General features: G+C 48.2%; 8 protein-coding genes across 19 annotated transcripts; 2 read left to right on the forward strand and 6 right to left on the reverse strand.

The window, feature by feature from the left end:
• Positions 1 to 9819: 9819 nt before the first annotated feature.
• On the reverse strand, positions 9820 to 17354 carry LOC108938683 (carboxypeptidase Z-like). 2 transcript variants are annotated; one of them, XM_018759512.2, is made up of 11 exons: positions 17108 to 17354; positions 16427 to 16456; positions 15211 to 15585; positions 14005 to 14220; positions 13528 to 13724; positions 12070 to 12231; positions 11741 to 11899; positions 11325 to 11460; positions 11043 to 11182; positions 10849 to 10948; positions 9820 to 10561 (listed from the first exon to the last, which is right to left on the reverse strand). In XM_018759512.2, exons 1-11 carry the CDS (start codon positions 17220 to 17222, stop codon positions 10212 to 10214), a joined length of 1980 nt encoding a protein of 659 aa, XP_018615028.1. In that variant the 5' UTR covers positions 17223 to 17354; the 3' UTR covers positions 9820 to 10211. The 2 variants fall into 2 exon arrangements, with proteins under 2 accessions (XP_018615028.1, XP_018615027.1); XM_018759511.2 differs by having other exon boundaries at positions 13495 to 13724.
• A 919-nt stretch (positions 17355 to 18273) lies between these two features.
• On the reverse strand, positions 18274 to 22044 carry LOC108938739 (G-protein coupled receptor 26-like). Its single transcript, XM_029252323.1, has 3 exons — positions 20782 to 22044; positions 20110 to 20223; positions 18274 to 19512 (listed from the first exon to the last, which is right to left on the reverse strand). Exons 1-3 carry the CDS (start codon positions 21447 to 21449, stop codon positions 19275 to 19277), a joined length of 1020 nt encoding a protein of 339 aa, XP_029108156.1. The 5' UTR covers positions 21450 to 22044; the 3' UTR covers positions 18274 to 19274.
• Positions 22045 to 34058: 12014 nt separating this feature from the next.
• Positions 34059 to 40807, reverse strand: trmt44 (tRNA methyltransferase 44 homolog). Its single transcript, XM_018759574.2, has 11 exons — positions 40365 to 40807; positions 39981 to 40098; positions 39087 to 39306; positions 38820 to 38888; positions 38317 to 38424; positions 37984 to 38055; positions 37443 to 37549; positions 36916 to 37099; positions 36526 to 36823; positions 34953 to 35069; positions 34059 to 34434 (listed from the first exon to the last, which is right to left on the reverse strand). The coding sequence occupies exons 1-11, from the start codon at positions 40759 to 40761 to the stop codon at positions 34205 to 34207; spliced, it is 1920 nt and encodes a 639-aa protein (XP_018615090.2). The 5' UTR covers positions 40762 to 40807; the 3' UTR covers positions 34059 to 34204.
• A 137-nt stretch (positions 40808 to 40944) lies between these two features.
• acox3 (acyl-CoA oxidase 3, pristanoyl) lies at positions 40945 to 52391 on the forward strand. Of its 4 annotated transcripts, none has more exons than XM_018759519.1 (18): positions 40945 to 41017; positions 41763 to 41995; positions 43687 to 43920; positions 44274 to 44348; positions 44773 to 44862; positions 45561 to 45704; positions 46010 to 46098; positions 47127 to 47223; positions 47414 to 47596; positions 47685 to 47807; positions 47919 to 48039; positions 48490 to 48612; positions 48722 to 48835; positions 50139 to 50254; positions 50619 to 50793; positions 50912 to 50979; positions 51074 to 51160; positions 51761 to 52391. In XM_018759519.1, exons 2-18 carry the CDS (start codon positions 41873 to 41875, stop codon positions 51878 to 51880), a joined length of 2082 nt encoding a protein of 693 aa, XP_018615035.1. In that variant the 5' UTR covers positions 40945 to 41017; positions 41763 to 41872; the 3' UTR covers positions 51881 to 52391. The 4 variants fall into 4 exon arrangements, with proteins under 4 accessions (XP_018615035.1, XP_018615036.1, XP_018615037.1 ...); XM_018759520.1 differs by having other exon boundaries at positions 40972 to 41027; XM_018759518.2 differs by lacking the exon at positions 40945 to 41017 and having other exon boundaries at positions 41583 to 41995.
• Positions 52392 to 52432: 41 nt separating this feature from the next.
• sh3tc1 (SH3 domain and tetratricopeptide repeats 1) lies at positions 52433 to 62046 on the reverse strand. Its single transcript, XM_029251892.1, has 17 exons — positions 61295 to 62046; positions 60609 to 60777; positions 60157 to 60313; positions 59467 to 59572; positions 59190 to 59333; positions 58775 to 58973; positions 58482 to 58558; positions 57903 to 58095; positions 57568 to 57698; positions 57438 to 57479; positions 55632 to 57311; positions 55124 to 55304; positions 54429 to 54579; positions 54221 to 54343; positions 53956 to 54106; positions 53138 to 53334; positions 52433 to 53010 (listed from the first exon to the last, which is right to left on the reverse strand). The coding sequence occupies exons 1-17, from the start codon at positions 61863 to 61865 to the stop codon at positions 52756 to 52758; spliced, it is 4527 nt and encodes a 1508-aa protein (XP_029107725.1). The 5' UTR covers positions 61866 to 62046; the 3' UTR covers positions 52433 to 52755.
• A 5876-nt stretch (positions 62047 to 67922) lies between these two features.
• LOC108938820 (RNA-binding protein with multiple splicing-like) lies at positions 67923 to 82225 on the reverse strand. Its single transcript, XM_018759757.2, has 8 exons — positions 81834 to 82225; positions 75611 to 75688; positions 75030 to 75068; positions 74239 to 74301; positions 72783 to 72933; positions 72070 to 72197; positions 71765 to 71834; positions 67923 to 70333 (listed from the first exon to the last, which is right to left on the reverse strand). Exons 1-7 carry the CDS (start codon positions 81879 to 81881, stop codon positions 71772 to 71774), a joined length of 570 nt encoding a protein of 189 aa, XP_018615273.1. The 5' UTR covers positions 81882 to 82225; the 3' UTR covers positions 67923 to 70333; positions 71765 to 71771.
• A 4431-nt stretch (positions 82226 to 86656) lies between these two features.
• Positions 86657 to 89197, reverse strand: dctn6 (dynactin subunit 6). The gene is made up of 7 exons (XM_018759586.2): positions 89124 to 89197; positions 88839 to 88903; positions 88623 to 88728; positions 88367 to 88455; positions 88132 to 88179; positions 87142 to 87284; positions 86657 to 87028 (listed from the first exon to the last, which is right to left on the reverse strand). Exons 1-7 carry the CDS (start codon positions 89159 to 89161, stop codon positions 86930 to 86932), a joined length of 588 nt encoding a protein of 195 aa, XP_018615102.1. The 5' UTR covers positions 89162 to 89197; the 3' UTR covers positions 86657 to 86929.
• A 5643-nt stretch (positions 89198 to 94840) lies between these two features.
• Positions 94841 to 242223, forward strand: LOC108938755 (adhesion G protein-coupled receptor L3-like). Of its 8 annotated transcripts, XM_029252166.1 has the most exons (24): positions 94841 to 95084; positions 123998 to 124076; positions 147249 to 147430; positions 159012 to 159225; positions 174803 to 174912; positions 183810 to 183824; positions 186563 to 187363; positions 199006 to 199317; positions 200583 to 200686; positions 203337 to 203522; positions 205619 to 205657; positions 214535 to 214718; positions 217593 to 217715; positions 217964 to 218169; positions 219395 to 219571; positions 220811 to 221020; positions 221383 to 221603; positions 226970 to 227036; positions 227436 to 227527; positions 232911 to 233079; positions 234451 to 234576; positions 236233 to 236329; positions 237683 to 237811; positions 240136 to 242223. In XM_029252166.1, exons 3-24 carry the CDS (start codon positions 147376 to 147378, stop codon positions 240987 to 240989), a joined length of 4491 nt encoding a protein of 1496 aa, XP_029107999.1. In that variant the 5' UTR covers positions 94841 to 95084; positions 123998 to 124076; positions 147249 to 147375; the 3' UTR covers positions 240990 to 242223. The 8 variants fall into 8 exon arrangements, with proteins under 8 accessions (XP_029107999.1, XP_029108003.1, XP_029108002.1 ...); XM_029252170.1 differs by lacking the exon at positions 237683 to 237811; XM_029252169.1 differs by lacking the exon at positions 205619 to 205657.
• The last annotated feature ends 1570 nt before the right edge of the window (positions 242224 to 243793 follow it).

Genomic DNA, 243793 nt, shown 5'->3' on the forward strand with positions numbered 1-243793 from the left:
AGATGTTTACCACAAGACAAATACCATTTTTCACTCAAACTCACCACACCGTCACTCACGTGTTATGTTGACAGTAAATTCAGTGTGTTCTGTTTCATGGTATCGCCAAAGCGAAGGAGCATGTATCTATGTCCCAACCTTTAGCTTCTTAAAAATGATAAGTGATGTAAGAAACAGGGAAACATGGAGACTGAGACGGGACAGGAGCACCATGAGTCTTGGGTTCTCTGTCACTGCACTTTAGTCATTTCATTTCCAAAAAGGGCTGCAGAATAGAAGACTGATTCATTTTTATTGCAGAACCACTGTCAGTTTCTGTCGAAAAATATTAATTTATGAGGAATTCTTTTGATGAACATTTTGGAAAAAATACTGAACTAACAGATTTATACAAATGACACTATTTTCACAATTTCTGTCAATATAATTATTGCTGTTTTGGTCCTCTGCATGCCAAGGCCTGAGGAACAGTGTGTGTCATGTCAAAGGGAGGATTTGAGATGACTGCCACCACTATACATCGTGGCTAGGTTTAGTTCAGTGTCTTTGCACAGGGAATCATGGGATAGTTCAGCTGGATTTTGCTTGGCCATGTTCAGCTGCCGCTCGCTTTCTAGAATGAGAGACATACATACCGATTCATCCAGGCAAATAATCCAATTACAGCTTCACTGTCAGCATCTGCATTCATTAGTCCTCTTTATTCAGCAGTACTTTCCATTCTCATATAAATTTTAAAATACAGTGATGAAATGTAAAATAGGACATAGCCATAGAGTCCTCATTAATATCGGCTGGTTAGAGGGAGGACATGAAGGGTTGTGGGTCACTTTAGATCTCATGTCAAGCGTTGTCAAGCTGTATTTCAACCGTAAATTCTCCTCCTTTATCTACACTTGACCCTGGTGGTGTTTACAGTCGTACAAAAAATCCAGCCTGACAGAGATACCATGTTTCATATAGTGTTTTATGAAATGGAAAAATCATCTTTTCCCCCATAGAGTGTAATTTTTTCCTGGGCTGTGCAGTACAGCATTCAGCTGACACCATATGGAGCTACTCAAGGTGTTCAGAAAATGTTCAGCAGAATTTGTAAAGCTGCAATGGGAAAGATATCATTGAAAGGATGGGTATCTCCCTCTTGATCACTCTTTTGGGTCTGGGGTGAAGGAGCATTTCGTCCCCTAGAAGCCAAGTGTTCAGTCGCCAGACCATGGTCAAGTGGTGTGTGTGATCAGCGCTGCAGTTCCCCTGGTTCTCCTTCCCCACTCACATAGCAGTAAAAGAAGAGTGCTTTCTGCGAGGATGTATAATATGCACAATGTTCTCGGTGTCCTGATAACTCAAGCGAGGAGGGAAACACAATAAAACTGAATACAATCTGAACCTCCTCTTCAGGGCTCATCCACAGAGCAGGAGAAGTGAGCACTCCTGTCTTACTATAGTGCGTACACCGAGAACATTCCATCAAATCTGTCCAGCAATCACTGGTTCATCTCTGTGTGATGTGATGTCATTGTCACTGGTGTAGACATAAAGGCAGGGGGCTACAGAGCCTGAGGGAAACAGACACTCCACCCTGCTTCACATCCCATTCAGGAGTCCTGCAGAGCATCTGCCGGACTCAATCGCTCTTGTGCCTCAGAAAGCAGAACACGACACCCTATTTTTCAGCCACAGTTTCTCTGGAACCATGTTAGGTATGAAGTTCTGAGAGTCCCGGTGTGTTAGAATCCATTCAACAGACTTTAGATAAAGCAAGAATGAAGATTTCACTGTCTGGGCTCAAGAGATGCAGAATTCCTATTTTGAACCGCATCTGCATTCCTCAGCACTGTTTATCGCCTTCAAATCATCACAGAATCCAGAAAGATGGAACTACACAGTTATTATTGTGACCCCTGTGTTGAACCTAATCTGAATTGGTGAGTACAAGCAATGCATTAGATTTAAACTCTGAAACCCAAAGCAAGATTTAAAACTGAAAACACAGCACACTCATGGTCCCACCTGGGGAAATCTGTTAGGAGACTACGATTACCAGGTGCAGCCAAATCAAAAATCAAATTAAAGACTCTATAAGAAGATTAGATGTGGAAAGGATGGGAGATGTAGTGTAGAGGATGATTGGCGGTGAACTGGCAGTAGTGTGATGAGGGTTGTTTTCTGAGACATTTGCAGTGACTGTCATGAAAGAGTTCCCTTTTGGTGGGGGCTTTGGGGAAAAGTAACTTTTGTGTACTGGAGGATTTCCCTCCGCGGTGTAAAGCACTGGTTGCACACAGGCTTCTCGACTCTCTGCAGGGCTTGGTTGTGGAGGGGGCAGGTTTGGTCAGTTAATCACCGTGGTCATCACATTTTCCAGGTCCTTATTCTGGGAAATGATACAAGGCCATCAGGTGTCAGACAACAAAACACAAAAAATGTTTTTTCCTCTCAAGCTGTGTCCCTTATCAACCTCTGAATTGCACTTTATAATCTATATCCACACTTGAATGTAAATTATGGTTCTACTCTTGGCATTTAGCTATAATCCAATACAGCAAGCCTTTAGAGTGGTAAAACAGTGTATGTCCAACATTAATATATTTATTAATGTGTCGACAACTACAATGGTTTCTATTCAGTCCCGCTGCTATTTTCTCTTCCAGGGCCCGGCCCTGTTCATAGTGATTATCGCAGCGGATGGTGTTTGGAAACACAGGACACGTCCTGCATGGGCAACTAGTCCCTGCACACTCTAGCATGGCCCGTCCACCTGAAATGGGAGGAATGTGGAACATTAGGGGACAAACACACACTTTCAGAGCAGAGGCATGACTTGAACCCACAACGACAGGGCTTTTGAGTGACAGAGCTCCCTGCTGTGTCGCCATACTGCGTGAATAAGAACCACACCATCCACTGTACTGTGACTGGATTTCCGCTGACTGTGCGGAATGTGACCCTCCCTCCCCCCACAAGTCACAGGTGAAGGAACATGGTCAAAAAGATGGAAAACAGAGAGAAATGTGTAAATAAACACTGGCTTTTAAAACCATCACCGTGTGACGGTCCAGCTGTAAAATTAGTGTCGGGGTCAAGGGTGAGGTGCGACCCTCTGCAGCAAAGGCAAACAAAGCAACAGAAAGGTACAGAGGGAAAGAGTGGAGCTGGCCCTCGATGGGGGGGCTAGTACTGTGGGAGCTGTCTGAGTGAGAAACCTCACATGTGCCTGTGCAGGAAGTGACTTTCCCAGGCCTTAACACCCCCGCTCCCCCCGCCCTGCATGAAGATAGGCGTTACCATAACCGCGTTGTAGCTGCTTTGGTGTAGCTGAGGGGGTTCCAGCGAGGCCCATGTGTGGAGCCGTGCACAAGCTGCCACATCCCTTCTGCGTCAGGGGCTCGCTGGGGTTTGCTCGGGGTCCCGAACAAAGGGGGGTGGAAGCCGTCCGCACATGTTTGCTCGGGTAATTGGTGCTGCTGAACACGCAGCCCAAATTGGGGGCGACGCGGAGCCATTATCTGAAAATCGAGTGCTGTTCTCCCGATTATATTGGTGTGGCTGAGCACAGAGAATCATCCCTGTGATGCTCATAAGCACAGAAAACACAACGGGGCTTTCACCAGTTTTTATTGCCATATTTTGTCATTATTGCTCTTCAAGGGCCACTTCAGCTCAGCTACACGCTGTTTGATACCAGAGGTGTCCGGCTGAAGTTGCTCACAAAGGTCCAGAGGCTTTGAAATCCAGTTTTGGCTCAACAAACGGAGGCACCAGAATGACACATGTCTCTCCTGAGTTGTGTAAGGGCACACACGGAGTGTCTACATCCGGGCTGATCACTGCATCCTTCTCCCTCCCTACCTCCACCCCACTTTGGAGTGCTCTGCGTTCAGGGTGGGCGTCCCCAATATGCCCCCACTGCCCCCAGAGCTGCTGCCCAAGGGCAAGCGAAGCAGAAAAAGTGATCTGAAACGAAGCATTTCGCTGGCAGTCGCCTACCTGCAAGGGCGTGACGCTAATGTGTTGTGGCAGCCGAGGGATGCTCTGCACGGTTCGCTCAGCCTCCCTGAGTAATTGGTGACCTACGACCCCTGTGCCACATGGGCAGCGAGGGGGGCCAGTCGGGCAGACAGGTCAGTCCATGGCGCTGTGCCTCCCAACTTTGAACCTCGTGACCTTGATGTGGAAATGTGCCGCACCCTCATTTCGAGCTCAGACCTGCAGGCCTCGGGTCGCCGGGTGTCCCCTGGGTAAACGTTAGGTGACCGTTGGGCAACCGCTGCGCTTGGTTAACCCTCCACTTCACTACAGCACCACTGCTACAGTAAAGCCGCACTTCCATGTGTCCATCTGGAATCTAATATAGCCCTTAAACCATTACAATGTCACAGTTGCGTACTACATTTTTACTTACTTCATCACCTGTCTATTTTTATGCATTTATTCATCCTTGTATGTGTGAACATACTTGGCAATAAAGCTCGTTCTGATTCTGATTCTGATTCTGATTCTGATTCTGATTCCTGTTAATTGCGTGTCTGTCCCCGTTGTTAATTGCGTCGCTGTGTATGTGGTGTATGGCAATTCCATGGTCTTTCTAGACTGATGGATGCCAATGATGAATGTGTATGTGGTGCCGTGGCCTTACCATTTCCTACGGAATCAAAAAGTGAATTCCCTGTTCTTTTTCTCCAGTATATAACACTGCAAGGACTTTATTGCCCGGTTAACAAAAAGTTGCATTTGAAAGACGAGTTTAGGGTAGAAAGTGGAGAAGTTGTCTGAGCTGTCCCTTTTCAGTCTGAGGGTCCAGGATTCAAACCCCCTCCTGCTGCAGCACCCTTGATCAAAGCACTTCTGCTCAACTGATGCAGTAAGAATGACTGTGCTCTAAATCAGTGTAAGTAGTTCAGTGCAGAAAGCTCACACTCAGTCACCAGGGAGAAAGATGGGTAAGAGGTGAGGTAAATGACAACAGAAATGGCATGTGTAATAGAAAGTGTGCAGTGTGTGTGTGTGTGTGTGTGTGTGTGTGTGTGTGTTTCTGCAGAGAGCTCCGCTGCGCTCGGTTGTCTGACTGCAGCTCTTCTGGAGGCCAACTGCCTCCCTGTGACAGTCGCTTTTGCTGTATGAATCAATTTGTCTCCACTGACGGAAAATAATTGCAAAGCAAACAAATTATGTCCGCCACATTGAACCCACTTCACTCCCGGGACAGAGCGGCCGCGCCGCTGCAGCTCCTCCCTCAAACTTTATTACATCTCGGCTCGAAATGGAAACCGAGGGAAGGAGCGAGATTAAAAGTAGATTCCTTTGCATTATGGATGTGGGCTCTTCAAAAACGTGGCCCTTTCTGGTGGAGGGAACTTGGGTTTGACGCGAGTGAGATGGAGATGGAATGGAGCCAAACTCCCCCGCCCCCATTTTCCAGTGGACGCAGATATATAAAGCTTGTTACTTGTTATTTTATGTATGGCTTAAGCATAACCATTTTCTGTGAATTCATGCATAGGCAGCATGTTTAAATAGTCTTACAAAACCATAATCCACAATGAATGGAACAGGCAGATCGTTTTGTTCCACATTCTATGGATTTTGTGTCGCATATAAAATATGACACATTAGCACGGATATCATGCGTTTCTTCACCCAGATAGCAGAATGTGTGTCTAAGGAACGTTATTATGACTCTGTTCCACGTTGAATCGTCATCTCTCTGTCAGTCATAAGTGTCTCTTTCACATGTAGTGTCTGCAAACGCTTCCGCAAAACGGAGCTTGGAAGAAGCTGCTGCTCTTTGCTTTCTGGCTGTGAAACGTGTTTCACGCTCCGCCGGTCGACAACATCCCTGCGTTCTGCCTGCCAGCGTTCATCACATTCCATTGCCTTTAAATGGCTTTAAACCAGAGGACCGTGTGAACACACTGGCGTTTACATGGACACTGAGTGGACAGATGGCTTCCTGGTCAAACACGTGTCTGCGGGGATCACTCAATGGGCTGTTCAGAAAAACTGCAATTTAGGGATTCTCATTGCCCCTCAAGTTCATTGTGTGCCATGTATTGTATTTTGAAGCCTTGGGTATATTTGACTGCGGCATAATGATAATACGTGAAAACGTGAACTAGACTCCGAAGAGCCACTCTGAATGTCACAGTCCCAAAGGGCAAGTTGGCTAAATGTCCTGAAAGGTGTTAAAATTAAACAGATGGTTATCTGGTCACATAAATGACCTGCAGGTGTAATTGAGGAGTAAACTAATGCAGAAAGCGCTTTACACACTTTATAGTAGTTAAGCAAAACAGCAGCAGACCTGTAACCAAACTGCCTATCGCTCTATGTAGTTCGCCAACGTATTTGTCCAAGGGGATTGTCATTGTCAGGAGTGATACAGTACATTAACCTTTGAGAGAATGAGACAGAAGGACAATAACAATATTAGACAAAAACAGCAAGCTGCTTAAGATCAACCAGTTGGAGATGATCAAACCAATAACCAAAATCACAGTAAATAATTAAATTAGGCTGTATGGGCTAATAGGTCCCAAAGCAGCACACAGAGGGGAAGCGAAGACAGAGCAGAGGTCCCGATCCTCCCGTTGGGGTTGTTTCAACCATCTTGACCACACATGCCACATGATTTGGACCATCAGGTGGTTTGATGTTTCATGTATCCCTGAGCCTTTCACATGCATTCATTCCCATTATTCCCTCCCACATCTGTGACCTCACAGTCATAACAACCATATTAGCCATAGTGTTTTTTTCATATTTTTACTCACTTTGAGGTACACTAACACACACACACTTATTTTCTGAACCGCTTGTCCCATTCAGGGTCACAGGGAGCCAAAGCCTAACCTGGCAAGACAGGGCATAAGGCTGGAGGGGGGAGGGGCAGGGGACACACCCAGGACGGGACGCCAGTCCGTCACAAGGCACCCCAACCGGGACTCAAACCCCAGACCCACCAGAGAGCAGGACCCAGTCCAACCCACTGCGCCACTGCGCCACCGCGCCCCCTCCGGTACGCTAACATTAAAACTAATTTAAAACAAATGAAAAGTTCTATGTCTCCACAACTCCTGTTCAGCACTGTTTGCTGACCGATTCATCCCACGAGCATGTGGAGTGTTGTTCATTCTTGTTATTGATCACTGCCACCCAGGAACACCAGGCAGGAGCTTTTAACACTGTGGAAGTGAGGTGAAATATGGCACTCCAATTCTGTTATGGTGCTCTTTACTGCCATCTATCAGCTCTATTGATAAACGGAGGTCACGTTCACTCTGCCTGAAATAGAAATTTCAGAAAATAGACCAGTGAAGAAGCTGCAATTAAATTTTTGAGCCAAAGTTAAGAAGTTCCACTTGTGCATGTCCTTGTTTATCCAGGGATTTCTGGGATGCCATTCCGCAGCTGGAGCAGCAGTGCATGAGCATGAGGGCTTTGATTGCAACACAACTGGATCACACCATGAGGCTGTGATTTTATTCGTATCTGCAAAACATAAATTTGACTGTGTTTTTCACACTTTTAAATTCAAAGTGAAAGAAGACACTTCAATGCATAAAGAGAGAACAAGCAGGAATGTGCATTTCCTCTAAAGCCACTGCCAGCCAAAGGAACAATGAGGAGCCGAGCTCACATTTGCCTCTTGTTTTTGATCATCCCCAACCCCCTATCCTCCCCAAAATGGCTGGTCTGTGGCCTTTTTCCACAAGAATGGGAGGGGTTTTTGGGTTGGGGGGGGTCGCAATGAGGGCTGCTGATGCACCAGTGAACCTGACAGGTTTCCTCTGCATCAATTTGTGGACATGCGAGCTTACTCCCCCAGAGTGGCCAATCAGAGCTCTCAGACACACACACACTGGCCAATCAGAGCTCTTGTCTACATGTATTGGCTCATCAGGACGCTTGCCCCTTGGATGGACCAATCAGGAGACTCAGTCACATGAAATGGAAAATCGGAGCGTCCGCCTGGGCTGGGATTTCAAACAAGTTCTGCTTTTCTTTACCCCAAGACCAAGCGGCAACATAAATACTCCTATGTGGGGAAGCTGCATGCATCCATATTCGTCACATACAGAGCAAAATCCATGTGGTGTGTAGCCCAGTGTCTGAAATGTCGCTCCACCATGTGACTATGTGCTAGTTAGCGAGTGTGTGGAGGTGCACGGTGGTGGTGATGGCAAATGGTGAAGGTACTCCCGGGAGGAGGCTACCAACAGAGTCGCACTCTGCAGTTGGCCAGCCTGTCGCTGTAGATCGCCGCACGGCCAATGCAAAGTCCTTCTAACAAGCCGTCAGATGGTCCCGAAAATAGCCAGGATTAGGGCGGAGCGCCGTGTTGTTAAATGACACACTTACGGTTCATAAAGCACAGCACACAGATCTGGAGGAAGATGACATCGAGGCCTGAAGGTACAGTGTGCATTAGCAGATGCTGGAACTGGCAAAATAAATAAATAAACACACACAGCAGGACCGAGAGGAACGTGTTTTTGCTCAGAAACGATGTTTCTCAAATTTGTGTTGATGTCCCTCAGAGTGGAATAATGTTCAAAGACCGTTGCTGATCGGTGTTAGTGCCAAAGCTGCACCCTGATGCAAATATGTTTGTGATCTTCGATCATGTGCGGTTATAGTTTAGAATCTACAGTGATGTTTGTGGGCAGCGTATTTAAATATTGTGGTCTATGTAAACACTGCAGTGACAGCAGTACTAATAATAATACAATTAACATTTGATAATCCACTAAAAGCAAAAAGTGAGTGTGTGTTCAAGGATGTCTCAGAGCTCTTATACTGAAGGAGCATTTACTGTCAGAGAAGCATTTGCAAAGAGATAATACCACAGTCCTTACGACTGCACTGGGAACCGTGTTCAGAAACAATTTTGCATAGTGAGTGTCCATGGGTAGATCTAGTAATGCATGTTTAGTTTAACCGTTTAATATTACGATATAGATGTATAGTAACGATTTATGTTAGATATTTTTTGAAGTACACAGAAAACATCTATACAGCTCTGCCTTACAGATGTTTCGCATCATATGCGAAACTGATGAGTGTGGAATCAGGGCGCCCCCAGTGGCTATTCTGTAGATTTACTTTGCTTTTTTAATTATTTAAAATATTTATTTATATATATTTTTTTTAAATATTAACGGGTTATGAGCAAAGGGAAATGGAATCTGAAAAATACCAGTGCTACTCTGTTTTTTAAAGGACAACATGCAATAGCGTGCGAATTCTTAACTGGGACTTCTGGAACTCCCAGTTCTGCCAGTTGTGCTTTTAATTTTACTCTATTCATGTATGGTATTTATATCATATACACTGGAATATATGTGTATTTTTAATAGAAATTTATATTCTTAAAAATGACTATTGTCAAACTATTATGTCTCTTAGATCATTTTTTGTCTCTTTGTACTGAGTTTCTCCGAAATTTGAAGTTTGTGTCTATTTCCCACGTGGTGAGCGGCGCCCCCTGGCGGCCGTAATCGGACTTTCTCTGTAGGGCCTCTCAGTCCCCGTGTCTCTCCTGCTGGTCCAACTCCTAGTGGGGCATTTGCTTTCCCTCTGTCAATTTGCTGTGCTGCCTCTGCTTGGTGTTGGTGACCCGACATGGTCACTCCCTGGACCTGGCCACTCCCTCAGAAAGTCATTGTTGACACCTGTCCACTCCCTGGGTCAGTGATCGAGTTCTTAAATAAGTTTTACTTAACTATAATTTAATGATGGCATTACTGACATGCTGTACAATTTGTATAACGTATATGAACAAAATTAAATTGACATGTGATTTGAAAACTGTGTCTTTGGCAAAAGATTTTATTTAATTTTTCATATCCTAAAGCACCACCTGGTCTGTCCATTCCATAGCACCGCAGTAATGAAGAGAGGCATCAAACAGTCTGAAAGCGTAATAAGGAACATGGACAGGCGGTGACACCTCCACAGGGGGAAGGTGAAGAACATGTTTTCCAGGTTGTAGGCAGTACAGTCAGGCTACAGAGGGTCATGGATTAGGGGGTCATTCAGGTCGTCAGTGCAGAAGGCGCAGAGATGCTGTGAGGTGGACAGAGAAAAGTCTAAATGTGTCCTGACCTGAGGAGACGCTTGTATGTGGACGAGCGTCTCACCGCTCGGGAGTGTCCTACGAACTCAGAGACACCTGTCTGAGGACCACCGCCACGCCCGTGCTCTGGGAACGCCTATTCGTTCCTCAGGAGCCAGGTGGGGGCCGCGTTGCCCGCCTGGATGAAGTAGGACCACCACCAGGGCTTCTCGTGCCTCTCCTCGCCATTCTGGCCCAGCTCGGTCAGTGTGTAGCGCTCAAACTGATTGTAGGGGTCGAAGCGCTCGTAGGTGTCCATCATCTGGGGGCCAAAGTCCTCCATGCCCGGCTCCTGGAGCTCCTCCTCCAGCACAAAGTCGACGCGCCCAGCCTGCTGCATGCGAGCGGGAAGCCGCACCTTCTTGGTGAGCCGGCGGTACCCGGGCGCGTGGGCCGATACGATGTGGATTCCTGGGGCGAGCAGCCGCCAGTAATCGCCGTCTTCAGCTGTGTGTGGCAGGAAAGAAGTAGAAGGAACACCTGGTCTTATAGAGCTGTTTGTTTCCAGGACAACCAGTTCTGCTTCCCTTTGCTGTGTGCGACTGTGCGTAAGGGCAAGCGTGTCTGAGGACACCTTTCATTAGACCCTAAACAGAACCTCTAGGTGAGGCGATGCTCAACTTGTGCAACACATTTCTCCTAATGTTCTTGTCACACCATGCACAGCATCACAACGGCATCAACATCCATTGTATGTAAGAGAACACGCCAAACGTGCCGTTGCTAGCGGTTACCTGCGGTGATGTCGTGCCATATTCCTCTCACTGACACTCTGGCTCCCTTTATCCCTTTGCCATGCTTGTCTTTGACGATCCCTTTGATACCGCGGTGTACCTGGAGAAGAACACAGGTGGAGCTCAGTGGGTCTCCTGCCCCATCCAGCTCCGCGGAGCTCTGAGTCACACAGTTCTGGTTCTGTCGGACCCACCGATTCCATGAAGCTAAGCAGTGACTCCTTGTTGCGCTGCCACTCGATGTAGAGCTCCTCTTCGGCGGGGAACTTGTCGCAGCCCAGCTCCACTGTGATCTCAAAGCAGTTCGTGTGCAGATAGTTGAAGTCCGACATTCCTGGGAAGGTGGGATGCATGATGGTCAACTGGAAGACCCCCCTGCTGGAGATCTTCTTGCATGCAGATTCCATGTGGAGACCACTCTACGTGAATCCAATGCCCCAGGAACACCCCCTTCCCCACGGACCAGTGCTGCTCACCCCCCGGGAAGCTGTACCACTGGGCTCCGTTGATGATGCCCCCTTTGCTGCTGAAGAAGGCGCCACACCTGTCTGTGTCATTGTCCGCCATGCTGGCGTGGGCATCCGCGTAGGTCCTGGCCAGCAGCTTGAACACCTGCAAAGGACCAGTGCCCCCCATGGACAGTGTAACCATGGACCCCACCCCCACCTGATTCTTACAGAATCAACCTGCCAGCTCATATTGTTACTATAGAAAGAGCTCCCAGTGTGATACTGTAACCCCGTTACCATGGCCCTTAGCAATGCAGCAGGTGCCATACCACGTTATCACACCAGAGCATCTTTAGTGACGTTTTTTAAACATCACTGAAACCCAGAGTTTGCTGAGGTTTCATTCGCCCTTCACTCCTTCCTGCTGTCACACACAGTGTCACCTGCTCATCCGGGGTGGGCGAGAACATCTTCTCTTCCTGTGGATGTTTGGACAGGTCGAACGGATAGGAGACCACAAGCTCTCCGCCATGCAGGCTGGCCGAGATCACAAAGGGAATGGACCTTATCCATTTCATCACTGCGTACGTCTCGGGGGCCACCTGGGGACGAAATGGTGAGAGCTCTCACACCATGCGCTTCCGCAGAGTTGAGGGCAAGAAGGGAGCTCAGACCCGGCCTGTACGGAGATCAGCCAAAGACCGTGGCATCACTCTCAGCAGAACCAAACAGCTAAGATAACCATGGAGACATACGACAGACCAGTTCTTACCTTCCCAAACCAGTAGGAGTCCGGAATGGGAATGTGGTCGCTTCTGTACCGCCTGCTCCTGCGGCGGCTGTAGACGATGGACGTCAGGTCTGGGAAGTTGCGGTTTAGGTCAATGTTCTGCGCGTTGGCGCGACCGCTGGTCCAGCCGTTGAACGTGGGACCCTGCAGATCCCATTTGGTCGAGGTGAAGAGCACAGGGCCGTGAGCTAGAGCCAAGGGACGGCGTTGCGGTACAGCAGGGGAGGGGTGTGCGCAGCAGCCGAGCAGAAAGGTGACATGAGTGAAGGTGATGAGGAAGCTGTGGCAGCGCGAGGACAGCATCCCCACACTGACACACAGCGAGGTGCTCCAGGATGCTCCTTCGTGACACACACCCCTACACTGCCCCGTTCAGTTCTTCATTTAGATCGTTATTTGCTATTTATTTGTTATTGTTATTATTAAGTTTTGGCTGTAATTTGTCATGTATTATTTCTTTTGACTTTTATTTTGCCCGAAAGTTGCACTGCATCCTGGAGCAGCCACTCGTCCGAGAGCAGATCAACACGGCTTTGTGGCGGTGCCACTGAGGGGAGGGAACGAAGGGCGACACGGGCCACTTGGGTTTTCACTCCTCTCGCAGTAAAGACTCTCATTCCAACTGAGAAATTAATTTTCCTTGCTGTAGTTAAACATAAATTGGGGCTTCCTGTATATTTCATATTTTAAATGCTGTATATTTCAAAACGCTACCTGTTTTGTCTTATTTGTAACTGTTCAAAATTAGATATCCAACAAAACCAAATCCATACATTTTGCATAATTAAGCTCAACTTCACTTGTTTTTTCTTTTTATTAGATTCAGAAAAATACAAGTAAAATTTTAGAAGTATGTGCTGTCATGCACACCTGTTGGATATAGTCAGTAATTTTTGTTATGCACACTAAATCTCATTTTATGGTCATTTGCGACGTTATGAAATTTGGCCCGTGGTGACCTTGGTGAGCAGCCAATGAACTACAGCTACTTTAGCACTGGAAACAGCTGCAGGACAGAGAGATGTCACACAGAGTGGGGTTACGTCAAAGCTCTCCCACTGCCAGGTGTCCAGGGACTGGGACTGAGCTCCATTCTTACTGTTGCTCGTCTACATGGCACTGCAATGGCAGCTTCACACCAGCCGAGCGTGAGCGTGTGGACAGCACTACTGGTGGGCTGGACATAACATCTGGAACTGGCCAGTTTGCTCTTGCACTAGAGGGTGTAAAATGGGTCCTGGCCCGTTTGCTCCTGCACTCAGTGGTGTAAAATAGGACCTGGCCTCTTTGATCCTGCACTGAAGTCCCCTTCACACCGCAGGGGGGGTCAGGCGAGGACAGTCTGGTAATGGGAACCAGGGGCTGTTAGAGAGCATCCAGGGCAAACATCAGAAAAGGGATATTTACTTGCTCGCTGTCTGGGTCATTGCTATCCTCTACCTCTGCAGCGGCCAGCTCGTAGCCGTCGGGGTTCATGGAGGTGAGGATGTGGATGCGGGTGCTGTTGATGAGGCTCTGGATGCGCTCATTGCCCAGCTGGTACTCAGAGCACAGGTACTGAGCCAAGTAGATGAGCAGCTGCCTTCCCAGCACCTCGTTTCCGTGCATGTTGGCAACGTACTTCACCTCGGGCTCCACTGAGGGTAGAGATGACCACATGTGAGGCTAAAAGCAGACAGGCTCCGCGGCCGTGACCCAGAGAACCTGCCAGAGAGTGGCCGGGACTGAAGGTGTTTTAATTTGGACCAGCAGGGACCACTGGACAGAATGACTCCAGTGACTCCAGCCATCTCTCCACCAATTACTAGGAAGGAGGACACACTTGTGGCTCAGGACCCTGGCTGTGGACTCAACTGAGCTGTACCTGAGCTCTGCTCAGCTCTCATTTTTAACAGCTTTGAGGCGGGTGTTACTTACGTAGGTCATGCTGTCCCGGGTTATCTGAAAACTCGATTACCAGAAGGTCCTTCCCCTCAAAGCTTCTGCCGATGCTGTAGGTTTGGGAGATGTGGGAGCACTGTGCGGCGGTCTTCTTCAGCATGTTTATCATCTGTGCGTTGGAGTGGTAGATGAACTGAATGATGGTGGAGGGCTCTTCAGGGGAAATGCTGGCCAGAGCGACCTCTTGCCTGGCTGGAAGTGGTCCCAAGGCACATGAAGGGAGAAGAAGCATTATTGCTTTGATATGCAAAACCATAATGATCACTGCTGAGCAGGACAAAGGGCTGCAGCGCTGCTGCCACCAGCTCTTAACAATCCCTTCATCCTGGGAAGTGCTGAATCCACAGAACTCTCCTATTAATGTGACCGATGTTGCAGTTACGCACAATCATGAGTGAAATAATGAAGAATCAAAGGCTGTGGGGACTGAGTTCTCGTCAGGCCAAATTCTGAGTCACCACCAAACTCCCTATAGTGTGGGAATTGCTAATCCGCAAAGGAAAGGTGCCAAACATCTGCACGACTTTTAGTTTCACTTTTGGGAAAACATTTCAAAAAGGGGCTTAAATCCTGTGTAAAACTCTTCCAAACCAGATAACATCCTGAGAGGCTGTTGATGAGTACTGTGCTGCACAAGCAGAAGTGACATCATCACAGGTTTTATTTTTGAGGGTAACATTGAAATGTCTTTACGAGCACATTGTGTTGGTACCTCTCCTGGCCCTGGCACACTCGTAGTAAAATGCAATGTGAGCCTTGGGTGACGTACCATCTGCCCGTTTGCTGGGAGTCAGAAATGTGAGACTCTATAGACACCTTGTCTGAGTCCAAACAATTCACATAAAGGGAATGTGTCTTCAGCTTTAGCTTGTTTCACTTTTAATGTAGCATTTGGTAGCTTTTAATAGGGTTCCAAAGATACCTTGAAACCATGTATAATGTAAAGATCTTCACACAGTTGATGCTATGGAATCCTCATTAGTACCCATAACATCTCATAAATATCCAGCTGATCACCTTATGTACAGTTACGTCCACAGACTCTACCCAAAGCTGTTCATGCAGAGGTCCACCAGACAACCAGCAGAGATCCCACCTGGACCGCTTGTCTGTAGACCCTGCCTGTAGACCGTAACGAGGCGGCCCGTTTAGAGACCCCTCTGAGTCCACGTGACCTCATACCTCTCAAGCCCTCCAGGGGGTCGTAGCATCCCTCCTCATCGCTGACAAAGAAGCGGTCGCAGTCCAGGAAGTAGGGCCAGGCCATGCTGATGCCTTCGAAGGCATGGGCACAGGACCTGCGTACGTCCTCGCAGGTGGTGCGGCAGGGCTTGACGGGGCGGTCGCGTTCGCAACGCGGCACCACCACGGAGCAGCCCAACATGCGCAGGTCTGGGCTGCACTCTCCATTCAACAGGGAGTGGAGAACGCTGAGCAGGAGGTACTCGGTGCCCATCTCCACCTCCTCCCGGGATCGCTGGTCCAGCAGGTTGGGGAGCACGGTCTTGCTGTAGGACATGTCGTCGCAGTAGCCCAACACGATGTCTGTGCACTTGGCTGCACAACCAAGATGCAGGAGGAAGTGTCAAAACCCTTCTCTGACTTTGGCTTCAACAAGAAGCACAACACACCAGCGCAAACACTGCGCCTTTTTCTAGAAATCGTGTTTTACAGTACAATAAACCGTTTGACTGTCCCCATGGGACAACATACCGTCTTTGGAACGTCACAGTCCAGCCGTCTCCTGACATCAAGCCAAAGCAAGCAGTGTTACTGTGACCGAGGAACAACCCTTTGTGCTGAGATCTAGTGCCAGACTGGACTGGATAAACTGCCTGGGCTCAAGTCCCTTTCCTAACCTCAACGTTTTACACAGTCTGATACTTGAGTACCAGATCTCCTCAGGATCAGCGACGCTTTCCAGACACTTCTGATTCAAACCCATTCACTGCTTATCAAGCGTTACCAAAAGTTACAGTTATTACAGTTTTCCCTGTGGAAACTTCTGGAGCATCTCTCTGAAGCACCTAACTGCACGCGCTGTTGCCTCCACCGTTACACCTTTGCTCTCAGCACAGCTCCAGGTCTTACTGCAGCCTTTCACCTTAACCTGCAGTTCGAGGGTTCAACAGCAGGGCCCGACTAAGCGGCACGGTTCTGCGGCTCTTCGGCCGTGCTCCGGAGCGTCACGCGTAGGTTCCTGCAACGTTCAGCCTCAGCTTTCTGGGTCAGTTAGAATGAAAGGTAACGAGCCAAGTATATTTAAACCACATACAAGTTCCATAAACATACGGAACGTGGCATGGAGGAGAGCGCTGGGACTAAAGTGTGTGTGACAGTGCGAAGGGTACGACCTCCGAGGCTCAACTGTGTGAGGACAGAAGGACAGCAGACGTACGTTTCTCTCTTGCTGTGGCTCTGCACCTCCCTGGAAGACAAGAGACACGGGGGAGGGGAGGGGGGGGGGGGGTCACTGGCACAGACAGGGGTTCAAGCGGCGAGTCCAGCAGTAGATGGCAGTAGTGAGTTTCCTGAGTCGCTGTCACTGTACAGCGAGTGTGTGTCACACATTAACACACACACAACATTTCAGTCTCGAACGAAAACAAGATGCGGTAGTAAAGTGAAATAAAAGAGAGAGCATAACTCCTAGAAAAAAATCCTTTTTTTTCCGGCACAGTTGTGCTGCTCTGCCACTACATAAAACACACAGAAGCGAGTGATTAGTAGTCGGGCATTTGTTGATGCGAAACACACACATTTTCCAAGCCGGATGCCGCAATGTTATGTGAGACAGGAGTTTATGTAAAAGCAACGCGAATCTGTGAATTATCGGGTGAATTAAGTGGAGACGAATACACTCGGTGCGTAAAAACGCGTTTTGTCCCCCAGAAATAATAAGTGTTCATCGTCGGACCCACCCCCACCGTCCACCGAAACACACCGAGTGCGATCGGGGAAGCGGCGGGTTCCCACCGACCGAGTATCACTGTGGTAAAGTAGTGTACCAGTGCTAGTACACGGCTGTAAAAGGCCCGTCCTGCACGTGCGGTAACACACGGTCCGACTGAGTTTTTACCTAGAAGTTCATCTCCAGGTTCGCACCTCGGGGGGTCCGAGCGCGCGAGCGCCGCGAGGGCGGACAGCGCGAGCAGCACCGAGCTCGTCTTCGTCGTCTTCATCATCTTCGTCATCTTCGTCACGCGCACGCCTGGATGCTGGGACAGGACCGACCTCTGCTCTGGGTGTCCTCGGGGACCCCCTGCGCTCACACGCAGCTTCCGCCCGACAGCGCAGCCGCCCCCCAACTCCGCTTTACTCCGCTTTACTCCGCTTTACTCCCCGTCTTGCAGCCGGTGACGAGGTGCCACAGAGCTGCGTGTTCAGCGGGAGAGCCCGAGTGCTCACTGGGGCCGCCTGCTCTGCACTTTAAGTTTAAACACACACTGTACACAATACACACACTGTTCTGTGCGCGCTCTTACGCACTCTTTCATCACACAGGGGATCCAAGAGCTGGCTTACTTAATTTTTCCTGCAGGTTTTCAAATAACACTGAGATAAATGCGTTTTTATTGCGTAGGAGGCATTGGGAATTATTATTATTATTATTATTATTATCATTATTATTATCAGTAGTGTTTTTTTTTTAGCTGATGCCCATGTCCAAAGAGTCTTACAACACCGCTTTCTTCTCTACCGTATGGTGTTTCATCTTTGGAGAGCACCAAATCAGCTGCAGCAATGAATGAGCTCAGGATCCCGATGTGTTGGTTTGGCCCTTTGACCTTCAGGCCTGTGTGTGACCCTCCAGGTGAGCATCCCTTCGCTTCATCCCCTCTGCTCTGCGGTCTCCTGCCGTTATTCCCTTTAAAGTCCTCTCTGCTCAAATGTCACCGTAAGGAGAGGACGAATGGATCCGCTGTGTGACTCAGAGCCGCAGCCTTTGTGTCTCCTGCTGCACAGTCTCCAGGATGCTTGACCTCACTGACCTCTCTCTCTCCTGCATCCCACCCTGCCTATAGGGGGCGCTCAGCAGGTGTAAACCTCTAATGAGCAGTGACCCTCTGGAGACGGCCTGACTCAGATGTTTGGTGGTCAGCATGAGCCCACACCCAGTGTAGTGAACACGCACACAAACACACACGCAGAGTCTCCATCAACTTTATTGCACTACGTTCACAAAAGTAGATACAGCAGGCAGTCTGCAGTAGGACAGACACTCTTGTTCACTCCTGAACTGTCTCCTCCAAGTGGAAACAGAAACATATGAACATTGGCCCATGAAGCTGTTATTTTTCCCACTGGAACATTGAAAATCTAACAGTTATTTATTACTAAACTCTGGGACAAACACATTTCTGTAAAGCACTTGAACTGCGTGACATTCTCCACTCAAATTTAGTCTCTGGCTAATAAAATAATCATTTTAACAAATATGTTTTTAAATGCGGTGCAAAGTAAGTTCTCTAAAAGTTTAATATAAATATTTTATAAACCATTTCTGCCAAACAAAATAGAAGTACAAATATGTCTGAGATGTGGCAATACATTCAGTTTACAACATACGGTATGCTCTGAGATAATAGCAATAATAATAATTGTAATCATAATAAAAATTGTACTCGCCTTTGGCTTTTACTGAGACAACTAGCTGCAGATCAATGGTAAAGTGCTCTGGGGTCCAGTGGCTGAACTATGTGGGTGATGAGCTGCAGGGTGACGCCTGGTGAGGAAGGTGACGAGAATGTTCTCATGCTGGACGGGAGGCATCCCCTAAGTGTCCACCTCAAACAGTCACCGATCACACCTTCTCCTTTTGCTGTAGCGCCAACGTGTCTAGTGTCCAAGCAGAGGTCTACCTTCAGCGCCACACCTTCCAGCGCGCTGACATAGTAGTGCTCAGTGGCCACTGTCACTCTGAGCTGCAGGGACTCATCCCATCCTGGGTTAGTGCTGGACTCATGGTGAATCACCACAACAGATGAGGTCCCTGTCCTTCTTCTTCAGATGTTGCCATGGAGCTCCATGGCGAATCCCCTCAGGTCAGCTGCTGTTTGGCATGTCTGCGAGTCACCGCAGTTCTGCCGGCTCTCCGGTTGCCTTCGCTGCTCTTGAGGGCCACGTGTCTGTCCATCGCATCCAGGCTTGTCCATACCGATCTCCTGCTGCTCTCTGTGGATTGGTCCATATCCACAGCATCCTGTCCGGCCGCATGCTGGGGCTCTGTGTGCCATGCCATTCTCCTAGTTGATCCTCTGCAAGCAGGAGTCGTTCTCCGTGTCCACGGAGGTGCTGTGGCCGGACGAGGGGTACAGGTCCCGCTTCAGCAGTCGGTTGACGAGCTGGACCAGTACCTTCTTGTACTGCTGCCGCAACAGTGAGTAGGCAAAGGGGTCTGAGGCAGCCTTGCTGTACGTCAGGCACTTGGTCACAATGCCCCAGTGCCGGCTGACTTCCACAAAGGGCAGCAGCTCCACTAACCTGGGGTTGGGTGGGGTGGGTAGAAGAAGGGTAACCGTGAGCAGTGGTGCAGCCCCCTGGATTTACCCATAATAATCCACACATACCTGTAATATTTCCACATTAAGCTGTTGGCAGCAGGGGGCGTAGTGGTTAGAGCTGGAAACTTGTGCTTGAAGTTTAACAATTGAATCCCCTCCTGCTGTAGCACCCCTGACAGATGTACTTACCCTGAATCGATACAGCAAAAGTTACTCTGCTGTATCAATGGGTAAATGAGTGGAAGGTGCTTTGGAGGATTAAATTAATAAATAGATGGAATGGTTTTTTGTTCAGGTACATTTTGGTGTAAAGGTTCGCCATCTGTGGGTGTGCGGCTCAGAACAGAAGCTCGTCGCACACCCACTTTTATTCCTCGCGACCACATATTTTAACAGAAAGTCAAAGTGCTTAGACACCGCGGTGTGGTGCGCTCGCTGAAAACATTACACTCCAGACACATTTTAACAGAATTAATTCGCCCACAAGCACTGGTCGAATTTAAGTGTTTTTTTCCCCTGCAGTCGGAGACACTCCTCCCAAGTAGTGCGTAGCACTGAGCGCTGAGCGCGCGCTCACCTGGTCATCACGTACGGGCCGAAGCAGAGGACGAAGGAGCCGATGAAGATGCTGATCTTCTTGGTGGCGCGCTGCTTCCTCTTCTTCTGCTCGACCAGACACCGCTGCTTCACGCTGGACGGTGCGCGCGACACAGAACAGCTTCAGCACCGCGAGGCGCGCGGACACGCGCTCACATTCGCATGCGCCGCGGTCAGTGCGCGTCACCGACCGACTGACTGGTATAGCGTGCAATTAGGGAGGTGAAACTCGCACAGCTTTAAAATAATCACAGGCAGCGAGGAATAAACTGCGTCAAATGCACTTGATGGCATTCAGCGTAGATGTCGGTGTGTGGGTTTAACAGTCTGAAGGTTCTGAGTTTGAATCCCCGCTCCTGCAGCGCTGTGGTATCCGTGATCATGGTACTTACCCAAACTGATCCAATAAAAAAAAAAATTACCCTGCTCCTGTATAAATGGGTAAATCAGTGTAAGTGGCTAAGTGTACAATCGTTACCATTTTAAATCCACTTCGAGAAAAGTGTCATATAAAATACAGTTTATAATTAATAATTAAGTGTCACTCGTGGCAGCAAACCTGACACTGCAAGCCGCTTTAGAGACAAGTATCAGATGAAGTAACAACAACAACAATAAATAATAATTCCCATGCACTTCCCGCGCCGGCTACCTGGGGTGGATGTCCACGAGCAGGAAGAGCGTCTGCATGGTGATCACGTCGATCCTCCTGCAGTGGAAGCGGGCCACCTGGAGCACCTTCAGGTACGCGAAGCACAGCGTGAGCAGCGCGAGCGCGAAGGTGCACGCGTGGAAGGCCACGGTGAAGGCGGCGAAGGCGGCGCGCGCGCCCTCCGCGCTCAGGCGCAGCGTGCACGAGGCGTACGCGTGGTGGTAGTCGGCCCACGAGAGCAGCGGCGGCACGGCGGAGAAGGCGAGCGCGTGGAGCCACGCGCACGCCACCATGAGCACGGCGTCCCGGTGGCGCATTTTGCTCGAGTAGCTGAGTGGGAAGACCACGGCCACCCAGCGGTCCAGGCTCAGCGCGGCCACGCTCAGCATAGCGTTCGCGCTCAGGAACGTGTCGAGAAAGCCGAGCGCGTGGCACAGGCGGTCGCCTACGGGCTTTCGCTCCGTCACCATGCCCAGCAGCGTGGCGGGCATGCTGAGCGCCGCCACGAGCACGTTGCACACGGACAGGTTGGCCGTGAACACGCCCGGCACCTGTCTGCGGATCTCGGCGCTGCACGTGAGACACAGCAGCACGAGCGCGTTCGAGAGCAGCGCCAGGAGCGCGAGCGCGGCCACGACCAGAGCCAGGAGGCTCTCCGCCGGGTCCATCGCTCGGGATTCGGGCGTCAGCAGCGCATGGTCGAGTCCTCGCCGCGGGGTCCCCGTCAGCCCCAGGACGGCGCTGTCCGGCGTGCTGAAGGGGCGCGGTTCATTCCACCTGTCACGCGGGGCGTGCGTTGCCACGGGGACGCGCCTGTGCCGGTTGAGCTAGTGCGCGCGGTGCCACTGCGGTCCTTCAGCCAGACGCGCTGGGGAGTCGCGCGCAGCTCATGCGCACAGCATCCCTGCTGTGTGAGCCCTGGGTTCGACAGCCTCCGCGCGGTCCCGGACCCGGGTTCGTGGTGTCGTCGATGGCAACTTTTTACGCGGGTGGTTGTCAGAGGTACAGTACAGTAAACAGTGACAGGGAACTCCTTGGATTTCTTTTCCAACGCGAAACTTCACTTCGTTCGTCAAATTAAATGTTTCCAAATATAGCTGATGTCCTTTTCGTGTTGGCAGAAACACACTAAATTAAGGCGGATTACCATGATTCATGATGCCGCCTCATTAATTATGCGGTACGTTTGTAGAGGAACTTCCGCCTCTCGCCACTGTTTACTTAGTCATCAATAAAACAGTAGCTGTTGTCAAACTTCTGCTCTTCTTCTGCGGTGAAAGCAGAGCAGTGAAGTCTTTCCTTCTTTTCCACGTCCGCCTTCCTCCGTCAGCGCCCTGCCCTCCTCTTATAGAGGGCCGCCTCTGGAATGAGTGACAGCGCTGCCTTCCGCTCTCTTTGCCCCTCTCTTCTCTCTACATCCCTCTCTTTCCCTCTGTATCCCCCGTTTCCCTTTTTCCCATCAATTTCCCTCTCTTCCCCTCTTTTTCCCCCTATTTCCTTCTCTTCCCCTCTATCTTCCCATATATTTCCCTCTCTTCCCTTCTGTTTCCCCTATTTCCCTCTCTACCCCTCCGTTCCCATCTATTTCTCTATGTTCCCATCTGTTTCTCCTATTTCCCTCTCTTTCCCTCAGCTCGCATCTGTTTCCTTCTCTTCCCCTCTGTTCCCATCTATTTCCCCCTGTTCCCATCTCTCTCCCTCTCTTCCCCTCTTTTTTCCCCTATTTCCTTCTCTTCCCCTCTATCTTCCCATATATTTCCCTCTCTTCCCTTCTCTTCCCCTCTGTTCCTATCTATTTCCCCCTGTTCCCATCTCTCTCCCTCTCTTCCCCTCTTTTTTCCCCTATTTCCTTCTCTTCCCCTCTATCTTCCCATATATTTCCCTCTCTTCCCTTCTGTTTCCCCTATTTCCCTCTCTTTCCCTCAGCTCGCGTCTGTTTCCCTCTCTTCTCCTCTATTTAACTCTTCTCTGCCTCTCTCTGTTTGTTTCCCTCCATTTGCTCTGTTTGTTCTCTTTGTTTTCCTGTGTTATTCTGCAGGCCACACTCATAACTAAATGAACTAAATGGAAGGCAGAAAACTCAGCTCTCGTCTCCTCATCACAACAAATTAATCTGATCAATAAGAGTAAATGGTGTTGAAAAGGACATTAAACAGACAATAAACCCGACTGGCCAAGTGTTGTTTTCTTGTGGTTGAAACCACTTAATGGCTCATAATTTTCATTCTTTCGAACAGTTGTGTGTCGAGGTGCAGCCTGGTCACGCCGTGTGACCGAGGACCCGCCAACAGGCTCACTGTGTGGCCAGCGAACCCACGTTAGCCCATGTGACTCCACAGATGAGCTCCGCTGCCCGAAAGAAGCCAGCTATCTGCTCGATCGCTTTGTTGGCTAGCAGATTTAGACTTAATCAAAGTAAAGAGGTGTGTTTCTACATTTTGAAGAAAGGTGCTGAATGACAGTTGCGTTGCCCATCCAGCTGCCTAGTGGTCACTAAGGGGTAAAAGTTCCATTTTCATGCCTTTCTGCTGTGTGGTGAAGGTCTTGGGGTCTTTGTGGCTTGCCAACTTACCTGTAGCTGGCCTGTGGCAGAAACATCCAGTTTTTACCCCAATTTTTAGGACAGCTGTTGCCGACAGGTAATGAAACAGCTGCCGCACTTCTTCCCCAGGGGATGCTTATTAATATGCGTACGGTCTCTCCTGTTGTGTGTATGTGCACCGGAGCAGCGCTCCCACACACACTGTGTCCTGTAATTGCCTCCCCACTCCCCCAAACCGGGGCTTTCCTTCTGCCCCCCATCTGTCAGCTGGTGACAGCTGCTCTCCCCCCTGGGGGCTGTTTTCCTGTCCAACGGGGAAGCAAATGGCATCTTCAGAGCACCAGATCTCAGCAGGTCATGTCCCTGGTGCCGTCCATCGGCACACTGCCCATGTATAAATACCACATAGTCGATCACACGCTCTGTCTACTGTGTCCTGCATATTTTATGGGAGGAGGGGACGGTGGGCGGGGGTGGGGGGCAATGCATTGTGGCTGACAGAATTCATGGGAACCATGAGCTCTATTTAGCTCTCGAACAAACGATGTGAGTCTGAACCCCGCTGGTGTCCTGATGAATGCGTTCTCTCAGCAGAGGATGCCACTTCAAGCCTGGGGTGTTATGTATGATGTGTGCCGTTCCCAGGGCGCATTCAGAGGATGGGCGCTAAGGTGTTGACCCCCCTGGTCTGCGGCTTAGATTGCGGCTCACAGGTAAGGAAGTTCACACTCCACCAGTGGTGGACCTTAAAGGCTGCAGCTGCGCTCCATGATCAACAGGTGCCATGTTTCTGCTCACAACTTGTGTCCTACTTGAATCTTGAGAATGTCGTCTCACACACCTGTTCCATCTGTGTGTCACTGCTAAACACGGTTTTTTCCAATAAACTTTAATCAGAATAAAGTTAACAAACTCCGCATTAGGTTTACACAGAGCATCACTGCGCTGTTTCAACATCAACTTCTCACTGGTCCATCCATCTGTACAGCTCCCCGGATTGTGAAGGAACTGCCGGTTGATAGAGATCTTGTCTTGCAGTCAAATTCAAGTCCTGGCTCCTATTATAGTACTCTTAATCAAGGTATACTTTCTCTGAACTGATACTGTAAAAATTACCCTGCTGTATAAATCAGTAACCCAGTGGGTAAATCAGTGTCGGCGGCATGAGCAGGTGGGTGGTGTAGCCTGGAAGGAGGGCTGCTAGTGAGCAGGCGTGCCCCCGGGGATAGTTCCACCCCTTTTCCTGCTGCTTTTGTTTGGCTGTTTTGTGTCTGTTTTGGTTATGGGTTGTCTGGTTGGATTCTGTGGGTGTGAGCTCACACCACACGAGGTGTGGACAGGCCTGGAGACAAGTAGTCCCATGGAGACGGCTCTCAGTAACACCCCCCATTGGTCGTTCTTCAGTTCGGGATGTGAGATGGCGCAGCAGGGTGTGGATGTAAATGACGGGGAGTAAGTGACATGTTTCTGAAAGTATGCTTAGATATGTTCTTGAACCCCTGTGAGACAGGGCAGTTTGTCTCTCTTGGGACTTAAAGTTGTTTTCATGTATTCCTGGGGGAGACTTGTCCTGGGCACATTGCCCTGTGGCCCTGCTTGTCTCACTCTGATCCCCCTGTGCTCTCGGTTTGGTCCCTTGAAGTCCTGCTGATGGTGCACTGTTTTCTCCCCAGATCCTCCTTTCATCTGAGTGCCGTGGGGGCGGGGCATCACCCTACCTGGCTGTAATGGTGCTTTCAGCAGATGCGACCCCCAGCAGAGGCGGTTTCATGTGCTCTACGGGGTACAAGAATCCTTGCTTTGGATGTGGCCCTTTTGTTGATTTATTTATGCTGCTGCCTCTTTGTTTCCTATGTATTTTTGTTAATAATTGCTGCAGGTGAGGGGGGTATCCTCCAGCATAGGCTTGCTTTTTGACACACCTCCCCCCGAGAAAAGGCAGCACCACAGTGTTTGTCCTCTGGCAGAAACCGATCCAGGTTCAGAAAGTGAGATGTTCTGGCTTCCGTTTGACTCTTTCTGCTTGTGAGACACAGGCAGCGCTGTCCTCTCCTGCCTCGAACCGTTGCTGCGGAGGCGCAACCCGTCCCCCCAGGCGATCCTCGACTTTAACTGCTGTTTACAGCCTATTAAAAGCTCCTGCAGGAATCCCCAGTGGAGGAGGTAGCAGCACGGAAGGAGACGGGAGCGAGTCTATTTGCGGAGCTATGGAGGCGTCTCCACTGCGAGGCCCTGAACCGTGTCCATCACGAGTTCCTCTGCGGGAAAACGGCTCCCGCCATGGGGAGCAATGATGAATTATTAATAGAGGGAGTGCTGGGTGCTGTCGGCCGTATCTCCTGCTGGGCTTCTGCCAGTATCTGTGCTCTTATTTACTAACTCCTCTTGAAGGTCCCCATCCTCCTCTGACAGCAGAGGGACATGAGGCTCCACCTGCCCACAGCTCCCGGTTCCGACCCCCAGTGTCTCCCGGGGAAGGCCATGGTGCCTGTGGTGAGGAAACACTCAGCAGGCAGCTTGAGGACAAGCAAAACACATTTCAGTTATCACATTTCTTGTCACACTGTCACACGTGAGCAGCAGTTTGGACCCGTGGCTCAAACGTCTTGAAACCTTCATCCTTCTGGTTAAAAGTTATCTTTTTCACTCACTAAAGTAGGTAGCGCAGTGATGAGAACTATTTTTATAAACAGAAGGCTCAGACATGATCAAGGTACTTACCCTGAAGTTACAGAGTAAAATTTACCCAGCTGTATAAATGGGTAAATCACCGTTACATTTATTTATTTAGCAGATGCTTTTCTCCAAAGTGACTTCCAATGAACTCTATGTAGTGTTATGAGCCCACACACCTTATTCACCGTGGTGACTTACGCTGCTAGATACACTACTTACAATGGGTCACTCATCCATAGATCAGTGGAACACACTCTCCCTGTCACTCACACACTATGGAGCATACTTACTACTGTAATTAGCTTTGGAGGAGCTTCAGACAAATAATGGCTAGTAATATCAACACACAGAAAACTGAACTCCTCTAGGCTGAGGGTTACAGTAAACAGTTCTTAACCTGAGAAATACTCAACAAGATCTTCAAGGGTGATGTAGTACTGTAACCCTGGTGAATCACCAGGGTAAAATACCAGCCATCTGAGCAGTGCAGAGCAGCAGCTGTAAGGACGAATGGGGATGTCGTTGTGACACAGTGACACATCGCCCATCAGGCCGACACTGAAATAGCTCCAGTCAGAGTCAGAAAAGTCGTTATGGAAACATGATTTGGTGCTAAAAATGGAGATTCTCCATCTTCTAGTCACTCTGTCCATTGCTGATAAATTAAAACTGCAGCTGTTTCAGCTTCTCCACAGCAGCGGTGAACGTGCGGTACGTTCTCCACACGTTGGAGGCGTCATGTGTGGAGTGTGATCCCTGTAAATGGTGTAAACAGGGTAATTGGAATAATCAAGCAGGATGATGGAACTCTGAGACCAATGTAAATTCTTCACTCCAGTGTGGTGCTGAAATACAGTTGGAGAGACTGGGACACCAGGCGCCCTGGCCGAACCCCTACCCCCAGACCGATGCCCACTGTCTTATAAGGAAATGAGCACCAGGTGCGGCCAACAAAGCCCAATTAAAGAGGTTTATAAGGGAGATCAGGAGTGAGAAGCGAGAAGTCCAACTTGGTGGAACATTCCTCTGGATTGTCTGTTAGTGGGCACGCGTGGAACAGATACCTGTGTGAGTTTTCCCTGAGTTGTTACTTTTTACAATATCTTTGGCGTTTGCTTTCTGGTTCCACTGGCAGCCCATAAAGTTTTTATTTGTTTCAGTTTCATTCCTTAGTATCTGAGGACTAGATGTTTTTTCAGTTAGCAATAGTGCTCTCTCTCCATCCATGCTGTGAAGAGTGTTGTGACCAAAGTGTCATTAACAGGAGCTTCACAAGTCTCTCTGGCGAAGCTCAGATGTGTGAGAACGTCCTGCAGGAGCTGCTGTGGGTAGCAGCAAGGCCAGCTGGGGACACACCGTACTTCCAGGGGCTTTGCAGACCTGCTGAGAGCAGCTTGTCGGCAGACTGACATCTCCCAGCACCAAGACTATGAGGCCCAGTGGAGCCACCCAGAGGGCTCAGTACCAAGGCACACGAGGCTTGGAGCAACCATGACCGCAGACAGATGGAGGCGGTAGAAGCCCAGGGCCACAAGGGGATACGAGGAGTGCAAAGGAAGCAGAGTGCTAGGAGATGGTCAGGTGCAACCCACCAAGTGCCATAACCAAGAAGACCCACACTGTCAATGACAACAGCAGCAAAGCATGTCGGAGCACATTGCTCCATCACCCATGGGGAATTCTGGAGCCCTGGCCGAGACCAGGACCATGTCAGCACACGTCCTTTGCTATCGTAGATGCAGAAGATGACGTCTTGGGCTTTGTATTTCTTCAGGAGCTATATTATAAAATGTCTTCAACTATATGGGCCTTAGAGGGGATATTTCACCACGTTTCCTCCCACGACAAAGCTTGACCGCTTTGCTTGGGGAGAGCATTACTATCAGACCGTCATTCTCACAGGGATGTGACAGGAGGGTCTCGTTTCTCCCACAGAAACGATCCTCCTCGGGAACCATGAAGAACACCATTTCCCAAAGCCGAAGGCCTTCCCATGATTCCTGCAGCATGCCACAGTGCCACACGCTGCACATCAGCCATCCCTGCGGTTGGGATGGTAGGCACCAACAGCACAGAAATCATGTGGGTTCTAAGCCACAGTGGGTCTTGACCCCACTGAGTCACAGTTTCCAGTTGCTAATGGAGGCAGAGAACAGTTTATTGCTGATGGTCAGTGGAGCCGCCAGGGAGCTCTGGTTGGACAAATGAAGCCCCACCAGGGCAACCTGGGAATTCTAAGGAGCTGAATCCTCTCTTCCCAGATTTCCCTTTTATTTATGGAAGAGCTGAGATGTCCTGAGATGGTGTGTGTGTGTTGGAAGCAGTGGTCAGGAAATCCAGCCTGAGTTCCCATGAATGACCATGTGCTTCGTGTTTTTCAAACACCTCACGTGAGCACTGGTCTTTTCTTCTTCGACGCATATTTCTTTTAATTGACAACAGAAACGGGTGGCAAATTCGTGCAGGTGAACAGAGCAGCAGGGAAACGTCGACGCTGCGCCGTATTTCACTCCACTGTCTAAGGAATCCTGAATTATCGTGTCGATGAAATGTTAATTTTTGTAGTGAAAGAGCATCAGACACTCGAGTGAACCATGTGATTGCAGAGAGAACTTTTGGTGTGGACCACAGCAATGAAATATTCATCAGTAATGAACCTATGTTCATGAGCCATAACTTTGATCGAAAACAGAATTTGGGTTGTGTGGTTTCCATGGAAGATTGAGGAATGAGGAGGACAATGAAACTCTGTTGCAGATCAAGTTGTTCAGGGGTTGCTGCGCACTCGTCTCCTGTCCCCGAAGAAATGTTCCAGCCGTGGGCAAATATTGAGAGCTCAGCCGAATCAGACCAGCGAGAGATGGTCAATGGATAGGGCCCCCGTCCCATGGACCCTTGTCTGTCAAGTGGACTCTTGGAGGAACCGCATGTTAGGACCACCAGCCTCGAACCCTCGCCGCCTGAAGCCAAGGGTACTCGGCCCCTCAGGCCTCATCTGTGTGCCGAGTGCCGAAAGAACAATAGGAGTCGCCAGCGGTGCAGCCCCCCTTCTGCTTTTCGTTGCTCCGTAACTCAAACACTCCATCTGCTCTTACTTAGAGCCCTTAGTGCCGAGCCTCAGCTGTTGCTCTCTTTGTACTCTGCTTTACCATATTCATACTTCTGGGTGATGCCAGAATAATTTCAGTGCAGAGCTGCAGTTGGACGGCATTACTTTTTCAGCAGGCTTTCACTTTTAACCAGCGTTATGTAATTGTAATGAAGTGAGCGAGCGGGCGAGCGAGTGAGCGAGGCACACTCCTCCAGAGGCTTTTTAATCTTTAATTAACTGCCGTGCGCCGAGACAATTCGTCTTTTCTTGGCGAGAGCTATTTCCGGCCGCTGCCACCCCCTCGTCCCCGAGCTCTTGGGAAGCAGGAGAAGATGCGAGAGGAGAAGGAATGTGGTGATAGAGGGGTGGCACCTGCTGAGGGACAGCAGAACCACCGCCAGGACACTTGTGTCTCATGTTCCTGTCTTTGCAAATACGTGAAATCATTACATATTCATGATAAAAACTTCTGCTCATTTGTTTCAGCTGGGGGGTGGCATACTGTGGCCCAGCAAATCAGAGAGCTCGTTATTTTTTACCTGACATTTACCTGTTTCACGCAGCAGGGTAATTTTTACTCTGTCAGTTCAGGGTGCCTTGGTCAAGGGTACTACAGCAAGATGTGGGATTAGAACCCAGTGCCTTGGATTGCAAGGCTGGCTGCAGGTGATCGCTGTGCAGTTTCTATGCCCAGTTGAACAGAAGGTGACCAGATCCCTTTGTGGTGAAGACACCAGAGTGTAAAACTGCAGCGTAAAAGCAGACAGACACAGTAGGAGCCTCAGAGCTGACCACACTCTCTCACCAGTACTGGGTCTCGTCCCTGCGGGTGGTGTCCCAGGGGTGTTGGCCTGTCTGGCCCAGGATGGAGTGCCTCCAACAGGGAACCCAGTGTCACCGCTCGCCTCTTCTCCTCTCATAGGGCTGATTAACCCCCTCATGACAAATAGCCAATAGTGGTAAACCTTTGAGGATGAGAAGGTGTCCTTGAATCCTCACGGTGTTCATTTCCATGACACTTTCCCTCAATGTCCTGGTTTGGCCTTCCTTCGCAGCTAAGCCCTGCCCCCTGAGACCCCTCCCCCTCACCAGCTCAGCACCTCTGGGAGCCTTTGGGCCATTATGGGCCGATCGTAAGCAAACGATGACCATCTCGGTGGAAGATGAATCAGAGAGCCCATTAGGCGCTCGGCTTGCTCTGCCGGACGCTGTTAAAAGCCCTTGTGTCGTGGCGGAGTCAGAGTTTCAGGCCTCCTTAATGTGTTCTCCTGGGCACCAGGGGCTCAGGCACGTGTACCATGCGCAGCTGTGTTGCCGTGGTACCGAGGGCAGTAACCCAACAGCTGAACATGTGGACAGCATACGTGTGTTTCGGCAGAACTGCTCCATGTGACGCATCATCCCTGTGGTCCAGACCGCCTGGGGCAATTTCCCAGGGTGCATAATTCAGGTCAGCACATTCACTCCAGCAACGTCCCCTTAAAGGACACAAAATGACCTTCTGGAGACATGGCTGGTTTTCTAAGGAGCATGTCCATGAGTATCTTGTCCTTGGGGGCGAATCCAGCGTGTCCTCACTGCCCACCCAGCGTGTAAGGACCTCTTATATAGATGCTCGTATTTGTCATCCTACCAGTAGGTGGTGTAGTGGTTTGAGCAGGGAGACGGGGCTCCTGTTCCTTCGTCCCACGCTATCCCTGTGTCAATGTCCAACCAGCATGAACAAAACATTTGCAGGGATGTTCTTCTCCCAGATGCTGAGTGTGTGTGGATTAGTGGGACTGTTCTGTCTTCACAACTAGAATCAGTTCCATTCAGGACCCCTGGCAGGCGCAGTGTTTGACTGCAGTTTGATATACTGCTGTCAATGTAAGGAATCACTTTGACTTTTGACCTGCCTTCTGGTATATGTATGGAGTCATGGTGTGACGTGGGGGTGGTTCTCCCTTAACCTCCAAATTCATCTGCCTCGAAGTCCTTCTGTTTTAATCTTCTTACCTGTATGTCTTGATAAAATATATAGAAAGGATAGAAGCTGATAGTGTAGTGGGAAAAGCAGCTGCCTTTGAACCCACAGGTTGCAGGATTGAGTCCCAGTTGTGGTAATCTTGAGTAAGGTACTTGCCCTAAAACCACACACACACACAGTCTGAAACCGCTTGCCCTGAGCAGGGTTGCGGTGAGCCGGAGACTAACTCGGCAACACAGGGCGCAAGACTGGAGGGGGAGGGGACACACCCAGGACACCAGTCTACCGCAAGGCACCCCAAGCAGGACTCGAACCCCAGACCCACCAAAGAGCAGGCCCCGACCAAACTCGCTGCAACACCGCACCCCCCTTACCCTAAAACTAGTCCAGTTTAAAAAATAATAAAAAACAAAAACTAACCAGCTGTTTAAATGGGTAAATAATTGTAAGTTGCTCTGGAGAGTAGTGTGAGATAAATGTACACAGATCTTCAGTTTGTTAATGAATTAGTCATGTTTCCCTTATTTATCCCATCTGCCCACTTCATTATGAACTTTATGGTCTTGTGCTATTGGCACGTACATTGTATGTTTTTTTTACCGTGTTCCTTTCCGTTTTACTCTGTTCCGAACTGCATCACATGTCCAATTGGTTGTGTGCGACAAACTAATTCTGTGTTTGGAAGGAGCTTGTCTACCTTGCACAGGGCAACTCAGAGGACAGAATGGATACGATAAAAATGACTTACAATGGGGGGACAAACAGAGCAGGGACAATAATGAGTGTAAACAAAATGTGGTGTGTCTCCTGTCTGTGTGATGCTTTAACCACAATCCCCGCAGGCCCAAAGGAAGTGGCCGCCAGTCTCACCCTGTAGTGGGGTAATGCCCCCCCCCCGCCCCCCCGAGCCCAGGGTCTCCATTGGCAAATACTGGGGCGGCACAGTGTCCATAGCCTGTAGAGTCCACTAGGTCCTTCCCCATAAGACAACATGTTCAGTTTTAAAATGTAATATTAAATATAATATGTACTAATAGCAGATGCTATGAAACACTCACTGCAGGAACTTTTCAAAAACAGAAGCCGTTCTGTGAACTCACTGGAGAGTTTCCCAGCAGACAGGATGTCCGCACGACAGACAGACCTGCCAGCAGTGCGTCGCAGCCAAGCGTAAGTACAGAATACATGTGTACATTGTGGGAAGAGGAGGAGACACTGCAATGCACTGACATGTCGGCTGGGATATGTTTGTTTACACGGTATTCAAGAAGGGACTCGAACCCATGTCCTTCTTAGCCACTTCTTTCCTGATCTCCTCACAGCTCCATAAATGAGTCCAACACCATGTGCTTTGTATTTGCTACTTGAATATCACTTCTACAGGAGCTACTTGAGGGATGTGAACCAGCATCATGGTGGTATCACACACACAAGCTATGCATCTTCAGCTATCGATGATGCCCTTCTGTTCACTCAGTTATACATCATTTCGGAGTACGGTGTCTGACAAATGGATGACTAAATGTGTGACCAAGGTGCCCAGGTCCACGGCTCTGTGTGTGGACAGAACCTGAAGAACCTGGTGTGGACTGACCAGGAGGAGATGAGAGTTTCCCAGTGTTTTCCTCCACAGACACAGTCAGCGTGGACAGATGCAGACAAAATGTGAGCGCAAAATGTTTATGTAGTGGAACCGACAGCCTCGGCCTGTCTGAAGCTCCAGTGGGACCTGAGCGCAAATGGCTGTGATGGACAGAGATGCGGATCCCTTAATCCTGCTCTCTGAGTCTGACCGAATTAAGAGCTTGATGGTCTCCGGTGAGGGCATTTAGCCTCTCACTGCCACAGCAACGTATTTTCCTGTTAGTGGGAGCATCATTCCTCCCTCCCTCCATGCCGGTCCAGGTGTTCCAGGTCATTCTGGAGGAGCCCCTCTGAAATACTGCCATGTTTCCACATTTCGTCCTACATGCTCATTTTTTCCAGTGCTTCAATTTGTTGTTCCCAGCTTGCGGCCCTTGGCCCCGGTTCCCTTCCCTGCCCATGTAAACAGGTCCGTCATCCCCAGACGCACAGGCTCGAACCGACGGCCCTCACTTCAGGACAAAGGACTGCAGTCTGGTTCAGCGGCCCAGTGGAGAGCAGAACAGCACAAACAGCAGTCTTACCTCACACTGTTACCATGGCAGCGGACAACAGTCGACCCTTTTTTACAGCTAGCTACTTTTACTGCAATAATTCAGGGAAAAACAGAGAGAGAGGCTCAAACCCATGAACTGCAGGTGCCTTTAATTGCTACGCCCCCTGCTGAATGAGCTGAGTGTCACCAGCATCCCACCACACTGAGCCACACGAACAAATGGGGGACGTTTGTAACTGTGGTGTTTACATGTCATTCTGCGGCACATCCACGCCCAGTGGGCAGGGCCTCACTGCTGACTGGTGAGTGCTGGGAGGGGGAGCTCCTGGCTTTTGCCCCACTGCAAGCAACTTTAAGTAGCATTTGGACACGGTGACTCAGTCTCGTCCCCAGGTTTCCCCACCCCACCTTGGTCCTCTGGCCACAGAGAGAGGTGGGTCTTACAAAACAGCACCCTGCAGTGGCCCTTCCAAATTATTCATAGCCTAACATTTCGATGAAAGGTGTCGCAGCCCTTTCACTCTTAACCCTTTTAAAGTCATCCCGTGGGGGGTCCTCCGAGTGGCACTGGCCCTGTAGGGTTGGATGCGGTTGGTTGTGCTCCCTGGCCCATGGCAGCTGTGTGGCGTCACCTCAGTGGATAAAGCGTCTGTGTGTGTGTGTGTGTGTGTTACAGAGACAGAGAGACACAGCGCCTTCCCAGGCTGACTAATAATCATGTCAGAGCGTTCTCTGGATTCCTAGAAGTGCTGAGTTGTTTCCGTCCCCAGTAAACAAGGGGAAAGTGCAGGTCTGAATGCGGCTCTCACCACATCTGAACCCTTTGGCACAGCCAGCGAATGATAAACATATCCCAGGATGCAACGCGCCTGCTGCTGGTGCAAGTGTTGCGATTTATTGAAACAGAGAGCCAGCACAGTGAGACACACCTTGCTTCCGTTCGCTTTTAAGCGAAGGCGTTCAGTTCACGTTCAGACCAGAACACAAGCACAGGAGAGCGTGCAGCTATCTCACAGTACACGTGTGTGCGCGTGCCTGTGTGTTTGTGTGTTTCCAACGTGGTCTGCTGGCTGGCTGAAGGTCCGAGGTTCCGTGGGCAAAGGCGCAGCTCTCGGCCTCTAGGGGGCATCCCTGAGGGTGGTGCTCGTGGAACCAGCAGGTCTGGGTCTTCCGGGTCTCCGGGGGCGTCGGTTTCGGGGTCCTCCAGTCCCGCAGGGTCACTCGTCCGCTGTCCACTGCAGAGGAGACACAGGAACTAGCGTCAGTCACAGCGACCCCTTCTGGCCCTCTGGGGGCCTTTCCTGACATTTTGACTGAGAAGGAAACATTTATAAAGTAAATATTTAATCTGACTAATGTGGCTGTTGGAGTTAGGCTGAGTCACACACACACACAAAATTCACATTCCGATCGTTTGGTCATAAAGTTTGAATCCCTGCTGTGGAGAGAATGAGAACAAGCACACGGAGGATTTGTGTTAAGGCTAAGAATGAGCACAGCAGGGTCACAGGTCCCCCAGAATGCAGGCATTAAGAACATTCTGAAAGGGTTTGAACGAAATGCATTGTGGAGGAAAGCAGAAACAAACAGGAAGTGCAGACCCATACAAAAGGTCTGTTTCTCAAAGCCAGATGTTTCAGTGGTACCAGATGTTAGAGAGCACTGCAGAAAGGTCTGTTTGACACAAACAAGAAAGGAGCGGCATGTTCCCATTCCCAGTGTGCGGATCACACACTGGATTTAACCAGTGTACCTCTGAACACCTGGTGCTTGTTCTTCAGGAGGGTCTGCAGGCCTCCACACTCCTTCCTCAGGGTCCGCAGGGTCTCCTTGTCCAGTAGCTCGGCCACCTCCCCAAGTGCCAGGCTACCTGAGTGTGACAGAACCGTATACAGGTGTGTGTTCTCGCACTGCGCTCTCATACAGGTGCCGCTAACCTCATACAGGTTCAAGTCGCAAATCTAGGCTGCAGCACCTCACTCATTATAGGCTGAGTTTGTACCGCGAACGAGACGGGAGGAGGAGGCAGCGGTGCCTCGGTCTCAGGTTTGATTGGCGCGATCGATAAAGGGCAAATGTTGAAGGCCCATCTCATCCTCCATCCACCATTGCCACTGAGGCTGGAGATGGAACCAAAAGTCCACACTGGCACAAGTGAGGTCAGCACCCTCACGGTCCCTATGCCTCCTCTTCATCTGACCTCCCCAGGTGGGGGGGCATCAGGGTTGCTCCATATTACCATAGCAACGACAAGCTGAATTTCTATGCTGAGGTGTGTGGGCGACTCATCTGCTGCCACAGCAAGATGTTCTCTATGTAGCCACACAGAGCTGTTGGTGTCGGTCTCACGCCCCCCCCCAGTTCTGAGGCCCCCCAGTAGCGAGTTTACTGGGAACATTGGGAAGAACAAGCTGCGTGAAGAAGATACAGCTGTCAGTTTCTTTCCCATGTCCACAGATCTTTGTGTGGAGCCAGAGACCCCCCACACCGAAAAGAACCTCCATCTGATGGTAAACACCCCTTTCCACCAATCCCCTCCCACCTCATGACAGTCAGTCCCACCTCTAGTGCCGAGCTGATGCGTGCAACTGGCTATTGGGAACCTGACTTACTCCACGGGCTGAGCGTGACCGCACCCCCGTCCAGGCAGCAGAGAGGCGCCGCTGAACGTGGGAGCAGATGTGGGCTTGGCGGACAAGGCCGAAACGTACGTCATGCTAATAAAGCTCATGTGAGCTGTTTTACAACCGGCAGCTCAGCAGGAAGAGGCCTCCACGTCACCAGGGAAAGGGTGCTTTCTGTTCCACAGCCCTCAGGACTGCCTGCAAACATTTCACTGTCAGGCACCCTTGACTCCTCAGTCATGTTCCCCTCCAGCCTCCAAGACAGGGAACCTGACCACATGCGGTGGCATCTTCAAGGACTAAAACCTGGACACTCCCGCGGTGACAGTATCCCTGGGATGGAGAGCCTTGTCCATCCACAGAGGCGTGACTCCTCCAGACTCACAGTTGTCACCGTGAGCAGTAACACAGAGCCCAGTAACCTCTCGAAAGACCTTCCTTGACACACACAGTACCACTTCCCTCCATTTGGAACCACACCTATCGTAAATGACACAGAACCGTGTGGATAATTCATACAGCCGGTGTCGTTCCCCTGCTTCCATTTCCATCAAATCACTTTACAGCAAGAGATCGCTGGACACCAGCTCAGAGGGCATGATCTGCATTGAGAGGAGCAAAGCATCATGGGTTATCCAAGTTTGGGTCTACGAGAGCGGGGTGGGCCAGTGGTTAAGGCGACTCAACCCAACACTATCTCACCTCCTTGGTTCCACGCAGCTCCTTCACTGCTGTCCATGGGGGTCAGTGCAAGCAAGGCAAATGCCACCTGCTGGATCACGCTGTCCACAAGGTCACGTGGGAGGCTTGCGCAGTTCCTGACCACCTCCGTTCGCTCCCTAGGCTGAAAGCCCCGCCCCCACGCTGCCTCTGGTCCTGCCCCCTGTATGCTGTCCTTAGTGGAGAAGCTAGGCCTGTTGAGGATATACTGGGATCGGGCAGCATCCACTTGGGCTTCGCTGCTCGGCTCGTAGCTCCTCCTCCTTCCAATGAGACACACCTACAAAGTGAGGAAATGGACACCCCTCTTTCAACCTGTACCACGGTTCACCAGGCCGCTCTTCACCCCGCCTCCTGTACCTGCACTCATACCCGCTTTGTTGAAGGAATTCTCAGGCAGTCCTCTTCCACATGAAAGCCGCACACAGAGCCAACCTGCACATTGAAGTCAATGTACTCTCTGTACTGGGACACGGTGCAGCGTCGGCGCTGGAACTTTCCACTGAAGTCGAAGAAGCAGCAGGGCAACACGAAGTAGCGGCACGAGTAGGATGATCTGCAGGAGGGAATGAGGGAATGACCGTTCACACTCCGTCATAATCAGTATCAGAGCAAATTCTGGGCAAGCAGGTGGTACAGTGCTGAGAGCCATCACTTCACACTCAAAGGTCCTGGGTTTGAATTCCACCTCTTGCTTTAGCACCTTGATCAAAGTATTTATTTAATTGATGCACTAAAAATACTCTGTAAAATGATAAATTGTCAAATACTGTCACTGAAAAGAAGCGTCAGCTGAGGAACAAGTTCCGAGACACAGTAAAGCAGGGGGTGCAGCTCCAGGGCGCTGCCACGTTTCAGAAGCCTCAGCTGCTCCCCCTAGTGGTGCACAGTATATGTACCTGGCGCACAGCACGGGGATCCAGGGCGTCAGCTCGTCCGAGTGGTTCCCGATGAGCCAGTCGGTGTTGGGGAATAGGCAGGTGTCGCTCGGTGTGATCGCTCGCTCCTTCAACAAGAGTGTAGAGCACAGGGTCATGAGGCTTCCAGCTCTGCGGCGTCGTGTCACACAGTCTTTATTTAGCCATGGCAAACTACGTTAAAGACATTTCAGTGTCTCTGGAGAAAAACTGCATGTGGGGAAGGGCAGGAACAAGAGAGAGATGGATCACACAGCACTGCAGTGATGTGTATGGAACTTGTGTGTCTCCACCATGTGAAAGGGACCACGGGGCTCCATCCATGCCTGCATTTCTCAGCAGAGCTGTTAAACAGGAAGTGCAGGCTGTGACTTCAGCCCAGGACCCTCAGAGAAAACAACGCTGTGAATAATAGATGGGGGCACTCTGCAGCTCCATAGTGCAAAGGAAAGGAAAGCTGCAAATTGCCTCCCATTGATGGCCTGTTCCTGGGTGGGCTGGCTGGGGGGGGGGGGGTTTGTACCTCAAGGTGCGTCTGAGGGCCATACATGTCCCAGATCTTTCTTCTGCGAACATCGAGTCCTTTCCCAGGGTGCTGCAAGAACAAAGCAGAGAGCAGTGTCACTGCTGACAGTACTGTGAGCAGACACTCCTTCCCCAAGCCTAGTTCAGTTGTGGTAAACGACTGTGCTGCACTGCAGAGGGACAGCCTCTCATTTGGGGCTCTGCACCAGACAGACTGATGCAGTTCTACTCTCTTTTTTTCACAGGCTCCCTGATGATGAGGTTACAGCCTGGGACACGTGCCACCCGCAGTGCTTGGCCTGCCTTCCTACATGGAAAGCGGTCAACGCACCCCTTCGTTTGTCAGCACGTGAACAAGGAGGCCATTGCCACAGCCAAGGTCCACGAAGGACTGCCTGGTCGTTGTGCCCTGCTGGATGCGCTCCTCCTCCCACAGCACCTGGGAGAGCAGAGGGAACATGGAGGCATCGTCAGGGGCGTGTTCATGGTGTTGGGGGGCCTCGCTGTTGGATGCACCCCCTCACTAAAATAACACATTCCTCTTAGCAACATGAAGCACTAATGGGTTTGCTGTTACCTCCTTTTACACTTTGTTCAAACTCCTGTTTCCCTGAACCTTAGAGCCAGTGGTTGGTCAACTCAGCTCTAGGCTGCAGTCTATTTAAATATGTTCTGCTGTTTTTTTGTCTTAACTTGACCCCTGATCAGACCTGAAGCAGAGAACTTAAAGGAACTGTGTGTGTGCGTGTCACCAGTTACTTCAACCACTGAGGTCCTTCACTTGTGTCTGTAACCACATCACTGATGTCCATAATTAGATTTGGCCACACCCACCAGGAGATACGTAGCGATGGCGACGTCCTCGTAGACAAACTTCTCGGGGTCAGTCACTTCAGGCCAAACCTTGAACAGAAATGACACACTGCGCACTGGAGGTGTGTGTGACACCAGTCAGAGTATAAAAACCCTTACTGAGACACTTCTGATGATGCTGATGATTCATTCACTGTTGAGTGGTTATAGTTCATTTCTGTTTTTCAAGAACATCCAGTTTTGTGTAAGAGCACTTTCTGAGCTTCTCTGTGTTAGGAGCCTCCTCACCTTCACCATCTCTTTGTACTTGTCCTTGAGATGCTGGTAGAGTCGGCCGTACTTCTCTATGGGGATGAGCGACAGGGTGCTTTTGAACTCACTCAGGCGGTTCTCCGTAGCCCAGCGGACCACCCGGGGCAGCAGCTCAGAGCCCAGCCAGGTGAGCCGAGGGTACACCACACCGTCCGAGAACCAGCAGTCCGGCTGGAGTGCCCACAGGGACACACACCTGGGGCAGGGAAGTTGTTGGTTCAAGTCCTTGCAACTGGCCTTACTAAATCTGCTGCGTAATCTGAATTCTCTCTGCCAAAATATCTACATAAATTAACAAAATCACTCACACTCACACACACACACAGAGGCTGAAGCCGCTTGTCGCGGTGAACCAGAGCCCAAGCCAGCAACACAGGGCGCAAGGCTGGAGGGGGAGGGGACACACCCAGGATGGGACGCCAGTCCGTCACAAGGCACCCCAAGCTGGACTCGAACCCCAGTCCCGCCAGAGAGCAAGACCCGGCCAAACCCGCTGCGCTACCGCACCCCCCATTAAGAGAATCATTAAACGTTTTTAAAAATATCAACAACAGAAGAACAAGAGACACCCTGATCCACACTTCAGGCTTCAAGGCTTCTGCAGTTTTAGATGCCATTTCAAAGAAACGTGACGTTTGATGTGTGACGCTGATGTTTCCCTGCTCCGATTCTTACTCAGGATGCAAAGTCTGCTGATTATTAAACTCTGAATCCTAGGTGCGTTTAAACAACCTCAACGCACAGGAAAGAGCTGGTAGTCCCATATTCGAGACCTGCAGGCAATCAGAGCGTACACGGATATATCTCGATCATTCGGAAATAAGTACGAAGGGTATCCCTGGAAATTTTCTCAGTAATTCAGAAGCTCACCATTGGTCATCGCTCAGCTCCTTCAGCTGGATCTGGTAAACGTTACTTTTGTGGAGAACCTTGTCGCCGTCTGGGCTTTCCTCGAACGGCAGGAAAGTCACACGCTTTTGGGTGATGTCTGGAGGGAACAACATCAAAAACGTGTAGGTGTGAACGGATGAACCTGCAGGGTGGAAGAGCACCGACATCCCTATTATGATCCCCTGATACATAGTGACGTCCCACTGATCATGTGCCTTTGACTGAGGTTTACAGATAACAACACTCATTAATGATCCCACTGATACTGATACTGATACTGATGACCGTGATAGCCCCTCTCAGGAGTGGACGTCACACCACAGCTGTGCTTGTCGAGCAGCTCTCCTGCTCACACCTCCTCACCTTTGACTATAACCTCTTTATGCAGCTGAGAGCCATACGAGTTCACTTTAGGAATGACCGTTCTCACTGCACAGCTCCAGCGTCCTCTTGCGTGTCCCTCTCTATCCTCCACTAGTCCGAAGTTCTGTTCCTCTCCGCTCTTCAGGAACAGGAGGACATCCTCCGCCTGCTCGGGGTCCAGCCGGGGACGGTCACGCCGGTCACCTCCCAAACATGACAACAATAATATCTCGATTTCCGTTGAATCAACAATTTCTCTAACGCCATCCTCTTTGGCGCCACACAGCCGTTTGTTCACGACGTGGGGCTTCTTTATCCAAACATCGAGCGCGGACCAAAACCCCGCGGGCAAGAGACACTCCGTGTCCGCGGTTCGGACTTCGCACAGTTTCGGCATTGTTTACACATGGGTCAAGCGTGGAGCTCCGTGGACCGTAAACACATCGGTGGCGCATACTGATGACCAACAACAACGAGCGGTCCACTGCTTGTCCAATAGTAAGTCAGGATCGTGCCATGGAGACCCAATCGGATCCCGCGAAAGGAGTGACCCCCCCCCCCTACTATGGAACAGTAACACCGCCCTTTGCCGTCGCATTCTTATGTCGTCATCGCTGATAGTTAGACTTGGTTACGTTTTAAACTGTGATTTGGTACGTATTGGTATGTACTCACATTTACTGTAATTTAATTCCTGGTCCAAGCATGAGATAACTAAGTTCTTTTCAAGCCATATGTGTACTTTTTTTTTTTTTTAACGAATGTGTCACGTCTTCCTGTAAATTGCTGTATTCATCCATCCATCCATCCATTTTCAGAACCGCTTGTCCCATACGGGGTCGCGGGGAACCGGAGCCTACCCGGTAACACAGGGCGTAAGGCCGGAGAGGGAGGGGACACACCCAGGACAGGACGCCAGTCCATCACAAGGCACCCCCCGCGGGACTTGAACCCCAGACCCACCGGAGAGCAGGACTGCGGTCCAACCCACTGCGCCACCGCACCCCCCTGCTGTATTCATATTGTTTGTAAATATAATCTGCGCCGTCGTTGGTTGACGTGACAAACAACACGCCATGATGCAAAAACTTAAATTTTAAGTTTTATTTAATTTTTAACTTCAGAAAGGTTCATGGCTGTTTACATGATGATGAGCAGGACAAAATGTACCTTTCGTGCTGTGCAGACTGTGACACTGTGCAGCGTAGTAGTATCTGGGTCCACTATCGTTGGACCTTGAATGATTGTTTTACGCCGGGAGGTGTGTGTGTAAGAGAGAGAGAGAGAGAGAGAGAAAATCAGTTGTGACCGCTCTCACTGAAAATAACCTCTGATAAAGTGGAGTTCAAAGTCAGCAGTGTTGCTAGTCATATTCTTTCAATCCCTTGTTGCCTACAGCGCCCCTTTCCTCACCACTGACTGAATTTGGTTTCAAAGTGAAAACCGTCAAAGAGCAGGACGTGACCAAGCTGCTGTAGCCGCACGCTTTGCCTTTGATAAGCGAGAAGATGGTGAACCCGGAGATTCCTGATCTTCCCAGAGGCCCTTTGGATGCGTACAGAAAGAAAGCCTCCTTCGACTGGAAGGAAATGGCCATATTCATGAGCGGAGAAGATATACTGGCGTTCAAGGTAAAATGTACCATTATTATGCAGTTTGAAGGTGTCATTACACATGCAAGGGGAGTTGACCATCTTGAGCGTGTTTCAGTCTGAACGCGCCAGCCCGGTCTGTTCCAGTCGTGCTCTGCACGTTACTGTGAGACTGTGTACTCGTAGTGCTACTCACACACTGACTTCTCGACTTATGAATGTTGCTGGGGCCAGAAGTGTCTTCGTAACTCATTTTGTATGTAAGTCCAAAATCCACCTTCAGCAATAAGTCACAATCCATAACATGTGAAGGATAGAAATATTTGTCCAGTTATTAACAGGTTAGATTCTGTAAAAACCTCAGATCAAGCTATAATAAATGGAAATATGCTTTGTAAAACTTCCATTCGGTCGCTGTCAATAAACGCTTGCCCAGTGTAGGATTGTGGTCGTCCGGAGTCTATCTCAGAAGCATAATTCTAAGCATCGTTCAAATTAAGACTTGTTTAAAATTACTGAAAACAGTGCGTCAGTGGGGGGTGCGGTGGCGCAGTGGGTTTGACCGGGTCCTGCTCTCTGGTGGGTCTGGGGTTCAAGTCCCGCTTGGGGTACCGTGTGACGGGGCAAGAATTATGCTTATGTGACTACAGTATTTATAATAGAGAGAGAGACAGAAAGAAATAATAAAGATTACTACGGTGATGATTAACAGAGTACACGGAGGAGACTGGACCCAAGGACTGGACCGAGGGAGGTTTGAAAATGTAGGGAATGGGGGCGAGGGTGTCTGGAGTAAGATTCTGCAACTGGGAACATGTGTCTTTTGTAGGAGAGAGTGAGCAAAACATTAAAGAAACTTTAATGTTCGTTTTTCCATTGTTCATTGGCGTTTCACCTTTTGCTTTATTATTTAGTTTCAGTTGTGATCGTTTTTCTTGGATGCATCACCATCACTTGCATCACATTTACACTTTGGTGCCATAGTTAGGAGGGTAAAAACAAAAAAAAAATTAAAGCCAAATGCAGTAACACGGGACACTTAGCGGGAAAAGAAGGAAGTCTGTCCTACCTAGGGCTCACACACCTCGTGCATGAGCCGACAAACCACTGTCGACGCGCAGTGTTTTGATGCGCGTTGCAAAGTAGGCTTAATTATGAAGTTTTCATTTGATTGTTACTTAAGGATGACAAAAAAATCAACTTCCGGTCAGTAAGGGGTGGTTCATAAGTACGGGTTGTACATAAATCTGACGTTCGTAACTTGGGGACTGCCTGTATTGCAATGGTAAATTAATCTTTGACATTTTTTAAATAATGTTAACATTTATTTGGGCTGCGTTAAAACCAAAAAAGGAAACTGCACAAACTCAATAAATATTTGTTGACCGATTCAATCTATATATATGTACATCGTTTCATATCTTATTATTGATCACCAGCACTTAGAAATGCCAGACATGAACCATGAACGTGAGTGGAATGAAACCAGTTCAACACTCCTGGGGTGCTTCTATTCTGCCTGTGTGTGTTTTGCTGCCAACTGATGGCTGAGAGTGGAAACCCAGGTCAGCTTCAGTTGTCTCCAACAGACAAGAACTGTGAGGGAAATGCAGTTAGAAATACAAAAATTTCCCTATTTGTGTTTTTGTCTTCATACACAAAGAACCAGGTTTGTGTGTCTGGTGTAAATGTATCAGCAGCTTGTTGAAATGGCTGCTCTGTGCCCGCAGCGGCATCTCTTCACGGCTCTGGAGAAGGACCCGATCTTTGCGCGTCAGCCTGGCGAGGACCTGTCTGTAGAGAAAAAACGGGAGCTCACATTCCGCCGCTGCAAGCAGCTCTTCCGGTATGACTTCCTGCCCCAGGAGAAGGTTGTGCAGAACCCATGGATGCACGCTGTATTCAACAGCTGCCTGAGCATGTACGACAGTTCTCTAATGGCCAAGTACATGCTCAGCAAAGGGGTGAGTCGGCTGCACTGAACATTAGATTGGAATGACACAGGCCTCATCTGAGCACCTCTCTTTGTGGTGGGGGGTTAATTTGATTTGTTTTTATCTACTTAGCTGACTTGCAATGTTAAGCTACTTACAGTTATTTAACCATTCACACAGCTGGGTAATTTTACTGGAGCAATTTAGGGTAAGTACCTTCCTGAAGGGTACAGCGGTAGATGAGATTTGAACGGCCAATCTTTGGATCCAAAGGAAGCAGCTCTATCCTCTATGCAGTCAGCTGCCCCAGTGTTTTAGTGATTAGATTTGTGTTTGTGTGGGTGTCATGGATGCTCTAAATGTCTCTCCTTTCTTCTCTTCAGATGTTCAGCAGCACAGTGACCCGTATGGGCTCAGAGAGACATAAGGACTTTGTGCAAGACATTGCGAACATGTCGGTAAGAAATTCAAGTGCCTGCAGCTGCACCGCTCGTCGCTGTCTCTTTTGTGTCCCTCACCGCTGAAGGACCAGTAACAGTTCTGTGTTAATAACTATTCATTCTCTCATGTAAAAATAACTGTCTCTGGACTGGGTGTGTTCCCCCCCCGAGTGCAACCGGAACCCAGCAGCCTGTTCTCTGTTTCACAATCCATATTGAACCCTTGCACTTGAGGGTTCAACTGTGTGTTCATGCTGGTCCTGTGGGGTTTTTCCTGCTATCTGGACTTTAACCTTTGGAGGGGCCATTTCGAATATAACAATACCTGGGAAGTACTGGCTGTTTGAACTGGTTGTTACAATGAGTACTGATTTTGTGTGTGTGTGAACACACTGAGAAAAGTGATGCTGGTTCTCTTCTGAGTCTCTCTGTGAATATGCAGACGTTTGGATGCTTTGCATTGACCGAGTTGAGCCATGGCAGTAACAGCAAGGCCATTAGGACGACGGCGAAGTATGACCCTAACACTCAGGTTTGTGTGATGTGTAAAAACTGTACACTGTGACACAGTGACACACTTTTTCTTACTTAAAAAGGCAAACATTAATCAGTCAAATACACCAGCTCCTTACATAAGGAACGCAGATGGGACTGGAAGTGTGTCTCTAACTCATTCTGTCACATCAATAAAGTTTAAGATTACAGAAGACACTCAGTTTGTTTATGAGTTATGATCTGTAAAATTCTCAGCAATAGCGGTAAGAAATAAAAACTTTATACAACTGCACATTAAAATCAAAACTAACTTAAAATGACAGAAAATAAGTAGTTTCCACAGAATCCCTATTTAATGCTGATTGTTGATTGATTCATCGCATTTACACGTCATCTTGTTACTGCTCAGAAATTTAGGAACATCAGAAGCTGTAAACACTGTGGGAGTGAGGTGAATTAAGGTAGTCCCATTCTCCAGTTCTGTTTGTTTGCTCTTTATTGCCGTCTCTCAGCTTGGGGGGGGCTATGATGCGTTGTAGAAAGTGAAGAAAATGCAATTAAAAATAAAGTGGGAAGTATTTATCTGCAAAAATTAGGAATTTGACTGTTCATAACCCAAGGAGCTGGTGTCTTTGTTTAGTCTATTAGCAATTCTCAGACTAATTTTAAATGCAAAAATAAAATGTTGACAGGGTCCATGCTGGTTTTGCATTTATTTTTTGCTGGTTTGTGTAGGAATTTGTAATAAACACTCCGAATATCGAAGCAGCAAAGTTCTGGATTGGAAACCTGGGGAAGACAGCCACCCATGTGCTAGTGTTCGCTCAACTCTTCACACCTGATGACCACTGCCACGGCCTGCATTCCTTCATCGTGCAGGTAAGGTAGCAGCAGCGCCTGAAGAACCATAAAGCGCAAAGGCCTCCAAATGAGTGTGTAGCACAGCACTGTTTTATTACTGTGCAGCTGAAAAAACCTGAAGCACAAGAATCAGTGGTGTAGTTGAAAGCACAGCTTTTTTTCACTGAAATTATCATTGCGTTTTTACTCTTTCCAATTGCACTTGTTGGAGGATGAAAATTATCACTGCACACTTCGGTGCACCTGTATGGGGACAGGTGTTGTCCAGTTATGTAGGGGGATGGCTACGTGGATTCATGCCTGTATCCTGTTCTTACATGTAGGTTAGAGATCCCAAAACCCTCTTTGCTATGCCTGGAGTGATGGTGGGAGATATGGGCAAGAAGCTGGGGCAAAATGGCCTGGACAATGGGTAAGGGTCAGAACTGATGAGTGTACATGTTTAGAGCCCACAGAGAAAGCCCATTGGATGGCACTGTACCCCCAAGGCCAGTCAAGGGTGTTATGCTGGAATCAAATCAAACTGCTCTTTTACATTCATTCATTTAGCTGGTGCTTTTCACCAAAGTGACTTACAATTTTAATCTACCGACGATTACTTACCCATTTATACAGCTGAGTAATTTTTACTGAAGCAATTTTAGGGTGAGTACCTTGCTCAAGGGTACTACAGCTGGAGGTGTGAAATTCAAACCTGCGACCTTTGGGTCTAAAGGCAGCAGCTCTAACTACTACACTACCATCTGCCCACCTTTTCTCCAAAGTGATTTACAAATGATGCCAAACAAAGGTGGGCCAGCATCTGAGGAATGGCTTCAGACACAGGAGAACTTGTGTGTCTGATACCACCATGTTACTGGCTCACACCCCACCAGTAGCTGCCTATAGAAGTGACATTCAAATATCAAATACCTAGATAATCATAGCAAATGGTGTTGGACTCATTTATGGAGCTGCCATGTGATCAGGAGGGAAGTGGCTCTGAAAGAGATGGGGTTGAGACCCTTCTTGAATGCAGGGGTTCAGGAGCTCAGAGGTGCCGTGGGAGCTCAGTCAGCCACACTGGGGCCAAAACTGAGAACATACAGACTGTTATGTTGTGAGTGGGACCACCAGGCATCCAGATGTGGAGAAGAACAGTGCTCTTGTATGTGTTTGGCTTGAGAGAGATGTCTGCTCCTTGTGCCTCACACCTTAAAAATAGAATGTTGACCTGTAATCTAAGCAGTCCCCCTTCTGCTGTAACTCTGAATTGCTCCTTTAAAAATGTGCATGGCTCAGATTCTGTGCATCACTTTGGATAAAAGTATCCGCAACATAACAACAATAATTCTGTTGACTGGAAATGAATATGCCTCGTTTTCCTGTTTCTGGGATGTAGGCTGTTACTGTCACTAAGGGCTGTGAAGTGATTTTTCGCTTCATGTTTCTGTGTTACAGCTTTGTGGTTTTTCATAACGTCCGCATCCCTCGCGAGAATCTGCTTAACAGGACCGGGGACGTGACACCAGAAGGCCACTACGTCACCCCGTTCAAGGTCTGTGGCCACAGTGGCCCTGCCCCCTAGGTTCTTTAAGGGATTGGGTTGTGGACTGTGAGCTTTGAGTCTTTGGGCTTTGAGTCTTGGTATGTCACTGCCCTCAACACCTGAGCGCTTTGGAGAAGTTTTTGTCTGGGGGCCACGCTGGGCGTTTCAGCAGTATATGTCAATGTCTTTGATTTCCCAGGATCCCACCAAGCGCTTTGGGGCCTCTCTGGGGGCCCTGTCCACTGGGCGGGTCTCCATCACCTACACAGCACTAACCAATCTGAAGTTGGCTATGACTGTGGCCATCCGCTTCTCTGCGACAAGATGCCAGTTCGGCCCCTCGGATGATGAAGAAATCCCTGTGCTGGAGTACCAGCTGCAGGTGGGTGTGGCCAAGCCTCCAGTGAGATGTGATGTCACTTGGCCTTTCCTTACCGGACGTGTCCTTCAGTTCTGTCATCTTTCTGCAGCAATGGCGCCTCATACCATACCTGTCTGCCATCTATGCGCTCAAGCACTTCTGTAGATCCTTCTTCATTAACTTTTTGGAGCTGCAGATGGGCATCATCATGAAGGACAGCAGCGAGCGCCAGGTGAGAACTGTGGGCAGTGGAGTGTGTGTGCAGTGTGGTAGTAATTCCACCATGAGCTCATAGGGGAAACAGTGTGTAGTTAAATGTCCCTCTCCCATCTCTGTGCTCCAGGCAGAGCTTGGCCGAGAGATCCATGCCATCTCCTGCTCCAGCAAGCCTTTGTCCTCCTGGACGGTGCAGAGGGGCATTCAGGAGTGCCGAGAAGCCTGTGGTGGCCACGGCTACCTCGCCAGTAAGGAGTGATCTTCCATATTAAACTCATACATATATGAATTATGGCAAGTCTTCCTCCTACATCAGGGGTGTCAAACATATAGTCCATGAAAGCTATTTATCTGGCCTTGAACAATATTTAATTTGTGTACGGCACTGTAGGCGTACATGTGGATACAGCCTTAACTTATAGTGGTTGCAAACAGTGGTTCCCTGCTCTGGTAGTCATTTTCTCTGTTGTTATACCCACATGATGTACAAAACTGGCCCACAGCTGGAGCCACGAATCCTATTCTGTCTGCTGAATGAAATGAATTTGACACCCCTGCTCTATATCTTATGAGGTGTTCCCTCCTGCTTGTCCAACTGATAGGCTCTTCTGTCATTGATTCCTCTTAAAAATGCTAATTACATACTAATGTTTTGGAGTGGATAGTGTCAGTGTTTAACCCCCCCGCTGCTGTTCCAGTGAACCGCCTTGGGGACATCAGGGATGACAACGATCCAAACTGCACTTACGAGGGGGACAACAATGTCCTTCTGCAGCAGACTAGCAACTACCTGCTCAACTGGGTCCACCTGAAGCACCACGGTGAGCAACCAGAGCTGAGGGCTGCAATGTTAATGGCAGATTCAAAAGCTTTGATTTGGAAGTGCTCCCTGCTGGCAAGGCCAATTCTTGTGTGTGACTTCCTCTTTAGAGGGAAGGAGGATCGAGTCGCCGCTGCAGTCTGTGAACTTCCTGGAGGACTTCAATAAAATCCTGCAGGAAAAGTTTACTGCCACCTCAGTGGACGCCTGCATGGACTCCTCAGGTATACCCCGTGCTGCCGCCCTGTTGCACTGTGACATTTCTCTGTGGAGAGTCTGTGTGTCGCGGCAGATTTGGTCAGTGCCTGCTGTGTGGCAGGTCTTGGGTTTGAGCCCTGCTTAGGGTGCCTTACAGTGGACTGGTGTCCCGTCCTGGGTGTGTCCCCTCCCTCTTTGGCCTTACGCCCTGTGTTACCTGGTAGGGTCTGGTTTGCCGTGACCCCGCTTGGAACAAGCGGTTGTTGACATTGGTTGGTTGGTTGGGAGTCTGTGTGTTCCAGCCAGCTAGAGCAGTTTAGTGTGTCCTTTTCAGGGAGGGTGTGATTGTGCAAACGTGGCCGGTTTTCTGTGAGCTTTGAGGATGTAAACCCTGCACTTTGTGGCTCGTGACCCATTACCTCCAGGTTTGCTGAGATAAGTCTGGATTATTGCCCCTCTGCTGACAGGTGTGAGTCAGATGCTCCACATTCTCTGAAACGTGTTCCATATTGTTGTGGTTGTGGCAGTCCCACTGAATGGTGGTGCTCTGAGTTACGGTTTGGACTCTGGGGCCTTTCATTTTCTCTTGCTGTGCTGCTCATTTCCTGTTTGTTCTGCCCACAGAGTTTTCCTTTTTTGTGCTGCTTGTCTCAGTAAATTATTGTGTTCTTAAGTGACATAAATGTTTGGTGCACAGACACTTCTCACTATGACTCCTGTTACTCAGAGGTGTTTATGTTGATTGTGGCTGAGATGATCCCTTTTTGCCATTTCTGGCCTTTGTTCCTACTGACCTTGTTCTCCTCTTGAGGGCAGCTGGTCATGTAGTGGTTAGAGCTACTACCTTTGAACCCAAAGGTCGCAGGTTCAATTCCCACCTCCTGCTGTCATACCCTTGAGTAAGGTATTTACACTAAATTGCTCCAATAAAATTACCCTGCTGTTTAAATGGGTGTAGCTTATGTATAAATGTCATAATATAAGTACCTTAACATTGTAAGTTGCTTTGCAGAAAAGCATCAGCTAAGTGAATACATGTAAATGCAAGTCATGTGGGAACTGGGAAGGAGTGCGGTTCAGTTCCTTTTCTGTCCACGTGCAGGCTGAAAAGGAAGTGGAGCTGGAAGATGTTCACCTCAGAGGTGTCGAGCATCTGACACCGTCTCGGGTTGGGACTCAGACCTGTTGCCAATTAACAGAAGGGGCTTTTAGGCAGATGAACTGTGTGCTCTTTGTTAGGATCATTCTACGTGCCCACACACACACTTTCTGACCCAACCCCAACTGAATGCTGACTTTTGTTCGTGTGGCTGTGTGCCCCCCCCCCAGTGCCACTGGCTGCCTACCGCTGGCTTGTCTGCTTCCTGCTGAAGGAGAGCTATGCCAAACTGACCCAGGAAAGGGCACTGAGAAAAACAGAATTTGAGGCAAGAAACAACAGCCAGGTGAGGGCGCAACAGCCACAACACACGACTCTCACACTGCTGGCACCCCAGCTCGGGATGCAAAACTTAGTTTCTGAGGTCTCAAGTCCATAGGCTTTCAGTAGCACCCGTAACACCAGGCTGATGACTCTCATCAGTGCACCACTGGTGCTGTGAAGAAGCATAAACTCCACCCACCTTGTTGATGTGGAGATGTTTTGTAATTAATGGGAAATGGGACTCTGCCTCCACCTTTCAGTCTGACACACTTATTTCACTGAGTACTGTGATGTTGCTGCTAAAAGTAGGACATCAGGGTGAGCTGTGAAAGTTAAATAACTGCATTGAGTGTGTGTGTGTGTGTGTGCGCGCGCGCATGCTGCAGGTGTACTACTGCCACTCGCTGGCCCTGGCCTTTATTGAACTCACAGTTCTCCATCGGTTCCACGACTTCACTCATGATGAGGACACGCCCCCCAGCCTGAGCCCCGTGCTGCAGAGACTTGCTGCGCTCTACGGCCTCTGGAGCCTCAGCAAACACATGACCACCTTGTACCAGGGTACTCGCCAACACACACTGCTCTATGTACTACAGTACTGACTGTCATGCACTGTTCTGTGTACCAAGGTTCTGAGTGTACCACAGTACTGACTGGTTCTGAGCTCTTGTGCCCACAGGAGGTTATTTGTGTGGTAAAGAACCTGCTGAGCTGCTCCACAGCGCGATCCTCACACTCTGCTCTCAGGTGAGATTCCTCTCTCAATGCACACCAGCTGTTGTGCAACTGTGGCCCCACACGAACACATCTATGCTTATCTCCTGCTCTCGGTCTCTACCAGCTGAAGGACGATGCTGTGGCTCTGGTAGACGTGATAGCGCCCCCCGACTTCATCTTGAACTCACCCATTGGTAGGGCTGACGGAGAGGTGAGCAGGGCATCAGCACTGAGTTATGTGAACACGGTTAACGTGTGACAGTTTGCTACCGAGTTGAACACTGCAAGCTTATGTGAGACATCAGTCACTAGAATGGGCTGTGGTGTGTGTGTGTGTGTGTGTGTGTGTGTGTGTGTGTGTGTGTGTGTGTGTGCTTGTTAACTGTTTCCATGATGGTCTGACAGTATAGCAGTTGAATGCAATACCCTGGATATCCACATGAAGTACTGTGTCTGTGTGCAAGTAGCTCTTTGGTTTTGCTGAACAACGTTAAACTGGCTCCTCAACTTAAACGCTGCTTACCTTCTTTAGTTTATTCTGTTTACGGTCAAGACTGGAAGTCTGTCTTATTTTGTTCGTATCTCCAAATTCATTTTTACCTCTAGTTGTAATCAGTAACAAGTTAATAATACAGACATCCCTTCATTTATTTACCGGTTAAGTTTTTATATAAACCTCAGATATAACTATAATAAATGGGGGGAGGGGACATTGTATAATTATCCAAACTGTAAACACTGTGGAAATAATTTGAATTAAGGTGGTCCCATGACCAGCACCACCTGGTGACCTTGTCCATTTCTCTTCCAGCTCTACAAAAATCTATGGTCTACGGTTCTCCAAGGTTGCCATGTGCTTGAGCGTCCATCTTGGTGGTCTGAGTTCTGCAACGACAAACCTGTCGTGGGCTCCCTTCAGGCCAAGCTGTAGTCCCACACTGCAGCTTTGTGTCTCCATTCCGATTGGTGTGCCACATGTTCTGATGAGGGGAAACACCTGGGGAACTGATGGCTTTTTTTTTTTTTTTGAAAAGTAATTTTGTTTGCTGGGAATGTCATTGCACTATTAAGTATAAATGAAATCTTATTAAAGCAGGAAATAATTCTTTAAATTTATAAACTATAATGACACTATTGAATACTATTGAATGGTGTTATATCTTTGTTCAGATATGTAGGGCTTATTATGAAGGATGTGAATGTACTGCATATGCCCATTCACTGGCAGGGAAAGAGGCTGTTGTGCCCTCTCTGTGCTTCTTTTTGTCTTTAATGGTCCACTGTGTAACAGACTCTTAGAGTGAAATCATGGGGACACCTTTACCTGTTCAAGACCTATGTACAGCTGTAAAGTTAAACAACCACATAATACTTTAAAACGCACGCACACACACACAGTCTGAGACCGCGAACCAGAGCCTATCCAGGCAACAGAGGGCGCAAGCCTGGAATGGGAGGGGACACACCCAGGACAGGATGCCAGTCTGTCGCAAGGCACCCCAAGTAGGACTTGAACCCCAGACCCACCGGAGAGCAGGACCCGGTCAAATCTGCTGGTCCACCGTGCCCCTTTACCTTAAAACAAATTTATTAATTTTTCCACTACGTGTGCAGTTACCTACCTTTATTCCATTTCATAAATCTGAGAAAACAGTTCTGAATCAAAACTTAATAAAAAAAAAATTGCTGAATGTCAAGATTCTTGCAGTATTCGCTGTCAGTCTATCATTCATTGATCGTTTGGGCCTTCCATTGCTTCACACATGAATAGTGGTGCTGCATGTGAGCCTGGTGGGACAGCACCACCTAGTGCAGGCCACTGCGGTAGCGGGCCGTGCTGCAGTAGTGCTGCTCGGGTGACAGGTTGATGCGGCGCACATGGAGCTCAGCAGCGAAGGCCCTCGCTCTCTGGTAGAAGAAGAGCGAGCGCTCGCGGTCTACCACAAAGTTGTGGTAGATGGTGGCCAGGCGGGTGCAGAGCTTCAGCTGAGCGCGCTTATTGCCCAGGTCCATGGCGGCTGCTAACGCCAAGTGATAGTACCCGGCAGCATCGTACGGGTCCTGCAGGATGAACATAGTCAGTGGGCACCTTCAAAGGGCACACCGGTGAGACACTCCAACCTGTATCTCCCTGGCACTCTGTAGGGCTTACGGTGCAAATGAGCTGCTTTTTCTGTGCAAGGTTTACCTTCAGGTCATAGAAGATGATGTCCCCAAGGGTGAAGTACACCCTCACGTAGTACAGGGTCTCCTCGTCGAACTGCAGGGGCGCCGGGCACAACGACAGGGCCTTCAGGTAGTAGTGTTCAGCCAACTCAAACTGGCCCAGCTGGTGGTAGAGCACCCCCAGCCTGTGGAAGGCTACCCGCTCGTTCAGGCGCTCCCCTGGCCAGCAAACAGCATGTGCACATACACACACATCCAGCGCTTTGACACTTAAAAACTTTGTGCTACATGAAGCAACCAAGTGGATAGCAACACCTTGTGGATGCAGATAGTACATACCTATGGGTTTTAATTCAGAGCTCATGCAGAAATTCCTTTAATCAAATGGGTGGGGTCGTGGGTCATCATGTTATTAATAGGAGAGTTATGAAAATAAAAACATTTTCCAGTTTATTTTTAATTAGGCAGAGTGAATGACACCTGTGTTTATTCTCCCAGCCAACAGATGGTAGAAAAGAGTATGAAGAACTTTCACTGTGTTTACAGCTCATGTCTGGGGTTCCTGAGAGCCAGTAAAATTGGGGCACTGTATATGTTTAGGGGATGAATTGCTCAAAGAAGTCTTTCAGACTACTTTCTGTTTATTACTGCAATAGCTCATCAGGGAGATGAAGGATAATGATGGATCCATTGAGGAATGTCTGTATTATTAACCTTTAATTGATTGTGACTTAGTGGTAAAAGTGACTTGTAGTTACAGACATATTATTTGTTACATTGGCTTAACACCTAATCATGTGACTTCTCAGCCAACGGGACGAAGCCTCAGTTATAACTTACCCAGAGCGATGCTGAGGTCCAACGCAGTCTGCATGAATGGCAAGGCCTCTGCATGCAGCTGCATCTGCATGAGTAGTTCCCCCAGTTTGTTGCAGAGTCGAAGCTTTGTCGGTGCATTTTTGGTGCGCTCTGCGATGGGGAGGGCCCGGTCCTGCACAGAGACCCAATGGTCACTCCACTGATTAAATGAGCTGCCTGTACATTTACTTATGATGTTCCCCAGGTGGGTGGATCCCTGAAGGACAGTTCTTTTAACCACACCCACCTTGTAGAAGGATACAGCCTTTTCTCTGTCTCGGGAGCTGTTGAAGAACAGGTCTCCAGCGGCCTCCAGCAGCCCCAGAACGAAGAGCGTGTTGCCTGTGCTCAGAGCTGTTTCCTGAGCTACCTGGAGGCAAAGTATGTGGAGATGGCATCCTGGTCAGGACCCCTGCTTCTTCAAAACCAAAAACAGTGGGCAAGACGAGGCACACCTGAATGTAGAGATCCACAAGCTCATCCTGTCCCAGCATGCGGTAGATGTTTCCAGACTGCAGCCAAGCGTATGCCTCCTTCTCCTTCCTGCGCAGGTCGATGAAGATACCGAGGCTGCACTTCGTGTATTCCAGGGCAGTCTTGAAAGCCCTACCAAGGGGGCATTGTGGGCCATTCACACCGAAGCCTGATGAGACTGTGCCCCCCTCCCGCGGCTAATATACCACTCAGTGGGCTACTCACTAATCCAGAGCGCTACCTTCACTGCACTTTCCTGAAGTTCCTCTGGTGAAATTAGCATTCCATTTATTTATTCTTTTTTTCTGACACTTTTCTTCCAGGTCACTTGCAATATGAGATTTTTACATTGAGTTAATTATACCATTTACTTAGTTTTACAGCTGAGTAATTTTCATTGTATTAATTCAGGGAAGGTAACTTGATCAAGGGTACTACAGCAGGAGGTAGGAGTTGAACCTCGGTCCTTCAGGGCAGCTCTAACCCATACATACCCTTGCTGCCCCTGACTCAGCTGTAGGGCACAAAGGTGAATTGAGCTCAGTAATCATTGTACCACCTACTGGCAGAGCAGAATAACAAACCAGTAATTTCTGCTCTACTGATGGCTGACGAGCAGCTCCATCACACAACAGCTGCTTGTAGGCAAAAAGCTGCTCCTCTTCTTGTTTCCTACCTCTCTGTCCCCAAGCTCAAGTAGAGCTGGCTCATGGTCTCCAGGATGTCGCCTTCCTGTCCCCGGTTGGCAGTTTTGCGCACCAGGGCTAGCTGGTGCTCGCTGTAGATGATGCTCTGAGTGGTGTCGGGGCATGTAGTGCAGTAAAGCTGGCAGAGGCGCTGGCAGGCCTGCAGCTGCCCTAGGGGTGAGGAGCATGCTGGTAGGTCTTGGAGTCAAAGTCAAGTTAAACCTGTTGTGTTCTGGTACTTTTTACATATGGATATTGTGTTATTTTGAAATTAGATGATTTAACCTGGACCAGAAATCACAAATCTATATTAGAGAGCTATGAGTGCAGAGCTGGTCAGAGTGCACATACAGACTAGATCTCTCGGGGAAGCAATGTATCGTGGATAAGCACAATGACAAGGTGAGAGGCTTTATTCTATGTTTTTGTTCTTAGTCTGATGTTTTACAACCACTCTCTCACACTCATACACACACAGTGCTGAGGGATGAGACGTACAGTCGAGGCGATTGGAACCCATGGCTGTGAGGAGAGCCCACTCGTAGCAGATCTTCCCGTTCTCCAGCTGGCCCTGGCTGACGCACAAATGGCCGAGCTCGAGGAGCACAGCGATGAAGTTCTCCTTGTGTCCTTCACCTTGCAATGTGGAGAACATCTTCACGGAGCTTAGCAGGGTTCTCTCGGCCAGCGACTTGGCCCCTACGCGCCGGTAGAGCAGCCCACGGTTGGCCAGGGCTACAGCCCAGCAGTGCTGCAAGTCGAGTGCTTTGCACACCTCGATGGCGGTGTGGTAGCTGACAGCTGCCTCCCTCACATCACCGACGTGCTGAAGCGCAATGGCACGCATGTTGTGGACGGCACCCTCCTGCGGTGTGGCGCAGTTCCAAAGGGTCGCAGACAACACTGCCTCCAGCACAATGAGTCCATGCCGTGGTTGGCGGTTGTGGATGTGCAGCCAAGCTAACGAGACGAAGACGTGCATCATGTCCGCCTTGCTGCAGGGCAAACCACCATCCAGCAGCGTGTGTATACAGCGGAGAGCGTCATCTAGCAGCCCACAGTCTTGCAGAAGGTGGGACAGAGACATGGAAATGGCTTGGCGGAGCACATGCTCTCCTGCACCCTCCAGGAGTGCCAGTGCCTTGCGCAGGTAGGGCGCCACCTGCAGTGGGATGGACTCACCCGGCACATTCTCCAAGACAAAGCAGGTACTGCTCAGGCAGTGTGCAAGGGTGGCTGAGGGGTGCAACGCAGCACGTCTCACAGAACTCAATGCCAGGTGTGAGAGTCCACTCTCCCTGTAGGTCCTCCCCAGGGCCAGGTAGCCATGGCTGGGTATGAAGTGGGCGCTCCCTGGCGGCTCCTCCATCAAAGCCTGGAGTCTCTCCACATAGGGCACGATGTTTGGCGTCTGCTCCAGAGTGCGGTAGAGCTGGGCCATCAGGAAGCAGACTCGGGCTTCAACAGCAATGTTTCCTGCCAGGATGGCCTTCTTCAGGACGTAATGCAGCACCTCGGGCTCCCTGTCCGTGCTGCAGATGTGCTGTGGGACCCCCATCCGCAGAGCAGCAACCCGCTCGCATGAATCAAAGTATTTCTCTATGTTCTTCTGCGTGAGGTAGATGATGGCCAGGTTGGCATGGATGGCGATCAGGAAGCGCATGTCCGTGAAGGTGTCCTTGGGTATGCTGAGAGCCTCTTCAAGGTAGACCCGGGCCTGGGAGAACTTGGCCCTGCAGGCGCACAGCTTGGCCAAGAGGAAGCAGATGCGGCTCTGGGCCCAGAACAGTCTCCTCCTGCGGGCTGCTTCCCGGGAAGAAGCCAGGTAGGCCACGAGCTCCTCCTCTTCGGCATGGCCCTGAAACGCCGAGTGGAACAAGTCCAGTGAGAAGCCGTACAGGCTGGCAAACTTTGGTTGATAGTTGCGGTGGTTCAGGAATGAGAACAGCGGTAGGAAGCTGTCAACACCGTCCTCACCAATGGATATGGTGAAGCAAGGGAGCCTCGCATCTTCTTCCGGCTCCAGTTCCTTCTTGTCCTCCTCACCTGATGAAGGGTCTGTTGCCTTGCTTTGCAAAATGTCCACATCAGAATTTTTAAGTTCCTTCAGAATCCTGTCAATTTTGCCTCTGAGCTCCTCATGGTCTGGAGTGGAGTCCATGCTGAAGAGCAGGCCAGCTGGAGAGAAGCAGTCAAAAAACTGATGATTTGAGGCCCATAAATCCTTCTCAGTACCTAAGTAGTTCTGTTGTGTGGCAGTATGTTCCGCAGTTCTTGGTTTCATTCATCAGATGAGAGACTTACCCTGGTGTGCACCGTTTGGATTCTCTGTTTCTTCAGTCAAGTCTGGAACACATACAAAGGCCACCTCTGGTCAACTCTTCATCTAGACCCTAGATGTTGAGCCCTTATGGTCCAGTAGGTTCATTCTTACCCAGTTTGTAGATGCTGCTCATGTGGTGTTGAGTTGATTTGTTCAGCAGAGCAATGGCATCAGCTTTTGTCTGCTCATCTTTCACACTGAACAGCCCCCTCTCTTCTTCATCCAGAAATATGTTAGTTGACCTACCAAGAATAAAGACTGGTAAAAACCAGAGTAGCATGTTGTGAAAAGTTACAGCAGGGTAGAGCCCTGGCTGCACTGATCCAAACAATAGTACAGAAAAATTATGATCAGGCATGTTTGGATGAGGAAGTTTAACCAAACCAGTGTTTTTTCAATCTAACAGTGAATAATAATTTTGTGAACTTCTTCGGGGCAAAACTCACTGGTTGGTGTCTGTGGGCTTGACCAGACTGGTCCTGACCAGCCCGATGCTGCCAGTCCCTTCATGTCTCCCCAAGAACCACTGAAAGCAGGATGCCAGCAAACCAACCACATGGATCTCCTCACCACACTCAAAGCTGAGTTCATCTGGTCCACCACCGTCCCATCGCCTGGTCGTCACACAGGAGCCTGCGACTGGAAGTCAACCAGCATTAAGGGACCCCTGGACTGGGCTTGTCAGAAGACCCCCAGAGCAACTGCCTTATCCTTTCATGAACATGCTTCAATTTGTAAAACATCTGTCCATTTTGTCTACCCTTCCCTAAATGTGTGCAATGCCACAGCCCCCCCGTGATGATCCCTAACCGTTTCCTGAAATTCTCCTTGTCATTCCAGAACGTATCAAGTTCCTTGTGTTCCAGACCACTTACAGCATAGTCTGTCCGGTCATTAAATTATGTTGAAGGGAAACAAAGAATTTGTCAAGAAATGAGAAAACCATATTTGCACACAAGAAGCTTCTTCCCTCCCGATTTCTCAACAGACTTTGCATGAAGATTCCAAGAGTGTGTCCTGCTCACCGAACTGACAGGGGAAGTTAGCGGCTGCTTTGCCGCTGCCGACCAGGATGTTTTCGCTGCACGATTTCAGGAACCATCTGAAAAAACGCAGAATGTCCATCATCGAGTTTCTCACCAGCACAGAAAGGACGAGCAGGCCTTATGATACTTAATTCCTGTCTGCAGCTTCAACTCAAAGATCAAGTGTACTGCAGGTGTTTAATACCCCACATGTATGAATGTTTGCCTTCTTTTGGGGAATAAGTTGATTCTGGGCAGAAATGACACAAAAACTTAATGTTCGGTCCTCTCACTGCTGAAAGGGGCTGACTGGCACCACAGCTGCTTTGGCTTTCGTGCCCCGGGCTCCATCTGCTAGAGACTGCACGGTCCACCCAGAGCCCTTGAACGGCGGCTCGAAGAGCGCGATGTCTCCTTGCTCCAGGTACAGGTCACTGCCAGATGTGGAGCTGTCGAACATCTGGCTTGCAGTACAGCGACCAAAAAATGACCCTGGGGAACAGACAGGTGGAGGAGGGGGCTGAAAAAAATGTGTCACTGGGTGGCGGGCAGAGTGTTGAGGTGAACTGTAGATGAGCAGCTTGGTACTGGACTGGACAAGGAAGAGGAATTAGTGCTGGGGTGGGGGATGGACAAGGAAGGCCTTGGACATGAAGTTTAGTCTTTGTCTAGGTGTGGACAAAGTATATCATGCCATTGGCTTGTTACCTTCTTGCATCAAAATCCCTTTGTACATGAGGTTCAGAGTCTCCTCTTGGACCAGCACCTCAATTCCAGGTTCCTCTTGCTCAGGGGAGCTCAACCAGAAGTCCTGGTCCAGAAGCAGGTTCTCCAAACACTGTGAGAGGAACCCTAAGAGCAGCGGGACAAACATTTCAGTGACGGTGTCTTCTGTGAGACCTTGTAAGTGTCTTCTGTGTTGTTTTTGCTCCAGTTCGGAAGGAATCTGTATGTAAAACATCTGTAGGCCAAGTAACCAACTTACCCATGGAATGGTATGTGCGGAACCGCCATATCTCCTCAAAGGTCTTAAAGGTAATAAAGATGGTGTCTTCCTCACTGTTGATGGACAGTAACTGTGCACACAGCTCCTGAGGATGTTGCATCGAGAGAAGCTTGTTAAATACACACCTGTAGCAGGTAAAGAATCTGAGCCAAGGAAAATACACCTTTCAGTTCACCTACTGCGCTGACATTTCAACTACCATAAGTGCACCAGAACAATTGATAAAATTATCCTTTGTACATTTATTACAATCGCTGCTCTAGTCCAGTTATTACTGTAGTTTCTCCTAGACACTAAACTGCTTACACTGATTTACCCATTTATACAGCAGTATCATTTATACTGTATCAATTCACGGTAAGTATCTTGATCAAGGAAACTACAGCAGGAGGTGAGATTTGAACCCTGGTCTTCGACTGCAAGGCAGTGGCTCCAAATACCGCGCCACCTGATGGCCTCTGATGTTTTGTGCTCTTTTTACTTTACAAAAACTGATGAACTGATGTTACCAGTCGAGTGTTGGATCCAGGAACTGCACCACCGTGTGTCTCTAGCAATGTGTTACATTCAGCCGCTAGAGGTCCACCCCAGTCTGCTGGGGCACACGTGGCTCAACTCTCCTCAGGTAGTATGGTAAGACATGTCCGATGTGCTGCGAGACCATCTCACCGAGAAGAGGGCTCCGACCCCCGCACCACTCCCCTCCAGGCCGCGGAGTTTCCCCCTCAGCACTTCCTGCAGATTACGGTCAGGAAGCCGCCTGGAGCCACGCACTGCAGCCAGGCGCACCGGGAGCGCTGTGGACCAAGACTCCCCATTAGTGACCCTCTCATCCACATTAATACACACATGTTTTCAGACACTCTCCCTTTATCTGTACAGAGTGATGCCATAGGATTGAGATGGGCACCCCCCCCCATGATGGGTGTGAGCACGTTAACAGTGTAAATCCAACAGTTCAGCAAGAGCAGTAAATGGCATGACAGACTACAGTAAAACAGTGAGCAAGGTGAAAGTAAACAAGTGGCAGACACCTTGTGTAAAACTGCTCCACAAGATTTATGATGCAACAATATATAAAATTGGAACATGGTTAGGAGAGTGATTGGTGGACAACGGACAGCACTCCTGTCTTCATGGGGGCTGGAGATGGATGCGGCGAGTGAAACCTATTCCACCTGGTACCTGTGGGATACCCCTCCTCCAGGGGAGCTGGGGGGTCCTTTGCAGGTCCTCTGGGGGCGACTCCTTCTTTCGGCGAGTTGCACTCTGTGAGGGAAAGGCGTGCGCCTACAGAGATAAAATAACGTGACCTCACGTTGGGAGGTGATACCAGCGCCTGAGAGACATGAGTTCCTTCACACCTTTCTCTAACAGGCGGCTGAGGTTCCCCAGGGGGCAGAAGTGACACCAGAGGGGATTGTGGCGAGCGCCAGGTCACTGGAGCAGAGCAACCAGACTGGAGAAGGAAGCCCTCCCCACTCAAGGTAGTGTGTGTGACCGGGTACGGCGGGTGTGTGACTCGCTGACCAACATGGTGCTCCTGCCATCCTGGACTCCTGACCCCTGAGGTGCTGGTCTTACGCAGGGGATCCCAGCTCCACAACTGTGGTCCACATTGACCGCAGTCAGTTTTAGTCCCTGCCTTGCTCAGTTCGACTAGGATTATGGTTAACGATTATAGGTACAGTTAGGGTTTCACTGAGATCACGTTTTTCCAAGTTGCGTATTTATCTCAATAATCACTTAAAACTGTATTAAAAAAATACATTTAGCTCTCAGATTTCTCTCCATCTTTGTTACTCACCTGTTTCTCTCCTCTTTATATGCATGTCATTCTGAGAATTCAGACCACTGGTCACGTGGTGTGGGTCTTGATCCAAGTGGGTGGGAATCTCCATGGGCTTTACCTTCTCCATGGAGTCTGGTATCTCAGGGTTGTTTGCCTCCTCTGTGGGGTTTACCCTGTCGGTGTGGTTTGGTATCTCCATGGGGTTTGATGTCTCTACTGGGTTTACACTTTCCTCTGACTCTATGTCAGTGTGTTTCGGCATCTTCATGGGCTTTAGTTCCCGTTTGGTGTTTGGTATCTCAAGGGTGTTTATCGCCATTGAGTTTGGTATCTCCACAGGGTTTCGTATCTCAGGAGTGCTTGTCTCCTCCATGTTCTTCACCCTGTCCGTGTGGTTTGGTGTCTCCACTGGGTCTGGCATCTCCACTGGGTTTGGCATCTCGGGAGTGCTCATCTCCTCTGCGTTGTTCACCTTCTCAGTGTGGTTTGGTATCTCCACTGGGTTTGGTATCTCCGTGGTCTTTACCTCCTCCATCATGGTGGTAAGCTTCTCCGCCGCGTTTGACGGCTCCGTGCGCTCCGACATTTCCACGCCGGCTTCTCCTGCTCCCCGGGTTTCAGCCCGTCGCCCGTCTCGTGCCGCAGTCCCTCGCCGCGGTGTCACGCGCTCTGCGCACCACGCGCACACGCAGCTCAGTAAAAGCGAAGGACTGTGAACTTTCTCTCGCTTGGGAACCCGGGACCAAACCCCGAGGTCCTGCCACTCCGCTCCCGGTCTTCTCTCGGGGGTCCTTTCCGGTGGCGGGGGGGGGGGGGAGGTCTGTCCAGGGTCCGACTCACGCGCTCTGCGGCTCTGGGGAAAGCAGCGCTTTTACAGTTCATGCGTGAGCGATCAGAGAGTGAATTTGTGTTACCTGGTGTGTGTGTGTGTGTGTGTGTGAGAGAGAGAGAGACCAGACCGCCGTGCACGGAGCCAAAAAAGCTCTGAGAACATTTACGCATAATAGAAAATGAAGACAATGTATTTATTTACTTGTTTTTATTATGTCTTTATTTATACGTCTCTTATTTATATGTAAATATGTTTTTATTTCTAGACCCTCACACAATATCTACTCACACCCGCTGCTTTACGCACAGTCAATAAAATAGGTTGTAATTAACACATAATCCGGCATTGAAAAATCATGTTTCTTCGTTAAGATTAACAATATCTGCATTTATATATAAATCTAATGCTTTTCCTTTTCTGGAAAAGAAGTTCTTGGCGCGCGAGGAGGTCTGAAGAAGGTGTGAACATGATGGAAAATCTGAACTTTTGGAGCACATTGTTGCTTCTGTCTAAATGTGTCCCGTTACATTAATGAAATTAATTTTTAGAGTGTGAAAATCAGTTTTGTGGGGGTCATGTAAATTTTCCAGCTGTTGGGTCTGTGTGCATGCTGGCCTATAATAAGCACACTTTAGGTATGATATGGAGGTCGGTAGGTCTGGGGTTCGAGTCCTGCTTGGGGTGCCTTGCGATGGACTGGCATCCCGTCCGGAGTGTGTGCCCCCCCCCCCCCCAGCCTTACTCCTTCTGTTGTCGGGTTAGGCTCTGGTTCACTGTGATCCGCTTGGGACAAGCAGTTGTAGACATTGTGTGTGTGTGTGTGTGTGTGTGTGTGTGTGTGTGTGTGATATGAAAGTCCAACATGCCCCTTTTTCCTGGCTCTTTCCTGTACTCATTTCCATTTTTCATTCCCACAGTTAAAAGTGTGACAATAAAAGCACTGGAAAAAGATCGGCTTTTTAACTCGCATGGACACACGGGTTGTTGCCGTGTTCTTCTTAACGAAATCGCTACTCTCTGCCAGTCGTTATTGCACAACGTGTTTGTGTTCAAGCTTCTGGTGATGAAAGTTCACTTATTAAACGTGCAGGAGACACATGGGTGGACGGATGAGGGAAAACGGCGGAGGCCCGCGACACGTCCCTGTCACACTTCCATCCTAGGAAGAGTGTCAGCATTTCCTCTTCCTGAGCCCATTGTGGCCCTGCTGAGAGGTGGGGGCCAGCCGAGTCCCTATCGGCCCAGCGGGGTCGAGGTCTCAACCCTGTTCCGCTCCATAACAGGCCTCCTGGGACCTGGCTGTGCTCACAGCCCTGTCGTGGAGTGGAACAGGGTTGTGACCTCGACTCCACTGGGCTGCGAGCACACCCAGGACCCAGGGGGCCTCCCACCGACACAGCTCGCACCTCCAGGTCCAGGAGACCTGGTTAAAGCAGCACTAGTTAAACCACGGTTATCTACACCGGGACTAGCTATACCGAGCTTCTGCAAGCAAAGTGTGAGACACCGCTTATTGTAATAGATACAGCATTTTACACCGAATGTTGCTGTGTCTTTTGTTTATTTTATATAAAAAAACTTTGACTTTCTGCACTCAGATCAGTGTGTGAAAATAAGCCATACTGTGGCACAGCTTTGCTATAAACCGTCGTTTTGCCCATTTGTACCACAAGAGGGCGCACTTTCCTCCATGATTTCTCAGCTCAGAAAGTCATTGATTTTTTTTTTGGAGTGTTTTTCAGTAAGATGTGCAGTCTGATGGCTTTCCACATCATAGCTGCTCTGCTGTTTAAATGACTCTGTCAGAGGAATAAACAGATGATGTTCCCAAATTTGTTATGTTATGATTTCCGTTGACGAAGTTCTGTTTTAAACACAGCGAGCCATTGCACTGCTGGACCGCAGCTGAGTGGACCTTGTTCAAGGCGCCTCTACAGCCATGGCTACAGCCTCACCTTGCTGGACCAGCGCTCTCATTTGGAGCATCGCTGCATGTGGAGCCCACGTTCAGGTGAACCTTCCACCCATCTCAACACCTGAACTCCACCCGTTTTAGGATGTGTTTAGGCCACTGCTCACGTCCAGTGTGTCCAGCAGGGTCCAGGTTCACACAGCACCCTGGCACTGACTGCTGCCGTCTTGTGAATCTTCCTGTTTTTGGACAGCCGTGTGCAACATTTCTGCAGCTCGCAATGAGCTCTGGAACGTTCCTTCTGACAGCAGCTGCAGCAACCCTGGGCTCGTGACCCAACACCAGCATGGTGGCTCCTCCCACCTGACCCCAGTGGGTCTGGCACAGAGCAGGGCCGGCGTATCCCGAGCAATCGGCTGACTTCCATGTGACCACTTTCCACTTTAACGGCTCAGAGCGGTGAACGGAAAACCACTTTCTGCTTACACCTCCATTGCTCATGTAATGATTGCCAGCATAATCCCTGCAGTCGTATGACGGTGCCAAAGTCCGTGGTATTGGCCTCATGGAGCTGGGAGCTCCGGATCCAGAATGCAGGCAAAGAAGTTTTCCTGCTTCATTACAGTATTTTGCAATTTGAATGGTTTTAACTGGATGGTTATTGACAGTTATCAGTCAACATGGAGTTCATTGAACTGTCCACAAGGGGGAGCCACAGCTACAGCTGCTCACACAGAGTCTGAAACCGCTTGTCCCAAGTGGGGTCAAGGCAAACCGGAGCCTAACCCAGCAAAACAGGGTGTGGGGATGGAGGGATGCACCCAGGACGGACGCCAGTCTGTCACAAGGCACCCCAAGCGGGACTCGAACCCCAGACCACCAGAGAGCAGGACCTGGTCAAGCCCGCTGCACCACCGCACCCCCCACAGCTGCTCTGTGTTTCAGTTAAATATTAATGTTCAATGAAATAAATGTATATGCAGCATAAGTTTTATTGGTGATGAACTTTACTCCTGGTGAGTTTCGGTGGAGCAGGGAGATGGTGGGAGATTAACGACAGTCTGTGTTTCAGTCAGTGTGTGTGTTTCACACAGTCAAGTGTTCTCACCATGTCTTTGGCTTTAGGTGTCACACCCCCATGAGGTCCAGTGGTTAAACAACTGGTCTTGACTGAAAGATCCAGGTCCTTCATGTTCCATTCCAAGTGTCTGTCTGCTTTTTTCACTCTCTCTCCTCTGCAGTTTCTGTGAGCTCCGTCATTGTTTTTCGGCTTTGGCACGTGAAAGATGAAGGGTGAAGGTAAAGGATGAAGCCGAAGGTGATCACCTGGAGGTTCGTGTGGACGCCACCATTTCCACGACTGCCTGTAATTGTGAAACAAACAAAACATGAACTAAACTCTAAAACATCCACAGCAGAAGGACAGATGAAATTTGGCACAAAAAGATGAAAAAACAAACCCAGAGATGATCCAATAACAAACTCTGCTACTTTCCTTGTCACTGCTTCATGTAAAAACAGAGACTTTTTTGCTGAAACATTTCATATGAGCAGTTAAATTGCCCTTTAAAAATGAGTGTCTTGTCTCAGTCCAAACCAGTATTTTTCCCACCCAGATCAAGAATTTAGTCAAATATTGTTCCATTCCAGTGATATTTCCTCCATCAGAAGGTTGGAAGGCATCACTAAGGGTTCGCTCACTCACTGGCTCCTCTCAGCACTGCAACTGGGCAGCAAACCACACGGTATTCATGTGTGTAAATACACTCACTGAGGACTTTATTTGGAACACTATACTGATAGTGGGCACGGCCTCCCTTTGCTCTCAAAACAAATTCAGTTCTTCATGGTGTGGATTCCAGAAGTAGTTGGAAACATTCATTTGATATTCTGGTCCATGTTGACATGATTGCATCTTGCAGTTTCTGCTGATTTGTCAGCTGCCCATTCACGCTGCAAATCTCCCATTGTGCCGCATCCCAAGGGTGTTCCATTGGATTCAGATCTGATGTCAGCAACAGTAGTGAGATAGGCTGTGGCATTCAAGCTATGATTGATATGAACGACCCCAAAGTGTGCTAAGAAAACATTCCCCGCATCATTACACCACCACCACCAGCCTGGACTGTGGACAAGGGGCAGGTTGGGTCCATGGATTCACGTTGTTGATGCCAGATTCTGACCCTTCCATCTGTGTGCCTCAGCAGAAATCGAGAGTCATCAGACTAGGATACGTTTTTCCAGTCTTCAGCTGTCCAGTTTTTGGTGAGCCTGTGCCCACTAGCAGCCTCAGCTTTCTGGTCTTGGCTGACAGGAGTGGAACCTAATGTGGTCTTCTGCTGTTTTAGCCCATCCACCTCAAAGTTCAACATGTCGTGCATTCTGACATAATTTTCTGCTCATCGCAGTTGTAAAGTGAAATCCCAGGAAATCAGCAGTTACAGAAATACTCACACCAGCCTGCCTGGCACCAACAATCATGCAACGGTCAAAATCACTGGGATCACATTTTTTCCCCATTCTGGTGGTTTGATGTTTTGGGAAAAAGCCTTCCAGGATGAGAGCATTAAGGATGACCTGACAAGGTAGGGCTGGAGAAGGAACCGAGGAAGCCTTTATGTAGCCTGGGTGTTTCCTGCCATAGCCATGTTGGACAAGGCCACCTACCACGTCTTCATCAAAGTGTCCACCAGGGAACTCATACAGTAATAAATCAAGCTGTATAAATGGATAAATCAGTGTAAGCAGCACAGTGTACAAACCCCATGCTGTACATCACTTTGGGGAAAAGTGTGAGATAAATGTAAATAGAATATAAAAGTGTGTTGAGCCTGAGAGGGAAAAGTGATGAGCTCTCATGTTCACACTTTCATTGTGAGGGACCGTAAGACGACCCCAGGAGGGTCTCAATCACATTGACACTGATGTCTTGACCACTTGACCAAAAACCTATGTTTTTTACAGCCTTATTAAGGTGAGGGGACAAAAACATTTGTGAACTCAAACACTGTAAATATTTTTAAATATGTACTTATGATCATAAGTGAGCAAAACAGGAACAAAACAAGAGCCAGGCTGCCAAGGAGAGGTGATGTAATTCCTGCGTGGTGGTTGCTAGGCGATGGGGCGGTGGGGCTCCTGGGATGGGGTTGCCATACTGTAGGGGTTTTGTCGCCTTTCCAGCTCACAGTGAAGTGAGTCTCAGTTAAAGAACTGAATGGAGAATGCAAAATGCTACTGTCCTGCAGACGCTCAGTATCACCACCCAACCCACCCCACCCCACCCCCCACTGGCCAGCTCACAAGAACAGTTCCTGCTGTGATGCACTGGACTGTCGCGCTGGACCGGACACACAAACATCACAGATGTTCTCCAGAGTGCAGACAATTCCCATGACCTGTCCTGTGTGTCTTCAGAGAGACGCATCAGTGTGTGACGTGTTCCATCTGCTCTTTAATTTCACCTCATTTTCTCTGATTTTAAATTATTTCACTGTTTGGAGACACAGACCTATTGATAAATACACATTTTTTTGTTTTCACCAAGCAAAAGGTTTAAAATGGCTCAAGCAGTAACCCAGGTCTGTCCATCTGTGGGTATGAGGAGTAACCAAGCAAAAAAAAAAATCACTGAGAAACACATGGAATGAGGCATTAATCCTCATATTTGTCAGATGAGGTCATACCAGCAGCGTGTTGCCATTTACAGTGTAGGCTCTAGTCTTGCAAAATAAAATTCTTTATGAGTTGAGTAATATTTGCACTAGAGTGTGACATGATTTGTTGTCATGGCGACAAAGACCACCTCCGTGACAGTGTTGTGCAGTACAGTGATACACTGTGTATGTATCTTCCATGTCCACAAGAGGAAAAACACGCCAGCACACCAGTAAGGACTTGGATCTTTTATTCTTTTTAGTTCTTTTATTATGAACCATTTCTGGATCGATATAAAACAGTGTTTGGTTATTAATTTCCCACGAAAAGCTCTACACAACCACCGCGATCCTCTGAAAACTCGTCTATAAGATGATGAGTTCATACACAGATACATGTCCATCTATTATAGCTGTGGCCTATTCATTACACTGAATGCTCCGCACTGTATAGCTCACCACTTTGTATGTCTGAACTGGTGCTCCGAGGGCTGCAGTGCAGGGACACTCATCCGGACCGAGACGTTTCACTGATTCATTGCGGTGCTTTCATTCACATGACCACCCCGTGACGTCCCAGTTGAAGGCTGTTTGGATCGTGACTAGAGGGGCCCCTGACTCTCACCATCTACCTGCAAGACCGCAGTGACCCTGCCCGAGCTCTGTTGAACCAACAAGCTGCACACAGCGGGCCCTGAATGGGATACCCCCACGAATGCGGCGGAAACAGGTGAGGTCTTCTCGGTTTGCCTCTTTGTTCACTCGCGCTCCACGGCCACTGTTCTTCATAGAATTATTGCATCAGTAACTATGCGAGTTTCAGGGTTTCGCTGCTCATGTACACTGACTCCTCTTGTTAGGATGTCAACAGCCGAGTTACAGATTTTCAAAGGTACAAACATGTTCAACTTTAAGCACGTATTTTATGGTATTTTCTTATCTGATCAGTTTTCCGAAATTTGTGTGTTGCTGAGAAAACTAGATGCACTCACAAAACAGCGCCCTGGGACCACCTTAATACACCTCACTTCCACAGTGTTTCCAGCTCCTGTCTGGTGTTCCTGAGTGTCAGTGAACAATAACAAGATGAGGAAGGTTGTACGTTTATCGAAGCAATCTGTGAACAGTCAGCACTGAATAGGAGTGTGTGGCGATAACTTGTTTTCAGTCATTTTAATGACACTTAAAATGAATATTCATAAAAAATCTTATACATTTATTATGGCAATACTATCAACCAGCCTGTAAATAAATTTAGGGATGACGATATTATTAACCTTTAATTTGGTTGTGATTTACTTAACTTTGGAGTTACAGCCAAATTGAGTTATGAACAACCTTTAGCTCCTAATTGTGTTTGTAAAGTTGAGGTGCCGGTTCCATGTATTTTTATGCCAGCTGTGCATTATGGAAACTCACATGGGGTTTAATCCGTCTTCCTGTAAGAAGCTATTTTTAGGTGCTTTGAGGCTCCGATGAGGTAACGTGAAAAGAAAGACAGAAAACAAAGACACATTTCATAGAAGAAATGTGGAACATGTGACGTTAACCAACCCGGAGGGCCTGTGAACTTCCACAGGCCAGAGAGTTCAACTGTGTAAAATGACTTTGGTCATTCATATTCATACTTGCTGTGATGACAGGTGGTCAGTGACTGGTTCTTTTTTGGTAACGCTGGTGCGGATACGAGACCCATAAATCTGCCCCTAGTGCAAGACTGACATGCTGCACCTTTGGTTGAGATCCTCTGTGTTGGGTGATGGGCAGTTACTATGGTGACCGCTCTGTTGATGGTTTGTCCACATGGTGGAGAGCTGGGTCTTATTGACTCGGTCCCCCTTGGGATGCTCTGGTCTTCCATGACTTGGTTCCATCAGTATAAGGCAAGTGGGCTGTTGGCACCAAGGCTGTTTCTGAGAACATCTCTGCATCGCGGTAATCCTGCACATTTACACAACATAGCCCACAACAGTGGAGTGGCACCTGACAAACAGTAGTAGTAGTAGTAATAGTAGTAGTAGTAGTAGTACTAGTAGTAGTAGCAGCGCGGAAGTCAGACTTGCTGGAACCAGTCTTGTCAACGCTGATTGTCTCTTGCCCAGTTCACCACGGTACTGTACTTGACCACCATGTCCTTTGGGATCCCAACTCACAACACGACAGAACCATCCAGAATGTTGGCTTGGTGCAAAAACGCCTAGTTTTCCTCATCATGTCTTCAAATTTACAGTACTGGTTTAGCCAGTCATGTTCCAATACATATCCTAATAGGCATAATAAGAACAGTAGTAACAATAACTGTAATATTACAAAAAATGACCAGGGAGAGCTCTTATTGGAGTTCAAAGGGGTGGGGTCATAGACCATGGAGCTGGGAGCCTTGGGAGGCTGTCGCCTGGCAGGACCACAGGGGAAGACATTGCCATGGATCCCAGACGGTGTCTCCATGGAAAGAAAACAGCCACCGATTCCCTGGGGGTGTTGAAGATGCACCTCTGCAAACAGGAAGTGGCATCTAGTGCAGTTGAGGGACACATTTCATGATGGAATCCAACTCCGTGGGCCTTTGGATGGATGGCACTGTTGTTCACTGGGGCCACAACCTCCCGTTTGGACTTCAGCACCACCTGTGGACGCCCTCATGTACCGGAGCCCTGCAAGAAGAAAGTACTCTCAGAACGTAGCCTGACTCCCGTGTTCCAGTCCTTTCTGGAGACCCCTTTCAGGGTTGGCACCCTATGTGTGGCACATGGTTCTTGCTTCTCGAATTTAGTGGCACATGGTGGTGCCCCCAGTCAGATAAGTTTAGCTAATGGAAGATCCTCACCTGTCTAAGTGGGGACAGGGGTCAACCCTTCAGCTGGGGACGAGCAGATGTCTTGTTACAAATAGCTGTTGTAATTACAGATAACTGAGAGAGAGGAATGCACTACAGCAGCAGTACAAACACACTCCTCTGCAGGTCATGTACCCCCAGTGGTCATCCTTATTGAGCAACACCTCTTGCCCTTTACAGTGTTACAGAGGTCTCGTTACAGTCATGGTGGTCCAGACCCTATCCTCAGTGTTGTGCTGGGAAGGGTATACACTGGAGAAGGTACCAATCCATTGCAGGAGAGCCACACACAATTCCTATCAGCAGTCCAGCTGGATGGAACATACCCCTTTGGAGTGCAGAAGGAAACACACACGCACAGAGAACATACAGGATCAACACTGAGTGAGTCGGATTCACACTATACCTGTGATGTACTGCGAGAGGGCAGCACTACCTGGTGAGCCACCGCAAGCTGCAGCAGCCACCTTAAAACTGGGTTAAGAAGGGATATTTTCACAGCACATACTCACAAATGCTGAATTAATGACTCCTTAAAGTCCAAACTAATTGGGAACCCAGACAGTGCAGTGGTTTGAGCCACTGCCCTTGGACTCATAGGGTGTAGGTCTGAATCTTGCCTCCTGGTATAATACCCTTGGCCAATGTGCTGACCCCACATTATTCCAGTGATAATGTAAAATACAAGAGTAAAAGCATTTCAGAATGTTACACTATCAGTTTTCACCACATATGACAGATATCTGTTTTTGATCACTTTTTACCGCGTTCCACAGTTATGTGATGGTAAAGTTGCTGTCCCCGGACTCAGAACTCAGTGGTTTGAATCCAGTTCTTCTACCCTTTACATATTCAGCTGACATTTCCTGTAAAACACTACTTACACCGATTTACCCATTCATATCGCTGGATTTGTGTTTACTGGAGCAATTTAGGGTAGGTACCTTGCTCAAGGGTACTGCAGCAATAACTGGGATTTGAACCAGCCACCTAAAAGTCCAAAGGCAGCAGCTCTAACCAGCACACTATCCACTGCCGTTGAGCAAAACAAACTAAATATGGCCCAGTTCTTTAAATGGGTAAATCGGTGTAAGCATCTTAACGCTGTGAGCCACTTTGGAGAAACGTGCCAGCTAAATAAATAATTATAAGTGTACCGAACTGCACCCCCTAGAGGGGAGTATGATCACTGCAAAATTAATCACAGGTCCTGTCTGCAGGGCATCCTCTCCTCCAGCTTGTGACTCACCCATCACTCAGCAGAACTGCCTGGACTTCCATCCCTGCGGGGTGCCATCTGCAGGAGGGATCCACCGGATCTGTGCACACACATGCAGTTTTGGAGTCAGTCATCGTGACCCTTTCCTGATCGTTCTCGCAGGGCAGCTCTCAGTAAAGTAAGAATGTGGTCTCTGGTCAGCCTCTTCCACTCTCTACGTCAGTCAGCACGTGGGACAAGTGGGAGCCACGGCAACTAGGTGTAGGTGTGTGTGTCTGTGTGTTAGTGAGCGTAGAGTTCAATGGGAGAGAACTGCTGCAGGTGTGCGGGGTTACCTGAGCATGCAGTGCAGAGGGGTAGGTGAAAGCAGGAGGCAGGGCCGGGGAGAGCTCCGCAGGGTACAGCGGATATGGTGCCCAGATGTCAGCACCACCAGGGTAAAGAGCAGGTACAGTGAGCTCATCTGGAAAACAAGGGGGAAGAGGAGTGAGTGGGTGTGCATCCGGGGGGGGGGGGGGGGGGGGGGGCTTCAGTGTGTGTGTGAGGAGGGGGGTCACATCACTAATGCCACCATATGTATCACGCTCACACACGGCAGGTCGGTAATATTAGGATAGCATTACTGACACTACAGAAACTGTATGGTAATCTAGAACGAAAGCCTTGCATGATTATTGCCATAACGGGACCTTAGTTAGTAAGAAATTGAACCGGTGCACATTGTCCAACGATACGCCCTTTCGGCCATCATTTCTCACTCAGATACGAAGATGTGACAGAAGCCGGTGACATCATTTTTCGTTCATGTGGACCTACTATTAGGAGCATTCTCAGGTGGTTCTCTTACCTTTGGTTCAATAGCTGCATTTCCTGCAGTTCAGTAATCTCTGTTAGTCAAGACAAATGAGTCAAAACTAAGTTTTTCTAAGCGTGATGTGTGCGGGAACCCAAACGTGGTATTTCACCGAGCATTGAGCTCTGTGAGAACAATGATGCTCTCGAGGCACCAAGAGGCCCTTCCGCACACGCTGGACACAGAGCTGCTCACAGGTCTCGCGGCTCCCGAGCGGCGGCGCGGGGCTCTGCTGCGGTGCCGGGGGGTTCGGCGTGCCCACCAGCTTGCTCTTGGCCATCTTGGTGTTGGCCTTGGCGAACTCCAGGCGCAGCGTCTGCGGAATCTCGGGGTCGAAGCGGACGCCCTAAAGAGAGCAGCAGTGTGGGATTCAGGGTAAAAACGTGGGAAATGCATTCGGGGCATCTGTCCCGGGGAAAAAAAAAAAAACACTCCTGAGCTGAGGAGCTCCAAAGCGCAGTGAAACATGTCCTCTGCGAGGTCAGACGTCGTTGGACAGACACTGCGTGCAGGACAGCATACGCCTCTGCGTGTGGAACATAATGAGTCATATTGACACTATGTCTCTTAGCCCCTGGTTTGTGCCCCAGCTCAGTCAGAGCAGCTCAGTAAAATGAAGCGGTAAAACAAGTGCTGCGTGCAATGTGAACAGGACCCCGCGGCAGCGCTGTTAGTTTAGCTGATCGGAGCAATTTCCATTTTTGGAGAGGTGATTCTCAGCGCAGAGCCTTTGTTTGAAACATCACTGGAACAGAGATTCTATAAATAAACACTGAAATGAAACAGTTGTGGGACAGTTCACTCACATTACACTGGTAAAACCGCCCACACAAATACAGCACTGCGTTGTCACGAGGGACCTGAGGAGGACAGCAGTGATTTAAAAAGTGGTTATGGAACCAGATTATTCTACATGTACAATAATTAAGACACGTGTGTGTGTGTGTGTGTGTGTGTGTGTGTGTGTGTATGTGGTAGCTATAGTGAGGCCTGGGCAGTAGTGCGTGTATTTAAGCAATTATTATTATTATTATTATTATCCCTCCATCCATTGTCAACAACCACTTATCCTGAGTGGGGCTGCGGCGAGCCGGAGCCAAACCCGGCAACACAGGGCGCAAGGCTGAAGGAGGAGGGGACACACCCAGGACAAGACGCCAGTCCGCCGCAAGGCACCCCAACAGAACCCTAGACCGGCCACACAGCGGGCACTGACCAAACCCACCGTGTCATCACACCCCCCTTATTATTATTAATAAATTTGACAATTTTCTACAAGGTAATTCACACTTGTGTTTGTTCACTCATCTATTGATTTACTCATTCATACAGAAGGGTAAATTTTAGGGTATCAGTTCAGGGTTAAGTACCTTGATCAATGGTACTACAGAAAGAAGTGGGATTTAGCATTTCATACAACAGACAGACGCGCGCGCACACACACACACACACACACACACACACACACACACACACACACACACACACACACACACACACACACACACACACACACACACACACTTCAGTCAGAGTTCACTCTTTGTCCCCCGGCTGAGAGCAGCTGGATGCAGCGGCCTGGTTTTCTACCCTGGGGGGAGAAGGAGGATGGAGAGGTTACGTTTACACAGATAACATATTAGTCACTTACGTTCAGGGCATTTTTTGCTGCTTCTGCCTCCGATCGGCTGTCGAAACTGACAAATCCCACAGGCTGGAGATGCAGGAAACAAGAGGAGCAGAGTTTTAGTGTTTACACACGAGTGTATTGCCATCGCATGTCCACACAGCACACACTTGGGCAGCTGTACGGCGTTCAGGGCTTGCATCAGCAGGGACATTCAGAGCAGTGAGCTCTGATGAGATGTGTACGTCCAAATAAAGGAGACGAGGTGTGAGTCTGGAGCCGCTTTGCCGTGTAAAGGACACGGGGACAGGGAGCAAAGTGTGTTGGACAGGGGACGGAGCAGGAAAGAGCAGGAAGCACAGTGGCTGTATAAATAGAAGTCCTGAGCCGTGCAGCTATATAAGGAGATGAGTGCGGTGTGTGTGGGAACTGGCGTCTCGTGATGGGAACTGACGCCAGAATCAGAACTTATCTGAACGGTCTGATCTGCGAACGGGACACCGACATCAATATAAAGCTGTTTCTGTTGATTACATTATTAAAAGTGATGCTTTTTCACATTAATGTTGTGCCACATTACAGAAATTATTCATATTTATAGCGTGAGTTTCTGCGTTCATACTTCTTTACAATTCCTTGAGTTACATTTACTGTCATTCTTTCAAAGTAAGACACACACACATAGACTCAGACGCCTCGTGGTGCTCAACAAGCGATGATAAAGTGTACTTAAATAGCGATTTCCTAAGGAAACATGCAGGACCCGTCCCAGCATGCACCTCAGCCACCGTGCTTCCCAGTGCAGGTGCACTTACCTGTTTCGAGGTGAGTTTAATCAGCGAGCCCTCGTATCCCTACAAAAGAGACAATGAAAGAATAGTTAGAGCAGCAATGGTGCTGAAGGGGACAAGATTCCTCTGAAGGTGATGCAACTCTGCATGAGACAACATCTACTCTTCCACCATTATAACACAAAGGTTGTCCAAAAACAGGTGGAACGGCCAGGAAACTAGGGAAACAGTCATCAGGTCTGGTCTCTGAGATGCAGAGGGACGAGCGAGTGTCCGAATTTGCTGCTCACTCCTCACACTGCCTGCTGGAGCCCAGAATGTGCCTTGCAGTGGACCCGTGTCTTGTTTAAACTATGTCTCATTGACCTGTTCCACCTCCAGGTCCTGGTACACCGTACTCTTTGGGACAACCTCTGGATCATACTGGCCCAGACTCAACATTTATTGAAAGTGAAAAAAAAAAATCCTTTGGAACAATATCATAAGGCACAGCTAATAAGACAAGGCCTAGAGAGCAGTTAGAGTCAGTACTTCTAACATTGTGGGTCCTCTTTCAAAAGTGGCAGCTGCTGATGAAAAGACTAATTCTCAAGAATGCATCTTACCTTAAATGGTCTGAATAAAAGGTAAAGTTCCCGAGGTTTGATATCCACTGGCAATCCACTGACAAACAGCGTCCGGACCTGAAGGACAGAGACAGTCGGTGTCAGATCTTCCCAGAATCTTCATACACAGCTGCCAAACGTAGGGAGTGAAACGCCTCTCTGGACCTATTCCAACTTGACAATGAGCTGAAACTGGGAGAAAAGTTACAGTTGGACAACAGAGACGTGGACTTTGAGCTGTGGGACTGGAGGAGACTTAAGGACACCACGGAGGACCAGGAAAACACACAGATGGACACATGAGAAGGTTGGATTCTCTGGAAAAGACACTGGTGATGGCGAAAGATGGAGGCAAAAAGAAGAGGACGAGCAGCAACCAGAAAGATGAATTCAACCACAGTGACAATGGACACAGCCCACAGAACGCTGAGGACACACGAGGAGCACAGAACTTTCTCGAATAACTCTGTACATATGGCCAGCAAGACTCAACATCAACTCAATGACAGTCAACAACCGGTGAGAAAATACTGATATGGTAGTTGTCCCTCTAGCCAAGCATCTCTTTTGCACCCAGGGCACCTGGTGAAATTCTGTAGCTGTTCTGGTAAAACACAAACATGGTGGTGTCATGTGGCCAGTGAGTAGATGGACATCTCTACGCCATCCTGGGCATATTGGTTATCAGCGAAGCACCGTGATCCTCACCCTGGTCTTGCTTCACTCCTTTCAGACAAACCAGGTATCAGGTAGAGGAACCACATGAGAAAGCTGGTGCTGCTTGGACCCAAGGTGGACCCAAGAGTGCATGGAGTCTTCACAGAGACTCAAGATGCAGCCAAAGCGTGCCGAGAGCCTAATTTGCTCCTGAGGGAGCTTCCGTTGCCTGAGAGGATGTCCACTACCTGGATTTCTGAGACTGATTCCTTTCAGTGAAATTCCAAACATGTAAAAATAAGACCAGTCCTACCAGGAGATGAGTTCACTTCTCCTTGTGGGGGGACCCCCAATGAGCTGTGGAATGCACTTCTCTAGAGCATTGGAAGGGACAAACACAAGAAACTGTGCTGGTGAGAAAGGTCACGTTCTCTAGTTGAGATCATCCACGGAGCTCGGTGTAATTTCTGGTCATTAACAGTTGAAATAGTCAAGAGTTGACATCATTTTTGGACTAATCTGTGCGTTGTGGATGAACAAAACATTGGAAACAACACACTCCCTGCCATGTGGCCTCTTGCTGCACGTGAGGAACACGTGATGGTTTGGCAGGTTACACAAATATCCACTTTTGGAAGTGTGTTTTTGGGGAGGTGGCCTTCAGAGTGACTGCAGCAGAGTCAACAAGGGTCCACAAAGAGCAGAAACAAAGAGCTCGTAGGAATGAAACATTGACTGGGAGTTTAACTTTTAACTGCTGTTCAGCTGATTTGTGCATCTCCAGGGCACCTGCTGCTCTATCTCCTTCTCCACATGAATCATTTACCATTTATGGTTCTGGTGCACATATGCAATTGCACTTGGGGAGAGGACCACCAAGTCAGCCCGAGGCTTTCATAAGTCCGAGACGGTTACCTGGCAACAGGCCGCTGACCTCCCACTGCCCTGAGTTGAGACATCACACCCTACTGAAGAGACTCTGTGTGTGATGTCTTCATCGATAGAAGCAGCTGACATGTCATCGGCAGCCATCGCTACTCACCCAGCAGCACCCCTCTGCCTCAAGGTGTCCACAGCTGGCCAAGTGAAACTCACAGGGTGAAAACACGGTCAATTACTCCAGTTGCCAAGAAAAACATGGTGAACCACTTGATAGCACCCAGCAGAGGAAGGTAAACCTGTGCTGGTTCTTCAGGCAGCAGTGACATGGCTGAGGTCCTGCCTCTGTTCTCCATGAGGACCCCCCAGGTGGCTCGACAATTAATGAGCTGCTTAATTGGACAGACAGGTGGGCAGACAAGCCACCTGGGAGAGCTGCTCATGTCCTACTGTCTCACCTGGATTGTTACCATCCTCCCACTGCCTCTACCTTCTCTGATGTTTACTGTAACCACAGTAAAAAGCACTGCAGTCTGTGTCAGTTTATTATAGAGTGAAACTGTTTCCAGAGAGGTTCTGTAGCAGCACCAAGGACACATTTCAAATCATATATTGTTTGTCACTGAACTCAGATAGAAGAAAAGCCACAATGTTTACCAACGGCAGACCACGGTAACTCTGGCTGTCGACCAAAGGCCTTTGTGTTGCCTGGATTTCAAGATGAGGTTTGACACAAAATTAGGTCCTGCTCTTCAGCCAGTGACTGTATTAACAATTTACACAATGCTGATCATACAGTTTCAAGCACAGTAGGAAAACAAAGACTTGCTGGTACTGGTGTTCATTCAGCACCATCATCCTGGGAAGAACAAATCACAGCAGGTCATTCACACATGAACATACTTAAAATCAGATACACAAAAGAGCCATGACTACTCACTGTTATTATTAACCAATACTTGTCTGACTCCCACCAGGGCAAACTACAGTGTGAGTTTTACACAGTGAGCTACTTACACTGATCTACCCATTTATATGGTATGATCATTTTTACAATCACAGTTCAGGTTAGTACCCTGGTCAAGGTTACTACAGGAGGAGGTGAGATTCAAACCTGGGCCCTTGAACTGCAAGGTGCTGCTTTAGGCACCACGCCGCCTGCTGGCCCAACGACTTCCTGCCCTAAAACGCAGTGGAACCTAGTCAGGTAGTAAGGTCGAGATGCGACACAGTCGGGGACTTATAAAAGATCTCCTTCAACCCCGAGCCCGAACAAATCAACGCACTAAATCAGATTCAGTGGAAATTAAAGTACAAATTGTGGGTGTTCATAGAATCCCAGCACTATCTATAAAATACCTTTCTTATACAGTACAGCAGGTACCGCAAGGAACACCGTTATACTTCCGACGTTTTCCTGTGAGCACATGACCGAGATCGGCAATGAGCGTTGGTCCGTTTCCTTGTAGGGAAAGACCTTTAAAACAGACAAACAGATACGGAAGGAGGGGGGGATTCGTGTTCCCGCCGCTCCACCGAGCTCCGATGAACCCCCGGCGGCTCCTCTTCTCATGTGGCGCCAGTTAACTGCCTGGGCTTCGCTAACAGACTCTTCAGGGAAATAATTCCGGCTCTACATACACACACACACACACACTTTAATGTCCTGTCTTTGGAAATTATAATTCCTCAATGCTGTAAAGCCATCGGTAACACACAGCGTGCGTTCATTCTCCCTTCCATTCCTGACCTCCTGCTCGGACTAAGGTCACCTGACCTGGGGGGGGAGGCGGCCATGGATGCCTCTTTGACAGCCCTCACAGGGGCCTCCCTGCAGCCGCAGTCGCCAGCGGGTTCTACAAGGGCACTTGAGGGCCTTTCCTTCACAGTCACTCCTGTCGGTTTCAGCTCCCATGACCATAAAAGGGCAGCAGAGCCGGGGGGGGTCGTGACCTCTGGCTGTGCGATACGAGCTGACGGCCGACGCAGCGAGGTCTCGCGAACCTTTTCAGACTGCAAAGCAAGTGGATATAAGACACGATTCCACGCAGAAACATGTTTGTCCTTCAGCAGAGCTCTCAGGGTTCGCACTCAAGGTCACAACACACATACACACCGGCAGCACTATCTCACACACACACACCAAGCAAACAGCGGTCATGTGATTCAATTTACCAGGCGTTAACACAACACAAGAGAACCGAGCACAGCAGATTACAGTACGTCAGTGGAGGTAAATGTCACTGGAAACACCAGCGGTGAGACCGAGGTTTTCACACTTTGGACGCATCGTGACAAGATTGGACTTTCTTAAAGATGGTGATGATGGCTGGAAAAGTTGCAGGAAACAGAAGAAGAGGACGAGCGGCAACCAGACGGATGGACTCGGTCGCAGCGACGGCGGACAGAGCTCTTCAACGCTAAGGACGCAAGCGGAGCCCGGAACTTTCTGGAAGAGCTTTGTATGCGTGTCCAACATGGGCACTTATGAACAGCACTTATCGACAAAGGAAGGGCAAAGAATGTTGCGCTACACACATTTCCTCAGTGATGTAAACTGTAAACAGTGTTAAACGAGGTCACGGTCCCTCTAACATGGCCTTCGAAGGGCTAAGATAAGGAGGTGACAGATGCTTCGGCAGTTATATAAATACACCAAAATAAACATCAGCATTGTGTGTGTGTGTGTGTGTGTGTGTGTGTGTGTGAGTCCGCTGTCTCTGTCCTTGCAACATCACAGAACCCAGTCTTCACAGCTGATGGAGACAGGAGATGTGCAAAATAGAGCGCAAGAATGGACGTAGACCCCAGGTGGCGCTGTGGAAACACGGAACGGAACTGACCAGAAGGCCAGATGAGTTGCCACCTATTCGACCCATTCATCCCTCGTTCATGTGCAAAAGAGAAGACGGAAAAGACACAACTGGGCGCCAGTCAGAGCTTCTAAACCAACCATTGAAACCTTCTTCCTCAACAAAGCAGGGCAGTTGTTAAATAAAAGATTAATTCTGTCTCATTCGCCGTCGAAATCGTACCACGGCTGTCCTGTTCTCAACAAATATCTTCATGGCAAACATTTATGAAAAATATTTCTGCTGCGTAACAGCGGGAACGGACCAGTAAACCTCGACTCAAAAGTAAGCAAACATCTCAGAGGCTTTAAGGAGCCACTGAAAGCCATGGTGAGAGAATCAGATTTCGATATCAGCTGTATCATCAGGCCTCGTTATTAAATAAATCAATACAAGCGTCAAACAAATACGTGGGAAACCATTTAAAAAGCTTGTCTTCCGTCATGCTGGGAAGGGATTGAAAAATGACAGGAGAACATGGAGCTACCAAGATGAGAGGGCATGAAATATGAGCTGAAAACAGAGTGTGGCTGGAAAGCTGGGGGAATGAGGAGATCTCGCCTTGCGGAAGGACAGTTACCTGTCAACCGTGTGTTGTTACGGTACATCACGTGGTGCTGCCACTGGGGCAGGTAGAATGGATAACAGGTGCGTACATGTTCAGTTCCCAGGCAAACAAGGCTGTCCTTACTAGCACAGGTAGAGTACAGGTGTGACGCAGGCACTTTACTGCTCTAGGGGCTGTTTACCCCGGTGAGAAACACTGCGAAGCACTAATGTGAGTGAAGCAACCCAGTGACAAACGGATCAGTGCGAGGACAGAGCAGAGTAATATAACTAATAATAATATAGCCTAGCAGTTCTTCACTGTTACAGTGATGTTACAGTACTGAGCTCTGATTTCTCCGTAACTTGAGAGTGCAGGTGGAATTAGTGACTGTCACTGTAACGGTACAACAGTGTATCCGTCCACGTAACAATACAGCACTGAGTGTGTTCATCCAGCAATATAACAGTGTGTGTGTGTTAGTATGACAATGTATGTTAGTGTAACAATATAACATTTACATATTTAGCAGACACTTTTCTCCAAAGCAACTTCCAGTGCATACTATGTAGTGTTACCAGCCCAAACACCTTATTCACCATGGTGACTTACACTGCTAGATACACTACTTACACTGGGTCACTCCTCCATACATCAGTGGAACACACACACCCTCTCCGTGTCACTCACACACTATGAGGAACCTGAACAGCATGTCTTTGGACTGTGGGAGGAAACCAGAGCACCCAGAAGAAACCTGCATGAACACGGGGAGAACATACACTCCACACAGACTGAGCGGGGATCGAACCCACGTCCTCTCACACCATCCAGGTGCTGTGAGACAGCAGCGCTACTCGATGTGCCACCGTGCTGCCCATAACAGGGCGTGTTAGTGTAACAACAGTGTGTGTTACAATAATGTGTGTGTGTGTGTGTGTGTGTGTGTGTGTGTGTGTGCAACAGTGTGAGAGTGTGTGTCAGTGTACCACTGTCCCACTAACAGCCCGTTCGAAGGACAGTGTGAGCACACAGGACAACAGTGTCCATCATCATGACATGTCACTGCAGCGCTCAGACCGACTGTCCCCCGTCTCCATGTCCACTCTTCTTCTTCTGCGAGAGTAGGACACTCCTGACTCCACACAGTGTGACACACCGCACCAGGGACAGAAAAGGCGGCCAAGAAGAGCCCAGAGATATGAATAGAATATGAATATGAATATGAATATAAATATGAAGGACAGCAGGAGGAGGTGCGGACAGCGACAGCACAGCAGCTGCTCACCTCCTCTTCCTGGCTGCTGGACTCACTCGAGTCGATCTCCTTGTCCATCCTGCGCGCTTCCTCCTTCTCCTCCTCTTCCTCGAAGAGTTCGAGGTAAACGTTGCTATAAACCGTGTAAATATGTGCAGTAAATGTCAGTAAACTCTCTTTTCTCTGTAAACGAGACCAGTCTCTCTCTGATTCCGCCCCCCTGCTGGCGCGGAGTCCAGTTGAATTTCTTCGGCTCCTCGTCTTTCCGTATCAGTAACGAAGTTCATGCAGGAGACGAAAACTCGCCATTTTCATCGTCATCGTCGTTGTCGTCGCCATCATCAGCAGCACCGTTTCCATCAACCTCGTGCTGTCCCACTCCAGCTCTCCCTTATCCACACCATCTTCTTCTCCGCCGCGATCTCGGGCTCCTCCCTCCTCCTCCTCCCCCGCTGGGAAGTGGAGTGGGCGTGGCCACCGCCGCCGCACACCTCCGTAGCCCCGCCCCTCTATCGCAGTGTGGGAGGGGTCTGTAGCTGCGGGTTCGCGTGCGGCTCGCAGAGCGAGGGGAGTCGCGCGCTTCTGTTTAGCGCGGTGTCGGTCGCTGAAGTGCAGAAGAGCACCTCAGGCAACAATGGTACGTCGTAAATGCAGCGCCTGTAGTCGAGCTGCGATAATAAACAGTATTCCATGAGCTCCAGTGAATATGTATGTGTCGAGTGTGAAATCATGAGCCCGCGGAGAGAGTCAGAGTGAGTTACACTGGGGAATTTGTAGGGTAGGAGAGAGTCGTTCTGTCTGAGAGAGAAACTGACACAAGTTCAGGTTCATGAGCTCTCCCTTTATCGCTTTACAAACATATGTGCTCACCTGGGGTTGCCTGGGAATCATGTGATCCGTTTCTCTTCTCTGACTCTTGATTATGTTACATTTATTTATCTAGCAGATGCTCTCCAAAGCAACTTCCAATGAACTATGTGGTGGTGGGCTGATAACACCACATAGTTCGTTGGAAGTTGCTTTGGAGAAGAGCGTCTTATTCACCACGGTGACTACACTGCTAAATACACTACTTACAAAGGGTTACTCATCCATGCATCAGTGAAACGCACTCGCTCGCTACGGGGGAACTTGAACAGCATGTCTTTGGACTGTGGGAGGAAACCAGAGCACCCGCAGCAAACCCCTGCAGAACATGCAAACTCCACACGGATTGAGCGGGGATCAAATCAATGTCTTCTCGCACCACCCGGATGCTGTGAGGCAGCAGCGGTACTCTCTGTGCCACCGTGCTGCCCTTAACCTGTAAATTCCTTCGCTGGCATTATTTGAGGAAAACACCATAGGGTCTCCAGCTGTGTTCAAACAGATGCGTAAATTATAATTTCTTGCAATTTCACGAAAATCTCTGCTAAGAATCTACATAGACTCTGTCAAAGATGAATGGAAATGAGTTCAAGTGAACATAATATCCCACCCGCTGCCTCCTGTAGCGGTGTCCTAGGACCGCATAACAACAGTGTGCAGTAGCTCTGGGTTCTCGCTCTGTAACCATCAGGGCTCGTCGAACAACGAGGTTGTGACAGCTGAGTGACGCCCTTCGGTGCGCCGAGGCTCGGCCCGTGGGCTCTATAAAGAGGTGATGGGGATTCATTCCACCCCGCGCCCTTCCTGCCCCACCGTGTCCGGTGGAAAGCCCCCCTTGTTTATGCTGCTGCTCAGATGGGCTCACCTGCTGCGGCAAAGCCTGGAGCTCAGCTGCTGTTCCGACAGTGTCCGTGAGGCTTGAGGCCAGGCATCTGTTGTGCAATGGATCTGGAAAAAGGGCTTACCTAGAAACAGTCCTGTTGACACGCTCAACGAGACCCTCAGGGTCAGCGAGGTTTCGTATCTGTGCCGAAGCCACGCCCAGGGCAGTTGGGGTGGACAGAAAGCCCAGCACATGTCCACAAAGCATTCCTTGGTGCTGAGTCTCCAGTGAGCCTGAGGGTGACCACAACCTCCCACACTCCTGCAGGAACAAGGACCTGGAGGCGTACAGGTCAGACCCCGAGCATTGTGGGAACCAGACAGTGTAACCCTCCTTCTTCTTGTGTTTTTCAGCCTGCCAGCACAGCGGATGTGTATACGTGTGTGTCGACCGAACGCAGCGCCTCCTGGGCATGGCTGCGGGCTGCAGTTGAGTGGAAATGTCAGCGCGGAGCCACCTGTGCCGGCTGCTCGGGCGGTCAGCTGCAGCGCCTCGCTGACGGATGTGGGATAAGTGGACCCCTGGTGTCCGAATGCCACTTTGTTCCACTCCGCATTCCCACGCGCTTGGACAGATTAGTGCACTGTGTTGTCCTCGATACGGGGAAACACAGGCCGGCTGGCAAAGCTTGGCGCCCAGTGGGTGAGGCACATCAAACATAGCCAGCTGTGGGGGCACATGACCAGCCCTCCTTCCGAAACGCCAGCATAAAGCGTCGGAACACAGTCAGTTAGCAAACACACAGCACATACACAGACGGGCTGCATTGCTGAGCAATGAGGTAAATTTGCGTTTACCCTTTGAACCATGGCAAGGCCGTCAAACTGAAGGCTTTTACAGTGTGACAAGAACAGGGATCGGCCGCTTCTGAAAGTGCCGGAATGTCACGCTTCAGCCAGCAGAGAATGGGAATGACAGGCCCCGCCTTAAACACTTATTTAACTGTGACTTCCAAACTGTTGACACACGTTTCTATAATGGACCACGACTCCCTGCTGCTGTGAACCCATCACTGCTCCCTCTGGAATGTTCTAACTACAAAAAGCTACAAAAGATAAACACGCTTAAGAAAGGTCCGATGTACCATCTAGTGCTGCCGTACTATAGTTTCAACAAAGTTCAAAAGGGCCTCTCTCACTTATGTTAAATACTGTGTGGGGACAGCACAGCGGCGCAGCAGGTAACGCTGGTGCCTCGCAGCTCCTGGGATGCGCGTTTGAATCCAGATAAGTCTCCGTGGAGTTTGCATGTTCTTCTTGTGTTTCTGTGGGTTTCCTCCCACAGTTCAGAAGAGTTTTGAGTAGACTGATGACTAATTTGCCGCACATTGTGTGTACGTGCGCCCTGCGAAGTACTGGGGTCCTGTACAAGGTTAACCTTGTGTCTTTTGGATAGACTCCAGACATCCGTGACCCTGCATCAGACAAGCAGTTACTGACAATGGATGGATATTGACTGGCTGTGGTTTTGTCGCTACTGAGACACAGACCTTCCAACCCCGTCGAAACCGCTGATACGCATCTTACACATCAGTAAGAGTCTTTTTGCAATACAAAGTGTCTAAAAAGCTGACAGCTTCCCCAGACACTGCAACCAGAGGGGATCTCTGTGCTCCCTGTCCATCACACTGCGCTGCAGCAGCAGCCTCCTTCATCGCCGGGACGGGGGGGGGCATCGAGATGCAGGCGCACGTCAGCGCTGTCATTCCGCAAACCGTTCTGGGCCTTGTTGGCGTGACACGCACGCATCGGCGAGCTGACAGCTAGCGCGTCATCTCCGCATTAGACACGGCGGCTGTATTGGCACGTCTCGATGCCTCCTGAAACAAAGGCCTCTGCTAACTCGTGAGGCGCTGGGGGAGGTAGTGAGCAGACACACAAAGAAGGGAAATCCTGGCAGGTGATCCAGGTGAACGTCTCGCTGACACCCCAGATACACCAAACACAATCTCAGACAAGAGACTGATCCCTGAAGGTGTGCCACTTGCATTACGAGTTTGCCATGTGTTTATTCCCGCAGGCTGTAAGCTACAGCACAGCCGCGCCATGGCCGAGAGGCCTGAGCGCCCCAGGGTGGAGCCACGTGCCCCTGCTGGGGACCCACCAGCAAACTGCCTACAAGGGAGGAGGAGACAAACATCCACAAAACAGACTCCACAAAAGAGCAGGACCAGTTCACTGGTGGGCATCTGCTGTCTGGGTCACATGCGTGGTGGAGGAGCTCAGCAGTTATGGAACCTCGTGGTAGTTTTTCTACAAGAGCCTGAGGAACAGTCACACTACTGCTGCGGGATGAGCAGGGAGCATTGCACGCAGTGTGATGGAGGCAGTCTGATTGACAGTGGGCTGGAAGACTTCAAACGAGTACTTTGTTCAGAAGAACTTGGAAAATGCCCCCATGTGGAGTGTGTGTCATGGGTACAGCCGTGTTGTAACATAGAGACTGCTGCCCTGGTGAACATGCTGCAGGTGTGCAAGGGGGAGCTGTTCTGCACCACTCTGCTCATTGGGATTCTGAATGCCATGGGTTCCCCAATGCTGCAATTTGACCAGGAGCAGAGCGGGGGTAAACAGTACTGTCAGAGATCAGAGACAACTGCCAGGAAGAGCAGCGACACCCCAAGTGGGATGGTGCTACACTCCCATCCAGCAGCCGTGCCCTTCCCCCACTGCAGGGTGGTACTCTCACAGACACCAGGGGAGGGGAGCATACTCACAGCAAGGCCAAGGATGTGGTTAAGGCCACTAAAACCCTGCTACTTCACCGAGTTCCCCCAAGGCAACACTACCCAGTGACTCACCTACTGTGATTTACCTCAAGGTACGAGAGCAGCGCCCCCTGTGGACTGAGCGTTGTAGGGTCCTGACCCATTCCACGAACCTGTGGGTTCACGTTTGCGAGATGCCCTTCACTAATATCTGCACTACCAGACCCGATGTACAAGGAGGAATTCCATTAAAGAAAAAAGTTAATTTTACCACCCAACCCAACTGCAAAAAAAAATTACCTTTTGCATTTATTAATTCAGCAGATGCTTTTCTCCAAAGCAATGTACATCTCTGAGAACAATACAAAAAGAGCATCACATCAACAGAAGAGATTTTTCTTTTTAATGGCTGCAGTTGCAAAAAGAAAGCATTTTAAACATTCACCTAAATAAATTAATTAAACAAAACAAACAGTAAACAAAAAACTGAAGAGGACATTTTAGGAGGAATATATGTGTGGGTTGGGGTGCAGGCTCATTAGCATGACATTAACACTTGGCAGTTAAGTATTCTCTATTGTATGTTACACCCAGTCCAGCTGGACTTCCATCTCCAGCTAGCCATGATTCTCGTGGTCAGTCCAGGAGCATCACAGAACCAATGTAGTGCTAATTCTTCCCAGGAGTGCTGCTTCCTTTGACTGTCTTCTTCAGGTGGTGGTAGTTGGGCAGGATCTTCATCAGGAAGTCCAGCTGGAGGGTCTGTGGCTGCAAATCATACAGTATAAACAGTGACCATGTGTCAGCCACAGTCAAAACAGAATATAATCAGATGCAGCACCATGGATTTGAAGGTGGCAGGTGGTGGGAAGGTGGTCTACCTGTGGCCTCTCTGTCTGGACACGCCGCATGCAGCCTGACCCATAGATGACCGTGTTCTCTGGGATGACTTCGCATGTGTTCACCTGGCAGCAGCCTCCGATGATGCAGCCACTGGTCAGGATGACATTCCTGCCCACTTCCGCTGGGGGTCAGAGTGAAGAAACATCCGTATGGGGAAAAAGGAGCAAGGTACAAAGAGCTCTCAGTCTATTTGTTATCATTTACTATTATTATCCCCTTGTTGAAGTGTTTTAGCGTTTAATATGGACTCAGTGCTTTATTCAGAATACTCCTTTTTTTTTCACCAGCCGGACTCCGAGTTGTGAAATACTTCAGGATAAGTACCCTGCTCAAGGGCACAACAGCGGCACCTCAGGCATTAAAAAGATAACCAAAGACCCAGTGAGAAGTTCTCTCACACACACACACACACACACACACACACACACACACACACACACACACACACACACACACACACACAATCCGAACCGCTTGTCCCATATGGGGTCGCGGGAACCGGAGCCTAACCCGGCTACACAGGGCCTAAGGCTGGAGGGGGAGGGGACACACCCAGGACAGGACGCCAGTCCGTAACAAGGCATCCCAAGCGGGACTCGAACCCCAGACCCACCGGAGAGCAGGACCTGGTCCAACCCACTGCACCCCCCTGTGAGAAGTTCAGATCCTTAAATATCATTTTCCAGCACTGTCAGTTACCACGGTGACATCTCTGTGTGAAACATCCTAAAGAACAGTTTCACTGGACCAGGTACTTTACCCCTCTGACAACAAGAGTTAAGAGAAAACCTAACTTATACCACAGTCCATTAAAAAGCATTCAGGTCATAATACAAAGACAAATTTCAGATTTGTGATTTTGGAAATAAAACATTTCATAAACATTTGAAGGGTTTTGGGGTATTTTAACACACGCAACCTCTTCTGCACATACAGGGATGCGAGATGCGAAGCACAGGTTAACTCACCTTTGGACTCAATGACGTTGTTGTCCCCAATCTTCAAAGCTTGAGACACTACGGACTTGAGTTAAAGTTTTCCAAATATTTACATTAGCTAGTGAAGTATTACTTTAAAATGAAAGCAAAATACACGCTGTCCATTAAGATACTCACTCAAGTCCAACAACAGACATCTGAAGTGCAGTAAGAAATTATCATCATCGTGACGGCTACCGCCACCTGCGCTGCTACGGAAGGATACCACAGCCGACCTCAAACACATTGTTAATTCCGATGACCATGGTCTTGGGTTCCACACCCTCTGAGTCCGGCATGATGTTCTCAGGGTAGCTGGAGGTGAAAGAACGGGACTTTAAAGAAGGTATCGTGTACTTTGCCTGTTGATGGTCTAAAGGCAGTTGTGGGCCAGTCAATGCAACGGTCCGCTGTTGACGGTCATTGGTCAGTAGTCAGTAAGGACGGTCAGTGCGTGTGTCCGTCCAGGGAGGAGGCCGTACCCGTTGATGATGAGTGCCTGCTCCTCTATCAGGTTGCCTTCTCCGATCACTATGGGTCCAGCCTCGGCGATGATGCGGGCTTTGGGGTGGACGACTGTGCGTGGACCTGCGCTCACCGGGAGCACAAACATGTCAGTACACGTACACGTACACGTACACAGAAAAAAATAGAGACGTGCTGCTCAGAGTCTGACTCTGAGTCAGTGGAGGTCTCACCGATGGTCACATCGCCTTTTATCTCACTCTCCACACAGACCACGGCGCCGGCAGCGATTTTAGCGCTGAATGAAGAGCAGAAACACGGTTAAATCAAATGCATTTAAAGACTAGCAGTCAAGTCAGCAGTAAAACTCTTTTGCTCTGCCGCCTTGTCTCGGATTTCACAAGAATTATCACACCACCAATGATTCGCGCACAAACACTTAATTCCGACAGTATTCGAAACAGCGCACCTGTCGATACACAGGCACTTCTCTAACATATAAATACATTAAAAGATACCTTTTCTGCACCATTTGTTTAGCGTTGACGTCCGACATCTTGACGATCGGCTTATCGACACTGTATTAGTTCGCCTAAAATGAAGGCGGAAAAAGAGCGTTGATCGATGCGGTGGCGCTCGATTGAACAACCTGGCGCGTTCGGACTCCGTAGAAATGCTTTTGTCGCCCCATTCTGGATGTCAGTGGGACAGTGCAAGGAAAAGATTAAAAAATAAAAAAAAATCTGTGTCGCTTACGTTCCAAAAATAGCAGCGTTTGTCACTTAAAAATACTTATGAAGTGATGAAACTATTGCTGAGTAGAAATATTTTCAATTTCTCAGTGATACCAACGTTAATGTGTTGTACAGACGAAGGGGGGTGTTTCTACACAGAACCACACAAAAAAAAACATAGTTCATTATCCTCAGTGAGCAGTTCGTTTTACTCACTGAATTACCCCAATGTGAATTTCAGGCTATGGAAACAGTGGTGGGAGTGTGATGTTGAAGAGATGGGCTGCAGGGTGTTTTGGTTCTCAGCAGGACAGGACTTCAGTGTGTGCAAAGATCGTATTGAAATTGATAAACTGAGCATCTTCTGTTTTCAAAGCAAGTGGTCTCACTTCACAAAACACTCAGCAGAATAGGTGGCCGGGTGGCAACTTGACTGGATCCAGGTTCTGGGATCCCACACAGCAGGCCTGGATTGGCATTGCGTTGCCATGGCGATACGATCAGATGACAAAGAAGGTGGCTGAGCTGCAGCCCATCGCTCTCAGTTACTGGCTTCCCACCTCTGTCTGAAATTAGTGGGAAACAAGAGAGCCCTTTTTCTTGGACCTGGGGCAAATGCTGCCTGCCGGTGTCCCATCTGTCATGCCAGCACAGCGCAACTCAGTTAAGCACATCAATCACAATCCATATTTCTGGTGTTCCAGTAACATCTGCATGCCGGCAGCTGGAGATGATCTCTATACGACAGAGAAGGGAGATGTCCTATGTCCAGTAAGGAGAGTGAAAGTGTGGCACGAGGCACCGCTGCACCATTGAGCGAATATTCTCAATAACACTTTGCATTGTTTGACCTCAGGGGTCAGTGGGGTGAGCACCAGTAGTGTCACCAAAGAAGCTGTCCTTCTGTACGCACTTCCTGCAAATGATAAGTGATGTCTGGCACCCGGTGCCGCAACAGCCAGTTAACGGCATCAACGTAAGTTCCTGAAATTTATTACTCATGAGAGGAAGCTGAGTCAGAACATGAGCTGCTCACGATGGTCACAGTGTGGAAAATGCAATGACGCACAGTCCGGCCAACTTAGCAGAGAAAGCCAGTAGTATAGACAGTTGTAGATATATATGTACACACTGTTTTATTGATAAGGGGCCATTGAAGGTGATTTTGTGGTCCATCTGGAATTTAAAGTGAAGATTTTCTACTTTGAATTTAAATACATGTATGTTCACTAACAATATCTATTTTTTTTCTCCACTAAAATCTGCCACATTGAGTTGCTCATTATTGCTATAATTATTTAAAATTAATTTGGTGCTTTTCTCCAAGGTGACTTATAATGGAAGGTTTATACTTCCAAGCTTCGAATGTACAATTGGCCCCTTTTTTTTTAAACATATTTTTACTTTTTTCAAGGTAAGTACCCTGATCAAGAGTGTTGTAGCAGATGGGATTTGAAGTAGTTTATAGACTTTCACAGATTTGCAAACTCTCAGCACAAGTTGTATCATATGTGCACCTGGCTGTGTGTTTTCTCCATTCACTTCACTCAACATTTTAGAGAGTCTCTGTGTTCTTCTTCCAGCTGGAGGTTTGAAAGGAAGCTTGAAGGAGCAGCTGAAAGCAGCTGAAACGGTCCCTTCTGTGACCTTGAGAAGTATCTTAACCTGAATGTCATCAAATAAATACCAGTTGTATAAAGGAATCAAAGTGTGCAACTCTGTGCTGAGGCTCTTCAGGCTACAAACACAAGTGGGACCACAACTCGGTCTGTAACTTTATTACTATTAACTAACTCTTACCACTAAGTCATGAAAAATGAAATATTATTAATGCAATGTTAGTGTAATAAACGATTTTCTTTCACTGGTTAGTTTCTGTTCTATAATTAATAGTTTTGTTTTAGTATGTTTAATGCCAGGGGGGCGCAGTGGTGCAGTGGGTTGGACCGGGTCCTGCTCTCTGATGGATCTGGGGTTCAAGTCCCGCTTGGGGTGCCTTGCGGCGGACTGGCGTCCCGTCCTGGGTGTGTCCCCTCCCCCTCTGGTCTTACGCCCTGTGTTGCCGGGTAGTCTCCGGTTTCCCGGGACCCCATATGGGTCAAGCGGTTCAGAAAATGTGTGTGTGTGTGTGTGTGTGTGGGTGCTGTGGTATCTCTGCTCATGTGAGACAGCAGCAACAAACACTCTGTGACCCTCAACTGGATAAGCAGAGCAGAATCTGGATGAATGGATGGGTAAATAAACTGCATTTACATGAGGCAGAGGATCAGCCATCGATCTGCATATTAAGATGCACACTGCATGCTGATACCACTGGCATAAATGCGTTTTTTTTTCCTGTGGAAATTATGCAAAAGATGGCATCATTGACACTTCAAGTGCTATTGAAATCAAACTGTGCAGGCAGATCCGCTGACACGCTGCAAGCTGAACAATCGCTGTGCGTAATTGTTTTGGTGAGTAGGGGAAAAATCTCGCTCGGCGAGTTGATTTGCACGATGTCTCAGCCACCATTGACAAGGACCAAAGCATCAAAGCTGGCGTTACACATATTGATAAACAATTAAGTTGCTGATGAGCTGACAGGCCACCCTGCTGATGCTCTGACTTGTAGCTTTTCCCCGGGGCTTCATGTTTGCGGCTTCATAGCAAAACCCTAAGCAGTTCCTCATCCAACAGATGCTCCTAACAGCTACCCAGGTGAGTGCATCACTTCATTAGTTATTGACTTATTCCTCTGATACTTTTCTCCAAAATTACTTTTTTTTTGCCTATTTGTGCAGCAAGGTAATTTTTATTATATCAATTGCTCAAGGGTACTACAACAAAAGTGGAGTTCAGACCTGGATAAGGATAAAGGAGCAGCTTTAACCACTATGCCACCTGCTGGTGCTACAAGAATGGTAGACCATCCAACAGGAGTGAAGGTCCCTGTAGCAAAGCCATCAGCCTCAGAACTGCTCTGGATGAAAGCACCGGCCTAGCATTACAACCTGCAGTAAAAGAGATATGGACTGCTCTCATCTGTTTTATAGTACGATATTCCTATTATATAATGCAGTAAAATTCAGCAGTATAAGCTCACATTTAACTAAAGTAAATATAAGGTTCTTATGTGAAGCCCGTGTTGTGTAAGAGGGAAGAGGTCGCCCCGATAATGTATGAAACTCCTCACGTCTGGCCTTCCGATGTCCCAGCAGCTCCGCTGTGCGGGGAATCAGAGATCTTCACCTTGGATTAAAAGGGGGGAGGGGTCTTCTTCATTAGAGCCACATTTGCAGGCCTGCATACGAAGCAGCGCGCCACACATTGCTCTCAGAAACACACACCACGCTGCCAATTGCATATTGATGAACATTTACTAGGGCAGCGGAGGCGCAGTGGTCAGGGCTGTCACCTTACACTCCAAGGTCCTGGGTCCAACAAGCTGCTTCTGTACCATTCATCAAGGTACTTACCCTGAACTGATACAGTAAAAATTACCCTTGCTGTATGAATTACCCTTGCTGTCACTTTAAGTATCTCAGTATACAAACCTCACTCTGGAAGTCACTTTGCTGAAAAGTGACAGATGAATAATAATAATAATAATAATAATAATAATAATAATAATAATAATAATATGCACACAGTCTGGAACCAAATATGTTAATTCTCTTTAGATCACAACTGTAGAAGTGGGATTAGACAGATAGCCAGAAATTTCTACATTCATCTTTAGATGGGTTTACCAAGTTCAAGGTGGGAAAAAAGTTTATAATGAGGAAAGGTCATTTCCATGACAACTCACCACAGCTGGAAAGAGCAGCTGACACCTTGAGCAACATCAAAATGAGCCTCTTTAGGATCAGGCGTAATCCTAAAGTTCCCAAACATGTTCATATTACCATAAGAGATCATCAAAAAGGCTTCCTGTCATGATAACTGTGATAATCAGTTAATTGAACGTTCTCCATTATAGCTATCAAACTGCATCTTGCATATTTATGAACCCTTGCTGGATATTTAACATCCAGTCAGATTGTAGCATAAAAGATGAAGGTTAAGTGGACAGCAGGCAGCTTTAATCTTGAAAATAATTACAGAAAATTAAAATAATCAAGCAATTATAATTTGATAACTTATGCATAGTGTAAAAATTTGCCAATAAAACTATGTGAAACAGGCCTATCCTGGTTTTTTTTTTAGTTCAGTATTAATGTTTAAAGTGCAGCTGACGTGATGCCACTGAGCACCGAGAATGACAGATGTTCATCCTGAGAACTGAGGTTAATTTACAGTCTTCTGCTGGCACCCTGTTAGAGTTAGGAATTCTTTAACAGTTTAACAGTTCATTCTTTTTCACTGACATTAACATTTTAAAGGTGTACAGATAATTTAAAAATAAAAATACAATGACACAATTAACACAAAATAACATAATTTCATATACAAAGACTAAACAGCCAGCATTGTAGGATATGGTCAAAAGTGGTACATACCTTACAAACAAATAAAATAAATAAAAATAAATTAAGTTTAGTAAAAGTGGTCCTTTCCTGCATTAATAACGGAAGGTGACTGCGTTGGAGTGACGGAGGGGCGAAGCCGTGGGCTGTGACCCCAATGCGTGTGTGCACCAGAACTGTTGCAGGGCTTCACAAGGATTCCTGGAGTCACATTCGTCTGGAATGCGGTCAAGATCCTTGACCGGGTCCTACCTCGCTATTATACTATATATAATGATTGATTTACGAATAAAGCACATCAGTCAGCATGTGACACATATTGTGTGAGAGTGCTGCACCTCCAGTGATGTTTGCTTTTTGTAAAAGGTTCTTCTGTTTGATCAAGTGAAAAAAGTGATGGACGGGGGGTCGGCTGCGGGGTGGCTGGTCACTTGGCCGAAGGGCTGAACGGAGGTCACGGAGGTCACGGAGGTCAAATGGATTTTTTTGAGCACCTCACTCATAGCACATTGGTGTGACATTGCCAGGCAACCGCAACGGCGATAGGAATTTGGTTTTATTTATTCTTCGGGAATTAACGTTAAAAATATGCGTTTTTAATGTTAACAAACGTATTGATTTATATGTTTAATTTGACATCCAGTTTATATTGTTTTGGATTGTCTTTACCTGCTCCATTTAATAGTAAACCACCCATAAGTTCAAGTTACGGTTTGTCTATTGAGTCATCGCAGACCTGATAGGGGTGGGACAGATAGGCACGCACACACACAAGCACACACAAGCACACACACACACACACACACACACACACACACAGAGAGAGGCCCGTGCCTGTGTCTTTGCCCTTTCCACTGCTAGGTGGAGCCCGAGTCCGCGGGTTGAGCCGAGTTCCGGCTCCTGGTTTTCCTTCGCGCCCGCTCTCCCGCATCTCCCGCATCTCCCGCACCGCGGAGGCTCCACTCCGGAGCGGGACCGTCATCCTCTCAGACGCGGAGCTGCACCCGCGAGCGCAGGGCTGTGGATACCGGACAGCAGCGTGCTCTTCTCCCCCGGGGACGGATGTGACACCCTGACAGGACGAGAGATCCGCGCGGGGCTGCGATCATCAGGACAGCAGGAGCGCGTCAGCATCATCACCCCCGTGGGAGTGGGCGTCCGCTCACGAGGACCACGTCCACAGAGCCGAGACCCGAGAGAGCAGGTAGCAGGTAGCAGGAGCGGAGAGAAGAGCGGAGGAGACCCCTCGTCCAGGAGGAGATGCTCTGCGCACCACCTTCTCAGCATCTTCTCGGAGGTGAGCGTGAGGCTCTCCGGCGGGATCATCTTCTCCCCCTCTGTCGCCTTCATCATCATGTGCCTCCTCAGTCAGTCACCCCTACGTGCCCCCCTCGGAGCCGCGGCCGTTCCTTCCCCGTGTATTTACTGCATCTCATGTGTGTTTCATATGTATCTGTTGTTAACGTCCCGCGCGTGGCGGCACTTTGAGGTGAGGAAGAACAAGGGGCTCGAGCGCCACTTGATAACAAATAATCAGCGTTTCACGGACCCCCCACAGCCACGAGCGCGCTGCTGAGTTCCTTCCCAACTGAAATATTTTGCGGTTGAGTCGAAAAAAAGCCGTCCGCTTTTTTAGTTCAAGTTGCTTTATTATTGTCATTATTAATTTCCCCGAATTTCTCTTTCCCCCACCATTCATTCAGTGAACCTCCGGCGGATCATTATGAACACGGCGGTGAGAATTTAAGACACCGTGCTGCGAATGAAGGACACTGCTATTAAAGTAAAAATAACCCTCAGTCATTACTCGTGGACGAGGAGGTTTGCCATCATCGAAAAAAAGCAAAGTATAGTCATTTTTACCAGTGTAAATGTATGTATACGCGCCCAGCCTCATAATTGCTGCTCTTATTGTTGTTGTTGCTGTTTTTATTAATCATGTCTGCAATGATTCAATGGTGTAAGGTGGGATTTTCTATGAGGTGCTGTAGATACATTGTGTTTTATAAATGAATAGATCTATGAGTCAGTGCCCGTGTGAAGAAGGCTGGAGGGTCATGCTACACATACACTTGATTTATTTTAGTTGAGCCAGTAATATATGGAGATGATTCCATGTGCAATCAGTACTAGTAATTCCTTCACGAGGAGGAGGAGAGGTGTAGTTGTTCTGCTGGGTCTGGGATTGAAGGCTTGGTGACACCAAGCTGTCCGTTTCTCTTCTCTAAATGCCTCCACATGAGGGGAGACGTGACGCAGCGGTGCTTTTGCATCGTCTGTATGGAAAATATTGCTGTGGGTAATAGCGGTGGTGTGGGGAGCAGGCTGTCAGTTCTTGGTGGTGGGTCTCAGGTTTGGGCCCTGGGGTCACCGGCTGCTCCGCAGCCCTCAACTTTTCCGTCAATGGATCTGAATGGGGGTGTCTGCAGCCTCCATTCACACCTCTTCATTACCAGTCCTCTGTCAGAGTGTTCGTACACATGCGCCCACACGTGCACACGTGTGTGTGGACATTCTGACAGAGGACTGGTGTACAGTCCATTGACCGCTGTTATTCCGCCAAATGTGCCTGCATGCGCTCTAAGTCACAGGACGTACCTGGACGTCAGTGTGGATGGTGCTTGTCGGACTTTACTGTGGGAAACAGGACATGTGCACATGCGCAGCCGTTGTCAGCATCTCCGTGTTTACTGCACGTTTAATGCGCTCGCATCCCAGATGTTTCACGGGAGGACGAGGCAGGGTGTCTGTGTGGCGATCAGGCCGACGCATCGTCCTCTCAGGGTTATTCCTCGTCTTCCTCGTCTTCTTCCACGGGCGGCGAGTGTTTTATTTCCAGTGCCGAGCGCGGTGACAAGGGCCTTTTTCTCGTGTCCTGCTCCAGAGACTTTGACCAAAAGGCCTCCGTGCCGCTGCCAACTTTGCTGGCAGCTGCTGCACCAGACGAACCAACGCTCTTCTCCCAATAAACAGTGGCAAAAGCAGGCAGAAATGAAAGCAAATCACATCTGCTGGTTTTATTTTCTTGCATTTGTCTGGCTTTTATTATTTATCTACGAGCTGTAAGGAAACCCTTTTGGACGGTGGTGTGAAAAGGACCTGTTTGTTTGTTTTTTCCTTTGTTTAATTGAGCTGATTTTTCTCTTGCTCTGTGTGTGTGTGTGTGTGTGTGTGTGTGTGTGTGTGTGTGTGTGTGTGTATGTGTGTGTGTGTGTTCATCCTGTGAAATCCTCACTGCAGGCACAGCTCAGAGCTCTGCAATCTCCCGTCAGTTAGGCGACATTCAGTTCCTGCTAATTGGTGTCAACTTCGCGGCGCGCTTTTCTTTTGTTATTTTTTTTGATTTTTTTTTGTTTTGTTCACGTTTTTCTTCATCACACAGGCTGACTGCAGACTGCAGTTCTGTTACAATTAGAAAAGTCAGAAATCTTAAGAACAGCAGCAACTGTTTTCACATCGATGGCTGGGATGCCAGGAAGAGCTCTGTGGAGGAAGAGTTTTGGTTAGATTGTGCGACCCCACACCCTTTGACCCCTTTTTTCGTAAACCTCAGCTATGTTTAATATTAACCACACTAATCCCTCTGTGAAGTACAGTGCTGCTTGAAAGTACATGAAGCCCTTGTGTCCCTAGGCTTTACCACGATGTGGTTATTTAATGTGTAGCAGCCTTTCTCATGTGACATAATAGGTGTGTAATGACAAAATCCACATGTTGTTTAGAGGAAATCATGTGTGTAGAAGAAAGATGGAAATAATGCAGGTGCAAAAATAAGTAAACCCCAAGCTGCATTGGTCAAACCAAGTAGGTAAGTAGAATCAGGTGTGTAAACCATAGTCATTTATTCATCTTGTAAGTTTATGATAATATATTATACAAGAATAATTATCATCCCTATAGGGTTTACATACTTTCAAACAGCAGTAGAGGATGTTTTTTTAGATGTGTTGTGTTCCTTGCATATACCGTATTCGAAACAGTGCGAAGTGGGGGCGCAGGGGCATGGTGGTGCAGTGGGTTTGACCGGGTCCTGCTCTCTAGTGGGTCTGGGGTTCGAGTCCTGCTTGGGATGCCTTGCGATGGACTGGCGTCCTGTCCTGGGTGTGTCCCCTCCCCCTCCAGCCCTACACCCTGCGTTGCCGGGTTAGGCTCCAGCTCCCCGCGACCCTGTATGGGACAAGTGGTTTCAGACGGTGTGCGTGTAACAGTGTGAAAACGGTGGACTTGTGGCTGACTGGCAGGGTCAAGTTTTGAAAGAGAATTTTACTGTCTTTGTGGTACAGCAAAGTGTAGTAAATTTTTCAGTGTGACAAAGCCAAGACTTTATTCATTCATGACTGTGACTCTTTCGCCGTTTGGTTTTTTTACGATGGAGCAGATTGTGAAGAATCGCATAGAAGTGGTGTTGAACAGCACCTGTAGTGGGACTCATAGTAGGCGCGTTCACTCTTCCCAGGTCTTTAAAAAACAGAAGTCTGAAACACGAAACGGCCGCATCTTTAAAAAGAAAGGAGATTAATCTGAACAGTAATTACAGCGATCCATTCGGCACATGAGAATTGCACATTACAAGGAGTTTCACTTACAGCATAATACCCATTTTTTGACTTATATGCATTTCTTTGAGTTTTTGAGGACCGAGTTCGGATTTTTGTGCTTTCTAAAACCTGAGCGGTGTGACGCATTTACATTTATTTATTTAATCATGCATCAGACACTTTCCTCCAAAGTGAATTACTGTGGCTATTAATTAGTATTTGGCTGACACCTTTGTCCAAGGTCACTTACAGTGTTAGATACACTACAGAAAAATCCCTGCAGTCATTCACATATCTGTACAGCAGAAGAAATGTAACACATGCTCATACACACAGAGAGACAGAGAGACAGACACATACACACACACTACTGGCAATTTAGGGTCATCAGTTCACCTGAAACCCCTGGCATGGCAAGAACATACAAACTGCACACAGACTATTCTGGGATCAAACTCATATCCACTCACACAGCCCGGGAGTTGTGGGACACCACGTCAGTTTGTTTACTTAGCACGAATTAATTTGCTTTGTTTTTATACATTTCTTTTGTCTTTGCCATCTTATTTTGCTTTCTGCTTTAAAGATTAAATTAATACATAACCACTGAATATCATATGTATGTATGTTGTCGCTGTTTATGGTGTAGAGAAGAGCTGAACGAGCACTGGCAGACACTCAGATGGTACTACTACGACTATTACTACTACTAATAATAATAAAAAGCCATACAGTATTGTACAGTAATTAAGAAAGGGAACGGCTATGTTGTTTTATGATAACTGATTTTAACTATTGCAGTAATAGTTCCGCAATTTAATGGAATTTGGTGATATTTTAGCATAAATGAGTGTTGCTATTAGGGGTTCAGGAATCATGAAACTTTTTTCCATTGAAACTAATGGTAATTACTTTGCAACAGTGCAATTTCTTGTTATGTAAGTTTGATTGCATCTTTTTACAGTATGCATAAGATTATGAAAAATAAATGTTGCCAGATTTACAGGAAATGCTAGCAGTGTGTTATGCTGTCTCTCATTTGTTTGGTTAAATTATGTCATGTTATGATATTTTGTGTTTATTTACTTTCCTATGCAGCCAGTTGGTTATGATGCTCTTATGCACATCTGTTAGCGTCAGCATAGAAAACGGCATTCTGTCCCTTGTGTACCATAGTAGCACCATAGTAACAGCATGAAAAAGTCACTACACACATGTGCAGGTGCGCTGTGAGGAGGATCACGAGACGCGGCCTGTTGCCTGGCAGACCGACCTCACACAGATAATGTTTCATGTATGTTAGTTTGTTAATAATGAACGTCTTGAGCTCTGTGTCGGCACGCTGCAGCTCCCAGGTCCTCTTTGCGCAACTGTGCTGTAGCTTTCTGGGAGAAACACTGTGCTAGGTTTTCCCTGAAGTACATCTCATGCAGGAGTAAATACGTATATGCGTGTGATCATATAAATGTGACAAGAGTGGAAATGAAAGATATATGTGTGTATATATATATATATATGTATATACAAGTTCACACACACACAGTGTAGGTAACCACTTGTTCCCACTGGGGTCGCAGCGAACCGGAGCCTAGCCCAGCAGCGCAGGGCATGGGCCCGGGGGGGAGGGTACGCACACCGGACAGGACGCCAGTCTGCCGCAGGGCACCCCAAGCAGGACTTGAACCCCAGACCCATCACACAGCAGGCCCCGGCCAAGCCTGCTACGCCACTGCGCCCCCCCGTATATATATTATATATAATAATAATATTAAATATATACAGTATTATATTATATATATTATAGTGAGTGACAGAGAGAGTGTGTGTGTTCCACTGATGTATGGATGAGTGACGTAGTGTATCTAGCAGTGTAAGTCACCTTGGTGAATAAGGTGTGTGGGCTCATAACACTACATAGAGTTCATTGGAAGTCGCTCTGGAGAAAAGCATCTGCTAAATAAATGAATGTAACTGTAAATGTAAATATAAATGTAAAGATGATGTATGAAACAATGTCCTTGCCCAGTGTCTTAAAACAATGCTTTTTGTCACTATGAATCAGGTGGATGATGGAAAAAAAAATCATTAAATACTGTTAATATACTAAAAAAAACTGATTACATAAAAAAACTGATTACACTGGGGGATCTCTGTGTACATTATGCCATTGCTCTATATATTCAGTTTAGTTATGCATATTTATACATATATGTAAGAGCTGGCATAATCACACTTTGGTTTGTCTGTTTCCGCTTCCAGCGACTTCAGAAGCATTGCAGAAGCCAAGACATTTTTTTTTTTTTTTTTTTTTTGTAAAAAAGTCATGTGGCTGGTTGTTTATTAATGACATTTTCAAGGCCAGTCATGCGTTATTGATGAATCATAGCTAAACATTATCCACAACGCTTCACCGGTTCCTCCCAGGGAATAGCGATGATGGACTCCAGAGGATATAAAATACTCATTTGGCCATTTAAAAGGTGACATTGTCTGCCCTGTTACACATTTTTGTTTCTGCTGTTATGTCAGAATGGCTGAAAAATAATTAAAATGGCCTTGGAAGTCTGACTGGACAGGTATCACTACGATAGCGCTACACGTAACATGTCATTTTTAGTCATCTTATTAATGGTACGGTAAATGCACAAATGTGGACCAAAGGTTTTTTTTTTTATTTTATTTATTTTTTTTTGTGAAACTGTGGTTTATTTATGATAAACAAGCCAATTATGGCAAGCCTGTCCTCAGTGGATTTCTGAGATCTGTTTCCTTTGTCACTCCAGGAGGTGTGCTACAGTACAATTAGTCTGAAATGGATAGTGGTTCCCCTGTGGCTGTATTTACGGGAAAGGACTCTGGTGCTCTGTTGAAGTGTCAGGTCTACACGACAGCAGTCCGCATTTGTTGTGTACCGTTCTTTGTCGCTAATTTGAAGCTGAAGACCAGTTTATACTCATTGCGTCTCCATGCACTGTGTTGCTCATAGCTTCCTGCTATCTAGCCATTGTTCAGTATGTGTGAATTGCCTTGGAGCCACTTATGAAAGAGTTTGCTGATAAAAAGCTGCTGGGCATTTTGAGACGGGAAAATGGAAATGACCATCGAATTATACTGTACTTTACTACATGGGAGGGCGCGGTGGGGAGGCGGGTTTGCCGGGGCCCGCTCTGTGGTGGGTCTGGGGTTCGGGTCCTGCTTGGGGTGCCTTGCGGCGCACTGCTGTCCCGTCCTGGGTGTGTCCCCTCCCCCTCCAGCCTGCGCTCTGTGTTACCGGGTTGGGCTCCGGTTTGCCGTGATCCCGCTCGGGATAGGCGGTTCTAGACAGTGTGTGTGTGTTTACTACATGGGGAGGGGCTGTCAGGTGGCGTATGGGGTTATAGCTGCTGCCTTGCAGTTGAAATTTCCAGGTTTGAATCCTTCCTCCTGCAGTAGTGCCGTTGATTGAGCAATTTCCCCTGAGGTGATACAGTAAAAATTACCCTGCTGTATAAATGGGTAAATCACTGTAAGTTGGTGTACAAACCTCAGAGTGTAAATCAGTTTGGGCTAAGGTGTGAAGTGAATGTGTGTGTTCGTGGAAGCCGTACAAATGGTTAACTTTTAAACTTTCCTCTTGGCAAACAGACTGATTGCGAAGAGCAACTCTGAGCCTGAAGATCTGCAGTTCTGTGGCTGAAATTTCCTGAGAGCTGAAACGCCGTCAGAGGTTCGGCTCGCGATCGATACTGTCAGCGCTGATTGTGCGTAATGGATGGCTAATGGCAGCAATTTGATTAGCGGCCACCGTTCTAATCAATGACGATTTGAGCAATGTTGAGATACCCCTTGGTTGGATTGCGGTCAACGAGTTTCCTTGTGTAATAATTTACTGACTGCTGATATGTGAGGTCCGAGAGCAGTCGGGGCGGGAATGACATCACTCCTAGGAAAACGGCCCTTCCCTGAAGAAGAATGTCTTGTATTGTTGGAGACATGGTTTGAAACCTTGTTCCCTCACTTCTTTTGATGCTCTGTCTCTATATACAGAAAACATGCTTTGTGAAGCTGTCACTTAATGCTTCCCACAATCCATCAGAAGTGAGGGTCCTGGCTTTCTGTAAGTGCTCAAATTATTGCCTTCCTTTGCCAAGTTCAAGCGTTGTCTAGACGCTATTTGTCAAAAATCGAAGGTGACTCAAAAGCTCAAAGCACTTAACCATTTTAACTTTTGAGTAAGGGTTCTTACATGATTCCAAGGAGGGTGGGGGGGGGGTGGACCTTGGGGGCGGCGGTGTGTCCATAGGGCATGCACAATGACTGAAAAACAGCTTTCAAAGTCTCATTTCTGCTAAGAAAACAATGCGCATGAATCCCTTCCCTTGAAATGGATGCAAAATATAAGGTTTGCAGATGGACTCGTCCCTGTGGGCCCGGGAGGGGGGGAGGGGTGAAGGGAGGTTGTGGGCTCTCGCAATCCCCTGCTTCTTTCAAATAACCATTTCCACAGCTCCTTCCTTGCCACTGTGTGATTTATTCCTCCGTATTGTTTTTAGCGTAGTTGTAACATAGCATTATATTATGATTATTTCAGTCCTGCACACTGTGTGGAATGAAAACACATGCTACATATTTCCATTTTATTTTTTATGTTGCAGCCTAATACCAGATAAATATTAATGCCCCTCTTAAGCAAATATTTCTGTACGGAAGCTAATGAAATTACAAAAATCTGTTTTTCACACGGTAAGCTGGGAATACGCAGTTCTATCTAGCCAGTTAAACACATCCCGGGGTTATAATTGACTACTGGTTCAACTTTAAACAGTTTTTTCAGGTTTAATCTATTTTGATCAATATGCTTTCCTTGACAGTATTAACCGTATGAATGACAAGAGAGGTCCCTCATGTTTTTCCCAACTGTCACACAGGAGTGCAGTGGGAGGACAGCTTTGGGTCAGGGGATGCTCCTTGAGTCAAGACAAACCCTACAGGTTGTTGCTTTCAGGTGTATTGAGTCATAACAAGTCAAGGACTCAAATATTCAGTGGTTCCTTTACAAACTGGGGGCAAATGGTGTTACTCCCAATCAATCCCCGCCTCCTACATCCGGACCACAGTAGCTCTCTAGATTTGCTTATTTCCAAACTGTTGTTTATGTTTTCCATGTTTATATTTCCTTGGAGTTCATTTGTAATTTGCTGTAGTTACTTTATTTAATCTTCTGTCCGTGGTGGAGCTGTAGGTCTTGAAACACCGCTGCCTGTTTCCATTCGTTTCCTTCCTTTGACCCCCTAAATCTCGGTGCGTTGAAACGTGAAGGCTGCAGGTTCATTAGGAGTCATAGCAACAGGCCTCTGGACTGATAATGGAGACAAAACAGCACCCAGTGTTGCATGTTTGGTATGAAAAGGAGGAGGTGGTGAATGACATAATCCTGTGGATTTAGAGAGGGTGATAACCTCTTCGCTTTGGTAACACAGGGACTCGAGGAGAAACTTAGTTCAGACCCCTCAGAGCCAAACTTACCGCTTTTTGATGGAGTAAACAGTGTTGTGGCGGAGAGAAAACAGCCCTAGCACTCTAACTGGCCCGTAGCTACCATCCACATTGTACTCACAGCACTTCGAACAGTTCAAAAGGGTTTCATTGTGCGAAATTTTCTTATAAACCTTTATTTATGACCCTTTTTTCCTAGGTGACTTACAGTGTGAGGTTTGTACACTGAGCTACATACACTGATTTACCCATTGATGCAACAGGGTCATTTTTACTCTGTCAATTTAGGGTAAGTATCTTGACCAAGGGTACTACAGCAGGACAAAGTGTTTGAACCGGCAACCCTCAGATTGCAACTCAGTTGGCCGGTTCTAGTCATTCTGGGCTGAATTGTGTTCAGGTTGTTTGTGTATTTGGAGGGAAGCATACGGTACAGGAAAAAAAAGGAAATCTGGGGTTATTCTCAAATTCAAATTATCTGCAAATGACAAAATTATGGTCGGAGTTACTGAAGCCACATCTAGTCTCCTGACCACACCCATGCAAACATCCGCAGACCGCACATTTCCATATGAATCATCAGACACAAAGTAGCGAGGAAGAACAAGTATGACACAGGTGATAGAATTCATCTATAAATTGGTTTCTTGTTATTAATTAAAATTAATTACTTTGACAGGTCCGAGATAGGCACACCTTTGTGAAGGGGACTGTAATCAGCTCTGACACAATCTATTATTAAAAGTGTTTGAATACAGAACCTCTAATTTGCTTCATGCCCCAGATTGCTGCAGTGATTCACTGTTACCGTTGCTCATCATTTCTGGTTCCTTTTGGATATTAAACCGAGATCCTGAAGTCCGGTACTGTTGTAGGTACTCCCGATTAATACAGCTTCCTACATTTTAATGTTTATTATTATTATTATTATTATTATTATTATTATTATTATTATTATAGGGGGGCGCGGTGGCGCAATGGGTTGGACCGGGTCCTGCTCTCCAGTGGGTCTGGGATTCGAGTCCCGCTTGGGGTGCCTTGCGATGGACTGGCGTCCCGTCCTGGGTGTGTCCCCTCCCCCTCCGGCCTTACGCCCTGTGTTGCCGGGTAGGCTCCGGTTCCCCGCGACCCCGTATCGGACAAGCGGTTCAGAAAATGTGTGTGTGTGTGTATTATTATTATACTGTAATACTTTGTGCTCATACTCAGCTTTTTCTTGTCTGAGCCATGGGGAATTGCCAATGACTGACTGTCAGCCTGTCAAAGTCTTCAACGTGGGGCTTGGGCTAGTTGCTCTGGGGGGCGCTGGGTGGAACCTGAATTCAGTCTAACGCCAACCCTAAACCTAAAATTAACTCTAACAGCAATGTTAAAACCAAGCCCAACCCGAACACTAACTCTAATAGTAACCCTATTACAATAATGCCCACACTGTCTGTGGACTTTTCGGCATCTGCAGGCTTTAAAAAGGAGGCAGTAAAGTAGGTTTACATCCAACAAGTCTGAGATGGGGAGGAAAAGTCTGCTGTGAGCAAATCTAGGTGAATAAAGATAAAGTTAAATATGCAAAGTGCACTATGCATTTTATATAAGTTTTCAGTGGTTAAGATTTTTATATCTGACCCTTTTAAAGATCAGAGTAAGGCTGGTGTAAAGTACAGACACTGGGGCTCAGAACTGGGATGTCTCCTCTTTTTTGGCACAGGGGTTGGAAATTTCAGCAAAGGCTGCTGATGTCAAGTAGCCCTGTTTGTTTCGATGTTTTGACCTACCTAACCTAATCATTGTACGGGCAGAAAGTTTGTTTTGATGTGGGCAGCCTCCTGAGCAGTGGTTCTAGTCGAACCTCCTGTTGTTGTGCTCTTTATCAAGGTACTTACCGTCAACTGATATGATAAAAATTACCCTGCTGTATAAGAGCAAGTCATTTCCTAGCTTCACTCCAAGTTGCTTTGGAGAAAAGGATCAGCTGAATGAATAAAATGCTAAATAACGAGAAAGCAAAATTAGTGCATATTCATTGAGATGGCAAAAAAAGCAAGATGTTTCTAGAAAAATCATGGCTGGCAAAAGCAGTTTGTTTTAAAACATGGCGACTTTTTCATTTCCTCAAAGTGCCAGTCCTCTGAGAGATCCAGCGAACCAGACGGTTAAACAATCTGGGAATTATGATATGCTGTGTGGGTCAAGGCCGCGGGAAGTGGCCATTCTGGTTTTGCGCTGGTGGAGGCCACATGTTTTTCCATTTTATCACAAATGATTAGAACACAGGAGAGAAAGACCTCATTGTTTCAAGGGTTAGCAAAAGGAAAAAGCAACTCTCCAGAGGTGCCCGCAGTTATTCGGAGAGATAAGTGGGGCTGCGGTCATTGTTGGCGTCCGGCTGAAGGACAGGTCCGTGGCTCGAAGCTACACGTGAAGAGGGTGTGAAGGTCTCCAGCCACTGAGCCGCTCTCCGCCCATTGGTGCTCACGTGACCGTCCCGCAGTCTGTCCATTTGACAGCTTTACGGTTCGACCCCTGCGGCGGCAAGAAAAGGAGCTCCAGCAATGTTAAAAGGGACGTGTCTAAACAAAGCCGCATGCGCATTGTGTTTATTGCATCAAATTCATTTCGGTAATTTATGCATTTTAATTTGAATAAAAGCTTGAACCGGGTCCGTGGCCCATGGAGCCAAACGGAAGGGCCGGGGCCACGCCGGATGATTTGTTTCGCGGGGAGTCTGATTTGGAGGGACTCGGTGCAACACCCTCTCAGCTGACAGTCAGGGTGCTCGGGACGCTCGTCACAAGGTCACTGTGCCATGGCGTCCCCAACATCTGCCCTCCGTCCGACTCACTCGCGCCCCCCATGACCACGCGCTCTTTCTGCCGTGATGTGGACATAATTATTTTCACTGCACAAGTGAGTCCACAAAAGCGCGGGCCGTACTTCATTACCTTCCGTGAGCGGAACGTGACCTGGAGCTCAATGCTCTCCTTCCTCGTGTTTGCACGCGCGCTTGTGGAGTAAATCACAAAATGGGCATCAGCTCCGTGTCGCCTGCAACGCTGCAGAAATGACCTGGTTTGTGTGTAATTGCATCGGAAACGCTGAACCGATTTCCCATGAAATCGCTGGTGCTGGGTTTGGTAATGAGGACCTTATGGTTATTGCACATACGGAGCTCACAGGCGACTCTGTGGTAAAATTTCAAAACATAACAGTATAAACAGCCGTTTGGAAAGAGGGCTTGGGGGTGCCCCCCCCCGTGTGTGTGGACGAGTGGCGTTTTTAACTGCTGCTGATGTGTCCTTTTTCTGGAATAAAGTGTAGTAAAATTGTGGTTTGTTCTGGTAATGTACAGTCCCCGTGTGGATCTTTGCTCCAGCAGGAGACGCTGACCTGTGTGGAACTCAGCCCCCCAAGCCTTAAACCTCTGTTCCTTAACTACTCCCTGGAGAAAATGTGTGCAGAACTCATGTCCACTGAGAGGCCTTTGAAGAGGACCTTGAACAAGCACACCAGCAGCAGCTGATCTGGGTTCGAAGGCTGCCATCTAGAATGCTGCGGCAACAGTTGCGTTTGACCCGCAAAAGGTGGACAAGTGTCTCCTCTCTTGTCTCTCTCTCCCTGTGGCTCTCGGTGTCAAGCAAGAGTGCTGTGTTCCTGGCTGTGATCAAAGTCACTAGGGGTCCAAAATCTAAAATCAGCCAGTCCACAGTTTTATCCCTCGGAGCTGCAGCATTCAAGAAGGGTCTCAACCCCATCTATTTTAGAGCCACTTCTCTGCTGATCTCCTGACAGCTCCATAAATGAGTCCAGCACCATCTTATCTATGTAATTTGATATTTGAATGTCACTTCTATAGGAGCTACTTGAGGGATGTGAACCAGCAACATGGTGGTATCAGACAAACTGCGAGTCAGTAATCCTGTGTTTAAAGATCATTGTCTGCTGTCGGTGCTTTCGTGTTTAATCCCAGATGGACAGTGTGTCACTTTGGAGGGAAGCGTTTGGCCACCGGACCACCGCCGGTGAGCGCTCGGGGGTTCCTGTGGTTTATTTCTCTCGTCAGTCTCCACTGCTGTTTACTTCAATCACACTTGCCCCTGGTGACCTTGTGGCCGCCATGTTTACCCAGCATGGTGTCACCTTCAGATAACTTCTCCGTTCTCCTCCTCCCTGTCTTTTGCTTTATCTCCAAGCGGTTTTTCTCCCTTCTCCAGCAGCAGACAATAAAAAGCCCAGACAGGTGTTCTTCTCTCCACTTCTGTCTCTTTTCTCTACCGTCAGCTTCACTTAGTGATATTGTTGTGGGTGCGCATCGATCCACCTGCGCCGTCTACATGTTCCCTGTGAATTACTTTGATATTGATGGAGCGGAGTGACCGTAGTGTGACGTTCTGAAGGTTTCTGTTTGCTGGAGCCAGGAGCTTGTAATTGCCATCTATTATAAACACATTGCTCCGCAACGCTGCTGGCAGGTTACTGCGTGTGAGTAATGCATCGCAACTTGATGCTTTTTTTTCAATAAGTGGTATAATGGGCTTTTAGGGCTCCTCCGTCTATATAATAGTCTTCTGAAAGGGCCTCAATTCTTCTGTTTCTGACAGGAAACTAATGTTTTTATGTCTGCTATCGGAATCGTCACCATCGCTGTTTTTCGCCCTTCAGGAAACCGTTTCGGTGTTTAGACAATGAACGCACCGCTGGCGTCCTCGCAATGAGCCGCGAGGCCGCGCTCGGAAACCCGAGTCGCGAAAGGGGAGCATGGCGCGGCGAAGGGCCGAGGAAGCTTGGGACGCGGGTCTCCCGGGGCCAATGGAGTGAGGTGGAGATAAGGCAGCGACACGGGTCTCGCACGACTCTTAGCGATGGGTTACGCATCCGATCCGCATAATCTCCGTGAAAACCCCATTCGCAACCGCAGCTCTCTGCTTCCTCGAAAATACACAGTTAACAGCCTGTAGACCACTGGTAATACGCTAAATTATCAAGCTTTTCACTTCATTTGAAAAATAAGAAATACGACTTATTATTTTCCAAGAAAAATGATAAGTTTGACCGTCAAACATTACACTCTGGGAAATGAATAATTTTTTCCGCTGCTCCTGGGAAGCGGCTTTACAGCTGGGAACTTCCTGCCACCGAGTTCAGTGTGAAACAATGAACCTGTACGCTTTTTTACCGCTTTGACAAACTACCAAAAAATGCGGAGACGACATGGGAAACGGCATTGCTGCTTGGACAAGTGTTTTCCGTCCAAATAGCTGCCTGGTTTCTCTAATTTTAACTGAAATATTAAATGTGCGAGGGAGGAAGGCGCAGAGGAAGCGAACCATTTCTTAACTTTACCTAAAAAACACGAGTATATTTGACAGTGACCGCACCCCTAATCTGTGCACATGGGCTCCCTTCATGTCCTCCGGCAGAGCGCTGCACTGTAGTTGTCCTGAAGCTGTACTGAGATCGTTTTATCGTTGTGTTGGACTTGTACAGCGGAAATAAGAGCAGAAAACAGAGCGGTCAAAAACCTTTGGTGCGTCTTCCTCCGAATCTCACACTCCTAGTGCTCGTCCTCTGTGTTCTTGGTCAATTAGATCACTATAAATAAGAATATTCCCGTCCTCAAAGTGTTCCTAACCACGGCCTCTGTCTTCAGCACATCTTTTAGAAAAGTAATGACTCAATACCGTTTATTTATTGATCAAAGTCTGGCTTAGTAAACAGAAGTGGTTGAGTTTCCAGAATGTTCTTTATAAATAACAGATGTAAAAAAAAAAAAATGGGGCTTTCTGTTGTGCGTTGCTGCGTGCAGGCCATGCCCTTTAACACACACACACACACACACACACACACACACACGTAGCCTCAGTTGCTACGGCCCTGTTTCTGCACTCTCGTGCTCCCGGGCGAAGGAGTTAGCGAGAAAGCGGCGGCGGCGGCGGCGGCGGCGGCGCTAAGGCGAGTGCGGGGCTATCGCTTTGAAGGCACTGAGAAGTTAATTTATGGCCCGTATGTTAATGAGTGCCACGTTTGGACTCGAATGCCTAATGAAAGGTTGCACCTGCAGCTGCATACAGATGAATGTAAATGACAGCTCGTGTTTGTGCCGCGCGAACCCGCAGCCTCCCGTGCGCTCAGCCCCCGAACAGCCCGCCCAAACATGAAAGCTGCTTTTTATTCCCACAAATACGCTCTGACAAATGTTTAGCTTCGCCTTGAACTAATCTAATGCCGAATGTCTAACGTCTCCTGCTGAATTATATCTCGCGCGGCGCACATTGGACTGAATTTGGAAGTAAATAATGAAGGGGAATGGCGATCAAACGAGCAAACTGGAGACGGCAGAGTTACTGCAGACGGGCCTCGCCGGAAATCGAACGCTGTCCCGGCGTTTAGGCCTCCTCGGGCTGACGGCCCTGCGCTCTGCACGGATGTTTCCAGGTCTGGATCCACGTGGCCAGAGCGCCGACCCTCAGCGCGTGTGAGTTTGGGTCGGCGCCCAGTTTGTCCTGAGATGTTTTATGGTTTCTGTCGACTCGGTTCTAACCGTCTGAGTTCAGTGCCGACCCGCTGAGGCGGGCTTTGCGCGCAGCATCTTTCATCATTCATCATCCTTTATGTTTCCCCATTAATTGGTCGCTGCCATTGAAAGGCTCAGACTGTGGTCTCGGTCGTCCTCCGGACCGTGTGGACCGGGCTCCACCCCGCGCCCCCTGTATGTACCTGTGTGTTTGTGGCCAGTCGCACACCTCCACACATCTGTCTGCAGTGACTTTAGGAAAAAGTACAGTTCGCGGTACAGCAAAGAAGTCGCAGAATATTTACTTAGCAATTAGTGGCGATAATTTTAATAACGGCATAATGTGCAGCACTGCAGTGAGGGCAGTTTATTCTGCGTCTCCTGCATTCATCTCTAATTAGTCCTCTCTCATTTTTCCCCATTTTCTTTTTTATTTCATGTCTTTTTATTTCTTTGCCGGACACTGATCTCGATCTCTTCCCTGCGGATGTTAAGCGCACCGTTTCATGTGCTCCCTTTCTAAAGTGGTCTCTTGTTTAATTTAATTTGAATGCTGTTGTTTGTGTTCAGCTCCTCCTGTGAGCGAAATCGATTGCGCGGATCAATATGCCGTGTGAGCGGGAAGGGAGGCCTCGCGCCGCCCTGCAGCCTTGTGTAGTCGCGGGGGCCTTTTTCCCGCCACGGGTCAGGGCACCATGTGCTTCTGCATTTAATCTCCAGCTTGACGATGCTGAGATCCGGGGTTCGCTGTCAATTAGAGCGTCTCTTGGCGGCAGTACACCGACGGAGCGATCCTCCCGTACACCTCTCTCACCTTCCAGGTCGTCGGCCCAAATTGATGCCGCGCCCAGTGAAGCGAAACGGCTCGGGATACTAGCTTTATTCTCACCTTGAACTTAATAGAGTTCCTGGGAGCAGGAGCCATAAATGCTGATGCCAGGACTTTTGGGTCGGCAGGCTGGAGTGGGCGGGGCCATTGGCTTCTGCATATGTGTCATTTCCAAATGTCGTCTGCGAAACATCACTAACCGTCATCAATCCTGTCTTTGTTTTGATTACATTATTATAAACCTTATTTTGTCTGAGATTTCTACACTAAACTACTGAAACTGATTTAACCGGTTATACAGCGGAGTAATTTTTTTACTCTATCAACTGATCAACCAGATTACTGCAGGAGGGAGATTCGAACCTGGGCCCTATGCCTAGAGCTCATAGACTTACTAGTACAACTCCACCTGCCTTCTGTTTTGTCTTTTCTACATCACCTAGAACTTGTGATCATCGATATAGTAGATGTGGTGTTAGTGCTGATGGTGCTGTACCTTCAGGAAGTTACACTGATTATGCAAATGCCACACAGATGTGAGATTCAAACCTATACCTGAACAGCTCAGGTGCTGGGAGGCAGCTGTGTAACTCATTGTGCCACCATGCTGTACCTTGAAAATGGGATAGGAATATGTAATAAGAATTATAAGAATGCAATGTATTTTACATAAAATGAGAACAGAACAAAAAGATCATGTAAATGAGAATAAGAGGTCATGAGCTGAGGCGTTCGGAGGGTCGTAGCCTACTGTTATATTGATGTCAGATAGGAAAATACCAGCAGATGGTCTACTGGGTGGAGCTGTTGCTTTGCACTCAAAAGAGCAGGGTTTGAATCCTACTCCTGCCGTAGTTCCATTGATCAAGGTACTTACCCTGAACTGACATGGCAAAATGACCCCGCTGCATAAATGGGTGAATCACTCTGTAAAAACATGCCATTGGAAGTGGAATAAATAACGAAAGGGAGGTGAGCCGGTGTGGTCATGTTTCCAGGCCTGGCGCTGATAACCGGTAAGATAGCCACAGTTAAGTCATCGCTGGAGGAGTTCATTTTCAGCGCGCCACATGTGTTAGAAGAGGAGCAGCTGAGCTCTTCAGCTTGTCCAGGCAAACAATAGGCAGCAGATAAGGCCTCCGTTGGGAGATGCTCGGGGCCCCGGGGGTGAGGCAAAAGGAGCCGGGAAGAGGGAAAAAGGCTCCTTTTATTCGACCCTCACTACGGCTCCACTTTTGTTTCTCGTCCAGAGCCGTTTGGCTAATGCAGCATCTCGCTGGGCTCTGAACTGCAGCCCGTTGGCCAGGCAGAAGAACAGCGGCGTGTGTGAAAGGAACGCGTAGAACAAGGCAGAGGGTTTGTCTGAATGTTTAAGAGCTGTCTCAGGATACCGGACAGAAACAGGTGACTTTGTCACAATGTCACACCACTAATTCGATTTTACCTGCTTCCCGAAGACACAAAAAAATTAATCAGATTTTACATCTGATTTATTTGATTTTTTTAATGCTATTTATAGCGCATATAAATGGATGAACGCAGATGTCGGTGTAAAGATTTATTATTTTTCCAAACATTATAGCTGTTTAATGTAGCCATAACATCTGCACTGCATTATATTTTATGACTTTGAGACAAAACAGCTGAGACTAAGAAGTGAACTTTCCAGAATTTTACTTCTGCTGAAGAAGTAACTTTTCCTTTGGGTGTGAAACTCAGTCATTGTTTAATCCACGGTAAATTTGTCTTTGTCCAATGAGAATCATACAAGTTCCTCCTCTAATAAGGGCTGGATGTTATATTGAGGGGGTGCGGTGGCGCAGTGGGTTGGACCACAGTCCTGCTCTCTGGTGGGTCTGGGGTTTGAGTCCCGCTTGGGGTGCCTTGCGATGGACTGGCGTCCCGTCCTGGGTGTGTCCCCTCCCCCTCCGGCCTTACGCCCTGTGTTACCAGTTAGGCTCTGGTTCCCCGCAACCCCGTATGGGACAAGCGGTTCTGAAAATGTGTGTGTTATATTGAGTTTTCAGCCAGTCACACTGACAGTGAGATACATTTTCTATCCAATGACTGCGTGTTGTGGTGAGTGCTCAGCCAATCATTTTTTGGTTTAATCAGCTTAAAGGAACATGTTAGACTGTGAATGTTGCTGAGGAAGTTTGAGACGTACTGTGATCGAAAATGTTTCACATGAAAGTTTTATACACACACACACACACATTTTCAGAACCGCTTGTCCCTTACGGGGTCACGGGGAACCGGAGCCTACCCGGCAACACAGGGCGTAAGGCCAGAGGGGGAAGGGGACACACCCAGGACGGGACGCCAGTCCGCCACAAGGCACCCCAAGCGGGACTTGAACCCCAGACCCACTGGAGAACAGGACTGTGGTCCAACCCACTGCACCACCGCACCCCCCTGAAAGTTTTATAATTGAAAAAAAAAAAAACAATGCAGGGATGGGTGAATTTGGCCACTTGGTGCATTAAAAATTCCTCTGGGTGACAGATGTTTTCTCTGTTCATGGCCACCATGGTCTTATTCCGAGTGTAATTATATTAAAATCACTGTCAGAAAGTCCGCTTGTGTTTACTGAGATCACACTGCCTGCACCCAGCTCCGCCCCCCCCCGCCGCTAAGCGTTTGGATTTAACTTCATGCTAAAAATACACAAGTTCGGAGATTAAAACTTGGTTTAAAAGGGACTTGGTTCCCAGTTTAGGTCATGTTGGTTTTAACGCCACACTGTTGGACTGCTTTACAGTTAAACTGGCAGGACTCGTAATTGCTGGAACACTTATATTAGGGAACAAACTCTGTTTGTTTAACCTGACTGACATCTGATGGCGAATAAGATTTCTCATGTTTGTGCAGCCTTGTCTGGGGTAATTATAAATAAAACAATCCTTGAGTGCCCACATGATCTCCCAAGACAATGAAGTAATTACTTTTTTACATCTAATCATGGGGCCGCGCACTCCTGCCTGGTCAGGTTTCAAAAGTCTCGCTCCCTGACAAGCCATCGGCCCGAAGAATGAAGTGTGGCTTATTAAACTGCCCTGTCGGGAGGAGCGTGCGGTCATCTCCACCAGGCAGTGGGCTCTTCTCAAATTGGTCCGTCACGATGAGCGTGTCGTGGTGTAGTGATGTGGCGCGACTGACCGGCCGCTCCCCACCCCCAACCCCCCCGTCGGTGTCGTTATTAGGAACCACTTGTCTCGTTGACACGGAGGCCCTTAAAGTGACACCCTATAAGGTGCTTGGCTAAATGAGCGAATGCTAATAAGATGTAAATGGCTTCAGTCTCAACTGCTGAACCCATGACCTTTGTTGTGTCATCACTGTGCGCTCTCAGCACTCATCGATGTATCAGCCACCATGTGGAGGATGAGCCATGGTTAAAAGAGTTAGCAAACAGATTTTGCCCATTACCCCACCATGACTGTGAAGTATTGATCACTCCTGATGTGCTAATAGAGTTGTGAACCGGGATTAGCCCTTTACTGGACCAAAACTGTTCTTTAATGTTTGTCTGAGTGGGAAGGTTTGCGTCCGGTTTGCGTCCTGGTGCGGTCAGGAAGAGGTGCGCCATTGTGTGTCGCTCGCTGCCTTTCGGGGTCACGGCAGAGCGTGCTCATGAAAGGAAGGAGAATTTGCCGGAGCGGTCGGCTCGACCCGCCTGTGGCCTTGTCTCGTTCTCTGTGCTCAGGTTCTGATGAGGTCGTGCTCTCGGTCGCGCCTCTCAGAGTCACGGCAGGGCGAATTTGCGGAAGGCCCGTCGTTTCCTTCGGCCAAAATCGTTCTTAATGATGACGAGTAGTAGATCGAGGGATTGCGTTTGTGTGAGAAAGGAAAACACCTGGTCATCCACCTATCCTGCGTGACGGTCATTTTCTGCCGTGTCCCACAGGTTTGTGTGTCGCGTGCCCCGTCCGGGGTGCCACATAATCGTGTTTATGTTTGTGGTGCGCTAAGCGGCTTACAGACGGCTTTGTGTCGAGCACAGCTGGGTTACGCTCCATCCCAGCAGCAGGGGTACCTCCGCTGGGGGCAACAAAATGGTTTTAGGAAAGATTTAGGTAATAAAATAATCCGTCACTAAATCTGAGTCTCATCTGTTGTCGCACCATGATATGCTACTAATTAAAAAATAAATATATATCTCCAGCATGTGTGACTTTTCTCCTTATTCCAGACTTGTTTTACATAACAAATGTGGTCTCGAGGTGTGGCTCCTCGGGGCAAATTCGGTGAATGTCAGCTGGGGGGTCAGTCAATCAAATAGCAAATTGATTTTGCCGTAAAGGTCACCCAACGTCCATCAACGACTTGGGTATTTTGTACTTTCAAACAAACACTTTTGCTTGGTTTTATATTAATTTTGCTTTATGTACAAAGTGTGTAAATGACATTTAAAGGCCTTTCTGCAGGAATGCATAAAATGGTCATCCTGATGTGAGGATGACTGCGCACCTTTGCAGTCATTATGGCGATACACCACAGCACTCATCACAAGAAAGGTGCAGTTATACAGCATGCATCGTCATTTGAGTTTCTGGAAGATTCCCCTGCTTAACGGCAGTATGAGGAGACACTTTGTGAGTGTGGTTATTTACTACCGTGTGCAGGGCAAATTCTTTGTTGGAAATTAATCCACTGTCAATAGGACTCAATAGCCAGTCATCCACACAATGAGATATGTTACAGGTGTTTGTTGTGTAATCTGTATTAGAGCGGATTGTGAGCGTGTGAGTGAGTGTGTGTGTGTGTGTGTGTGTGTGGATGGGAAGGATTACAATAAGAACAAGAAGAGATTGTCTTCATTTTTCTCTGTGCTCGTGTGTGCGTGCTCAGATGGGGCTCGTTTTAATCTGACTGAAAACGAAAGATCTGTGTGTGTGTGTGTGTGTGTGTGTGTGTGTGTGTGAGAGAGACTCTCTCATCCTAGTGAGAAGGAGACAATGGAAACTGTGCTGTGTGAGAGAATGAATGTGATGAGGGCTGACGTGCTTTTTTACATTGATTGAGGTCCCGTTTTGTGAGGGAGCTGGTGGCATAGCAGTGAAACCCTTCCAAACGGAGAATCCCAGGTTTATATCCCTTCTCCTCATGTAGTCCCCTTGAGCAGAGCACTCACCCTGAACTGACAGTAAAATTACCAGGCTCTTTATAATGGGTAAATCACTGCAAGTGGCTTAGCACTGTAAGTTGCATGGGAGATGTGTCACATAAAAGAACAACAAAGTAAATTTGTCGCTGAATAATCATAGAAACAACTCAAACACAACATATGAACGTGTGAATTTCTTCAGTAGATATAGAGGAAAACAAGAGGCAGCAAAGAAAAATGTTAAAAATGCTAATAGAGAACACATTTGGCGTTGATGAGGTTCCGTCCCTGGAGTCAGAAGTGAGAGGCCTTAGGCAGGTGGGCTGAGCGGCGCAGCACCATCAAAGAGCCCCGCTGCGATTCTGCAGACGTCCATCTTTCCTGCGCCGGCCACGTTCCCCGGCGGCATTGTGGGAAGTGAGAGGCGCAGCACAGAGGCGCTTTGTGTGCTGACTCTGTCATGTGGTGCCATGGAGGAACCCGAGCCCCAGGAATGCGAGCGGAGCGCTCCTAGCCGAAGCCTGCAGTGGCCGATCGAGGCAGAAACAATCCGTCAGAGGGGGTCATTCCAGGGAGGATGAGCGGAATGAAGACGCACTATGTCCACAGCAACCGTGTCGGGTTTCGCTCACCTGTGGGCCGGCGAACCTCACCTGGCGGCCTGACACTAGGCATGAAGACACGTTCTTAGTTGGCCAGCTGTGATCATGAAAACCTGTTGCAGTACTTTTGTGACATTTGGATAGATAATCGTGTCTATATCATGTCGTGACTCATTTAATATGTCATTTAATGTCTTTAATTCATTTAATATTCCATTGAAACTTCTGTTCAAGGTGCCTTACCCGTTTATGTCACATTTATTTATTTAGCAAACACTTTTCTCTAAAGCAACATGATTTTAAATTACTTATCACTAGTCACCTATGTACACAGCTGGGTACTTTTTAGGTAAGTAGAGAGAATGAAAGAGGTAACCTTTGGGTCCAAAGGCAACAGCTCTAACCACTACACTACCTAGGTAATTTTCACTTTATCAGTTCAGGGTAAGCATCTTGGTCAAGGGTGCTATAGCTGGAGGTGGGATTTGAACCCACATCCTTCCAGTGCAAAGCAACAGCTCTAAGCACTGCTTGTTCCGCTGGTCTGTTCTGCTCTGCTGGTGCTGTTTGTTCCTGTTAAGCAGCTCCCACCCTGGAGGTTCGCTCAAACATGCGGCCGCCGCCATGGAGCACTCCGCTCTTTAACATTCCGGCGGAGCGTGCACCGTACCGCAGGCGCCCTGACGAGGACGCCGGTTATCAGCGCTGGCCCCGAGGTGAATTGAAGACACTGCGGCACACACAATGGCGCCACGCAGCAGCTGCACATCGTGCCTTATCACATCAGGCGGTGGGACAGGGGGCCGCAGGACGCACCTTGGCCCCGGGAAGATGTGTATCGCAGTGCAGCGATGGAGGGTGTCTACGGGGGCGCAGGGGTCCAAACATGCGTAAGCAGAGCACTGTCAGATTAGCGGCGGATAATTGAATAGTTTTTGTTATTGGGATCCGTCACTCGTCCTTATCTAATTAAATCTAATGAAACCTCGGCGCTGTCCGGCGATTATCCCTTCCTGATGTATGTGTAGCTTCCCAAGGTGGCTCGTTGTGGGCGTCAGGCGTCCCAGCATGCGTTGCTTGTGTGTACACTCCTGCGCGTGGGTCGATAAAACGCATTTAAAGGGACATTTTTCCTGACCTTTTCCCAGCTATATCTGTATTCGTTTGCTGATTCAATTACTTGTGTTTCGTCAGAGGCCCACAGCTGATTGGTTTTTTTGTTGCCCACTTTCAGATTTACGCTCCGCTTAAAGGATGGTCCTCTAATTTTACACATGGTTAGGCATCCTTCGGCCAAGCGCTGCCTCTTACTCTTTTATTAAGTCGCTCGGTCGGAGCCGGAGGAATGTGCTGCTCTGAGTGGGATCCCCACCCCTGAATTTCAGTGAAGGCTTGTCTACTTCCATAGAACATCCCGCAATTAATGGCACAGAAGACGTCTCCAGCTGAAGCTCACTGTGTCTCTGCAGCTAACCTGGGGGGGTGCAGTGATTTAGAAAGTAGAATCCTTTGCGTTATTGTCTCTCGCCCAAGTCAAGTCTGCATCTGCATTTTGTTGTCAGCTGGTGCCTCCCCTGGGCTTCCACAGACGAGCGGACTCACCGTGTCAATGATCTGCGTCAACATTCGTCTCTTTTCCTGTCCATCTGACCCCAGGTTGGCGCTCTTCTCTTTGTGCACCATTTCTTCCGTTGAAGATTTGTCCGTTTTCTTGGTAATGGTGCTGTATACATAATTTTTGGGACGCCCAGTCGGGCACCCAGACTGCACTTCTACATGAAGGAATTTGCACTCTCAATGTAATCTTCCTTCAGGATCAACTGGATTGCTGCAGAATAAGATTTGTTATTAAAATTGTTAAAAACAGAACAGTTATCAAAAAAGAAATGCCTTAGCTTTGTTTTTCATCTTTAAAGTTAGGCTAACTTAAATGCACTAGGCATCTCTCAAAGGTCAACAGCCAACGGTCAAGGTCAGTGGAAATGAGATCAACCAGTCATGACCTTCCATTGATCGGGGTTGCTTGACAGTGGATAAAAACGCACTCCTCCCGCGCTGCCCTTTTTTGCTTTCTACACCCTGATGATGTTACTTCAGTTACTAACGAAACATTTTCGCCCAGAATGCCAATATTGACTCTCTGGTGAACTCGGCTACCAATCTTCTGTTTTATCTCCAGCCATCTCTAATACTTCTTTCTTTTCAATCCGATAAAATGTGGACTTGAATGTGGACTGAAGTGTGTATGGCGTCCTCTGGGGAAGATCTGCTGCTTTTTCTTGTATCGGTGGTTTACATTTGGAGGGTGAATTCTAAGCCAGTGGCCCTTAATCGGGATGTCAGGAGGCGTTCTGCTACAGAGCCGCTTACTGAACTATTTTAATGCATGTGAATGCTCATCTTAATCTGATATTGTTCCACATGTTCTGGAAATTCTTATGTGCAGCACAATCTAAATGTACAGATTCGTTTTTTTTTGCCCGTGCGGAGATGGTTTCCATTTTAATATCTGCGTCACATAAAAGACAATACATGCAGGCGACATCTGCAGAACCTCATGGCTGGGGCTCTGATGTTCTCTGCATTATTTCTCGAGGTTTCGGCTGTGGGGACGGATGGGCCCTTTCCTTCCCAGAGGTAAAGTGAAATATTTGAAAAATATTTCTAGGCAGCCACTGATGTTAGTTTCATCCTTCCTTGAGGAGAGAAGCTAGGAGCTGCTGGGATTTGCAGGGAAACTGTATGGTGGGGAGTGGGTGGAGCCAGTGGGACGGGTGGAACCTTTTTTTCTGTGGATTTCGGGAAATAAGTGTAAGAGCAGATCTCCTCCTGTGCCGCATGGATTCCACTGTCTTTGTGTTCCCTTCATTTCCTTCCTGTAAACAACCAATGGAAGCAAAGTGTTGATTTGTTACCTGTCCAGGGACCAGGTGGGGGTCTGAAAGAGGGCCTTGAGCCCAAGGGGGTCATCTGATTGTGGACTGGAACGATAAATGAGCTCCAGCTGGTGATTTAAGAACATAATTTTTACTGTGTGAGGTTTGTGTGCTAAGTTTCTTACCCTGATTTACCCATTTACACAGCAGGGCAATTTTTACTGCAACGGTTCAGCGTAAGTACCTTGATCACAGGTGGCACAACAGGAGAAAGGAATTGAACCCCGGGTTCTACCAGTCCACTACGCTACCTGCTGACCCCTTTAGCTCTAAGAACCTTGTTTCTGCTCCTTCTCCAGTTTTCCAACCGTTTCTGTCCACCTTCTCTAACTCCTTGTATCCATTTTAGCATGAAACAAATTTCTCGGCTGTTCCGTTCTTGTCCTCAGACTCAACACCCAAGGACGGCGTGATCTGCTTTAATTTAGGCAAAAGAAAAAAAACAATCCGCCTGGCCAGCGAATTTAAACATCTGACTAAAGGTTATTTACTTTTATGTAAAACTATATTGTTTGTCAGTCTCGCATTTTTCACGGCATCCGAGCCCTCGGTGAAAGAACTTGTCATCGGCCACATTGTTGTGTCACAAATTGTTTGAGAAACACATCATCTGGGACAACTGGATTTATGTCTTTGAGAGGCAAACAATGTTCCGCTAAACAATCTGTGCAACATTTTATTGCAAACTATTTATGTGCTGATGGGAATATCCTGCTGCAGAATAAACACATTGTTCTTGAGTTGCGTCGAGCGGCCCATTGTGCTCCGTTCCACCTGAGGCCTGCCGAGTCCCTCTCAGGTCAAATCCCACTTCTGCCTCTCGTGCAATTTTCTCCTCTGTTGACTTTAATGCGATGCGCCGTGTTGCGCGTCTTGTTGAGGAAATGTATGTATCCCACATAAAAATGGCGTCATTATCATAATGACATTCTTATTGGAAGATAAGCACTTCTTTCGCGGGCCTTTCATAGTCAGCAGAGGGGAAAATTGTATGGGTCGCACTGGTGTACTCTGACACGCGCACGGGCACCAAGGTCTCCTCTCCGAGACGCCGGGTTATGGATACCTGTCCTCCGTAGACAAAGCTGTACCACTGGTCCCACCTCCTTCTGCCGCTCGCTGTCACCAGCCGCCATCTTCCAGGGTGACTCAGTGCTCCTAACTAGCTGCATCCGTCTGGATAGACGCAGCTCTGGCATAGGGCTGGGCGATGGAGGAAGCCCGAGGTGCAGTCTTGAGAACCTTTCTGGCTCCTCTCACTGGTATGCTGATATGAGTCTCACCTCTGACCTCTACCCCATCCCAAGCTCTCCAGTCTGTTGCTATCAGTTTGTGAAGTCTTGACGTTGACCCCTGAGTGCGATGCCCGCTATCCGCTTGTTCTGATTTATTGTGTGTAATGAGGAGCCAAAGCGGTCGATAATAAAGCTGCCACAGGGGGCGCTCACTGTTATACAGGATGTGCAGCAGGGTGGAGCCTGTGTTTTGTCTCATCAATTTGTGCGTTAGTGTATCACAGCTGCTGGCTTTTCTACTTATTTCAAACACTTTTCAAGGTGGAGCCACTCGGGCTAAATTACTACACAGAAATTACCCTGTTTATCCTTTGTCCTGCATTTTGTGGCGAGCTGAAAGGAACATTTTTGCTCTGCAAAGAACTGCAGGGGGCATAATGGTTAGAGCTGCTGAATTTGGACTCAAAGGACCCAGGTTTGAATCCCACCTCCTGCTGTAGTGCCCTGGATCAAGGTACTCTCCCTGAACTAATACAGCAAAAATTACCCTGCTGGATAAATGGGTAAATCAGTGCATGTACCTTTGGAGCAGAGTGTCAGCTAAATCAAAAAGGAGTAAAATAAAGAACTGAAGCTCAGCACCTCCACATGGCTGCTCCAGGGCTCCAGTGGGGGTGTAAATTTCACCTCCCATGTTGTGTAGCTCTGACAGAGCTCTCTGTCACGTGATGCAGCTCTCTGCTTCTCTGGTTTCTCAGCCCTGCTGCCTGTCGGTGCTGTCTGGACAAACGGCCCGTGTGTGTGTGTGTATTGGGTGGGAGGGGGAGCGGACAGATACAGACCCCCGGCGATGCCCCCAGCAGAGGCCCCTGGCAGCAAGTTCCTGTCTGCATGCTCAGCACTCTTTCCACGGGGCTGATGAAGGGCCTTTGATACTGCGGTGCTGGACTAGAACCTCTCCATGGTCTCCACAGCCGGAGCTCCTCTGCACTCAGAAACGGCTGAACGAGGGAACAAAGACATCATCGCCTGCTGAATCCACTTTACTACTACACACGGCGCATGTGAGTGTGTGTGAGTGGGGGTGCTCGTCCCTGGCAGAGCTCTTGTAGCACCTTCAGATCACTTGCCTGGAATCTCCAGGCTGATGTTCATCTCTTCTCCAGTCAGCACTCTGCTCTTCCTTAATAGTGTCTTTAAGTGAAGGGCCAAATAGGACAGGAAAGCAAACGGCCCACATGGTCATCCAGCAGTCAGCGAGATGGCACTGGGCTCTTGTCCACAGAATCTGTGAGATCCAAACACCTAATGCAGGGCCACCGAAGGTGGATTCCCCTGATTCGTCATCCCCTGGCTTGGGTACGACAGAGAAGAGCACTTTGCAGCTTGTTGTTATGCTGGACTGAAGTGCCATGAAGTCCACGGCAACACAGTCTCAGTCTTTGTGGCATCCTGGGCATGTGGCTTTGAACCAGGACCAGGCGGGTGGACTTTCATTAGGCTCCTTTTATTTTTTAGACCTGAAGTGAGCAAACATAGTAAAGAGAAAGGCAACAACACAGGAGGCACCAAGTGAACACAAGAAAGCAACATCTGAGTAAACTAAAGGAACTGGAGGTCATGTAGAGCTTCTGCTCCGAAGGGTCTGGTGCTGAAGTTTCTCTCCTCTCTGCCTCTTCCTCAAGCTCCTGCCGCGCAACCCTCAGTCGTGTTCTTCATTGGATGATCATTAACTCATTACCTCATTAAGTCATTAGCTCTTTAGCTCGTTATCAAGCTGCTCCCGGGTGGAGCAACCATCCCGGCCAGCTGGACGTGGCTACGATTCAGTCTGTCATACACGCACTTCTGGAAAGTTCTGTGCTCCACGTGTGTCCGCCGTCACGGCGACTGAGTCCATCAGTGTGGTTGCTGCCGTCCTCTTCTTCTGTTTCCTATAACTTTTCCCATCATCACCCATCATTTTTTCCAGAGAACCCAACCTTCTCACGACATGTCCAAAGTACGAAAACCTCACTCTCGTCACTGGTGGTTCCGGTGGGAGTTCTTGTTTGATGTGACCCAACATTTTTTTTGTTTTCCTGGTGTCCGTGGAAACGAAGGCGTAGCAGGGCCTAAATGCAGTTGCCAGCGTTCAAAGTGAGCTGTCAGCAGCAGGGTGTTTCAGGAATGGGCCGTTATGGAGATCGAACTTGTTCTTGTTTTGGGACATCTCAGCCACTTGCTGGAGCTCGGAGGCACTTCCTCGAGGGACGCAGATCATGTTCCGCATAATCAATTTCCCATCTCAACGCCGAGGCTCTCCGCTGAGAGCAAAATCACTAGAAAGGAACACAAAAACACACACAGATCAGTCCAGCTTGAGGTGTTTTCTTCCTGTTTGTTTGCTTGTTGCCAAATATTGCACTCAGAAGAGAGTCTGAATAATTTAGAAGTCTAAAGAATTAATTACATGGAATGGTCCACTCAGCTTTCCGGAGGATTCTATTAATTCAGATGTAATTAAATAGTATGTTTTTGTGCGGAGATCCTCTCGCGTGTGGGCAGAGGCACTCGGAGCGCGTTCTGCATCCACGGCTCGCTATCAAAATGCAAATGGTGTTTGGGATATTTACTGTGCTGCGTTAATGCGCTTTAAATCAGTGCCTTTGTCCGGTAAGTACCGGAGGAGTCGCCGCGCGCACATAAATCAGCCATTAAACGCTGATGTGACCTGAATAGTTCTTCATACATATATAATCATGGCATCTCCAAAGCAGCGCAGACATCTCCAACATTTATGAAGAGTCTATTAAAGAGGCCTAATAATGTGCAGCGCCGAGTGACCAAATGACCCGACGCGTTTCCCCTCCGGGGCCGAACCTGTGTTTCGTGGCATCAGTGTATCGCTTGTGTGTCCGCGGAGTGTGTCTTCGTGTGCGGATGAGGAAAGCCACCTCCCGATGCTCACTGCCGCCCCTCTTCCCTCTTCTCTTCCCAGGACCTGAGTGCTCAGGTGGCCCTGGCATGTGAGACGGCGCATTGCTGAGACACGTCGGCACCACAGGGAGCACTGACAGGTGTGTCTGTGTGTATGTGTGTGTGTGTGTGTGTGTGTGTGTGAAATGCCTCTTGGCCATTGAGCCCTTTGCATCTGTGTGCATTTAAAACTGTTCTCTCTTATATCCAGCTGTACGTCTGCCATTCAGGGGTAATTCATGGTAATTCATGGCAATTCGTGGTTCACTGTAATTGCAAGCTGTATTTGGTAACTTTTTCATTTAGATCGTTTTCAGGTTTACCGTCATGGTCTTTCCGCTCAGTGTGCATCGTGTCTGTGGTCGTGTGCGTGTGTGTGTTTGTGTTTTCTAAAGGTACTGATATTAAAAGGGACAGCGCAAGGGCCGCGTTTCCCATTTTCTCCGTAAAGGACGAGCTTCAGGCACATCAGGGCATCCCCTCAGTGTATGCAAATCACTGGTGAGGCCTTCGCTTTTGTCGCGCGATACTTGTCCTCGCTCTGCGTCTTTTGGCTCTGCGTCGAAATGCAAATGATGTTTTCGGACTCATGCAAAACAGCATCTGGTCTCCATTTTGTCCGGTTGTTCGACCGCCCGCCCGCCCGCCTGTCCCCCGTCTCGCAGCTCGCTTTGTCCCTGTTTATGTTTCATTCATTCATTCTCGTTTTTACAGGGGTAGTTGGGGGGGCGGACTTGTTAGAGGTTTTACTTTGGTGCCCAAGGACCAGGGTTCGAATCCCACCTCCTGCTGCACTGGCCTTGATCAACGTACTTACCCTGAATTGAAACAGTAAAAATTACACTGCGGTATAAATGGTAGGTTAGAGCAAGTAGCTCACTGTACAACCTCACACTGAAAGTAGCCTTGGAGAGAAGTGTAATAATAATAAGAATAATAATTCATAATGACAAATTGTCGCTCTCAGACCAGAGACAGTCCAAGCTGCCGTCATTCACTGACTTTTCAGAGATTAATTTGACCCCAGATCCTGAGCTTCATGGGAGGTGCGTTAATCTGGTCGGAGAGAAACGCACTCACATAACCGCTTTAATCTTTTTATGTAATCGAATGTCATTGCCAGGTTGAAGCTGACTACCTTTTCGTGCTGCATTTGTTGATTTCCTACATTTAGATCTGCAGTAAGCTGAAAAGCACGGTAATGGTACATGAGGAGCAGTAACTTGTTCAAAACGGTTTCAGAGCCCGGTGTGTGACGGCCCCCTGTTTCTCCATTACCGCGTTCCCTGTAACTGGCATCAGGTGTTTTTTCGGCGGTAAATGTTAAATAATTTCATTGGGGGGGTCACCAGGATCATTTCCATAGCAACCCACATGAGTCCAGCAAGGGAACTGAAGCCACAGACGGCCGGGAAGCAGCACATCTCAGAAATCACAGATCCTATTACTGTTGAAAGGTGTCAAATTCATTTTTTAAAAAAAATCCGAGCAGGATATTCATTATAATCGCGTTGATACGTGCTGACGTTAAATTAAGATGTACGTTTGATGCACTTTCTTCCTCTAATGTGCGGTCACTTTGAATTAGTTATCATGGAGCTTAATGAGCCTGGATGCCGGAGCACCTTCGGGTGGAGCGCTGAAACGGGAGTGCTGCAGTGGCCGAACACGGATTCTCGTCCTCACCTGAGGGTTTAAGACGCTCGGTGGTGAATAGCGATGTTTTCTCAGTCTGTTATCTTTAGGCGTCCAGGTGCTTTGCATCAGTCAGGTGCGGCGCCCCCCAATCCACACCGGTGGAGACGCTTGAATGGAAGGGAACAGCAGCAGAAGCTGGAGGAAAGACGCTAAACAAATATGTGTGACCAGGTCCGTGTCGAGGGAATTTGGCTTCAGCACCAGGACTGTTTACTTTCCCCGGCCGAGTTACGCTTTGGCTAACAAATACATTTTTTAACAAGAAAACGAAGGCGCACATGCTTTGTTTACCCAAAGAAAAGCGGAATACCGGGGCGGCTCCGGCAGATTGAGGCCTGTTTGCGTTATAATGGTCAGATTGTGTGTGTGTGTGTGTGTGTGTGTGTGTGTGTGTGTGTGTGTGTGTGTGTGTGTGTGTGTGTGTGTGTGTGTGTGTGTTTGTGTGTGCGGATGTATTTAAACCACACCCCTTTGGTGTCCTTAGGGGATTTCTGACCAGTGGTAATCTGCGTGTTTGTCGACACACATTCACACTCACCTTTGTCCCGAAGCCGAGACGAGTGACCGTGTCGTGTCCAAAGTCAACAGGGAGTCGGGTTACGATGGAATCTCTCACCTCCTGTTAATGGTTCTTTCAAACAGTGCTGGTTTTGTGGGGTGGGCTGCTCTGTGGTTCTTACCCTCACTTTGTACCAAAGCATGGTGAGAACTCGCGGTCACTAAATTTTGACATTTTATGCATCGTGTGGCAGGGCCGCCTTTGACAACTGCGGGGCCCAATTTGGTCTGCTTTGGTGGCGCCTCCTGCATTTAAGATTATTTCAGATTGTGTATCAGGAGCATGTGGTATCATTTGTAAAACAATGTTAAAACAATATTTATTTAGTTATATTTTAACATGAAATGCGATGAAACTGTAAAGAAATCTCAGTTCCTGTCTGTTCTGCAAACTCAAAATTTTGTCAAGGTTTAGGTGTTTTGCTTTGTCACGGTCCCGTGGATAATATTGCTAGGCTGCTGAGCCCATTTATGTGCGTTTGACCTGTAGTAAGATGTACTGTGCTGCTGTGCAGCTCTTTGCTGAAAAAAGGCTGAAACAATGAATCATGGAAAGAAAGTGCTCAAGTGATGACGTTGTGATCTTTCATTTGGTTGTCTCATTTTTTGGCTTCACTTTCTGCCTGAACGTCCTCTCATGTTCCTGCCATCTCTGCAAGCGCATGGTAGATTGACCAGCTGACACCTCGGAGCCTTGACACTTTGCACCTTGGCTTTGGGGGACAAACTCGCCACATGCTGTCGGAAAACTGCCCATCTCTCTGTTGATGCTGAAAAAAGCACATAAAGATGCTGAAGAAGTCACTGTGTCAGGGCTGGTTTGCGCCATTTCTCCGAGGACTAAATTGTAACTGCGACAAGCAGCACTTACTGCATGACTGAGTCCTGCTGATGCACACTGTACACATTTTTTTTTTCAAAGTATAATTAACTGCTTATTTAAAATACATGTATATGGCAAAATATTTAGGAAATTAGCACTGGAAATCAGCATCCCTGAAAAGTATGTAGAGGGATCAGAAACCAGAGCTCCTGTCTTAACCGCTCCTCTTCTACACGTTTTAGAAACCAAATAACACTGAAGTTCCCGTGTTACAGGTGGGTTCCACAGCAAACAAAAAAAATCACATTACAATGTATAAATTATCAGAGAGCTGAATCGGATGTTGAACATATACGTTCCTGCAGTGTTTTGAAGTGATTTTAAACATATTTTTCTGTGATATTTCTGCTCAATCTACAACTCGAATTTTTTTTTCTTTTTAAATAATTTTTGTCCCCATGCCTTCCTCTGAAGGGAATGTGCACCAAATAGTGTAACAACTCCGTGCAGCATCCGATGAATAAGTAAAAATACAAAAAGCAAAACGTTTTTCACATTCTAAAAGGAGATTTTTTTGTTCCATCCTTCATTTTTTTCCTTTGAAAAATTTACCAACCCAAATACAAGAATAAAATCACAAGGCTTTAAACACAAAAACATTGCTCCAAGTAATAAGGTCCAGCATGTCACGTCCACACCCACAACACAAGCAACAACACCTGACTCCGCACTAGCTCATGAGTAATCGCTCACCCTACGAAGACCCTCTTCAGCTCCCGTACCGTTGCGGAATCTCGTTTGGGACAACCGCCCTTCCTCGTGTTGCTACACTTTTGCTCTGTCCACGATCTCCGGTTTTTTTTTGACTCCTTCTTTCGTTCTCCGACCACGTCCACGGATCCTCGTTCCCGTCCCGTTCGCCAATCGACCGACCCTTCGCCTGTCCCTGGTTTTGAGACCTTGCCTCTTCCCTCAATGTCTAACGAACAACGCTGCGCTTGGGTTCAGCCGCCTCGGCTCCCCGTGTCCCGCGTGACACAGCACTCTTCATGTCACAAACGATGCTCACAGATGAATAATTCCAACACACTGCCTTGTATAAATCCACATCCACAGCCAAACAAAAATACTGACAGTAATAAACGTAATATCCTGTTAGATTTATTTCACACTTAACAAACAAATCTAAAATGTGGAATACACTCATTGACTAACAATGTAAGCAATGGCCCCTGTGCAACACACCTTGAAAACCGAATGCAGTCGTTTGTGACCGCTAATACAAACAGCAACCTCACATGCAGCACATTGACAACATTACACAGAAATACGCCCATTTATGATACAATAAATATGACTGCTATACAGCAGGACGCTCAGGACACGTCATTTAGGGCTGTGTGAGTTGCAGGTGGGCCCTGCGGTGCAGGCGATGGTTTGCAACCTGTGGTCTTGCCCCCTGTTGGCTTCTGTTGGCGTGGTCATGGTCCGGTTTCACGGTCAGGTGACCGCGGCGGCCTGCGGGCCATCACGTCCCCAGAGAGCTGCAGGGGAGCGCCGCGTGGCGAGGGGTGTGCCAACATCGCAGCTCACCAGACGCGGCTGATAGCTGCAGGCTACTCGCCTGTTATTTATTCATTAAATCATGTCGTCGTAGTAACTTGGAAGCCACCCTGACACAGCTGATGTATTAGCACTGATCGCGGCTGCTGGCGTGTTGTATGGGATTAGCTACGAGGTTAGCCGCAGGACTGAGTGACATGAACACGGGGCCCGAGATGATGTATGACGCCGCAAGTGTCATGAATCCCGGGATCTGGGTAATTTTTTTGCTCGTGCGGCAGAATGGGCTTAATAACCGTCAACCTCTGAGCGGAAGTGGCTGCGCGAAGCTGCGACACCGGTTCCGCGTAGCACCTAGCAATTACCGTAATGCACCGTGGATGTACGTTTCAAGGGTGAGGTGAAGCGTGCGGCCCCCTGACATACCGTATGCTTAAAACGTTAAAACTGCGGATGAAGCTCGAGGTCTTGAGAGCCAAAGAGTCGGAGAATCTGAAGGATTCTGGCTCACTTTTAACCGGAAGGAGATATACAGCTGATTTGCATACCGGTAACTGTTGACTTTGACTTGTTATTTGGTTGGGAAATGATAGCACAGGGTGAAGAGCTGAACCGATGGAGAACAGCACTGTTGTTAAGTGTATATCGAATCTTTTCTGTGAAGCCTTTGCAGTTTCTCTTGGGTCTCGTTGAGGTCGACATTTGAGAATTTTGTGTTCCTGCTGTGTTTGCTGCGCAGACCCCTCAGGGACATGTGGACCTCACATGTAGCCCCCCTCTTTCAGTCCCCGGGTCACCTCCCTCGATAGAAACACCTGTCAGCGGTGTTTGTGGCACGCAAGGTGTGCTGGTTTTGGAGCTGGGAACGATGCAGGGCAGGGTAACGGAATATTTATTTATTTCCCCTGTAATTGGTGACTAAGCAAATGCAACCAAAGCTCAGTGAAACAAAATGGCCATGGAACTATCAAAATAGAAATTTAACAAAACTGCTGAGAAGTAATGAAAATGACAAATAAAACAATTTTGAACACAACAGCCCAGCGCTTTGTCCAGCCCAAATACCTACATTTTCAAACATTTTCGATCCCAGATGCCTGAATGATGTGTGCAGACTCCTAGAAGTTTCTCTGCCAGGCTTCCTCATTTCTGCCCAGTCCGAATTGTCCACACCTGAGGGTTGTTTCTTCCTAATGAGCCATCCTCAGGTGTGGGCGGGGACATGGGCGGGGACATGGGCGTGGTATGGGCGGGGCCAAACTTCCTTCCTCAGAGTTCTTCATTTGCAGTCATGGTCTGAATCATGCTTGGCAAGTACTTAGAGACTGTTGAACAAATTCTGTTGTCTTTAGCAGGTATTTAGAGACCGGGGGACACTCTGGGTCATGTCTAGCAGGTGTCTAGAAACATGAGCGCAGTCCAGCTTATCTGTGGCAGTTACACGGAGCCCTAGGTGTCGTCTTAATCACATCCGGCAGGTATATAGAAGCTGCAGAGCAGCTTGGAAAGTGTATGATAGGTCCACGGAGCCCAAGGATCAGTCTAAATGGTGTTTATGAGGTATGTGGAGACACAGGGTCTGTCTGGATCGCGTTAATCATGTATTCACAGGCCGAGGAGCAGTGTGCCTGATCACCTTTCTGAGCGCTGGCGCACGAGGAGGGACAACACCTGGCAGAGATGTGTCTCAGACTCGCAGCCCCCGCACCGCCGTGCCCTGTGCTTACTAAAGCTGCCAAGTCTTGTTTCGGCCTGTATGGCGTATGTATCTGTTGATGTGAGGGTCATTCCCCTGTTGCTGGTCCAGACCCGAGATTATATAAAGGAGGCTGCATCTGTAAACTCATTGTAAGGGGCTCTTGAGAGGCTGTTAAAGAAAAAAAGGAGTCAGGTTCAGCCACCGTCTCCACGGAGAGCTCCGCTTTCCTCTAAAACAGCACGCTCTCAAACCGCTTCCTGCAGCCGCCCAACTCGTAATTCATAATTGTGCTGAAGTAGCCGTGGGAGGGACGCTCAAATGGGGATGTCGTCGTAAACCAGGTGTGTGTTGGTTTGACTGGCAGAGGGGCCTCGGTCCCCGGGAGTCCACGCAGAAGTCGGCGCATTGTGCTCCAGTCCGCCGTCTCTTTTATTTACAGCTCCGGCTCAGCCATAAAACCTGCAAGTTATGGCTTACTTTTTAATTAGAAATAATGACTTGTAGCTCTGCGGTGATGTATGGCCCAATCTATATATTGAGCGCAGTCATCACATGAGGAATGGCCCTATTGACAGCTCCCAGAGTAGCCTAATGCTACGCTTTATCTTTCCAAGAAAATATGTGGATTTTCGAGATAAAAACCACGAGTGCTCCTTCTGGACTGTCAGCGGGTTCAAACGGATGGTGCTTCCCGTGAACCGGATCAGGCAGTGCCGTCACTCACTGTTTGTCTGAGCCGGAATGGTGGCGTCTGGCCCGGCGCTGGATGCTCTTCATAGAACCTGTCTGGGATTTGTCGGGGGGTGTCGGAGTGGCGCACTCTATCCGCCCCCCCCCCCCCCCCCCGTCGGTTCAGGAGGATAGGGCAGGTGATCTCTAAAATAACAACCTGTAGTGAGTCCATGATGACTAACTGTGAGCTGTCTCTCTCAGTCACATCTATTTTTAAAGCATTTAGAGATGAGCAAACACTGGAGCCGCAACAAGGCTGCACAAAACAAGCACACAGTCACACGCTTGCATCCGCACACAGCGATGACAAATCCATGTACTGCAGAGATAGACTCACAGATGAAAAGCAGATATGATTAGGTAAAAAGAACACCGTGGTTCCTGCGTAAACAAACAGGTGGATGTTGGAGCAGATCGGAGCAGAACAGTCACTGGAAGCACCAGTGATGAGACTGAGGTTTTCATGCTTTGGACGCGTTATGAGAAGATTGGGTTCTCTCAAAGACGGTGATGATGGGAGAAATTGAAGGAAACAGAACAAGGAGATGAGTTGGAACCAGATGGATGGACTGAATCACACTGAGAGTAGACACAGCCCTTTAACTCTACGGACACAGATGGAGTACAAAACTTTCAGGAAGGACTCTGTATGTGTGGTGAACCAGAATTAACATCATCTCCATGGCACTCCACAGCATCAGCATGAACCAAGTATTTTTCAGTAAAGAGCCGGGTGAGTCCTGCTGACACATTTCACAAGTGGTGCAACATCTTGAGGAGCAGGAAGTCCATTGTGAGCTCTGTGAGGGATTCCTAACTGTGGGTTTATGGGATGGCTGGTGGGTCCGCTTACAGAACAAGGCAACCGCTTTAACACACAATTGGACTCTTGGATACACACACTTACTGTGGTGGAAATTGGCTGCTTGATCGATGGGCATCGTGACCCTTTTCATTGCACTTTGCAGGTGTTTGAGAAGGAGGGAAGACCAGCGATACAGCTGAAGAAGTTATGAAGTAGCAATTTGAGATGAATGATATTCACAGCAGTGGTCCAGGAGTGCTGATGTCCACCCTAGCTGACCATCTGGATAAGGACTTTAAAAAACTGTAATTCTTGAGTTGCACCCCCTATGACCCATCAAAACCATTTATACCTCCTTTAAACAGTTCTGGACCACATACCCACACACACACACACACACACACACACACGGAAACATACACCACAGCTTTCCGAGCTCCCCAGCAGAGGCGGGTGATGGGTTTACCATCTCGCTGCATGAGCCGGCCACAGGAGTGGTTTGCTGGGAAGGCCGGCCCGTTTGTTCAGTCAATGGTTAACCGCTTTAATGGCTCTTTATGAAAGGGCTCCGGTCAACAGTGTCGCAACCTGCACTCCTTCTCCGCTTCCCGGTTCCTCCTTTCTGCTGCTGCACCCTTATCTGACCTCTCGTGTAATGCGAGACCCCAGATAAGGCCTCTCATCTGTGTTTGTTCCTTTTTCTCATGTGCTCGTATCCTGGAGGAATGTGTTTCAGGCCTCCCTGTTTGGAGCCCTTGGAGGTGCTCGGCTGGTGACGGGTACAAATGCCTGAAACAGAGTGCTCAGACATCAGGTCTATGTTCTCTATGTTCCCCATCCCAAAATCCACAGTTTGCCCGAGTGATTGCACTCCGGAGGATTTATGTCCAACACAGCATGATTAGGAATTTGGACTTGATTATCATTCCAATTATTATTATAATTGTCTTATTTCCATAGTAACTTATCCGGCTTATGTAGCTCCATTTAGCAGCAGACAGCTGTGGAAACGGGCAGTGCGGCTGTCGCTGTGGTGCGGCAGCTCGGCCCGGCTTCCACGGAACTGCAAAGAAGCCGGTGTGCCGTGTTCTGGAGACAGGGGGCATCCTGGTGCCTTTCACCGATCACCACAGTTGTTAGGAGACCAGGGGCTGCTGTCTGGCGTGGGTCAATGACCACGTATGGAGCAGAACGTCTCTGCAGGAGGTCGTTCTGTGGTCTACTGTGAAGCCTTCTCTGCACTTTTCCTGTTAGCGTTTAGTAATGGTCAGGATGCCACTAAATGAGCATCAAAGGAATCAGTGTGACTGATGAGTGCTGATGCGCTGATGTGGTGTGTGAATCCTTTCTCACACATTTTTTATTACCGTGTCTCGAACCGCACACTTGATCCAGGAAGCTTAAGCCTTACTACTGCATTCCACAGAGCGCATTAATAGGAGCCCTCACAGCCCATCAGGCTGCGGGGCTCTCTCTTTTGACTGGACAGCACACTGTTCAGGGGCCGCTCAGGTGTGCGAAACGGTTGTAATTAAAGCTTAATGTCTTTTCGGAGAAATCCGGCGTCTCCGTTTACCTCGGCCAGGAGCTCCTCCGGTTCGCCTGGGCTTTCTGCTCTATATTTAGATTCAGCCTAACCTTGGAGGAGGAAGTCGCACATCTTCACAGGTTGCTCCTCGCGAACAGGCAACAAATGAGATATTAATTGATAATAATTTTAACCTCTTCACTATTTACAGGTCAGTAGTGCTGAATGCTGCTCCCAGGGATGTTCCAAGTGGGGCAGTAGGTGGAATAGTGGTCAGAGGCATCACCTTGCCATGAAAGGGTTCTTGGTTCAGGTTCCACCTCCTGCTGTAGCACCCTTGATCAAGGTTCTTGCCTGGTAAAGTTTACCCTGCTGTATAAATCATTTTAATTTGCTTTGAATAACATGGTACAGGGGGGTGCGGTGGCGCAGTGGGTTGGACCGGGTCCTGCTCTCTGGTGGGTCTGGGGTTCGAGTCCCGCTTCGGGTGCCTTGCGACAGACTGGCATCCTGTCCTGGGTGTATCCCCTCCCCCTCCGGCCTTACGCCCTGTGTTGCCGGGTTAGGCACCGGCTCCCCGCGACCCCGAATGGGACAAGCGGCTCAGACAATGTGTGTGTGTGAATAACATGGTTAGACAAATAAGTAATGCTGTGAGAGTTGTTTCATGGTTGTGACTTCATGCCCTGGTGCTCTGTGCCATTATTCCTATATGCATGTGCACAGTCTGCAGGTGCAAATCCAGTCCAAAAAGCATGGTCCTGCCCCACCCCATTGCTCTGTGGATGGATTTACCGCTGCTGGGTGTCTCCATCCGCTGGGCGAACGGGCAGGAAGAGTGTGAAGTTCTGAGATAAACTCACAAAGAAAGTGATGATGCCCATGGAAGTATGTGAGCTGGGGGAAGAAAGGAGGCTGTGCTGTGGTGGGGTGGGTGCAGGGAGTGTGTTTTGTGCCAGTCGCCCACCCAGCTGCCCACAGGCCAGGTGCTTCCTCGTCTGTCAGCACCCATTGAGCGCCGCCGTTACTGTGGTCCGAATGGAAATCCTAATTAAAGGACAGGTTTCCGCAAATGAAGCAGCGTGGTGCTGCGGGTGTGGCCCAAGCCCCTGGCCCAAACCTCAGTAATTAGGCGTGAAAAGCAGCCGTAGTCCCCTGGCAGATGCACAGTGGCACCGGGACCCAGCAGAGACCCTTTGCTGAGGGGTGGGAGGGTGAAGGGGCACTGTCTAATTGCGCAGCACCATCTGGCGATGCACAGGAGAACGCCAGGCGGGGGGGGGGACACCACACCAGGCAGGGGGGATGCCAGGCAGCACAACACCACACACTCCCATCCCCAGGCTCCTCCGCTAGCAGCAGATGTGTCTGTAACACAAGGAGAACGGAGGAGGATAATGGAGAAGAATGGTGTACAAGCAAGCAGTGGGGTGGGGGTGGGGGAAGGAGCTTCACCACAGAATTTGCCTCTTGATAACACAGTAAAATGGTGACCTGGAGATGGAGATGCACTGTCTCAGCCCATGAAGTCAGATTGTGTGCTTGGCTCACCAAATTGTTGTACCTCTCCCCTGGATATGTGGTACCCTTTGTCAAGGTACTTATCATGAGCCGATGCAGTAAACATTACCCCAGTGTACAAATGGGTAAATTAATGCAAGTCGCCAAGTGTACAAACCACTCATTGTAAGTCACCGTGGAGAAAAGTGTCAGTTATGTAAGAATGAATAATGATAATAATAATGATGAGCAGAATGCAGACAGGGATGGGTTTTCTTAGACTCGCCGTATGAGGTTCCTCACTGAACACCACGGTACTCATCAGTAAAAGTGAGGCTGGACTCCACTTACTGCCCATCCTCAGGTCAGATCTGAGACCAAAAAACCCACCTCACACAACTTAATGAAGCTTCTGCACAGTAATATATATGTCTCCTGGTTAACTCTTAAATTTCCCTTTAGTACTGAGTACTGCTGCAATTATACTATTTAATGACATCATAACAGTTCTGGCCTTCAGCACGATGGCGGTGCATGCAGTGTTGTCGTCCAGCCTTGTCTACAACAAACCCGTGATACACAACAGCGATCACACTAGCCTGCTGATGAAGTTACGAGTTGTTAGGACAGTTTCGATATACATTTGATTTTCGAAGTAAGCGGCTCTACACTTGAGTTCCTTGCCATCTGATTAATTCTTGAGCTCTGAACTACGGATGTCAGGCTGCGCCTACAGGGCCGGCTTTGTGGAGCAGCTGGAAGCAGGTTCGAACCGTCGGAGTCTGTTTGCGCAGGTGAATGTGAGCACAGAGGAGCCATTGAGTGGAGCGAGTGTGTGTGCTGCAGATGGGGTCTCCGTGGCGGCCTCGCTCACAGCTGAGGGATGCTGGAGGTGCCTGGCAGGCTCCCCACATCTCGCGAGCTCGTACCCCTTCGGTCCAGCTCCTGATTCTTATTCCGTGGATGTGACGCTTGGCACAAGGATACCGTTCTGTATAATTTATGCAGGTCTGTTGTCAGTGCTGAAAAACAGCTTCTGCCCATTCTTGTGCTTTTAACTAATAGACACGCTCTGGCTTGGTGTAAAACTTTACAACTTTATCTAAACTTTTGAACCAGTGGGAAATTTATATATTGGCCCACCTTGCGCTGGCTGAAATAAATTCTCCACCCAGACGCACAGTCTAACAAATGCAGCTCTTGACCTGATTTTGAAGAAGGAGGAACACTGAGGACTGCATCCTGGCTCAACGTCCTGACTCCTCCTCCTGGCTCTTCCTTTTGGCCCCTCCTCCTGCTCCCACCTCCTGGCTGTTCCTCCTGCCCCCACCTCCTGGCTCCTCCTCCTGACACTTCTTTGCGGCACCTCCTCGAAGCCCTGCTTACAGCCCACTGTTCCTACCCCTCTTTATACCCCCTCCCCATGCCTCTTCTCTCACTCTTCCACCCAGCCCCACCTCATTCCTGTCTTCACGCCTTTATGCCCGCCCCTTGTCAAACCCCTCCTGTGGTTCCTCCTCATTCTTTGCTCAGGAACTCTGAGAGTGTTTTTCCCAAATGCACTGGGAAGAAGGTGCCCTCTGGGCTTTTAGTATTCCAGGAAGGATCTGTCTGTTTATACTTGTGCGAGAAAAGAACTAACAAGTCGTGGTGATTATGATCGGATTCCAGGTGGGATCTGCAGCTCCTCTCCTGCTGAACCCAATTAAACATCCCCTCCTTGTTTTAGTTACCGGCACATTCTGGCCTCTCCAGTTCAAACAGAAAACCGGAGCTCCGGAAGGATGGAGAGGTGGACGGAGCCAGAAAGGCCGATCGCAGCTTCACAGGACATCTCCTGTCTTCAGTCTGCTGACAAGCTGGATATAAACTGTGTGCTTAATGGAGCTCGAGAAAACTGCTATCTTACCTTCCCCAGGAGGCAGTAGAAATGAACTAAATATAGTTTTCCCTGCATATATCTAACCATGTTGGGTATTAATGCAAGACCGGATGAGATACATTTTCTAATTTAAACTTGTAAGAGGAAAAGGGACTTCCATTTCTGAGGGCAACATCATTTCTTTCTTCTGTTAAAGTAGAAGTATTCTTGTATGATAGAATATTTATCTTCAGAAATTAAAAAAAAAAACTACTACGATGAAAATCTTCATATATTTTAAGAAGATTAAATGTTCTACTTGTATGTATATTTGTCACGTCCACGCCCACAGCACAAGCAACAACACCTGACTCCGCACTAACTCATGAGTAATCGCTCACCTTATAAAGACCCTCTTCAACTCCCGTACCCCTGCGGAATCTCGTCAGGGACAACCGCCCTTTCCCGTGACACTTCGTTCACAAGCATCGCAAGCTCTTCGTTCACGTCCTCCGGTTTTTGACTCTTCGCTTCGTTTCCCGACCTCGTCCACGGATCTTCGCTCTGACCCTGACCGCCGATCGACCGACCCTTTGCCTGTCCCTGACACTGGAAACTTGCCTCATCCCTCATCTCCGGACAAACAACGCTGCACTTGGGTTCAGCCATCCCAGCTCCCTGTGTTCAGCGTGACAATATTGGTGTCAGTGTGTATAGTTGCCAGTAGGCATGCTTGTAATATATTATCAGTGACTTCTTTAGGTTTACCTGCTGTGTGTGTTGAGCCAGTGAGATTGGAATGGGACCGAATTTGGTGCCATGAGGAACCAACTGTGGGAGGAGTGCAGTGTGGCGAATTTCATCTATGGATGTTTGCTGTGGTTGGAGTGAATATAGGGCTTTTAGGGACAGGGTGAGAGAGGAGAGCTCCACCCCTCTACAGGGACTCAAACTTGACAACTCCCAAAAAAATGGTTAAACAATCAGTCACTTTCAAAATCAAATGACTTGCAGCACATTGTATACAGTATTACTGTATATTGTACACAGTGTGTTGCTTTCACTGTATATTAATTTATGTTTCAGGCTTGTAGACTGGATATTTTTTTGAATCTTTCCCTTTTCATACTTATGTACACCCGAGAAGGCAAGGACTAATTCTATATGTTGACTATTCCACCGTCAAACGATACAGATTGCGTGCTGATACAGACATATATGAAGAATGTGTGCAAGTTACTCAAGTCAATGATGTTGCGAGTCAAACATGATTGTTCATCTTGAGCAACTTGTACACATTGATCAGCACCAGCGGAAGGAAGTAAGGCTCTTGACCCATCAATTCTGAAAGTGACTGTGTTCGCTGTTGGTCCTTTGAGAGCAGCATTGAAGTTTGTTGGCCGCTACCGGATCCACACGACTGTGAGATGCATAAACAGCCCCGCCCCCTCACTTGAACCCAGCCCTTCTTGCCGCTTCTTCAGAAATGACACGTTAAGGATCTCCACAGGGCCGCGGGGGTGATGAGAGCCTCATTTCCATGGCTACTGATGGTAATGCTCTGTGTTTGTTTTGTTTTTCTCATTATTATTTACGCCAAAAGCATCATCCTTATCCCGCTTTAACCAAGTGCTTGACGGTTTTAAATGGATTTGCTGGAGTATGGAGACCATATTTTTGTGTGTGTTTTTTGGGGGAAGAGTGGTGTTACGGGAAGGCACCGCGGCCCCTTTTGCTCTGGGGGAGTTAAGTAGTCTGAGCTCTGCCTGTGTTCCTCCCTTCAGCCAGACGTGCAGCGCTAAGTGCTTCCTCTTTCTATTTACACAACCACGGTGTGTATATATTATTTATTAGAATGCTAGGCCTGTCCTGTGTAGCAGAGACGCACCTCGAGTAAATATTTAATCTCCTGGATTCATTCCGTAATACAGCTGGATATTTCTGTGTCCCACACATTCATTCGGGAAGTCGATCCCACAGTTATCGCTGCTGCCCAGAACACAATAACACAATGAGAGTGTGAGTGGGTTAAGTGATACACACGGTGCATCTCTAATAGTGGTAATGGAGCACAGAATGAGCCTTATCACATTGTTTGGCGTTTGTAATTCTGGTACTGTGGTACAAAGGCATCTAGCCCATATTCACCACCGGCAGGAGAAGCACCTCGATTCACAATTATTCATTGATCTGACTCCTTTATCCAAAGTGATTTACAATATGAGTTTTGTACACTAGGCTACTCACACTGATTTATCCATTTAAACAGTATGGTAATTTTTACTGCATCAGTTCAGCGTAATTACCTTAAATGAGATTCTTGGGCAACCACGTAGTAATAATTATATGGGATGTGTGCTCTAGTATGTGTGTGTATGTGAGGGTGTGTATGTGTGTGTATGTGTGCTGGTGACAGAACATGTAAAAATTGTCCCGTTTTCCACATGAAGGGGATGGAAGGTTTCCTCAGAAACTGTATTTGTCTTCATTTTGTCTTTTCTTGTCTTTCTGAGACCCAGCAAAAAAAAAAAAAAAAAAGGTTTTTTTAAGTGTCTCTAGGATTTATAGGAAACTGCCCAAGTCCCAGCTGCAAATGTGATATTATTTAAAAGTATAGAATAGATAGATCTCTACCTCTAGAGATAGCTAGATCGCTACCAGGTTCATTAGGTCTCGACACTGTAACATGTACCATTTGGGAGACACGCAATGTGTGTCCGTGGAGGACCAAAATTGGCTTAGGGTTGTGTAGCAACTTTGGGTTATTATATGAATTTAAAAACACTGAACCATTTTCAGTCAGAATACGAATTTTATCATAACCATTGGCGAGACTGAAATACAAACACATTCAGTTTTTGCAGTAAACAACAAAATAAGCAGCGGCACCAATCATTACCCCAACATTAAATGTACCTGCTTGAAATACAGATGCTTGAGTTTTCAGAGAGGGTGTAATTAATAAGAAACTGAGATGTACAGCATCACCCAAAGTGTTATTTTAGGCTGGGAGAGTAATTGGATACATGCTCAGGTGGGTGGCTGTTTCCAGAAGTGGACCAGATGTGTTGCACAGGCAAGGTGGGGGGGCTTTCATCCAGACGAGGTCTGCATTGCTGGGTTTCAGGGCAAGTTGTGGTTGAAACCTGGACCAGTGTGAAAACTCCACAGCTCTGGTTACCCTCGGGCCCCTGGCTGAGCTATTGTGCACGTAGGGGGCCCCCGGGGCCCCTGTTTGCAGGATCCGAGAGGGCACATGGTATCTAGGGAGTCACAGTGGAAGGGGGGCGTGAATGGCTATAGATAATATAAAAGAGCAACAATAACAAACTTTATCTTGCACCTTTGAAGCAACTTCTGAAAGTGCTTAAAAGTAAAAAGAATAATAAAAAAATTATAATAATAAAATGAGAACAATTCTACAATGAGTGAGACTATAAATTAAAATCTAAAACATTTAACAGCAAACTAATACAAAGCCGTTATAGTGCAACTAATAGCAAAACAAATGATGAGAGAGGAAGGGAACAGAAAGGGAGCGCAGGACTGCGTCCACTGAAAGCACAGCTCGAGTTATTGCTCAAGTGTGAAGGTTCGGCCAAGGTGCCGTATTCATAAGCGGTGTAAATGAGCAGTAAATTAATGTATTAAGGAGCCCATTGTGGTATCATTATGAAGAAAAGTTCTGGAAATTATTAAACCAATCAATTATTAAACCAACCAAATCAGTGAACTCTGTAACGTTAGATACCGTAACAATAATGGCATTAAATGGCATAAACTTTGTGTGTGAAATACATAATGTGTGTGTTTCACACTGCTTTGGGGTGCAAATTAATTCAAGAGAGGGCAAACTGTCAGAAAATGATGTATAGAAACACAGGCAGGTCTTCGTCACTATGACCGCTGTAGCCTCAAGCAACTTTCATGTCTGTCTGTCTGTTTTGCACTTGATTCTGAACACGGATATTTTTGAAAATCTTATTATGAATTAATTTATTTGGATTAATTTCTCTTTGAGGCTACTATGATTAGGAAAATTGATTTTTCATATACATGATCTCAGATTTTAGTCTTTCTCATTTATAGTTATTTTCTGTTTCACACGAGTGCCACGGACTTGTCCACAGTTAAACGCAGAGAACTTTGTTGATGTTTTGCAATTTGCCTTGACGCCTGTCCCAGTTTTTTTTTTTTTTTTTTTATTTTTTTAACTTTACTGCCGTGTCAAAATTTTTTCATAGCGGACATATTGAGCAATGAATGTGCAATCCGTATGCAATGTCTAGCACACATGATGCCATTGGACTTGGCAGGCTGCTGCTGTGCACACATGGGATAGATCCCGATCCAAACCCCCTCCCCTCCGGACCCGAGTCCATCTGAAAGAAGCAGGTCCGCAGAAAAGGCCGAAGACAAAGTCTGTTCCCATGAAGTCGACAGCGAGTGGACAATAGGACAGGGCGGGGCACACGGGGGGTGCTGTGAACAAGGGTGGGGTCATATGAGAATGTGCAAGGGACAGGTGAGGAAGAGCGGTGCTTGGGAGGGATGGACACATGCAGCTTGAGATGTTAATTGTGACAGAGGCTGAGACATGAAGAGACAGGCAGGACATGGGGCCGTCCGGATCAAAAGGGGACATCTGGCAGGGGGGTGTGTCTCTATGCGATTAACGAGGCACTTTATTTGCACAGCCGTAGCTCTGAGACGGACTCGGAATTCGTTACCCCACGTTTAGAGGGAACGGCACAGTTTTACCACAGCAAGAGCTGTGATTTTTAGAGGCTTGTTTGTATTGTCAAAAATATGACAACAGCAGCAACAGAAATACCGAAAAATCCTCACTGTGTGTCAGAAAAGTTTAGAAATACTCTGCGGGCTGTCATGAGGCACCCTTTACTGGAGGCCCTTCATGTAAAACCGAATCCTTTGGAGGACGCGGAATTTGTCCTTAAACAGCGACTCGGTGCTGTTCGGCCAAACGGCCGCAGTTGTTTGGGTTTTCCGCGTCGCCCAATTCAACAACTCTGAAAGGGGGCATTTGCAGCGCCTCCCGTGTTCCGCCTCTGCGCGTATTGATTTGAGGAGCAATCTTATCTGATGAAGGCCTCTGATGCTGCCAGTGAATTGCAGGAAAGCTTGTTTCTCAAATGAGCCCAGTTTTCTGGCCGTTTCGGGCGGACGTCGGACGATGACTGAGAGATGACGGCGCCCGTGTTGATAAAGCCGCAGGAAGACGGCGAGACGCCCACGATTCCCACTCCCACGGCGATTAGCTGACAGGGGAAAGCGCTCGGGAGGCGGCCTTCCATGAGGATGAGGATGTGAATAAGACGGAACTCCGGAGCGGGGCGGGTGGGGTGCGTCCACCGCAGATGTGTGGGTCTGTCCTTGGGCAGTGGCCTGGAAGGTCGTCAGTCCTCATTCATCAGTCCTCAAACAGCGGCGCTGTTTGCTGAAGCCTTGAGACACTAATGGCCCGACTGGTCCAGTCGAAAAGAAAACAGCGCGCGCATTCTTGGTGCCGTTTTAATGTTGTTCTTCCCCCTTTAAGATTGATGGTGCACTAATATGTCGCCCCATTATAACTCGATAAGGTGACGCGGACCAATCGGAACGGGCGCCGCGAGCTGGGGGGCGAGAAGCGGACTCGGTGCTCTGGGTGCACCGTCCCCTGCCTGTTCTTCATTACCGCGGTTCCTGCAGCCTCGCGGAGCACGTGCTACACCCCGTTTTCAGTCCGGGGGTTGGCCGCTGCCAGGCAGTTAACGACCCTTTCCTGTAATAGGTCCCATCTGCGCTCAGGCCCTTGTTGTGGCTTTAAAGCGAACGACTTGTAATGGCCACGTCGCCGGGGGCTGCTGGACCCAAGATGTATATGTGTCCTGCGCAGAACGCCATGAATCAGCGCCGACACCGTGGGCCGAGCGCCTCCCGCAGACACGCGCTAATTGCGGCGCGATGAAGGAGCCCTTTATAGTGGCGCTGCTGGGCTGAGAGGGGCTGTAGGGCCTCTCGGTGGCTCTCGTCCCTGTGCCCCGCGGTCCTGCGTTACGCCGTTAAAAAGGTTCACGTCTCCGCACCAAAACATACCCGTCACTTCAGCTGAGAAATACAGCCGGCCCATGTGCTCAACGCCACACGCTGTAATTTAGTGCTGTACCCTACACGCTGCATACTGTACTGTGACACATATGTTAAACGTGATATGGCAAACGCCCCACACTATACACTACACCCTGTACCAACACACGGTACACCATTCCCTATATCCTGTACCTTTCTACACTATAGCCTGTACCCTACACACTATACACTGAATCGTATATACTGTAACCTGTACCCTACTAACTATACCCTGGGTACCATACCCAGTACACTATGCTCAATATGCTGACAATGCTGAACAACTGTCAACATGTGAAAGGAGGAAGAATGCTTCCGTAGTTAGTGTCAAAGCTAAAAGCCCCTTTTCTCACCTTGTCTTAGCAGTTCCTCACAAACATTGATAATGGCTTGAAGAAACATTGTTCTGCTGCAAGATGGACTTTTATATTGTCACCCGCAGAAGACCGTAATCTGTCTGACGCGTAGCACAGCGGAGAGGTGCAGTGACAGCGCCGCAGGGCTGTTGTGGGTTCACGAAGGAGCCGTCCTCTCTTCCTCTCAAAGCTCTTTCATTTACTGCAGAGGTACATGAAGGAACCTGCTGTGAAATAAGAGTAAAAGTGAACTGTGGGTTTTGACCCTGACCTCTGGTGGGATGGAAAGGACCCCCCAAGGGGCTGTGCTTGGTAATGTGTTGTTGCTGGTGGAGTGAATGGCTCTGAACGTATTTGCCCGTATGAGTCGGGTGCCATGGTGACTAGAGCTGTTGCCTTTCACTCCATGGATGTGGGTTCAGATCCCACCTCCTACTCTAGTACCCTTGATCAAGGTACTTACCACGAACTGATATGGTAAAAATTATGCTGCTGTGTAAATCAGCGTAAGTAGCTGAGTGTACAAACCTCAGAGTGTAAATCCCCTCGGAGAAAAGTGTCAGGTGAATAAGGGTTAATGATAACCGAGTGACAGTGTGCGCTGGGACACGTCGCCCACCACTATGCTTTTCTCCTTCATTTCTGATGTATTGCCATGCCAATAAACCCAGTTCACAGAAATCATGTACCGAGTGTCTTGTGAGACAAGTGCAGCATTCACATCGTCTTATTTTCGCATTATGTATGTTTTTATTTAGTTTTTTCATTGTATGTGTGTGTCCAGCACTATACCACTAAATGAGTTTGAGATATATAAATAATTGGATTGGGAGGAATAAAAGGCATAACACGCACGTCTGTCCTTGTTTACTAACAATGCAATAATTTGCTTGGAGCAGTCAACTGTCAGCTGCTCTCTGCCATCAGATGATTTGAAAAGGATCCTGTATGTGCGTGCTCGCGCGCGTGTGTATGCGCAACCCTTCCGGATGATTTGAATGGGCTCGTGACTCGAGAGGCAGCTTGACTCGCTCTCAATGCAGAATTATGCAAAGTCGCAGCGGACGATTCCAAGGCGAAACTCGAAGGAACATTTTGGCCGAATCGGAGCACGGGAGAGTACGATCGTATTTCTCGAGTGCCCGGTGGATGCAGTGGATGCTGGGCACTTATCTAAGTGGGCCGAGTGGAAGACTCTTGTAGATCTTCGATTACGTTTGAAGCGGGTTACATACGGGCCCATCTCTATCATTAGATCTCCTTCTTCATATTTCATACGCCATGTGGCAGGAGCCCCTGACCTAACAAGGCCGTCTGCGCCAGCTGGGAAGCTGCGCTAATAGGAGTCCGTTTCCTTGTTAAGTTGCTGGAAGTGGCGGTGCGGTGGGAACACCCCCCCCCCCCCCAACACTGGGCGTATGTTGTGAGGGGCGGGGGGTCTGCATTGAGCCAATTCACCCTCCAGCGCTGCTTGAACTGACCCACCCTGGAGAACGGGGGAATTAATGAGCCGGTGGGGTCGTCGTGGTTACAGCCGGCGTCTGTGGAGAAGGGTGGGCCCTAATGACCCCCCGGGGCCTCCATTCGTGCGGTAAAAGGGTGTGAAATCCTGTCTGCCAGCCTTTGGCTGCGGCCCTCTGCCGTTCTGAGGTCTGACGGAGTTCATGGTTCAAACTGCGGTGCTGCATGTGCAGCTGAAGCCGTCAGAAGCGGCTTCCTGTGAAATCAACGCTCTCCGTTACTGAGGACGGATTCCCGTGATGCTCCGACCGGCAAGGGGTCCCAGAAACAGCCGCCTCGTCCTACCTCTGCCTCCACATCCCACTCTGTCTTGCTGTCAGCATCCCTTATTAAGGAGGCTGTCAGACTGGAGGCTCCTTCAATGACCACTGTCCCCGAGCGCCACAGCGAGTGGCTGGACTCCACTGCGTCTAGGGTTCAAGGGATGAGGAGCGGGAGGCGGAGCCTTTGATCAAGGTCTTGTCTCTGGGACTGGGGGTACAAGGTCCATGGTCTTTGATAGGGGCCTGGAGTGCACTGTCTGGGGTTCAGGACCAGGATTGCATGACTTGGGTCCAGGGTGCAAAGTGCAGTTCTGAGCCACAGTTACTGCACTTTGTCCTCCTGTGCACGTGAACCCATGGATCGGTCCTGCGGAAAAGAGTTTCTCCGTCGGCTGGTCAGGAGGTGGGAGCGTCGGCCGCTTTACTGTCTCTCACCTGGCTGTCTCTCTGTTGCCGTCAAAGTTTGTTCCAAACTTAGCCATAAAAGCGGAATTCAAAGCGCTGTCAGCAGCCGGGGCTCCGGGAGACAGGCCCACCGCCCCCCCACCCCACCCCACCCCACGCGCCTCGCCACGCCGTTCTGTAAGTCCTCTTCCAGGCTGTTTTTACTTCTGTCAGGAGAGGAAATAAATACAACTGTTTGACAGAAAAAAGTAATGGGTTGTGAAAATGAGAAAAATACAGGGAGGGAAAGTCTGAAAAATGTGAAACAAATGTGATAATTAGAGAAGGAAGAGCGGCGGTGAGTGGGGGATGCGGCTCCGCGGCCAAGTCATTAACTCTGACAGCGAGGCCCCTGACAGACGGACAGATAGACAGATAAATAACAGTGATTAAATAGTTGTACATCGCTTCAGCGTACAGCTGGGCTCAGCGTCCAGGTTGAGGTACAGCGGTGGTCCTCGGGGGGCCGTTGATCCGATACTTCAGGCTGCTGTTCTCCCCATAACATAACGGATCCTGCTTTTCTATAGCTGGAAATGTGGTCGTGCCACAGAGGAGGCCGTTTGCGTTTGGGGCGAATGCTACGAACCCACAACATCCTGCTAGTGGCCGCGCTGTATGACGAGATGTCAAAACAGCGCTGATGAAGGGAAAGAGGGGGACCAGGAGCAGGACCGGGGGGACATTTGCAAAGGCATGATGCTGCGGAGCGAGGAAAACAAACAGGAAACACTCAGAGCTGAAACTGTGATGGATCTGAAAATGTTTTCATACAAAATGCACTTTATTTATTCAGATGGAGTCCAGTCTCGCATGACGCAAAGAGTACGCTGTCCTGTCTTTTTCCTCTCCTTTGCTGCGTGGTGTGGTATGAACAGAACTGAAATCGTGGTTTTTGCACGTAAACTTGTCCAGCGCAGATTTAGTGTGACAGGTTTTCATGGTGAAACCAAATAGCTCAGGTTTCCAGAAGAAATAAATAAATTTGCGTCTTTGCTCCGGGGGGCGTGGTGGCGCAGTGGGCTGGCCTGGGTCCTGCTCTCTGGTGGGTGTGTGGTTCGAGTCCTGCTTGGGGTGCCTTGCGATGGACTGGCGTCCTGTCCTGGATATGTCCCTTCCCCCTCCGGCCCTATGCCCTGTGTTGCCGTGTTAGGCTCCGACTCCGGCTCCCCGCGACCCCGTGTGGGACTAGTGGTTCAGACTGTGCACGTGCGTCTTTGTTCTTTTTTCAAGTTAGCACAGGCCAGCAGATGCTATAGTTGTTAGAGCTGCTGCTTTCCTCTCAAAGAACCCGGGTTCGAATCCCACCTCCTCTGGTAGGAGCCTTGGTCAAGGTACTTACCCTGAACTGGTACAGTAAAAATGACCCTTTTATGAATGGGTAAATCAGTGTATGTAGCTGACTGTATACCACTGAAAGACACATTGTAAAGAGTGTTTAGAGAAAAGTGTCAGAAAAAGGAATGAATAAATTGTGTGTGTTTCCAGGACCCTGTTAGGCACCAGCGTTGGTTTGCCTGTTTGTAGGAAGTGACCTCTTGCCCTTGGTGGCTGTGACCACTTTTCTTGTAGCATTAACCACTTCATTATGGTCCAGAGAAGAGCGGCCCAGCTGCCCCGTCGTCCCACTGTGAATTCTTCCCGCGGCCGCTGAAAACTGGCGAATGCAGGCCTAACAGCGCTAGCGGAGAGCTAACGGGGAGTTAGCGGCACGCTAACACGGGGCTCACAGTGGGCCCTTGTAGAGCCAGCGATGGAGTCCTAACAGTTTTGCACCCCTCTCTTCCTGGCAGGATCGTGGTAACCCCAGTGTCGGAGCAGCGCCGGAGCGGCGGTGCGCGCGGACTCGGGCGAGAGACCCCGCTCAAGACTGCACCGGGACGGCTCCCTCTGGTGGCAGAACCCGAACGTGGCCGGACCATGTGGACCGCACGACTGCTCTTCCTCAGCGCCCTCCTCACACCTGCGTCCCTCGGTGAGCCCCCCGGCACGGCGGCCCCTCCGCCGAGAGACCGTCTCAGGCTTGTACTCCCGTCTTGGGCAGCCGCTATTGTTTTGAAAGCGAAATAAATTAAGTAATTTAAATTCTGATTAAAGTGAGGGGAAATAATCAAGCGAGGGTAGGGGCGACGTATGAAGATGCTAATTAGCCGCTGCGAGACCGTTAATGGAGAGTTAAGCACATTGTGTCTATGGCCCCCTGTTTGTGCTGCGTCGCTCGGTCCTGTGCAGACGTTACCGCGCCCATCCCATTGTCCCCGCGGTCACGTGGCGCCGCTCTCCGGCTTGGTGCGGTGACATAATGAGGGGGTGGGGGGGCAGTGGGGTGGCCCGACAGAGCGGGATGAGCGGCACAATGGAGTGGTGCTGACACACAGTCCGCGCGCTTTGCTGGCCGTCCGTCACACTCAGCATTTCTTCTGCTATTCAGCGAGCGGGTGGTGGTGCGAGTGGGATTGCGGGCGGGGGGTGGAGGCGAGGCTCGATGAACGTGGCCTTACTCATTGTTGTCACACAGAACTTTCTGGAACGTCCCTTGGCCTGTTCGGGATGTGCGGCGCCTTTGTGAGAACGGGCCTCTTTCCCCCGACGCGCTCGGAAGGCAGCGCTTCTATTTGTACCGCGATAAACGGCGTCTCGCTCGGGTTTAATCTTCCAGCAGCCGCTGTTCCGTCGGCTCGTTTCGCGAAGAACGCCCTCTTTCGGCTCAGCACGGCTCCCGTTCGGATGCCTTTGGACTCCTGCGTGTTTTGCAGAACTCCCCGAATCTGTACGTCTGCTGTTTTATCTCAACATATTTACTTTAAGGATGCGAGGAAGGAAAATGAAAAAAATACCGCGGGACGTTGAGCAGCGCGCGTTCCAAAGAGACACGGTTTCCAACGGCCACCTGGCTTCCTGTCGCCGGGTAACAAAAAGGAGCTAAAGCACATTTGTGCCGCTCGCTGCTGCATCCATCGCATTATTATGCTTATGTGACATAACATTGAAGGTATTCATATTCATATAAAAGAGGAGGATTCCAATAAGAGGCCCCATTTGCGAGCAGAGCAGACACATGACAGTAACTGATAACACCACCAGTGTTTCGACGGCACGAGGAAAGGCGTGAAAGCGACACACATTTTTCACAATGAGCACGACGCTTTGCTGCGTGTGCCGCTGCCCACATCCGTGCGGTCACTTGGGGGGGGAGCCACAGGGGGACGCTAGTCTCACATCGCTCGGGTGCATCTGCTCCAGGTGTGTGAGAACAAATACAGGTGTGTGGTGTGTGTGTGTCTGAGGACAAACACAGGTGTGCGGCATGCAGGTGCGTCCGTTGTACCCTTGGAGCCGTGGGCTTCGCCATATTTCTCACTGCCATGCAGCCTTTCTCTGATGGGGACCGAAATCCAGAAAAATCCAGAATTTCAGAGGGAAAGTTGATCTTAGGCCCATCTTTACTGCACCTTCCTTCAAAGGAACGAATTATTTGCGTTTCTAGTCTCACGGGTTTTGTTTAACAGTTTGGGTGAACAGTGTCCAAAAGGATTTTTGTTCACATCCCCATTTTTACAAGGATTTCATATGAAATATTTACCGCGCTGAGAAGGTGGTGTGGTTGTGAGGGGCGTCCACCAGCAACAGGACAATGGCAGCGGGGGTCAGTGACTGAACTGTCAAGTAAAATGTCCAACTGGGTATTTAAATGGGTAAAAATGTGCGCTACTTTGCATAAACGCTGAGCAATACAATGAAAATAATTAATTGTCCCTTTTTCGGCTGTGAGCTGGTGGACGGCATTGCGTTTTTTTGAATTCTGTTCTTTCTTTTCATTGTGTACCTAGATGGGGGTGGACACTTGTGCTGACCGATGTCCACAGGTGGTTTGTGTTTACGTAGTGCACCGGAACTGATTTAATCCATGTAAACCATTGACTGGATGCACCGTAGCATGTGGCTGATAGGGCAGCGGGAAGGAGCTCCGCACACCTGGACACACCAGGTGCAGGTAGGCTCCGCTGAGGGAAGTGATCCTACACTTGACGCGTCCACCTCTGCGTTCGACTCCTCTGCGGCCCCCTCCTCCAGCATCGCCTGCCACGCAGGGCTTCTGTCACTCAAGCAGCTGTTGCCTGCCTGACACCTCTAATTAATTTCCTTGTGCTGTTGAGCCCCCGGAGCCCACAGAACACTTATATATTTACTTAATTGGGTGCATTCATATTCCGACACAATGAAGACCTTGTTTTTCAAGAGAGCGTTTTTCAGGCAGAGAAACGCAGACGCCGACTCCCGTCATAACCAATTATTTTCTGCAGAAAAGGAGCTGGCAGCTGGATGAATGAAACGTTGTTCCGAGCCTTTGGGACGGCGCTCTGAGACCCTCCGCTGTATCTCGCGAGTCACATGTGGATATTGACATCGGCGCAGCTGAGCGACTCCGTGGCTGTTGGTGGGAATTCGCCGGGGTGCCGTGCCAACGTCCTGCTTGTTGTCAGGGAGTGAAAGCAGCCTGTCTGGGAGCAGCTCCTGGCAGCAGGTTCCTTCCTTTCGGCACCAGTCCTGAGACTGCCATAACACCGCAAAGTTACCTCGTTCGTTCAATTCACTTCCACGGTGTTTACAGCTTCTGTCCTGTGTTCCCGAGCGTCAGTGGTCAATAGCAAGGTGACAAACACTGCACACGTTTATGGGAGGAATCAAATATTTAATAACCTAAATATTTAAATGAAACCATGCAGAGGATGTTTATTTATTCACACTATATCCAGGATTTTTGTGGGACCTGATCGGCATGGTGGCACAGCGAGTAGCGCTGCTGTCTCGCAGTGCCTGGGTGGTGCAAGAGCACATGGGTTTGATCCCTGCTCAGTCTGTGTAGAGTTTGCATGTTTCCTCTGGGTGCTCTGGTTTCCTCCCACAGTCCAAAGACATGCTGTTCAGGTTCCCCCATAGTGTGTGAGTATCACAGAGTGAGTATGTTTCACTGATGCATGGATGAGTAACCCCTTGTCAGTAGTGTATCCAGCAGTGTAAGTCACCTTGGTGAATAAGGTGTGTGGGCTAGTAACACTACATAGAGTTCATTGGAAGTCACTTTGGACAGAAGTGTCTGTTAAGTGAATAAATGTAAATAAATCACACAATGTCTGTTCTGAACAGATCTGTATTTGCTGTGAGTTGGTGGCAAAAGCAACTTTGGAGTTACAAACAAGTCGAGTTATGAACGGGTGGCCGGCCTCAGTTGTGTTCTTAAGGTGAGGAGCGAATCCAGTGATGTTCTCAGAGACCAATTCAAGCAGCTTGAACTTGGTTTGGTAACCTGTGTTTATCCAAGAAATTTCTAACTGAGTTGTGAAATGAGTTTTAACTTCATTTTTATCAGTTTAATGAAAATAGTTAATGTATTTTTTTTTTCAGATGTCGGATTGAAGTAAGGTCGATATAAATGCAAACGTCATTATTTGTTCCTCCTAAACTAACTTTCAGATTGTTTAGCTTGTGGCCCCTTACCCCTCGTACCCGTTCTGAGCAAGACGGCGAGAGTTCTTATGAAACATTATTATGTAAAATAAGGGGTGTGATGTAACTTGGGATGTATGTTGTGTAGGCGCTGAGGTGTGGGAGGAATGGCAATTAGCACCTTCCCAGAGTCCACCTAATGACAGCAGCGATGTGATTGGATGCTTCGAAACGCCACCGTGAAACACTGCAGCCTTGTACCCAACGGCATCCGGAGGGTCCCTGGTCTCTATTGCCCTCCACCATTCCAAGGAGGCGCCATGATTTTGATAAAGGTGTGTGTGGCAAGTTATTCCCTATGTCAGGGTCTTGGGACAGAAACGTTTAAAACACCAAATATGCAAGCTGTGTGTAGCAGAGCCAACGCTGAAACCAACAGTACAATAAGACACTGTCACTGCAGTGTTATTGATGAACTCGGGAGGGTTTGAAAGGCCGGACCTTTATTGATCACGTAACGACGTCGAGGTCGAAGCTTTATGAAATCCGACCCCCCAGAGGGTCTGCGGTGTGCTCCTTGTCCCAGTGTCGCTGCACTGATTGATGGTGGTGTCAGATCCTTTGCGTGGAGCTCAGCGTCTCTCAGGTGTGTGTGCGTTCTAATGAAATCCAGGTGCACCTTGTTTCAGAGCAGCAGGACCAATGTCCAGCTTGTATTGTGTGTAACCAGGTAAAAGGCACCGTTATTTACCACACTCCCCGAGGGGCTCATGGCAGCTGCCCGGCTGGTGAACCTACACGTGTCCCATGTCATATCTGCACATTTTCCCATTGTAGTGCTGCGGTAACTGTGTGTGTGATACCGTGGTGATACCATGGTTCTCATTCACTCATTCTTCCCACGCTGTGATCAAGATGATAAGTTGAAATTAATTACACCGTCAGATGTGCACAGTTCGGGTTTACCCTATTCATTATTTTATTCCTTCTTTTATTTAATTTATTTATTCCGCATAGCATTTTTTCCGAAATCTCTTTACATATTTGGCAACCGATATGGAAATTTAAAAAATTCTTATTATTAAAATATAAAATTTATAAATTATACATTTTTGGTGCTTTTACTGATGTCCAGCTAGAGCTCACGGATGGGTGTAGTTTGTGCGAGTGCAGTCGGGAGGGCTGGCCCCGTTGTGCCACCATGCGCCTGCCTGCCTTGGCTACTACTGTCAGACCGCTCGTAGCCACATTAATACTGCAGGTTAAACGCCCGGAGCCGTCAGCGGCGCGAAGGACACGCAAAGACACACTCACATACACACGCACCTTGTAAATGAAAAGATTAGAGTGTGAGTGTGAGCTCTAGCCGAAGCCCTTGTTGCAGCGCGTAGCAGATGTGATTTAAAGTCCTTTATTGAGGCCCAGTGATGTTTAATGAGGATGGAAATCGACAAGGGGTCAGAGGGCCGTGTGTTAGTTTACAGAGACATCGGGAGACACAATGGGCCCCCGGCTGAGAGGCATCTTACAAATATTGCCCAATGACCCTTAAAGTGGGGCCCTGGGGGCCGGGGGGGGGTGTCTCCCGCGACTCCCTGGAAAGACGTGGCAAAACGGAAAGGGGTTTGAGTCATGTAGATGCTCCTCCAAACGGGCACCTCCAGGGCTGAGAGCACAATGACCGGAACCCCTAGAAACACAACAAAACCGCACACGCCGTAATTTACTTTAAAGAACAATGGACCATAAAGAGGTTATTAATTATTTATCTGCCAGCCCAGCTGCTCCCGCTCCTTAACACGGCCGTTTATGACCGTGGTGTCGAGAGCATCAGATGGTTTAAGGACCTTTTACTGTAAAGAACATAATTAATTACGTTTGCCACCGAATGAGAGACCCCCCCCCCCCCCCCCCGCTGTCCCGGAGAGGATTGTGGGAGTAGCGGAAGTCTGCAAATCAATATGAAGTATGGAAAAAGGGGCTGCGAAGCTGGACTGCCTGCGCTCACATGTTGAGGGGAGACAGATCAGCCTTTAAGTCGTTGAGGATGGGGTCGGGGAGGAGTGCGTACTCCATACTCCACATGGCCCCCTCAGAGAGCTCAGTCCAGCCGTTGGCAAAAGAACGCCTCTGTTGTAGCGGCATTTGCGCTGAGGAGGAGCTCCGCCTCCTCCGTTTTCTTATTAATTGCAGCTGAAAAAATAATAAAATCAGCTGCACCTCTTTTTGGTGCTCCCTTTCCTGTTACAATTTTTAACAACGAAAAAAGGCATGGAAGCATCCTCTTTGTGCGTATTTCCGGACATCAGCCTCTCCCGTGTCGCCCTCTTGTCGGGAAGGGATAGTCTGTGGGCGGAGTTTGAGACAGCCATTGGCTCCTCCCCTTCCAGCTCCTCCAAGAATAAAGGATGGACCTCATGTTGCGGATAGAGAGATTTTTAAAATTATTTTTGCTCGTGAAGAGGCTGCTCTATGAGTGTAGACAATTTCTAGCCGGATGAACCCACCTTTTACATGAACGACGAACCTGGATATGACGACCTGGGTTCCAAGGGCACTGAGGAGTCCCTGCAACTGGGAGTGACATGTGCACCCTTAGCTCCTTAACTACGGTGGACTCCAGGCGGCTCACAGTTTGGGTCAGTTTTACCACCCCTCCCCCATACGCTGGATGCCTCCAACCACGAGAAGCATCTTTCATTCGAAATATTTGGACTGTGAAAATCCACAAGGCTCACTGTGTCCTCCTTACACTTTATTGTCAGATATTATATTAATACAGTGTAATAAAATATATTGCTCATACCTAATTTTGCACTAATGTTGAGCCCGGCCCCTCGTTCGCCAAGAGCGGCCCCGTGACCCGGATCGGCGGCTCGCCGTGGCTCTCTCTGCGCTCTGATTCGCCGTCCGTGTCCTCGACTGCAGGCAGGTAGTTTCGTTCTCACTCGGGGCCGATTGAGGTCAAAACGGATTAAGTGCTTTTAGCGGAGAGTTTTCGAGCTCCATAGTCATTGAAAAATAATAACAGATGGGATACAGTAATTCCGTGCCGCGATGCGTCTCCAGTGACGGCCCCCGAACGTGAGACCGGTGGTGCGTCCGAGTTGTATGCCGCAGATGATTGTGCTCTTATGAATAGCGCCTCATCGTTTTCTGTTGAATCCTGCAGTAAAACAGCACTTTTTTATTATTATGATGTTACATATTGTTTTATGCGACGCAGCTCTGGTGTCAGAGTATTTTCAAAGCAGAACTTTGGGTGGATCAAATGAAGACCCAGACTTTTGCTCCGGTGGATTTTGCTGGAGCAGCCTGCCCTAGTTTTCTTTTAGTCCAAATGTTACTAATAATTCAAATTTTCCTTCACGATCAGGGCTCCGTAGATGGGAGTAGCCTATTTTCGGTGCCCTTTGCACCCTGTATGTGGGGCCCGTCGTTCCTCCTGGATGGGGTCCATGCCTGCGGCCCACGGCACATTGCGAGCTCTCGCATGCCAGCCTTGGGTAAACTCTGACTTGAGTGTACACTGAGTCATGTCGTCTTAATTGCCACGGTACGAGACATTGAGGTCGCTGGTTTTTGGAAGGTAATGACCCTCAAAGGCCAGGGGTGGAGGCAGGGGGGTTTGTCAAACCCTGTTAGGGGCCCATTATCGCGGCTGGTGTCATTCCTCCCGCAGATCTGCGCTGCTGCCAGGCGTACGCTTACTTCCTCTGGTTACAACCCCCCTTTGAACTCTTTTAGTGTGATGAAGATGTTTGCTGGAAGATTAACGGGGATTATTATTGATTGGTGCGGTGAGGACGCAGCATTTGGCCATCGAGTAGCTCTGTGTTTGGCTTTTGCCGCTAATGATGGAGCAGAGTCTCTAGACATCTCGGATTGAAGGCGTCCCTTCCAAGTGCTGCTGATGCTGATGGGACAGCTGGACCCAAAGGTCGCAGGTTCAAATTCCACCTCTAGCTGTAGTACCCTTGAGCGAGGTACTTGCCCTAAATTGCTCCAGTACAATTACTAAGCTGTACAAATGGATGAATAACTGTAGGTAGACTAACATCGTAAGTTGTTTTAGCGAAAAGTGGGTGTGGTGGCACAGCGAGTAGCACTGCTGCCGTGTTCGATCCCTGCTCAGTCTGTGTGGAATTTGTTTTCACTGCGTCTGCTTGGGCTTCCTCCGGGTGCTCTGGTTTCCTCCCACAGTCCAAAGACATGCTGTTCAGGTGGATTGGTGGCTTTGCGTCACCCATAGTGCGAGTGACAAAGAGTGTATTTCACTGATGTATGGATGAGTGACCCATTGTAAGTAGTGTATCTAGCAGTGTAAGTGCCTTTGTCGAATAAGGTGCGGGCTGATAACACTACATAGTGTTCACTCAAGTCACTTTTTAGACGAAAAGTGTCGACTAATTGAAGTAACGTAAACGTAAAAGCGTCTGATGACTGTACGTGTACTGTTCTTTCTCCAGGGTGTTATACTGTCCCTTCCTCTAGAGGGACACTATGGGCCCACCAGGGCCTCTTGGTGTGAAAGCACAAGACCTGCACACCAACACTGACCATCAGTGCGACATGTACATTTCTGAAATCCACAATTATTTGCTAACCTCCTTATGCCTTCTGCTTAAACCATTGCCAACAGCGCCTCCTGTGTGCGGGAGGGGTATTGCACACACACTTTAGCAGTCCAAGCATTCAGATATCTCATCTGACATGGACAGCGGTCCTCTACCATGCCAACGCCGTTGGGAACTGCTCCTCCACCGGGCGCACCGCGAGGGCACGACTGCCGGTGGGATTGACAGCGCCCTGCGTGACGGCCGGCCTGGTCGCCTGCCAGCGCGCTAAAATATGTGGCAGTGGAAGAGAGGAGAAGGAGAGGAAGAGGGTAATCACATTAGCCTAATCTCATCCCCTTATGGGTTTCATTTGGCCAACGAGCGTGACTCCTTTAGCGGAATAAAGTGGTATTGAAGCACCTAGTGAGACTCAATGTCTATTTCCAAACCCGAATCCTCAGTGACCCTGCGAATGGAAGTTCTCTGTATTGACTGCCTGCTCACAGGATGGCCCAGGGTTCGAGGGAACAATGTAACCCAGTGGAGGAGCCCATACAGACACAGCTGGAGTGAAATCAGTCACTGAAACAGACCTGGAGTTTTATTAAGGAACTGAAATTGTACTTTATCAATAAGTACTGTATTATTTATCTGACACTTTTGTCCACCGTGTGAGGTTTTTATTATTCTTAGTGTGATTTTCCCATTTATGTAGCAGGGTAATTTTTATTGTAGGGGTTGTGGTGGTGCAGCAGGTTTGGCTGAGTCCTATTTTCTGGCAGGTCCAGGGTTTGAGTCCCACTTTGGGTGCCCTGCAACAGACTGGTGTCCCCTTCCCCTCCAGCCTTGCACCCTGTGTTGCCGGGTTAGGTTCTGGCTTGCCACAGCCCTGCTCAGGACAAGTGGTGTGTGTGTAATTTTGATTGTATCACACACACACACACACACACACACACACACACACACACACACAGACACACACACACACACATTTTCTGAATCGCTTCTCCCATACGGGGTCGCAGGGAGCCGGAGCCTAACCCGGCAACATAGGGCGTAAGGCCGGAGGGGGAGGGGACACACCCAGGACGGGACGCCAGTCCGCCGCAAGGCACCCCAAGCGGGACTCAAACCCCAGACTGACCGGAGAGCAAGACCAGGTCCAACCCACTGCACCACCGCACCCCCCTTGATTGTATCAATTCAGGTAAATACTTTGACCAAGAGTACTACACCAGAACTAAAGTGCAAGGCAGTCGCTCTAGCTGTTACACAAACTGCAGATATATTTTGGACCAACTTATACCAGTGCTCTGATGTATAGAGTAATTTTAAGTGAACAGACAGACAGTCAGAGGTAGGCAGACAGATGTAATTAAATATCACACTGAGACAAGTTTATAAATATAAGCAAATAAATTAAAGGAAATGTGGAATATGGTGTATAAGATGCTGTTTTCATCCTTCATGGTCGCTAAATATTCTTGGTCTCCCTGACCCAGTCACTGTAAGGAAGTCGCGCCCAGGGATAGCAACCCAAGACTCTGGTAGGACATTGGTGGAGGCACCCAATAGTCTCCAGGGCCGATCATAGGGAAATTCCATCTTCCGGCCCCCACCCCACCCTCGGGTATCGTACTGCCAGCATCCTTTTCCACAGCAGAGTCTCAGATACAGTTTGATTTGCAGGAAAGTCCAGAGGCAATTTTACAAACGGCGATGGCAATCTCCATGACAGGAGGCTGTTGACCCCCTTTTTGGTGGAAGATTCTCCGTTTCTATGGAGACAAAATCAAGGAGTGTCCCCACTTGCACGCCATGCTAACAGCTGTGCACATAAGAGTGAGTCAGCTGTACTGGAGAAGGATGGACAAATGACCATTTATAATTAAAATGTTTCATATTTCCAATGGGTTTCTAACCTCTATAATGCAGGAAAACTTATTTTCCCACTTCTCATCCGACACACGTGGAACTGTGGCTTTTAAAGGCTTTGGCTTCAAAAGAACCTCAGATAAACGTTCCTGTCCCACTTATGAAGTCAATCCTTTTGCAGAGTATTAAAGAAGTGAGTGAATGATGTAATGCTGCATTTCCCAAGACAGCAGCTGTGCTGATGGAGGACCCCCATCCTGGGGTGACCCGGGCACTGCGGCTTATGGACAGCACATCGGTGGATGCCTCTAAACACTACTCCACCTGCTGGATTACTAAATTGCTGAATCCATAAATTATAATTTGTTCATTTTTTTCTAAACATGCTGGCAACACCTCACCTTATATTGTGTTTTGTTCAACCAGAATTTCAAAAGCAAATTATAGCATATGCAAAAAGGTACTGCAGATACCGTAAATGAAGCAGTGATGCAATGATGCCAATCAGAGGTTGGAGCTCTGATCTAAACTGGCTCCTTTGATCTCACAATGTTCTCTTGTTTTTATTCTGTAATCAGAATTTATTAAAAAAAAGTTATGATATTAAGATCAATGATTAATTTAAGATCAATTTTCAATGAAAGTTAAGATCAGTTTAACAATGTCCGGTACAGTCCACTTTCTCACACACACACACACAAATTTGGCGAGTACTCCAGCCTCTTGTGTGACTTTGTGTAACACATTGTATGGAATGATGTTGCACATGTCCTTCTTCTAACACACATTGACAAAAAAAAAAGGTGTCGTTGCCATGGTTACCCTTCACGGAAGGCAGCCCGGACGATCGGCAGCTTGTCGGTCCCGCCGTGCGGATCCTTGCATCATGGCAAGCACCCATACCTTCCAACTCTATTAAATCTCTCATTTGCTTCGGCAGAGGAGCGCGTGGTGCAGGGAAGGCGGGAGGGACATGGGCTGATCTGTCCGCGGCGTCCACGGTAAAATCCGTCTCAGTGCCGTTACTGGATGATAGAGTCCCGTGAAAGCTCTCGTATGGGTGTATTTGAAAGAAAAAACCTGATTTCAGTTGTCTCATGACACACTGGATTTAGATGCTTAAAGTCTCATTTAAATTTAAATGCATCCTCAGCTAGGGTGCCGGTGCTCATCGTTAGTCATCTGATGACTCAACCGTCCATTCCTGAGTTACTTTGTAATGACAGGATCCTCCCGGCTATAGAAATGGCACATAAATTTGTGTTATAATGTAACCATTGTTTCACATCTAAACAGAATGACAGCTCACTGTAAGCAAGTCCTCAAACATATTTACATTTCTACACTCTTTTCTGCTTTCACTTCTTTCTTTTTTTTATTTGTTCCCATTTTAAATGTGATTCTGCTTAGTTACGGGTTAAAATATCTAAAAATGGTGTATCTCTTCAGCCAAAACTGTAAACCCCACCCCCCATTTTTCGCGGGATAAGACTAATAATCATTTTAATACGAGTGTGATGCAAGTGTTTGCAACAGCGCAGTTGGGAGGTGATTCCCCTTGATGAACATGTGTCTGAGGGCCCCCGACAAAACAGTAGCTGAACGCTGACCGAATGTTTGCTCAGGGTTTATCCCGCTTCAATAACCTTGCCTCCCTCTCTTGTCCTCCCCCAGCCTTCAGCCGTGCCCCCATCCCCATGGCAGTGGTTCGACGTGAGCTGTCCTGCGAGAGCTACCCCATAGAACTGCGCTGCCCTGGCACCGATGTCATCATGATCGAGAGCGCCAACTATGGGCGCACAGATGACAAGATCTGTGATGCTGACCCAGCGCAGATGGAGAACACGCGCTGCTACCTGCCTGATGCCTACAAGATCATGTCTCAAAGGTAGACTTGCCTAACTCCCTCCACTTCACTACTCTTCACCATATGTGAAGGCAAGGGTTCCGTATCGCCAAGGCGGCTCCTCCCCAGGTATTCTTCCTTTACGTTGCCATGGAGATTTACTGCATCGACTATTTCCCTACATGTCATCGGACTACCGCACATTGTGGTCCAACATGGTCCTTTGTTGAGCTCTTGGTGAAAGTCTTCAGAAGTGGGAGATTCGGGAAAAGAAAAAACATTGACGGCTGCAGAGATTTAACTACAGTCATGAGGATCAAAATACGTACCGATCAAAATATGACACAGTTTACCATGTAATGAAGGTTTATCTGATTTATCGTTTGAACTGCATCACTCATCCAGCTATGTGTTTTGAGGGCCCACGATCATGAGCAACAGCACAACGAACTCCAGTGTGACGTTGTGTCCGTGGACTCGTTTAAATCCTGCCGATTTAAATGAGAATTTAAGCCATGAAACCTGAATTCATTTTAAATAACATTCTTACATTCCATTTTGTGTTTGTGCACCAGCAGAGCTCCGATGTAAAGGGGAGACTTACTGAGATGTGTGTGTGCGCGCCCGCGCGAATGGCTAAAGAGTTGAAGTGTTCAGTAATTCCACGCCCCCGACTCTGACTGTAATCCCTCATGAATGCAAGATGCTCGAGGACAGGTCCACTAAGGCTAACAGAACTGCAGGTCTCTTGGATCACAGGAGGCATTCCGGGGTGACCGCGGCCTGGCTGTGGTAACGTTAACTATGCATTTGCATGAGCGCCAGCCGGCAGCATGCAGACAGGCAGGCGCATGGTGGTGGTGTCACGGCCCCGGTGCTCGGAGCCGCCCGCAGCCGTTGCTAGGATGCTGGATTGTAAGCTCATTAGACGAGCAACAAAACAAAATCTTCAAAGACGGCATCAAGCCACAAACAGGGGCTGATGTAACACGGAAAGGAGGACAGATGCGCCGCGCTTTGCATTTAGGTGCAAATCAACTTGATTTCAGCGGCTGCGGAATATGCCTCTAATACATGTCAAAAATGTTTCGATTGAATGTTTGTATCCCAGGCTTTGAGGAGACACTATTCGTATCACGCTTTGTGCCGCGTGGGTGGCGAGATTTTACTATGGCCCTGCCAGTCGGGAGAAGGATTGAGTTGTTATGTGTTATTGCGTGTTTTCTGGGGGGAAGCATGTTGCATGCCCAACTCTAGTGGTCCTGTTCTACCACCCAGATACCAGAGTAGTTTGACCACAGACATTGCAGGCCCCTTGACTCTAGTGGATACAACAATAGGACAGGAGGTGTCAGGAGAGCTCTGTGTTGGCTCCTGCTGATCACTCGGTCTGCCTTGAAATGTCTTCATCTGGCCTGAATTGCCAGCCTTTTGGGGGATGCAGAGTAATTCTCTGCTGTTGACCTGATATAAAGGAAAACAGAAGCACTTCGCTGTGATGGACAAATGGCCTTGATGGGAACTGAGCTCAGAATCTTCACTGACTTGTCAGCATAGACCCCAGGTCCAGGTGCGGACACACATTCACACGGACACAAACACTCCAACTTGGTCACATTAAAGACCAATAAATACTCATATGCAGTACAAGTCAGCAATTTGAGTTCACCTGCTGGAAACCACATTTTTATGAGCCAAAACGAAAAATGGATGGAAAATGGAGGTTTCAGGAGTGGACATCAGACTTAAGGATCACTGGGTCAAAATGTGAAATATTTGTTTTTGATTGCTGAGTACTTTTGAGAACAGAGAGTGAGTGTATGAGTGGTGCCTGTGTAGTTCCCACTGTCCAGCATGGTGGTGGCAGCATCATGCTGTGGGGTTGCTTTGCTGTTTACAGCGTTGGTGATCTTCATCAAGTCCATAGAAATCTCAAGCAGAGTTGCTGTCACAGCATACTTCAGAGGCATGCCATTCTGTCGAGGTTATGACTATTTGAACAGTGCTTCATTCTTCGGCATGATCATAACCTGAAACGTATCTAAAGTTTTGCAAGAACTACCTGAAGAAGGAAAATTAAGTACAACTCAAATTAATGAACTGGAAGTAAAAGTTGTCAATTACTGAAAGAACTAGTTTCTGTGATGTGTACTCACACACTGGTACTATTCAGGTATACAACTGTCCATGCTGCAGGAGATACATGCTGGTACAGTTATTGAGCCAGGCCGCATTTACTGGCAATGTAAAGGCTGCAGATATATAGACGGAGAGCGGTGGTTTGCTCAATTTGTGCAACCAGAGTGGTTTGTGTGCGTTACTATTTATTGCAGTCTGGATGAGTGTATAAATATTTCATTCAAAATGTTAGAATTTGCTAAGAGGTGTTGGCATGTAATGACCTGAAATTCTGCATACTGAAACCATACTGCATGTTAATGAGTCCGCTGTGGTGCCAGGGAAGCGGGTACTGATATGGGCACGTAAACCCCCACCCCCACCTACCTTGTCAGCAAGGAGCTGAATCCCTTCAAGCAGGAGATAGGATCAGACAGCTGGGACCCCCCCTCCCCCACTCCGTTCCTCGGCTGTACCGTCGCTGCAGTCGGTAATTACTCCTGCTGCTGGAGTCGCATATCGTCCGGGATCAGGGGACTCTTCACACGATACGCACAGTGGCGCTGATACCGTGTGCGGGATGGGAGAGAGAAAGACACTCGATTCCCTCACATCTTCTCCGAGACTCTGAATACATGCTGGAGTAACAGGAGGATCCACCTGGGCGCCGTGTGTGTGAGATCACTGCATTAGCGGGAGAGTCCAAATGAAAGGAATGGGTTTGAATCCCCCTCCAGCTGTAGTGCATACCCTGAACTGATAAAAACTTCCCTACTGTATAAATGGGTAAATCAGTGTAAGTGCATTAGTTTATAAACCTCACAGTGTAAGTCACCTTGCATAAAGCAGTCATTTAATTGAATATCGAGAATAATAATGAAGTAAATGTTAATTTTAAGGTCCAGCTTGGAATGTGAGGAACAGGACGGCTGCTGTATGTTTGCCGGGGGTTTCTGTCACTGCTTTCCTAGTCCTGCCTGTGATGTCTGGCTGGAGGTCAAAGTGCACCAGCAAAGGTGAACCCAAAGCCTGCAGGGTTTCAGTACTGGCAGTCTGTCCTGTTGAAGTGTGTGACTCTCCCTGTGGATGGCCTGGTGTACCTGTCAATGGTGACCGTCCTTACTGCCTGCTGGGCTGCAATCGTTCATGTCCTTCGTCCATGTGAGCGGTGATGCGTGAGCAGCGTGATGGAAACGCAGTGAGACGATTGCTCTCAGGCCGAGTCCCCCTTGCTAAGGTGGTCTGTCTCCTGGTGCCTCCTTGCTAAGCGGGTTCCATATTTAAGAATTACAGCTAGAATTTAAATCCTTCGGCCCTCATCGTGTCACTTGTCTGTGCATTAGGGAGCACTCAGACAAAGAGCATCAGGCTGCGCCATTTCTTCCTACTTATTTCATACCAGGCAGCGGCTGACTCACTCGCTGTTTATTATTTCTTCTCAGAGTCCATCTGAGTGTTTTTTTTCTAATTATTATTTTTGCCCACTTGATAAGAACCTGCTGCACTTCCATTTGGCCAATTAAATTTTTACAGCGTGTCTCTGCTTCCAGTCTGCAGGAGGGGGCGCCGGGGGGTGGCTGGAAAGATGAGGCTCAGGAGACTTTAGCAAAACCTTGGAAGTCACAGAAGGCCTTTCTGGTGCTTTTCCAGTCATTTGACTGAGGTTCTGGGTGGTGGAGCCTAGCACTTTTACACATATTTAATTGACAGGTCATAGAAGGCGGAGCCAACACCGATCCTCGTTATTGGCAAAAAAGGAAAAAAAAAAACAGACGGTGCTGTTTGAATGAGGTGTGTGAACATTGTACAGATGAGGGTGGACTGTTCCACTGCACCGACGCTGTGTCCCCTTCTGATGAGCCTAAATAGCGATGAAAGAGCTGATTCAGAGGGGAAGGCAGGGGCGCCCGACGTCACTCGCCGAGCGGGACTCGCCCTGTCTGATATCTCCGTCTGCACCGTTGCGCTTTTTTATCGCCTCGCTGCGTCTCCTAATTGGCAGGTTGGAGAGAGAGCACATTTGATGTCCGCCACAGCGGCCACTTCTGCGCGCCTCTTTGATTCGGCGGTGGCCAAATGTCAGGTAATTTGCGGGGCCCAGGTGTGGGCGGACCTGGTGGAGGAGCTCTTGTTAGTCTGACCTTCAGGTGGTCTGTCCAGCAGTCCTGCTCATGTGTCAGGTGCAGCAAACCAGCTATCCGCCTTTCTTTTCCTCCTTATTCTTGACTTTATCCTTCCCGTGCTCCTTCTCTCCTTCTCCTTCTTCCCTTACCCTTCCCTCTCCTGCTGCTTCTCCTCTTTTCCTTCTCCTTCTTCTTATTCGTCTTCTCCTTCCTCCTGCTTCCTTCTCCTACTCACTGCCAGCAATCAGTGCCCCATCACTAATGCTGGACCTGCTGGTGTTAATGAGCGGAAACGGGAGGAGTTTCTGAACCCTGTGATTGGGAGCGTTACGAGTCAGATAGTACATATGTACATATCATGCCTTTATTGTCATTTTATCTAAAGGTGTCATGATTGCATCCGTAAGGAATACAGTGTGTCTTTTACAGCTACGCTGCACACTCTGAGTTGTGTTCTCTGCACGCTGGCATTCTTCATCCCTGAGGACAGCCTTGCTGACATAGGATCATTCTGGCTACAGATGTGAAATCGTCTGAGGTGTCGATGAGGGAGGACACACCACAAAGGTCATAGGCCCAGAGGCTATAGAGTTGTAAGGAGAAGTCTGTGAACCCTTTATAATTAGCCGGGTTTCTGCATTCATGACTTTTGTTGACCTCAGATACAGAGGCCTACCAGAAAGTTCTCTCCTCATCTTGTGTCCTTGGTGTTGAAGAGCTGTGTGCGCTGTCACTGTGATTGAGTCCATCCGTCTGGTTGCTGCTCGTCCTCTTCTTCTGTTTCTTACAGTTTTCCAGCCATCATCACCTTCTCTTTTTCAGAGAATCCAACCTTCTCAGGATGTGTCCAAAGTATGACGAGCTCACTCTCGTCATTTACAGAAATCCGTGCTTCTGTTTTTCCATCATTGCGATGTTTCCATTCAGCGTTGGGTTTTCGCACCCCAACAACAATCCTTGTTTGTCAAAATGACCTTTTAACTTCCTGCTCGTAACCTTTTCCACGTTCCCACTTGCCGATATGAAACGTCCCCTGAAATTTATTTAGTTTTATTTGCGCATGAATTTTTAATGTTTTGTTGATGCATCCTTCTAAACCCACTGCTGGCATATTAAACATCTATCTTTGAATTAGTTTTCGATCCATTCGGCTTTATTCCCTTGATAATCTTTTGAAATGTAATTTTTGTAAATAATATTGGTTATTGTATTCATTATTAGTATTATAATTATCCGAATGATTGAAAACTTTGAAGAACAAAGTTAATTTTTCTCCACTGTTGGACCGTTTTTGCATGAAATCTGTGCACTTAGTACGACCCTGTCCCCCCTTGCTGTGACGACGCAAACGTGGCAGGTGATGGTGAATCCAGGTACATAGCTTATTTGTGGTGTCGATGGTGCAAATGTTTGAGTGCAGACCAACCTTCAAACGGAACGGGGGCGAGGGGCGCAGGAGCAGGTTCGTGACATGCAAGAACACCGGAGCGTTATCGTACAGGAGCTGCAGACGTGGAACTTGTCCCACAGGGAAATCCCAGAGTCCCCTCTTATGTCACTCCTGCCTTTGGAGGCACTCTGCAGAAGGGGTTGTGAACTGAAACCTCACCAGGTCTCTCGTACCACTGAGGATGACAATACGAGATTCTGCAGTGGCTGCAGGTGCTCATCTCTAACACACAAAAGCCAAATTCCATCACTGGTGTTCCGCAGAAGACGGTCCTTTGCTGTGTCTTTTCGGCGGAGCCCTGGATGAGCTCAAAGGAGGCAGGTGAAGGGGAGCCTGAGGCAGGTGACGCGTTGCGTTTCGGGGCTCATCTGCATGCAGCAGAAGCAAGAAATGTGCAGCGGGCCTGCTGGGAACTGAAGAGCACTTGGCTGAAGAAATGGCTCCGTTGTTGTTGTCAGGGTCATATAAATGAATAATTAGTGTAAATAAAGTGAAGGAGCACCAATCAAATAAGACCTGGTCCTGTGTCTGCAGTTTGGAGTGACGATGGACACTGGATGACATCGGACCACCACTGAGATCGGTGCTGAAAGCAGCACAGGACAGCATTCAGACACTTGGTGGTAAAGGTGCTATATAAAGAGCAGGAGGCCGTGGCGACGGCAGGACACGGGCTTCTCGTCGATGGCTACAAAAGGCAAAGCTCACATGACTGCCTTAAGGAATAAACACATTTTTCTCCAGTGGGTGGTGCTGCTCTGCTCTGCCTTGCTGTGATTTGGGAAGGATGCTTGCCCTCATCACACTGGGTTGCTGTGGACACCCACTTTCGAATCCAGGACGTGGAACAGAAATTAATCTGCATACAGCATATATATATAAATATATATATATATATATATATATATATAATCTGTCAAGTTTTCCCCACCCACAAATTGATGAATTTTTTAAATGCGTGGAAAGCCTGTAAATTATCAAAGTGCATCAGATGCCACCTATAAAGGGCATTAGCTCTCAGCATTGTGACATGTACAGTTTGAGAAATAAGAACCTATATCCTCTGGGGTGGACAGAAACGAAGAGGTTGGACTCAGGAGGATTTACGTACGTATGTGTATGCATGAATATGGATATGTATATGGATGCGTTTGATTTTGAGAAAAAAAGTGAGTGTATCCATGGCTTCTATGTTTCCCTGCTTCCTCATTTAAACAAAGTCAATGGGAAGGACGTCAGACCAGCGAGATACCCAGATGTTCCCTCGGGGAGGTGATTACTGGTTCTTTTGGAGAAATACATTATTCTGGCAGATGCTATTTCTGGACACTCAACATTTCTGGGCCCAGTGTCAGGTATTGTCAGGTACTGATTGTCTGGTACAGCGCGTTGGAAACTTTGGGCTCCTGGCACTGCCGTTACTCCTGTTATCAGCAGTTATAGTGTTGTGCACTAAGAAATGTTAAATTTGAGCTGGAAATATTCCTCGCTGGGGGCCAATGAGAAGACGTCGGGCTGTTAAAGATGACGCGCATTGAAATCCCATTTCTGCGTGTGAGTCGGGGCCCCAGACGATGATGAGGACGCCTCCTTAGGTTCTTTGAACCCAAATTCGCTCGGTTCAGTGTTCTGGCACGTTCCCCGCTCCCCGAGGCATCCGTCATGTTGAAGACACTGGTGCTGCTGGGGGTGTGGTGCAGTTCTGCTTCCTGTCAGAGCGGTCAGCGCCCTACGTCCCCCTTCCCATCTCCAGCGGCACGGTGGACTGCGAGACGTGACCCTGCCGATGTCCCGGACTGGTTCCACAGAGCCAAAGAGACACCAAACCCTCTGGAAGGTTCTGTCACCAGAGAGGAGAGACAGGGGCCACGTTTTTCATCACGGTGCACTGCCGACACATCAGTCGCCATGGCGCTCGATAGCAGTCTGAACGCTCGTCACCTGTGATGAAACGGCTAGACTGCGGTGCCATAATCAACCCGTGTCCACGGGCGCGGCTCATTTACCCACAATCCTAATGAATACCTTCCATCACGCATGTAAATGTACCTTTTGCTCCTGAGAGCGACTGCGGATGAAGGGACATCGGGGAGGAGGTTCACTCCCGCTCATCACGAGCTTCCTGTGCTCATAGTGGAGTCCAGAGAAAGATTAACACGGGCCAATAAATATGGCATTTGCTCATTAATTCCTGTGTTATACAGTACGTGCATGCAAAATAAGTAAACTGTGGAATATTTATTGATGAACACAAACACTGGTCTCGATTGTGGGTCAAGCCCTCAAGCCTGCTGCCTAGTGCGAGACCTGCAGGTGGTGCAGTGTTGGAGCCCTCGCCTTGAAATTGAAGGAACCGGGTTCAAATCCCAGCTGCTGCGTTTCTGATGCCATAGAAGTAGCCCAAATGGGCCAATAATTTTAAGTAGCTTAGTATACAAACCTCACACTGTAAATCACTTTGGAAAAAAGACCCAGATAAATGAGTAAATAACCGAGTAAATGTTGCACTACGAGGAGACAATGACTCATTGACAAACAGGAAAGTGAAATAAATTCTCATAAATTCAACTGCTTATGAATTGCACCGAAATGAAGCAGAGGCCACGATATTTCTGGCGTTCTGAATGTACAAACTAACCGACGCGCACATTTCCAGTCAAGAAAAAAATCTCACGAAGTGCCGATATGAAATATTAACGTTTTGTACGAACGGAAAGGTTCCGCTGGGCTGTGTGTGTAACCTGCAGCGGAAAAGTCACCAGCGCTGCGGCCAAGGAATGCAGCACTTGGGCAAGAATGAAAAAGAAAGTGCTGGAAGCGCATTCGAAAATCGGACATTAGGGTTTCCATGGTTACTTCCCATGGAAATGAAGTGACGGAGCTCAGAGGCCGGCCGGATTGTGTGTGTTTGCCTCTATGAGGTATTATGCAGTTCAATGTGCCGGCTGTCCTTTGGCGGTTTTTTCCACATTTTTTGTCTCCGGAGATTTCGGAGCTGTGATGGTCCAATGAAAGGCGGCTCGGCTGGGGATGGGATTAAGTTCTTTTTTGTCGCTGCGCCATGCGTGTGTCCACATAAGCTTTTTAAGAACACTTTTGATTCCTAATGGCAGCTCTCGATGCTCTGTGTGAAAAACAAACGGCACGTCGGAAAGCCAAGGCCGTCTCAGCGCCGTCCCCGCCGCCTCGCCGGAGATGTCGCCCATTGACCTCGTGGGGAAGCAGCCAATCCACGGTCCGACCCTCGGCAGGAGGAGTGCGGATCAGGCAGACAATGTGCTCAGCTTCCCTGGAGAAGCTCACCAGAGTCAACAGAATGTGTGTGTGCAGCATAATCCTTTCACTGGAACTGGGCCAGCAGAAAATAATAATAATAATAATAATAATAATAATAGAATATTTGAGTGCAGGAAAACACACTAATGCATCCTCAAATACTCCCACTAACACCCATCTCATGCAAATGTTGTCTATTTAGGATTTAGGATTTGCAGTCGACTCAATGGGACTTCGAAGTGCACATGTGAGCCTTCGTACATTTACGTAATACTGTATGTAGATTTTATCGAGTGTCTTTGCTGCACACACACTGGATACCGTGTGATCTGATCCTGGTCTGTTGGCTTCCTTCCTGCTTCTTTAGTGATCTGGTTCCTGGTTGGTTAGTGATCTGATTCTGGGATTATTAATGATCTTGTTTTGGTTTCATCGGGGGGCGCAGTGGGTTGGACCAGGCTCTGCTCTCCCGTGGGTCTGGGGTTCGAGTCCTGCCTGGGGTGCCTTGTGATGGACTGGCATTCCGTCCTAGGTGTGTCCCCTCCCCCTCCAGCCTTATGCCCTGAGTTGCTGGGTTAGGCTCCGGCTCCCCGCGACCCCGTATGGGACAAGCGGTTCAGAAAGTGTGTGTGCGGTTTCATTAATGATCTGGTTTTGGGTTCATTAGTGGTCTAATTCCAGGTTTGTTAATGGTCTGGTTTTTGGTTGGTTTGTAATCTGGTTCCCTGGATCGTTAATGATCTAATTCTGGGTTCATTAGTGATCTGGTTCTAGGATTATTAATGATCTGGTTTCGGGTTCATCAGCGATCTAATTCCAGGTTCTTTAGTGATCAAATTCTGGTTTCATTAGCAATTAGTGATCTAATTCCAAGTTTATTAATAAGATTAAGTTTTTGGTTCATTTGTAATCTGGTTCCTGGATCGTTAGCGATCTGGTTTTGGATTCTTCAGCGATCTGGGTCTGTTATTGGCCTGGTTCTGGGTTTGATTGTGATCTGGTGCCTTGGTCCTCCTGCCAGTGGCCTCTACTGGCTCCTCAGAAACACTTTTCCACAGATTGTGTTGATTGTCACAGCTGTGTTCTACCCTTCTGTAATATCATACTTAACATGTGCGTTCTGGGCTTTTACACAAGTTTCCCAGTGACTTATGGGAGCTGTGTTGTCTGACTCCCATGTAGAAGTTTCAGCGCTAATCCTCTTGTGCTCTAGGAACTCCTCCTCCTCCTCCTCCTCAACGTTCAGCCCGGCGATACGAGTTAAACTGGAGCGAACACGTACCGTATGTCGTCTCACCGTTCGTTCGGCTGCAGGAGCCTTCGAAAAAAAAACCGACCAAGGTTACATGTCAAGAGGGTGGAGCACTGAAGTGACTTTGATTTATTCTTTGATTTGTTTGTTGTTTATGTGTTCAGCTCCTATCCGCTTGACCTCGGTCGGTTGACCTCCCGGAGGCCGAAAGTCGGCCGACGTTGCGTTTCTCAGTTTGTCGGTGACTCTCTGCACCGACTTTGCCTGGAAAAAGCCCACAAGTGTCGCCGCACCTGCGCTCGCGCACGTCTCATCGGGACGGATTTGCGCGGAAGTGTCTTTGCAGGGGATTAGCGCTCAGACTGATCACATCAGCAGCGCAGCCTCTTCTGACACTTGGCGCCGAGCGCAAAACATCAACATTCCGTCAGCGACACAAAACATTTTTTTTGTAACATAAATTGACACCGTGAGGTGTTGATGAAAGATCAAGGTGAATGTTCCCAAGGCGACAAATTAAAATGGAGAAATGTTCATGCTTAAATATTCAAATTACCTCCTCTGAGAATTGGGATTTGGGTCTGTTGGAACAGGAATATCATCAGTTCAGTTTTTACCTCATTTTGTTTTCGTGCGGCGCGGTGGCTCAGTGGGCAGCGCTGGCCCGTGGGTTTGGACTTGGGTTCGAATGCAGCTCAGTCTGTGTGGAGACTGCATGCTCTCCCTGTCTTCACGTGGGTTTCCGCCGGGTGCTCTGGTTTCCACCCACAGAGCAAAGACATGTTTCAGGTGACTCTAAACGGCCCTTTGTGCCTGTGCTTCTTGGACAGGCTCCAGACCACCGTGACCCTGCACTGGAGGAGCTGTTATTGATATCAGATCCATAGCTGCATTATTTTGGTCTGGTGCCTTAGAAATCAATAAGACAAAATCAAAAAATTCAGTAAAATTCAATAAAATGAACATCTGTCTCACATAAGAACTTTATCTTCATTTTTCAGTAGTTAGTTTCTTTTAAGCAATTAGTTCCATTAGTCAGTTGTTTGTTTATACTACCTTCCTACTTTTGGTTGTATCTACAACAGCCAAGGATAAAAAAGTTTAAAACAGCGATTTTAATTGTCTTCACTGAGAGTAATCCAACACAGCACATGGTACTAATTAACATGCTTGAAGTGGCAATAACAGAAAAAAGAAAAAAAAAAACAGAAAAATGCTGTGGCAAAGTATGTTCCACAAGTTCAATTCAGTTTCTACGGGACTCTTTACAGCGATCAGAGGTGACGCAGAGCGCCGAACAACTGAGCCGCTCGTGTTTTTTCAAGCATAGAAAGTGACAACTAAAGAAAGTAAATCACTGTGTGCATAATTACATTTATTCATTCATTCTCCAAAGCCACTCACAATGTTAGGGTACCTAAATTATTTACCCTTTTTATACAGCTGGGTAATTTTACTGGAGTAACTTACATAAGTACCATGCTCATCAGTATTACAGCTGGTGCTGGGAATTGAACCTGTGACCTTCAGGTGCAAAGGCAGCAGCTTTAACCAGTACACTCCCAGCCTCCTTACAACACAAGTATGAGAATAAAGTTAAATATATGAATATAGTATGTATTAAATCCAATGGAAACTTTTTAGATCAATTTGCTTGTATTGAAGCTGTATTTTCATCAGTTTAGTGTTTCTGAGTGAAGGAGTCTCACACTGACACCTATTTCTCTTTACTTTTGTTCACTTAGTAGACACTTTTTTCCAAAGCAACTTCCAATGAACTCTATGTAGTGTTATCAGCCCTCACACCTTATTCACCAAGGTGACTTACACTGCTAGATACACTACTTACACTGGGTCACTCATCCATACACCAGTGGAACACACTCTCTCCGTCACTCACACACTATAGGGGAACCTGAACAGCATGTCTTTGGACTGTGGGAGGAAACAGGAGCACCTGGAGGAAATCCACACAGGCACAAGGAGAACATGCAAACACCACACAGACTGAGTGGGGATCAAACCCACATTCTCTCACACCACCCGGGTGCTGTCAGACAGCAGCACTACTCACTGTGCCACCATGACGCTCTTTCAAAGCCTCGCGCTTCTCACCGACCTCGAAACAAATAGACACATTTTGAAATTGAGTTTTCTTCACTTTTTTTAAAAAATTTCTTTCTGTAGAGGAGAAGATGTGACACGTTTTTCCCTCCGATCTGACAGATGGCAGTAAAGAGCAGCAAATTAGAATGGAAGCGCGTGACCGCCTTAGTTCATCTCCCTTAAACAGCGTTTACCGTTAGTGTCTCGTGCTCCTGAGTTTCCGTGATCAATAACAAGACGAGGAACGTTGCACAAGTTTATGGGATGAATCGCTCAGCAGTAAACAGTCATTTCTGTTGTTTTTTACAGGCAGTCCCCGGGTTACGAATGTCCGACTTATGTAAGACCCATACTTACAAACCAGTCCCCCCGCCCCATAAAGCCTGCTATATTAAAAATCTGAGTTACATACAATGATTCGTAATAACAGACGGGTGCTATTTTGCGACACGCATCAAAACATTGTGCGTTTACATCTGTTCGTCAGCTCGTGAGCATGTGAGCCCGAGGTAGGACTTCCCAAAGACTTCCTTCTTCTCAGTTGGACCATGTTCCTGTTAACATTGTCTCATGCGTTACTGTAAGGTATTAGGCTTTAATGTTTTTCTTCGCTCCCGAGCTCACGGCTCCTGACACTTGCATCGCCTCATCAACTACTACATCGGCTTCTCCCCAAGACTTACATTTGTGCATCGACCGACCCATGCCTGTCCCCGACCACGAATCTCGCCTGCTCCCTTGTGTACCGACAATAAAGATTCCGCGTTTGGGTCCCCACACACACACACACACACACACACACACACACACACACACTTCAGTCTCCTGCCCGCTCAGTATGGCATGGACCACGTTGCTGTTAATAGTGCCTCATGATGTGTTACTGTATTTGGCTGTATTTTTTTTGTTTTTACCCTCCTAACCATGGCAACAAAGTGTAAATGTGAGGCAAGTGATGTTAACGCTTCCAAGGAAAGGAAAACGATCATGACTGAAACTAAAGTGGAAAAAATAAACCCAGTGGAAAAAGGTGAAACGCCAATGAACATCGGAAAAGCGAACATTAAAGTTTCTTTAATGATTTTTATACCTACACACACTCTCTCTCTCCTCCTTCTCTCTCTCTATTATAAATTTCCGTTTACATTTATGTAATAAATACTGTAGAAACACACACACACACGCACGCACACTGACTGAAACCGCTTGTCGCAAGTTGCGCCCTGAGTTGCTGGGTTAGGCTCAGGGTTCCTCGCGACCCCATATGGGACAAGCGGTTCAGAAAGTGTGTGTGTTTGTGTGTGTGTGTGTGTGTGTGTGTGTGTGTGTGTGTGTGAGTTACACTTTATACTAAGACAAACATTTGACTAATTGATGTTAGACATTAACCGTACCTAACTGCTCCGACTTACGTACAAATCTGACTTAAAGACAGACTTAGGAGCGAAACTCATTCGTAATCTGGGGACTGACTGTATTCTGTGTCACTCATGAAACCCCAAAGTCACCTTGCACCATGATGGAAGAGCAATATTGAGGGAAATTAGATTAATATTTCTATTAATTCTTCACCATTTCCTCTTCTTAACGCCTGTAACACATATCCCCCCTGGAATGAATGAGCTCAACCCAGTGGTTCCTGGCGCCACCTGCTCACTGCTCCCAGTGTGTCTCTGGGGTTGCTGCTCTGTGTCTCGATGACTTTTGCTGCGGTGCGGCATCGCGGGGGCCGGAACAACGGGGGGTGCCATTAGCACGCTGCTGAGATGAGGGCCCTTGACCCTCACGTAGCCCCACGACCCCATCGATCACTACAGAGCAATCAAAGTGATTTGGAAGGTAAATGCCCTGTGTAATTGTGGTGTGAATCAGAGTGACAGGTCCCTGTGTGTGTGTGTGTGTGTGTGTGTGTGTGTGTCTGTGGGTGAGAGCGCGGGGGCATGCAAAGACGTCACAGCAGCGGTTCACGTGATGGGCTCAGCGGTTTCTGCAGCCAGCGATATATTTCATATATGAATAAACACATTAAGGCCCGTTAATTATTTAAGTGGATATGAAGCATTCTGTGGTGTGTTAAATGCTGTAATGACAAATTGCAATATGTGGAATTGATTTCACCATTCTGTCCATTAAGGAAATCCGGGAAGCAAAAGCCTTTTACTGACATCGGTTGGCTCCGCCCACACCCACACACACACACACACACACACACACGCACACACGCACACACACACAGAGCTTCGCTGAACCCAAACCTGTGAATATTGGATGGGGCGATGGACTGATGGACGCTGCTTCGAGAAGGCATTCTCTCCCTGATGCCACACTGTACTTTCACTCTTTCTTCACCTCCAGAAAGGTGTGCTGCTCCTTCTGGATCCTTAGTATCTGTGTGAACATAGTTCAGGCTGGTCACAGGCGGTGGAGTCTACCTATGTGGGGGAGGGGTAGTGTTGGGGGAGTCGAGTCGGGGGGGGGATGTATTGTTCAGCCGCTGATTTTTCTCCGCGGTAATGATGCATGACTGGCCAGCAGCCTCCACTGAGCCTCATTGTACCGCGGTCAATCCCGTTTAATAGGTACCAACAATAAGAGACGCTTCAGTCCAATTAGACTCCCAGCTGCTGGGGCGTCACCGCAGTGGGACACGTGGGTCTCCGTCCCGCGGAACGCGCGTGTTGGCCGTGACCCCCGGCCCCGCGCTGCTGCCGCAGCCGAGTTGCGATTTCCCACCTGAAACCAGATGAAAATGCCCACTTGTGCTGTACTGCTCTTCACGGCTTAATTTTAGTAGAGTAGCAGATTTCTTTCCTCCTTCCTTTGTCAGGGGGAATTTAATTTTGAAATAAATTATTCCATTAGCTTCTGGAAGTGTGTTACGACACACTGGCTGCGGGGAGACATGGGAGCCCAAGGTGGCTGAAGGAGGGGGTTAGGGTCGCTGGGCTGGGGGGTCGCCCGCTTGCCTGAGGGGGGCGTAACGGTGCGGGTGCAGAGCCAGAGCTCCGCCGCTTTTCTCCTTTAATGGGCCGTTTGTCCTCATCACATCCGGCACGGCTCTAATAGGTGTCGGCCCTCTCTCCGTGCCTCGCTCACGCCCGTGATTTAGTACCACCGCAGAAGCGCTTGGCTCGCAAAGACACAGGTTATCCCACCTAAGCAGCGGAATTCCCTTTATTGCGGAGTCGTTCATTACGGGCCAGACGCGTCCGAACTGAGCTGGCCCTCTGTTCCCCGGTGTGTTTAACAGGTGTACGAGTGTGCGGAGTGTATGACAGCACCTCTCTCTCTCAGGTGTAACAACCGGACGCAGTGTGCGGTCGTGGCCGGGCCCGACGTCTTTCCGGACCCCTGTCCCGGGACCTACAAATACCTGGAGGTGCAGTACGAGTGTGTCCCTTACAGTAAGTGTGCTTCCTTCTTCTTCCGCTTCCTCATCTGCAGCATCACCCATCTATCTATCTATCTATCTATCTATCTATCTATCTATCTATCTATCTATCTATCTATCTATCTATCTATCTATCTCTTATTAGATATTTAATTTTCTTACTTGATATGGTTACCTATGTGTTTGTCTCCTTCTTTATTCATTTGTTTAATTCTATGTTATTCCAGGTATGTATGGGATATCTGCGATATGTGAGATGAGGAAACCGGGTGCCGACGTATCACTGATGCATCATTTTTTTTTTGTTCACAGTACATCGTGTGTTTGAAATTTAATCACCGTGTGTGAAGAAATGCTTCGAACCGGAAATATTTATTTTGAGGTGCCCAACAAGTGACACGATAGAGGCCTTAAAGCCCTGGAAAAGCTGTGTTTCTAATTTGCACTCCGGTGCTGAATTGTGCCATTTTATCAAATATAAAATCAAAAGAGCTTGAATTAAATATATGCAGTTGTCAGCAAACTCGTGTGTAATCATCTAAACTTAAATGGTAGAACAGAGAGCTCTGGTTCATGCAGTTATCACAAGGGTGGAGAAGGAAATAATTGGGCGACGAAAGGAACGAAAATGTCAGTGAACTGAGCTGGAGAAGCACATATTTCTGCGTAAAGGCATGAACACGGCCACCGTGAAGCGGGAAAAGGGTCACATTTGGTTCCTGGAACAGTATGCAGACCTCAGTTTGACAGTGCAAAAATAAAGATAAAATAAAAATGATATGTATACATGTACGTATATTATGGCACTGAAGAGCCCAACACTGTGTCAGTCCAATAAGAACTGATGTAAGAACTGATATAAGAACTGTAATATAAAACATTAATGATGAAAGTCACACAGATACATTTGCTTAATGTTCTCATACAGCACATTTTATCTGTGCGGAAAATTAACCATACATATTAAATTGTAATGTATTAAATTGTTATTACATAATGAAATATGTGGATTGATTGCCGTAATCTGGGAAACGTGACATTTCCTTACATGCAGAGAGATGTTACATCCAGTGCTGGAGGAGGTCCAGTAATTCTGGATGGATGATATATAATCCATGCATTCGCTAAGGGTCGTGTGTGTGCAGTATATATATATATATGTATACATATTCATATATATATATTCTTGGAAGAAGAGCAGTGTAGTTATGTGAGAAACATTCAATTATAATGCCATAAAGCTCCATCTCCAGCATTATGGACACGTGTCTCGCGTGTAGAGCAGCAGATTAAATAATGTACGTGTGAAATGCCATTTGCGCCTCGGGGAAACAGGATTCGATGTCTTTAAAGTATGTTTAAAGGCCGCGGTGATGCTGACCGGCGAGGCCGGTGTCTGCATTCGCACGGAAAACACGTTTATTTCATTTCCGGCTCTTTGTCTCGTTTCTAAAATGGGCGTAGAAGAGAGTGGGCTGGGAAGTGAGAACAGTCATATGTGGGTCTGAAAATAAAAGAAGAAGCGGTAGATACGGGCAGGTAGCCATAGGAACTGTCCTGCAAAGTGGAGATCGCCCCCTCGGGGAGCCTCCCGTTATACTTCTGGGATTATTCACTGTAACCCTTACAGGAGTGTAAGTGGCTGAATGTGTGTCCCTTTTCTTAAAGATGTCAGCTGTGCAAAATAATAACCCAAGGAATATCGCCACAAAGAGCATCCTGCAAGTGCGCGGGTTCTCCCTTCTGATGGCGGGGTTTGAGAAACAAATATAATAAGTCAGTAAATCAGTTATTCGGTTAGGAAACATCTGCTGGGGCCTTTCATAAAGGGGCCATAAAGCTTTAAGACATTATTCATGGTGCTTGGGATTCATATTCCACTGATGCTCTGTGTTTGCCGTGAAGGACTGGAGCTCTTTGTTTTATGAATTTAAAGTTTGTGCTGCTGTCGCCGCTCTGGAGACGGTCGGCCCTTAACGGTGGGGGTGGACCTGGGTTCGAGCGGGACCTCGACACTGCCACTGAGCGGTACGCGGGGGGTCTCTGTTTCCAGCGCTCGTCCCCTTTGCTCCCCATGGACGCGTCCCCCTCATCAGTATTCGGGGTGGGAGCCGCCGCCGTCCTCCCCGCGCGTCTTTCAGCCGCGGTGCCGTAACGAGGGGCGCTGCGCTGCGGCTGTTTGCCGACAGGAGCGCCCGGCAGCCCGCAGAGAGTCCTGTTGTCTCGCTGTTGTCTTCGCCCGGACTGAGACGCGCGTTCTGAAGAGACGCCACTCCTCTGACAGCAGTTTGAGCTCGAGTGAAATGCGCTGCTTTACACCGCAAGTACCAGTTGCATTACTGCGAGTAAGCGGCCCTCCGATGGGCTTATTCATTATTTATCTGACACTTCTCTCCAAGGTGACTTAAAGTGTGAGGAATGAACACTGAGCTGCTTACCATGATTTACACAGCAGGGTAAGTTTTACCGTATCAGTTCCTTGATCACAAGTACCACAGAGCACTGAACCCAGGTTCTTTGATTGCAGGATGTGGCCCTAACCGCTACGCCACCTGCTGCCACCTACACCGAATCATGGGCTGATGTGCTCATGTATAACGTGATGTTGTGTCCGTGGTTCTCCGTCAGCTGTGTCCGATAACCCCGAACATGACCACGTTTCATCTTGATAATTTTGCATTTCTTCGGTCTGGCTCCGAAAGCCACATCTGTGTTTATATGTGCGTGTGCTTACGTGTTTGTGTGTGTGTGAGTCACTCACATACTCAGCTTCCAGACACACACTCCATCCACTGCTTTAATTAACAGAGGCCTCGCCTCCCAGAACACGAGTTCTGTCGGCAGCGCTGGATACGAGACGGAGCCGGAAGGAGGAGCGTTAACCTCTGCTTCGAACCAGATGAATTTTTCATGGTGACCTTCTCTGGAACCGCCTCCTCACATCCCTGCGGTGCTAATTGGATTTTTAGTTATTGTTCTTGTTGATGTTGTCACACGCCGTTATCATGGGAAACGTGTCGACCTTGGACAGCGCGATTTATTCAGATAAGATGCATCGAATCACTTCCCTCCGTGATTTTCGCCTTCCTGCGCCGCGTTCCTGTCTCAGACTGTGCCAATGATGTGCTGCAGCAGCACCTCAACTTACGAACACGACCGGAACTGGAATCCCGTTCAGAACTTGTTTTATCTATAACTCCAAAGACACTTTTTACTTTTTCCACAGTTAATGAAAAGTTAATAATACATATGTCCCTGTCCCTCGATTATTTACGAGTTCAGGTCCCGAAAAACCTTTAACACAGCTATAATAAATAGAAATAGGATAACACTATAATAAACAGCTCCAGGATGTGGTGGCGCAGTGGCGCAGTGGGTTGGACTGGGTCCTGCTCTCCGATGGGTCTGCGGTTTGAGGCCTGCTTGGGGAGCCTTGCAACAGACTGGCGTCCTGTTCTGGGTGTGTCCCCTCCCCCTCCAGCCTTACACCCTGTGTTGCCAGGTTAGGCTCTGGCTCCCTGTGACCCCCGAAGGGGACAAGCGGTTCAGAAAATGTGTGTGGGTATAATAAACAGAAATTCTTGGTTACACTTTTAATTTTAAGATTATGTTAACTTTGAGCTGCATTCTAATTGTAATAATTGTAATAAATAAATAAATAAATAAATGTTCACGCACCATAACTTTATGATGATACCTAGATAAGCCTTTACACAGCCACTACTCCTGTATTGTACGTAAATATTTGTGCACCTTTTTTTCTTAAAAAAAAAAAAAAAAAAAAAATTGTAGGAAGGTGATCAGGATTAATCTATCCTGAGTTTGATGTACCTACTCGTGCATAAAGTGAAAAGAAACAAACTAAGTGTACTTAAGAATCACATGTCTGCAGCTGTGTCTCTTTCTTCTGATGTAATGGCCAAATTGTATTTTCTCTGAGATGTACGTCGCTTTGGAGAAAAGCGTCTGCTAAATGAATAAATGTAAATGTAACTAAAACTAAGATAAAATAGCGGATGGAAAAAATGCAGTATCCACAAACTTCTGTTCAATGCTGACTGTTGACCGATTCATCACAATGACATGTGCGACATCACTCATCTTGTTATTGATCGGCGACGCTCGGGAACACCAGACAGGAGCTGTAGACACCGTGGAAGAGAGTTGAACGAAGGCGGTCTGCCGTCTGTTTCCTCAGAGGCTAAACACAAGCGTTTGCTTTGCTAAAGACGACTGAAAGTAGAGCAGTTAAACATTACATTTTAAAGTAAAACCGCAATATGCTCGCGTCGTTGAATATCTGGAAGGCGGCGGTTTGTAAAATGAGGAGCTCGTGCATCCGTGCCATAGCTCGCAATCCCAGCTACGTGGAAAAAAAGGCTCTGATCCACCATCCAGGGAAGGAGGGGGCAGTGTAAGTCGAGGTAGGGAGGACTTAGAGGGCAAGAGGACGTTTGGGAGCTCTCCACACCGCGGTCCTGTGCACACGTTTTGCTACCAGGTGAACATCTCATTTAACCTCCAGTAAGAGTCCTCTGATTTTTTGCCCCGTTTTCGCTCCAGTAACCACGTGTAAGGCGAGTGAATGTGAGAGTGCTGGGCATTCCGCCTGGAAAGCTCATTGTCTGCAAAGTGACGCATGCACATAGATCATTCTGGAATGACATGCTTGATTTGAATAATTCATGAATGTAATCAAATAATTGTTGATTGTTTTGGCAGGTTGCTCTGCACCTGCTGCCTCTATAATTGTTCTGCATCAGCAGAGCAGAGAGAACAGATTTTAAATACATTTTTCCATCATAATGTATATCATTTTCACGAGGCGTCTGGTAATAGCAGAACACAGAGACTCCGTCACTTCCACAACAAGCACCTGTGACCTCTTCCAGGCATTGCTGGAACCCGGGTTCCTGCGTCAGGAGTGCCCAGGTTAATCGTGTAATGATAATGAAGCACACCTGGCCAATTATTATTCTTTTCATCTCACACATCAGCTGACACTTTTATGCTAAGAGATTTATAGCATTTTATCCCACAGCTGGGTAATTTTTACTGTGCCAATCAAGGGTAAGTACTTCATTCATGGCTACTACAGCAGGAGCGGTGATTTGAACCCAGGACCGTGGTTGGAAGGTGAATCGAGGGAAGATTTGCTGAGACTATTGTGATAACATCATGTCCACTGTCCTGCTGTTCTTTTGATACAGTAAAAATTACCCAGGTGTATAAGTGGGCCAGTCAGTGTAAATATCTTAGTACCAACCTCACACTGTTAGTCCCCCTAGGAGGAGGGAGTCGGATGGATGTAAATGTTGGTTAAAGGTGGCGCCACCCTGTGCCCTGCGGCCGTAATGCCGTTTACCCTCGAAGGAGTTAAGGCCGGATGAGTTCTTCCGTAGCTCTACTTGCTCTTTTGTTTCTCTCCTCTTTCGTTTAGCAATTTCAATCGACACTGTTCGCTGGTCACTCCTCGGGGGCGACATGATCATCGTGATGAGCGCGTGGATGTGTGTGTGTGTGGCCCTTCTCACAACGAGGGGTTTTAATCAGGGCAAAGTGCTGAGCTGAGCAGCAGCTCTTCTTCTCTCAGGATATGATGTGTGACGTTGTTTAAGATCTCATTTGGGATGCATCGCGAGGCACCGAAAATCACTGCCAGCAAAAATATTTCTGTAGCTGAGCCGGGCCCGTAATTGGGAAGGAAGCGCGTGATTACCGCTGTGGTATAAATTACCATGTTGGAGGTGCAGCGGGGCCTGCGAGGACGGCGCCTCCTAATGGCTGCGCGGCTCCAATCAATCAGCGCTCGTTGCGCTCCGCGGTGGGGCTCCGGCTCCTTTGCTGGGGGATCGGACAAAAGGCCGGGCACACGTGACCGCTCTCGAGGTAATAGAAGGCCCCTGGTGGGTTCTGGAGGCCATCGGGGCTCTCCCAGAATGCCCTTGGGGAGTAAGCTCAGCGCCTGTCCACTCCGAAGGCCTTCATTTCCTCGTGCGTTTATTTCCCGTGTGATCGGATTTTGTTTTTCCTTCTCTCGAACCCTGGGCCTCGGCACCCCGGTGCCTTCAGGCATTCTCAGTGTATTGGAGACCTTCCCCAGACCCCTAATTGGAGTGATTAATTAAGGGGCGGAAGTGGAGCGACAGCTTCCTCCCAGATGCAGATAAAAACGAGCGCCGTCGGGCCATGAATCTCCATTAGGCGCAGCAGCCTGCGCTGATATCATCTCCATGAAGCGGAGTGCGTGAATTATTAAAATGCAGATCCATAGCGCGGAGCCTCATGCATTGCTGCGTGGCTCATGGTTTCGGAGTGGACAGCGGCGTCACGGAAACGGCGTGCGGAATAAATGAAGTCGGAAACAGTAATGGAGTAATAATGTTCTGTGAATATGGAGCAACAGACATATGAATGCGGGGACACGGTGTTATATGAATATGGAGTTATATTATTGTATGAGTATGGAGTAAATGTCATTTGAATGTAGTTTTATTAGCACTAATCACACATTGGGGCATTCAGTCATCAGTTAACACCACATTTCAGCATAATTTAATAAATACATCTACGCAGAGGTAAATATGAGAAAGAATGAGCATGACTTAATATCACTGGGTGCAGGTGGTAGGGCGGTGTCGGTGAGATTATCTTTCGCGTTACAATTGAAGGACATGGGCTCACATCCCATCTCCTGCTGCTCCTACCCTGAGTCGATACAATAAAAATTACCCTGCTGCGTAAAACCCTTTTTTTTTTGCGAATGATACTGCATAGTGTCGGTACTTTTACTTGTTTTACTTGTTTTACTGGCACCTACTTGATGGGAGGGTAAATACACACGGAGCTGGTGTGTTGTATGTCACACACACTTGTGAAAAGTATTGATTCTCCTTTATTGTTAATCCAATATTGATAGTAATATTCCCGCTTCTGTAGATATCTTTGCTGTAAAAAGATGGAAACGCAATGAAACGATGCCACATCAAAGATCATCCTGTACATCAAAGCTGGCCCCATGTCCCAGTCCACGGTCCGCTGCGCTCCTCCCTCCCAGAGGCCGTCCTTCCTCGGGCACAGAACCGAACAGCATGTTCCCATCCGTTTGCAAGGAGGAGCCCGGGGTTTATTTATTGAGAGATGTGATTTGAGCCCCCAGAAGCTGTGATTAATCCCTTCTCATTAAAGGAGGATTAGGGTCGGGAACGGTGGAAGGACGTGTGGTTGACTGTGGACAGCGGCGTCACTCAGGGCGCTGATGGGAGTCTCGCAGGATTCCTGGCATTCACAGCTCTTGGAGGCAGAGCCTTGAAGACGCCGCTGAATGGACACCTCCTCATTCCTGTGCGATCGCAGTCCTCCTGCCACCAGCCTTTAGACATTAACCCCTCATCTTTTTTTAGAGTAGCCGCACGCTCGGCGATGATCCCGGCCTTCCTCCGCGAAACCAAGTGGGACGAAACCGTTTAGCAACAGAAGCACGGGAGTGTTTGTGTGGGAGGGAGAGGGCCGGTGATTCAGCTCGATGGCGGGACGCAGCAGACGTGGAGATGCAGAGAATCACCATGCAGTAGACATGTGGAGACATAAGATATACCCATTGGAATTTATATTTGATTAATGTCACAGTACTATTGTAACAACGCTGTATAATGTGCAACACACCGGCACCTTGTGTTACAAACTCTTGAGTTATGGATTTCCGTTTCTTGCATTTTCTTTTGTTGTGGACCCAACATGACTTGTGTTTACCCTCCCTGCCAATAAGTGTCAGTAAAATTCATGTTCGATACAATCCTCTATCGATTAAAGAACAATATATTAATTTTAGAAAATATTTACACATTTATCTGACAGTTTTCTTCAAGGTCACTTACAGTGTAGGGTTTTTACACTAGGATACTTACACTGATTTACCAGTTTATATAGGAGGGTAATTTTTACCGTATCAGTTGAGGGTAAGTACCTTGATCAAGGGTGCTACAGCGGAAGGTGGTATTTGAATTCAGGTCTTCCAAATTGCAAGGCAATGGTCCGGCCACTGCAAGACCAGCTGCCCATTTTATCAAGTCACACTCATTCTTTAATAATATCTGCCTTATCCATTGATTATATTTATTAAATTACTCCAAAGCTAGTTTAATCGATGACTGAATAGCCCAACATGTCCCATGTGAGTTGCAGTTCAGCGCTACACATTCCCACCTTCTTCATCTTGAAAGTTCTAGTCCCAGAAACATTTATCATATTTGTACTGGAAATAAAGGCTGTAAATGTTGTATTGCAATATGTACAATATGTATTTGGATGTCGGCTGCAGATGACACTAATGTGGGCAGTGTACAGTAAGCTCAACTCCTTGTTCTGGTCTCCTGCAGCGGTGCAGATTGATTGCTGATGATTGTGTTGTTTTTTTTTCCCCATTTTGTTCTTTTGTCTCATTTGAATGATGTAAATTGTTATTGAAATGATGTGGAATTATTTCTCCAGTCGCCCTTTCTTGCTCTGATGGGGGGGGGGGGGGGGAGGTGGTACTGCGGCCTCGCACCTCGGCAAAGGCCTCCCTTCCCGCTCTCGCAGTGTCCTGTTTATCTTTCCCAGTGTTCCCCGAGTTGCCGTCGCCGTGACGACTGCGAGGGATATCGCTTCGATTTACATTGTTCCCTCCATGGGATGTGACAAGCACTCCGTAACCTATTATTTTTTATCTGCCTTTTCCTGCAAAGATTACAGAGCCTCTCCAAACAGCTGTGTTGGATATTACTTTATCATTTGTGCGAGACGGTGGTCGAGAGTGTTACGCACTGCGTTGCTCTACTACGGTGAAAATGGTAATTTTCCAATTATTGCATCATTAATCTGTTCTCTCTTGTTTCTTTCCTCCTTATCTCTCCCCAATGCCTAAAATAGAAGTGGAACAAAAAGGTAATTAAATACCTTTCCAATTGCATAGTACTTTGCACATATGGTTAAGTTGCTCCATGCTTTGCGGGGTGATATATGGAACCTGTTGTGCTCTCTGCCACATCATTTGTTTCTCTTGCCCTTTTTTTATTTTGCTGCCGAGTGCTTCGATGCCGAGGACGTTTCGTAGCCCCGAGACGAGCTCCAAATTTTCGGAGTGCAGGTGGTGCTGTTCTTAAGATACTAGAGTGGTGATAGAAAGGTTACGGTTCCACACCGCTACTGTAACCTTGAGAATGAATTCTTAACAACTGCGCCACCTGGTGTCCTCAGCTGTAGGAGCATCCTAGTCCAGCTCAAGAGTCTCGCTTTGAGCAGCTTGTTCTCGAGAGGTCGGCATGCTGCGCAGATGGGGGTTACGCAGCAGAGAGCCCCAACATGCGCCCCGTAGCCGCTGTCAGCCGCTCCTCCTTCTTTCTCTTTGATTTGGAATCAAAAGAAGAGAGCTTGAGATAATCAATGGCTCACCCATGAGCTGCCAGGATGGCAAATTGCATTTGCAAAGCTGGCGATGGCGGGGGCTTCCGGACGTTTCCGTCGATAGCGTGCGCAACGGGCCACAGGATCGCAGTCCAGCTGTTTCAAAGCTCGCTCCGGACTCCCTGCTGGCTGTTTACACACTGCGCGCGTGGCTGTTTGTGTTATTAGAGCCGCCCTCCACGTCCTCAGTAATGCACTCTGCAGCAAAACTGGTAATTATGTCTCGGGCACTCCACTCGCCTCGCCAGCGCAGCCTCCCTTGATTATTCCTCAACAAACCCCTCTTTGTGTTCATCGCTCCTCTTTTCCTTCCTAATGTCCTTCTCCCCCACTTGCTGCTTTGCCCATGTCTCCTTCCTTTGCTGTAGCGCACTCTTTAGGGCGATGCTGCTACATGTTCCTTTCCACTCCCCTGCTGTCCGGGCAGGCTGTTTGTGGGACTCTCGAGCATCACAGGACAGCGGGTCCCCAGCTGCGTAGCATCGCCCGTTGCCCTCGGACAATCGGAGCCGCTGTCAAACTCCGAGACGTTTCTTGCTTTGCGAACCAGAAGGGGGCAGGAGGCAGTTTCACTGTGTGCTCTGTCCCTCGGAGGGTCGGTGTCCCACATGCCCCTCTTCAGAGGTTTCGGTTCCTCATTCGGAACCTCTGGATTAAGAGGAGAGAACCTTTCCTCGTGTCAGGCTTCTCCGAAGATAGGCCTCCTGTCCAGCAGGGGGCAGAACCACTCCTACATCCTGCAGCCCGTCAATAATAATCACACCAGCTCCTCAACTTATGAACACTTTTAGGAGCGGGATTCTCTTAGTAACTGCTTTTGTTCGTAACTCCAAAGTCACTTCAACCGCTCAGCCACAATCAGCAAAAGGTCAATAATACATCCCTCCGTTTATTCATTGAGTTCAGATATAGCTATTAATAACAAATTCTTTGAATAACATATTTCTTTAATTTCCAGCAACACTGGAATTAAAACTGAATTAAAACTTTTCCTCAATTAAAAGTGAGTAAAAATAAAAACTCCTGTTCAGTGCTGACTGCTGATCAATTCACCCCATAAGCATGCGCAGGGTTCCTCATCCTGTTATCGATCACTTTACTGTTATTTGTCATTTCGGAGGGTTAATACAGGTCACATTCGCTCCACCAAGGACATTAATTTTAGAAAATTGGTAAAAAGATGCTATTAAAATAAATAAACGAGGAAGTGTTTGTAATCTGTGAAAATTTATAGCATGACTGTATCATGAGGGACCAGGGCACCAGAAACCTACTGGGGAACCAATGTGAACATTTAGCTTATTTTCCTGGCCTCGGCTCATATGTTTTTCGATTTTTAAACAAATGAAGCAATCAACATATCACATTTTTTCAATCACTTAGCCGAGGTTTATGCGATCCAGAACACATTTCAAATAAAAATGTAGGTAGCGGTGTATATGGAACAAATTTCTCTCCTAAAACGCGAATGTAACTAATTCATGCGGTTACGGATGCAGGACACACCAGCTGGAGCATGAGAAAAGGTTCTGTTATTACTCAGCAGCGTCGAGCCCAGCTGCCAGTCGAACCCTCCGGTGTTTTCCTCTGTCAAATGTTTGGGAACCTGCTTGTGGGACCGCAGCCTGACTCACGAGTCCCGATAGCAGTCGCTGGAAGGTCCGGCCATGGACATCACCCTTTCTCAGCCATGTGTTCTCCAGTAACACCAATCCATCCATGTCATCAACACTTCACTCGTGCATGCTCTCATCAAAAACGAACAAACGTAACATAACTCTTGCTGGTAATTTCAGATGCATTTTCTGTCAATGGTCTTACAGTCTTACAAGTATAACAACTGAAAGAAGTGTGTGAGACTTTTGAATTGAATTGTAACTATTGTGACGAAGAGTATGTTCTTGAAGAGCACACTAGATGTCCTGCACGTTGTCCTTCTGATTGGGTTAAAAATGAGATAATCCAACCTTCCGGCTTCATCTCCGTGTTGAGGTCACACTGTAAGCAGTGTTATTCATGCTGGCATGTGCGATATCAGCCATAAATGTGCTCTGAGCAGAGTTTCTGGCTGGGGAGATCAGGGGAATTTGCAGAGCTTTCAGGTAGACTGTGGAAGATGGAGGAGCAGAACCCCGAGCCGCTCTCCCTCGGCAGTGTAAGTATCGCCATCGGGGACACACCTCCTGCTTTGTTTCTCACTCGGCTCTCTCACCCCTCAGTCTTCCTGTGCCCGGGCTTGCTGAGGGACGTCCACCAGAGCGAGCACCTCTTTGAGTCGGACCACCAGGCTGGGGCATGGTGCAAAGACCCTCTTCAGGCTTCCGACAAGATCTACTACATGCCGTGGACACCATACCGGACGGACACGCTGACCGAATACTCGTCCAAGGAGGACTTCATCGCGGGGCGCCCCACCACCACCTACAAGCTGCCACACCGCGTTGATGGCACGGGCTTCGTGGTCTACGATGGCGCATTGTTCTTCAACAAGGAGCGCACACGTAACATCGTCAAGTTCGACCTACGCACGCGCATCAAGAGCGGCGAGGCCATCATCGCCAGCGCCAACTATCACGACACGTCGCCCTACCGCTGGGGCGGCAAGTCGGACATCGACCTGGCCGTAGACGAGAACGGCCTGTGGGTCATCTACGCCACGGAGCACAATAGCGGGAAGATAGTGATCAGCCAGCTGAACCCGTACACGTTGCGTATCGAAGGCACCTGGGACACGAGCTACGACAAGCGCTCGGCCTCCAACGCCTTCATGATCTGTGGCATCCTCTACGTGGTCAAGTCGGTCTACGAGGACGACGACAACGAAGCCACGGGGAATAAGATCGACTACATCTACAACACGGAGCTCAGCAAAGACGGATACGTGGACATTACGTTTCCCAACTCGTACCAGTACATCGCTGCCGTGGATTACAATCCCAGGGACAACCTGCTGTACGTCTGGAACAACTACCACGTGGTGAAGTACTCCTTGGACTTTGGGGCGCTGGACAGTAGACCAGGTAGGCAAACCTGAGCTCATTTCTGTGTATTTGTGTCTATGTGGCTGAAGTGGAGAACAGATTGAATCATTCATGTGTTTTTAACATACTCAGGCTGTTCAGTTTACTAACACAGTGGGTCTGCAATTCTCTTTGCTACCATGACATCAACATGAGTAAAAAGGTAGTAATTCAGATGTCCCTCAGTTTATTCACCAGCTGCGTTCTGCAAAAATTCCACCTAAAGCTATAAAGAATAGCCATTTAAGGTACATAAATCTGCGTGTATTTCTGTATTTATATGTTTGTATATGTGTGTGTATATATGTATACGGTACATAGCTATGTATGTATGTGTATGCATATGCATACTTATATATTACCTATATATGTACCTATTACTATATACTGTATATATGTCTTACGTAAATTACCTTTCACCTGCGTTAATGTTATTTTACATCTGTTTTAAGTTGTTGACAGTTTTAAACTGTTACTCCACAAACTCCTACTCAGTGCTGATTCATCCCATAAACATGTGGATCATTTCTCATCATGTTACTGATCAGCTGATCACCAAAACTCAGGAACACCAAACATGAGTTGTAAACACTATGAAGGTCAGATGTTCAGGTGTTTGCCGAGCTTGGCGTTCAGACTGCAAACGTTTCATCACCAGTCGAGGTGACATCAAGAGGGTGCTTAATCATCACATGCCAAGCTCGGCGAACACCTGGAAATCTGAATCAACAACCCAAGGTACAAACACCATCAATTCTCGCTACAATTTCTAACTATGAAGGCCAGTTCAACTAAGGCAGCACCATTCTCCTGTTCTGTTTGTGTGCACTCTACTGCCATCTAATGGCTCGGAGGGGAAATACAGGTCACATTCATGCCAACAGAAATTTTAGTGAGTACATCAGTAAAGAAAATTAAATTAAATGGTTTATAGCTTTGAAAATGCTTGTCTTGCCTGTTTGTAAAATGTGCCACTGCATGAACTCTCTCTTGTACCATGTTTTTTCATCACACAGTTACTATGAGCACAGCTGTGGCTGAAAATAAACTGGGCAGAGAGAAGTTGTTCTCATAAACAGAAGGTCGGAGGGGTTGGGAGGGTGGGGAGGGTGGGGAGTCAGGTGGTCGCTGGTCCAGTCGTTGAGGTGGATCATGGGAATTAGAGTGGAACGCTGAACATTGAAGTGAAAATGCGTGGAATCGCCAACTAAGATTAATATCGGCACACGCATCCTGTTGGTCGAGCCAGCAGCTCTGAAGCTGTAAATTCTGCTCCTAGAGCTGCAAGCATCTTAATAGACAATTAAAGCACCGAGTCAATGGAGTGAGAATCCTTGTTTAGTTTTAATACGGGAGTTTGGCCCCACGTGAAGTGTCGCAAGCGGCGATAATGAGCCACGCACGACTGTTTTCTTCTCATTCTTTAGCCATTTAATTAGACTACTCCTGAAAGAAGAGCGAGAGCATCATCATCATCGCCGCCACCGTCGCCATGCATGTGGGAAGCCGAAACCAGAGCGACGGTACCGCTCTATATGTCTCAACTGCTGGCATGATGAAACACAAAGAAACATTTTCATACCTTCCATACTACAGTGAAACAGGATTTTCCCTCCAAAAAGCAAAGAGTTACAAAGGCTGTTGAGGCAACCCGTGCATATCATTAGGTAAAAAAAGGACCACAGATATTATTTTTGCCACATTTAAGTGCTTTTCATATAACGCTATTTTGCTTGCAGTGTGTTTGTCAGACAATCTGGTTGCGGACTGGAATGGTTCTTGGTTCAAGTCCCAACTCAGACATTGCTGTAGTACCACGGAACCCTATACTTAAGTGCAACTGTTTAGTAAAATACCCTCCTTTTACAGTGCTCGCTCTGGTTAAAAGCACACACACTCAGCAGGGTAATGCAGTTTGTCTTGTCGCTCAGGTGAGACAGCAGCCAGAGGAAACAATCGAATCCCACGGGTACACCAACACTTGCTTAGCTCTGACTGGCCCTCACGCCCTTTAAGGAAGACTGCAGGTCGGCTGCTCTTTATTAAATGACCGTGTATTAAATGGTGCTTTTACACGCACCGGGGGGTTACGCTACAGGACATTATGTGAAGCGTGCTCCGCAAACCTTGTTTTTACCGACCACCTCTAGAATAATGGACTGCGCCGTCTCCCGGGATCACGGGCCAAGATGCATCGCTGCTCGATGGACTGACCTCCAAAGTGCTATTAAAGCCGGAGTGCTGACCAAGGCAAACATAAATTAATAAATAACAGCGATGCTGCCGCACCAGGCCATGGAAATGCATGTAAAGTATCTGTGCGCTGCTGGAATGGGAGTCGGCTCAGAAGAGCCTCCTGGCTCCAGCCAGAACAGGAAGCACTTTTGTTTGGCTCCTTCGCACGGAAACGTCGGCATTACTAACCTTTTACTGGCTGCGGTAAAAGCAGCTTTGGAGTTACAAGCAAAACAAATAATGAGCAGACTTCTGGGCCCAGTTCTGTTCATAAGATCAAGAGCCCGTGCATCACAGAAACTCACCAGCGCTGTGTGTCTAAGACAGACGACGTAACGTTGTGTGTTGTTAGACGGCAGCTCTGCTTTGTGTTATATCTAAGGACAGCATCTTTGTTTAATCTATTATGGATATCATGATATCATCTCGAGTGTTTGTCACACACATACGTAACCATCTTTGTGCTGTGTAGAAGGATAGCATCTCTCGTGTGTACCAGGAGAGCGTGTCTGCGTGCCATGAACTGCCGATTGTGTCTTTATGTATATGTGTGTGTGTTTGTGTGACACAAGGGGGTTGTGTGTCAGGACCGTGTGTATTATTAGCTTGTGAAGGATAACGTCTCTGTTTGTCAGAATGTTGGCGTTGGGGGGGGGGGGGGTCACATCTCCTTTTCATGTTGTTACTGAAGTGGCACCAGGAATGAGGCTCTTTACTGCGTTTTGAATGAGGTGAAGAGGGAGAGGGTGGATGGTTCAGTGCAGCACCATCGGTAGGCCATCATGGGCACAGGAAGGCTGGCAATATTTTTGAGGATATTTTTGAATATTTCAGACGTTTGACACACACGTCATGGAAGGATTCTTTCCTGATACCGACATGCTATCGATGGGCAATGTTCTGCCTGTGTCTGTCCACCTGTCCACTCAGGAAGAGTGTGTGCAAATGGGTCAGCGGACTGGTGGTCTAGGTCCTGGTCCGACTACCCCAGGGAACAAGATCTGAGCTGTCCAGTTGTTCCTTACGTACCACTTGATGTTCCACTGAAATGTGCGATTTACTATGATTTACTACTGAAGTAGCACAGTCAGAGTGGTAATTTCTTCCAAAATTACCCAGCTGTATAAATGGGTAAATAATTGTAGGTAGATTAACACTGTAAGTCGCTTTGGAGGAAAGCAGTATCTCAACAAATAAATATTAAGCTGGTTCAGCCTTGAGGGGTTTTTGTTTTTTATTAGTATGAATCTACTTTTACTCATAGGAGCAATGAAACACTTTATTCAGAGTGAAACTTAATCAGTCATGTGATCAGTCTTATACTGAAGGCTGCAGCCTGACCTTCTCAGCCTTTTCCATTCTGTCTCCACTCCGGCAACTTACTGGTTGACCTTTGACCTTTGAGAGGTCAACCATATAGTGGAGGGATTGATCAGCAGGATGGAGACACCAGGAGTGGTTCATTGGAGCTGACGGTCTGGAAGGAGAGGTCCCTGCTTCGCGCTGCCGCCATCTATCTGAATGACGGGTGGTCACACTTGCGGTGGCACCACGACCATACACCTCGACAGCATTTCCAAACACGCCAGTCACTCACCACTGCTGATAAGTTCACAGTTCTGGAATTTTCTCCCAATAAGGGTCACGATTTGGTCACTGAGGCACTCAATATCTCTGAAAACATAGAGCTTTGTCTCATTTTCTGAAAGCTTTACATTAAAAACGAGTAAAAGATGGTGACGGTTTCTGAATTAATGTAAATCTAGAGATTGGACCTGTCAGTTTGACCGCACTGCCTGTTTGTACTAATTAGGTTCCGCTGTTAATCATATTTGATCAGTGCGATGGAGGGAGAGGAACCTTCAGCCCCCTTCTAGAAACCAAAGTGTGTCCACAGCGGTTTGGGTTCGTTCGTCCGTCCATCCATCCATCCACCCACCCATCCATCCATCCATCCATCCATTTTCTTGCCCGCTTGTCCTTCTAGGGTTGCGGTGTTTAGTGGAATTAAATTCTGAAAACATACAGTGAGATAAAAAAAAAACTTGTTCTGACTGGGATGACAAATTTAAAAATGAATTTGTGGTTCAACCGGCTTTGCTGCGGTCAAGTTTTTCCAAAGAGGTGGTGCAGAAGTCCATCGAACGGCAGCCCTGTGGATGCCATCCTGAGCCGATCAAGAGTCGCTGCAGTAGCCTCTCCATACATAATCGGGAGCAGTGCAGGACCATGCTGGTGTGACCACAGGGTCCTGACCAGGATTTTCCGACAGTGTTAACTTGATCATGATAATGACTCGAGTTCTTATGTGGCTGCTGACCTGGTTCTCCCAGCACTGGTGGAGCTCTGCTGAATTGAACAGGCTCTCTTACGATCAGATGGACAGGGTGTCGCGGCCAGCTGCCATGGACCACAACAGATGCTCTATGCCTGGAGGTGTGATGCTGGTTCTACCGCATGCCTGCCAAAACACGGCGAGCCATATTTGTGCAACCTGTGTGTGCTGTGTGAGTACAGGTGCTTCGCCACGGAGCCGTGACCCAGCAAACAGGTCGCGTTCCATAAACCACCTTCCTGCTGTCACTCTGCAGAATCACAAAAGCTCCTTATTTCTGCATTCGTGCCACCTGCACATCCTCTTTCAGGTTCTCATTCACGTCTACATCTATCATGGGGTCATAACAATACGGCATGATGGCGTGGAGAGAGCCACTTTCCCCACTTGGGTTCTCTGGATTGTACTGTAGATTAGAGTATTTTTTGATTGAGAAATGCACATAAGGCAGGAGGTGACGTGGTTGTTTAAACCACTGCCTTGCAATCAATGTTGCTGGGTTCAGATTCTACCTCCTGCAGCAGTGCGCTTGATCCAAGATACTTACCTTATATTGATCCAGTACATTTATTTATTTAGCAGACACTTTTCTCGAAAGCGACTTCCAGTGGATACTATGTTGTGGTATGAGCCCACACACCTTATTCACCGTGGTGACTTACACTGCTAGATACACTACTTACAATGAGTCACTCATCCATACATCAGTGGAACATACTCTCTCTGTGTGTCACTCACACACTATGGGAGAACCTGAAAAGCATGTCTTGGGACTGTGGGAGGGAACCAGAGCATCTGGAGGAAACCCACACAGACATGGAGAGAACATGCAAACTCCACACAGACTGAGCGGGGATGAAACGCATGTCCTCTCGCACCACCCAAGCGCTGTGAGACAGCAGCGCTACTCGCTGTGCCACCGTGCTGTTGTAAAATAAAAATACCCCTGTATAACGTAAAAGTAAAGTAAAAATAACCCTGTTGTATAAATATGTAAATCAATGAAAGCAGCACAGAGTAGAAACCTCACACTGTAAGTCGTCCTGGAGAAAAGCGTCAGATAAATGAAACTGTAAATAAACACAGTAACAGTTTCCAGAACCAAAGAGGCAGGTACCAGGTTACATGTTATTGTCTGCAACTGATTTCTTTGACTGAGTGGAAGGAGTTTCCCTGTTCCAGCACTGAGGTCCTGAAATGTGTCATGAGATGATATGTGACTTACAACACACACACACACACACACACACACACACACACACACACACACACACACACACAGAAGATTAGTTATTAATTGCCAGGGCAGTTTTGCACCCCATCCATTATGGGTGCAATGTGTCAGATGCTATCAGTGTGCTCCTGCCTCTCCTGACTTGTAATTTACAGCCTCGTGATCCAGCAGACGGGTGACATGGCACCGCTAAAAGGTCCATTAGATGCCAGGACTTTTAACTGTTTTGTTTATGCGTTCAGGCATTTTTAGCTTTTTCAGCCATCACCCAATAATTTCCCCTTTCTACAGTGTCAGACCTCATACTGACATGTGATGTTGAGTTCAGAATTACTCCATTCTGCAAGAGTTTCTCATGTATTTCAGGATATGTGAAGTGCCCATAAAAGTATTCATACCCTTGAGCAGTTATCTTCTTTTACTGAGTAATTTGCTGAAAGTTACATTGACATTTTGTTCTTTGTTTCTTTTCAAAACATTCAAACTGAAAATTAATTATTTTCAGGTGAAATACACACACACACACACTTTCAGAACCGCTTGTCCCATACGGGGTCACGGGGAACCGGAGCCTACCCAGTAACACAGGGCGTAAGGCCGGAAGGGGAGGGGACACACCCAGGACGGGACGCCAGTCCGTCGCAAGGCACCCCAAGCGGGACTTGAACCCCAGACCCACCGGAGAGCAGGACTGTGGTCCAACCCACTGCGCCACCGTGCCCCCCTTCAGGTGAAATAGTTTTATGTTATTTTAAAGTAAGGTCAACCTTCTCTAAAGCAGATTGAAGCAGGTTTTCTTGCAGTATTTCCCAGTATTTTGCTTTAATGAATTATTAATTCTATTTCAACAAGATTTCCATTAATACTTGATGAAAAGCAGTCCCACTGCATGATGCTGCCACCACCATACCTTGCTGTGGGAATGGTTTTTCCTTGATGCACAGGCTTAGGTTTGGTTAGGTTTGTACCTCACACAGCATTTTCCATTTTGCCTAAAATGCTTTAACTTGGTATCATCTAACCGTAAAACCTTTTTCCACATCACAGCTGGGTCACTCTCATGCTTTCTAGCAACTCAGGACATGTAGTAAAATCATTGTTTTTGAGTAATGGCTTCTTTTGTGCCACCCTCCCATATGCAAAGGCTGGTGTTACATGAAACACTGAAACTGTAATATGAATTTATAGCATAGCACTGTTTCTGTGTGAGATATAACAATAAATAACAGTACTTGTTGAATGAAGAATGTCAAGATTTCCTCTACACCCAGGGAGGTAACTGTGACCATCTGACAGGACTCTTCACAAAGAGCATCTCACACTTTGATCTGCAGGGAGATTGATCTGGTGATCCTCTTGAAGCTGGAATATACTGTTGAAAAGAATTATTGTAATAATCAATGAAAGTCCACAGTGACACAGGAGTGTTTGGTGTGAGACAAGTTTCATAAACACATCTTGAATTGAATTCATTGTTCTTTTGCTTGTACAGCTGTTGTGTAGGACCTTGACTTTGACTCTTGAGACACTGCCTCACACTGCAAGGGTCGGTGAGGTTCAGTGGGCTTCACAGAGAGTGATCTCTGCTTCTTTGGCTCAGTGAAACATCTGAAGTGGAGTTTTTTACCTCTATGTTGTGTTCCTGCACTTTTCATCGGTGTGGAGACACCATCAAGTGCTACTCAGAGCCACAGTTTGTCTGACCAGACCTAATGAAGACCAGGAGTTGAAGTGTGGGGAGTACTGGACACATTTACTCCTTCATTCCTCTGTGTGTGGGTTGTGCCCTTGTCATCCTTCTTCTCCACATTCTTCAGCTCCTCGACTTCCTTCTTCTCAATCTTTTTTCTTCATCTTATCCATCTTCTCTGTTTCCTCAGTGTCCTCCATCATCTTTATCTCCTCCTTGTCCTCCTTTTCTTTCTTCTCCTTGTTCTCCTTTTCTATCTTCTCTTTCTCTTCAACCCTTTTTTTCTGCTCCATCTCTTTCATCTGCTCAGTTTTATTTATATTCCCATTCTCCATCCCATCTCCAGCCCTTCATCACTTCTTTCTCCTCCTCCTGTTCTTGTTTCTCTCAATCATATCCTTCTTTGCCTTCATCTCCATCTTGTCAGTCTCCTCCATCTCCTTTATCTTTTCCATCTCATCTTTCTCCTCCTTCTCAGTCTCTCTCACCTTCTCCATCTCCTCCTTCTTCCCGCCTCGGCTTTAATCGAAGTGCTGTCTCCCAGACTTTATGGGTATTTTGGGCCTGGATGAGGCTGAGATGACTCATTCCTGAATCACAGATCCCTTGTTTAGCTGGGGAGATGTGCGCACTGATTCTTGGGTGCAACAAGAGACTCCAATGAAACACTTATTACCTCAACATCTTTTTTAATATCACATTTTATTTATTTATTTATTTATTTATTTATCTATTTATTTATTGTTTCTTCTAATCTAGATGTATCCTCCCAAACCAGAGTTTTTGACTCCTTCTTTAAAGTACAATTTTCTGCTACCCTGATGGCAGCGCTCCATCTCCAGACTTGAAACAGAACATGATTAAGTTGCCTTTGCAGTAATATTTACTTGCTGACCACAGTGGAAACGTCCTGCAGACTGAATATTCTAACAAAAATGTGCTTCTCCCAAGCGGCTCGTCCACTGAGAATAGACTTCCACCGCCTTGTTGTCATTAGAGGAGCATAATGTGCCCGAGTTTAGTTTTACCAGAATTTACCCAGTAATGGATCATTTGCGGAAGAATCCGGAACACAGCCTGTGCGGCACACTAATCTCATCAGCCTAATAGAATTTCCCTCATGGAGCAAAAGATCCTTATTTAGAGAAAACAATCCTTCCCGCATTTCTGAGGTTTATTTAATGGGTGAAATTAGGCCCAAATAGAGCAGAAACATCCAGCATTGTTATTCCATGAGACGCGTTCCTCACGCAGCTCCGTTAAGGTGGGCTTATACAAGCGTTCCCACAGTGCCGCTGTTTCATAATGCTGCGCCTTGGCCCATCTATATGTATTATTGTTTTGTTACAAGTGCGCCGCAGAGCGTTGCAGAGAGGATTCTTTGCGGCAGCGCTAAGCACCTGTTGTCATTAATCATGTCCCCGTTACCTGTGTTATGAGCTGTGTGTCACTGACACCCAGGAGATTGCATGTGTGTGTGTGTGTGTGTGTGTGTGTGTGTGGATGGATGGTGGTCAGCCTGTTTCATTGACACACCGAGCCGTACGCGGCTGATGGAAACAGTGCCCGAAGCTCAGTGCACAACTCTGGATGCATGTGTTCAACAAGTAAATCAATAAATCAGTAAATAAGAATGGGTGGTTTGACAAGAATGCAGATGAGTCCAGCAGTGCAGTGACTCTGCTATGGGGATGTGAGATGACTCAGGTTGTTATATAACTTTGCAAAGACCAAACTGAATTCGAAGTTCTCTTGATGTCAGGTACATCAGGCTCTTTTCATTTATTTCATACGATTGAAAAACTTTTCTTTCTTTCTTTCTTTCTTTCTTTCTTTCTTTCTTTTTCTTTCTTTCTTTCTTTCTTTCTTTCTTTCTTTCTTTCTTTCTCGTTAAAGATGATTTGCAGTTCATTCCTCAAGCGCTCTAATCACATTAACCTCATCAGTTCTGTCATTTTACACCACAGCCGGTAACCAAACAGGAAGAAAGAGGAACACATTCATTCACCTTCCTTCACTGCAAATTTAGATGTGTCTGCACTTATGGGGATATATTTTACTCAGTTTTACTCTATTCTGCCAATTGATCGTGAGTTGTTTCCTGTCCTGTGGAACCACGTTTGGCTCCTTCACCGCTTGTGTTAATGGTTTCCTCTGTTGTTGAGCGCAGCCCATCACAGTGAGGTGGACGTGTTGCCTTGGTTGCTGTTGCTCCTGGCGATGGTCGGGTGCCCTCAGGAATGCTGCGTCCCACCATCTGGAGGTGGTGGTGGGGGGGGGTGGTTTGGCTCTGTTACACGATGCATCTGAACGTTTGAGGAAAAGGATGCTTGTAGGATTGAGGCAGAGACACATTGAGTAGGAGCCCAACCAGAGTTACTTTCTGTTTAAAGTGAATGTTGTCATCTTTGCTGTTTATCTGGACTGGAGTGTCTCGGTGAAAACTCAGTGGTTTTTAAACACGTCAACGTGGAAAAAGGCGTCATGGTGGTTTACTCCTCCATATCCTTCATGATGTTTCAGTGTGACTCGTTCCTGAACTTTCTGGCATCACGCTGTCATCTCGAAAAAGCCGAAGGCGAAGCGTTGTTGAAGATGAACCCAGATGCGGGTGCGTTTATTCGATACACAACCAAAGGGGAAGGCAAAAACCGTTGGCGGGGACAGGCATGGGTCAGGCAGTTCACAGACGTGGTTCAGAAGGACAAGATGAGAGACGTGGTCGAAAAAGTATAGCGAGGGTCAGTATCAAGGAGGCAGGGACGAGGGAGAGGGACGAAGGAGATCGCTTGTCCATAGACACACCGGAGAGGCGGTTGCTCAGGATGAGGTTCCGCGGGCAGGTGTGCCGGCACGGCTCCTTTATACCCATCCTCTCTGATCGGTGGCAGGTGAGTGCATCATACGCAAGGCCGTGGGCGGGCACATACTAAATGTATTCATTCATTTTTTAATTCTGATGAAGCCCATCCTGCTGCAGTTAGTTTACAGTGTGGTGCACAATCCGGTCCGGGGACACGATGGGCTGGTGCAGCTCACGGTGCAGGCTCCAAACACAGTGCTGCAGTGTTCTGGTAGTGCAGGTGCACTCTAGGGGGCACTGTGGAGGAGTAAAGCAGGGGGGTCCTCAGGTGGTCCATAGCCTGTAGATGGCAGGGTGGCTTTACACTGGGGCAGTTGCACTCTCTTGGTGGTGGTGCGCAGCAGCACGGCAGTGTTTAATGTGTGATGTCTTATTAAAATCCAAAGATGCTCCTCCCACCAGTATCTCCTCTGGTATCTTTTCTGACATGTGCAGAAAACGACCCAGTCCAGTAATGACCTTTCTGACTCAGCCAATTGCTCTGACTGGGGCCCCTCTGTTGGTTTGCCCTTAATTCACCATTTAACCGCACCCCTCCCTCTCTGACGCCACATATTTGCCCACCATTGTTACAGCCGGACCTTTCACCTGACCTTCCTCCCCCCCCAATAGGGAGAGTGTGCGAAGTGTGTAGGAGCGGAAAATGGAGCAGATTTGTTGTTATGGCCTTCAGTTCAACATCAGTCAGGGTGAGCTGCTCATGTAAACATACTTATCAGTGTCCAGTGAAGGGTCACGGTTCTCCAGAGCCTATCCCAGAAACATAGGGAGTGAGGCAGTGTACATCCCAGACAGGATGGAAGTCCGTCACAGTGCAGTCACACGCGCTCTTTCGCACACTCATTTACTTATAAACACACACGTTACAGACAATTTAGAGTCAACGGTTCAGCAGAAACATGTTGTTGGACTCTGAGAGGAATCCAGAGCACCTGGTGGAAACCCATGTGAACATGAGGAGAACATGCCAGTTCCACATAGACTGAGTAGGATTCAAACCCACATCCAAACTCACAGACCAGGAGCTGGGAGGCACCAGCGCTGTCTGCTGTGTGACTGCGCTGCCCACACCGTAGATTATGAATTTAAACATATTAAGTCATTACACTTTTGTTCTGTAACTTCCGAAAGAGGAAGAGTTTGAGTTTATGAAAATTGTATTGAGCGATCTTTGGACATATTGTGTTCATCTTGCTGTTGTATTTTTCTGTGTCTGTGTGTCCCTGTCCCTGTCTGTCCAAACAAACACTGATTTATTTGGTCCTTTGTGCCCTCATATCCACAGATTCATCCGCACTGGTTCCCATCATCATGGACACCACCACAGCCAAGACGACCCCCAGGCCGGTCGTGGTCACCACCACAGGCAGCAGCCGGGTTCCATCGCCGGTCACCCCCAGCCAGCGGCCCCGGAGCACCACCACCCAGCCGAAGGGAGAGGATGCCGCTGCAGAGGTCACCACGCGCCCGGCGCCCTCATCCCAGCTGCCCAACGTGGCCTTTGACTACTGCCCTCCGCTGGAAGAGTTGGGTGTCTCGTGGCCCAGGATGCACCAGGGACAGGTCGCTAGGCAGCCGTGTCCGACGGGAACTATAGGTAACAACATGTTTCCATGTTTATGTATGAGAGGGGGTCACTTCTAAACAAAAGGTGGTACCGTGGTCCTCCAGTACATTGACTGAACTTCCCTTAACATCAAGATGTCAAAGCAGAAACTTAGACATGCATGTTTACCGGTATCTTCAAATATTTTTTTACTGCCAAATTACTTAAACACTTAGTGCCTTTACTGTTCTTATACTCCTGCTTTGTAATCAGAAGTATTAGAAATATTGTATGCGATTATATATAATTAAGTTATATTTGAAAAGAGCCTGTCCCGATAGCAGTGATTGTGCTGGAATATTGAAATGAAAAGCGCATCATTTTATTATGTGGTATCGACCTCAGTATTGATCACATCGCCCTCCTAATGTACACGTATCGTGTGACATCACGCTGGGGACAGAGACACGGCAGACGCACTAATAGGCACTTGGTGCTGCTGGGAGGAACTGGCTTACCGGAGGGAAGGACAGGCCTCGTACCCACGGGCCAAACGCCAAGTGAGATATGTGACCTGACGGGACATTGCGGGGGAGGGAGGGAGTGAGTGTGGGGGGGGTTCATACCGGAATCTCTGCTTACGGTATCTGCGCTTTACGGAATGAGACCGCACAGTTGAGCACAGCACCGCCTAGAGTCTGACTCAGCTCTCTGAGAAAGAGCAACCGGACCATTTATTGACCGCTGAGCGCAGCTGGACGAGGAGCTGTTTGTCTGACAGCATCCCTTTTAGCACAAGTTCCCAGGATCGCTGCCCATGTCTTTCACCGTGCCAAGCGAAGCGCTGCGCTCTCAGGGGGGCTCTGCAGCATTTCTAGCGACTTTTTTATGCCACCTCCTGCTGTAGGCCCTCGATCGGTAATTTACTCTGAATTGATAACAGTAAAAATTACCCTGCTCTAAAAACGTGTTGGGGTTGGGCGGTAAGGAGCTTAACATTGTAAGTCCCTTTGTGGAAAATCAGCTAAATGAATTCTGAATATTTCAGCTCTCGGCCGCGCGCAGAAGGTCATGGGTTCACTTGGCTTTGTCCTTCATGCTTTGGTGTGTGTTTCCATCTGAGGGTTATGAACCGGGTCACGTAATCTGTAGTATCGTAACGTGTGCACTATTTCTGTTGGATATTGGGGTGAATCCGACCCCCTGCAGCGGGTGCTTGTGAGTTACCTGCGGTTGTATGTGAAGTCACACGCGTCAGCAGCCGGTCACAGCGTCTCGGTACAGGCGGTCATTGTCTTCCCATGTCTCCCTCACAGGGACGGCCCTGTATGCCTGCCTGGCCCCCGATGCTTACTGGGACCCCCAGGGGCCTGACCTGAGCAACTGCACGTCCCCCTGGGTTAACGTCATCACTCAGAAGGTAGAGCGTGGACACCGCTAGGACGCACACGCACACACACACACACACACACACACCTGTCTCATCTTGCGCTTATGGAAGAAAATAAAGGAGGAAAAGTTGGCAATAACATCTCATCATAATTCACATTTGAAAATGTACGGCTCTCAGACATCACAGATGATATTTCTGCAAGTTGTTCTGCTTCACAGAGTCACATTGGCTGTGTTCTATCTGGAAATAAATATTTCATTAGCCTGAGATAGATTTATAGAATGCCAATTAAATATTAACAGAAGTCTTATTAATCTTAATTAGGCCTGTGGTGAGAGAGGGATGTGCTGATGTGTCAGGTTTGTTCGTTGGAACTATAGAGAGACGGGCTTGTCAGACAAAACACATTTCCATGTTTCGCTGCGCGCTGCTATAGGGGATGTGCGTTATTAATAGACAGGCGATGCCGACCCCACACTTCACTCCTCCCGTTGGATCAAATTCATTCGGACCAGTTAAGCAATTCTTTATAATTGGCTCTGCTAATGAACACCGAAACACATCAAGTTAAAGCTGCATGGTTTTTATTTTTTCCTTCATTTATATACCTGCCAATCATGCCTGTGAACACAGAATATCGACCGACTTCACGTGGTATTTTATTGCTGTTGACCGAAATTCTTCAGCAGCTCTTCCAGTTCCGAATACCGCATTCGTACAGAAACGCTCATTACGACATATTTACGGAAACACGTTGTGCCCACGTGGTTAGAGTTGCTGAGTTGTGAAAGTCTAAAGGTCCCGGGTTCAAATCTCCACTACTGCTGTTATACATTTGATGAAAGTACCCTGAGACAGTATAAATTGGTAAATTGCTGTAAAGTTGATAACTAATGTTGTATGTTACCTTGGTCAAGGGCGTCAGCTATATAAAAGTTATTATTAATAATGACATTGCATAAAGATTACTGAGATGTGGTGACTCATTTGACTCCTGCATCCAAGCTTTTCTTGCACAGTGCGTTGTGTCAGGTGTATGTTTGGGTTTCTTTTTCCATGATGGGCCACTGAACGAGTTTTCTCACTGATTATATTACTGCGGTGAAAAGCGAGGTAATTTGTGTGCGTGATGCAGCGTTCTGCGACATCGGCCATGACTCACCCCAGCTGCGCGTTACAGTGCGGTGGCCTTCTGCTGCTGGTGCGTAGAGATGTGCCGTGTAATCGACAACGTGGAGACGATGACACAAGGACCACACGAGAGCCTTACCAGCAATAGGCTTAAACCTGTGACCTTTGGGTCCAAAGGCGGTAGCTCTAACCACTATGCTACCAGCTGTCTGTCTTTTTAATTTAATATCTTAAAATTTTAAATTAAAATACATTCGTTTAGATTAAAATTTTCATAATGAATTAGAATTTATTTCATTTACAATCTTAAAAAAGGTTAGTGTCAGTACGGTTAGTAGTGTTTTGCTCGTATTCTGTAGTAATATTCCAGACTCAGTGGGTTGAACCAAATGCAACTTCTGCTTTCAGACATAGCTGTGGCACGCACACATGCACGCTGAAGCCACATATGTTCATCCTGTAAGTCACTTTGGGGAAAAGCAACAGATAAATAAATGTGAATGTATTCTGATCAGAACACACACTGTCTGAAACCACTTGTCCCAGGCTAGGTCACAGCAAGCCAGAGCCTGGCCCAGCAACACAGGGCACAGGGTTGGAGGGAGAGAGGACACACACACAACAGGCCACCAGTCCATCACAGGGCACCCCAAGCAGGACTCGAACCCCAGACCCACCAGAGAGCAGGACCTAGCCAAACCCACTGCACCACCACACCCTCTCACATTCACAAATAAGTCATAATCAGTGATACCTTTATAATGCGAGCATACCTTGATTTGTTACCTGGTTTTCTGATAAGGTTTTATGCAGCTACTCATGTGATGAACATTGGTTCATATGGTTGAAAGAATCTAACTGTACTTAAGAATCACACATCTGCATCTAAGTCTCTCTTCCTGCTGCTACACATTGCATTTTCTCTGAGATGTACGTCGCTTTGGAGAAAAGCGTATGCTAAATGAATACACACACACACACACACACACACACACACACACACACACACACACACACACAAAATGTCTGAAACCGCTCGTTCCAAGCGGGGTTGCAGCAAACCGGAGCCTAACTCAGGGCGGAAGGCTGGAGGGGGAGGGGACACAGCCAGGACAGGATGCCAGTCCATCACAAGGCACCCCAAGCAGGACTTGAACCCCAGACCAACCAGAGAGGAGGACCCAGGCCAACCCACTGCGCCATCATTAAATGAATACATGTAATGTTTATTGTTGAATTATGGCGGCTCCACACTCCACTTCTGTTTGGTTGCACATTCGCTGTGCTAAAGACAGACATTTCTGAAAAAATACACAGTTAAAAATGTTGTGAAAAATAAATCAGCTGGAAAACACTGACATCTTTTAACATTTTTATTCTGGCTGTTAGAAATACATAGGAATGACGTCATCCAGGTGAGGTGCCGTTGAGTACAGGTGATGTATTCCTTCACTTTAGTGACCTCTCAGTATTTCTGCTCATGTAATCTCATACACATGTTGGTTTTGGGGGGGGTGTGTGTGTCTGTGTGTGTGTTGTGGGGCAGCTGCGGTCGGGTGAGGCGGCGCCCATCGTCGCGCGGGAGCTCTCGGAGCAGACCAAGGGCCAGGTGCACGCGGGGGACATTCCCTTCACCGTGAGGGCCATGGCGCAACTCGTGGACTTGCTGGACGTTCAGCTCAGGAACCTCACCCCCGGAGGCAAGGATAGTGCCGCCCGCAGCTTGAACAAGGTAGGCCCCGCCCATACCATTGTCACATTAGGCCCCGCCCACCGACTCACACTGTACTAGGCCACACCTTCAGGGTAGCTACTGTCTTCACATCCAGATATTTTTATCTGCTTCTTGTTTCTTTCCTTTGTTCTGGAAGCAGCCAAACCTGAACAGTGAGCAGTGTGACCGATGATCAGTTGTATTGATCGGCTGTGTGTCCTGAATCCAGCGCTGCTTGCCTTGGCTGGGCCGCGTTAATCCCCCTCCTCGCCATCTCTTTAAATCCAGCCTGGAAGTGGCCGTCTGTGTGTGTGTGTGTGTGTGTGTGTGTGTGTGTGTTTGGGGGTGTACAGTGCCGTGGAAATGGGCTGGTGAGTCACCGATCCAGACGACACGCTCCCTGATTCGCTTAATGCTCAGTGAGGCACTGCAGTTCCCAGCCGCCCCAGCAGGAGTCACTCTCCTTTGCCTTGTTGGTCCTGCCAGCGACACACTGATGCCAGGCCAAGGAGGATGTGTGTAATTAATAGCACCCCACTGACGCCGCCATACTGTAGGTGTAACACCTGTTGGTGCACAAACTATGAAACAAGCAGCGCTTTGTTTCTGCTCCAACTCCCTTTTCTTAGCGATTGATTTTTTTCCCGGATTGTTTATGCGCCATTTCCTTGGAGGAAATATGTCAAAGCCCGAATCCGTCACACGGCTTCCATACCGGTTATGTAAATTGGATCACGCAAATGCCAGTGCAGCCTTTAATCCAAAATAAACCCTGGCAAAAACAAACAAACACAAAAACGGGGACGCGAGGAGGTGCCCGCAGTTAAACGTTCGCCGTAGCGCCACACGGAGGTGATGGGGTTTCTCAGCATCACATGCGGCACCCGGGCAGGAGAAGATGCGACTGAAGTCGTGAGGAGTAGGCAGAAGAAAGTGTGTGTGTGTGTGTGTGTGTGTGTGTGTGTGTGTGTGTGTGTGTGTGTGTGTCTGGGGGGCAGGGTGGGAGTGAGGCCTTTTCTCCAGTAATTTATCCCCGACGCGTTTCAGTGGTTCAGGTTTGGCTGCTTCCGAACGCTCTCAATCTTCCTCTTTTCAGAATCCACTTAATGTGTTACATATGTTATTTTCTTATGATGTATTTATATTCGTGCATCTTTAGATTCCTTTCTTAAAGCATTTAGATATCTGCTCAGTGCGGGAATAACTCCGACATCTTCGCTTTGGCTATAAGGTCATTTCCACGAATATCACGCCTTTTTTGGCCTGTAAGAGCACTGTCTGGTGTGCATGCATTAAGGAATTATGCATATATGCAAAAGTGCAAAGGACAAAATAAAAAAGCAAGCATACAGCATTATGCACCCCTAATAAAGATCCTCAAACCTGTTATTGTGCTCTTTTGTGCTTTAGAGGGAAATTGAGCTCAAACTGCAGAAACTGCTCTCATTTTTCCGAATATTTCTCACTGTCTATTTTAGTAAACATATTTGCACAGTATGACAGTGTGTTGCACCCTAATTATGATTCGGACCGAGTGTTTTAAACGAGCAAATGCCCTATTTCCCCTTTAGTCACTGGCACCATGTCCTCTTGGCCTCAGCTGAGTGTGACCCTCCGTCCCATTTTTCGGCAAACCTTGGGACACTAATGGCACACAATATTCTTCTGATACGTGCAAAACAGCTCAAGGTTCAAGACAAACCCCTCGCTGAGACGACAACCAGCGGGATCCCCAACACGTTGCTGACAAAGACGACGCCTGGGCGTTTGCACACACACGTGGCACCGATCGCGGTCACGAGGGGTGCGGCACACATTAACACGCCTGTCTCTGGTTTTGCATATTAATTGAGGAATAAAGTGCCAGTAAAGTCCAGGACTGCAGTCTCATAAATGCCCCTCAGGATGGGGAGGAGCTGCGCTGAAGCTCTCGTGAGGGCCGATGTCTGAGTTCCATCCCCACGCTGGCCCTGAAACTCGTTTTGTGCTAATTGTGGCTCTTTTCATTGCTTCCGGTGTCTAATAAACAAAAGAACGATGAATATGTGTGAGGTGAGCGTGTGTGTTTGCGATGCGCTCTGTCTCCTGTTCTAACGCACCTTTTGGCTTCACAGCTGCAGAAGCGGGAGCGATCGTGCCGCTTTTACGTCCAGGTATTTGAGTGACTCCCCCTTCATCCTCACTGTGGAGCTCTAGCTGTAGTCGTGTCTGTGCCGCGTGAACATGCTGTGTTGTGCCTGTCTCCTCGTGGGTCATGGGTTCATGCTCATCGTGGCCTAGACCAAAGCACGCGTCCTCCGTCCAGCTCGCTGCTCCACCCACAGGGGCTGGATGCTGTTTCCATGGAGACGCTGTGGTACCTCGTGTCCCCTTTGGTCTATGCTCTCACCTGCATCGCAACTCCTCGTCCTCTTCCCTACCATTCCAACTCCTTGGAGATGTGTGTTGGCTGCTGCCTCTCCCTGAACTCCCTCTGCTTGCTGCTGGGGTCGCCTGGGGCCATGAATGACGTGTGTCCAAGTGTGGCCTCAGGGTGGCACCGTGGGTCACATCACAGCACCCAACAGTTGAGAGCAATGTGTCCTCCAATCTCAAGAGTGTGTGTTCTCGCCCTTATGATCACAGTAGGAACACATAGGAGATGACTTAGATAAACCTTTTTTGGTGCAGCGGCCAGGTTCGAAACAATCTGATGAGCATCGGTAAGTCACACGTATTCATATTTCTACAGCGCACATCTGGGTGTGTCTTTAATTCATCGCGAACAGCCCAAAAAAACCAAAATAGAAACCAAGTTAAAAATACGTTCTGAAAAATAAAAAACGTGTTTCATTGTCGGTTTTCTTAACCGCCTCAATACAGTTATTCCGTTATGTGACTGTGAGTTAAAATAAATGGATGCTAATTACCGCTTTTCTTGATAATACACCAGAATATCAACAAACTGACATTATTTACTAAAAGAGTGCTTTACTGGTTCAATGCCAGCGAGGCAAACCTCTGAAATGAGTTTTTCTTCGACGTTTGCGCACGGTGGCACATTCAAATTCTTTTCTTTAATAACTTCTTAGGAATTTTTGCCTAACAAGCTAACCTGAGTTTAAGATGTGTCAGTACACTTTGTATTGTTTTATTTATTATTTTAAAAAGCCATTTAACTCAGTTTAGATGTGCATTTGACCTCTGTACCATTAATATCGGTTAAAATAACCCATGCGGCACTTTCCCTTACTGCAGTTTTGCTGGAGACTGGAAAATGTTCCCTTTCAATTAACTCCATGTTTTCCTTAGTAACCTGATAAGGCAGACAGATTTAATCTGTCTTCTGTCAGCGTCTATTTGATGGGAACTTGTGCTGCAAATGTTGCGTAGATTGAATACAGCTGAAGAGCATCAATTCTGATCTTGACTGATAGTGGGCTTCAGTAATGGGAACCACTATAAAGAGCCAGCAGGTGGCGTAGTGGTTGGAGCTGCTGTTTCGAGAATTGCAGGACTTGGGTTCGACTCCCTCTCCTGCTGCAGTACCCTTGATTTAGGTACTTGTAGTAGATTGCATGACAGCAGGCGGCGTAGTGCTTATAGCCATCACCTGTTGACTCCGAGGACCTGAGTTTGAATCCGACTACCTGTTATAGCACCCTTGATCAAAGTACTTACACTGAATTGATATAGTAAAAGTTACCCTGCTGCGTAAATGGATAAATGGGAAATGTAATGATGGATGAATAACGAAGGGTATCGGTGTGGGACAAATGGCAGCTGGTCCTTTTGTTCGAGGCCTGAAATGTTTTTTCTGAAATAACCAAACGGATCCTGCAGGTTTTGGCTTTCGGTTCTGCTCTGATTCGATCCAGATTTTCCAATTACAGCCCCATTAAACCTGAATCGGTCCAAGTCCAGGTGTGTGAGCTGCTTTAGAGAAACATCTTGTATGTGCTTGGCACATGCTGCAGATGCTGCGATGAACAGGCAACACACTGTCTGGCCGGTTGCAGCACAGCATCATCCTTACCTATATGTGTGTAAAGATCTATGAGCGTCTCGCTGGGAGTCCTTACGTCTGCCAGGATTTCTACCGTCAGACAAAAACAGAGGAGCTCGCTACTTACGATATAAATAATAACAAACAGAATTAATTGTTTCAGAAATTGTTGTGCACTCTCGGAGATTAACCAGCTGGGAAATTGTCTGCGTTGCTTCACACGTGCGGCTCAGTGAAGGTCTTCGCTGTGAGGACACGATGGGACCCCGATTTGGCCTCCAACACAGCAGACGGACCCTCAGAAATTGTGAATCGCCGCTTTCCCGCAAAGTGGAAGGATCTCGGCATTTGCGCGTGAGCGTGTGAGTGTGTGCGTGTGGCTGTGCGTAATCATGCTCATGTCTTCTAGCCGTGATGAGGACAGCAGTGAGGAGAAAGTGTCCATCGGGACGGTAAAGTGGAAAAACAGGCCTCGTTGGGACATGGGGATGATTTATTGCATTAAAGCGAAAGTCTGTCTGTGTGTGTGTGTGTGCGTGCGTGTGTGTATGTGTGTGTGTGTGTGCGTGTGTGTGTGTGTGTGTGCGCGCGCGCGCGCGTACGCCTGTGAGGCCCAGAGGCATGTGGTCCAGTGCGGAAACAAGCTAACCGCGTGCGCGATCATCAGAAGCTGTAAAAGTGGAATGCTTTATTAAAAAGCTCAGCACATTTCTCAGGGTAAGAGGGGCGAATGATAATAAGCCATTAACACCCACCATAAAAGTTGATGTGGAGCAAATCAGATGGAGTTTGTGACTAGATTACGGCGGCACACTCCTGAGCTGGGGCTGCTGGGATTGCTCATCAGCTATTCATCCTCCGCTGCTAATGAATTACTGTGCTCCTAATTAGTGGCTTCCAGGAGTGGGCAGGAGCTGAGCCACAGTAGTGCTCCTCACGCTCCCTGCCCCATGCTCTGGCTCTTCGCTGCCGCAGATCTAAGGGCCATGTCTTCCATAGCGTTATGTGAAAACATACCAAATTCAGAGTTCGGTTAATGCACCAAATTTTGACACAGCGTTGATGTGCACACTGATTTCACTGTGCGGCTTATTTGCGCCGCTTGATGTTTTTCTTGTTTTTTGTATCGTCCTAAAAGTTCGTAACAGGGAGGTCCTCTGCCCACGGCTGCTTGGTGCTCCCACCCACATGGGGTCCAAAAGTGGGGGTCCACAGTCTGTGTCTTCTCATTTTTGCCCACAATGCGGTGGAATGAGCTCCCCCTGTCCCTCACAGCTGCTGTGTACCACCCTCTTTCAGAGCCACTTCTCTACTCATCTCCTGACAGCTCTATAAATGAGCCCAACACCATCTTATCTATGTATTTGATATTTGAATGTCACCTCTATAGGCAGCTACATGAGGGATGTCAACCAGCAACATGACGGTATCAGACATACAAGCTGTGTGTCGATAATCCTGTGTCTGTGTCTAAAGCTCTTTGTCTGTTGTTGCACTATGTTTTCTCTGGGTTGTACCTCACTTTGGAGAAATGTGCGAGACCAGTTTGTGAATGTATTGCGTATATATATGGTAAATATTGCCATTAGCTGTTAGCCATTAGCTGTTAACCGTTAGCCGTTAGCCATTAGCCATTAGCCGTTAGCCGTTGGCCATTAACCATTAGCCATTAGCTGTTAGCCAGGCTGTAGGCTCTTGCCTGCTGCCCTAGAGTGTTCTTACTGAAGGTGGCACACTGATGTCCAAACAACCCTGGACATCACTGATCTTGGAAAGAACGAAAGCTGTGCCCCATCCTTCTGACGGTGAATAACCGCATTAATATGATTGTCATAGTGGGCGTGAGCGTGCTTCTGGCGTGTGGCCCACGACCAGGACCCTCAGGTCAGCCTGCCTTTGGTCCGGCTCAGCGTGCTCAGGCTAATGGGCTGTGTGACAGGCGACCTTTCGGGCAGCTCTACCTAAATGGACGTTCCGCACCTTTTGCTGCAGAGGGTCGCTATGAACAGCGCTCAACATGCTGTGGCTCTTTATGGTTTATAGCCCCTATACGTGTCTGAAATATGACACGCAAAGAGTGGCTGACGTTCTGTGAGCAGCGCTTGGTGACCTGTGTACAGAACTGAGAGAAATGCGTAAAGGTCATGCGGTTCAGCTGTGGAGAGAGGGGCCCGGTGCTGCTTGGAGTAAGAGCCCATTTGAAATATGTACAGAAGACACACTTGTGTCCTGCGGTTAAATCTCTCCCTCAACCGTAACCGTTCAGCGTTTATTACAGCAGCTCCAGCTGAGGAACCGCAGTGAATAGCAGCAGAGACCTGTAAAATAAACTGCACTTTATTTATTAGGACTTTCTGTTTGTTGGGCCCTGTGGCTAGAGCCCCCATGGACGTCGGCATGGTAACCACGCGTCCTGTTGGTCTCCTCGTGTTCCCTCCATCCTCAAATGGGAGGAAGTGCGACATAAATTAATATGTAAAATGAGCTTCAATTCAAGATGTTTCCATTGCTCTTTTGGGGTGGTGTTGCTCCAGCCTAAGCCGGCGGGGTCGTGGTTGGAGTTGGTGTCCTGCAACTGAAGGTCCGGGTTTGAATCCCACCTCCTGCTGTAGTTCCCGTGATCCAGGCCCTTACCCTGATCTGATCCGGTAAAAATGACCCTGCTGTGTATATAAGTAAATCACTGTAAGTAGCTGAGTGTACAAGCTAAACTGACCATACGGTAGCTATGCATCCTGGTCCATTCCAGTTACCGTGTCTGTTGTGGAAACTGCGGAAACCTGCAGCTGGACAGAACGGGATGCTCCTTGCTTGCAGAAGGGAAGCGGTTCTGCTGCTGTGCCTACTGAGATAGAGCAGCTCACTTGTTTCTCCGAATTCCATCAAAGGGGAAAAGAAAGAGCAGGGAAGGGTGATTTAATGAGTCTTCAGAGACACGGTCATCTTACCGAGGGCCCCTGTTGTTTGCCCATCGTTCTTATCCGCTGACACGGAGGGACAAAACAGCATCCGACACGGTGACACCTGCTAACGGCCCCGCTGTGTCCCAGTATTTCCTTCTCTTAGAGGATTCAAAGGAAAGTGGAAATAGTCACGCACTCCTGTGACTGTGTTCGCTCTCCCTACAGGCAGGAAGTGTCTGTGTTTGAAACAATGGCTGGATCCCCCACTGCACCAGAGGGACTTCCTCTACAGCGTTCCTCTCTACCTGCTCCTTTCGCTTAAATCATCAAAGCCTTGAACATTTGTGGTCCCGATGAAGTCATTGAACCCTGGACCTCTCAACTTTGTTAACACGGGCTCCTCATATTGGACACATTCAAGTTATGAACTTTCAAAGATACAAACATTTTTTGAGGTTATTTATTTTTAAATCCACTTTCTTCACTTCTCTTGAAGATTTCTGTCGTGCAGAGCAAAAATCTGTTTTTAGTCATTTTAATTTAGTTCTAATTTTGATGTAGTTGTGTCTGTATTTTACAGCTTTTTATTGATTCTGACTCAGTGGTAAAATAGACTTCATGTTTCCAAACAAACTGAGTTGCGAACAATCTTTCTGTTGTGTTTGTAAGTTGAGGAGCTGGTTTATTTCGAATGACATCGGCTGCTGCGATGGTGCTCTCTTGGATAAAGATATGCTTCCTGCTCTTTTCTGCCCTGTATCTGCTGTTTGTGTGGTTAGTGTGATGGTCCCTTCCTTCGAACTGCTGGGCTCCACCTCGTCTTCATTGTCTTCTCCTCGCGCCCATTCAGGGCAGACCAAACACGGTGTGCTGGCAGATCCCGGTTTCCATAAGCATCCTGTATGCAAGAGAGGTGGGCCCCATCCCAGCTGGTAGCTCTCGGTGTAACCACGTTATTACATTATAGCCCAATTAGGGGTGTAAGTGGAGGAGCGACTGCAAATCGGAAGGTTGCAGATGTGTTTCACTCTGCTTTTCATGACATCATGTGGAGTTCGCATGGTCTCTCTCTCTCTCTCTCGCTCGTGCTCTGTCTCACCACAGTCTCCTGGAGAATCTCAGATTCTTACTCTTTTATCCCAGGAGCGAGCGAGCCCTGAGACCATATGGACCTTCACCCCAGGACCCATCGGTGCTGTCCTGCTGTGGCCTGACTGATAAAGTACTGCTGAGCTCTTGTTTTTTCTCTGTGCCTCTTGCTACTTTCTGGGTGAATTGTTTGCTGAATAAGTGAAGTGCGGTGGCTAGGGTACGACTCATCATCATGTGATCCACGTTCACTTGGTGCAGAGAGGTACCCCATACGGTCACCGTCCGAAATACAAAGAAGTCATCTCCAAGTTCCAAGGCCATTTTAATCTCCATCTTAGGATGCAGTGACTCCTGACAGCCAACAGGGGGCATAATGGTGCTCAGGAGCCAAGTGGTGGAGTTTTTCCACTTTCACTTGAGAGAAAAGAGGAGCACAGGAGCAGTAAAACCTGGTGGACATTTAGATATCAAATATATAGATAATCATAACAGATGGTGTTGGACTCATTTATGGAGCTGTCAGGAGATCAGGAGAGAAGCGGTGCTGAAAGAGATGGGTTTGAGACCCTTCTTGAATGCTGGAAGGGTTTCAGCAGCTCTGATGGACAGGGGGAGGTTTTCCAACATTTCAGTATTGGACCCTGTGAGTGGGACCACCAAGCACCCAGAGGTGGAGGAGCACAAGTCTCTGGCTGGGCTGCAGGAAGTGATCAGGTCCTGTAGGTTTCGAGGTACAGATCCTTTGACCATCTCGTAGACCCTGAACAGAGTGTTGAAGTCGATATGGACAGAAACAGGAAGCCAGTGGAGAGAGATGTGGAATTTCACGCATGGATGCCTTACTGTTAGAAAAAAGGGAAAATTTGATGGTGTGGCAACATGTCTGTCATTGATTTTGACCTGTGGTTTAATCCCTGGACACAGCGGTACATGAGCTGCTTTCAGCCCTTGTGTTCTGCGTGTTGATTGCCATGTGGAAGTGCAGGTCACAGAACCGCCGGCTCAGTAATCCCACACTGCTGTCGACTGGGAGCGCGGCGCTAAATCCGGTTAGTTTCTCTTCCCTGTTTGCGGCGTTTCGGACCCCTGGGGGAGCTCGGCTAAGTGCTCCACTCCGTAGCATCTGTGCCAAATTGCTCTAAAGCTGAAATACATCCATGGTGTCAAATGTGTGCCATAAATCGGGAGGCGCCGTGTGTTTCGTATTAGGACTGAGTCTCGGGAAAACACTGAGAACATGGGAGACGATGGAGGAAAAACGGGGGAAATGAGAAGAGAAACGGTCCTCCAGTCGGAAACGCTGCGATTTGTTCTGGTTTCCAGGGGGAACATTTTAGCATGTGGCACGCCTCCCCCCCTACACTTCCATCATCCATCACTTAGAAGCACACCGGGGAACCCAGCGGTGCCCCCATACACACATACTCAGTCACTCACACACATAGACACACGGCCAAGTGAAGCGGGGCCTCTTTCAGACTCATCCCACGTAATGACCCAAGGATCACGTGTGACATTATCATGTGCTGTGATGCTGCCGCGTCCGCGTGGCATTTTGACCCGTGTGTGTGAATAACAGAAAGGGTAAATTTCCCATCTTCTCGTAATTAGCGATGAACACCTGACAGTAGGTTTTGGGTTTTCCTTCTCCTCCTGGGGGGTCTGCGTCCGGGGTTCCTACACCCCCATGGGGGGAACATTTACTGAACACACATCGGTATTGGAACACACACACTAGTGGAGGGAACCTTCCACGGTGGAACCCCAGGCAAGGCTTCCGTGTGTCTCCTGAGCCGCAGAGCGACATCCCAACTTCACGTCGTGACATTACAGTACCGGATGAGTCGATCGTGAAGGTCGAAGGCGAATCTTCCTTGCGTCCCAGGGAATGGTCACATGTCGCCTCCCCAGCCGAACCCCGGCCCAGCGAAGAAATGCAAAGCGACTGAGACGTGGGACAGCCGTGCGTATTTCTGCATAGGGCTCGGTCTGGGGCCACCTGAGGACGATCGTTTGCATGTCATGTCGAGATGATGCCTCTTTCGTCGGTGGCCATGTTTTGCCCGGCTGCGCTCGCTGATGGGTGTCGTGGCTGCTAATGATCGCCTCGCGTGGCCTCGTTCACCAGTCCGACTGACCCGTCTCTCCGGCGTCCTCCATTCCACTTCATGTATGGTCATCTCACATTTCTGAGCTACGATTCCTCCTCCTACATTAATAAATGACGACAAATTCAGCTTTAACTCACCGTGGCTAATGCCATGCAGATATGTAAATTAAGTACCCGATTTAGCACTAAACAGATATTGAGGCTAAAATGAACTGCTGGGCCTCAGCTGGATTTTTTCATCCTTAAGTGTTCCACGATAACCTCATAAAGCTTTAAACACAACCGGATTTCTTATCGGAACCACACGTTAGCTGCGATCACTTGAAAACTTTGATTGTTTTGTACACTTGTTGTACACGGCATTAATTATAAACAATGTTTTGCATTGAAGCGTTGGGTTGTTTGTAAAGTACAGCGGTCTGTGTACAGAAGTCTGTGTGTACAGTACAGTGGTGCTTGCACACTGCAGCAGTGTGTATGTACAGTACAGTGATGTGTGTATGCGGTACAGCAGTGTGTGTTCTCTGCGCTGCTCCTTACTGCACGATGCTGAATTGTGGGCAATACCGCTCTTTGATCACTGGGGGTGCAGTGATTCATGAGTAATGTGAGTCTCCTCTGATTTCTGGGGGTATTAAATGACATGGCGAAACCCTGGTATCTGATTACCACGGTATTACAGTGGCTCCCTGGGGACTCACATCGCATGCAGTGCGTACGGTTTGTGTGCCACCTGTCTTCGTCCTGCTGCTGGCCCAAAAGGGAGATCCCAGCATACTTAGTGGCGGATGTGTGTGCGGCTGGTGGTACCCACGAAGGCCTCGTTCATGCATCCCGCTTCCAGTGTGACTCATCCATCATAAATGTTGTGCGTCGGGCTCGGAGGGACACGCGTGTGGCTCCCGGTGACCTGTGCCATTCTGTGTGGTTCGCCCCGCAGGCTATGGTGGAGACAGCCAACAACCTGCTGCAGCCCGAGGCTCAGGCGGCGTGGCAGCGCCTCTCGGTGGTTGAGCAGCTGCGGGTGGCCACCATGCTGCTGGACACCGTGGAGGAGGGTGCCTTCGTGCTCGCCGACAACTTACTCAAGACCGACATCGTGCAGGAGAACACCGAGAACATCCGTAAGTCCCACATACTGCCTCACACACACACAACACACAGTGATACACACGTGCGCAGGCACCCCTATAGTCACACGTTCACACTCATCTTCCAGACTAAAAATCACATGATCACTCTCGTGGAGGGGAAGCATTTTGTGGACTCTTGTCTTAAAGGAGTTCTCATCTACTTTCAACAGAATCATACACAACGTGTCAAACATAGTCTATTACGTACTGTGCGTGGCAGTAGGTGGCGTAGTGCTTATAGTCATCACCTGTCAACTTAAAGGACCTAGGTTTGAATCCCACCATCTGCTATAGTGCCCTTGATCGAAGTACTTCCACTGAAGTTATATAGTAAAAACTACCCTGCTATATAAATGGGTAAATAAGTGTAAGTATGTTCATGCTGTCAGTCGCTTTGGGGAAAAGCAATAGATAAATAAATGTGAATATATTCTGATCAGAACACACACACACTGTCTGAAACCACTTGTCCCAAGTGGGGTTGCAGCAAACTAGAGCCTAATCCAGAAACACCTGCAAGACTGGAGGGGGAGGGGATACACCCAGGATGGGAGGTCAGTTCATCACAAGGCACCCCAAGTGGGACTCGAACCTCAGACGCACCAGAGAGCAGGACCCGGCCAAACCCGCTGCGCCACCGCACCCCCCGATCAGAATATAGTCAGTAAATAAACAGATGAGAATATGGTTTGATCATGTGAATATGTTCTGATGAGTATATAAACAATCAACAAATAAATATAAGTGAATATGTTCTCATCAGCATATAGGATTCAATTTGGACAGAATCAAAGAGGTTAGAAAAGTAAGAGATAAATGTCCAGGGAAAGGGGTGAAGTTTCACTGAATTAAATATAGATTCCTGCAGCTCTAATGACTACTGGAATGATCATTATCCATCTTGTAATGATTGCTTTGGGCATTTAGGAAAATCAATTTGGACAAACTGCACTTTTGTCACACTGTCCCTTATTATGAAGAATTAGCGATAGCCGCCAGCGCGACAGGACATCGATCCACAACGCCGTGATGTTGCAGGAGGCAGATGGGACCGTGCGCGTTGGTGGTTAGGACGCGTTCATCTGTGGCCTACAAACTTTCTTCTCTCTCTCTCTCACACACACACACAAACACATACACACTCTGAACGGGCTGCGAACCACACACCATCCACACTCCCCTACGCACCTCTCTGTTGCTATTGATCCTGGCTCACACCCGGGCCCTGGACCCCCGCACTACGGCCCCTGGGTGCCATTCCGCAGCCCCGGGGTCTCACAAGGCAGGTCTCCGGTGCTGTGTTTTCGGCCCTCAGCGGCACTGTTCCCGTTGGGTTTGTGGAATACAATATTTGGCACGCACCACACACACTCGCTTTGGTTTGTGTGGCTTCTCTCCCTGCCAGAAAGTGCCTGTTAATGTGATTAAGATGTGTGTAATTAGGATGTGTGCCTGCTCCTGCTGCCGAACCGCAGCCCCCCTCACTACCGGCAGCTCCCTGCCGGGCCGCTGTGTGTGTGACGTGTATGTGAGTGTGTGTGGGCCACGAAAGCAACAAAAAACACTTTTGTTCAGGGTGTGGCGATGTGCTTTCCTTCACCGATCTTGCTCCTGGGTTGGAGGGGGGGTGCTGCCATGGCAACGTCAGTGTAGGACCGGTGTGGGGCGTTTATAAAAATGGATTTTATTCTTTCTGGCACTGGGGTTATTGTGTCAGTGAGACAGTGTAAAAGCACCTTTTCAACCGTTTTGCTGGGAGAATGAGCCCAGGACACCGCTCTCGGCACTCGCACCTGATCAAGGTACTTACTCTGTACGGATACAGTAAAAAATACCCTGCGGGATACATGGTTAAATCAGTGTGAGAAGCAGTGTGGAAAACTCAAACTATAAATGAGTCTGGAGAAAAGTACTAGATTAATAATGGTTACTGTGATTAAAAAAATTATATTATAATAATAATAATATCCAAAGGCTCCTGTAGAAGTAAATCACTAACTACTGTAAACAGAACAAGAAAAGCATGAGCTAAATGAGTGCAGCAGTTTAGTGAATATTAAGTGAATCATGAACCAGTGCTGGTGGGGGAGGCGCTCTGAACATGTGTCCACTATATGAATCTCTCGGAGGTCAGACTCTGGGTCATCGCTGGGTCCGGGAATTGCTTTGCCGAGTTCCCTCATCAGCCGCTCTGGTCACTGCTGGTCGCATCAGTTCGGGTCTGAGCTGTAGATCAAGGCCCCTCGGTACCATGCTGCACTAATATACTGCTGTTATCATGTGCGCCGGGTCTTTATGGCCTCACATCCTTCAGTGCTTGATTCTCAGCTGTTTTACAGCGGCCTGTAAATGTGACTGTGGTTCTCCCTGCGGGGGGCGCCGACACGCCTGCCAACACGTCCCTCTCCCTGGACATCCAGCCGTCGGCACGGCTCCGCTGCCGCGCGGGCCAATAACAGCCCACATTTGCTTTTAACTCAATACTGGACTCATTTGTGACCGTAGTGCACCGCTCGGCTCGCGGCGAACCGCCCGGCCTCTGGGTATTTACCTAATTAACTGTCTTCAGTGCCTCTAACTTCATTTTTATTGAAGAATCTGCTTATTGAATTGGGCAGGCTTTCAGTTAACTGTCCACGGCTTTCAGGAAGTCAGAGTGGACGTGGTACAAGGAAGGGACTCATTCCTGCACTGATTCAGGACACTTCCCCGTGCCTCCTGCTTCCTTAGCTGAGAGATTCTCTGGACTTGTTTATCGAACGCATCTTTCCTGAGTAGGGTCTGGTGAGCCCCGTGTGACAAGCTGCCCGGCGTGTCTCAGTTCGGCCGCATGTGGCTCATGTTGGTCGTGCTGTTGAACCCTAGAGCTGGAGGTGGCGAGGCTGAGCACAGATGGCAACCTGGGCGACCTGACGTTCCCCCAGGCGGGCAGCAGCGGCAACTCCATCAGGCTGTCCGGGAACACGCTGAAGCATCATGGGAAAAACGGTAGGCTGGCAGCACTTAGCTAAATTTTAACCATCGGGGCTCAGAGGTTGACCATTGTTGACCACTATGACTTGAAACTCACCCTGTTAGTTAGGGAGTTGACCACTGCTGACCACCATGGCTTTGTTCCCACACTGTTAGTTGGGGAGTGGGTTGTCTGTGGTGTGTGCAGTTCTGAGGACACTGTGCGTCTCTTGTGGTGAGATGTGCGACGTTGTGCTTCAGCCCTGCCTGTGTTTGTCCTCCAGGTGAGATCAGGATGGCCTTTGTCCTGTACAAACACCTGGGTGCCTACCTGTCCACTGAGAACGCGAGCATGAAGCTGGCCAGTGAAGCCCTTGCCACCAACTACACGGTCATCGTCAACTCCCCCGTCATTACTGCAGCCATCAGCAAGGAGAGCAGCAAGGTCTACCTGACGGACCCGGTCATCTTCACGGTCAAACACCTGCAGGTACGCAACATATGCGGGATCCAGCTCCTACGGCTTGGTGCTCCTGTCCTGTTCTGATTTACTACTCTGTCCTGAAGTCTGTTTGCAGCTCATTTTGTTTATAACTCCAAAGTCACTTTTGCCACAAGGTCAAAATCGACAGAAGGGTAATCGTCCATCTGTTTATCTACTGGTTAGGTCCTTTAAGAGATTTCATATAAAGCTATAAAAATAAAAAAAAAATAGTATTTTGGACTTTAATATTATGTAACATTGAGCCACATAGAGAAAACCGATCAGTGAAAAAAATGCAATTAAAAATAAATAAATAAAATGGCTGTAGTTTATATCTATGAAAATTCAAGAGTATGCCATGTGTAAGGTGAAGAGCCTGTGTTTATTGTCCTCTAATCCAAACACACCTGGATGTTCAACTGGGACTTAAAAATGTACCTACCAGGTAGGAAGGGCAGCGAGTCCACTGACCGCTGGTCCCCTTCACCCTGTCAGTACTGCAGCGCTCCTCCCCTCCACATGGGTGCGCTAGAGATCCCTCCCACTCATTTCAGGTTAAACTCATTACTGGGACACCGATCGTGTTGACTGCTGTCCTGTCTCTAATGAAAAGGTAGCTGTAAACCGACAGGCCAGCGGTTGCTCAGCTGCCCCGTCCTGCACTAATTGGGCTCCTGTCCCACCTCGCTGACCACGGGTTCTTTGGCGGATCCCACAAATAACCGCAGTGGCAGGGCAGTGCTGCTCTCTCTCTATCCCAAGAAAACTGAAGTAACAGGTTTCAGCTCCTCATCTCCCCACTACAACTGGTTCTGCAAGTTTGTTCATAACTTGATTTGTTCATAACTTCAAAGCCACTTGTACCATTAAGTCACAATCGGTAAAGGCTTGATAATACAGACGTCCTTCAATTTAGTTGCAAATAAGGTTCTATAAAAAATATTCAATACAGCTATAATAAAAAAACATACTTAGTAAAACTTAAAAAAAAATCGTTAACCATGCTGCTTTAAAATTAAAATTAATTTAAAATTACTGAGAATAAAAGAAAAAAACACTTTGTTTCCACAAAACTGGCTGGTTCACCTCATACGTAATAAACCAGAGTTGTCCATATGTGGAAATGTAAGTAGACTGTTCACAACTCAAGGAGGGAGCTTATGACTGCGGTCGCTCCCGCTCACCAAATGATGGAAGCTGAGCTAACAGGTATCGCTCTGGGTCTCCACAGCAGTCGGAGGAGAACTTCAACCCCAACTGCTCCTTTTGGAGTTACTCCAAGCGCACCATGATGGGCTTCTGGTCGACACAGGACTGCCGCCTGCTGGCCACCAACCGAACCCACACCACGTGCTCGTGTACGCACCTCACCAACTTCGCCGTGCTTATGGCCCATGTGGAGGTCAAGGTGAGAAGGGCGCTGGGTGGCACTGGGCAAAGAAACTAACCGAACGCGATATGAAAGAAGTGAAACAGCTGAGATGGTCGGAAGGGAAGGGGGGTGATGACCTGAGCGTACCGAAAGTCAGATGTGAACCAAACACCTGCTGGAGCTAAGGTCAGATGGGTTGAGGTTCCGGTGAGCATGTCACCGATCAATGTGGTCTGTAAACCGGATTGGAGATGTTGCTGAACAGGGCATTTAACGTCTGATGATGATGATGATGATGAGTGGTTTATTCAGCAGTGGATATTCCGTACTTTTAAAACATACTTTATTACATAATCATTACTTGAAGACAGTGAGTCCAGAGCTCTTTCTGCTTTAAACAAGACTGACAAGTGAAAAATAAACAGTATATGTCCAGTTGCTGTTTCTGAAAAACATGTAATAATAATCCAGCACTAGTCATAATATTTTTGTTTCTTTCTATCTGGTTTAATTATAAACCCTCATTAAGATTCATAACCTGTCGTCTGATGGAAAATATTTTGATTTCGTTGTTATTATATTGATTGTTGGATCTTTTTCCATTCATGGCAACTCGCAATGTTTTACTGTTTTGCAATTTGAAAATGACACTTCTGTCTCTGACTGCTGTTGGACAGCAGGAGCATTTGGACCAGGTGGACTTTGACAGTTCGCCTCTCACTTTGCTGTGAGAACATTGGCCGTACTGCAGCTCGTACCCGGGCTCGGCTCTCCTCGGCAGTGGTTCATTAATCCCCGGAGCACGGTGTCCTGCAGCTTCTCCTCCTTTCTATTTTCTTGTTTCTTTCTTTTCTTTGGGTGGGTGGGCACGCAGTACCACCCGTGTGCTCATGATGCATGAGGCGGGGCGCTCCCTCTCTGGCCTCGCCCCCACACACTCCAGCGAAAACAGGTGGCAGTCGGCAGACGTGTGCAATTCAGAGATAATTTGATTTCCGCCGTGTAACGCCTTGGCGATCGAGCCACTGCTTAACTGGTAGAAGAATGGTCAGAGTGAAAATAACAACGTGCAGTCAAGAAAAAAAGCTGCAAACAGAACGAGTCTCGTGTGCGCGGTGAACGTTGCCGTGCGATGGTAGTCGAAAAGCAGCTCATGAAGATGAACCGCCGTCAGTGTAACAGACCACGAGCGGCCGAGGGAAAGCACTGAGCGGCGATGGTGCCGCGGGTGCGAGACGTCATTCCTCCTGACGTGTTCCTGTCTCGTCCCCGCAGACGGCCGACCCCGTGCACGACCTGCTGTTGGACGTCATCACCTGGGTGGGAATCCTGCTGTCGCTCGTCTGCCTGCTGCTCTGCATCTTCACCTTCTGCTTCTTCCGTGGCCTGCAGAGCGACCGCAACACCATCCACAAGAACCTTTGTCTGAGCCTCTTCGTGGCCGAGTCGCTCTTCCTGGTCGGGATAAACCGCGCTGACCAGCCGGTGAGGCCTCGCCACCAACCCCAGCGGGGACCGTGACCCGCTGGTGCACAGCGACCGCTGTGGAGTTGTGTGTGCGTTGTTTGAGTTGGAGGCCACCCGTAACACACCTGTCACTTCTTGTGTCTAGTAAGGTGAAACGCCACCTGAATCAGTGGAATCAATAGAATCAGTGGAGTCAGTGAAATTAGTGGAATAAATCTGGGGAGTCAGTGAAATAAAACATTAGAATCAGTAAAATTTGTAAAATTAATCTTTTGAATCCTTTCAATTAGTGTAATCTGTGGAGTTTGTGGAATCAGTGGAATCTGGAGTCAGTTGAGTCAGTGGAGTTTTTCTCTGTTTACCGTGGTGCTCCCCCCCAGGTTGCCTGCGCCGTCTTTGCCGCCCTCTTGCACTTTTTCTTCCTGGCCGCCTTCACCTGGATGTTCCTGGAAGGTGTGCAGCTCTACATCATGCTCGTCGAGGTGTTCGAGAGCGAACACTCCCGCCGCAGGTACTTCTACCTGGTGGGCTACGGTGTTCCTGCCCTCATTGTGGCTGTGTCCGCCGCCGTCGACTACCGCAGCTATGGCACTGACCGAGTGTGAGTACCCCCCCATCCCAGCCCTGTAGTGACATGTCAACTGTCACGTAATGTGACATCACACTGGATCACGTCTTGTCCTGTCATTCAGCTGAAATCAGTGGTTTTATAACATAATTTCAGACACACACACACACACACACACACACACTGGGGCATATCAACTGTTCCTGTTAGTCCTGACGCAGGTGTACGGTGCCCTTTCTGTCAGTTGTCTCTGATGGAGTGAGAGCTCTAAGTGCTGGAATGGCTGAACATAACCTGATTACCCAAAAAATAGTATTAATTCAAAAAAAAAAAAAGCAGCTGAGGTGATACTGTTGATGTTAAGTGCTGTTGAGGTGATGTGGGCCTTACTGACCACATACATAGGGTCATTCTGGAAAGTTCTGTGCTCTACTTGTGTCCTTAGTGTTAAAGAGCTGTGTCCACTGACACTGTGACCGAGTCGATCCGTCTGGTTGCTGCTCGTCCTCTTCTTCCGTTTCCTGCAACGTTTGGAGCCATCATCACCGTCTTTGAGAGAATCATTGGATGGTGACACATGTGGGGTATACGATGCAGAAAGGGACAATATCACGTGGGGCAAGGAGGGGGTTCCAGCACTGATTGCAGCCATAGGATGGCAATCTGAAGGATCTGGTTTGAATCCCACCATCTGCTGTAGTGCACTTGATTAAGATACTTACCCTGATTTCAGTAAAAATGACCCTGCTGTGCCCGCTCTGTCGGGGAGGTGGAGCAAGAGCGCGCGCGACGGTACCCGAAAGATGGTGAACTATGCCTGGGCAGGGCGAAGCCAGAGGAAACTCTGGTGGAGGTCCGCAGCGGTCCTGATGTGCAAAACGGGGGTGTGGTGGCGCAGTGGGTTGGACCGCAGTCCTGCTCTCCGGTGGGTCTGGGGTTCGAGTCCCGCTTGGGGTGCCTTGCGATGGACTGGCGTCCTGTCCTGGGTGTGTCCCCTCCAGCCTTCCGCCCTGAGTTGCTGGGTTAGGCTCTGGTTCCCCGTGACCCCGTATGGGACAAGCGGTTCTGAAAATGTGTGTGTGTGTGTGTGTGTGTGTGTGTGTGTGTGTGTGTGTGTGTGTGTGTGTGTGTGTGTGTGTGTGTGAGACCCTGCTGTATAAATGAATAAATGGGTGTAAATAGCTCAGTGTACAAATGCTGTAAGTAACCCTGGAGAAAGTAGTGAAAGGGGCAGCCGCTAGTGTATTGGTTAGAGCTGCTGCTTTCAGACCCAAAGTTACAGGTTTGAATCCCACCTCCAGCTGTAATACCCTTGAGCAAGGTACTTACCCTAAATTGTCCCAGTAAAATTACCCAGTTGTATAAATGTAGCTTAACATTGTAAAAGTCGCTTTGGAGAAGAGCATCACCTAGATGAATAAATATACATTACGATTAATAACATATAAAAATGATTCCAGTCAGAGTCGGTCCCTGAGTGATGTGCCCTGGAACACTGCCGTGATGTTTGCTCTTCGGGGTCACTGCAGTAAAACCGCACGTCTGCTTTTGGATCCACGCGAGGAGTGTGGGGGTCCAGCAGCTGTCTGTCCTACAAAGCACACCTCCAGCTTCCACTCTGCTTCTTGGTCTCCTTTGTTCAACCCCCTGCGGACCTGTCGAGTGGCAGGAAGGCGCAAGGTGCGAACTCGGGTTCGAGAAGCGTCATCAGGGTCTTTGCTGCTTGGAGATAATGAGCGCCAGGTGTAGGCTCGCTCTCAAACGCACGTAAGGAGGTGTGCTGGTGCATGTCGGGCGCAAACTCTGCTTCCTGTGTTAGGAGGATAGCGGGCGACAGAGGTGACAGCCAGGGCAGCATGGGGGCAGGACTGGAATTAAATTAACTAGAACAATCCAAGCATCAGGAGCCACTTTAGTTTTAGTGACAGAATCCGCATCACAGCAAAGTCACTTTGACAGCTGGGCTACGAATTGTCTCACTGCTCCAGGGCTCCCTTAATGTCATCAATGGTCAATGCCATGAGGGGTCAGCAGGTGGCGTAGTGGTTAGAGCCATCGCCTTGCAGTCGAAGGCCCTGGGTCTGAATCCCTCCTTCTGCTGTAGTGCCCTTGAAAAAAGTACAAGGTAAAAATTAAGGTAAAAAATGATCCTGCTGTTTGAATGGGTAAATCAGTGTAAGTAGCTCAACAGTGTAATTTGCCTGGGAGAAAAGTGCCACATGAATAAATAAATAATAAATACTTGGAACGGCGGTCACATTGGCCTTCTGCTGGACCGTCTCCCAGCTGCTCTGCTTACTCGTCACACACTTACAGTACCATCTACAGCTGCTTATATTTATTCAGGCGGCGTAGCGCATTTGCTGGCTGTTGCCTTCATCCTCCCCCGAGGATCGAGTCGGTGGGGCGTGGCCTCTGCACCCCACCAATGGAGAGGGTGCTGTTAAACAGGCTCATTAAAAAACGGAGGAACTAATTATGAAGTTAAACACATATGTTATTTACAGTAGTGGGGGATCTTATGTAATAGCAGAAATTAGACGGTAACAAGGGAGGCTGTTTTAATGCCAACTCGGAGGCACACACACACACACACATTTTCAGAACCGCTTGTCCCATACAGGGTCACGGGGAACCGGAGCCTACCCGGCAACACAGGGCGTAAGGCTGGAGGGGGAAGGGGACACACCCAGGACGGGACGCCAGTCCGTCGCAAGGCACCCCAAGCGGGACTTGAACCCCAGACCCACCGGAGAGCAGGACTGCGGTCCAACCCACTGCGCCACCGCACAACTCGGAGGCAGTTTATTGGAAAGATGAACAGGGTGGGCGTGCCCCTCATGTCTGACATCTCATCCCTGACCTCTGACCTGTGGCATCTATCCCCGTCACACGGAGACGTGCGTGGCGCGGCGGCCCGCTGCGTGACGGAAGGCTGCGCCCGCACACTTTGATTAAGTTTTCATGATGGGTCCGGATTAAAAATTAAGCACATGAACAGCAGGTATAAGCACAGCGCAAACGCAGAGTCCTAGATGAAAGTTAAAACGGCTCATCTGTGTGTTGGAGGTGCGCGGAGCTGGGAACCCCGCAGACACTTTCACGTGCTCTGAATAATACAATAAGCTTGCGTGTGCCTAGCGATCTGCTTTTGTTTCTTTACATGTTTACGTCATATTGAAATGAACGGAGCCGTGGCCGAATTTTCATCTGTACTCGGCCCGCTGTCGTCATCGGCTGTCGGACTGGAACTGTAAACAAGGAGTAAACACTGAGTAAACTTCGAGCAAGCACCGAGTAAGCAGAGTAAACGCAGAGTGAAGCAGCAAAGCCAGTGTAACACTCTGCAGTTACTATGGTTTTCACAAAGTGTGTGTATCATTGTCACAGCACACATATTACCACGGTATTGGTATGTTTACATTTATTTACCAGACACTTTTTTCCAAAGTTGTTTACACTGATTTACCCATTTATATCTTCTGTATCAATTCATAGTGAATACCTTGATCAAGGGTACTGTAGCAGGAGTGGGATATTAACCTGCTATGTCAAGATTGTAAGGAGACAATTCTAACCACTGCGCCCCCTGCTGCCCGTTGTGTTGAGCGCGCATCGTTTTTGTGAGCAGCATTTCCTCGCAGGTTCGTGCCGCAGAATTCCGGCATCGGGCCGCCCTGAGGGTTCGAGTCCTCGTTCGCCACATGCATTTACATTCTTTCATTTATTCATGCAACGGACTCTTTTCTTGAAAGAGCTGCTCAGAAAGGTGGTTTCTGAGTGACTCCAGCTCAGCTGCCCTCCAGCTCTCTTTCGCCTTGCAAGAAACTCGAACCTCGGACCCGCAGTCGAGTTCAGCGTACGTGCAAATCCATAACGAGCTTCTGATCATATGTAAAACAGCTGCTTTAGGCCTAATGTTTGTGATAATGGCTCCCTGGAGAGGAGGGTAAGTTACAGTAACTCAGCAGAGCTGTTCGCCCGGAATCATCCGGAATCACCTAGAACCGCTGATGGCGGTGACCTCTGTACGGTGCAGTTTGCTTACGGCGTTTTGCTGTTTTGACACGGAGTACAGCACTTTGCTTTGCTTTCCAAGCAAATCCCCACGTTGCTCTAAATATGCACACGGGTTTGACGTTTTCCGGCACATCGAAAACCTGTGAGTTACAGTTAATTTCGTGTCGCTTCCATTTAGTCATTCTGTCACCCTAAATGACAAAAGGATACGACTGTAATTTTCCCCAGGCCAAAAATGGAGGCCTATTTAATGTGCTGGAAATTAAATGATTAATAATTTAGCTACAGGTCATGAATCATCTTCATGTTTGGTGTTTCCGCGCGTCGGCACCTCGCTGCAGCGCCTGGCCGTGTCACCTGTGGCAGGACGTCACGGAAGTGCACCGGCAGGGGTGTCTCTCTCTTTCGCTCCCTCTTTACGTATGATGGAGTGGCAGCGGTTAAGGAGCTGTTCAGCCCCCCCTTCACCTTAAGTGTTTACCTTGTGTCATCAGTGGTGCTGGAACCTGATCACTTATACAGGTCTGATGGATGCGTTTTTGAGCACGGGTACATTAGTTCCTCACATTCGTACCAGTCGAGTTACAGATGGTCAAATACAGACATTTTCCAGTTTCTTTTTTTGTTTCTAACTGCATTTTCTTTAAGGGGGGTGTGGTGGCGCAGCGGGTTTGGCCGGGTCCTGCTCTCTGGTGGGTCTGGGGTTCAAATCCTGCTTGGGGTGCCTTGCGATGGACTGGCGTCCCGTCCGGGGTGTGTCCCCTCCCCCTCCCGCCTTGTGCCCTGTGTTGCTGGGTTAGGCTCTGGGTTGCTGTGACCCTGCTTGGGGCAAACAGTGTGTCTGTGTGTGTGTGTTTGTGTGTGCATTCAGTGTCCTCTGTGTTTACTCTCCAAGCCAACAGGTGGCAGTAAAGAGCACTAGACGCAATAGGATTGTGGCACCACCTTAATTCAACTCAGTGCCACAGTGTTTACAGCTGCTGTCTGGTGTTCCTGAGTGTCAGTGATCGATAACAAGATGAGGAACATTTTGCACAGTTCATGGGACAAATCTATCAGTAATCAGCCCTGAATAGCGGTTTGTGGAGAAAATGTCTTTTCGGTCAGTTAAAATTTGTTTTATTTCAGTGTAGCTCGACGTGAGAAAAGAGTAATAGTAGTTTATTACGTATTGTCGCTATTTCTGAGATGTTTACAGAACTGGATGTATAAAGAGATGGATGTCTCCAGTAAGCTTGTATTGACCGGGACTCCATGGTAAAAGTGAGTTTAGATTTAAGAACAGAACGTGTTACAAACAGACCTCTGGTCTGGTCTGAATTTCGCGGTGCTCTCTGCTCTCTCCGCCACCGGCCAACGCAGCTCATCTTCCCTCATAGGTGCTGGTTGCGGCTCGACACCTACTTCATCTGGAGCTTCATCGGGCCGGCGACCCTCATCATCATGGTGAGCATCCTGGGAGGAGGACCACAACAGGTCGTGGGCGGGGAAGGGGGCGGGGGTGCAGCGAATGGAGGGACTGAGACGCACATACTCCGTTGGCTCAGGATGACCTACCCATGATGGTTGTCCACCAGGTGAATGGCCCTTGGATTCACCCGTAATTCAGTTGACATTTTTAGAACAACACACTCATGATGTGGACAAATGGCAGCTGCAAACACCCAACAGGACACACTTCCTCTGCCCAGTTCCTCTCAGAATCGTCTGCTCCGCCTATTAGTGCCTCCATTGTGTACAGTGGGTTGGGTACGAGATGTTCTTTCACACCCGATTCCCATTTGCCCCATTGCTCTGTGTGCGGTGGTGCGAACCTCTCGTGAAACATCCGCGTTTGCATTCCAGCTCAACGTGATCTTCCTCGGCATCGCTCTCTACAAGATGTTCCACCACACAGCCATCCTCAAGCCGGATTCGGGCTGCTTGGACAACGTCAAGTAAGAATTTTCTGTTGCGTGTTGTTTGGTGGGGGCAGAGGGATGCCCCTTGTGCACACAGCTTGCGGTGATACAGGGTCTGATGGACACCCAGATGTCCAAGGGTATGATGAACACACAGACTCAGTGAGGAGGAGCTACCAGACAGGTCCCCAGTCTTGCTGTTTGTCATGGTTCATTGAGGTCAGTGACCTGCAGACTGATGTTTGGAGTTCTGGTTTCTCCAGCTCTGGACTCTCAAAGCCCTTGAAGAAAACCGTAAAGGCAATGCTGTGGTCCTTGGTCCACCAGCGCTCACAATATCACTGTGCATACCATGGTACTGCAGGGTATGAGTGAAACAAACATATAAGATAAGCAATGATTCGGACCAGCAAGTGGTGTAGTGGTTCGAGGCCCCATCTGGCAACTGATGGACCTGGGTTCGAACCCAACCTGCTATGGTACCCTTGATAAAGGTACTTCCTCTGAAGTGATACAGTAGAAAATACCCTGCTATATAAATGGGTAAATCAGTGTAAGTAGCTCAATGAGCAAAACTCACACTGTAGGTCACCTTGGAGAAAAGTGTCATGTAAATGTAAAATGCAAATGATTTCCATGGTGCAAGGTTATGTGCAACACACGCACACGCACTGCTGGTCGTTCCTCCGCCGAAGCTCTTTTATTCTCGGTGTGTGACGTGTCTCTGAAGTCCCCCGGCTGTAAGCAGATACTTCCCATGTTCAGTCATTTAACGCCTCTTACGAATGAGAGAAAATGAAACAGAACCTCGACAGAACAGCTGGGGCCCCCGAGGGCCCGACGCCGTCGCCTCCCCGGGGGCCGAGGAGAGCGGCTGCCTCGTTCGCCTCGCACCTTAAAGCTCAACCGCAGCGCCCACAAAGCTTTAATATGTCCCCGTCTGTTCTGCGTTTCCACGGAGAACAGGGGTCCCGTGACAGTTCTCCACAGACACGGCGGCGCCTCCCACTGGACAGCAGGGGCACGCAAGCAGCTGTCGACAGCTGCATCACAGCCGCAGCACTGCGCTCGCTTTACAGAAGACATATTTTGTACAAGGGCACTGCCCGCCTTATTGATATTCATACGTTTTCCATGGGTTCACTGATAGATTTTTTATGAGGATCTGAACTTTCCTGTGAGCTGTTTGCAGTCAGACACACTTTTCCATGTTCCTTTATTCATCAGTCTATACGGGGTCTGTATGGGGTTCTCTGCTTATGTAAACGCGTGTGTAGTTTTGCATGTTCGTCTGTGTGGGAACACTGTCGACAGGGCAACGGGCCCACGGTCCCTCAAAGCGCAGTAGTGGCCCTGTCCTGTAGGGCGGCGCTCTGCCCTGTGACGTCATCATCGGCTGCGAGTGGGGGCTCAGAAGCCGCACCCCCATGATGATGTCACGGGTTCATGGCTGGGCAATTGGGGGGTTATTGGGGCACGGCACACCCCTTGCTGACCTTCCGCCTTAGCTTGGAAACAGTGAGAGTTTCAGTCCAGCATTGCCGAGGGGCCCCTTTGGTTCTCTTCTCTTCCCACCACAACCACATGTGATGAAAATCAAAAATAATCTTTCTTCTATGTTGGTGTGTCTGTCCACAGCGAGGCTTTATTTCCACTTCAGATGCATTGGATTTTACAGAAATGAACGCAGAGATAATAATAATAATAATAATAATCGTGATGTTGAGTTAACTGCGGAAAAAGTCAGAACTCAGTCAGTTTCTGCTTAATTTGTGAAACTACACCATTATGTAATATTATGATATTTAAACACTTTTCTGGTCTGTTTGGATGTGGAAATAACTGGCTTTAAAAGGATCTAATTTGTGTTCTTTGCTAATGAGATTTGGGTCATAAACGGACGACTTTGTAGCAGTTATTTTCCAATGATTATTTATTCATATGCTGTAAATATGATGCTCTGATGAATCAGTGATTTGATAAGAGCCCATGATTCATGGTGGGAACCTATAAGAGAAAAGAAAGGGCTCACCGGGACCACTGAGTGACCCCTTACCCCTTACTGGTCACCTTCCCCCCCCATAACCCACTCCTGTCCTGACTCTGACTTCACTCCCTCTCCCCAAGTGGTAATAATAATAATTAATAAGAATTATGATAATTTACAAATGTAAATTTGTGTTGAGAGGCCATTTAGAACCTCCCTATCCTCACTCCCCCAGAGCCCTGCATGTGTATGCCCTGACTGCAGCATGTGCACATCTTCTGTACACACACACACACACACGTTTATTTTGTTGTTTCCATTTTTGTGTGTCTGACGTGACAAACGTCTTTCTTTCCAGTCATAGTTTTACCTGTGAGACGGATTTACTGCACGCCGTTCACTCAGTCATCCTCGCCTTCTTCATTCATCCCCCATTAATATTCTCTGTTCTTGTCTCTTCTTCCGTGTTCGTGCTTGGTCACAGGTACCATTATTACGACGGCTGTCTGGTTGTCGAGTGGCGCTGGTAAGACACTATATGCCCCCCCATCGTGACACTGGATGCTGGTGGGACACCGCTGTCCTCTAGGACTGCCTGCCTCCCTCCCTTTACATCCCCCGGGGATCCGATGCCCTGAGTGTGCACCGTGTGCGTGTGCTCCGTGGGTCCCGTGATCACCGTCCCTGTGGGTGGTGCTGTGTGCGAACCCACCCTGTGTGGTGCAGGTCCCCCCCAGAAACACACACAAACACGCGTTCACACACGCACACAGTCATATACTCTGATTATTGAAGCAAACTGTATTATTACAGTAGATGTGCCGCTGACAGTAAAACATAGCTCTTTCCTCAATACCACTGTCAATATCAGTACTAGTTAGATTCTATACCGTTTCCATGGAAACGCTCTCTGTTGACAGTGATCATGTCAGACAGGGGAGAAAAGGTGCTGGAAAAAGAACAGTTAACTGTGGTCACGCTGGTCATTGTTCTGGGTGTGCTTGTGTTAGCTCTGTCTGTATGGTGAAATGAGCCGTTTACTCTGAGTGTCATCAGGCTTCGCACTTTTCCGGAAAGTTCACAGGAGTTGCTTCAAAGACCCAGACAGCTTCATGGGAGCTCTTTGCCGCACGATAATTAATTCTCACTCTTATACATTTAAACGTGTTTCAGCTTTTTGGGTAGATGTGGCACAGTGCAGGGCTGCGCTGCCAGGGGCATCTGAAGGCACAGTAGCGACGGGTGAAGATGAGGCCCTCAAACCCACATCTGGCCTAAATCGCCATCTCGACCACGCAGTCGGACAGGGTGGAACAATGCCTCTTATTGAGGACATATGATTTTGTGAAAAACAGGGAAGCAGGTGGTATAGTGGTTCGAACCATTGCCTTGTACTGAAACAGTTCCATATTCAAGTACCCCTCCTGCTGTAGTTCCCTTGATCAAGGTACTTACCCTGAATTGATAGAGTAAAAATGACCCTGCTGTATCAATGGGTAAATGAGTATAAGTAGCTTCACACTGTAAGTGGTTTTCAATAGAGAAAGCATCAGATAGAATAATTGTTTATCCTCATTATTATTATTATTATTATTATTATTATTATTATTATTTTGGGCCCTGATGTGGTGGAGTGAGCTCGCTCTGTCCCTCAGAGCTGCTGAGTCCCTCCCAACATTCAAGAAGCATCTCAACCCCATCTCTTTTAGAGCCACTTCTCTCCTGATCTCCTGACAGCTCCATAGATGAGTCCGACACCATCTGCTAGGATTATCTATGTATTTCATATTTGAATGTCACTTCTGTAGGAGGTACTTGAGGGATGTAAACCAGCAACATGCTGGTACCAGACAAACAAGCTGTGCAATAATAGTCCCGTGTCTGTGCCTGTTTAAAGAGCTGTTGTTGATGCACTTTGTTTGCTCTCAGTTCTCCACGACTTTGGGGAAAAACTTCTAAGAAATGACTAAATACTAACAATCACAGACTGTCCAGTCGCTTCCTTACTGAGGACCACTTGCTTAATCACTGTTATGAGAAAGAAATAAGTGTATGACAAAACACAATGAGCTTACACCCCCTCGGAAATGGCAGGGAACCAGAGGTAAATGTCTTGGTTTTACCCAAAATACTGTGTTTATGGGTCATTTCGTTAATTTCTCCACAACTTTGAGTTCCTGTCTATGTGTGTGTGTGTGTGCTGGCATCCTGTCTTTTTATGTTCATGTGTTGCCTTTGCATGTGACACTCTGCATGTTCTCTCTTCTGTTTCTCTCTGTTGCTTCTGCCACTCATAGTCCTGAGGATTCTCACTCTCAGCTCAAGTAAGATCCACGAACTTGTCCACGCCGCTTCACTGCGGCATCACCTCTCTGTTCACCTCCCTGTGTCTGTACCGGTGCACCACAGCGAAACAGCTCCGTACTGCGTGTGCATGCGAGTGTGTGCATGCGCGCGTGTGTGTGGTGTCGCATCCTGGTGCCGTTTCCAGCAGAACTTTACACGTGCACCTTTAAAAATAGCAAAATATTTGGCACATGGTGTGGCTGTGAAAACTGTTTGGCACGGAGTGCTTTTCTTTGGGGGGGCCCAGTGGCGCAGTGGGTTGGACCAGGTCCTGCTCTTCAGTGGGTCTGGGGTTCGAGTCCCGCTTGGGGTGCCTTGCGGCGGACTGGCGTCCCGTCCTGGGTGTGTCCCCTTCCCCCTCCGGCCTTACGCCCTGTGTTGCCGGGTAGGCTCTGGTTCCCCGCAACCCCATATAGGACGAGCGGTTCCGAAAGTGTGCGTGTGCGCTTTTCTTTGCCGCCGGGTCTCTCATGCCTGAGGGAGGGACTGGAAGGAATCCCCGGGGAGCTGTCCCTCAAGAGTCCAGCAGGACAGGGACCCTTCGCACAATGAACGGCAGCTGATTTGAAAAGTTGAACTACCCTGCTGTGTAAATCAATAAATCAGTGTAAAAAGCCTGTCTCTTAAATAACTTTGGAGAAAAGTGTATTCTACATATTTGTGCAAGGTGAACGCTGGACGACGCTCCAGCATCCTTGTGTCGTGCAGGGGGGAAGCTGCGTCTGTGCCGTGGCGACGACAAGCCGTTCTGATCGCCGCTTTTTTTCTCCTTTGACTGCCACATGAATTAGTGACATTAATAGTCATCACCGTGGCCATCGTGGTCATTGTGGTGCAGTTGTGGCAGGACGACCCGTAGAGCATGGTTCGAAAAGAATTTGAGTTCTGTTGATGGTGTGCTGATTTTGAGCCTCAGTAGGATGATGCATTTACTTGATTGACTGATTTTGGGAGAATGCTGTCAATTAGTTTCTTTCAGCACAGGGTTCCAGATCTTATGGAAAATTCCGGTAAAAGTCAATGTGGAGCTGCGGGGCACAGCGTGAGGGTGTTGGCCTTGCTGACTTCTGACCTTTCCATTTGCAGGTCGTGGGTCATAGGGGCCATTGCCCTCCTCTGTCTGCTGGGACTCACCTGGGCCTTTGGGCTCATGTACATCAATGAGAGCACGGTCATCATGGCCTACCTCTTCACCATCTTCAACTCCCTGCAGGGGATGTTCATCTTCATCTTCCACTGTGTCCTGCAGAAGAAGGTAATGCTGTATCTTCCTGGGCAAGAATAATAGAGCTGATCTCATGTCTTAATGGGAACAGAGGTGCTGTGCCATCTTGGACACACAGATGACATGGACCACATCAGTCCTCTGCCCTGTGAACCCAGTAAACTGCCTCCTCATCCAGCCGTAAATGTTCAAAGGTGCTTGTGTTGTCCACTCTTATTAATTTTAGTTGCATTTTCTTCACTTATCTATATCCAAATATTTCCGTCTGTAGCAGAAGGATCGTGACCTGTGTTTACCCTCCAAGTTGATGAGTGACAGTATAGAACCCCAAAAAGAATAGGAGTGTAGAACCACCTTAATTGAACTCACTTCCAGTGTTTACAGTCCCTGAGTGTCAGTGATTAATAACAAGATGATGAACATGTTTATGGGATGAACAGGTCAAAAATTAGAACTGAGAAGGAGTTTGCAGCACAAACATATTTTTCTTTCCAGCAAAAGTAGATAAAAGAAATATTAAAATGAAGAGTATTTTTTTATTTATTACAGATATATCAGATTTTTACAGAATGTACCCAGTGATTAAATTGAGGGAGACGTGTATTGTTAACCTTTTATTGATTGCGACGTTGCGGTAAAAGTGACATTGGAGTTAGAAATGAAATAAGCTAGAAATAGATTTTCGTCACAGGTGTGTCCCTAAGTTGGAAGGACAGCGTGTTTCCATTATTAGTCCAGCCTGAGGTCTGTGCAGGTTCCTTAATGAAACAATGTCAATATGTGTCGGCCAAACAAATGGCACAATTGAGGTACAGTTTATAACAGCCCTGTTTGGCTCAGAATGAATTTATTAACACAGGCCTGTTTTTAGTCTTGGAAGAAGTATCTTTGGTTTTAATTTAGGTTTCGGAGCACTTTCTGTAGAGGGAAGTTGGCGCCGGCACGCAGTGTATTTGTCATGCGCACGTCGTTGTTTGGGCGCGTATCTCCCTCGGTCGGCACGGTGGATCCGAGCGCCGCTCTGAGCTCCTCGTCATTGAAATTCCGATAGTATCTGTGGACCGAGAAGAGCGGCGCGCGCAGCAGAGCCTCTGTGAATCGGGGGTCAGGCATCGATCTCCCTCTTAAATCAAAGCACGGGGTCACAGAGAACACGGAGAGTGACGTTAAAGACGAGATCCGTCCCTAAAAACGCGGAGTGGTCATTGTTGGGACACGGCACTGGTTTCCAGCTCACCTTCATTCTGCACACCTGAAAACTATAATTATTAGTATTATTATTACTATTAGTATGAGTAATTGTAGCAACTTTTGTTCAGGGATTGGACTGAGAGGTGTTGCTGCCTAGGCAGGTGAGAGCTACCTGTATGTCCCTACACCTCACCTGTCCACATCCTGCAGGTGCGGAAGGAGTACGGCAGGTGTCTCCGCGCCCACTGCTGCAGCGGGAAGAGCGTGGAGACGTCAATCGGCTCCGCCAAGAGCTCCGTGGCTCGAACACCGGGCCGCTACCCCTCGGGGTCCCAGGTAAAGATGGCGACCTGCCAAGGTGGGGGTGCACAGCTGTGCCAGATGTGTCTCTTCACCTCCTGCTGAGGGTTTGAGTAGCAGCTCCTCTCGTTGCGATGAGGTTCCAGATGTTCAGTAAGGCAGCCTTTGTGACCTGCTCTCTTTCCAACCCCCCCGACTGTGACTGCAGTAATTTGTGCCGAGTAGCGCCTCGCACTCACCCCACTGGCAAAAGTTTCGGTAATCAGTGGCTGCTACCTGGAACTGCAGGAGGAGTTAAGTGGAGGCTGTGAGTGAAGAGACTCGCTGACTGTGAGCTCACAGTTTCCACTGTAAACATGTAATTAAGTAAGAACGCGGGAAACGGCTGCCTTGGGTTCGGGGGCTAAGCTGTACAGTAAGACCTTAACGCAGCTCCTGTCATACTTTACCCTCATCTCACATGTTTATTATTCAAAAAGAGAAAGGCACAGATTTTGTAAGAGCAGACAGGCCGACAGCTTCGCTTCCCCGGAGCGTCCGACCCAGCGAGTTCCGCCAAGTTGGTCTCCACGGCAACTCGTAAACTCTCATCGGAGATGTTTTCGCACAAAACTGGTAACTGTGTTCAAACCCAGTGGCGGAGGACAGACGGAGCGGGAATTTGGGCTCTGGGAGCAAATGCCAGTTCCTTGTACCTCGTACTTAGTTGCCCCGATCTCGTTCCCTGGGCGCAGCGAGTGTGTTTACGGTGGAACCTAATCCCCAGTGTCACCAGCATGTTTTTCGAGCCACACGCTCGTGTTGCTGGCCCGAAGGGTTAGCTCAACTCTCTTTCCCTGCGGAAGGCTGGAAACACACGTGGCATGCACACACCACGCATGCGCGGATCACGCACGTCTCACACGTGGCGGTTCACACGCAGGCTGCCGGCAAAGTGCACATGACGTCTCAGCGGAACTCGCAAGTGAGGAGGTTTCACTTTGAAGAACAGGTTTTTAATTTCACATCTCAGTGGTTCCAGGAGTCCTAAAACACATCAGTGAATTAAAAAGGGAAGAAAACTGTGCACATCCCGCACATACTATATGTGTATAAATATGGATATATATACTGTATGTATGTATATATGTATGTTTTACATGAGTTTCACTGTGTATGAACTGTGTATACAGGTAAAGTGGCTTCCAGTTTTCGTTTTTAAATCTGAAAATTCAAAATTTCACACCTCAGATTAAGATGCCTTGTGTACGTTTTCGAGTAAAACATCTCTGCCCCGCCGTACTGCCTCGCTCACAGTAACAGTGTACGAGTCAGTTGAGAAACAGAGCAGGGATCTGAACCTTTTCACCCTCACACCTCACCTGGAAGGGAACTTAGTGTTTACACCTGCTGCGCCCCCCCACATCAATAAGAGAACAAATCGAGGTGCATCGCACAGGTGAAGAGCTCCTGGAATAGGATCTCACAGGGGGTGTCAGCTCTCGGCCGGAGGGGTGGAGGGATCTGGCGGTGAATCTCCCACTTGGTGCGGTCGCCTCTGTCGGCCATCTCCCCGATGGGCCACCAGTAGCCAGGTATGGATGCTGCTGACTCGCACACCTGGGCCTCCTCACCGTCCTCACCCTCCTCACTCTCTCCTTCTCTTCTCCGTTCTCTCTTTGTTTCTCTCGCGCCACCCGTGTCCTTCCTCAGAGCCGCATCCGTCGCATGTGGAACGACACGGTGCGAAAGCAGTCGGAGTCGTCCTTCATCACGGGCGACATCAACAGCTCGGCGTCGCTCAACAGAGGTAATAATGGAATGAGCGGGTGCTGCGAGTGTGTGGCGACACCTTGTCCGGGGTTCAAAACGCCGCCGCGGCGTGACGAGGACAGGTCTCGCGTGCATGCGCGAGACGCCGATTTCGAACCCCGTCTCTGCCGAGCAATAGCGCGGTGGGCCGGCGAGTCGACACATAGGCTGCTGCACGCTGGTCACTGCACTTCCTACAAGGATTCATAGAAGGAAATGAAGAATTAATTGCATTAAGGATGGATTCATTCTTCTCACCGCAGAGATAATTGCACTTACTCTCTGTGCTGGAAATGTACTTTATACCATTACAGTCATACAGAGTCCCTCAACTTAAGAACACGGATGATTCTGGAAGGTCTGTTCGTGTTCATCCATTTTGTTTAGCAATCTAAACATATTATTTCTAAGTTGCAATCACTAAAGCTTGGCAATACAGAGGTCTCTTGATTTATGTTTAACATTATTGTTAAAATTGATTTAAAATGGCTGAGATTTCTGCTGAAACTCCTATTCAGACCAACTGCTGACCAGTTCATCCCACGAGCATGAGCAACGCTCCTCATCGCCATGCTCACCGCAAGCACTCACAGCTCAACAGTTCAAAACTAAAGGAGCCAGTGTACAGGTGCACGGTAAATTTTCACAAGACACAGAAATAATATTGAGTTCATAAGACAAGGAGAGAAATTAAATTTAACTCGACTGATCAGCTGCACGGGGGTGTAGTGGCGCAGTGGGTTGGACCGGGTCCTCCTCTCTGGTGGGCCTGGGGTTCGAGTCCTCCTTGGGGTGCCTTGCGGTGGACTGGCGTCCCGTCCTCGGTGTGTCCCCTCCCCCTCCGGCCTTACGCTCTGTGTTGCCGGGTAGGCTCCGGTTCCCTTCGACCCCATATGGGACAATCGGTTCAGAAAGGGTGTGTGTGAGATCAGCTGCTGCTGTTTAAATAGGATGAAGTCACAACATCTTCTCAACACGTGAAGAAAAAACAGTATACATTGACATAAAGTATAATAGAGGATATTTTCCTCTTTCCATTATCGGCAGCTGCCTGTCCATCGCAGTACAGGGTCATGGTGGTCCAGATCCTATCCCAGAAACCTGGGGCAGGAGGCAGGGCTCACTATAGACAGGAAGCCAGTCCATTTCAGGGCAATAGAACATATAAATAAACCAAATTTGTCAGGTGGAATTCTGAAATGACACTAAAGGACCTGTGTGTGTGTAAGAGCCGCACCTCTTGTCATGTTTTCTTCAGCGTTTCTCGCTGACTGATCTGTGTGTTCCACTCTCTCTCCCTCTCTCTCTCTCTCTCTCTCTGTCTCTCTCTCTCTGGGTGTGGCCGCTGCAGGAGCGATGGCGAATCATCTCATCACTAACGCTCTGCTCCGACCTCACGGCACTAACAACCCCTATAACACCCTCCTCGGCGAGTCGGCCGTCTATAACAACCCATCTGTGAGCTTGTACAACGCCCAAGGTGGGCTCCTCCCTCCCTTTCTGTCGCTTGCTCGCTCGCTCCGTCTGGTCGATCGCTTTGTGCCTCTGAACGCAGACACCGATCCACATTTTCACGTCCGCTTCCAGTGAGGTTCAGCATGGCTTCCAGGAGGGGTGGTACTCTCACCTGTCACCCTGCTCTCTTCCCTCTCATTAATGGAAACTGCACTCTGAATGTTACCATAAGAGGAATAATTTTACACGTGTTTGTTTGTATGTTTTCTGCCCGCTGGGAGCCCTGTGGCCTTCGGTTAATCGCCGTTTTCCTTCAGAAGGCGCTCTGCGTGTGTGTGTGCGTGTGTCCTCGGAAGGTGGTAAAACGTGAGAACGGATCACACGCTAAATGAGCCTTGAACCCGGTTTTGTAAACAACGGTTAAAGAACTGGGATCACCAACAAGTTTTTGACTTCATGTTCAGGTCTTGGAAAGACATCCTGACATTACTAATAATATCACTTTTGTGTGTATATAAGGGGGGCGCGGTAGCGCAGTGGGTTGGACCGGGTCCTGCTCTCCGGTGGGTCTGGGGTTCGAGTCCCACTTGGGGTGCCTTGCGACAGACTGGCGTCCCGTCCTGGGTGTGTCCCCTCCCCCTCCGGCCTTACGCCCTGTGTTACCGGGTTAGGCTCCGGTTCCCTGTGACCCCGTATGGGACAAGTGGTTCTGAAAGTGTGTGTGTGTGTGTGTGTGTGTGTGTGTGTATTTTCTTGCTATGAGTATGTTCTCCAGCATGGGGCTCACCTCTAAATTGCAAGGGTAATTTGGTTTAGGTTTTAACTCTGGTAAACAGGTGCAGCTGTGGTGTTTCCCGAGAACTCGCAGGGGCCTTCAGTGAGCTCTGCATGACATGTGCCATCACTGTGTGTATGTATGTATATATATATATGTGTGTGTGTGTGTGTGTATGTGTGTGAGAGTGTGTGTATGTGTGCGTGTGTGTTTATGTTTTCTCTGTGCCTGAATTGTCGCTCACTTGTTTCTTTCTTTCCTCCCCTTCATGCTGTCGCTTAGACCCCCACAGAGAGACAAGTCTGGGACTAAAGCTAAACATTGCATATCAAATGTAATTGACTACAGCTTGATTCCTTCTCACTGCGCGGCACAGCGGGGGACATCGGGACACACACCGTCCACACTGCTGCAGGGGTCACTTGGAAACACACTGAGATACAGTGAGACAAACTGAAACACAATGAGACGCATGGAGACAATGAGACTCATTGAAATACGTACGTTGAGACACAGAGACACACTGAAACGTATTGAGACACATTGACACGGTGAGACACATTGAAACACACTGAGACACGGTGAGACTCATTGAAACACACTGATCTTCACAGTGTCTCCTCTCAGACCGTCGGCTAAGCGCTGTCCCTCTGCTCAACATGTTGACCTGCAGTAAAACTGGAGCGGCTCCACTACTGGACTTCAGGAGCTCAGTGTCTTATTTCCGTCTCATCTTGAGGACGCAACGTCCACGTTATTTACTGCACTGCAAATGATGTGTCAGTAGACTCCAGCGCAGAATGGGCAGCACCACGATCAAAACACTCATGAAACGTTCATTTTAAATGTAGCCCTTTTTCAAGGATTTAAAGAGACAGTTGAAGTTTTGAGTCTTTAAGTGGTGTGGAACTGGAGCTCAGTGTCACTGGCAGCAGAGGCTCAGCGGGTCCTTGAGGTCCAACCCCACGTTCCTGCATTGGGCAACGCTCACACCTCTGGCAGTAATCTCACACGATGTTCACGAATGGCATCACGGGAACGTTGCCACGCTGGGACAGCCACGACAGGCACACACCTGCACTGACCCCTTTAGCACGTGTGACCAGCAGCACGGCCGCGTGTTGTGTTACACGCGTGTCCGCCACATCCGTTTTGGCTCTCATGTGTCGTGAATGTCTTGTGTTCGTCCCATTTTGTCCGTGTTGTGGCTGTTGTTCTAGTTTTATGTGATCCTGTGCATGTCAAATTATGATTCTTTTAAAGATGCATGATAAAAGAAGTGATGTTTCACAAAATCCATGTTTAGGAAAATTCCACATTTAATCCACACTTAAGATGCATTCAAGAACATATTTGGGTATCGCACGGGTTTTCTGTGTGATTGAAGGCAGCGCTTGTTTTTGGAAGAAAGATTTGTGGGAACAATGAAACCAGCTGATATAGATACCAAGTGATTTCATGTGACAGGTGTGTGTGGCGTGCGTGCGCTTGTGTGTGTGTGTGTCTGTCTGTCTGTATGTCTGCATGTGGTGAACCAACGTGAGCTGAAGGTAACCTTGTCTCCTGTTTTCCAGAGGGAATCCTGAACAATGCCCGGGATACAAGTGTCATGGATACTCTACCACTGAATGGTAACCATGGCAACAGCTACAGCGTGGCCAGCGGTGACTACATGAGTGACTGCGTCCAGATCATTGACCGCGGCTACAACCACAAGGAGACCACGCTGGAGAAGAAGATCCTGAAGGAACTCACATCCAACTACATCCCGTCCTACCTGAACAACCACGAGCAATCCCACGAGCGCGGGCGCGAGCGCAGCACCGAGCAGAGCCGCAACCTCATGAACAAGCTGGCCAACAGCCTGAGCAACGGCGGCGGCGGCGGCGGCAGCACCAAAGACGACGGCATCGTGCTGGATGATGTTGCCTCCTTCGGCCACGACGAGGCCCTGGGCCTGGGCCTGGACCTCCTGCGGGAGGAGTCCAACGCGCCGCTGCTGCCGCACCGGGGTCAGTGCGCCGACAGCCACCCGGGCCACGCCTTCTCTAGGAGGAGGGTCCCGCAGGAGAACAGCGAGAGCTTCTTCCCGCTGCTCACCAACGAGCACACGGAGGAGAGCCAGTCGCCGCACAGGGACTCGCTCTACACCAGCATGCCCACGCTGGCCGGCGCGGCCGACTCGGGCCCCTCCGGAGCCGCGGACCCCGGCGAGCCCCTCCCGGCGAAAGGCCCCGGCGCCGATGCCGACGACGTGTACTATAAGAGCATGCCTAACCTGGGCGCCCGAAACCACGTTCAGCAGTTGCACACGTACTACCAGCTGGGCCGGGGCAGCAGCGACGGCTTCATTGTCCCCCCCAGCAAGGAGGATGCGTCCCCGGAGGAGCCGCCCCAGGAGCCGCCCCACCTGGTCACGAGCCTATAGATGCCCCCTCCCTCTGAGCCCCCCTCCCCCAGGCCCCCGATTCCCCCATCGCCGTCGCGGACGCCTTCGGCTTCGGGCGCGGGACCATCCTGGCGGTCCAGCCGGACAGGAAGTGGAAGGAGCCGTGGAGGGACGGGGGTCGGTCCCGAAGGAGTTCGAGAAACGGCCCCCAGCCAGTCAGAAACTGTTTTATTACACTGTATCCACTGGGGCTTTTTAAAAACTCCTTCCTGTTTGGTGAATTACGGCGCGTTTTGCTGTAACATTCCTGAACGTGACGCGGAACAAATCCACAAAGGGACTCTTTATGCCAGGGTGCATTTCTTTTTTGTTTTGTTCTTGCTGTTATAATTCCAAATGGTTAAAAAGAAGGTGGGGGAAAAACTAATAACAAAGAATTCTATGATATTTGTATGTAAATGTACAGATACTAGCATCGCACATGGTAGTTTGCTTCTTTCTGTTCCTACAGAACGTCGCTCTCTGTAAAGCGTAGTGAGTAGAGCTTCTTTCCGTTGTGCTCGTCCTGCGGGTGGACGCTCCAGTCGGCCTTTTTTTTTTTTTTTTTTTTTTTTTTTTAAGTTCCCATCCTTCTTATACGCCGGAAAAATATCAATATCATCAAACAGAACCATTAGTGACTCTCTTTTTTTACCTACATAACCACTGATGTTTTTTGAAATATTTTTGTTTGATTTCCTTCACTGTGTAGACAAAAAAAATAAAAATAAAAAACAACAAAAAAAACAAAACTATCACCAACTACAGAGGTCATGGCAAACAACTCTGAAAAGTGTGCTGAGAAGAATATGCCAGAAGACAGTAAAGAGCGAGTGAGGGCGAGGCCGGTGCATGTCGGGGAGAGACGAGGTCCTACATCGATAAGCACTAGGCTCTTGTATAAAAGATTAAAATTAAAAATTGAATCGTTTTACTTATTAAAAGCGAACTTTTGGAGTGAGTAAACTGGAAACGTGTTTTCTTTTGTCCTTAACAGGAAAGATATTTATTTATTTGTTAAAAAAGATAAAATCCAATAAAAAAGTTGACCTTCAGGCGGTAAAGAATTTAGCAGCACATACAATAGTTTTTATTATTATGATTGACTTTTATTTATTCATTTTGTATGGTTTCCAAGTTGAATGACCTCATAACTAATATTTGTTGTAACAGTGAACCTTGTTTGCCAACAAATAAATAACTGATTCAGATTTGCATCATCATCACCATCATCGTTTGTATGTAAGATTTGTGTTTTTTTCTGTGTGAGATCCACTGGACAGTGTCTTCCTGGGGATCTTAATGGTGATCAGGGAGCTGTTCCCTCAAACACTGCACCACCTGCTGGATGACGTCTGAATCACAACTTCCAGTTTCAAGCTGCTTCACGTGTTTTTGTTCTGATTTACTGGTTTTCATGAAGGACTCAAACGTTTCAGTATTTTGGGGATGAAAAGACAAGTACGACGCTTCCGAGTTACTCGTTACACCAGACACTGCCTTTTTCCTACACTAACATTTTTTCCAATTTTCTAACATTTCTGTTTCAGATTTAAATGCAACCTGTGTTCACTCACAAAGCAAACAGGAAACGGTAAAAAGCACCCAAACGGGCATGCGGGACCTCCTTGATTCAACCCCGTTCTACAGTGCTTACAACTGAGTGCCGGTGATCAATATTCAATGACAACATGAGGAATGTTGTACATGGTTATGGGATGAACCAGCCAACATTTGACATTGAATAAGATTTTATGGAGACAATGCACTACTTTGTCATTTAAAATTTCAATGTAGCGCAAAGTTGATACATTTTTTCCATACGAACTATTTTTGCTTTTATACCAGTATCTGAAAACATAACCAGTGAATAAACTGAGACACTTCAGTATATTACCCTTTCCTTCACTGTGACTTAATGTTAAAAGAGACTTTGGAGTTACAAGGACAACGAGTTGCGAACGGACTCCTGGTCCCAGCTGTCTTGGTAAGTTGAAGAGACAGAGTACAGGATATTGGGAAAGGAAATGTTGCACTGCTGTCTACATTATTCTGACCTACATCAAACCCTGGGACCAAAAGCTCACACTTTATCTGTGCTTAGGGTTGAGGAGCACAGTTTGTGGGTCCCTTCAGTTCAATGGATCCTCCTAATGATCTACACCTTGGAAAGAACTCACCTTCCTGCTCAGTTAAGGTCCCTGGAGGTCTTTAGTGGCGGGAGATGATGTCCACAAGAGAAGAGACGCCTGATTGGCTGGTGTCCTGCATGGCCCCGCCCATTCCCTGTCCACTGCAGCATCACCTGGCCAGGGCTCATTACTGTCACCTCTTTCAGGTGTGGACAGTTAACACTGATATAAAGTTGTCTCTGTCTGGCACCTGGAAAGATTAAGCTTGGCAGAGGGGCTTTGAGTACTAGGTGTGGCTGTGGGATACCCAGAATGCTTTGCCTTCTCACAAAAACTATGTTTTTAGGAAGAAACCCTCAGCTGTGTAGTTCAGTTTGAGCTTCTGAACCTGGTATTCCTGAAGATCACTAGAGATCAGTATCCCAGATAATTGTCACTGATTGTTTCACCCAGTTGTGTCTGAGGTGATCTGGTTCGTTCCACTGTCGGGGGGGGTGGGTGTCCGGATGGACAGGATCTCGACATCGGTGGAGGGAAGCGACACAGTCTCTCAGAGACAGTTTCAGTGATGCTATTGGCTTAACTCATTCACATGAATTTTGATGAGATACCAAGTTGAAATACATCCAATATTGAACTGGCAAACTTTCCCCCAGCTGAGAAACTGTTGGA

The sequence above is a fragment of the Scleropages formosus genome, chromosome 5 (assembly GCF_900964775.1).
Source record: "Scleropages formosus chromosome 5, fSclFor1.1, whole genome shotgun sequence".
Classification (NCBI taxonomy): Eukaryota; Metazoa; Chordata; class Actinopteri; order Osteoglossiformes; family Osteoglossidae; genus Scleropages; species Scleropages formosus.

Excerpts from the sequence above, each read along its gene's own strand:
- LOC108938683 (XM_018759511.2), bottom strand. The coding sequence starts at position 17,222 with ATGACGAAGATGATGAAGACGACGAAGACGAGCTCGGTGCTGCTCGCG. Across the intron at positions 13,725-14,004 it reads CCCGGGACAGCATGACCTAC|TGGAGCCCGAGGTGAAGTAC; the intron begins GTAAGTAACACC and ends CTCTACCCTCAG. Across the intron at positions 10,949-11,042 it reads TGCTTAGCTTCATGGAATCG|GTACACCGCGGTATCAAAGG; the intron begins GTGGGTCCGACA and ends GTTCTTCTCCAG.
- LOC108938739 (XM_029252323.1), bottom strand. The coding sequence starts at position 21,449 with ATGGACCCGGCGGAGAGCCTCCTGGCTCTGGTCGTGGCCGCGCTCGCG. Across the intron at positions 20,224-20,781 it reads CTCGTGGACATCCACCCCAG|CGTGAAGCAGCGGTGTCTGG; the intron begins GTAGCCGGCGCG and ends CGCACCGTCCAG. Across the intron at positions 19,513-20,109 it reads GGCCCGTACGTGATGACCAG|GTTAGTGGAGCTGCTGCCCT; the intron begins GTGAGCGCGCGC and ends ACCCAACCCCAG.
- trmt44 (XM_018759574.2), bottom strand. The coding sequence starts at position 40,761 with ATGCCGAAACTGTGCGAAGTCCGAACCGCGGACACGGAGTGTCTCTTG. Across the intron at positions 38,425-38,819 it reads CCATCGCTACGTATCTCCTG|GTGCTGTGGGAGGAGGAGCG; the intron begins GTGGGTGTGGCC and ends CTGCTCTCCCAG. Across the intron at positions 37,100-37,442 it reads ATCCCCGTGCTGTGCGCCAG|ATCATCCTACTCGTGCCGCT; the intron begins GTACATATACTG and ends TCCCTCCTGCAG.
- acox3 (XM_018759519.1), top strand. The coding sequence starts at position 41,873 with ATGGTGAACCCGGAGATTCCTGATCTTCCCAGAGGCCCTTTGGATGCG. Across the intron at positions 47,597-47,684 it reads TGCTGGAGTACCAGCTGCAG|CAATGGCGCCTCATACCATA; the intron begins GTGGGTGTGGCC and ends ATCTTTCTGCAG. Across the intron at positions 48,040-48,489 it reads TGGCCACGGCTACCTCGCCA|TGAACCGCCTTGGGGACATC; the intron begins GTAAGGAGTGAT and ends CTGCTGTTCCAG.
- sh3tc1 (XM_029251892.1), bottom strand. The coding sequence starts at position 61,865 with ATGTCGGAGCGCACGGAGCCGTCAAACGCGGCGGAGAAGCTTACCACC. Across the intron at positions 59,573-60,156 it reads GGGTCGGAGCCCTCTTCTCG|GAGCTGTGTGCACAGTTACT; the intron begins GTGAGATGGTCT and ends CAACATCCTCAG. Across the intron at positions 58,096-58,481 it reads TAACTTCCCCTGTCAGTTCG|TCGCAGGCTCCTGTGTGACG; the intron begins GTGAGCAGGACA and ends GTTGACTTCCAG.
- LOC108938820 (XM_018759757.2), bottom strand. The coding sequence starts at position 81,881 with ATGGACAAGGAGATCGACTCGAGTGAGTCCAGCAGCCAGGAAGAGGAG. Across the intron at positions 75,689-81,833 it reads CCAGCAGCCAGGAAGAGGAG|GTCCGGACGCTGTTTGTCAG; the intron begins GTGAGCAGCTGC and ends TCTGTCCTTCAG. Across the intron at positions 72,934-74,238 it reads CAGCAAAAAATGCCCTGAAC|GGCGTCCGCTTCGACCCCGA; the intron begins GTAAGTGACTAA and ends TGCTCTCTTTAG.
- dctn6 (XM_018759586.2), bottom strand. The coding sequence starts at position 89,161 with ATGTCGGACGTCAACGCTAAACAAATGGTGCAGAAAAG. Across the intron at positions 88,180-88,366 it reads TGTGTTTGAGGTCGGCTGTG|TGTCTCAAGCTTTGAAGATT; the intron begins GTATCCTTCCGT and ends TCAAGTCCGTAG. Across the intron at positions 87,285-88,131 it reads CAACGTCATTGAGTCCAAAG|CGGAAGTGGGCAGGAATGTC; the intron begins GTGAGTTAACCT and ends TCTGACCCCCAG.
- LOC108938755 (XM_029252166.1), top strand. The coding sequence starts at position 147,376 with ATGTGGACCGCACGACTGCTCTTCCTCAGCGCCCTCCTCACACCTGCG. Across the intron at positions 205,658-214,534 it reads CGTGCCGCTTTTACGTCCAG|GCTATGGTGGAGACAGCCAA; the intron begins GTATTTGAGTGA and ends TTCGCCCCGCAG. Across the intron at positions 227,528-232,910 it reads GGCTGCTTGGACAACGTCAA|GTCGTGGGTCATAGGGGCCA; the intron begins GTAAGAATTTTC and ends TTCCATTTGCAG.